Source organism: Pomacea canaliculata, linkage group LG1 (assembly GCF_003073045.1).
Source record: "Pomacea canaliculata isolate SZHN2017 linkage group LG1, ASM307304v1, whole genome shotgun sequence".
Taxonomy (NCBI): Eukaryota; Metazoa; Mollusca; class Gastropoda; order Architaenioglossa; family Ampullariidae; genus Pomacea; species Pomacea canaliculata.
Genome location: NC_037590.1, coordinates 40,521,005 through 40,764,797, shown reverse-complemented (window position 1 = coordinate 40,764,797; position 243,793 = coordinate 40,521,005). Strand labels below are relative to the sequence as shown.

At 40.4% G+C, this 243,793-nt stretch overlaps 13 protein-coding genes and 2 long non-coding RNA genes across 22 annotated transcripts; 7 read left to right on the top strand and 8 right to left on the bottom strand.

The window, feature by feature from the left end:
* Window positions 1-867: 867 nt before the first annotated feature.
* LOC112565621 (cell division cycle protein 27 homolog) lies at window positions 868-18,260 on the bottom strand. Of its 2 annotated transcripts, none has more exons than XM_025241182.1 (21): window positions 17,963-18,258; window positions 16,959-17,034; window positions 15,760-15,907; window positions 15,438-15,563; window positions 14,657-14,754; window positions 14,230-14,450; window positions 13,795-13,901; window positions 13,336-13,389; window positions 12,863-12,995; window positions 12,478-12,569; window positions 11,843-11,900; window positions 11,199-11,397; window positions 9,750-9,922; window positions 8,316-8,468; window positions 7,225-7,305; window positions 6,426-6,553; window positions 5,910-6,027; window positions 5,463-5,591; window positions 3,688-3,762; window positions 3,078-3,234; window positions 868-2,939 (listed from the first exon to the last, which is right to left on the bottom strand). In XM_025241182.1, exons 1-21 carry the CDS (start codon window positions 17,984-17,986, stop codon window positions 2,830-2,832), a joined length of 2,460 nt encoding a protein of 819 aa, XP_025096967.1. In that variant the 5' UTR covers window positions 17,987-18,258; the 3' UTR covers window positions 868-2,829. The 2 variants fall into 2 exon arrangements, with proteins under 2 accessions (XP_025096967.1, XP_025096976.1); XM_025241191.1 differs by having other exon boundaries at window positions 2,799-2,939; window positions 13,795-13,898; window positions 17,963-18,260.
* An 8,471-nt stretch (window positions 18,261-26,731) lies between these two features.
* On the top strand, window positions 26,732-32,179 carry LOC112562367. 2 transcript variants are annotated; one of them, XM_025235611.1, is made up of 7 exons: window positions 26,732-26,986; window positions 27,683-27,810; window positions 28,541-28,705; window positions 28,979-29,098; window positions 29,327-29,459; window positions 30,171-30,382; window positions 30,619-32,179. In XM_025235611.1, exons 2-7 carry the CDS (start codon window positions 27,700-27,702, stop codon window positions 30,880-30,882), a joined length of 1,005 nt encoding a protein of 334 aa, XP_025091396.1. In that variant the 5' UTR covers window positions 26,732-26,986; window positions 27,683-27,699; the 3' UTR covers window positions 30,883-32,179. The 2 variants fall into 2 exon arrangements, with proteins under 2 accessions (XP_025091396.1, XP_025091403.1); XM_025235618.1 differs by lacking the exon at window positions 26,732-26,986 and adding an exon at window positions 27,290-27,574.
* A 573-nt stretch (window positions 32,180-32,752) lies between these two features.
* On the bottom strand, window positions 32,753-37,021 carry LOC112562360 (2',5'-phosphodiesterase 12-like). Its single transcript, XM_025235599.1, has 6 exons — window positions 35,989-37,021; window positions 35,545-35,684; window positions 35,011-35,173; window positions 34,458-34,746; window positions 34,138-34,252; window positions 32,753-33,802 (listed from the first exon to the last, which is right to left on the bottom strand). The coding sequence occupies exons 1-6, from the start codon at window positions 36,801-36,803 to the stop codon at window positions 33,537-33,539; spliced, it is 1,788 nt and encodes a 595-aa protein (XP_025091384.1). The 5' UTR covers window positions 36,804-37,021; the 3' UTR covers window positions 32,753-33,536.
* Window positions 37,022-37,027: 6 nt separating this feature from the next.
* On the top strand, window positions 37,028-39,682 carry LOC112562381 (40S ribosomal protein S2). Its single transcript, XM_025235630.1, has 6 exons — window positions 37,028-37,112; window positions 37,295-37,527; window positions 37,996-38,106; window positions 38,351-38,524; window positions 38,960-39,119; window positions 39,469-39,682. Exons 2-6 carry the CDS (start codon window positions 37,297-37,299, stop codon window positions 39,630-39,632), a joined length of 840 nt encoding a protein of 279 aa, XP_025091415.1. The 5' UTR covers window positions 37,028-37,112; window positions 37,295-37,296; the 3' UTR covers window positions 39,633-39,682.
* Window positions 39,683-51,594: 11,912 nt separating this feature from the next.
* LOC112575631 lies at window positions 51,595-60,463 on the bottom strand. Its single transcript, XR_003101681.1, has 3 exons — window positions 60,336-60,463; window positions 52,656-52,828; window positions 51,595-52,287 (listed from the first exon to the last, which is right to left on the bottom strand). It is a non-coding gene; the product is annotated as an uncharacterized LOC112575631 (long non-coding RNA).
* A 33-nt stretch (window positions 60,464-60,496) lies between these two features.
* LOC112575601 (serine/threonine-protein phosphatase 2B catalytic subunit alpha isoform-like) lies at window positions 60,497-91,779 on the top strand. 3 transcript variants are annotated; one of them, XM_025257577.1, is made up of 14 exons: window positions 60,497-60,678; window positions 69,059-69,259; window positions 69,470-69,594; window positions 71,078-71,189; window positions 71,760-71,905; window positions 72,639-72,778; window positions 73,672-73,749; window positions 74,218-74,312; window positions 75,107-75,232; window positions 75,596-75,676; window positions 80,344-80,388; window positions 84,515-84,590; window positions 85,428-85,525; window positions 86,315-91,779. In XM_025257577.1, exons 1-14 carry the CDS (start codon window positions 60,630-60,632, stop codon window positions 86,449-86,451), a joined length of 1,509 nt encoding a protein of 502 aa, XP_025113362.1. In that variant the 5' UTR covers window positions 60,497-60,629; the 3' UTR covers window positions 86,452-91,779. The 3 variants fall into 3 exon arrangements, with proteins under 3 accessions (XP_025113362.1, XP_025113371.1, XP_025113377.1); XM_025257586.1 differs by lacking the exon at window positions 80,344-80,388 and adding an exon at window positions 76,940-76,948; XM_025257592.1 differs by lacking the exon at window positions 80,344-80,388.
* A 658-nt stretch (window positions 91,780-92,437) lies between these two features.
* LOC112575624 lies at window positions 92,438-97,503 on the bottom strand. The gene is made up of 3 exons (XM_025257603.1): window positions 97,310-97,503; window positions 96,291-96,422; window positions 92,438-94,372 (listed from the first exon to the last, which is right to left on the bottom strand). Exons 1-3 carry the CDS (start codon window positions 97,368-97,370, stop codon window positions 94,161-94,163), a joined length of 405 nt encoding a protein of 134 aa, XP_025113388.1. The 5' UTR covers window positions 97,371-97,503; the 3' UTR covers window positions 92,438-94,160.
* Window positions 97,504-103,990: 6,487 nt separating this feature from the next.
* On the bottom strand, window positions 103,991-113,056 carry LOC112560337 (synaptogyrin-2-like). Its single transcript, XM_025232139.1, has 4 exons — window positions 112,897-113,056; window positions 109,968-110,187; window positions 109,432-109,583; window positions 103,991-107,399 (listed from the first exon to the last, which is right to left on the bottom strand). Exons 1-4 carry the CDS (start codon window positions 113,008-113,010, stop codon window positions 107,205-107,207), a joined length of 681 nt encoding a protein of 226 aa, XP_025087924.1. The 5' UTR covers window positions 113,011-113,056; the 3' UTR covers window positions 103,991-107,204.
* Window positions 113,057-113,228: 172 nt separating this feature from the next.
* Window positions 113,229-119,294, top strand: LOC112560329 (E3 ubiquitin-protein ligase ZNF598-like). Its single transcript, XM_025232125.1, has 6 exons — window positions 113,229-113,547; window positions 114,473-114,715; window positions 114,985-115,196; window positions 115,492-115,721; window positions 116,110-116,188; window positions 116,597-119,294. Exons 1-6 carry the CDS (start codon window positions 113,344-113,346, stop codon window positions 118,455-118,457), a joined length of 2,829 nt encoding a protein of 942 aa, XP_025087910.1. The 5' UTR covers window positions 113,229-113,343; the 3' UTR covers window positions 118,458-119,294.
* A 2,621-nt stretch (window positions 119,295-121,915) lies between these two features.
* Window positions 121,916-132,394, top strand: LOC112564656 (WW domain-binding protein 11-like). The gene is made up of 14 exons (XM_025239624.1): window positions 121,916-122,073; window positions 122,898-122,929; window positions 123,446-123,539; window positions 123,984-124,081; window positions 124,584-124,671; window positions 125,063-125,134; window positions 125,558-125,660; window positions 126,254-126,378; window positions 127,094-127,192; window positions 127,532-127,749; window positions 128,402-128,594; window positions 128,744-128,926; window positions 129,335-129,625; window positions 131,337-132,394. The coding sequence occupies exons 1-14, from the start codon at window positions 122,010-122,012 to the stop codon at window positions 131,459-131,461; spliced, it is 1,785 nt and encodes a 594-aa protein (XP_025095409.1). The 5' UTR covers window positions 121,916-122,009; the 3' UTR covers window positions 131,462-132,394.
* A 433-nt stretch (window positions 132,395-132,827) lies between these two features.
* LOC112564665 (forkhead box protein J1-B-like) lies at window positions 132,828-138,763 on the bottom strand. Of its 4 annotated transcripts, none has more exons than XM_025239638.1 (3): window positions 138,269-138,763; window positions 136,888-137,504; window positions 132,828-136,197 (listed from the first exon to the last, which is right to left on the bottom strand). In XM_025239638.1, exons 2-3 carry the CDS (start codon window positions 137,479-137,481, stop codon window positions 135,406-135,408), a joined length of 1,386 nt encoding a protein of 461 aa, XP_025095423.1. In that variant the 5' UTR covers window positions 137,482-137,504; window positions 138,269-138,763; the 3' UTR covers window positions 132,828-135,405. The 4 variants fall into 4 exon arrangements, with proteins under 4 accessions (XP_025095423.1, XP_025095449.1, XP_025095440.1 ...); XM_025239664.1 differs by having other exon boundaries at window positions 137,152-137,504; XM_025239655.1 differs by lacking the exon at window positions 138,269-138,763 and adding an exon at window positions 137,771-137,939.
* A 12,635-nt stretch (window positions 138,764-151,398) lies between these two features.
* On the top strand, window positions 151,399-166,436 carry LOC112565633 (protein FAM234B-like). The gene is made up of 14 exons (XM_025241204.1): window positions 151,399-151,754; window positions 153,316-153,677; window positions 156,550-156,693; window positions 157,033-157,224; window positions 157,897-158,057; window positions 158,634-158,808; window positions 159,234-159,381; window positions 160,095-160,259; window positions 160,558-160,651; window positions 161,112-161,315; window positions 162,554-162,629; window positions 163,065-163,214; window positions 163,619-163,720; window positions 164,499-166,436. Exons 2-14 carry the CDS (start codon window positions 153,326-153,328, stop codon window positions 164,780-164,782), a joined length of 2,247 nt encoding a protein of 748 aa, XP_025096989.1. The 5' UTR covers window positions 151,399-151,754; window positions 153,316-153,325; the 3' UTR covers window positions 164,783-166,436.
* LOC112565640 lies at window positions 165,603-168,320 on the bottom strand. The gene is made up of 2 exons (XR_003099461.1): window positions 168,032-168,320; window positions 165,603-167,711 (listed from the first exon to the last, which is right to left on the bottom strand). It is a non-coding gene; the product is annotated as an uncharacterized LOC112565640 (long non-coding RNA).
* Window positions 168,321-169,428: 1,108 nt separating this feature from the next.
* Window positions 169,429-175,926, top strand: LOC112565616 (alpha-(1,3)-fucosyltransferase 10-like). Its single transcript, XM_025241171.1, has 8 exons — window positions 169,429-169,673; window positions 170,156-170,198; window positions 170,899-171,080; window positions 171,648-171,770; window positions 171,991-172,140; window positions 172,953-173,089; window positions 173,470-173,644; window positions 174,121-175,926. Exons 1-8 carry the CDS (start codon window positions 169,596-169,598, stop codon window positions 174,610-174,612), a joined length of 1,380 nt encoding a protein of 459 aa, XP_025096956.1. The 5' UTR covers window positions 169,429-169,595; the 3' UTR covers window positions 174,613-175,926.
* Window positions 175,927-176,367: 441 nt separating this feature from the next.
* On the bottom strand, window positions 176,368-209,603 carry LOC112565608 (WD repeat-containing protein on Y chromosome-like). Its single transcript, XM_025241160.1, is given in 26 exon segments — window positions 176,368-177,106; window positions 177,249-177,395; window positions 177,770-177,895; window positions 178,630-178,796; window positions 179,352-179,430; window positions 179,898-180,068; window positions 180,326-180,471; window positions 180,854-180,990; window positions 181,258-181,371; window positions 181,623-181,807; window positions 181,961-182,113; window positions 182,755-182,919; window positions 183,494-183,760; window positions 185,206-185,397; window positions 185,606-185,640; window positions 185,643-185,796; window positions 186,256-186,393; window positions 186,668-186,714; window positions 186,893-187,118; window positions 187,652-187,714; window positions 188,666-188,812; window positions 189,095-189,341; window positions 203,315-203,379; window positions 207,857-208,053; window positions 208,433-208,654; window positions 208,942-209,603. Coding segments are annotated over 25 exon segments (3,867 nt in total). The 5' UTR covers window positions 208,617-208,654; window positions 208,942-209,603; the 3' UTR covers window positions 176,368-176,791.
* Window positions 209,604-243,793: the final 34,190 nt, after the last annotated feature.

The following is a 243,793-nucleotide window of genomic DNA, read 5'->3' as shown; positions in this document are numbered from 1 at the left end:
ACTATGAGTGATATTTCTTTTTAAAAAAAAAAAAAAAAAAAAAAAAAGAAATAAATAAAGGAAGGTGAGTTATGAGGCCGGTCTTGAACGAAGGGACAGAAATTCCAGAAGGCCTGAAGAAGGAGCGTCTGCCGACTGTCTCCCCGTCTGATGTGTGGCACAGAGAGGAGGGCAAGACAAGAACCAAAGAGACCGATTCGGGTGGTATGAGGCGGTAGCACCGTGTGGTGATCTCGTACCCAATGCGAGCTCGGACTGGCAGTCAGTGAAGTTCCAGAAGGGTGCAGCATAGCCTGTTCTTCGCCGTCGGAAGACGAAGCGAGCAGCCTTTTTATGATCCCTCTGAAATTTATTACCCAAAGAAATCGACGAACAATCTGCCTTGAAACAAAATACGTGGCAAGGCACGACAACTCTTTTCTTACTGCATCAGCACTTAACCTTTATGCACTACTGTTTGCACTTTCCTTAGAACGTAGAAACAATTGTTGGAGTCAATTAATCATCCTGAAGCCAGATAAATGTGGTAGGTTTATTTTTTAACCTACAGGATGAATAAAGTCTAGCACAGTAACATCATGAGAAAAAAAATATTGGCACGTTATGCAAATATGCTGTGATACTGGTATTAGTAATGGTGATACTGGCAATGAGGTATCATACAGCACAGTCATCATTTACCTTGAAACTTAATTTCTCTTTTTGCTGTCCCTCCTCCACCTCCCTCCACACGCATACACATAATTTTAGTGTAACATCCTATGAAATGCCTCTGCAACTTGCAGACAGGTAAAAACCAAAATCCAGGAAAGCGTAGTTCACAACATTGCATCGCCACCGCTTCGATGGTGGTTTTTTTTTTTTTTCTTCTTCTTTTCTGCAAAACTGAACACACTGTACGACCAAATGTTTTATGACAAATCTACATCAGGCGCTATCTTTTGCTTGTACAACAGTCCAAAGAATCCCTCTGTATAACTATAAAATCTAAGATACGGCAACATTGATGTTGGGGACTTATAATGCCCGCCTGGCACCCAAACATGCGATCCGATTTAGCGAAGTTTTCTGCCACTAGACTCCCTGGTTCAGATTATGAGTAAATTTACATCCCCGAGATATATGTCTCATCTTCCCTCACCATTCAGACCGCACAATAAGCTCCGTGCAACCCAAACCACCCAAATCTTCAAACTGTCAGAAAATTTTCTTTTCTAATAGTTCACCTTCCTTGTACCGAAAAAGGTAAAAAAATAATTGTAAAATATTGTAAACTTATAGAGCTTATTCTTAAAACGTCCATCTGATTATTTAGTCTTTTTAAAAGAGAACAAAAGCAGCTTCACATTCCTCTCCCAAATAGCTAAGATCTGCAAATGACACTGAATAAGCAACTTAAATGTGCAGCAAAGGTTTACATGTTTACAGTTACAAACACCCCAGCATTTCATAAATAATTATGTCCAAAAGTCAAGTTGATGAGAAATGGTACAATAAGATATATAAAAACAATACTGAAATCGTCTTTTGTATGTACTTCATATTGCGCCTGCACATCACGTCATGGCGTTGGAATATGCGTTCGTCTAATTTCATCACAAAGAAGGCAAACAAAATTTAAAAAATTTTACGTTTTTTAATAAAATATTTTTACAGACCTAATCAATACACATACATTAACAGTTTCGTATTTCGCAGGTTTTTGTTTTTAATAATCTGGCCTTTCTCTATAGCAAAGGAGGAAAAGGGGAAAAAAACAGATTTACCAACGTTGTGTAGCATGAAATGGCAATGTTCCTGTTCTAAATATTGGTGACAGAAAATTAGAGAGAATGAATGCTTCTCAGCCAGACTGACAGCTCTTGTTGTCACTTACTTCCTCAGACCAATACAAAGCTCAAAACATGAATGAACTTCCACAATTCACACACTCGTTTGTTTGAAAAGCATTTATGGCACTACCGAGAGAATTGTTCCTGTGGTCAGCTCTACTCCAGCAGCTGATGCTAACCTACCATAATTCCTCATTGTTGGAACTTGCATGAGAGACTACAGCAACCAAAATGGTGGAGGAGGGAGCTGTAAAAGGGTTTTAAGTGAGAGAGGATGAGAAGATGAGCTGAAACTGCCATGCATCAGTACAAACAGCAGCACAGGCTGCGCTCCATGCACATCATTCTTGCATCCCTTCACCTACATTTGTTCTATGTACCACTTGTATGTTGTCTCAGAACCAAGAGCACCTTCTTTAAATCTCATTCTTCGCAACAACAAATTTCCCCTGAAACGGACTTTCATGCCTACAATATGTTAACTCATGCTAAACAACCTGAGACTGTGCCACAGGCAGGGTATTCACAGGAAACCTGCCCTTGATTTAAAAAAAAATAAAAAAGGCTGATGCAACCTGGTAAAGAACAAGTAACAGTCAAATTGTCATTGCAAAAACAATGGTGACTAGCCACCGTGCTCTTACCTAGATACTTGCTTCTTTCAGACATTCTCCTCTCTTTGTACAATTTGAAAGACAAAAGACTGGAACAAGTTGGGTCAGGCTTAAAAAAAAAAGAAAATAATATTAATAATAACTGAAGATTTTTACTTGCCCACTTCATCTGTGGAACTGAAAGTCTTTAAAGAAGTCTGATTAAAATCCTTCAGGCACCAGCTCCTTGCAGAGGTACATACAAGGTATAGGACTTCCACACTGATGCTGACCTGTTAACAGTGCACTGGGCACCCATGATGACGTTTACCTAGAACCTCAGTTACATGACAAGCTCTTGTCACTTGCTATGACTCTTAAGTCTCTGAGCTACCCAAGCTCCATCACAAACTCTCATCGCTTTCTATGGCTTGCAAGTCAGGGTCCACTTCTTCGGGAGCTAGGGCCTGCAAGGATTGTCTCTCTTCTCCCATCTCCCCACTGGCTTCTGGCACTGGACAGACAACATAAAAGCAAGTACTTTTGACATTTACTAGCAAAAGAAAGTATGTTAATGCCCATGGTGATGTGTGCTTGCATGTGCATGCACGAGTCAAGAGATTCGATGTGTGAATGGTGAAGACATACTCACTTGTCTCTGTAAGCCTGGAAAGAGCATCATCCTCTTCAGTGGCATATCGTTTGTCTATGGCTTCTTTGATCTGATTGTTAACCCCTTTAGGGTCAAGATCCATGGCCCAGGAAAAGTTCATTAATGCCAGATGTGTGTTGCCAAGCTTTTTGTGCACCTACAAGCCATTTGAAAGAAACCATATAAAAGAGTAGAAGACTTGTGTAAACTGCACATATTGTGTATTTGACAAAAAGAAAACAAGAGTGATCTTAAATGAATCAGTAAATTTTTATTGAAAGGGTGGGATAGTAAGTGTGCTAGGTGTGTTAGAGGTATGAGGAAAAGGGTATTATTTTTACTCACTAATCAGTACAGTGTATTCCAAGATCGCACAAATACATAAAGCATGCAAAAAATAAGTCCTTAAATAAAATCAACAATCACATCAACTTTTCCTTGGGTTTGTTCATATATATTATTCCTTGCTCAGGAAGCAACAAATCATCAGGCATCACATCTCAGATTATAAGAACTAAATCAGGAAGTAGTGAACAGAACCCTTGTGCAGATGGATACACGATTCTTCTCTAAGAATTGTTTACTTCAAATAGCAAGAGGTCGCCCTCACCTTGCCCATGAGGAAGTACACAAGGGACTCTGTAGGGATGATTTGTTTTAGTTCTTCCAATTCTTCTAGTGCTTCCTGCAAAATGTACTCAAAATGGCTATTTCAATCTTTTAAAATCATGGGCAAAAAATGTGCATGTGCGCATGTCTGAAAGTCAAGGTTATTTAATCACACGTTTTCATAAGCATTTAGATGCACTGTGTATTTTTCAAATACCTAAAACAAAAAGAAATTTCAGGCAAAAATTTAATAATAATAATAAATGCAAAATTTGTAAAGCGCATACTCACACTCCTAAGGAATACACTCTTAGCACTTAAGAACGAAACATAGACAGCATACAAGGGACAGGAAAACAAACAAATAACATATGAACTATAAAAGAATAAACAGTACTAATGAAGAATAAAATCAAATACAGAAAACATGAAGAGGAAACAAATGACAAGAACAAGAGCTGGTGGCGACATGATATTGCAAAAGGAAGGGTGTGAAAAAGAACTAGCATTATGGGAAAGGTTGTTAGGAATAATGTTTACAGAAGAGGTGAATTTTCAGATTATACTGAAAGACTGATAGAGCTTCAGGCAACACAATTTCCTTACGCACCTACAGAAAGCACTATCAACTATATAGATACACACCACAAAGAACACTTATCTGACTGCCTAAAACGGACAAGAGATTCCATGAACAGTCACTATCAAACTTCAGGTATACAACAAAGGCAACTTCCCTAAAATAAAATGGCCGGTCTTGTGGTGCAACAGTTAGCGCCTTACAGTAAGGGTTGGCTGTCCTGGGTTCAGCTCTCATCTAAGGCACACTGATATTTCTCTGCATGTGGCATCCTTTTACTGGGCTGTCTGCCTTGCTGTGATATAGGCTTAGGTGCTGGCTCAGTGTAAAAAACAAATCACCCCTCCTAAACACCAAATTCTATGTTGTTGATGTAGAACAGTGATGCCCAACCTTTTTCGGCCTGCGGGCCATATCCATTTCGGACAGCCGTGTCACGGGCCACTTCACCGCAAAAATACAAAAAAGAGAAAAAAATAGAGCAGATACCATTTTTTTTATTAGAAACAAGTTGTACTTACCATTAATTATGTAGTAATTAGTGGGATATTTGAAGTTGTTTTCCCGAAACCAACTTCTAAATGTCCGGCCTCATCGTAGAGACACCAAGTCGGAGCACTGAATCGAAATGTTCGTCCATCGAAAAAAAAGATTGGGAAACGCCCCTATGTGGGGATAAATACTTCTTCTTCCCTTTTTTCGTTTTTTTCGCTTTTTTTTTTTTAATTACTAACATGCCGATTTCCTGCACTGTGGGCAGAAGTTTCGCGGGCCGGATATGGCCTGCGGGCCGTAGGTTGGGCATCCCTGATGTAGAAGGACCAGCCATCATAGGCCTATCTATTTGTGAGGTGTTGAACCTCATCATAATCCACAGCAAAGTCAACCTGAAAGATCTCGCAACTGGGAAATTTGAAAGACCTAGCATACCTCAGCATACCTCTGTGTGAAGCCCAATGCAAAGCCATTCATCAACTGTTTTAATAATATTATTAACAGACATGTGATTTATATTGCACATGATCACACTTATGAAAGAGCATGCTCTTAGTGCTTGAGACAAAAAAGAGACACGGACAGCATACAAAGAACAGAACGATAAGAAACAGTTCTGATAGATAATAACAGATATGCTAACTAGAAAAACACTAAAACAGTGGCAAGAGGTAAAGACAGCCACCTAAAAAGTAACATACTTTATGCCTGTCACAGGCCAGAAGAATAGAGGCTTTGTGGAACTTGCAAAGAGGATTTCTAGGCTCCAGGGCTATTGCTTTGCTTAGCGTCACCAGAGCCGTTTCAGTCTTTTTCTGAGCATGCTGAGCCTGCACACAAGTAATCAATGTAATAATACACAACAATTTAGCATATCTCCAATATTTACAAAAAAGGGTGGGTATTATGATTTAAAGGCTTACCATAGCACAATAGTAAACAACTCTAAGATTGCTCATCTACTCTTTGATTAGTATAGTCTCATCAAGTCAATTCTAAAGTCTATACAAGTTCTCTTGCCTTATCAACTGGAGAGGCAGAAGACCAAAGTAATACCACACATTTACTGACTTCTATGAGGCGGTTTATAAATAATACTCAAATATAAAACCAACAAATTTTCATATAATTCAAAGCAAAACACTCACTACACCAACATGGCAGATGAGAGCTGAGCTCTGGGGGTTGATAGACAATGCCCTGCGGAAGTGGACTTCAGCCAAGTTGAACTTTTCCTGCTTGTAGTAAATCATGCCAATGCCATACCTGACAACAGTAGCATCTTGATTTTACTTCCTTCACTGATAAGGTTTAATTGGTCACCTTGTCACTATATAACCAGATTCACGTAACTCAAAATCTTTTTGTTAGTTAATCTGCTTCTCCATCCCACCCAACTTTATCCCACAGCAGGAATACGATCCAAAAAAGGTCCCTTGTCATTATTTATTTTTTAGCTTGAAGCAAATGATGTTCCATCATGCCAACATACATTTATACAATTTACAAGACACATTATAATTTATAGCATGTACACAGCCTACTGATCCAAGACGAATATAGAATCTATGAGTAGTGTGATTTCTATGGATGACTGTCATTGAAATAGAAAGAAGTTCCACAAAATAATGACTGCTTGCTTTAATATCCCTTCCATTGCTCACCATGCATTGTAGTGCCTGGAGTCTACACGCAGGGCATTTCTAAAGCTGGCCAGTGCCTTGTCCAGCTCCTCTATCAGAACATACTCATGTGCAAGAAGTGTATATGCATAGGCATAATCTGGGTCAACCTGCACATCAAAACATGCAAAGTAGGCACGCATACATATGCACACATACACATATACAGAAACAAAGACTTACAAATATGATACAAAGCCTACTTGCAGTAGCACTTAACAGGCAGTTTCACTAGTGTCTGCTTGCCTCACTGTCAACGTAAAAAGTACTGGACTATCCATGCCATCATATGGATACATTATTATTTTACATATCTATATAAAGTAGATGTTATAAAGCACAATGATCCTTATAGATGCACGCACGCATACACAAACATAAAAGAAAACCTCAGTCAGCTGCGTACAGTACTAAGTAGACACACAAGTAATTTTAAGTTGTCAACCTTTCATGAATTTTTTTTTTAAGTAAACACATCCAGGTAGCCCTAACCCTGACCGTATGTCTAATCAAAGGCTTCAAGCTGTTCTCCCCAACAGTTATGCTCTCTATCCCTCCTAAGAAGAGGAAAGTTGTGATGCCTGACCACTAGAGTAGTCATCAAACTTAAGACCTCCATTATGCATACTTGTCTAGCCAGATGGAAGTAGCCATGTCTGACAAATGTACTCCTTAGCTCCCCAACCTGCGTCAAAGCTTTCTTACCTCCCTTGCCTAAATCAAACCCATTCTTCTCTACTAGAAAGTGAAAGTTCAGCCTTTAAGAAAGAGGATGACTAACCTGAATGGCCCGTCTGAAGAATTTTATGGCAACATCATGCTCCTTTTGGGAAGAAAAACAATTTCCTGTAGCACACCAAGTCTGAAACATGGTGCAGTAATCTTATTACAAACAATACAAACTTATTACTCACCCTGAAAAACACAAAAATAAACTCTCATTACACTACCTAAAACTATCTGTATGACCTGCAACAGTAAACTGCAAAAAGTTTTGACAGTTGCAGTCCCTCCATAGATGTGTACATCCAACAAAAGCTCTCTGTAATTGTGTCTATACAATCTACAATAAAATGCCACAACTGCTTGTTTTATTAAACAAATAATTGGTCTACTGCTTCTGTATTACACCCAAAAAATGTTCATCAACATATGAAAATTCTAACCTAGCTTAAGAGCCAAGTGACTTCACTTAAACTCTCAAAATAAATATTTTGACAGACAGGGTTATGGTTAGACGTACCTTATAAATATACTGATGCATATAAATTCAATATTATTTTTAAGGTATGTTACTGTTTCCGAACACAATAAAAGCTATCTAGCCAGCTCGACACTCAAAAGAAAATTTACCCTAGACGATCACCTCCCCTTTTCAAAATAAAGAAAAAATGTCCCAAAATATGTTAACTTTTTATATCTTGAGGCAAGAGCATGTTTTATACATTTTAGAAAATCCACACATCAGCCTATCCAAAAATATGTTTCTCAAGTACTATAAAAATTTGGCATCTAATTTTTAAAAAAAAAGGGGGGGGGGTCTAGTTGTCAGATCACTCTACTGAAAGTAAATCAACCTAAATGAATGAAAATTATCCAGAATAAGTGAAATCATATAAAGTAATTCTAATGACTTTGCTTGCTTCACCATAAAGGAATTTTACTTGAAAAAAGGTCAAAAATCCTATGACTAAATATTTATGCACTTATGCAGAAATTATTCAGTTTTCATTCACAGCAACTACTTCCCATGCAATACTTACAGTTTGCAGAGTATACAAAAGAACTTTTTTTAAAATAATATAAACAAAACCTTCAGATTACCAACAGGGGAACAGAATTTCCTAGCTAGGACTACCACCTTCCACCAACCTGTGGACATGTTTTGTCAAGTGATGCCAGATCATGAGCCAAGGCCGACAGCTCTACCTCACGCTGCAAATGCCAGAGAGCTGTACTGTACACGTCCATTCCCAACAGCTGGTAGGGCTCAAGCCTCCTGACTTCAGAAAACATGCTTGCTGCCTGCACAAGGCACACAATTTGGACAAAACGTAGAGATGATGTGTTAAAGCACAAAACTTGATAAAGCCTTGCACAAGCAGGCTTTTGTAGAAGACATCAGCTCCTAGGATCATGAAATAGAACTAGCAGTGTCGTTGTGCATGTCTACCATGAAAGAGAAGTTTCTAAAACTAATGTACTTAAACTGTTGTTTTTGGATGGGAAAATTGCTTGGGCCTAAAGATTTCACTCTATGGGACTGAGGAAGGGGTAGGAATGTGGAGGGCAATATGGGGAGTGGAGGATGAAAGGGGGCAATGAGGGGGAGGGGGCTGGAAGGTGTAGGAGGAAGTTCACTGCTTTTGTGAGGCTGCAGGTGTAGTTTTGTTGATAGCCCTCTTTTCTTATTGCTATCTCTTGCTCTTTATTTATTTTTTCCTTTTAATATTATTTTTGTCTTTATAAATCTGGCATTTGTATGGTATGTCACCATCTTTACAGTTTGTGTATCATTTTTTCCTTTATAAAGGGTTTACATTTTTATTTCGCTGTTATCCTGCCTACCTTATGTTTTGTTATAGTTCTAGCCTTGTATGCAGAAAGCCCCAGTTGGACTATCATCACAATAGCGTGTGAAAATTCAGATGCAGAGGTCCCTGATAGTCGGTTATTGTATGATAAAGCACTGCAATAGGAACCTTTGCATCAGAATTTTCACGCGCTGTCGTGATGATAGTCCAATCAAGATTTCCTGCAAACGAGGCCTGGTTATGGATGCATGAACCACATATCCTATATTTTATTTCAAAGATATTTTACATTATATGGTTATTCTAGGCTAGCAGTCATTTTCACTAATGGTCAAAGATTGTTTTGGTTTTTATTGCTTTTCAGGGGATGCTATCAAGTTTGTATTCTTTGCCTGTTTATATGAATCTAGAAATTGGGTAGTTTACCACCACTGTTACCACCAATGACAGTATAGCATGCCATAGCTCTCTGGGTGGGTCAAGGCAGCTATTAATGTTTAATGCCAGTTTGTATTTGTCTCAGTTCTTCTCGCTCTTGTTTATGTGCTTCTGAATATGACCTCCCACCCCACCCCCAATGAAGACAAATGTAATTAAGGGAAAAAAAGACAGAAAATTCAGAGCTTCAAGGCCTGATGACCTTACTATCAAGATTCCTGGCTTCAGAAATACTTTATTAGAAAATAAAATACTAATAATAAAATTTAAATGATAAATGACACATGAAAAAAATCTACAAAACAGACTATTTTTCTTGGCTGCTGCTTCTCACCTTTTGAAAATCACCCTGTTCAAAATAAGCACGCCCTATCTGAGTAAGAACCCAGGCAGTGTTGTACTGGTGTTCAGGTAATTCCCCAAACAGCTGCACAGCTCGCCGGCAGTCATACTGAGCCAGAGCCCCATAGGCCTTCCCAATAACCAACAGCAATTTCAAGAGCCCACCTGTGCATACAAATGCCTCTGTAAGCTCTGCATCTATGTATGTGATTGGAAGAATTAAGACACACATGAAGATTTATAAAAGGTACAAATAAAATACACACTGAAACCACTCACACTGCAACAACTTTATGATACTCTTTAAAAATACCTTTTAGGCAGACTCTTAGCCAACATTAATAAATGTAGATGTTTCTTTATCCCTTGTGATGACACAGGACATAACTTGTTACTTCTGATTGCAGAATATATGCACCACATATATGTCTCTTAAACAAAAGTTCCCTGATATCTTACAACCATCAAAATCATAAGCTTGTGCATATCTGCCCATCTGTTTTTCCTTTCCTGGCTTTTTCTCCCACTACTATTGTTTTTTTCATGATCTGTTTGGTCTCTGAGAATAAGGCAGTATTGTTTCCTAGAAATAATAAAAGACTTGATTAACAACTCTGCAAACTTTCCCTACAATGACGAAACCTTTGATGGTTGCTGCATAAAACACTTTAAGATATCATGCACAGACGTGATGATCATAGTGGCTCAAACAGAAGGAACATCTTACATATAAGTATGGAACTGCTATCAGATGATTCAGAGAACACCATATAAGAGACCCTAAAGATCTATTCAAACCTAAAGCTAGCCTTGTTATGCCAATTCTCAAGGGAGAGTATTCAAGAATTATCTGATAGTTTTTCCCCTTTACATTGTTGTTTGAGCTATTGGAGCATATACACTGTTATCATTGTAGAGTGTTTAGGTTTCACGCAGATAAATGAAACACAGGGACTGAGTTAATAACTGTTCTCTTTAGATAATAGTGAGACTCTCATATGCATCCTCACCTATTTTTGTCTGGCTTCATCTGAATTTTTTTAATTTGTCTATCACCCTCTTTCATGTAAATGTTCAAGTGACTTACAAAACTCTCAGTTTTCTGAAAAGCATGTAATAGTGTGTCAACCACACTAAAGGCATCTGCATATAGATTGCTCAGAAAAACTACTACAAAGATTGAGTTCATTATAAGAATCAAATTTAATAAATGTAGAACATGATAAGTAGTGATGAAATTTCAACTTTCAAGTATTTGGTGTATTACATCTTAAACAATTAAACCTCCAACCTAACTTTTCATGTTTTCACTCTCCTGATGCCTAACTGCTTGTTTGCAGACTTCCTTCACAAATTTTTATTGCATGATTTGGAACCCTCTTGGTAATATATTTCTAGGCAAAAGAAAAATTGTAAACCAAGAGCTCCAAAGCACTCTCACCTAGAGACTGTTGCTGCATGAGAAAGATGTGGGCAGCAGTGGGCTGTTCTATGTTAGGTGCCATCTTGGTGCCAGCTCCAGCCTCACTTTTGTTGATCTCATTCAGCTCTTGCTGGGACTTGCTGGTGCGTGACTTGCTCTTTCGCCCTACACCCTTGGGACTTGTGAAGCGTGTCTTCCCTTGGCTCTTGTTGTTTTCCTGTTTGACAGCACTTTGATCCAATTTACTGAATCTTAACAGAGTACCAGCTTCAATGCCTTAACTCTGGCCTAATTAATATATGCTATGACTGGATAATATTACTGTAACATCATTAGGTACCTCACCTCCTAAAATTGCTCACTAAACATATCTTTCGCCAAAAATCTCAGCCCATGCATGGTAATCAGTTTAAAATTGACCAAAAAAAAAAGTTTTCCCATTTTATTATTAATGAAACTTTTAAGTATTTTAAAATACATACTACCTTCAGTAAAAAATTAAGATTATGGGGAAAATGTGTACCATGTTCAAGCCATTTTCTAAACTGTCTTTGCGAAAAAAAATAAAAGCATCTTAAGATAACCATTTCAACAGAAAGATTACCCAAAAGTAAGTAAACTTACTAAATGAGTTGACACAGCATCACAATCCTGTAACTTACCTTTACAGAACTAGAGTTTCCAAACAGACGTGAACTTCGCCTTACACTTGGTGGATTTCTGAAAATATGTATCACTGGTGAAATATATGCTAGAAAGGAAATCCGTCGTTCATACTTCAAGCCATTCAGATACTTTCTAAACACTCACTAATTATGCATTACTAAGAAATACTGTTATTCTCTGTTTGTCCTGTCATATGCATTCCCCAAAGCTAATGCAGTAAAAAAAAAAAAATTGATGTTGAATAAGTATTTCTAAAACACTGTGCTTTTTTGAGGCTTAAAATCATATGACTTCCCCTTGCTATGTCACAGCCCCAAGTGGATATCACTACTGGAGACAGCAAGGGACATGTGGGCAGCATGGCAACAGACAGCAAGACTAACCACTAGACAGAACAAACCTAACCAGCAAAAGACTTCAAAAAGCTTAAATTTAATACCCCACTTGTGTAATTTGCTTCTTCAAAATTTTAGGCATTTATTTATTTTAGGCATATTTGTTTATGGAAATGTTTGCTGGAAATGGCTTATTACAGCACATATTGTTTACAATAAATATAACTCTTATTTTCTACATTTGTGTTTTTATTCATTGGCCTCTTTTATTTTTGTTGAGCGCAAAAGGTACATACCCTGCTTGTTGATTACTAACATCTCGTGTATTGGAATTTCCTGACAGGCTGAATACTGGGGGTTTTGTAGCCTGTTTTCTGCGTGTCACAGCCTGTATGCAAATGTAAGCAAAATAAATCTGTCAGCAAATTACTTGCATGTGGTCAGAATTAGTGTCAGATTTTTTTTTTTTAAAATCTTTTCAAACATGCCAGAGGTGTATTATCTCTCTTATGAGAAGACAATGTATAAATAAAAAGGAATACATAGCAAAAGGATACACGTGTTTCTGAATCTGTACGAGAATATGTAAAACTACACATATTTAAGCACATATGTTTTTAAAGATCAGTCTAGTGTTTTTAATCAAGTTTTTTTACTGGTTTAACAAAACAATGTGCTTACCTTTTTACCGGGAGCTTTGGTGTCAAGGACAAGATCTTCAGGTAGTATAGGGGTAGGGTTTGGACTGATGAAAGGCAAGGGTGGAGAACTGGTCTCAACAGTACCAGGATTTTCTACATTCAGTACACCAAAACTGGGAAAAACCACAAGAAACATATATATGCTTATAAACATTATATGTAAACACATAGCCTTTCCAAAAGACTTCCACATTCTTCACCTATTCTTACTAACTCCTAATATCCCAGATGCTCTCAACAGTACCATGTCACCCTTCTGCCAATTAACTGTATTTACCTGTTCTCATGCCCAGTTAAATGTATCTGGTTTTTTTTTCTAATGTCCAGTTAACTGGATCTACCTGTTCTCATGACCCATTGACTACGGGTTCCAATGTCCATGACCTTCAGTCCTCTTTTATTCCATGAATGCCTAAATTATTTGGAAAGCAGTTATCATGAAGTTCAACGTACCTTGGAGATGACCAGACAAAGACTCGTACAGGTCTTTCCATAACACTCTCTGGTCTGAAAAGTCAAATTCATTCAAAAGAGATTGTCAAGCACTTAAAATTTTTTTTAACCTTGTATAAATGCTTTAAGTGAACTATGATTACAGTTGTTAAGTATTTTTCATGCAGCATCACATGAAAATTTCAAAATGCTAATATTCATAAAGCTATGCAATACTTTCCTCTTGTTGCTTCGCAGACTGTTGCCCTAAGACATTTAACCACTCTAGTAAATTCATGCTATTTTTTTAAGATACCTCTAAAACAAGCTCTTTTATAAATCATTGCATAAAATAATGTTATCTGAAGCTACCATAAAATTTTTAATAAATGTGTCAACACCCAGAACTATTAATAATATATAAAGCATAAACATAGCTTGCAGCTTCACAATCACAAAAAGAAATGATCGCAAACTAACTTTGTACGCCGGCTGCGCAAAGGAGCTCGCATCAGGTCATCTGCCTGCCCAGACTGCATGTGATTCTCTGGTGTATGATCAGAGCAGATGCCAAGTGGTGTGGTCTGCTGATAACACAAAAACTTTTTTACTTACTTGAATACTTAGAGCAGAAATGGTTTTATGTCACAAATTAGATTTGCACTAATTTAGAGAAGCTTCTGATCTGATCACAAAGGATTTTTTCCAGGAGGGAGGGAGGGAGGAAAGGGGGAGGTTCCTAAAACCAAAATTTGTACATGTTGTTTTCATAGAGAACTTCTTTCCAAATGACTGACAGACAAGTCATCCAAAGATTTTAACTGCAGCAAACACAAGGACACAAGTTCAACATTTTGTGACTCTACCTCCTACTTATGCTACTGAACTCTTTTAGATATTTATTTTGTTTCTCACAGATTTTGGACTGGTGTCTAAGGCAGTTGTGATGGTGAGTGGAGCAGGAACAGAAATGAAAGCAGCATTTTCTCCTGGGGATGGTGTCACAACCTGGGGCTGACCTAGAGCCTGTGGCTGGCTCTGGGGTGAAGGATGGGTTGGGAGTGTAGGCGCAGCAAGCCCCGTTGGGACATTCAAAGATGGTATATTAAATACTTGGTTAGGGTCCACCTTCATGCCTGCCACAAAACAGATACAGTTCTAACAAAAAACAAACAGCTTAAGCACTAGAATTTTATGAAGAACTGAATATCTGCTCTTAACCACAAAAAGTATAGTTTATTAAAAGTGATTTTTTTTTTAAGGCAGCAATAACTGGAAAACAATTAACAACAAAGTATGCAGTAAACATACACAATCAGTCTCAAAACTGGTAATCACTTACCAAGCTGACACAAAGCTTCATACGACTTCCATAAAAGTGGGTTGAGCTTAAGACTCTTCTTATAACACTCAGAAGCTTTCTGGACTCTATCTGTCTTACTGTAACAATGTCAATGTCAAAGGACACATGAACGCATACATATGTGCATACACATGCAATTATTAAATATTTACATACGCAGAAAGACAAGTGTATTTCCAGTGCCTAATGCAATGATACTGTCTAATTTATGGTATATATATATACACACATCCATATTACCACTTCTATACTGTTCTATAATACTATCTAATTTATTACACACACACATATATATATACAACATAACCAGTTCTACACTATTCTATAATTGTTTATTAAAAATAGTAAATACACACCAATTTGCTTTATTTTAGAGGAATTTGTGAAAGTTCAATATGTATATATAAGCTTTCTCTTTGCATTAGCACAAAAGCATGTTGATAAGAAAAATCCAACACTTCTGTCTGTTATAATTTCAACATTTAATTTAATTTCTAAAGTTAAAGCTTCAAAATACATCATGAACATAATTTTTTAGAATCAATTATTTATCTTCTTTTTCTCAGGGTGGAAGGCACTAACTTGAAGATTTTGCCAGCTTTTTGTAAGATAAATGCAGCCCACGAACAGCTGCAGTATTTAAATAACAGCCTCACAAACACTGCTGCCCTGACAGGAAACATAAGTCACATTTCTACTACCTATAGAGATTACCCAAGAATAAGAAGATATGGAAAGATATGAATCACATTTATCTTACCTATATAGCTGGCCAAGGACTGAGAAGACATGGCAAGACATGGCACCAAATTCGGCCTCAATCTCTTCAAACGTCTTTGTTTTGGTCAAAACATTGCCTGCAAGCATTCGCTCTGCTTCTGCATACCTGCCACATGAATGAAATTTATAACATCAAAGCATAGCATGTTTTAACAGTTACCTTTTTTAACCAGAAACAATTCTCAGTCAAAGTTACCAAAGTTAAATGCATTGCTGCACACACACGCATGCATGCACACATATACACTTGCATTTAGTTAAATCTGACTGTCATCATTTCAAGCAAACAAAACCTCTCCTACTTCTTGGTCTCTAAGCAGCATTTGGCCATAAGAAATTTGCACTGTGGTGTGGGACAGCTTCGTTTTTGTAGCAGCATGTAGGCTTGTGTTGGATGACCCCCTCTGTAATAGCAAGTTGCCAGGAGATGGAGGGCTTCATTACTGGCCACTGTAACACATTTTAAAGATGAAGAGTAAAATGTTTTAGCATTTCATAACAGTATAGATTTTTAGTTACAAACAAGATCCTGCACATAACAAAAGTCTCCTTAAGACAAACCTGAAAAGCCAATACCACATCCCTGGCATGGTGTGTCAATATAAAGAAGAGTAGAGCACTATTTCCTAAAATCAGTATTTTCTAATACCACCACACAATACATGATTCATATGATTAACATATAAACAAGTCTTTTTTGCGTTTGTCTGTCCACAACAGAGATAAACAATATCCTTCACTGGGAGTTCCCATGAATGATAATAGTGTAACTGCAACAAAATACTGTCACACCTCACACACACACACAGTTCCACATTCTTGATTACCAATCCAAAACATTTGTCACAGTTATGGGTATAACTTTAGGGGTCATTAGTCAGTCTTCCATCCAGGACAATTGTCAAAATGTTTGTCAGAGCACAACTAGTCTCATCTCCATTAGAGGTATAACATTTGGTCACCTGTCAGTCTTATTTTTGAGATGACATCACATTAGGTAAGGTGGACTCTTTCGGCAAAAAAAAAAAAACCTCTTCTCGGCAAACAACTTTATTCCCATCTGTAGCATCATGATAGCATCTGACAATGGTGATATAGCAAATGAGAGGGGTCAGTGATAATGCTGACAACTTTCAACCGAAAGCCCTGGTGTATAGGTAGGTCACTTAACAGTCTTTGTGAACAGCCAATGATCTTGCTGTCTAGAGGCCACAATACAAGTATGGATCCCTCAAAAGTTTACAAGAAGTTCTTCTTTTTGTAATACTGAAATTTTCTTACTTTCAAAGATTTTAAAACCAAGCAATGCAACTAGCGTTAAGCTGTTTTCAGAACAACACATTGATTTAAGCTTCACTGAGATCAGAAACATGATCTAAAGTCACGAATTTCTCTGGTTCTTTACCTATGTGCATTTGTTTATATCTGTGAGACAGAGTTTTAACTGACTTCAATGCAAAATGACAGATGCTACCATATCAACAAGAAAAACTATACACACCTTCAGCATACAATCTTTCAGCAAGAAATATTGCATCGCCATATGCGTAATGATGTAGAGCATCCCATATGGCAGCCTAAAATATAAAGGCAAATTTTAAAACTGAAATAAAACAAGCTACAAATTATAAAACAACAGGAAATAAAGATAACTGCACCAGTTAGCAGCATTTCAGGACTAGCTCTAGCCAATTCAGCAACATATAATACCTGCAATATTACCATCTGAAGTGCTGCTACATTAAGGCGCAAATGTTAGACATTTTTCAATCTGTTTTCATTTTTTTCCAAATTAGTCGGGGAAAAAATCTGACAAACCATAGTTAACAACTGATGGTATAGTAATATGTTAATAAAATACTTATATTGGTAGAGTTAACAAGGCAGAAGTTAATTTACTGGTCTGCACAGCTGTTATACCCAGCCTGTATGCCACTGATTATGCAGCACCATAACTTATGCTACACCAGTTCCCCACTGATTGTGCCATTTCTTGAGTTTGAAACCTACAAGTTGTGTGTTAGTATATTCACTCTCAGAGGCAAATATTTCAACAAATTAATACACATAATAGATATTGAGAATACTTTAATGAACTACAAAGAAAAGATAGCAAAATGGCTATTAACTTATTCAATAAATGAATTCACATTCACAGCCTCTTATTCCATATTATAACATAACAACCGCTTTGTTTCTGTTGGTCACTTGTTGACTTCAAATATTGATGTCAGCAGTCATTAGATAATTAGATGAAAATATATTGCTTGCATAAGAGCGGTCGCATTTAGATGTATTACACCATAAAATACAGTTTTTAAAAACCTTTTCTTCTCAACACCGAATAAACGAAGTTGTGAAGGGTGAAGTTTTCATCGTGATACGAAATGCAATCGTTTTGAAACTGAGAATTTGTTTTTCCGTATAAGTCTACGTACCCACCGTGTGGATAAAATACATAAGTTAGAGATTCTACCTATGTGAGTGTGACACAAAACAGTTTACCTGAACTGGTTCTTGAACTAGCATCTTGGCGAGAAATAAATCATTGATATAACCAAACACATCAGCGAATACGAGACTCCACGGCTGCCATGTCTGTTAACCTCGTTTTCAAATTTCGATTTGTCACATGGCTAGGAACCAGTTAACGTGCAGAGATCTCCACGCAGGCGTCTGCGATCATCTTCGTACATAAATGGCTATTTCGTAATTTAATGCCATTTTATCGTTCAAGATTTCGATTAGTATATTATAGAATATGCGTTATACTTGTTCTCAAAGTCTTTCTTCTTGATTTGCTCTTTTCCAATCAGGTCGTCTTTACTTTCAGTTCATGTCTGGCGAAGATTGACTCGATTTCGTAACAGGACTTACAATTTATTTGGGTTTTTATTTTATTTTGAAGATCGCAGTGTATCATTCGGGTAAAGATGATGTACAGGTTAATGTAGCTTTGTGTCATATGTCCCTAGTAAATAATTTTTTTTATAATAAACAGTAGCCGTGCTTTAAATTGTTTGACAATTCTTGTAGCGACTCGAGGATCCTTTGAATAGCAGCTACTCGACGAGGACGATCGAGAGAGTGAATTAGTTTTGACTCATGACTTATTTTCAGCCTGCATGAACTTGTAAACCTGTCTTTCGCGCGTTCTATGATGCAAGTTCAGTCATGACTAAGTATATATGTGTGTGTTAATGCGGCTGAAGTTTCACGAGTGAATTATATATATATTTGTTGTTGTTTTTTTTTTAAATGACAAGCCCGCAGACGCGCTGTACGTGCGTGTGAAAGTACTTTCATGATTGTAATTAAATACTTGCATCGTTTTGTCTGATTTCCAAAATGAACTGAACGCCACATGACATCTCAATGGTCGAATCATCGATTCATATCTATAACAAAACCTTTGATCGCTTCCAGAGGCCTATAACGTATAATCATCCATTACAACGAAAAACAATTAATACGTATCACTCGATCGATCGTTACTATAGCTATTACTCGATCTATAATCAACAAAAAATTCTTGTGAAATAAGACATTTGCCCCCATATCTTGGTGACAATAAACTATTTTTCATTCTCATTTTATTTTAGTGCTTTTGTTTAGTATTGTACGTATAGTGTTCGATTAGCTTTTTATGTTACAAAAAACTTTATCTTTGCTTAATAGCTAGACGTGTGGTTGGAAATTCGATCCCCCTGTCCACTCATAGCAGTGCAGGAAGAATAATGTATATACCTAGGTCTATGCATTGTGGACCACCTTCACTGCTTCTAAGACCTTTAGGCTATGGGACCCGTTAATTGCCATTGCTACACACTGTAAATTGTTTCTATTGGAAAATGACCTTTTTTTTTTTTTTTTTTAACAAATGGTATGCATGAGTATCACTTACTTTAAACGACAAATGTAGGGTTAAAAAACAATTATTAGCAATAAAGCCTACATAAAAAGTAAGAAGCACATCATTACAGATATATACATACAAACGTGACGGTACGAAATGACGTTGAGGGCAATCAAAAAGCCGTTGATGAAGTTGCATGCAGCCGTGTAGACTATAGTCAGCCGGCCAGTCGATAGATAGTTCACGCGGATGGTCCACGATACCCCGATAAGTCCGTAGAATAGAACCAAATATAGTCCAGGAATTTCTGAGATAGTTCATCTTGTGAAAGTTGTGTTGTAGCGGCGTAAGGCATTCAATTTTATAGATCCTTCCAGTGGCGTAGGAAGATGTTCGGCGTTGGGGGGGCAAACTCCCTGCTGACAGTGAACGGCGTTCGCACTCGCACATTACGTAAAAAAGGATGGGGGGGGGGTTACTGCACGCACTCACGTACACAGTGGTAGCATCACAACACGCTGCTTTATTGTTAAAAGGCAAAGCAGCATTAAATAAGAAAAAACAAATTAAAGAATGACTCCCCGGCTAACGCATTCACAAGAAATGTGATAAACGTTATAATCATATAAATCATATTAATCAAGGTTGGCAAGTCAGTGTGCCAAAAAACTGCGTCTTCGGTGATTTCTATTAATGAACTCCATTGCAGTCTCGTCCAGATTAAGCAGATCAACCCTCTCTTTAAATACATGCATAATGAGACAGTTATTCAAGCGCGTTTGTGTCATGGAACTTCTCAGGTATGTTTTTGTTTGTTTTAAGGCAGAAAAACTGCGTGGAAAAACAAAGGTAAAGATTAATTAAGCCTACTCACCCAACGGCTCATGACACGCTTTGTTCTATCTCACAACAAACGCGGGGAAAATACGCTGGTTGCTGGAACCCTCTTCTAGACACCACGCCAGTTCCAGCGACAGTACACACAGCACGTGGCAAACCCCCGACTACTCCCAGAGACGGGCACAGGTCTCTCCACCACCGCAAAAACTCCTCTTCCGCCCCGCCGTCCTCCCAGTCCACATATACCTGTGTGGCAGGTTTCTATAGGCTTCGAGAAACCTCCAGAACCTTTCCCTACCCACAGGGACCAGCGTCCGCGAGATAATACACGTTACAAAGAGGGACAGCCCTATACCTGAACTTGGTGTCCGCACACCCTGGGAAAATAGCCCCATCCACCCCAAAGAGAATCAAAGAGACCAGAGAGGAAGGGACGCAAGGCAAGGCAACCCTATAATTAAGGGGCCATAAACTGGCCAGACCACGTGGTCAGGGGACGAAACTAGGGTGGAATGGCCGCAGGGCCACCCCTTCCTCGCTCCGCTACCCGACGGTGCTGAGCCAGCGATGCGACACGTTCTATGGCCATCTACCAAAACACGGACACATATATACAAACCAAACAGTATAACACAGATAACTTATGTTGAGTACCAGCCACAGTCGTTGATGATAAAAGAGTGCCCTTGTGTAGTTTTAGAAATGTTACTTATGCACTTCCCCCTGAGTCGTAGATAGCAATAATACCAGTCTCTCTGTCTCTAAAGAAAACTACCAATATAGGGACTCAGAGTCTTTGCCTTACTTAGGTGAAGTCAAAGCCGTCAATTCGCACTAAACCGTTGGTGTGTAGTAAGATGGAAGTCCTCGTGCTTCGATAGCTTTTCACAAAGTGTAAGGCAGCGGTTCTCAACCTGTGGGTCGCGACCCCCTGGGGGGTCGCGACGTGCCTACAAGGGGGTCGCGAAGGTGGTCATTTTTTAAAAAAAGTTTCTTATACCGGTATTAGTGAAATTAGTTTACATTGTGTAACCGAGTGGTGCGGGGGCTCAAACTCCAAATCTCTTCTCCCTATTCAAGTACACTGTCTCGGCATGCAGTGACTTCTCACTTCCAAAACTCAAAACACAATCCCCCTCTAAACAATTAAGTCTCCAATCTCCCTCCTCTCACCTTTTGCCCTCTCTCCCCCCCAATCTCTCATCGCTGACTACCCTCTCCCTCTCCAGTCACACCTCTCTCTTTGTTTTTAAACATCTAAAAGGCACGCATTCAGGAAACGTCCATCATTCACACCCTTTCATTCGCACTGCTCAGTCCTAGTACTCTATAGGTCCCTGACAGAAGGCCATGACCAGACAATGCGCTGCGACTGGATAAAGACAGCAGTTTTAATCAAAATTTTGGATGCAAGTACACGTGTTTGTTCTGAAGAAGATAGCCATGGATAAATTTGTGCTGCGAAAAGGAACTGACTGCGTGGTTTTTTGAAAAAGAAAAAGTGAAGAAACGAGCGATGTGCAAGTTTTGGGTGCTGGAGCCGATGAAAAACCAGAAAGGCCTGCTACGAAAGTAAGAAAGTATGACAATGAATACTTGAAAACTGGTTTTACAAACATTATTGTTGATGGTAAAGAACGGCCACAGTGTGTTGTTTGCCTCGCAATATTAGCTCCAGAGAGTATGAAGCCAAACAAACTACGGCGCCATTTGGAAACTCAGCATGCGGAATTAGCTTGCAAACCTCTCGAATTTTTTGAACGAAAATTGCAAGAATACAAAAGAGACAAAAAAACATTTGTCTCACATACATCAATTCCTAAGAAAGCTTTGATGGCTTCGTATCAAGTTTCCTATCGCATTGCTCAAAAAAAAAAAAACACATACAATCGGAGAGTCATTAATACTGCCTGCAGCAATGGACATTGTACGGACCATGATAGGAGAAGATGCTGCTACGCAACTGCAAGCCCATTCCTTTGTCAAATGACACAGTTCGCCGAAGAATAACTGAGATATCTGAAGACGTGTCTGATCAGTTGATCAGTCGTATAAAAAGCAAAAATTTTGCTTTGCAGTTAGATGAAGCTACTGACACTGCAGGTGACTCGCATTTGATTGCTTACATTCGTTACGTGTGGGAAAATACTCTTCTGGAAGACTTTTTATTTTGCAAGAAAATTGAACGCAGAGCAACAGCCCAAGATTTTTTTGGGATTGTCGATGACTTCCTTAAGGACCAAGGCATTTCCTGGAGTTCCTGCGTCGGCTTGTGCACAGATGGTGCCCCTGCAATGGCTGGAAAGAAACAAGGGTTGCAATCTCTTATTAAAAAGGTTGCTCCAGACGTAGTTTGGACTCACTGCATGATCCACCGTGAAGTTCTAGCTTCCAAAGATTTGAGTGTTGAGTTGAACACAGTGCTAACAGATGTCATAAAAATGGTGAACTTTGTAAAGAACAGTTCTGCCAGATCTCGCCTGTTTTCTCTTATATGTCAAGACATGGGAGCCGACTATGACACCTTGCTCTATTACTGCGAATCAAGGTGGTTGTCGCGTGGAAAAGCTCTCGCAAGAGTCTTTGAATTGCGGGAAGAATTGTGGGTGTTTCTGAAGGAGAACTCTTTCAACAAGGCTGACCTGCTTAAGAACGACCGATGGCTGCTGCTAATGGCATATTTATCGGACATAGTTGAGAAGCTGAACGTTTTGAATACTTCTCTGCAAGGGAAGGACACCACCATATTACAAACAACTGACAAGATGAATGCTTTCGTCCGAAAAATTTCGTTGTGGACGCAAAAGATACGCCAAGAAAATATTTTTGATATGTTTCCGTGCTTGTGTAAGTGCAAGGCTGACAACTTGAATCTTGATCAGGTGAAGAATGTAATTATTGCCCATCTAAACGGACTGCAAGAAAGGTTTCAGCATTATTTCGCTGAAATTGATGTGACTAAATACGATTGGATTCGTAATCCATTTCTGGCTGATCCTAGCACAAGCGGGTTGTCCACGCAAGAAGAAGAGCAGCTCATCGACCTTTCGAGTGACCAATCCCTGAAAATGGTCTTCCAAACAACACCAGTGCCAACATTCTGGATTAGCATCAACGGTGAATATCCTCTCCTTTCTGAGAAAGCAATGAAAGTTCTGCTGCCATTTTCAACTTCATATATGTGTGAGCAAGGATTTTCAGCATTGGCAGCACTGAAGTCGAAATACAGAAATCGTGTGGATGCAGAGGCTGAGTTGCGAATAGCAGTGGGTACGAACATCGCACCCAGGTTCGCTTCTTTATGCAATAGCAAGCAGGCTCAACCTTCTCATTAATCAAAGTGAGTGTCCAATAAAATAATATTTATTAGCTTAGTAAAATTTCATTAACAGTTATACTTCTTGCAGATACCAACTTTGTTCTTCCGTTGTTGAATTGCATTGATTTCCTCGACGCGGCGTTCGAGGTTAGCTAAAGCTCCCCCCCCCCCCGCTCTTCCACCGACCTAGCCGGCTAAGGGGGGTCGCGGACGTACCGGTGTTCGTTAGGGGGGTCGCCACATGTAAAAGGTTGAGAACCGCTGGTGTAAGGGTTCCTGTCTGATTGGCAAGACTCACTGGGGTATTGGTATGCAACTAATTCGTTACTGGCTTTCTGTGTTCCCGATGGCCAGTGCGGCCCCTTTGGTTGTAAGCGATAGCAGATAATTTTAGGGTGACAGCGAGTGGGTGGGGGATGTTTTATGTTGGTCAAACGAAAACCGCCAAAGAAAAGGCGTCGCAATATGGGGCAGGGGGGAGGGAGACCACACTCGATGTACCGATGTACTGTCCGGCTGCTTTCTTCGCTGAGGCTTCAACACAGCCTGCAATTAGCATGGCAAACAAGACCAACGGACTGTCCCCGATCTGATCGTCAGAGGTGTTAGAGCCTCCACTTGCCTCAGGGCCGCTTTTGTGACGGTGATGACCGTCTCCTCTCTACGTTCCCCTACTTTCTTCAGTTCTTTGCTCTTTGTGAGAATTACGTCTCAAATATTGGGGGGGCAAACGGATATTCCTGCCCCCCCTGTATTTTCCTTGGGGGGGCGGCCGCCCCCGCTGCCCCCCTGGTTCCTACGCCACTGCCTTCTCTTTACGGTACACTATGGACAGGTGCTGTGCATCAAAGAGCAACGGACTTCCGTACGTTTCCCCTGAAGTTAGGAAAGTAGAGCTTTTGTTGTTTATCATTTTTATTCGCCTATTTATTTTCCTTCAGCTGTATAACCCTTCAAGTGGATTCTACATTTAACCCCTTCCCTTGTCAGCGACTGGCGCACTGTCGACGATGTCCACCTGCTAATAAGAGACCCCAACTAAGCTGGGGTCTCACTGACCAGACGGCTTGAGTAGTATAAATATAATTAGCCTGACCATCCATCGCAATGGTCGATAAAGCCAGCGTGATTGAGAATAGGGAACCGCACTCACAAAAGCTGATCCTGAAAGTCCTAACGCTTCATTTTCCTACAACTCAGCATTTCCTATCCGTAAAAAAGCCAAGGATTTAATTTTGCTATATATCCCCAGTTACATTTTTGAAGGGTTATCCCACTTCCCCTTAAACATCCTCTAACCTAGAAAATAGTGATATATATATATAGAGAGAGAAAGAGAGCAATCATGCAACCACACTGTAGTGGGAGCGCTTGTTTGGGACAGCGATTATTACTGTCATTGCCTTGCTTCCCTCCACTTTTCATTTTACCCCCACCCCACCACCACTTCCTCCATCCACGCGAGATTGACCTTAATGTATATGAGGTAATGCCCAGCATGCAGTATAAACAGCTGGCGAAAATCAGCGTAATTGGCACCTTAATTGTTCTCGAGTAAAAAGCAGGTCCTGCATGTGTAGGGTTCGTATCCACGATTCTAGAAAGAAAACCAGGTATTGAGGTATACACATTGCAGTTGTAAATCCTTATACAGACTCTGTGTGTGTGTGGGGGGGGGGAGAGGTCTATATGTAGTTGTCGCAGAGCAGGGGGGGGGGCAAAGTTTTCTTTTGTGGGCCAGTCTCAAGATTCTAAATAATGTGTCGTGCCGGTAACACATATATACCAAAAACTCACCTCAGGTGACTACACAACAAACCTATATTGATAATGGAATAGACAACACATGATGGCGTTAGGGACTGCCGATTTCTACTAGATCAGGGATGACCAACCTACGGCCCGCGGGCCATATCCGGCCCGCGACGCGGTGCCATCCGGCCCGCGAAACTTCTGCCCACAGTGCAGGAAATCGGCATGTTAGTAATTAAAAAAAAAGACCTAAAAAAATGAAAAGAAGGGAAGAAGAAGAAGTATTTATCCCTACGTAGGGGCGTCTCTCAATCTTTTTTTCGATGGACGAACATTTCGATTCAATGCTCCGACTTGGTGTCTCTACGATGCAGCCAGACATTCAGAAGTTGGTTTCGGGTAAACAACTTCAAATATCTCACTAGTTACTACATAATTAATGGTAAGTACAACTTGTTTCTAATAAAAATGGTATCTGCTCTATTATTTTTTTCTCTCTTTTTTTTTTTTTGTTGTATTTTTGCGATGAAGTGGCCCGTGACACGCATGTCGGAAATGTGTATGGCCCGCAGGCCGAAAAAGGTTGGGCATCACTGTACTAGATAAATTACATTTAAATCAAATTAACCTAGGCTGATTTGTTTTTGTTTTTTTTTTGTTTTTTGTTTTTTTTTTTTTTTTTTTTTGTTTTTTTTTAATGAAGATAAGTGCACTTCACATGACGGGCCTGTCCAAAAACGTCTGCGGGCCGTACTTTGTCTATGTACCTGACGTAGAGATCACGTACTGCTGGATGACAAGTCTCACGTGTAAGCACACGTACATCTGCATGCATCTGACGTACGGAGATACCTGGCTGTTGTACAGACTTAATTCTAGTTCTGCTGGATCAGCCTGCAGGAGTGGCAGCTCTTAGGGCAGGGGTGGGCAATTAATTTTCCCTAGGGGCCGCATGAGAAACTGGGATGATTTTAGAGGGCCGGACTAATATAGCTAACTCAGTTTTACCCAATACTGTATACATAGTATATATACTGGGGGCGGGCCAGCGGGCGGGCCGGTCAGAGACAGGAGGCGGGCGTTTGCCCAGGTCTGTCTTAGGGTCACAGACTGGGATCAGTACTAAAGATCGTCTGTAACGGCTGATGACAATATATCACATGACCATGATCATCTGCAACAACAGCCATAGAGTAGTTCAAATTGTTACTGGCCAGGTGTAGAAAGATCCCTATATAGTGATGGAAAGAAGGGATCGATGTAAACCTCATTTTGCTTCGAACGTGCGCAGCGCCAATCTGTTGCCTATGGCAACAACTGCTCATTATAATTTCTTCGCAGAGGCTATAATCAATATGTTACTATATGCAAAGGATAATTAAATCCAGTAAACTACTATATTTTTCACTGTTTTATTTATTTTCTAGTATACAGATATATACACCTGTAACCCATTGATGCTACACTAAGACATGTACTCATGCGCAGCTTTGAAACACCCTGCTAAGACAGATACCCGAGGCGAGCTCCAGGTTAGGGCGGGTATTTTTGTTGACATAATCACGCCAGCCAAGAATGCCCATGAATCCGTCTAAGGAAGCCAACCGGGAACAGGGAGAGGAGCAAGATACATCGTATCCGCATTATTTACATCGCTGACCTACACCGACAGGCCACAAGACATGAAAACTGCGTTTTAGGTGAGACAACCGAAATGGATGGATTGAGTCTTTAGCAAAAGGTTTGGGGATGCACTGTTTGGGTAAGTACAAACTTATTTACGTCAGTTAGTTAAGTTAAGCGAATGCTTTAAGCAGTCAGTTAAGCGAATGCTTTGTTGCACACCTCCTCTTACCCCGTGCTAGCTGCATTTCGCAATACACTGATGTGGCAATAAACTCGTTCTCACTGGGTCCTACAGAGTACAAGGCCGGTCTTGTACAAGCACCGAGTTTGTGCATGTGGCGTGATGATTTGGGTACCCCGCATCCGCCAGTTACATTCACTTGCAAACCGCAAAGGAATGATGATTAACTATTAGGGAAAAGTCATTCAGGTGCTTGGGGTGGTGGTGGTTGGGAGCTATAAGAGGAAGTATGCATAGCTGTCTTTTGTTATTAAAATTGCGTTTGGCATGCATGCTGAATGAACTTACTGTGCTGCGTCAGCAAACACCGCACCTAAACTTTCCTGTTCACACAGAAGCAGAAAGCCACTGTGCAGCTTACTGATTTAGGACTGGATTTAAATCTTTTGGCTGCCCAAGATTATGAATTCAAAAATTGTAAAGCTACTGCATGACACTATGTAGACCTCCATAATGTAACAGTCTTCACTTCTGACAAACGAGGTAAAAATGCATTTAAATATTTGAGAAATGCAGCATCACATATAATGTACAAGTAAAAGATTTATATACTTCATGGAGGATGTTAATTATAACACCTTTACATCACAGGTGGATGACTTTTCATCATGGCCGAGAATAAGTGCTTCATTTATGTGGCGGCAGCCGCATCCATTGTGACTGTTGTGCTAATTGTCATTTTGGTGCCTCTGAGTTTTTCAGGAGTTGAATACTATGAGGTAAGCCTGTTATCTTTATCCTGAATCTTTACTACTTGTAAGTCTTATTCATCTTGCTATATCATTTTTTTCATGGTGTCATCTGTTTGTTGACCCTTATGGTTGATGGGGACTTTCTTTGCAGTCCTACATGTGCAGCCTATTGAGCTTGCATTCCCATGGGAGCACTTTACATACTGAAGTATTATTAGTATGCATGTAAATGATTGTTATGCACGTGTGCCATTTATTTAAAGGAAAAGATCAATTTTTCTTTAAAAAAAAAAATTCATTCGTCTAAAAATCTTGCTATTCTCTGTCACTGTACCGTGTTCATTTTTCTCAGAATGCGAAAAAGAAAAAAAGGTTGTAGAGTGATGGTTGTGGGAATAACTGTTCAAGCATAGGATATCCAGATATTGAGGTCTGCAGTAAATGGTTACATCATTGTTTTACATTAAAATTCTCCTTTTTTATTTTAGCATTATTATTGTTTTTTTATTACCATTATTCCCCACAATTAATATCATTGGTCACTATAGTGTCAATAAGGCTGCATGACAATATGTGTCTAAAGTTACATGGGATTCCTAGACTGTACAAAGTTAATTTATAAAATGATGATAATTATGAAGTCTTACAGGCATCATAGTTGTTGAAATTATAATGTATTTTTGTTAATTTTATTATTGGGGATGCTTTAATTAAGTTTTTTTACTTTAAATTCATAATGTAGTATGTTTGTTTTCAGTTTGGATTTAAACGTCAAAAAAGTACTGGTACTGTAGACACCAAACAAGTCTACTCTGGTGGGAAGCATTTCATTGGACCAGATTATGAATTCAAAATTTTTAAAGCTACTGCACACTATGTAGACCTCCGTGATGTGACTGTCTTCACCTCTGACAAACTTGAGGTAACAAAAAAATGTGTTCCTGTTCTGTGCCCTTTTGCAGAGGTTTGTGAAAAGTGCTGTTTTATTCACTCACAGAATCAGATCAAAATATCTTTTTTTCTTGGGTTGAAAAGGTGTAGTTTCTTTAAAATGTAATAACATTTCCTTTAAGTCTTTCTAAGACATAAAGTACGAGGCTTACAGAGTGAATTCTTCAGCGTAATTTTCATAGTTCTGAACAGAGATTACTGAAGCATAGAACTATACTAATATTTGTTTACTTGTACTTTTCAGATTAAACTTGATGTGCAGTATCAGTATTTCCTGCGTGAAGAAGATCTTCCTACACTTCATAGAAACTATGACTTGTTTTATGATAACGTTGTTAAAACAAGTGCTATTGATGCACTTAAGGTGAAAAAAATGTTGATGTTATTAGCTTTATCTATAGTAAATATTTCAATTAATCTAGTGGTATTAATCATAGCGATCATGTTTATCCATTTTTTTTAAGCGCTTATTTATCACAGTAATACATTCCAGTACTACAGAGTGAACTAAACTTTGTTAATTTTCTTACAAAAATAGCGCTTTCAACTTTTTATCTGCATCATTATTTTGAGGGTCTTTTCTTGTCAACAGGGAGAGGCACCAAAATTTTCAACTCGAGAATATATTACCAATCGCAATGCAATTGAGACAGCTCTGTATAACGGTGTGCGTGAGCGGCTGGGGGGCATTTGTTGCTTACAAAGCTGCAGTCTTTATGAATTTGGTATGTGCAAGTTGTCTGTTGTTTTTTACTTGCATTTAAAGATTGCATATGAGCAGCAGAATTACTTGTTTTTATAGTTATTATTCCTCATTTGTTTCATATCAGTTAAATATTAGCAATTGACAGAAGTATTTTTAGTTCAGATTCCTGAGCTGCAGAAATATCGCAGCAGCAACAGCAAAAGTGTGCATGGATTAACACAACCAAATATGATCATTTTTATTTTGCCTCAGTATTGATAGCATAAATTTTGTGCTTCTATTTTAATATCTCATTTAATAATAATAATAAATTCAAAATTTGTAAAGTGCATGCTCACACTAAGGAGCATGCTCTTAGCCCTTAAGAACAAGAACGAAACATGGACAGCATAGGAGGGACAGGAAAACAAACAAATGACATATGAACTATAAAAGAATAAGAGCTGAGAGTACCATGATATATTGCAAAAGCTAGGGTGTGAAAAAGGACTTGCATTATGGGAAAGATTAGGAGTAACATTTACGGACTGGTATTTGTATCACTGAGCCGATAAAGGGAAGTCAGATGCTGGTGTTACAGCTTTGACAAAATATTTGACCACCAATCCTACAGCCTTTCTGTAATGAGGAATCATTATGGACAAAACCAGGCTTTTCAGAAGTTGAACCCATTATTTACTTCAGGTATTTTGCATGTTGAGCTACTGACAGTGCTTTTATGACTTTACAGCTTGCCCTCCTGGATGTAAAAATTCCTCATCTTGTGATCCCAGCACAGACAAAGGGCTGTGGGTTAACGTCAAGTATTTTCAGCTTGGTGCTGTGGAAATTCCTTCAGATGTGGAGGATAGATTTCTGAGGTCTCTTACACTCAAAGAGGATGCGGATCGCGAAAAGCTGCTCCAGGAAGCTCAAGTTGTGCGGAAAACAACCGAAGCCATGGTATAATTTCAGTTTATTTGATGCCGGAGAGTTCAGTTCATACCAGAGCATCATGCAAATGTAAAGGTGTAATCTCTGTTATTTTATTTTTAAGAGGTGTTGTTTATAAATAGCATTCATGTTCATTTTTTTTGTAGAAAAAGTCTTCTGTTCTTTTTCTAAACATAATAGAAGTTGTTGATGCACAAGTTGCTTAATGCTTAGACAGTAAAAATGCTCGACATACTGTCTTTCAGGTCCGAGATATTCAGAACCAGGCCACTGAGATTCTTCAAGAAGCCCAAGTGCAGTCCGAGCTAATTGGCACCATTTCTACAGCCAACTTCACTGCAAACGTCGAAAAGGCAAGAGCAGAGGGGCTGAAAAATCTCTACCAGCAGCTTGGGTTAACTACTCAAGAGATGAAGAACTCCTTTGACTACTTGAGAACTCTTCGTCTGCTTGAAAATGTCCATTTTACTGTTGACTTCCAACAAAGAATAGTTGGCAATTTTAAATGACATACTTGAAAGAAGGCAGCCATAATTACTCATTTGAAAACAGTTTACTGGGGAAATACTTTTTGCATTTTTAAAGTGCCTGATAAAAAGTAAGTCATCTCCTTTAATGCAATTTTCAAATTGAAAATTATCCCCACTTTTCAAAGTTAGAACCAAGCTCTGATATTTTCTTTCCTAACATTTTCTACTTGGTGGCTCAAAAACAATTTTGTTGTTGTTGTTAATTCTTACTTTTATTTTTATGACAGTATTCATTCTGTATATTTTTATTTATAAATTCTGTATTCATTAAAAAATATTTTCACAGGATGTACTTGATTTTTATTGTCATACTATTATGGTTTCTCAGGGTAATTTTCTAACTGTTTCTAATTAAGGCTAAAGAGTTTATGGAATGTTTATGTTGCACAAAGTTTACACAATTATAATTACACAACAATAAGTAAATGAAGATATCTTTGGTACATCTAATTGATAAGACTTTATTTATCCCAGAGGGCAATTTGAAATATCTGTACTAAATTGAGTTCATGAAACACATTTTTATAGGCATACAAGTACTTCTAGAAATTCACTATAACTGTGATCTTTGCAAAGAAACGGCACGATTTTATACATGATGAATGTGTGGATTTTCTCTATTTCCTTAGAATTATTAGAGAGATGGATGCTAAGAAGCAGCTTGTTTCTTCAATGGTATTGTCACACTTTTTGCTTTCTCATTTATGATGAAAGATGAAGCAAAAACTACAACTACCTTGTAATTAAATACATTTTGATGTTCTGTACTCTTGTTTGACAGTTCTTCACTAAAATACATACAATCATGTAGACTGAGTATTTGCATGGATGCATGAATGCATCTCCATTTGTAATGCATTTAGGGGTTCCCTTTTCCCATAGCATCCTCTTTCACACATGCTCTCATTTCCTTTCTTTTCTTCACACACACGCACATAAATTTTACAGATGTAACTTGATATCACATTCTTTACATATTATGCCTGCTTTATTATTTGCAGAGTAAATCATGAAAGCAGCATAACACCAAGCAAATTGAAACACGCTGGAGTGTTTCACTGAAAAAAAAAATGGGGGGAGGGGGAAATACTTTTTTGACTATCAGTGTTGAAAACTGCACCTAAGTATTTCACAGAGCATGGATTACATTAAATATAAATATCTTGCCTACTTATGCTACAAATGACTATTGTTTAAAATGAATGAATGAACATCCTGATGATCAATTTCCTTTGTAGATATTTTTACTGAGGTCATTAAAGCAATTGTTAAAACACACTGTTTCAATCACTTGAGAAAGAATGATCTTTGTTTGATGATGATCTACATTCTGTGAAACCACTGGTGCCTTTTTCATGGCATAGACTCCTGTCTCCCTTCTCCAGCTATTTTGCTCACTACAATTGGTAGCATATCCGTGGTTAGCAATAAAAGAGAGACAACATAAGCTGTATATCAAACTATTACTACTGAAATCCTGGAACAACAATAGAAAAGAGACAACAAAGATGCATCATCATAAAACCAAAAAGCCACACTTTTTTAGTTAACATTTTTGTTGCACAAACGAGTGTGCATACAGTTAGAATCTGTTTTCATGAGCTTCAGCATATTCATCATCTTATCATAAAGCAAATATAAATGGCAGAAACATATTATAACTTGCTCTGCTTACTGGCAGATATAATGCAAGTACCTGATGTAAAAAGGATAATTAAAAAAAAATTGCTTGGCAATAATATTACTAAACAAATGTAAACAGAGAAGCAGGAGGTGATGAAGACCAAAATATCAACATAGGCCAACAGAAATAATTTCACAGCATAATAAAAGATGACATAATGCTACATGGTATCATAAATTTATTCATTCATAAGCCTATAGAATATCAGCAGTTTGCTTGCTTAATGTTGACTGACCAGTTTATGATGTGTGTCAAACAGCAAAAGTGTCAAAATTGTAGTAGTTATTCAGAATATGAGTCTTTCGCTTTTCCTTTATTTCTTCCTTTGAAAGAGTATCCCCCTACATTATAAATGCATGTAAATGATAAAAATAAACAGAAAAAATAGCCAGCTAACCCCTATTACACAGAATATCATTTGCAAAATATAAACCACTATCATAAACTGCATAGATCATAATTAGGTTACCACCATCAAAAGCAGAGATACCCAAGTTAAAATGTGTCACTTGCCTTCCAGCTTTTATCATTTTTCTTAAAAATTTAGGGAAGCATTAATGCCTTTCTGAAATGTTTAAGGCATGCTTGTAGGGCAGATAAATCCAGCAAAGTGGTAGCTTACCAGAAATTTTGTAGCATGCCTAACACTGTGACAAATTCAAGACTGCAGGGCATTTGGTGGCTAGAATACATATCTATTGTTCAACATACTAATGATATACTAGACAAAAAATGCATAACAGTTTATAACTATAGTAGGCTTTTAATTGTGCAAACATGTCATTTCTTGTCGTTTTTTTCACTGAAAGATATAAAAACATATTACCTTCTCATAAAACTATTGAAATTATTCCAATCAGAAGACAAACAGGGATGCACTATAAACAGCATCAGATCAGCAGCACAATACACAACCAAACACATAGGAACATATACTTTTTTGTGTCTGCTAGGCAGACCATGTTAGGTCACAGATCTGTGCTATATGGTCAGAAGGAAAGACAACACTGGGTATGGCTGTGTGCAGTGTGAGTTCCTCAACTGTGAAAGAAGGAACCACATTCTTGACTGACAGATTCTTTGTGTCTATGAAGATGTAATCTAACATATCTTGGAAATTTGGTGTGAAGTTCGTAAAGTCCACATAACCACAAGCACTAGATAGCTTCAATCTATGCTGGAGTTGAAGCCCCTGAATTCTCTCTTCATCACCCCCTGGAGCCATGAATAAAAGAAAGTTATTTAACACTTGAATCAGAACATTCTGTCATAGCTATGAAAACATTATCATGAAAATAAACTACTATTTCAGTCATATCTGCCTGAATTATAAATGTTTAACCTAATCTTAAAGTGCTAGAAAAATATGTAATTATATCAACATTCTAACAAAACTTAGACTCATTAAAAAAAAAAATTAGTATGTATAACAAGAAACAATAGGACAGCACATATTTTGAATTGTCAGCAGTCATCAAATCCATGGGTGATGCGTAAATACAAAATATTTACGGGAAAGCATGCCATCATAATCTTTAAAATATATCTACCATCGTTCCAGTCTGCATAGTCTTCAGGAATGTATCCAGTTGTTATCAAAGCATTCACACCATGATGTGGGGTGCTGTTAAAATCTCCACAAAATACTAAGGATATTTCTCTACCCTGTATGTACAAAAACCAATTTAAAATTAGTAGTAATAATAAAAATTGCATGATTTATATAGTGTTGCATAAAACGTGTTGCCAAAACAAATTAGTTCTACCACAAAATCTTAGCGATGAGATGAAATAATGCTAGAACCTGCATTCAACATTCTTTTCAAAGAATTCATTCTTTTTTTAAAATTAGTTCTTAAATTAGTTTTACCTGTTGCTCAAACAGTTCACAGATGGACTGCAAATGTCTCAGGCTTGTAGCTGCCTGGAGAAGACGCAGATGCCCAGCTTCAGGATGAAAGTAAAAGTGTGTGTTGGCAACAATAAGCAGACGCTGGGGACTTTGCACTGTCTCCAACACCATAGCTTGGAGTACATTGCCACGGTCCTCTATCTTGGCCTTCAGTTTTGGCAGCTTCTCAACAGCTTCTCGCAAATCAGAGCAACAAGCGCTGTTCATCAGCATATCAGTCAGCAAAACATCATGCTGGCTAATGATTCTGTTTGAACAAAAAAAGCATGAACATTTTTCTGTATATTAACACATGAATCATATTTTATTATATCATTCAAATCTACACTTCTTTCCTAGATTCGGGCCTATTTCCATTTACAGGAAAAAGGTTATTTCAAGAGATAAAATCAAATTCAATAAGTGATGTTAAGTAGCTTTTTAATTCAAAAATATTAATGAAATATATGAGAGAGAAAGACAGAATTTGCTCCTGTTAAGACTACCTTCGTGGCAATATTATATCACTTACCTGAATTTATCTGAACGTATAAAAGTGGCAACACCTTCATTGCCTTGTTGACCCTTAATTTTAAGAGCACCTGTGAAGCCAAGCATGTCCAAAGAAGGGAGAAGTTCATTTTCGAATACTTTGCGATCAACTTCTTGTAAACAAACCACATCTGCATTATAACCTGCAAATTAGTTTTGGAAACTGAGAAACTAGGACACAAGGTATCAGAAACTAAATCTCATCTAAAAACACATGAATGCAGTTTAGAAGAACTAACAGTCTGCAAAATTTACCTTTATGACACAAGCTCAAAAGAAATGATTCTTCTTTACAAGGCAAAACTAAGCTGACACGTATGTCCATGCCAACATGCACATACTTGTTGATATCAAGCCTATCTGACCTAGAGTCAGAAAGTATGTAATGATAAAAATTGCAAGGAACATGTGTACATATGCATGATATCTCTCTTTCTCAGACACACACATATATATCTATACACATGATTTAACTATTGCTAGTTCATTATTAATCTGAAATTGTTTCTTTCACCTGTAATTTCTTTTAAAAGCAGCTGGCGGCGATAGTCCATCTCAAGAGCATAAGGTGGACAGTAAGAGAAGAGAACATCACGGGCATACTCTGTGTCTGAGTATGTTTCAGCCAGAATATTGTAACTTACAACTCTGAAACTTTAACACACACACACCACAGAAGAGATATCCTAGTAAGAGCGTGCAGAATGCAAGTTTAAGAATAAATCTCAATTTTTGAGTATTTGCACACTTATACATGTGCATATTAGCATATATGAACAAATGTCTATTTATTTTGACATATTTATTCTGTGCACACAAAGTATAAAAATGAAGGATCACTCATTAGCATGTTGTGTGAACTGTACAAATTATCAGGGAGCTGAAAGGTGGTTGTGATGATGGTGCTTCTTTACTCTGATGACATCTTTGGCACAAGTCAGTTTCTGTATGTACTCACGTGCCATCTTCTGTTCTGTGTGACGTGTACTCTTGCCGTGCTTCAAATGGACAAGGTCCCGGACCTGGCCGTACTTCATCAGACACAACACAGTCTTCTCTGCCTCTACGGCCTGTCCTGCCAGGCACACAAGTAAGTTTCAGTCGACACCCTATGTCTCCTGCATCTGGGGTGTAGATCGGGTGTGTGCTCTTTATGACAGGGTGACCTTCTGTTGCTACTCCAGCTCCTTCTTCTACTGGTGAGACATCTTCTTTTTGCCAGGTGAATGTACTCTGTTGTAGGTCTGCGAACTCCAGCTCAAATCTAGGAAATATTGGGAACCCTGCCATAATAGAGGAAGGCAAGGGTAGCAACTTAACAGTTGGGGGGTTCACAATGATGGGTACGTGGGTGTCTCCAATCATCAGTTTGTTTCCCTCTGCCCATGCCACCTGGTTGGGAATCGTTTCATCCACTTTTCGTCCACAAGAATTAACAATGACCACATTTAATGTATTTTCAGCATCTACCTCTTTGTTTTCTCCACCAGTAAGACCTGCAACTACATTTTTCTTCTTTTTCTTTTTTTTGAATAAATTCTTGGCAAGATTTACTTTTAGTCTGTTAAGTGCTGTGCCCACTTCTTCGGTCTGTTTTCGATCTAGATTGTATGCGCGCGACGTGCCTCCTTCATGACCATATTCCAGAGTAATCTGCATCTTCTCCTCCCCTTGAATGCATCTGACATACGTCGATGCCATCCTTTTTTCTTGTAGATAAAATGCTTCTGTTATACAAGAGGTAAACAGTGTTGCCACCCGCACTCGCCACATGAGCACTAGTAGATAATGTACACAGACACGCGGAGTCGGCTAGAGACAATCGCCCTCTGCAACACGCCACTGCTTCAACCTTCTACACAAAATGGCATATATTGCTACTACTTTTTTAAAGAATAGTCTTCACTTATGTTATAATAAGTTTGATACAATAGGATAACTGATAAACACAAATGAAAAATAATGTTTTTGTATTTGTGCATTTTATCATTTTGTAGGGGAGGAACTAGAATCTTTTCAAGACAGTTAGCTCCCCTGTCCAATACCGGAAGTGGGTCTTTTCAAGTCATCACGCCTAAGCAAGTAAGAAGGATACCATTTGTACTTTGGAATCTGATTAATCTTCACTATAGAAATAAGTTCTCGTGTCCCATATTTAAGCAAAAATGTAGTTTAGATGTTGCTGTAATTTTTAATTTATTTATTTTGAATATATATGCAATGGAGGTTTGACAAACCGTGATACAAACAAATCTATTGCTCAGACATGGCCGACTCGGGAGCTGGTGGACGTGGTGGATTTCGTGGTGGGTTTGGCGGAGAAGGCAGAGGCCGTGGACGCGGCAGAGGCCGTGGAAGAGGACGGGGCCGAGGACGTGGACGTGGTGCTAAAGAGGGTGAAAAGGATTGGATTCCAGTGACCAAGCTTGGACGCCTTGTAAAAGATGGAAAAATAAAGAGCTTGGAAGAGATCTACTTGTTTTCTCTCCCTATCAAGGTTAGGATATATTCAACTGCACGTTCGGCTTTTTGACATGTTCTTTTTTGTATTTTACGCTCAGCCGCTTCATTATTACCTTTAAGTAGGACAGCAAAAAACTATAATACTGCATTTTGAAATGGTTTTATTTGCAAATCTTCCTATGCAGAGTTTTCATTGGAGCTGTCGTAATTGTTGGATATATATATATACTTGCATCTCTGCATTGTTTTGTTTTAGTGAAGTGATCTGAATTACATGTGATTTGAAAAACATCGTGTTGGTGCCATTTTACTTGTTTCATCTTTGTTTTAATGGAATGTGAAATCATTGGATACATATACTTGCATCACTGCATTGTTTTGTTTTAGTGAAGTGATAGGTATTTCCCCTACACCAGCATCTTGCCTTCATAGTTAAGACTGAATTGCATGTAATTTAAAAACATTGTGTTGGAGTTATTTCACTTGTTTCTTTGTCTTATAGGAATGTGAAATCATTGATTCGTTTCTTCCATCTGGGACTCTAAAGGATGAAGTTCTTAAAATCATGCCTGTACAAAAGCAGACTCGTGCCGGACAGCGAACACGATTCAAGGTATAAAATGGAAGTTTTAAAGTTGCGTCCATGGGTAAAGTGGATAAATTTGCTTATAACTGCCAGCTAAATGTTTAATAAAAATATATATTATTAGTGTTACTAGGTCACCTGCAGATTCCTGATCTTCAGAATGGCATGTGAAAGGACTAATGCCTTACCCAATAAATCTTAGTTGCTTGGTGCTGGAGGAGAAGAATAAGATTTAACAGTACACATTTTCTTTGCTGTCATTCCCGTACAGGCATTTGTTGCTGTGGGTGATTACAACGGCCATGTTGGTCTGGGAGTCAAGTGCTCAAAAGAAGTAGCTACTGCTATCCGTGGAGCAATCATCCTTGCCAAGTTGTCAGTTATTCCAGTGCGAAGAGGTTACTGGGGTAACAAGATCGGAAAGCCACACACTGTGCCATGCAAGGTAGGGCAAAGTTTCAAACAGCATGTTGTTATTAATCCTTGTAGCTTGATGAGCCACAATTGTGGCTTTGCCAGAGAAGGTTGGGGAAGGCAATTTTCATTACTTTTATTGCAAAGTTCAAGCTTTCTCTCTTTCCAAAATTGTATAAGTTTCTTGGTCTCATTTTTACTCAAGAGAAGCAATAATCACCCACTTTTGTCATCAGTATTCAGTTATTAGCCAGTCATTTGTGATAGTTATACTTTTATGCAGTGCTAAGAGAGTTAACATTTGTACTTGTCAGAGAAAGCCTGTTTTGTTACAAATCCATTTTGCATCTTGCTGATCATTGGCTAGTGATCATTTGTATTTCATAGTGGGTTAAAGCAGTTTTATCAGAATAAGTTTTTAAACTTAAACTTTTTGATTGAAGAAAATATGATTCTATTTAATAAGGTAACTGGCAAGTGTGGCAGTGTCCTTGTTCGTCTCATCCCTGCCCCTCGTGGTACTGGAATTGTGAGTGCACCTGTTCCTAAAAAGCTGCTTACCATGGCTGGTATTGACGACTGCTATACATCTGCCCGTGGTGCCACAGCCACTCTGGGCAACTTTGGTGAGGGTATTTTATTTTAAGTGTGTAGAAATAAACTTAACATTTTTCATACTTTTATCTTACTGGAGGTGTTTTGAATTTCATTTGCTGCCATTAGAAAAAAATTTTAATTCAAAGATATTTTGAAATAACTTTCTAGCCACCCTGCTTCTTGCAGCACCTTGTGGCAGATACGATTTTACCCAAAGTTACCTCTGGATATGGTTCCCATCTGTCCTGTCTTTGTATTGAGCGGATAGTGGCAGCAAGATTGCGCTATTTTAATATCAGTCATCCAACATAACATTCATCAAGAACATCTTTAACTGTAGCATGTACATTTATTATTCATGTCATTGTTGTGTTTCAGCCAAAGCTACATATTCTGCCATCTCTAAGACATATGCTTACTTGACACCAGACTTGTGGAAGGAAACTGTGTTCAACAAAGCACCTTACCAGGAGTACACAGACTACTTGATGAAACACCACTCGCGTGTTGGCGTTCAGAGGCAGGAGCAGAAAGTGTACTAAATGTTTAAAAAAAAAAGTCTTGAAAATAAACACAGACTTGTGGAAGTATTTCCCTGTTTTGAAGTAGTATTCAGTTTGCTTCGGTTGGTTTAATGCTAGGATCCAGTCTTGAGTGTGTCGTGTGCTTGAAGTTGAAAGGCTTCCGTAGAAAAGTAACTCCCATTATTTTCAGTATACCATAGAGAAGGTGCGATGAGCTCTTAGCATCTGGGCACCTTAGCCAACTCTGCATTACTTAGTGTCACAAGAATTAACTATGTAAACTTCCTAAAAACATTGAAATTGCAAAAGACGGGTCTTAATGATGACCACCACTTGACAAACAGCAATTGCGTGCTACTACCTGTAAACGCATAATATTTATTTCCCTGTTTTGTATATCTCGCTTATACAATATGCACTACACTTCTCATTTCATTCCTGACTGCATGTGGGCATGGGCACACTTTAAGGGCAATATTGCTTTGATCTGCCCCATTTTGAAAAAAAAAATTTTTTTAATCGGAAGTCTTTGTTAAAAAAAAATGGTTCTATTTTTTTTTTTGCGAACACATTCCTTTGCACTCCAGGTACAATTTTTTCAGGATCTAGGGGACATAACTATTGCTGTTTTTAAAGGGGGCTAATGAAAGTGATCAAAAAGCAGGGCTGGTGGAAGTAACAGGTACACAGTGAACCATGGGAATTCTTTCATATTGTTACCTTTTGACTCAGTACAAGAATAGCAGCAGAAATATCTTTTTAAAGCAGGAATTTTTTTTTAAAAAGTAGTTCTTTAGAACCTAAAATATTAACGTTTAAAAGAAATTAAAATTAGTAGAAAGTGATAGAAAAAATTATAAGCTTCATAGCCAATAACTGCTAATGTTTTTCAAAACTTTGAGAATGGCAAGTTCCAATTGCAAATTGTTGGCTTTAGAAATGGATACCATTACAAAGGCTTTTCTCTGTCACAGACAGAAAAAAGTGATGTTTAAATTGCCAGATACACTAATTAATCCAGTTGATTTCACACGAGTTATAATTTTATCAATGCCTGACTGCTTGTTCCCATGAAATGCTCGCTTACCGTCTTTATGTCACAGCACGATTATGTCATTTAATCACGTCGTCTGTTACCTCTTAATAATGTGCACTTCCTTATGTTTATGTGTGCTTAATTTTACATAAACTTATTACTATACTACTGCAGCAAAAGTACATTTACTTTTGAATTGTAATGAAACAAATATGGCAATTTGAAATCCACAGTACTGTGTACAGAGGGATTTTAGGCCTTGGTCATCATTTTGACTCAAGTAAAGTTAGTTTTGTCTGCATGTTACAAAAACATCCTCAAATGTCCTTAAAATAGATTTCCAGATCCTTAAAACTCCTAAGAAGGTCCTTATTTTCAATGTGGTCAGACCTGTGTGAGCCCTGTTATAATTCAATGCGTTTAAACTAGAACAAAAATCTAAAGTAGCAGTTTTGAATCACGTCAAGATAAAAAGCGTCTGGAAATGATTTGGCACCAGGAGTATGTAAAAGATTTTCATCGTGCGCAATAATTCTCTGAATACTAATTTACTACTGGCGGAATATGTGCGACGAATGTTGGCGTGTGCAAATAAGGGAGATCATATCGCGATAGAAAAAGCCATAGCGTTAGGCTGATTATTTCCCCTGTTCAGTGGCGAGATGCTTGTAAGGTTATGCATTCAAATGGCCACTTTAATCCGGGGTAAATGTCAATAATGACTGCCTGAAATATGTTGAGGCATTTAGTGGTAAAACCGTGTTCCTTTGAACCTACGTGCAGCAAATGCATGTGTCTAACCAACGTGAAAGTATAAGATGGTTTACATGACCACGACAAGTATGTGTATAACAACTTGCGTAAGACAAATTAGATAATGCCTAGATATTTAGAAATAAAAATATAAATGGGCATTATATAGCATTTTGCATGAATAAATACATACCTACCGGTCTGTTTACGTAATACTAAATGCATTCACCTTTCACATTACAATCATATTGAACATTACAACCCGCAGAATATGTGTAATGACGTGGATCACCCCGAAAGTACAAAGTATACAAAATGATGGGTGTCGTTCGGTTTCGTAATCTATCCCAGTCTTCCTACTTCTACCAGTGTCAATAAGACCAAGAAAAAAGGATTCCATAAGCCCAGTGGCATGTGAACTGTAAGTGGCTCACTGTGTCTAACATGGTGTACGGAGGGCGTAGCCGAACGTTTTGCTTTCACCTCCTCTTACTTTCCCGAATTAATCATGCTGGATGGACGAAGGGCGTAGCCTTGAATTGACGACCCTCTGCTCCAATGTCGAGGTGCGTCGCCTAATCCTTAAAAAGGTCTGGGAAAGCGGATAGTCCAGTGATAACGGCACTGGTGTCAGAGTTTGGAGACGTGCTGGTTCGATTCCCGCGCTGCGCAGTGTACTTCCGTCAGTGGATTTATCTGTTGAGTCCTCAGAAAAGTAGCTAAGTAAATAGAGAAAAAGCCACAGGCTGCCCAACGTTTCAGTCTTTCACGTGTCTCTTCACAGCGACTGAAGGGTTACGGCACTATTACGTTACCAAGGATGTATAAAGATGAATTCCTTCTGAACTTGCCTTCCTCTAGTCGTTCGTGTGTGGTGTTGTGCTTTTCTTTTCCGTCATTATTTGCCTGGCTTGCAGTTCTCTTTAATCGATCGGCGCCCCCCGTTGTGAAAGACAGGGCGTGCATCCCCGCCACGAGATGCAAGGCTGGTTGCTGAAGCTGTACCCCAACATCTTACAGCGACAAGGAAGTGGAGATGGAGCTCTGACCTCACGATCGCAGTTTTACTACAACCCCCACCCCACCTTCACCTGCTTTTTTGATTCTATTTAAAATCGCTGGGCGGAAATCTACTTCTCAAGCTTCCTATACACGAGGAAATTAATCTTCATTGTGTTAGGCGCACATCAGTTGAGACAGCTCTTTGAACCGCTGCCTTGGATCAAACACTGTGATTACAGCACTGATGTTCTGCTCGCAGGGCTGGAGTCGAATCAAACGCTTTTTCTTTCTTTCTTTTTTGACACTAGTGCAGCACCTACTGGCAAACTGTACACGTATTAAAAATTTATTACTGGCTGTCAGCTGAATCGTGTTACGTGCAAGTAGATTTCCCGCCTCGCTGCACGAGATAAGCTTCGATTGTTCCGTCTTGCATTCCCAGTTAGTTCCCTAGCCCCATTTCACTGGCATTTTTTTTTTTCAAAGACAGAGAGCTGAGACGGTGTCTACAGCTACGCTGATGGGTAGATATCAAATCATTACGAAACGAGTAGGTGCTTCCATCTGTACATATTGACTCAAGTGGGTGCGGATTTTCAATTGGTACTTTCCGGTTTCTCAAAAAGTTCAGGGCTTTATTATGTATTTTTGTTTCATGGCACTGCTTCATTGAATAATGCTAGACGGATCATGTGGCTAGAACCAGGAAAATCTGGAGGCAACTTTAACCTTTTCATTCCACGGCAACGGCTGCCAAGTCACAGGGCGTGCATAATCGCAGAGGAATAACGCTGTAACATATAACAGTATGTGATAGTGATAGTAGCTATAACAACAAAAAAAAAAAACCAAACAATTATTATTGTAAATCACTCATTTTTTAATAAACAATGATCTGATTAGCAAAAGTCTTTTTTCGACACGTAACCCCTTTGACAAAAAATATCAAGCAAATGGATCGGGTCAAAACCAAAAGGGTTAATTACACGATGAAACTGAATCGACTATTATTTTGACTGCGTTCATACTTGCACATGCTTCTGCTATGCAATATGAAACCTGTTTCATTTCAGCGCATGGCGTAAACTTCTTTTTAAAAAAATTTGTCGGGTGAGTGGAAGGGTTGTGGAGAGAATGGGTTAAGTATATGCGGTCGGTACGTCTGGCACGCGCCCGCCCCACTTGTGTCAGGACAGTGTCAACATGATGCAAGTGTCTCGCGCGTCCTGCAGGCTTCAGCTCAGGTGCCGTCAGGGCATCGATGGCGCTGCTGCCGCAGCAGGGTTTCTCTCTCTCACTCCCTGCGCTGTAGCCACCCCCATCCTCTGAACATCGCTGCTTGTTCTTTCACTTCCCCCGACCGCCAAGCGTCCAATTGTCTGCACGTCGATTTTGCTCGCAGTTTTGTTCCACAAGAGCTGGCAGTCTAAGGGCGGGCGCCATGACGTCATGGTTGGACGGCGACAACTTGATTTGGTAACGCACTTCGCACGTAATGAAACACAGGTGCAGAGCGAGGGTTTTTTTTTATATTATTATTGTAGCTATACCGTGTGATGGATTATAAAGAAAACCTCTTCTCCCTCGCTTTTCCTCCCCTCTCCCTCTCTGTCTCTCTCAGTTTAGCGAGGTCCATCTCTATGACATTGACTTAATGGTTAAGCTCGTTGAAATAGCGCCGAAGAATGTTTTGTTTCATTAGACTTCATATCCGCACAGTTTTGTATGTATGTTCGTTTGGAATCATTGTGTCATGACTTCACGTTAATTAGTTTACAGTGGCGGATGGCCCTTTTCAATTATGTGATTCCGTATCTGTTTTATTGATCTTGCATGATTGGTACTGACATTACATATTATGCTTGTCAAAGAGCATTTGTCTAACTGCAATAAAGAAGTATCTGTCTGTTAGTCTCTCTCCCCACCTCTCTCTATCACATGTGCATGTACATCAAAACTTCTAAAATGGCATGCAATTTTTCTAACGTTCTGACTTTACGCGAGGCATCCTAATTAACTGTGTGGGTTTGTTTTTGTTTTTTAATACCTGTTGGTCTGCAGCAGCTACAGGGACTAGTGAGAAGTATGCTCGACTGCCGATGCGCTGCTTACCTTAATTAACTGAGATAACACAAAAGCAAAAGAGCATCGATGGGAAAGGAGTGAAAAAAAAGTGTAGAATTCACTTTGGATGCATTGCAACATACATTCTGGTCCGTGAGCGCTACACCATGGTAAACAATAAGACATGATGTAGGTACAGGAAAAATGCACTTTATTTGTCTGCACCAGTCACGCCCAACTTACCGAGGGGTGGCTGAACGTAGCGCTGGCACGAGGAGCGATGCAAGCACCCGAGAGAATGTTAGATGGGTTGCATGGACCGCTGCAGAGAAGACGCATGCGCGAGGAAATTATCGTTACGTCACGAAAACTTGGGGGGGGGGGAGACAAACAACCGCATGCCAACAACACCCAGTAGGCGTTGGTGCATGAGCGACAGGAGCCAACTGCGCACATCTCCCACTGCTCCAGTCCGCCATTGTACCACTTTACTCGAGATCTCATTTTCCCCCGAGACTTACCTGATAATAGAACAAAATTCTTAGAACCTACGCGAACACGTGCATCTATGAATGCACAGAACGCGCCCACGTTAAGTACGTGCATAAAAGCACGGTCGCGCATGCGCACAACCCCACCACCAGAAGGCCAACTTGTTTGTTTTTCCAGTGACCGGATTCAGTTCGTGCAACACAGGCCTTTAGCATCCCAATTTCTAGGTCAGCCTTACAGCCTCACTCGTCGGAACAGAGTTAAACACCACCAAACACAACCTGTTCTTAAAAGTTTTTTAGAAATTGGTCAGGAATTCATTTCCGGTGACTTCACAAGCTCGCTGTTATGGCAACGGCTCCTTAGCATGAACTCTTGCATGTATGGCGTTAGAAGTTAGAATGTGAACAGTTAGGATTCCCATGCTTAAACTTCCCAAAATATGCTGATTCTTCATACGACAGTCGTTTTCTGCGACAGGTAATCGAAATTAGAAATGTTTGGCATGATGGGCATCGACTAAGGGCCTTGCGTCGTCAGGAAGAGCCTGGATAAGCCTGAAAGTCGTGGATTCAAGCAAGTTCTCCACATCGTCCACGTCTTTGATGAGCACAAACTTTCCTTCACTCCTAAAGTCGCTTCCGAAAACTTTACAAGCGCAGTCAACATTTCTTTGAGGACATAAAGTGTCCGGCTAGTCCTTTTGTCAGAACACAGTCTAGCTTGCTTTGTCTCAGGAGCTATCCACTTTATTCTTTGGTGTGCTCAGGGAGATCTCTCGAAAGCTTCTTTTCTATCTTCATTCGGTAGAGAGGTTGACGGCTTTCTGCGCACCTGGATCCCTGAAGATGCCGCATAACGATCTCATACTGGCAAAAACTTGGTACATGTATAACCATGACCGCTTGTATGTAGGTATAAAAGAGTATTAAAAAAAATCTCTCACGTGACTGAGGGAAATTAAGTACACGCATTTATATAAATATGAATAAGTAAGGCTTGCACCACAACCCAGTTCTCGAGGATTAAAAGGTTAAAATGTAATCATACATATAAAAAGATAACGAAAATATAAAAAATATACATGGCTTTGCTTACATTGTCAAGGCTACTGTCAAAAGGACAGCTGGACCATACGTTGATTACGAATGCACTTGGACATTCATCTTCACAACCTTGACCTTGAAAGTAATGCCTGGTCGAACGTTTACCTCATGAACTTTGATCTGGGAACATACTCAGCTTTGGGGAAATAGTTCCTGGCATTGAACTCACCCCAGTAATACGAAAGGTTCTTGCATTCTTGCAGACCCTCGCCCCATACAAAGATGCAGAAAAAGGTGGCGATAGCAAACAGTAGCAGCTAGATATGGTGCGTGCAAGCACATAATTTGTTTTAATTGTAGCAAATTTGAACCCTGCCAAACACGCAAACCACATTTCTTACCGAACTTCAGCCTTCAGCTTCAATGCCAGAACTGGCGAGTCTGCAGCACCACCGCCCACGTGTTACCCTGGGACCGAAGAAGTTGCTAGAGTTGGCGCGTACTCTCCATCCGCCCACGTTTAACAGACCCGACATATTACCACACAAGGCTGACGAGCTAATAATGCAACCAGCGAAAATTAATTACCCGTCCACTGGCAGCTTGCTCATGTTTTGTACTGAATATATAAGTACTCGAATAAGGACTTGCGACAGACCATCTCATGCCTTGTTGAATGAGTTGCGCTCACCTTCCAGCGTTGGTCTTCGACAGTTCGATCGAGTAAGAATTTTCCATCATCATGAAAACTATGTGTGTGTGTATGCAACGTTGAATGGACTAAAAACACTTATATTTTCAAACATATATATATACACACATACAGCGGGCTAGTGAATTTTCAGAAGAGATTCCTTGTAAGGACCAGAGAGCATCGGAAGAGGGTTCGTGTAGTCCTTTAGAGTTTATTCGCTCGGAGGGTCACTCAGTTAAGAAACTTTTAACATTTATTGCTCGCAGCTGCGTTTTCCCTGTTCGTGGAAATGGTTGTCGACAGCAAAATTCGAAGCCAGCGGCGAGGGGCGGCGTGAACACGCCAAACCTCGGGCGGACGATTCCACGCTTGTCAACAAGTGAACTCTCTCTTCTTGTCTAGGAGCGCCGTGAGCAGCGCACAGATGGATTTTTTTTTTTTTAAGACAAAAAGTAAAAATAAAAACTAGCAAACAATAGAGAGATGTTTTGATCAGAAAGAAGAAAAAGCGATGATAAAAACAGACTGCAGTGAAATCTGTGTAGTTTACCTGTCATTTTACCGATATTACAAATACCTTCTTATGTGTCTGCTGAGTGAAAAAAGCGAAGAGTATATACCTTTGAAATACTGTTGAAAGGCACACTCAAAAATGAGAGTCGATGACACTCGACAGAAAAAACGAGCCAAGTGCTATGTTTCTCCACCCGGTTACCAAACTGGAGGTACCATTTCCCCCAACAACTCTCCAAAAAAAAAAAAAAAAAAAAAACACCTTCGGTCAATGGCAGCTAGTTTTAGTCTCACAGCATTCATCCAGCCGTTGAATAGAACAAAGATGTACCCGGTAATGTGTTCCGTCAATACTGAGAAGGACGGTTCCAGCGTTCCAGAATTAGATCGTCGCACTGAGCTGGAGGGCGCACCGAGTGACATGCACTGGTACAGAAACTCCTCCCGCCTCCATCAGTCGACATGAACAGAAGTGAACGACTGGTCACTGGCCGTCCTTTACGATTATTAGATACACGGAGTTACATAAATATATAACTCCTTGATCAGATACCAGTCTGTTTCTCTTCTTACAGTGGTGTAGGAAGATGGGAGGTGGGGAAGGTAGGGGCAAACTCCGAGCTCACAGTGAACGACTTTCGCACTCGCACATTAAGAAGAAAAAAAAAAAGGAGGTACACGAGTATAACTATGCACGCACGTGCGCCGGGTACACGTTAGTAGCATCACAACATAGGCTGCATGCAGTGTTAAACGACAAAGCAGCACTTATTAAGGAACAAAACTCATTGAAAAATTACTCGCCCTGTTACATTGCAATCACAAGGTTTGTAAATCAGTGTGCACCCACCTACCCTCACCCCTCAAAAACACACATCCTGTCTTCTTTGATGAATGACTTTGTTGTGTAGTGTAGTAGTGCTTCTTTTTCCTTTCTTCAGCTCAAGGGTAAGATGTAAAAAAAAAAAATCACAAGTTTTGCTGATCCTGTTGCCCTCGTAAATAAAGATTTATCATTCGTCTCTCTCTCTCTAGGTTCCTTTACCTTTTTGTATTTTGCGATGAATCACATCTCAAGCATTTGGGGGATATTCTTGCCCCCCACAGAATCTGTTTTTGAAGGGGAGGCTGCTCCCCTTGCTACCCTGGTTCCTACGCCACTGTCATGGATACGGGGTGAACGGCCTGAGATCTGATTTCTTCCATCTGTACGAGCAAGAAATAAACAAAACAAGGAAAACTTTACAGACTTCTTGCTCTGAGCGACATTAATCCTTCCGGTGTGAAAATCAAAATGTCAAAAAATAGCCTTGTTGTGTGGTTTGCGAACATCACCCAGAGTGAAAAAAAAAGCTTTAGATTGCTGTTAGTGAACAAATTTCAGTCAAATAAGATTTAATATCTCCAAGAAAAGTTCAGCTTGTATGTCAGTCTAGTTTTACAATGATAACAATTTGGCTTTGTTATGTTGTCTGAATATTTTCCTGTTATCTGCTGATTTTAAAATATATGTATAAAAAGTACAAACAAGATATAATTTTATGATCCTACATATGGCAACGGGATTTACTATCACAAAAAAGCGCCTCTTCATTCTTCAAGCAGGATTTTATATCAAGTGGAGGTGAAATATATAGTTATGGAGCACAAACCGCAATGATTTTAAAATCTCACACCTAGCGAGTCTTTAAAAATATTGTTTGTGAGAATTGTGAATAACTTAATTTAATGTTTATTATTTTAAAATTTTTAATTTTTTTAAATGTTTGCTAAATTTTTCTAACTTGTTTCATTTAAAACTTTAACACAATTACAACAGTGTTAGCGTTTTTGAAACGTTTATAAAATGTTTCAATGGTATCTGGGTAGGCTGGAGGATTCATTCCAATTAGCAAAGAAACTGTGATGCTGATGCTGTGGACCAGGGATGTCAAACATCCGGTTCTTGGCAAGCACACCTGAGGCTCGCTCAATGGACACTGCAGCGATTCGCAAAATCTATTGTATAGGTCTTTCCATACCTTGCTGAAAAGTTTACAAACCTAAAGGAAATCTGCCCCAAGGATTTGGTAAACCAACTGTATGCACATTGCATGTTTCTCAGTTTAAGTAATAAAAATATTCTGCAATAATGTTTATTAAATGACTTCAGTCAGTTGTGTGCGACCCTTATGACAACACAAATGTGACCATCTGGCCCTGGGGGGGACCCTTGGTTGGACATGCCTGCTGTGGATAGACTATTCGACTGCAGTTCTCCAGACACATCGACGAATGAGATTTTTAACTGGTAGAAAAGAGCAGGAGAACGCATTACATTTTCTGTATATTGCATATTTGGGGGTCGGTTCCAAATAGGCATTTATACGGATATATTTTTTAAGTCTAAGTCCAGCGCGTTCATTTCTGTGATTGCGCACTGTTTTTTTCCTAGATCCTGAGTTGGATATGCAGACACACATGCCGTCTGACAACTTTGTTTGTAACCTCATGGCTCTGCTCGGGTAGTCAGCCAGGCGTGACTTGTCGCACGGTTATCGACGACAGGGAGGCGGGAGACGCGGGGTATCTGTGGCTCTTGTGCCAACTGCTAGCATGGCCGCCAGCGTGTGTGCAAACAGAACTCCGGCTGGATGACAAATAAAATCGTACAAGACAGGCAATGAGGTTGTAAATATTCCTTGTCATTGCACACTGCCAGTCTATCTCATTTTATTACTCGCGTGCAATGTTGTGAGCGCATGCTTGCGTGCGCATACAGTTTGCAAGTTCGTGCGTTTGCATAAGTGTGCACCCGATGTGTTTGTGTGTGTGTGTGTGTGTGTGTGTGTGTGTGTGTGTGTGTGTGTGTGTGTGTGTGTGCACATGCGATTGCGTGTCTGTGCATATGTGTTTGTGTGTGTGCATGTGGATTTACCTGTGCATGTGGATACGCGCTTGTATGTTTGTGTTTATGGGTGCATGCATGCGTGAGTGGGTGTGTCTGTGTGTATGTTTGCGCGGGTACATGTGTATATTTGTGCGCTGGTGCACCCAAAGCCTGTCTGAAGCGATCTTGCGACTCAAAGGAATCAGCCCTCGCCGTTTTGCCGGCACCACTGACCGGTCGATAGCACCGCAGTCGGGTGAGTAGCGTTAAGTACAGCGCGTCACAGAAGAAGAAAGAAAAAAGGTTTTTACCTCCATGATTTATATCTGTCAAAACGCTTGCACAGGGTCGCGCCATGCCCAGCTTACAAGGCGACAACGGGCCTTGTGCACAATTAGCCCATAAATCATCGCCTGGATCATTGTCGGGCTCGGCTTTGTCGCCTAGAGGACATATTCAACCTCAAACCTTTCTAGTGACAATTTTCGCACAGCACGTTGAAAAAAAAAAAACCACGCACACAAACACAAACAGCGTTGTCAGCATACTCGGGGAAACCGTTGTATCCTCCCGCGACTTCAGGTAGCAAAGTCTGGAGTAGCTATAGCACGTGTCGATGTGTGGTTGAAGGCGATGGATGGGTCTTCATGCAGGTGCAAATGATGAACAAAACACGGGTAGAAGGAAGACATGAGTGGGGTATGTGGGGGGGGGGTGTTTATTGCAGCGATATTTGAGAATCCTTTTCGCTGGTTGGTGGTGAGGAGAGGGCTGATGAGGGAGAAAGGGTGCGACTGGCTAGTTCAGGTGTAAATTCTATATTTACCGGTGCACCTTCACATGAAGCTCGATTAAACGTTGAATTTTGGGGTGGGAAAGTTAAATACACGATGCTGTGTAGGAGAACTTTTGTCCTTCATAGAAATGTACAGATGAGTATGTTTTAGAATGCACGGACTCCTGATAGCGTTTTATATCTATATATGTGAATTTTTAAAAAGTATGAGAACTTGACATTTAAAATTATTTGGAAACTATACATTCTCAAGCGATTTCGTATCGACATATCTTTTTATATGCTTTTGCAGACCTTGTCTTTGTGTTGTATGGATTTGTATTATTGTATACTCATACTCTCTCTTTATATATATATATCTTAATGTCTCAAGTAAAAAATGTAAATAAATGTTTCAAGTGTTAATATGTGTCGAGAGACAGACTTACATGCTTAGCATCGAGAGACAGGCTTACAGATTTATGACCTTTTCATTATCTGAATGATGATGATGATGGGGGAGATGTCGCTCCCACCTTCTAATGTTGCAGGTGCCGCTGCACTCTGTCGCCGTGTACAAAAGGTCACGTGAATCGCACTGGCCTCAGAAGATTTTTGAAAAACTGAAATCGATCGACATTGTAAGAAACCTGCGTAACCAGTTTGCTGCAAACGACAGGCCATTCGTTGTGTGTATAGATCTCCTCTGTGTACTCTGTGTGTGTGGGTGGGTCGCGGGAAGGGATGGGGCTGGGGGATGGTGTGTATAGGGGCAAATGCGTGGTTGGTGCGAGGGAGGTAGAGGGATTATACCAACGACCTCCGACATTTCCACTGCTGTCGCTCTTTTTCTCTTCTGTCCCCAGACGCGTTACGTGGATGTCAAGTATGAATGTATTATGTTTGTACAGTAGACATGTGTCATGTGGCCACACTGACCGCTTCTCGTAGGTCACTTGAAAGGTCAATTACAAATGTCACATGACGCTGGTGACGGGGAATGAAACGTTCGCTAGTGACATTTGGCAGCGACAGAGAAGTTACACCTGGAGGTTACCTTCATTACCTTGTTATTTATTATGAGTTTAGTCACGTGTCCATAGGCTGATCTGTGAACAGGGATTGTAGCTAGACAACAGAGAACAGAACTCTTTTCCCCGACCACCCAAGTCTTCTCTTACTTCTCGTCCTGGGGGCCGTCGCCAAGGACGATGACAAGACAAGGACTTTTGTTATCTACTGACCTCGTGCTTTCACCCGTTGCAAATTATCTCCCTTTTTTTACCACCAGAAGAGTTAATTGCTTCCCCTCCACTTCACGTCGATGGACATAATGAGGCACAGGACAGGGACCACTCGGTTGCCTGCGTCTGTTCTGTATTTAACAAGATGTCGAAGCAGCTGTACCTCTGGCCTGCAGATCTTGCACCTACACGAAGAACATGACTAATTAACACAATGGGACAAGAAGTGAAGAATACTGCAGATTGGCCTAAAGGTCGCGATACCATTTCAAGGAGAATATAAATTTTAAAAATGTGTAGTCTAATTGTAAAATTAGACGAATAATTACTTGAATCCTTACTTGATAATGGTATATGAGTGCAATTTTGTATGCTCACAATGGATCGCCTATTTTTTTTTTTTTTAATCGGGAATTTTTAGCTCATTAGGTAGTGAAACATTTCTCCACAACAACTTTAAAGGGTCAATGTTTTAAGACATGAAACCCATTGTTATTGTGAGAATTGATTTTAATTTTGAAAATGGTAGCATGACTTTTGGGGTGGTCTGTACCTCAAAGTCCTTGCCCGACGTGGGACAAAGCACGATCCAAGGAGACATGGCAGAACGTTGAGACCTCCGCCAAGAGAAGTCGTGAACATCGATCGAACAGCCCTCGGTGTGATTAGTTGACGGAAGGAGAGAACGAATCTGCGGAGACGCTGATGTACCCCGACTGATGGTGTCTGTGCAATAACATACAGATGAATCGGTGGATGCGATGGTGGGCCTCAAGTGATGGCGACTGTACGAGAACACACATTGCCATGACCCTAAACAGCTGCAGGACGCCCCAGAGACCAGTTCAGCATCAAGACCACTCACCATGTTGAAGCGGATACCATCTGACTAGGTCCTCGTATGTCTCGAGAACGTGTGGGAAGTAGTATATAGTATTTTGTATCAAGCATAATCCTGTCGTTTGAAAGATAAATTACACACCACTAGACATTTAATGATTTCTGTGTACACACCCTGTGCACCTATGATTGGGATCATTTAACTTGTTCTCCTTTAAATAAAAAGATTTTAACCCCATTTGCCTTCTAACATCGTCTCGTAGTCTGTAGAAGAAGTAGGGGCGGTGGTGGTTATGGTAGTAATAATAGTAGTCTTGAAGTTTATTTAATTTTTTCATTTACAGAGCGAGTGTTAAGTGTTTAAACACCACTTCTTGCTTACTGAGTTACACTGATACAAATTGATGGGACTGTCATTAACAGTCTTACAATCATCTATTGTTGCTCTGTTCTCAAGTCCAGCACTTCAAATTTATCTGAAGAAAGAGATAAAAAACGAAAGCTTTGACTTTCATGGAGCTATCTTCGTAGTTCCTTTATAACTGTGCTAATTTTTTTAAAAATAGTTTATCCTAGTTCTTGCTTACCCTACCTTTTCTTTGCACGGTTTTGTTTCCTTTCACTACTCTACCCGTACATTAGTCATTCGGCATTATAATAACTTTTGTATTTTGTCCCAAGAGCAAACTTTGCCGGTAAACATTCTGTCCTCCGGCCAAGGACAAGATAATCCGATAACAGCTAGGCATACTTTAATCGATAGCGACTCCTCCCGCTGTATGCTAATTCCTGGGGTCACGGGGTCACTTTTCATGTGGCTATGGTGCCAGCCACATTGAGCCGCTCATGCCTTGTCCTTTTTGCACAAAGATTATAAGGCTACAATCTGGGCTGCTGTCTATATATGGCCTGTCGGCATGACGCTTGTCAGACTGTAAGAAAGCTCGCAGCCTGCAAAAAGGGCGCTGGCCTTTAAACAGTTACCATTTTTGTTCCCTGTCTAGGTCTCCTGTACAATTACTTTAAGAATTACGTTTTCGATCGCATGATTAATGCTTCGACCTGCCAAGTTGACTTCGCTTTGTTGGGGGTAATCAACCATAGCTGTGGTTCTTTTTCGCTGTTAAGGTTTACTTGGGTTTTTATATCGACAATATGGCTTTTTTCTGCCTGGTTGAAGAGTGAAAGACGAGAAGTCCTGTGTTGAAATATGTTATCTGCGGTACAATTCCTAGCTAGTAAAGGTTTAGGGGAATCCGGCTCTGGCGATTTGAAAGCATTTATTTGATAGGAAAAAAAGTCCCTTGATTACGATTCTGCTTTAGGAGAGAAAGGCGATGGAAGAGGAGAAAACAGGAGTACCCCTGTAAATCTTATGATCTGAGCTCGGGAATCTTTCCCAGCATCTACTAGTGTAACATTAAAGGAGACAACTTGGCTCTACAACACAGACAGCAAAATATTGTCTTATTATTGCATCGTTTTACTGTTTTCTGGCGCTTTAGACTGATGCCATGCCTTATTCCCTTCACACTGCCACGTGTTCCTTTTCTGTGTCAATACGCCTTTGGGGATTTTCACTTTTGGTTTGGCTAGTGAAAGACCTTTGGTGGCCTGTAAGCTGACTCCTCTGTGTCGGATGTCCGGGTACACTGGCCTACAGCCAAAGCCCAGCTCTCACTTCTGGCTCCACGCGCCACATCCTGGCACTCTGTCTCAGATAAACGCAGTGAAGGGGGTGATCCTGACACATCCCTTGGGCGAAAGTCTTTTCTGAAGAAGTCAACGTCCAGGTCCTCGTGTTCATGACTGATGGTGTGCCTTATTTTATTGTAGATGTGGGATGTCAGCCATACCAACGAAGGCGCAGTGCTGATTCTTGGAATAGTGTGGGAATCATCAGGCAAGAAGCTCACACGCAGCCTCTTAGACCATGCCTTACTGTCTGACAACTATCTCGACATGGTGTCGTCCCAGCGTCTTGCTCGGTAGGGAAGGTGCCAGACCCTCAGCCTTAGGAGGGTTCATCCCAGTGACTGGTGGCTCTGTAAACCTGAGCAGCAGGGGAAAGCAGAGTAGGGCTACTGCTTACACATCAACTACAACGACAGCCCTTAGGATCGTGGAGTGGAATGCACAAGGCGTCCAAAGGTCACAAAACCCTTCGACTGAGACCATTGCCATCTTGAATGAACAAGATTTAAAAAAGAGTCTTGACGAATGACAAAGATTCCCAAAGAAAAAACTAGCTACCGACCCATTACCCTACTCAGCTATCTCGGCAAGACCCTCGAGCGCATGATCAACAAGCGCTTGATGTATTACTGGAAACCAACCACATGATCACCAAAGAACATATGGCTTTCATGAAGAACAGGAACACTGAAGACCAGCTCATTTACCTAGCGCAGTCAATAGAAAAAAAAACATTTCAGGAAAAGAAGAAGGTAGTTGCTACGTACACTGACCTAGCCAATGTCTTCCACAAAGTCTGGAAGGAGGATCTCTACAAATCTGTCACCTGAGTTTGCAGTCCCCCAGTGGGCAGTTGGAACGTCTCAGACATCACCTCCTGAGCACTCCTTCACTCTCAGCACATGATGGTGACAGTCCAGTGGATCCTTGCACACTGGGCTTGTCGGGAAATAAGGAGGCAAACAAACTCGCCAGGTCAGCAGCCGTCTGACAATCCCCTGCAGCGAAGCCAAGGCTTTCGTTAAGCATCACTTCAAGGGCTAGTGGGCAATCCGCCATTAGATGACCAGAAGCTCCGTCGGAAACGTCACCGGCAGACCATCATCTTCCACCTGCACACTGGACACATGCCGACTGCGTGCACACTGTGTTTTACCTGGGGCTGTCATACACTGAAAACTGTTCATGCGAGACGGGCCTACAGACCCAAGAGCATATTCTCTAGAACTGCTGACTAGACAGACCGGATAGAGATGTGGCTTTAGAGAGCCACACTGTAAGAAAGAATCTGGGGATCAAAGAAAACATGGTAAAAAAATAGCCCTTTTCATAATCACAATAAAAAATTGAAGTCTAACAGGCATGATCCCTGGAAAGCAAAGCAAAGAAAAACTCCTGAAAACAGTGGTATCGAAGATGTTAATCAGACGCCCTCACGAGCAAGCCTGCGCATTACAATGGCAGACACCGCCATCTGGTTCATCGTCACTTGAATCACGTGATTGAATACTGGGGAGTGCAAGGCCATACAGAGAATATTTTGGGGAGTTTATTCCACGACAACTGCTCTACCAGCATTCTCCCCGTGAGACCAGCTCTGGTCATCCTCCCCACACCATTATCTTCCTTCCTGTACCGCAAAACCACCGCTAGGTGGATGCACTTTTCATTCCAATTAATCGGCCATCAAGCATCCTTCTGTCACAAAAGAAACCTGCATAAAAGATTCTATTGTTTGTGCTCTATCTGCGGACGTGCATTACAAGTGCTATTATTAGAACTATTGTGTTGCAAGCCTCTGTATTTGCTTATGCAACGATTGCATAAGTCTTAAAGATTGTTTCCCTTGTTACCTGTACTCGCAAAAATCATGGCCTGCAGAAATCACAAATAGTGTCCGACCATATATTTTAACCGTATTCACAAGTCTTCAGAAGCACCGAGGTTAAAGTACAGTTCAGATTCTCGTAGTCCCAGGAGATAAGTTTTCTGCGGGGGGACCTGACAACTCCTGGGACAGCTCTTCGTGATCAAAAGAACGTGCGGCGTCAAGCAGCCACCGGTTGACTTTTACTTGTCAGAATAGTCACCAGAAAGTTTTTGCCATTTAGAGTCACCTGCTGGTACTTACCTGTGTACATGGGACATAACTCTTAAATTATGACGTCAAAGGTACACCTGATGTTCCTGAGTGCACCTTACTTTTGCGTTTGTTTTTCTCCCTTTTTCATTTTTGTGGTCGTGTTTTGCTTTGAATATGGATCATTCTTGCAGACTCAGCCTTTTTTCGTCACGTTGCGATAGTTTCAAGATTTGCACGTGCAAGATTTTGCTTGCAAATATAGCTTTGCAACACCGCTCCATCCACACGTAGTAAGGCCACCTGCAAATGTCTTGCAAAAAAGATTATGGGTAGTAAGCAATACAACAGGCAAAATTGAAGAAGAGATACTTTCAGTAACCGTTGCGGCTACCTTAGTTATTTCGCTCAAGGAAGCTCAGAGAGAGAGAGAAGACAAAGACGTGGGTGAGGGAGTTAAGGCTTGATTAAATATACACGGGTAATTCTCCCACACTGACATTAAAATGAAACATGACCGCATCGCCACTTTTTTGTTATAAAGCGAGGCTATTCTGATCAAGCATTCCGACTGCCTACATCCATGTAGGTCACGTCCTATCTTTGCAAACCTTGCTTCAGGGCTCCTTGCTGGCCGTGCGCAAGGTCTTGCACTAAAATAGTCCTTCGGTTCTTCATTTTTCTTGTTTGTATTTAACTCGAATGTTGATCCTTTTCTCACAAACTCATCTTTCTTTGGCTGTTTTTTTAAGTCCTTTCTTGAAAAGGGGGGGGGGGAAATAGAGAAGACGAGGGGATGGTAAGGGTTGAGAGGTCTGATACTGTGCACTTTGTGTGACAGACTGACAGTGACACCTTTCCTCAACAGTCGGTCATTAGCTGATGATAACTTTGGCTTGGCAAGGTGTTTTTGTTGTTAAAGTGATCGATGGTGCATCATGATGACCAGGGAATGCACTTTACTTAGCATCAGAGAAACACACTCAGTGCAAGGCCTGCGGCCACTGCATGGCACGGAACCAGCAAGCCGGAGCCGTGGACCACAAGGGCAAAAGCGAGGACCTCAGTCGAGACCTGAGAGTGCAGCCATGACGCTGTGGTACAGAACTACCCAACTAGGTTGCTTTACCTCCGATCTCTAACCACAAATTTCCAGAGCATCCAGAAGTAGCTGATATGAGCAAAGTGCAGGACTGCCAAGACATGGACCAATCTGCGTTACCTGCTGACCTCTTTGCCAGTTAGCAGCGAGATCACCTCGCATCGCTGTTGACCTCCTCCTACGCCCCCCAACCCTCGAGGCTGATTTACTTCCCCTCGTTACTTTGATGCGTGACATATGCGCTGCTTGCAGGCGTTTCTTAGCAAGTCTCGAGGCTCAGACACGCGAGGCTCTGCTCAGAAAACGTCTTGCAGGGCTGCACAGCTGTATCTCTTGTCCATAATGCTTCCTTACTCTCAACTCTCTTCCACGTTCATTACTGCTTGCAGTTTTGAGCTGACGACGCTTCAAACCCGCCTTAACATCCTATGACTAAAGTTCTGGGGTGGTTATGTCGCTAACCAGTAGCAGCATAAACGACATGCCCCTAGGAGTTACCTCGTTTGGCGGTTAAGAGTGTAGAAGCATTTCAGCTGACTGCTACACCTTAGCCATTCATGCAGCGTACTGTGCTTTCATCCTCCGGTTGCTATGTCGGCATTACAGAGGCTGCGGCCCGAGGGCCGCATTAAAAAAGCCATGCGGATTGTCTCAAAGACAAAAGAGAAGCGGTTGGAAGCTTATTATACACGCACATTTGCCTGGGTTTTGTCTCTCTCTCTCCCTGTGTGTTGGGAGGAGTAATACCGTAGGGGAGGCAGAGAAGAAGAAAAAAAAAAGTCAGGCGAAACCGGTGAGATGGGGCGGTCGTTGAGTGAGTAGAATTAACGGCAATGACCGCTCAACGCCTGGCGACAGGCTCGCACAGCCAACCGGTAATAGCGCCAAACAGCGGCGGCCGACGTAGAGATGAGTGGGTGGGTCGAGGTGGGGGCGGGGAGGGGAACAGAGAGAGAGACAGAAAAGCAGACGACACACATTGCACGGTAGCTGCTGGCATGACGCGCACTGGCGCGCTGCTAGTGTCGCGACAATGAGAGAGAACTAGCAGTGCCTACACTCCCCGTAATATCCACGTTGTACAGACTGCCAATAGCCAACAAATATGAATGTGTACGTGGGTGGTGTGTTTATCACGGTGTTCCCGAGCGCGTGGTGTTTTTTTTTTTTTTAAGTAGAAAGGGTATAGCTTCGTCCGTCTCTCCTCCAGGTCATCGACCAGAAGGGTCCCAGCGTCTGTCAACGTCACAACGCTGTCCCCGCTCGACCTGAACTTGACCAGACAACTGCGCATGCTGACGCCCAAGCCACCAGCGTGACCCCACAACCCATAAGCCTACACAGCTGCGGTATCTCCCGAAAAGCATCTGGGGCTCTAAGTGGCTCAACACTGGCGAGCATTGAGAAGTCGCCGGTGTTAAAATTTGACGCGTGGTGAATTATCCTTTCGCAGGGGAAGGACGTAGCAGAGACGTACTAAGCCGTCCTTTCCCCGTCGCTTGACGCATGTCGTCATGGCGACTTGGCGGGCGACGTCTGTTTTACATCTGCGCTCGGTGTCAAAGCAAATAGACTCTGCGGAGTGTTGGTATACAGATGGGTGGAACAGCTGTAATTCTGAAATGTGGCACAGTAGAACTTGACAACTGTCATTCCATGCATCCTTTTCTAATATCATTAGTTACTCACAGGCCCCGGATCGCTGCTTCAGTAATCATTTCCATGGTCAGTCCATAGTTAAAAAGTAGAGTTTAAAAATATTCTTCCAAAAACGAATAAAAAATAGTATAAGCCCTAATATTTCTATCACATGAGGAATGACCCCTGCTTACAAATCGATTCACATATAAAGCGTTATTTCAATTCCTATACAGGGGAAAAAAAGTTTAAACCGTGACATAGTGCCTATGGCATCCTGTTGAATAAAGCCTTGATCACGAAATCATATTCATTTACTATTGTAACATCATGATTCAAAAATCGACCTTTTTAAAAGTCCAGATCGATAATCGAAAGTTTTTAATTGCTGCTCCCGCGGGCAGAAGGTATTTAGAATCGTTCACATCTTTAATTACTTATTTAACTATTAATTTAACAAATTAGTTTGACTGAAAAAAATTGCATTTAAAAAAACAATACCAAGATTGAAGATCATGGGCCAACAACAACGATAATGAATTTATTCTACCGATTGTCACCGTTGTCGTCATCATCAATCATGATCAAGATCAGACTAATTTATAATTCGATTGTCGATCAACTTCTCAATGAAAATCTATTTAGAGGATCAATTTAAAATAATAGTTAATGTATGGTGGAATTTGAAAGTCTCTAAAATAATTCATGACAAAAGTTATAGCATAGTTCAAACCACCTGCTTCATTGACAGACGTGTACCCACTATGCCTACTTTTGGTAGCTAGGTGGAAATAAAAATGGCTAAAGCGTTAAATGCCCTCCGATGAATACTTCTCATGTAAAACACGTTTTAGTTGACTTGGCACTGTGATATGCACCTGTATTCGTAGACCAAGGTTTAAAAATTATCCACTTCTTGGCGTCTAGCGCTGTAACTGAGTCGGCGGTTTGCCAGTGCGGCGCGATCAGTCGATCAGAGTTGGAATCCCACGGCAATAGAAAGTTGCGCAAAGCAGTGCGCAGTAAACGTTGAGTCTATGCAAATGTTGTGTTGTGAACGCCATCTTGAAGCTGTACCAGGGAGATAAGTAGGGGGTGATCGAAAGAAAATCGCAGTAATTCCGTGCCATCGAAGGCACTGCTTGGGATATTTCATGTGCACATGAAAGACGATGGCTACGACGGAGAATAAGTTGTCAACGACCGAAAGGGTCATCAAAAGTAAGTGAAGCATCTTCCTTGTGGTCGAGTAGCCATCTTTCAACCGCCATATTAGACATGTCGGCCATTATCATTAGCATCGATCGCACCGTACACAGCCTTCTAAGTCTTTTTCAGTGCAACATATGCTGTTTATAAACATACATTATGTTTTAAAATGTGTCGGACATTCTAATAAATATTTTGGTGTCGGGATTTTGCTCCGCAACCCGTTCATACACTTCCTCCATCAGTCACGATTGTATGTTTACATTCGAAACAACCCTGTCGTCTAGCTAATATTTTAAGTTACTCGTGTGCATTTCAAATTCTTTATGTCAAATAAGTGTCTTTATTTTTCGTAGTTAACATATAAATATGCGGTTCCAAAAGAAAGCGGAATGTTGGGTTTCATAATTTGCGAATGATCCAAAAGCCACCATTCTTGGAAGCAGAAGACAGCAGCTGCCTGCCTCCGGCGACCTATATCCAGTCGGGACTGCAGTTTCAGTTTGCTGTAAAGTTCTTAGGTTAGGTGCTCAGTTGTAGATGCCACACACGGTGAACACATAATTTCACACGAAACTAAAATAAGGCTTAAAGAATTACTAAGCACTCCTTGATAGGGCGCTGCCTGAAGTAATAGAAATTACTGTTTTAATGCATGAGTTAAAGGCATTATACAGAGGTATGTAGTAATGACAATCCTAAATTGTGACAAACTATTGTCATCTATCATAGTTATATACAATAATAATGCATATGGACAAAATGAACAGTTTCTGTTCACTTTTCAAGCTTCCCTACATCAGGTTCACAATAAAACTCCACAAAGAGCACCTCTGCAGCTTGCATCAGTTTTAGAGAACATGAGAGGTTTACCATGTGGTGTGTGATTTAAATAAACACGTCAATCTCCCATCAGCATCTATAACTGACATCTGTTGGTAATGGCCCTGACATCCTCCATAAGTTATTCTTCACTGCTATTATAACAGATGGTAGTTTGGGCAAATGGTGTCTGTTACACTAGCAGTATGTTCACCCTAGGAAAACATCTTTTCAGTAAACTCGGTAGTGTTCTGCTTTACGTCCCAACCATACCTCAACCTTAAAAAGAAAAGTAAAGCCCAGGAGTATGAAGAATAGCAAGTCTTCATGTTGCCATGATGAATGAGGCACAATATTCTGATCATCGCTTATGGTAGAGATGCAACAAGAAAATGAGAATGCAATAAAACTTTAGTACTGCCAACCAAGTACAAAGCATTAGCTGAGTTTAAAAGTTTCCACTATGCTATTTTATCATTTATTTCCACGAAAATTAGAGCAAAATATCTTAATCTTGCATGAAGATAGCAGGTGGAAAAGGTATGCATGAAGATGGGCATATTTAATCATTAACATATAAATGACACTGACTATCAATATATATATATGTATAAAATATATATGTATGTGGGGAGGGGGCAGATGGGAGAGGGAGAGCCAGAAATGTGAGAGGTACACAGCTTGTCAGTTTGCCACCCAGAGAGTATTTGTCAGTGGCATGCATGTGTGAAGAATGTAGACTGGATCCTGTTTACAAGATCACAGAAGCAGTATAAATAGACTGAAAAGGTAGCTCTTAAAGTTAACGTGCTAGATGTCACCAAGGAAATTTTATGTTCATCTGACTAGTTCATCTCTTTTTTTGAACATGATACTGTTCCCTTTTGAGGAACTTCTACTGCACTTGTCCTTTCCCTTGTTCCAATATTCATTGAATTTTTTATTCCCCCCCCCCACCTTTTTTTTAAAAAAAAAATGTTTTTCAGTTCAAAGTCTTTAGATCACATTTTTGTGAGAACGTAAGCAGAGTATTTTATGGGAATGGTCGAGTTCTTTTCCTACCACAACACATTTTTTGTGCGGTTTTTATTTATTTATTTTTTTTGGTGAGTTCAAGTTAAACTGTAATAGTTTCATCCCTTTTGAGTTGCATTGTGCTTTACAAATTTTGTTTGTTTGTCTCAGCTGTCATTAGTTCTTGTTACTTTGAAATCGAGATACAGTCAGACCTCGATAAGTCGAACTCAAAGGGACCCGAAAAAAATTCGACTTACGGAGTTTTCGAGTTAGGGAAAATGGCGTAATAGGAGCAGGTATTTGGCCAGGAACTAACAATGAATTCAATATAGGGCGTTTTCTACTTAGGGAAGGTCGACTTATCGAGGTCCGACTGTACAATCAGATCAGTGACAGCTGCTTCTCCACAAACTGACAGCTAAAAGTAGTATGTCAGCTGAAGTGGAAGTATCACTTTTGTGTGACTAATTGAATATAATCCATAAAAGCATATGTTGCCGATTTACAATACCTTTTTCAAACATTTGAGCCCAAACTGCCTAAAGAGTGTTCTAAACACAATTGTCAAGTTGGAGATTTGAACAAATATCTAGGGTACCTTAGCTATTTTTTTTTTCTGTAATCAGTCACAAATGAAGTGTTTGTGTGCTGATAAAAATTCTATTTATTGTTCCTCAAAAATTTCCACAAAACTTTTGCTAGTGATCGAGAAGTTTAAAAGAATTAATACGTAAATTTGGAAGGGAAAGATGCAGATGTATAGAGAGAAAAAATACTAAGGGCTGATGCATGGCGTGGAAGACTAAAGTTCGTGTCTTGAGAGTCCAAAACTTGAAAAAAATAATTTCTTGATTAGTTCTTAGTCCTGGCTAACAGTTATCTTGTTCCAATCACATACCTTTTCTGTGGCAAGTATAGTGCAGTATTCATAGACTAGGTACTATCAATACTAGTAGAAGTAGCGGTACTAGTAGTACTAAGTCTCAGACATTGCATTCAAAAACCTAGAGAATATAAAAAAGCAGAGGTGATAAGTGAGAGTCCACCCCAGTAGTTTCCATAAAACTGAGCTGTTTGCCATAATACGTGGGACTATCACATGCATCAAAGCAAGATGCAATGCCATTCATTTTTAAAAAAAGTACACACCAGACTAAAAAGTCATGAAGGAATAAACCCTTCAAGTTCTGCTTGTTACTTCACCCATCTGGGGCCCTAGTTATGAATTGAGATGAAAATTTTGCACCAGGGCAAAAAGGGAAACGAGAAGTTGTTTCCAAAGTTCTAAAACCTGTCCAGACCCAATGGGCACCACTTCATGTTTCTTTACTCCAGAGCACCTTTGCCACTTCTTTTTAACTAGGGATCAAGGGGTGAAACAACATCTGAGGAGTCTGGACTTGCTTTATGATTTTGGAAAGATGCTTGTCCTCTTGTTACCCCAGAGCAGACTTGCCCTCACTTCAAAACTATTGCCCCAGGTGAACGTGTATCCAACCATCAGTCATGTAATGAATACAGGTTTATTAATAAGAGTAGAGTTTCACAAGTGTTATTTTATTACAGAAAGGTAGTGGCTCATCTACAATAGCAAATGTTGGAGACTATTTTAAGAATTTGTACTGTAAATGGAACTTAATGCGACACCACTGACTGTAATTGTGGAAGCTTAGGTACTCCAGGTTTTTTCATCTTGATTTCAATGATACCGAGCTTTTTTCTTTACCTTAAATAATTTCCAAGTTGTAATTTTTTTAATAGTTTAATTTCCAGGAAATTTTATGCTTGAAACTGAAAATGAACAAAATGCTGGTTTTGAAGGGTTAGTATATCTATAATTAAGGACTAAACACAGTGATATGCTCCAGTTTTTATCAGGAGCTGAAAAATATTTGTATATCACTTTAAAATTAAAATCTCATGCAGATGTCACTGCTCTGTACAATACCACTTACCTATGTAAGAATTAAAGAAAAGCATTTAAAAATGATTAACTTCGGTTCGGATTAAGCTACAGAAATGGCTTGTTGAGCTCTTTTCAACAAATTTATTAATTTCATTCTACAACAATTCATACCAGCTTCAAAGTATGTTGTGTGATCTTTTGAAGTTTGCTTTTCATAAAATGACAGCAGCAGTACAATCTCAGGCAGAAAACATGAACCCAAATGTCACTGCTTACAAAGTCTTTTATAGCTATAAATAGTGTCCATAACGTCATCATTGGCAATTGGCAGAATGTCAGTCCTGCTGGAAATGAAACACGACTCTACTTCTGTGACATCTTTTCACATGGCCACAAGGAAAATAAAATTATTGCTAACTGATGTACTCTTAAGAAACTGGACAACTGCTGAATTTGACAATAAAATGTTCATAGCCTGTCCATTGTACATGTGTTGTTGTAGTAGAAATGTGCAGTGTGTTGGAAAGTGATAGATTTTTCACAATCACAGCAGTTCACTCAGTTTGAAATACCTACTTGGAGGCTTTTACTAAATTGTGGTGGGATGAAACAACAAAAGCTCAGGCAACAGATAAGTTATCTCCTTTCTTGTTTTTGGGAACCACCCAGCTACTTTCTAAACTTTTGATGCTCTTGAGCTTTTACTCTTCCCGCTTAACTGAAAAAAAGCTACCTGGACATTCTACTCTGGGAAAAATCGACTTCTTCCTTATTGTCCATGGTATTGGCAAATGGACACAAAAGATGCATCAAGGCATGTTTATGCATTTATATTTACATTAAGATTACAAATATTCTTTACAATATTAACAGATTTCTGAAATGCATGTATTTCATTGCTATTTCAGCTTCTGGCAGACTGTATAAAAATGTTTTAAAAGATGGTTAACGTTACTTCAGTAATCCTTGGAGTGGTTAAATGGTATATGAGTGCAGTCCCATTCCATTTTGAAACATTTAGGACAATGGGAAACAGCTTTTTCATGTAAAATCGTGTTGTGATAGCAATTTGTTAAATTGTAAATGTTAGAACAAGTGTTGTAAATGTCAAGCTTGCATTTTATTTAAACAAGACTGTTGTTGTTGAGAAGAAGCATTCCATTTCTTTTTATAGTTCTCTTTTCATTTGGCTAAAATGTACACATTTTGAAGTTTATGGTTAGTGAAGTAAACCTTTGTAATAAGAGCCTGTAGCTTAGGAAGGCGAGCTCAGTCTACTGGTGCTTTGACTGGAAGCATAAATGTAGATGGGGTGATGTTGATCATGATGTGGAATATGCAAGCAGGAAATGGACCAGATTAATGCCAGAATGATTATCAGTGAGCTCAGGACAGACTTGGTTAGGGTCATTTGTAAACTACCTTCCAATTTTTCCTTCTTTTCATATGTGTGTGTATATATAGTGTTACAGAATTGAATAGATTGGGAATAGTCACGTCATGCCACATAATTTCCATGTACTTTTTTGCTTGGAAGTGTTACATTAACTACACAGGACTGTCAGTGTGAGATTTAATGAAACACAATACAGGAGAATTTGGTATGTATGTGCTTATCTGTCCTAGTATTAAAATCTAACATATCTGTGTGTGTCACTTTTTAAAAACAACCACGCTTGTAAGCAGGCATAGAGACAAGCTCTGCCAGGGTTGAGGGGCGTGTACCAGGTAGGAGAACCCTTAAAATGATTTGTCAACAGGGAGAAATATCAACTTGGGAGCACAAAAGATATCTCACCACTCATACCTGACCCCTAAGCTTTATTATTTGGAACTCGAAAATAGGTTAAGTATTTGCCATATTTTAGCACCTTCACTTCTCATATGAGCACAGAGAAATCTGCCCTTATAATGTTTTATTTGTTAAAAACACTTTTCTGAACAGAAGTTAGTAAAGCTATGCATTTGGTGTTGAAGAAGAGCAATTATTTCCCATGGTGGTTTACTCCTTTGCTCCCTAAAGTTTTTATTTAAAGTTGAGCTTTGTAGAATTAAAGAGGCTGGTGACTCGATTAACTTAAAAAATTAAACAAGTTTGAGTGATTTTTTGTGCTTGTGTGAATTCACTTAAAGAAAGTATTTGACGGCTTCAAAAACTATTGTATTACATTTTAGAAGGTAACAAATATTTTGTACCCAGATTCTTTTTTGAGGGTTCTAGTGTTTAACTTTAACTTTTATTATCCATAACCCTAAAGTTAAACATGTTTTTTTTTTTATTTGAAAGGCAGAGAAATGCAGTATTAATATATCCGTTGCCAGAAGCACTTGTATCTTTTGAACTACAACGGATACAATAGCAAAAAAATTAGCAGGAATATTAAAGGCTATGTGAACTAGTTGCTGGTTATAAAATTGGCTTCAAACAATTTAAACTGACAAGAATAAATTGATTTTTGAAATGCTTTTCAGATCAGTTTTCGTGCATGTATTCACTCGTTCACAATTCTAAAACCCATTATTGCGTGGTATGAGACAGTTTGTGCTATATGATCCTGTCCCTTTCGTCTTTCAGTTTGGTGGGCCCTCCTTCGTTTTTTATAATGACCCACATCTTCCACTAAAGATTTTTTCAACCTATTGTTTGTACAGGCCATCTTGTCCAAGGCTTTTAGGCTTGATGGATTGCTTGTCTTCTTGTCTCTGCAATCATAGCTTTGGGATTCTTGACCATGCACTCTTAACATTTTAATATTTGTGTGCTTTGTTCTTCATCAGTACATTTTCCAATACATGTTTATATTTTTGGATCTGTGGGTGTATAGAATGATAACTGCACAGTGATAAATGTGTTTCAATTGTACTCATTTTTATTGACTGGCTGGGTATATATACATAATTGCATTGTTCCATATATCAAATTATTCAGCAGGAAATAAACTTTATGATGGTTCCTGACACCTGGTTGTAATTTCCAACAGATTTTTAACAGGAGAATGTCAAAGTTTACTATATTTTTAAAACAAGATTTATTCTTCAATCCCTACACCAAAAATTAGGTAAAGATATGTGAAAAGAGTACCAACTGATGCCTACGCCATATTCTGGTAACAAGATGGCCTGAAAAGATCTCCAACAGCTACCTGTGGAAAAGAACCAACCAGAATGCCACTAGCCAAGACATCAAAAAGTGCAAATGGGGCTGGATAGTACACACCCTGTGCAAACCAGCTGACACCATTGCCAACCAGGCACTTGACTGGAACCTTCGGGGGGGGGGGGGGGGGAGAGGAGAGTTGGGAGACCAAAGCAGACTTGGAAAAGAACAATAGAGAGTGAGGCAAAAAACATCGGAACCACATGGGCCCAACTAAAGGGGGCTGCCCAAAACCAGGTCCACTGGTGAGGTGTTGTTGCAGCCCTATGCTTCTGAAAGGAGCAACAAGGAATAAACAACTAAACTATATGAAAAGAGAGCATGAATTGACCACCATTTACTTGGCAAGTCCTGATCGGTATAATGAGTGTGCAGCAGCGAACTGTTTTCACTTTGTCAATAGTGGCATCCAGGAGAAAACAAATAAGGATCTAGGCTACAATTTTGTTTTTTGTCTTTCATCAGACAGGTCCATAAGCAATAGACACAATGCAATACAAAATATGACAGCCTGCAATCAGACCTTTAATTTGATTTTTTTGTTGTTGGCAAAGAAACTTAGGGATATTATACAAAACACAGTTTGAAAGCATATTTCAGGCTCTGTTGTGTGTTTTTATTGATATTACTGCCACAAGATATTTGAATGGTTTATTTTAAAACTAAAAATGGCATAACAACTATATCTCGTTCAAGTTTCTTTCCTTATAATTTAAATACCTTAATACAGGGTAGTTTTCTTGCAGATATTAAACATACTGGTATTAGAGGTATTTTGATAAGATTTAGCTTGAGTATTTTAAGTTTGAATTGTTGTAAGCTCCCTTTTGGTCAAGATGATGAACTGAAATACAGTTTCCATTTATCTGTTCTAAATATTCTTATTTTCAAGAAAGCTTCATCCCTGCAGAATATTATGAGGTACTTTTACTATTCAGTTTCAACTTTAGATTCTTTCTCATCCTGTTTTGCTGTCCCTAGTATTTGGAATGTCCTAGCTCTGTTCTCTCCCATACATTGGAGACACAACTTGTTTTCCAGCCTGGACATAAAATCTCCCTCTTTTGGAAATACCTGCTGTAATTGATTAACCCTGATTTTTACCTTATCTTCTCTGCTTTCAAGCATGTTCCTGGCTATGTTCACTGTGCGTGTGTGTGTTTTCCTGGTTGTGATGCCCTTTTCTGTCCTATGGCATCAATACAAAAGCACATTGACTGAATGAGTGAGCTTGCCTACTGTGTAGAAATGTGCTTTGTGAATCCTATTATTAGATTCAGACACTAGATTGAATATTTCTAACCCCCTTGAAATATTGAATATTTCTAACCCCCTGCATTAGTCTTTAAACCGTTAGATCAAAGAGAAAGAGTCTGTGAAATAGGTGCACCTATGCAAGTGTAAGCTGGTGTACACACACCAATAAAGACCAAAAGAAATAAAGCAAAGATTGTAGAAAGCTTTCTGTATACTTGCACTTTTTTTTTCAGGTGTGCCATTTCCACCCAGCCATAGGGTTACAATGAGTGAGGCTTTTGATGCAAAGGGCAAGCCACGACCAGATGTTTTGAAACAGCATTTTATTTTGGAGGGTCGAGTCACCGAAGATGTTGCTCTTCGCATCATTAATGAAGGTGCAGCTCTTCTACGGCAAGAGAAGACAATGATTGACATCGAGGCACCAGTAACAGGTGAAAATGTACATTTTTTTTCAGCCAAGAAGGATTGACTAACCCATAATGTTATATATTTAATCTTAATGCTCTTGTAATGCCTCAAAAGTTGCAGATACTAAAAATATCACTTTTTATTTATTTAAGAAAAAGGGTGGTTAATAGGACAAAATAGTGAAAATTTGTTTATCTGAGTTGTGTATGATGAGTCTTTCATTCTCTTCACAGTGTGTGGGGATATTCATGGTCAGTTCTTTGACCTAATGAAGCTTTTTGAAGTTGGAGGACCCCCATCAGCAACACGTTACCTTTTCTTGGGTGACTATGTAGACAGAGGATACTTTAGCATAGAGGTAAGTGATGAAATTTGAAGTGCTTTGCATTTCTTATGAAGATAATTTTGTTACTTTAAAATATTCTCTTTTGTGGTACATTTATTGGAATTTAATTTGTTTACATTTAATATTTATTGTCTTAGGCTTGGAATACAAATAAACCCAGTGATCCAGTAATATATGGTCATGCATTTATAATCAAGAGTATAATGGTTTTTACAGTACTTGTCTGCTCCTGAAATAACCACTACTTTTTGTTACTTTACCACCTTTCTCACATCCTCATTGTAAACTATTTTCTCCCCTGGCCATAATTAGAGTAAGGTAAGCTGGTAATAGTAGCTTAATGGGTTTAGCATTCAGACAAATCTCTGGAATTTCCTAGTCACAAGTTAATGGGTTACAGTTAGGGCATCTTTAGTGCATTTGTCCAGAAGATGTGCTTTTTTTTCATTTGTTGATGTTTTTTCCTTGTGATTATTTTTGCCCTCAGGCAGGGTGTTGTGTTTTGGTTAGTCCTTAAACTGAGATAATTGAAACCAGAAAAGTGAGCAGGGAAAGGGTATATTTACTTGTTTTCCAGCAGTTTGTCTACAAACATAATAAGGATTTTTCTCTAGTTTAGGATAGATATAGAGACAATGCTATATCACCTTTAGCTTCGTTGAACTAAAGGTGATGTCATTTGTGCAAGAGATGTATTCCAGAGGAGCATGCATAATTCAAAAACTTAATATGAAAGCAATTTTCCTGTGATCTTTCGTATTTTGGCCACTTGTCATATTCCATTAAATTTTTCAGCACTATCACAAGTGAATTGTATTATACTTATATCCATTCTTTTTTTCATGTGGGCTGTCAGTTCACTGTGGTTATATTGAACAAGGTCTTCCAACTTTTAGCCTATGAAGCGCCCTTTGAATAATTTGATCCACCTGCATTTTTACTTGGACATCTGTGCACTTAAACTCAGGGACAGGACAAAGTAAGCACTACAACAATCTCAACAACACAGCACTGCATAAGACTGATTAGTGAAAGAACAAAGAAATACTAAAAGAAAAAAGTTACAGTTGGAAGGCTCACATCTTTATAGAGGGTTGCCCTCCCCTCCTCCAGAGATCCCGACACCCTACTGGTGATGTGTATTGCTGGAAATCCCTTGCAGTTATAATTTTCAGAATTGCTATGGGTACCCCTTATCTGGAGGCAGTGTATGGAGAAGTGACAATAGAAACATAATTTTTTTTCTCTCTTAAAAAGCTGTAATATTTTATATTTGTGTAGCTTCCCGTATCGGAACGGCTAAAAGTACACGTAGAACACCTTTTTAAGCTTCAGAAAAATATTTACTTTTTTTTTTTTGGTCATTAAGCAAAATAAACTATTTAGGTTAGGTTGAAGCATAATTAGGCTATTAAAAGATTTTACCTGTAGGTTTTTATATTTATACTGGTAATTGTCATCTGAAGGATTTCTGCAAACCTTGTTTTTGTTTCAGTGTGTTTTATACCTATGGGCATTGAAAATACTTTATCCAACCACATTCTTCCTTTTACGTGGCAACCATGAATGTAGGCATCTAACAGAGTACTTCACATTCAAGCAAGAATGTATGTATCCCAACTTTTCTTTGGTATAATTTTTGAGTTAAACATTCCCAATGAACTGAAATGCCAGGTAGACTTGCAGTTATTTTGAAAATCTACTACTAGTGTTCTATTATATGCTTGCTGCATTTGCCAGCAAAAAAAAATTTTGTTTGAGACATATACCTAGAAATTTATTTTTAAAATCTCATTATTTATAAATCAGTAGACAAATTAGCAATATTTATTTATGTATAAAATTTCACTCACACCTTTTTTTTATGGATGCATTAATGTTTTCCATAAAATTCTTTTTATTTGATCTGTACTTGTGGTGTGATGATTTAACACATTCTTGTTCCTCAGAATGAAGTTTGGTGGGCAACTTGATACAATAATGAAAAATGATGTCATAATGAAAGAGTGAAAACCATTTTTAATATTTATTTAAAAGTTAACTTTCAGTATCAGGTGTTTACTCTTTGTTTTATCTTTTGGAAACCAGAAGTTTTGTATCCAGATTGTCCAAAATAACCAGATTAATGGTACCAGCCAGAATTTCTTGTTTTCAGAAGTGACTTCTTATTCCCACAGGTAAAATCAAGTATACAGAAAGAGTTTATGATGCCTGTATGGAGGCATTTGACTGTCTGCCACTTGCAGCGTTAATGAATCAGCAGTTTCTCTGTGTGCATGGAGGGCTTTCACCTGAAATTCACACACTGGACGACATAAGAAAAGTAAGAGATAAACTTTTTTCTGGTATTGAGTATATGCTTGGATTTTTGTGTTGATGGTACTGGCATCCATTGGTTGTATAATTAAAATATACTTATTTGTTAAAAGATCAAAAGTATATATTATTTCAGATACTTTGTTTGTGAGCTTCTCATCTCTTTACCTTATGGAAAAGGTGGGCAGGTTAGGTACATATTTAACAAAAAGTGTTTTATAGATGTGTAGAGATGAGATGAATGAGATTCTTAGGAATTCATGCTCACTTGTGCACATTTATTGTGGGAAGCCATATGCTTATGCAGAAATAAACATGAGAAGCATGTATAAATTATAGGATGCAGATTAACTGTAGAAACATAGCTTGATTTGAAGATAAGACATGATAAACAAGAGACCAGAAAGACAGAAGCTTTTTGACCGGATTTCATGTGGAGTTATGTGATAATGACTGTTGTCTCATGGTGTGTGATTGTGGTTTTGGGTGTGTGAGAGACAGAGAGAGATTCAAGACCTGTCTTGTTGTTTAACCATCCAAATGGTGGTGGAAGAAAGGCTATATGATCTTATGTGACCTGCCATGATTCATTCTTATAAGCATTTTTTAAAAACTAATACTAAAGGAAGTTTATAGAAATAGAACAGATTATTTTATGATGTGAGAGAAGTATGAATCTAGACTCATGTAGATATTAAGATATCTAGAAAACGCATCATTTTTCATGTTATTATTTGCAGTTGGATAGATTCAAAGAGCCTCCAGCATTTGGTCCAATGTGTGACATATTATGGTCAGATCCATTGGAAGACTTCGGCAATGAAAAATCCTCTGAACACTTCTCGCACAACACAGTTCGAGGTTGCTCATACTTTTACAGGTTTGTTGTCTGTGCAGCTTATTTTTTACAGAGGTTTTTTTTTACTCTTGATTATATGTTGAAAGTGGGAATACTACTGTGTCACCAGAGACCCACATTTAATGAACTGACCTTGGATAGCAGTTTAAGTCACTGTGTAATCTTTGGCCACTTACATAGTCAGTAGCCAGAGTGCAGAGAGCTCATTTGCAGATCTGGGCTTCTGGTGGATTTTTTTGTGGGGAGGAGGGGGTTGGTCACTTTTTATTTTTGCTTTGTTGCATGTACTTTGGTGAATGTCCAATATTATCTATTACAGTACTAACTCGTATATGGGTTTTGGAAATGGGAGTTTGGATGATGCAGAATAGCCATCTTAGGAACCACTTTTAACTATAAAAATTCTTGCACTTGCAGGAAGAAGAGTCATGAAAATTATATATGCGTGTTTTTAGTATCTCTCTAGATTGTTTAAAACCATTTTTAGAACAACTTTCCCATCTCGTTGCATGTACTGGGCCTTTTATTGCAGCTTCTAGCTTTTACTGTAAGCCAGCGGTTCTCAACCTTTTACTTGTGACGCCCCCCTGACGAAGAAAGGTATGTCTGCGCGCCCCACTTAGCCAGCAATGTAAACTAATTTCACTAATACCGGTATAAGAAACTTTTAAAATATGACCACCTTCGCGCCCCCCTTGTAAGCACGTCAACGTGCCCCACAGGTTGAGAACCGCTGCTGTAAGCAGTTAATGATTGGCTTATTTCAGTTATAGTGTTTGCAGAGTGGGTTTATAAACTTATAAGCTGTGTAGTATTCTAGGTAGAGAGAAACTCTTTTTTCAGTGACAATCATGGATACTTGCAGTCCATCCCTCACTCTTTTTTTATAAAAAAAGATTTGTTCATTGTTTCAGCTATGCAGCTTGTTGTGATTTCTTGCAACAGAACAACCTGTTATCCATTATAAGAGCACATGAAGCACAGGATGCTGGGTGAGTTGCTGTGTGTGTACACTTATTCATCCACTCTACCCTTTCACCGTTGCATGTCTTTGCACTCTCGCTCACATGAACTATACAGGCAAACCAAGGACAGCCTCCCAGTTTCTAAGAGTAAAATTGTTTACAAAATTTGTTTGCATAAAACAGTATCTGGTTACAATCCTGATTTGCATACATACTTTCTTCCCACCAAGTTGTACCAAAAGATTTTTTTTCAACTGAGAAAAGCACCCTAAAGACATGTCTCCATTTCACCCTAATCCAACACTCGGCTTAATCTGTTATGTAACACCGACAGCTCCTAACTTCTATCTACCGATATCCCTTATGTGCAGAAACAAATGTATACCATCATATATTTAGATTATCTTGGTATAACTGTGATAAACTTGTGTGAAGTAGGGGTGCTGTCACATGTCCAGTCTAATAATTTTATTGCTTGTTCTTGTTCTGAAACAGGTATAGAATGTACAGGAAAAGTCAAACAACAGGATTTCCATCCTTGATAACAATATTTTCAGCACCAAACTATTTGGATGTGTATAACAACAAAGGTATAATTTTGTTTTCTTGAAATGACCTTGTAGAATTTCTCCATGCTAATATTAATGCTGGTTTTTACCTTGGATGGTAACAGTTTATGCAATAAGAGGCACAGTTATAAAGGATGAATAATAGTCTTATCAACTTACATTAAATCGGTAAAACTCCATAGATCTTTATCTTTATTCATTCGGGGTCTACAATTTTAAGAATTTTGTATTTTCACCAGTGTTGTTTATAACTGTTAGTATTTAAAATAATTGTGTACCTGCTGTTTAGTTTAAAACTTCATGGACTACATTCATTGTCAGAATAAATTTTTTCAAGTCGTAGATTGCGAAAGGTAGAATGCTTCTGACTTAAAATAGTTTGCATGCAAATATTATGCGTATGAAATGCCCCCCTAAACCCCCCAAAAATCAGTTAATTTTGGTGAAACATTTCCAAACATCTATATAGCACATACTTGTGCTTGTAAGGATCGCACTCTTAGTGCATGAGATATGGACAACATATGAAAGATGGAAGGATAAACAACAGTGCTGATGACCAATAAAAATTGTTTCCACTGCTTAGCTACACAGCAACTAAAAATCCTGTGACCATATGTTGTTGCTTTGGTGAGAGGAATAGTTAGGACACGGTCTTTAGACGAAGAGCATAGTTGTCTGGCTGATATGTACTGGAAGAGGAGTTCAGAGAAGTTGTTTCAATGGGAAAATTTCATGCATTTCAGAGAAACTAGCCCTGTCTCATCAAGTGTCTTCCATTACTGTTAGCAAATATTCTTGTTTTGTAATTTCAGCTGCAATCCTCAAATATGAAAACAATGTGATGAACATCCGACAGTTCAACTGTTCGCCACATCCCTACTGGCTGCCTAATTTCATGGATGTTTTCACATGGTCCTTGCCATTTGTTGGAGAGAAAGGTGAATGGCACTCACTTCTCTCAGTATTTCATTGCATAATCTACAGTGCTTTTTTGTATTAAAGTACTAGTGGGATGCAAAATTTGTTTTTGATGATTGCAAGAGACTGGTACCCCTAATAGGGGTGAATATGTTTCTTAAAAGCAGACTTCTACCCTGTGGTGGGAAAGAATGACTTGACCAGTTGGAGAAAGGTGAGGAACACACGGTGCCAGCTGCCCTAGCAGTCATGCTTCGCGAGTTGCTTTCCCTATGATTCAATCATTCTTTCTGCTGTAGGGTAGAGTTTGACCCTTAAATTCAGGTGGCAGAAACTGCTTAAGCTCTTTCTGGTAATAAACAGTTGTCATTTGCTGTTTGCAGTGACAGAAATGCTGGTTAACATTTTGAACATCTGCTCAGACGATGAGCTGGTATCAGAAGGTGACGCAGACTCTTTTGAAGGTAAGCTTTACGGCCAAATGGAGCATTTTTACCTGTTGGATTTGCCAGTGGCAATAGGTTGTAATGTTTCTTCACTGCCAGAATTTTAATGCAATATAAAACCTTTTGCTGTGCTTCATTGTTTTGGTATTCTGTAAATTTTTGGACACTGCCCCTCTGCACAAGTAAGGAGAAACACAGTCCACAAGCTTTTCAGTGTCTCTTTGTCAGTCATCTTGTGACCCAGTGTGTCATTAGCAGACTGAACATATGCGAGTGGATGTGATGTTCTTTGCTCATCAAGAACACATTAACATTTTGCAGCTCATCTTTTTTTCCTTGGTCTGTAGAGATAAGTAGCAATGCATGGGGTCTGCATTAACCTTGACATTAAAGCTTGTAGAAAATAATCACACCTTAGGTGAAAACAATGTTATTCTTCATGGCAAGTTCAGAAAATTAAAAAAGAAAAAAAGAATAGGAAGGTGTGATCATAAATGGGGTAATAAGTGCTGAAAACAATTTTAATTGATCAAATTAACATTTGTAAGTTTATTGAAAAACTAGTTGATCATCCCCTAAGAAAAAGTTCAGTGATAATTCTTATTTTGATATTAATCATGGTATAGCTATTCTGAATCTTTTGGTAGTTTAAAAACACAAATTTTTGCAGCAATTTAGCCTTGTACTAATTTCTTGTTTAAACTGGTTGAAATTCCTCTTTACGAAATATGCTTTTTAAAAAAAATTGAGCTATGCAAAGAAATGTTTTTATTAGACTGTTGAAACAAGAATGAGTATTATCAGAGACTTTAATCAGATAAGGTGCACATTTTTCAGGACTTCAAAACAGCCTAGTTTCATCAGACTTAATGATATACTGAAAAAAAGAATAAAGCAATATTTATCAATTTTAAATAAGAAAAATAACAGCTTCACTGGGCTAAAAAATATTATCGCACGTAAAAGGAGAGTCTACTAACCTTACAAATATAACCCATGCATGAGAACAATATATTACTGCTTTTGAAGTAACCTTATTAAAGTCAACAGTTACCTTTTTATCAGTGGCGCAAGTGTCAGTTCCAAGGAGCAGGATGTCAAGGGGCCAACATGCCTCCATCACTTTTTGTTTTCTTTTTAAGAAAAAAAATACTGAGCATGCTGGGCACTGTGTCTAGTCTGTTTTACCATTACAGGTGGAATAACTTTATATGGCACAAATGATGATCACGGTAATAAACTTTATAATGATTTCAACAAATACTTCCCCTTTGTCTGAAGCTGCTGAAGGTATGCTAGCATTTGAAGCTGAGTCATTATTTTGCCTTGCATCTAGTGTAGTTTGCAGGCTCAGTGTTGTTTGTTTGTCTGTAGATGCAAGGTGGGAAATACTCTGTATAATATTAACCATATAAACCATGCTATATGTTGTGTATCATGAATATTTTGACAGATGGTGTGAAATGTGGAAAATGCTTGCAGTGTGAACAAATGGATGGACTTGTAAATGATGCCTGTGCTGGTGTTATGCTTTCTGATGTGTGCTAAATGTGGGTTAAGAAGCTGCTATTTAATGGAACAACCAGATGGTATATATTTAAAACAGTGAAGAATACACACACAGTGTTGAAAGAAGTCATTTAAGCAGGTAACGATTTCACATTAACAAAATTTAAGAGGGGATATTGTGGCAACATTTATTGCTGAATTTCTTTCTTTATGAAGCTTAACTGCACTTGCTGCTTTTCAGTTCCTGTAAATGATAGGAAAAAAAACAGAGGGAAAAATATCAGAGTAAGAATTAAGTGCACGAGTCAGGTCTACTGGGTGTATAGAGCATGGACACTACAAGGTTTCAGGTGTCTTGCTTTTAATCTCTGAATCATTGTACTGTTAGCATAGAGGTATTCTTGATCACCATCTTTATCATCTGTGTGCTTTAAAAAAGAATAAAAAGTTACATTGCTGCAGGTTTAGAGTTTAGATAATTGTCACATGCAAGTTTGCATACTGGGTTACAACCCACTCGTTTTATTAACTAATTTGCATGAGAAGTAGCAGAGTTCCAAGCAGGTTTAGAGTACAGGATGAACAAGTGATGCGTTATTAATGACAGCTGTTCAGGGATTGTGTGTGAGAGAAGATGGTGAAGGAAAGCTGGTGATTATGTTGGTGGTTGACTTTCATTAGATTGGTCAGTCTGAAGGGTTGTTGTATTTTACCACCTTGTACAGAGTACTCTAGGAAGCAACTGTTAGACTTAATGAATGGGTTAGAAGTATTGTGGCCTCTGGTGCAGTGTGGTGTCCAGTTGCTGCTGTTAGCCTACCAAGTTTCTGTTCAAGCTGGAACCTGTATACACATAATGTGTGTGTGTGTCTCTATACAAATGTCCTGATTCATTTTGTGTTGGTCTTGCTAACCATTTTATAGACTGTGTGTTATAGATAGGAATCAGCTTTTCAGAGACTGCATGTTGTAGACCAGATTTCAACATTGGTAGGCAGAAACCCTAATGTACTTTGTAGTTATGCCCTTCCTACAGTGTGGTAACTTGTTTCAGTTTTGCCTTGTCCTTACAGAGGGTGGTGTAAAGAATAAACCCAAAGTGTACACTTTCCATAGTTTTTAACTTTTCAAGAAAATTGATATTTTTAAGAAATAAAATAATTTCACCTTTGCACTGTTTACAAAGATAAGGTTAAAAATTGACCATTTATAGAACATTTTTGTAAAAGAAAAAGCATTGTCTTTATAGAAGACCTTGAAAAATTCAGATTTTGTTACTGTTGAATGAGCAACATTTGTATCTATAAAAAAAATTGATCAATGTGAATGGGGAATGATATGAAACTTTTACAAAAGTGAGTAGAAAATTGTTTTGTGCCACATTTTCTTTCACACCACCGCTCCAGTGTGCCCTTTTTGACTCCTTTTTAGTTCTAGCTGTGTGAGTACCACTGACAGCTTTATTCACCTGGTTAGGTCTGTTTTTGTTTTTCTGAATAATTTGTAGTACTCATTGATTGAAAAGGTATTGCTGTAATTTTTTATCCAGCTGTAGCTGAAAAAGAATAGACATGGAACAGAAAAAGGAAAGAGAAATGTGTCACTAGCTGGGGCACAATAAGGTAAATGCCAGGTGCCCTTCAGGCTTGACCAGTCCTCTGGCCATTGTGGTTGCATGAAGACAATTTGTTGTGCAGCATGCTGTATAGTGAGGAAAAACTGACATTCAGCAATGCTGAGCTTCAAGTGTGCCTGTCTGTGCTTGGTAGCAATCCACAAATTCAGTGTGTGTGCGCATATATATAAGCATGCATGAGAGAGAGGAATGAAATTCGTAGTTTAATAGCTAAGTTCTTTCCTGAGCTTTGATGGGTTTTGTTCCCTTTATATGTAATTCATCAGTAAGATAAATCAATATGGCTGCAAACATAAATGATGGAAAAGACAACATTTCTGTGATGTAAGAAATGCTGACATTCTGATTGTCACAGAGGCATTTCAGAAAATGCTTTGTAGGTGAAAATCAGCTGTACATTCTTTAAGTGCATTGTGTCTCTGTCTGTCTGCACAAGGGTGTTGTTATCAGTTTGGCCACCCTCAGCAGAATCCATTATCATGTCTGGTGCTGCCGGCCCAAAAGGGTATGGGCTCTTAAATGCTTTCAGTGAACCTGGGTAACATAGAGACTTTTGGGCTGATTACGAGGTACACCAAGTGCTTGTCAAGAGAGAGAAATATCTAGGCTGGTATTAAAAAAATAGATGAACACCTGGTCATATGAGATGTAGGAACTGGGCACACATTAAATAAAGGGCATGTATTGTTGATTGTGTTGCAGAGCAACTTGTCAGTTGACACACACACATGTATATTTAGCAGTTACCCCTTTATTATATAGTATGCATTATTCCATCCATTTACATGGACAAGAAAGATACATTTTGACAGACTTTTCATACCGCTGCTTGCATGGGGTTCATTTTTTTTTTTTTTTTTTCCTTCCAGTGTGATGTTCTCTTATGCACCAACATAAGATTCTAACAGTCTGTTATTTGGTGTAAGCTGACAACAGCATGAATTTTTAACTTGCTTAAAAGATGAAAGCACCCTTTCCTTCTATAAGAATGCAGCAAAAGGGAGAGAACTGTACACAATATTTCAAACATTGCTGCAGCAGTTTCATGACTGGGTGAGTAAAACTTGGCAAAGATATATATAACCAGTACATTAGCAGTCCTGTTGGGCCTGCTTTGGTAAGTCCTTTGATTTCATTAAAAAAAAAACAAACAAACCCAAAATCCCATACATCACATAGCTGATGTTTGAATTTGCTTCTTTACAACAGACTGCATCGCAGTTATGCAGTATCTCTTGACATCTTGCCAAAATAGAAATTTTTCTCATAGCATGCAAACAGTAGAAGCTCTTAATTCATTGTTTTGCCATTTCACCCCATTCCATCCAAATGCCTGTCCTCTTTTTGCCTGTCTTTAAGCTTACCTGTCTGTCATTTTCTTTTTTCAACTCAGTGATTTCACAGAATGCCTTCTTGTCTCACCTTCAGGATTCATTTTTACACTTGTACATCACCTAGATGGCATGCACACATTCGCTTGTTGAGTTTATTAAAAGACAGAAAGAAAAAAAAAACTTTCGATTTTGTGTTGCTTTTCAAGGTGATGCCGCTGTCAAGAGACTCGGTCGCACAAATAATGAGATTAGTAAGCGAAGTTTGTTGCTGCACGACCCTCCACTACACGTCTGATATTTAAACAACTAAATTTTTTGTTACAACCAGAAGTTATTGTGTGCACTAGCTTTGTACCACACTAACCACTTTTGCTTTTTTTTTTTAAACTGAGTGGAATGACTTGGAGTTAGGACCATACAGCTGCACTTTTCAAAGGATCAGGGTGTTGGTCAACCATTATAAATTCACTGATTTTAAGATTGTAAAGTCATCAGTATCTTTTGCGTGCTCTTACCTGTCTTTTCTAGCTGTAAGTTGTATTTTTAGTGCTGCAGACAAAATAGTGTACCATTATTATAAACACAAATGAACTTCACCCTTTTCAGTAAAGTTTTATTTGACAATTTGCTACTTGGATTTTCTCTCAAAAGTGCATCTTGGTGAGAGTATGAGAAGTGATTAAAAAAAATGTAAGCATGTTGTCTCCCCTTAGCTGCTTTCTGCTGTTCTCAACTTGTATGTGATGTTGCGTTGTGATAAACTGGGACATGCACATAAGAAGATGGCAAGTGCCAAGACTTGAGCTACATGAAGCAGAATATTTCAAGCGCTGATTGATGCTGTTTCAAAACTGTAGCAGCCGTTCTTAAGTTCATGATGCGTGTTCTCCATGATTATTCTTGATCAGGTGCATTTCTCAGTCTTCTCGTCACTTGAATATTGGTGATACACTGCTGTGTTGCCGATCAGATGATACTCTGACCACCCCTTCCCCACTTTTTTTTTTCCCACCTCTTTATGATCTTAACATATTACAGGGCTCCTATTTGTGTTATTTTGGTAGGGTTCCATGTTTTTACTTCTGTCGCATAAATTGCAAAATGCTTTTCAAACTTCTGAAAGTTCCCCATTTGATGAAAATGGAAAAATGTCACTCCCCCTTTCATATTTTTTTCTTGGTTAACCCACACCATCTAACAAGTCACAGTAGTTTGGGTTTTTTAAAATTTCAATGTTGAGTATCATCACATTTCAGGTTTCCTGTATAAGATGTTGGGGTGATTCCAGTCCTGTTTATGCAATATTCTTCTCCCCAGCCATCCTGCAAAAACAAAAGATTTAAAAAAAAAATGGAAACAAAGACCAATTTTTCCATTCCACTGTTTTTATACAATGCAACATATGATGCATGTGATTTAACACCAATAGAGGCCCTGTGTTATTGTGCTAATAATCCAGGCATAGCTGCAGTCTGTGTGCATTAGTGCTGCATAATAGGAGGAGCACTGTGCATTGAACTGAACTCAAGTACATTTCTCAACATATTTTGTGAGATTTAAAAAAAAAATTATTTCACTAACACTTTCTTCTTTGTAAAACAATCTTTCTTGATCGTCCCATTAAGAAGTGATATAGCTTTAATTTTGCATTATGTGATGAAGTAAGGGACCATTATGTAACCATTAAGACCATTATGTAACCCATTATGAAAGGATAGGTGGGGAGATTGTTAGAACTGGGTAGTTTGAGTAGGTAGGAGTAACGTGATAGAGAATACTATGATATATGCACTCTGCAGTTTCGTTGGCACTTTTTACAGATGATTTACCTTTTTATGTTCACAGCAAAGCCCCAGAAGGTTGGGCTGAATTCTGCATGTTTGATTAATGTTTGTGTTTTGGGAGGTTTGTTTAAGAGCTCAGAGAATTTTGCTGTGGTCCAGTGAAAATGTCACAGAGGACTAAGGCAAAACCAGACAACCACAGACTGGTTTAACTGATATAATAACCACAGACTGATGTAACAACAAACTGGTTTAGTTAAAAGTAGTAAAGATAAGATATTGCATATCTGCAAGAGTTTGAACTTAAATGTGTAAAGGTTTAAAATGTGTTAAGGAGATATAATAGATCCTCTCTTTTCCCTCATTTAATTTCTTAGGAATAGAAAAAATAGATAACTTACCAGGGCCTTGTTGTTTGTATGCATATTTATATGCATGCACTCACATTTTTATAAGATATATAATGAGTTCAAACTTGAACATCAGAAGGTTTTACATATTAAGAGAAGATTTATATATTAAGCTGAAGATTCTTTCTTTCCTTCAAAATTCAAATCTCAAAATATAAAAACCATGAATAAAATAATCTAAATAACCTAATAGGGTTTGTGTTGTGTCCAAAGTTATACACATGTGCATTTTTGCATCTGTATGACAGGTTGAGCAGCTTTAGCCTTTAATGCCTGTCTGTTGGCAATAGACATACTAAAACACATTTATCTTGCCATCATACCAATTAAAATTTGGTCTGGCTTTCAAGATTAACATAAACCTGCAGTTAGACAAACTGAACCCATTTGAAGCATTTCCAGATGTTTGTTAGCTTTGCCTTAAAAACCTATGAATAGTCAAATGATTACCTGGGCTGAACATCACAGACATGAGTATAGATTGCAGGTGATCCTTACATGTTTAGAGTTTATTGAACTCTTAGTTTGCTTTCCATTGGTAGAAATGTTACTATTTTGTTCATTAAATGTCATTTACAAATACACTGCAAATGTCATTCGTAAGCAGTGATTTATAAAAAGTACTACTATATGACACTCATTATTTGTCATTTACGAAACTGGTACTAATGGTACTCAGCTGACATTTACAAAAACATTACTAAGCTCATTTATTGACTGTCATTTACAAAAATACTTCTAAAGAGGTTTACTTGCTGTCACTCACAAAAGTACTTCTAATGACATAACCAGTCATCCACAAAAATACTTGTAATGGTTTTTATAACCTATAATTTACAAACTATTAATGACATAATCTGCCATTCACAGAAATACTGTTAATATGTTCATCCTATAATTTGTTTTAAAAAATACTAACAATGACAGTCCATGACTCCTATCATTTAAAAAAAAAAAATTCTAAAACCTTTCGTGAATTGTCATTTGTAAAATGATAATGGTATATCATCTATCATTTACAAAATAATTTGACTTGAGGGTTGAGACTAGTGGTGCTTAGAAACCGAAATCTCTTCTCGTTAAATAATTGCTATTAATAATGTGCAGAACTTGTTCCCATCAAAAGTGTCTTTAGAAAGGGGGAGGGGGGCTCAGAATTAGCCCATTCTCTCGCAGGTAAGCATGCATGTATACAGATTTAAGAGTATCAAAAGATTAAAAGGGGTAGTATGTTTACTCACCCGCCCAGTTATCTCACTTAATTAAAGCGTACTTTTGTATAATAGAAATTCTGTTGATGCAGTACAGGAGAGCATATCAGTCCTACAAACATCATGAATGACACCACTGCTGATTGTTTACGGTATCATATGCTGTGCCTTGTTTTGAATAAAGCCATTAACAGGTGAAGTGTTTGTTGTACATCAGCTATAAAAGTAGTTTTCATTTCTTAAGACAGACTGTGTTTCAGCAAAAGTTCAAAAGAATTCCCATCATGCATCATGATATTTTAAAAATAGCATTTAAAAAAGATTTGAAGTGACTGCTGCTAACATTTTGTCAGTTACTGTAATCTGGCAGTAACAAGTAAAGCGAGTGACTGTGAGTACCATATTTTGTAATAATTGCAGTGACTTTGATTCATTTGAGTGATGGTTTCCATGACAGCCTTGTTATAACCTAATACCAAGTGTTATATGCTAAGCCACTTTAGTTTGACTTAACTGCTTTACTGGTTTTAAATATGACAACAATCTCAAACCCCTGGTCAGAATTTTTGCTTCTCCATAAACCTAAATATTCTGTTAACTGAAAGTGTCTTACTAACCAACAATTGGCTGTTGTACCATATATATATATTTTTTAACATCTACCATTGTTTACTCAAATCCATTAAAGAAACGATTGAACACTTTTTCCCTATTTGCAGTTCATACAAGAGCCATTCTTCTGAATGAGTTCAAGGCATATTAGTCAACATTATAAATGTACCCCAAAATACAAAAATAAAAAGTTGCAAGGGAGCACAATTCTCAGTCTAAGACATTGAGTTTCAAGTGCTTATTATTATTTAAGATTAAAATTTCAGTGTAGTGCAGTCATCAAATGATGAATAATGCTTTTTTGTGACCAAAATGTATTAGCATCTTCTTTCTAGCAGTATGTCTTCTGTCTGTCTCTAGTTGCTGCAAGGAAAGAGGTGATCAGAAATAAAATCAGAGCTATTGGAAAGATGGCCAGAGTCTTCACAGTTTTGCGGTAAGCAAAATTTAAGAATTATCAGCTAAAATTGTATTATTTTTCCTCTTGTCCTCTGTTTTTTTGCAGGAAAGTGTGGCAATTTTAAAGGGTCACAGTTGACAGCTGCTGCTACCCATTATTTTATAGCATCTGAGGAAAAGCCTGATTTTTCAAAGTTTACTACTGCACTTAAGTTTTTCTTAGAATGAAGATGGCCATCATAAACATATCCATGACAGTTTTTCCTCTTTTGCTGTCATTCTGGTGGTAAAATTGTAGCCTATTTCATCCTTTGTCTAAAGCAGTCATATCAGTGATTAGTTCCCCTTGTGTAATGGCACATCCCCCCCCAAAAAAAAAAAAATCATTATAACCTCTATAAATAATCTTTAAAATAAAAAATGTAGTTTTGGCATAGGACATGTACATTGCAATAATTCTGGTCATAATTTAATTTTCATATCTGCTTACATGTTTACATTCAGGGACTTTCCCATTCTAAACATGGCAGCATCACCTAAGACTGGGCAATATTATGGAATTTATAATTTAACCAACTACCATCTGACCCAGAATTAAAAAGTAATTTATATTTGGCCAACTACTATTTGACCCACAGTTTTCTTCTGTCAACAATCTGCTGCTTACATTTTATGTATTTATGTACCAAACTTGTTTCAAAGTGGAATTTGTAAGTTCTGAAGTTATGATTCATTCAGTTCTTTTCTTAAGCACTACTTGTAAAAAGTATAACTAGGAAAAGAAGGTAGAGGTAGCAGGTGCTTCACTGCTGTCGTAATGGGCATGCCATTGACCTCCTTATGTGTTCTGAGTATAACTGATTTTCTTTTACAGTGAAGAGAGCGAGAGTGTGCTGCAGCTGAAGGGCCTCACCCCTAATGGCCTCCTTCCCCTGGGAGCTCTTTCTGGTGGCAAAGATACCTTGACCAGTGGTACGTTGCCTTGTGGCCATGAAGTCTTGAGACAGTGCTGTGAGATCTTGAAAGTAAAAGATGTATACAAAACGTAAATTTTCATGTCAGTTAATGGCCTATGACAGAAATAATTTTTACTGCAAGAGATGTTGAAACTTGTGAACAAACCTTTGCAGGAATATTTTCGTAGTACTTCTGCCTTTTATCAAGTAAAATGTTACACAAACAAGAATAACATTAATTAAAGAATAGTGTACTAATATATACTATGGTAAGTGCCTAATTGTAAATATATTACTTGCCAAGTCAGTTCGTTATCTGTTGGTAAGGTCTTTTATTACAATCATTGAAATAACTTCATCATTAGTTACCAGGATATCATCTTTAGTGTATCATTCCCTTCAGAATACCAATTAGTTTCAATGGACATGCACTGTTGGCTTCCATTTTCCATTGTTTGGAAATGTGTCAGTGTGTTTCCACAGATTTTGCATCATGAATAGCAATAATATAAGGGAAAATACTGAACAGAAATTGTTAAAGAAGCTATATGACAACCAGTATTGTGTGTATTTCTTTTTCCTTAGTCAAGATTCTAATGAATGCACAGTGAAAATTAAAAAACTGCGTTTGAGTTTTTACATGTTGTGTCTCCTAAATGCGACCAGGTTAAAAACTATTCATGTAAGGTTAGTGTGTAAACAACGCTAACAGCATGATACAGCATTATCTTGATTTGTCAGTGATATCTTTAGTCTTACCTGAATTACTAGACTTAATGAATTGCCTTCTTTTCCTACTGTGCAGCACTCAGCGGCTTTTCCCCTTCACACAAAATCAGTGGATTTGAGGAAGCCAAATGTCTGGACAAGATGAACGAGCGCATGCCACCCCGCAAAGACTCTGTGAACAATACCAACAACAAAGAGCATCAAAAGTCCTAACTGCTGCCAGCAGTGTGCTAGATGTATTCATAACATCCAGGCTTTCTTACTGGCTCTGGTGTTGTGGTCTTGGTCCCGTTAGACCATCATACGCCTACTTACCTTCCCTTGATCTTTATCCCCAAACATGTCACCACTTGATCTGCTGCATTCCCCTCCTCCCCTCCACCCCCCACTTGAGAGAGTTTCCCCCTTTTTTTTTCCAGATTCTTTTTGCTGCCTCTGCATTCATAAGTAATGACTGGAACAAGTTACTGACATTTTTATCATGCACGTTCTTGCTTTCTCTGTCACACATGCATGCAGAGCTCCATACACACATGCACATGGACACAGAGCTTGGATCTGACCAGATTCTCTGTAAACACAGGAAGCTGGCTTCCTGCCCCCCTCCCCCACTCCCAATAATGTTCATCTGCCAGGTGCACTTTTTTGGTTATTTTTTCCTTTGACATCCTGCTTACAATATATTGTTAACCTCTAAGATGGCAGTTTTACTTTCATGAATATGTTCATTGATAATTTTGTCCCCCTTTCATGTGATCTCATCCTTTAACTACTGTATGGTTTGTACATTGAGTGCTTGTGAACTTGCAAAGTAACACTCAACAGTAATGCAGTTATTTTTTTAAATTGTTTAAAAGAAAGGGTATAAAAGAATGAATTTAAGTGTTCTCAATGGTGTTTTTCTGTCTCTTCATGTTACACATTGTCAGATGTTGTTAGATCAGCAAAATAACAACACATCCTAACACTATCCCACTTTTCTAGTCAGCAGTGTCACAGTAAGCATAAAGATTCATGTTATTTCCCAAATAGACTGTTGATACTTGAAGATAATTCAGCAGGATGATGATGTGCAGCAAAACCCAAGTGACATCACTTGGATCATTTTGCACTTGTATCTCAAACGTGTGATGCACAGCATTAGCTGTTGAGTTGGGCAGACTGTTACGAGAGATTTTATTTCCACTGTTACTCCCAGTAAATGCATGTATTGCCTATTGAAGTGTTGATCATGACCTTACAAGGAGGAGCACAGTAAAGAGTAGTTGTGGAAAGCAAACTGTTTGGTATATTTCATGGGTATATAGGAGTGGTCTCATTGGCAAGACAGTGTGCGCTATTTCTTGGCATTTCTCAACATTTAATGTAACAAGATTTGTGGATTTTGCCCAGTTTGTCTTTGCAAATGGGTGTCTCCCATCCTCTAAGAATGCTGCTCATAATAAAAAAAGATTTGCAGGGCATTCATCACTAAAAGTAGAGAGGTTGCTTGCCTTATGCAGAAAAGCTGCCATAAAACAATTGCCTGCTGTTAATTAAATTACAATGAGAGGAGTTTTAAACCTTGAAACCAGGCTTCATTATATTGGTTATTGAAGCAGAAGTTGATGGAGAGTACATGGCAACAGAAATGCTGGCTGGAGTCTGAGAGTATAGACTTGAATCCTCTGCATCTCCTCATTTTCAAATAAAAATAAAGAGGAGGAAAAACATAAATCAGAAGCTTTAGAAATGGTTGCTTTGAAAGTGGACCGGCTGTGTTGGCCTTCACCATATGCGAAGATATCTCTCCAGTTACGCCCACTCCCCCACTTCTTCTCTCCCTTTCATGTACAGCTGGCTGACCTTTTCAAAATAAAGTTTTGTTGAATTTTGTTTGTTTTGTGTTTTCTTTGCAATGTCTGCTTCTTGTTTCATTTTTCACAGTAAAACATGCAGATATTTGCAAAAAAAAAAAAAAAAAAAAAAAAAAAAGCTTTTCTTGATAAATGGAGAAAGAAACTTTCAGTGTATTTTCTTAGGCTTGATTGTATTATTGGCATTCTACACATCAGTGGTTGATGTAAAAATTTTTTTAAATTACACTTGTGCACACCTTTGATGGTACTAGCACTTAACATAAAACTAGGAATACTTATTTTATACTGGTGTATGATGTTGAAACCCCTTCCTTTCGTGTGGAAAACACTCATCCCCCATGGTAGGTGATAAGGGGTATGAGAAGTGTCAATCTGAAGAGCTCAAGAAGCAGCTTAGTTTATTTGAATGTGTACCCAAGGTATTTGTGTGGTTCCCACTCCCAATGACATTCCTCTGCTCATGTGACTTTGCCAATGATCTGCACTACTCAGTCTGCAGTTTGGTTTTAGTACCTCATTCAATGCCTTCTGGTGTTTACAACACACACGTTTTCTTCTTTTGTACTTGTCAGATTGAGCTTTGGGCAGTTGTTCTTGTTGACTTAATTTTTCCTGCTTTAAAGAGATGGAGAAGATTGTAGGCATATTTGTGTGTGTATATTGGGAGTGAATGCGTGATGCATGCACGCGTAAGTGTGCATACCCACTTAATCCTTTGCTCACCACATTTTCCATTTTGTGTGCATTCATGTATGTTTGTAGGTGTGTTGATGAGAGAGAAGCTCATTCACTGTGAATACTAGTTCCTGATTATGGCTATGATGTCTTTGATATTCACCCCTTCAACACCCACTATATAATTTAGCATTTGTGTTGTGTATCTATATGTCAGGATGGAGGTATGAAAGCATATCTGCTGTAAGGTAGCAAAGGATAAGATGCATTGTAGCTGTGTTACTTCACAGCTCTGAGCAGTCTGTAGCCCTATTGATGAACAAGTAAATGTTTAGTTCACTAGTGATATCCTTCAGTTTCTTTTCTTTTCGCTGTTTTATCTCAGTTCCTTTAAATGTCTCCTGTACCTAGTAGCTAACATACATCTATCCTCTCAGTGATAGTATTTTCAGGTGGTAGTTTTTACTGAAATGCATTGTTATGACAGACATTCAGCATGTATTGCTTAAGGTACCATTAATTGAAATATTCATTTTTGATTAATATTTTGTAAGTCTACATTTGCTTGTTGGAATTTTGTGTGCAATATTTATACGTGTATGAATTATGAATGAAAATTTAGATTCAGGTCCTTTTTTTTTTTAATTTTTGGTACTAAACATTTGTGAAAAGAGGTCCTTCATGTCTGATTGTTTTTAAAACATATGTCCAAGAACAGTTTAATTGGTTTTCGCAACCTTACAAAGAACAAATACTTTTGAGAAAATGCTTAAAATCTCTTCACAGCAATTGCTTTTACCTGTCAATATACCTTAGAGCTTTATGGTGCAAACATTTTACAAAAGTTGAATATTAATATTATTTGAAAAGTTTACAGAATATAAATACGCCAATGTATGCACATACTATGTGCTGTAATTGATGCTCTGTAGAAAATAGCACTGCATTAGTCAGAATGTACATTTTTCTGTTTTCTTATCAGACGAAATGTTTTTTTTTTAATACATGATCATGAACAAAATGAAATTTGTTGTTATAGCTCTAGAAGATTACCAGCATGGAGTCAAGAATGCATTAAATCGGCATGAGAAGGTTAAATGAAGCTGACAAGTCCTTTTTGGCTGTTTAATTCATTTTCAGATGGTGTAGCTCACAAAGCGTGCACCAATACACTATAAAATTGCACTGCATACCAAGATTCGTGCTGACACCTGGTCGGTTTAGCACCAGAGTTTTCTTAGTTTATAAACTTGGTCCATGGTCATTAGCAGTTTGCCATTCTGACAACTTCAGGCTTTGTCAGTAGTCTACCAACATCTGTCAAGCTTATAGACACATCTGAAGCACTTCCCCAACATTATCAGCATGAGGTTCACAGGCCTTAATTGTGGAATATATAATTATGTTAGGCACATTTTTGCATTTTTTGTAAAATGTGCCATAGTTACATATTTACATATTCAGCTTAAGAAGGCCTCAGTCCATTCTGCTGTCGGGTTCTTTTGCTCTAGTCTCATTGAACATTAGTGTCCTCACTGCCTTGAGTAAGAGGCTCTTGCAGTCTGGTTGAAATAGTGTCACCAGACATGACAGATAGGAATGTTTCTAGATTTCCTGATCAGTCAAGTAATTGTTTCTGTAACAACTGTGATGACTTAGAGATCCCATCACCCACCCACGTCCCCTCATAAAAAGGACATGGCTTTAAAGGAAATAGTGCTGTGTTACTGTACAGTGTTGCCTTAAAGGCATCGAAAGGTTGGGTGTTGAAAAACTCCTTTGTTTTGCTAAATACTTTCAGTTCTGTCTTGATGCAGGATAAAATAGTCATGGTATATACATGTACCAATAATTTTTACATGGCTTTTTTTCTAATACAGGTTATATTTCCTTCATTTAGTTTTGTATCTTTCTGTCCTCCATGACTAATTTTTTATGTTGGAAGAGCCTGAGTAGTGACTTCTTTTGAAAAGAAAAGCTTTCTAAAAATTTGTGTAGCTGTGGAATTGTGCAAGTGTATTACTGGTAGATAAGAACCTGTTTCCAGTCATCTGTTGAAAGGGAGTTCTTATTCTCTCTTCTACATATTATTGTAGGTTATTTCCTATCTGGTTGTTTGTCAACGAACTTCTGCACTCTGAAAACTCTTTGCTTCTAAAATCATCGCCATGGCGCTTATATTCCTGTGAAACTCTATTACCTGCCCACAAGACATGAAACCCACAGACTTCCAGCAAGTTCATGTTACCCTGCTTGACATCATATTACTGAAGTATTCATTCAGTTCTGTTTTGAAACCAGAAGGGCTGCACATTATCAGTAAAACATTCCCCTAATTTACTGCTTCTGGCTGTGATTGTTTTCATTTTCCTACCCACCTGACGAACCTTGATGTGTTCTGCCAGCATCTTCCTTTAGCTCCATTACTTGTGGTTGTGGTCAGCCAACACATAGCCTACCTGCGTATCATTTTCTTTATCTCATCCGAGCTCTTGATAATTCATTTTCTTCAAAGGGGAGGGGGACTGGGATTTAAATGTTTTGATTTCTTTCATTTGAATGGAAGCATAACATAATCATCTAGAGAGTTTTCTCCCCGACTTCTATTTTAATACCTTCCCAGTCCATACACTTCACGTTGGCATTCGATGGACTTGTGTGTGATGGGTGTTGCCAAGTTAATGTAGTGTAGCACCCCTTTCCTAGACTAGTGCAGCAATCCTCCGATTGGGAGTCTCGCGGCCTGGTCTGTGTTTTGTCATTTGTTCTTGCACAGGGAATAATGTCAAACTCAGTACTTGCTTTTTTGTACAAAACTTTGTAGTTGGTGCACCATTATGTAACATTGGCCTTGTATAGACTTTTTTAAATTATATTATTAACTTCTATGTTTACAACAAATTACCTTTTCCATGAAATTGTCAATTTGTCATACGTTGTAAATCATGCATGTATCCAAAGTGTAAAATTTTCTGTGTTGAATTTAAATTAAATCACTTGTTTCTTTGCCATGTCTTCAATTTTTTTACCTCATTCTTTCCTTCTCATCCTGAGTGTTGGTTAAGGTGCCTGTAGTGGGCTAAAATGTATAAGTAGCCTATAGTATAGAACTCAGCTCAGTGTTGCCACTCAAGAATGCAGGAACTGCAGTAATTCTGACACACACTCCCTGCAGCAGAGCTGGTATTAAATTCTATTACTAACATCAAACAGACTTTGCAGTCGACTCTTTCTCCAGCAGTACAGCTTTCATCTAAATTGCAGGGTTGTCAGAATTTAAATGTCCCTTTCAATGAGAACAGATCATTTCCAGGGATTTCTTGCACACAAGTTACTTGTCATTTACATGGTCTAGGCATGAAACCACCAAACTGCTAATCTCACTTTTGTGAATGAAATTAAAGACTTACGTGCTCAGATATTTAAGGCAGCTAATCCTTATTGAAAGCCATGGCTCAACATTACTTTGTGTCCCTTTCTCTGATACATCAAGAGATAGAGCTGTGCTTGATGGTCATGGACCTGCAGAATAGTGTTGCAACATCTCAGCCGGCCCTTCAAACTAGAGTAACTGTAAATTTGTGGTGCCTGGATGGCAGTCATTTGACTTCTAAATCTTACGCTCCTCAAACTGGATTGATAACACAAAACTACTCACAAATATGCATAGCTTGTCTTCTCCGCATTTTATTTGTAAATCTTTTAACTCATTTCTTGGGGCACTCTTACGGATTATGTGAAGGGTAGCACATTAAGATATGGAAGTAGTTTGTGGGTAAACAAGAGAGTCATGGCATATAAGTATTTTTCGGTTTGCCTACTTAACAAATAAACAAAAGTGATAAATATATTGACAATGTGAGTACTGCACAAAACAAAAGTTCTGAAGAAATGTTAAGTCTGATTTTTTTAATTTTCTACTAGATGTGCATAAAAAGGGAATAAATTCACAAAGACAACTTTTACAAAGACTTTTCCCCAAAAATGCCATCACTAATTTTGTACATTAATGGCCAAGCATTTTAATAAACTACATCTGAAAAAGATTTCATTAAAAATTTTTTTAATTCTGACTATACAAACAGATACAGATTCGAAAATACAGACTTTTCACATACCTTTCCAACTGCATGCATGACACTATTGCTAAAGAATTTCTTTTGCTCAAGATAAATGAGACCTTATTAACCATACAGTTTGCAACTAGTATGTTTACAACTTGAATGCAGGTACTGTTTGCATGACCACACTGCATGTTAAAGTGTATTCTACTGGCCAAAGCTTGTGTGTGTTCAGGTAATACATATTGTTCCCATGTAATATTAACACCAATTCTGGGAGTCCACTAAAATTGGACAAGTTCACTGCCTGCTGTGGCTTAAGCAGACTTGTAAAGCAGTCATCCCAGCTGCAACATTCTTAACTTGCTATCAACATGTATTGACATTTCTTGCCCATAAAACCTGGAAAATGGGAGATGTGGGAGGGAAGGAACACACCCAGTTCATACATCAACTATGCATATACACATTTCTCACAAGAAAAATTGAAATAAACTGGTCACTCTTCGTATCCTGATACTGAAACACTTCACAGTTTTCTTGGTGAGAAAACCACAACCACTCATTTTCTGTACACATACTTGAAATACTTATTGTCAACAATTTACAATGTTCATTTGGGGCAGCCAAGATTGACAAGACAATGGTCAACATAAACAGGTATGCTAGCACATAGCAAAACTTTAAATCTTCCTGGTTATGCAGAAAAATTAAATGCATTTTAAAAAGGAAACAAAAAAGTAGCTCTTAACAGCAATGTATATATATGCAGCCCTGTAGCATTTAGATCTGGGAACCATAAATGCTATTTGAAATGACTATGAGAGGAGTGGGTTTAGGCGAACTGCACATGCACACAGCATTCAATACTTTCGATAATGTGGAATGTGCTGCAGCCACCAAATACATCTAATGCCAAGATGGCACAGCAGAGGAGACATTATCTGTCTATCATGACTCTCTCAGCACAGCGACATCTCATTTATGTGAAGTTAAGCGAGGACTATTTGAGGCGATATGACGGTGGGGAAGACACTACTACACTAATGAGCAACTTACTATTTGATCAACATGATCCCAACAAATTTTTTCCAGCATCTAAATGGGGTATGGGGAAAGAACAGAACAAGGCAAAATTAAAGTTTGCATAGATCCTACCTTTAGTTATAAATCTAGTATGCAATTTAAAAATCCAACTTTAACCATTATCACTTATGCTCAAATGTTCTTACAACATGAAAAATAAACTGAACTGGTGAGAAAAAAAAAATGATCTATTTGGGTAGAAAAGGTGGAGAATGAAAAAATTGCCAATAAAAATGTCAGATCATGACTTGAAGAGGAATGACACAACAGCTGCCAATGCACTCAGACCCAGGGAGATGGAGACAGCCCCTGCACCATTGCAGTTGTCTTCTTTGCAGTGGCAATAGAAGATTTTGACTCGGTAGGTGCCAGTTCGCTCAATGCACCTTGCTGGGGCATCTGTCAATGCACACTGTCGAATAGTCCGTGTGTGGTAGTCTCCATCATAGTAAACTGAAACAAATATTGAAATACTGACACATGGGCAATTTATAATTTAGTATAAATTATCTCATTTACGCTATTTCAGGTTGACTGTGACAGAATCTGCTAGACCTGATTAACAATTCCAGACACAGCCACAGATGTGAATTTACTAAGCTTTATTTTGTAACTCTAACTGACCATGTGCACTGAATGGAGAGGGTGAGTTTTGTATTGAGTGAAAAATAGCATGTTAATATCCTGGGTGCTAGTTGTGATAAGAGTCTCCATCTCTTCTTCCCTAAACTGATGTACAGCATTTAACAGCAAGGTCAACAGGGGAAAGTATCATACTCATGTAAAACCAGCTAGTGTGCATGTTCTCAGATGTCTTGCTTCCCTACATGTTCATTTTTATAGCTTTATTGACCTGCAAAGGCTGTAATTACAGGTAAGATTTATAAAGAAGAGTGAAATATATATTAGTCGATTACAATAAAGTTATTACTGTGTCTATATATACTTTTCCATACATACACACTAGGTACATTGCATCAGTCACCTCAGGTTGACATACCATCACAGCTAGTGGAATTGATCAAGTATATAACATATGGAACCATAATTTATGGTGATGATTTATTCTGCATATTGCCAGTGCTTATCTGCAGCCAGACTGATATAAGAACTTCTTAATCCCAACACATGGTCTCAGGAATTTTAGTTACTGTGCAGCAAAACAATGGAACTTTCTCCCTTTCCATAACCCACTACTGAATCCTTTAAATGTGCACTCAAAACACCTGCACTAACAACAGTCCACACAATGCTAGTCCTTTTTCACACCCTCCCCCTCTTCTGTTTATTGCCACTTTCCTGCTCACCTACATTGCTACCTATAATTACTCTATACTTTTTTTTTCGTTTTTCGTTTTGTCTTTTATCATTCATCGGTACTGCATATCCTCATATGTGGTTTGCTTATTCTTCTGTACCTCAAGAAATGCCTGTGTCTTGTTCTTATGAGCTAAGAGCAGGCTCCTTAAGTGTAAGAGTATGCACTATATAAATTTTGCAATTATTATTAACACATAATCAGGAATAGTAAGAATACATAATGCGTTGATAAGGATTTGCTGATTACTAGAGACTGCTAAGCTTGGCTCCAGTAATCTTGAGCCAGATATTAACAAGTGATACAAGTTTGTTCCTGTTGCCTAGGGAAAGGTTGGAACAAGAGGTTTGAGAATTTTGCACAAAATTAAAAAGTCTTAGCTTTAACAAAATCAGGATACGCACAATATTTTTACTATAACACTGCTTAATAGCACAATTTACACATTTAATGTAGGGTAATCCCTTGTTTTTTACGTGAGATGTGTTTCAGATAACCAAAAATCTAAGAAATCAAAACAATATATTTATACACTATATTAAGGCTTTATAAACCTTCCCACAAACTTTTATGCTACATAAACCTTTCCCAATTCCTTATTAACCATTCCCATATTGTTATGCGCCTGTATTGTACCTTTACAGTAAATAAAAAAACAAAAACATAATATGTTAATGTACTGTACTGAGAGTAATATGTACATGTAATAGAACGAAAGATGAAAAAGTACACAACTTGCCACAACACTCTCACCCAATTCATTTAGACCAGAAATAACATTTACAGTCCTGCATTTCCAAGTAGTGCTTTTTTAAAGAATGACTTTCTTGAAACAGCAATCTCAAAACATGTCCTCGACATGCACAATATTTTTCAGAATGTAAAGAGAATCAGTTAGTGTGTGCATAAATCCATAAATGATGAGCACAGCTTCTACTGGTAGCATAATATAGTAAAATCAAGTAAAATGAAAGGCATTAAGGCTTTGAAAGGATAACACTGCATTCTATTTAATAAGAATAAAATTGTTACTAAAACAATAGTGTAGCGTACCTTCTTGCTCCATTTTCCTACATGATGTAGCATTGGCAAACTTCTCAGTGCATGGAAGTTTATACTTTTCAATGTTGGAATCACAATCCTTTGTACTGAACGAGTTGCACTGAACACATTCCAAAGCTAATCCTGAAAGAAAGAATAGATAATTCATTTGCTTTATGACTAAATCAAAATTTAAAAATAATAACGTCAAATGTTCCTGTTGCATTATTACAAAAATACCCACAAGTCTGTTTTGCTAAAAAAAAAAAAAAACAGACTAGACTAAATTTCAACTTCTTATACTACTGAAGGCTGCAGTCAACATTAAAACTTAGATCATTATGTACTAACAAAATGATGGTAAGTCATCTCAGGGGAAATAAGGTTTTGAACCTCTTGGCATGTATCATATTCATTCAGATCTGGGGATTTTGAAAACAGACTTGAATGCAAAGTAACAGCTATCTTTGACAGAATTACCATTAAAAGGCAAATTAAAACAATAATTGTACTCAAGGCGATGCTATAATTCACGAAATACAACTGCTTTGTCGCTGTATGCCCGTGCTTACTATCGATGTTACTAAATCAGTCACAATAAAATCATACAACCTGTAAATAGTTTATCACCAAGTTAAGAATAACCTTAAAAGTTCTGATTTTTTGTGCTATTTGTCCACTGACAAATAAAACACTTGAAAAACGGTAACGCGATGGGTGTTTATTAATATTACCAGTAGTAGTGTGAGACTGCTTCATGTCGACCATCTACAATTCGGTCAACACACTTTTCTCATTTTTATTTGTACTTGCTCAAAAGTGCTGACCTCTACATGAATCCAACGAATGTGAATAGCTCATCTAAACTTGATACAACCAGGAAAATAACTAACCCAATTCTTTTCGTTAGCACATTTACATTAAAATTTCTCTTTACTGGTTCTAGCCTCTACTTAAAATTATGAAAAAAACACTGATCGTACTGAAGTAATAATATTCTATTAAAATGTGAAAGGTGGATCAAAACATACCCTTCCTAACAGCAACGGCAACAAGGAGTACGAAGGCGATAATCTGATATGAGCCCATCATGATTTTGTTGCGCCAGCAGCAGGACAACTGATAAGTCAGGAGTACAGTCGATGACAGAATGCTCCAGCGGTCACCTTCGCTCGCCTGACAAATGGCGTCTAGCAGCGCCCTCTGGTGGTGAAGGGAGAGAACTGTGCGCACCGGTGCCTAATGACGCAGTTAGTGGCCCACCACTGGGCATGCGCAGCACTGGTCACATGGGGGGGGACCCGCCAGTTGTCGTGTGAACACGCCTCAAGTGTGTGTGGTGACATTTTAACGACGGTGACTTTATTTCGTGTCTTTTGTCAACATATTATGCAATCCTTCTGCCGGCTGCTGCATATTAAAAACATGTAGCTCAAAATAATCTAACCGTTGATAATTTTTTAGTAAATAAACGTTTCATTCCCCACTTCCCTGATCTCAATGAATTAGGGATCATCTTTAAAAAAAAAACAAAAAAACAAACAACTAAATAATGCCGTCATAACCTTTCTTCATCTATGTGGCTTTACTCACAAGGAAAGCAACTCATTTTGGTTTTAGGCTTGAGCAAGGTGAGTTTGGGGAGGGTCAGGTCACTAGGACATGACAGCTTCCTCCCCGACCTCCTTTTCACCGTTCCACCCCTCAATGACTCCTCAGCTCTCTTCACCGTTAGTTTAGTTTTTTGGCCAGTGAACTTAAACCATGTACTACATACTTCGTATTCAAATGCTGGAATCTTTTTCCGGTTCCTTTCCAAAAAAGAAAAAAGGGGGGCGCTTTCGATTCAACTTTCAAAATTTATTGCAGACTATAAGCGTGGTATATTTTTTTTTTATGGAATGACTGCGCTGCGATTCGTGTTTTAGGGAAAATGTACGTTGGAGGTACGATTTATTTCACGGGAAACTGCTTTCATAGACTGCTGATCGCATTATGAACGCAGGATGGATGGTGAATGAAGAAAGGAGTGGAAACCTCGTATAGCATTTATTAAAACACTCGCTTGTCACCTCTACAGTGAGAAGTAATAGGTCCTCTCTTCAGATTTCCTCTCGGGAAGCTGGCCGACAAGGGGTTTTCTCCAGGGAGTCGATTCGAAAGTTCTTGTCAAGTCACACATGAATGGTCATTGAGGTCCCCGGCCGTCAGTTGACCCGGGCCGTTTAGTGACATCAGCAGGGTGGAGGCATTCACTAGCCGCTAGGGTTCGCTGATATTGCGTCTTACCGGCACTCACAGGCGAGTGATTCGAGTTGTTTTGCTAAGGGCACTATGACGGGAGAGGGGTGATGGAGGAGGGAGGAAACCGGAGTTCCTAGAGAAGGAGGAAGATATTTAAAACAGTAAACAGTAGGAAAAAAGGTGACCAATGCAAGAAAAGCAATCACAAACCACTTACAATTTTAAACTACATTTTTATTAATGTTGCTCTTTCTCCTTTTCGTTTCATTGTCCAAAACAAAACAATTATTTACCACACAAGAACCATACTAACAGCTATATATATGTATGTGTGTGAAAGCTCTGTACTTGTGTTTCCAGCCTCGGATTTTATAGTGCTTTCACATTATACACGATGTGTATATCATAAGTAGAAGTTCCCGTGGAGTAATTACCATGGAATTACAGGTATTGTACGTTCTAGTAGGACATTGAATGGATACAGGCTATACTTGTTCTAAGATTCAAGGGGTAAGAAAGCATGCGTAAAAATAGAAACATGCAATAGTAATAATAATAATACAGTATAGACATACCAGCGGACACTGATGCATTACATATATAATGTTGCACTCAAAACTTTGGTCAGCTATTTGATTTCTTCAAAAACCCTTCTCACTCTCCAGTTTGTTCTCAGCCCCGACAACAAGATCAGGGTAGGGTCAGAAAGATGCTTCGGGCAGTCGCCAACATCTTAGTCCTTCACCTTCACTACCTGTCTAGATAGTCGCAATTAGCGAAGACTGACCACTCGTATGATGTAACCATTCCCTCCCGCCACCAGTAAAGCCTTCATTTAGTGTACTTGAGTCGGGAAGTAGAGTGGTTGCAAGTCTTGTTGTTGGAACAGAAGGTTTCCGAAAGCCAGATCTCTCAAAGATATGTAGGTGTAGGCAGATTCAATATTTTTCTGCCACCGCCATCACTTCAACTAATTTCGAAGAATTGATCACGATGACAAAGACGAAGACATGGATGTGATGATGTTCGTGGTGATGATTTTGGCAATGGTGGTAGCCTTTACTTTCATGAAAGCGATGCTGAAATATAAACTAGAGACAACCCTAACCCATTATTTTCACTAACTCATACAGATAATTCTAACACCTGCCATCCTACAACTGGCTAAATCTATTACAGGTAGTCCTCGGGTTACGACGGTCTCGAGTTACGTCGTTTCGTGGTTACGACGCTCATTCCGACTTACGAGGTCAGTGCATCAAAGAAAAGGAAGGCCATCACCATGGAGGTGAAAGTGGATATCATAAGGCAATCTGAGAAGGGGGAAACAGCAACAGAAATTGGCAGGTCATTAGGACTTAGTCGTTCGACTGTCGCTACGGATTATCAAGGATAAAGATCTCATCCTTGAACACGTGACAGGATCTGCTCCTATGAAAGCGACAGTGATAACAAAGCGTACTGTACTGCACAATACTTTACTGTACTCATGTTTATTGATAACTATGTAGGGTACTGTGTTAGGATAGGTGTTTGGATAGGCTAAGTGTTTGCAGTACTGTACTGTTATTATGGTACAGTACTGTATCAACGTATGATCCGACTTACGTCGAAATTCGGTTTACGACGCCGCGTTAAGAACGGATCCCCGTCGTAAGTCGAGGACTACCTGTACATATTACCGTAGATCTGCTACTAGAAGCTGTCGGGGGTCACCTGTGCAGGTGATTAACAAGGCGTTACGTTCGACAGTAAGAAGCGCGGTGTCTCCTACGGGTACACAGTCGCATATGTAGCCCGGGCTAGCATGATATTACACACCAAATCCCGCAGGACTAATGACGCTCAAGTGCCCCCTCCCTAATTAAATCACCACACGAATCCACACTTCCCACCGGCTACCCCCCTTTTTTTCTAATTGAAAGGAAGTTCACCTTTTGCCCTCCGTTGTAACAGAGACGTTAAAGCTTTAACAGTTTAACGTCTCTGGTTGTAACAAAAGAAGGCGTGGGACTTCTGCTCCAGGCGTAGGTGACACGGGTGTAAGAAAGTGGATGATATATGCCAGCGTATCTCCTCGGGTGGATCATACGTTCATACGGAGACGAAGTCCATGCACTACTGTCGTCGGCGATATAGAGTGTGACGAATTGACGTCACTCGGTGGAGTCAGCCTTATACAAAACGTGACTCTTGTTTACGAGGGTTAAAATCTTTGGGGATGAGCAGGCGGATTGATTCAAAGTGTCGGGTATCTTTCAATATTTTGTGGTATCTGCTTTCTGTCTGTTGTATCTGAGATGGAGTGTCACAGCTATGCTCAAACAGCATCAACTAAAATTAAATGCTCGTAGAACAGAACTTCGGTTTGCTGTTTTATCATCTCTACTTGCTTTGGTTGGTAGGTTGTAGGCATCGGGTGAAGAGACAGCAATTTTCTGTCAACTATCTGGGTGTTCATTTCATTCTCTATGCATTCATACATTAGTCCTGTCTGTCGTACAGTCTTCTTGAAATTCCGTAAGACGACAAGCAATTCGTTCACATATTTTCTTAAAGTATAGTTAGTGGCTTAGTGCCATCGACTTATCTCAGTAACGATCGACCACCTTCATGATGAACTTACTACAACTCTGTCTGTTCTTGTGGGTCTGCATATCGAACTGATTACTCAACTGAAGAGAGTTCAGATAGTGCTTGACTTGTGCTTGACAACCCAACATGGAACAAGTGGCACCTCTGGTCAAAGAACTTCATTGGCTGCAGCAAGTTTCGTGAACGATATAAGATTGGCACTCTCGTGTATGGGAATTTGGTATTCTTCACCTTTCCGAAACAAAACCCTCCGACCGCATACCAACCCGTTCTTACTCTCAGATTATCCAGTGCAAAGCTTGTGATAGATTCCACACGATCGTTTTCATTTGAAGCTCGACCTGACTGTAACCCACTGCCTGCCGACTTTTGCCAAAATTCGCTGTACAATGATACAGATGTTGTGGCAGCATATTTGACACACGATGGCTGGTATAGTTATTTTATGTGTATGCTTATGTATGGTTTGGACAATGAGTGTCGATCTGATACTTGTAATATTTACTCATCTGTAAAGCACAGTAAGCATGAACATACTAGAACACACACTTTCCCTCTTTTTGTAGTATGTGTTACATGTGGTTACACTATACGAATGCCCGTGAACGTGTAGGTGTGTCTGATGGGTGTGTGTGTATGTGTGCTTGCGCGTCTATTTCGGGATTTCCTTAGTCGGAATACTCCCCAGTATCCATCATTAAAAAGGAAAGTGTCAGCGTCACCCAGTGCCTGTCTCACAAAAAGCTCTACACAAGTACAAAGTGCAGCCCCAGTGCAACTCGCAATATAAAACGTTTTCTAAGGAGCGGGAGACAAATGCTGACAGGTGAGCGACGGCTGAGGACGGTAAGGAGATGTGTTGTACCGTCTTCACCGGCACTTGAACACACTGTCTTTCGCTTGACCTCTACCTGGCAAAGCTGGCCCAGATACTCGATGTAGAGGGTCATTGTAACAGATATCAGCCGTTAGTGGGAGATCGAGTGCCTCCTTGCCAAATACATATAGTATACGCAACAAAGACAAGTAGATATGTGTGTCGCCATTGACAGAAAAAAATAACAACTATAAAATCAGCGTGTAGGGGTGGGAAGGTTTATTAATGACTATAAGTTAGGTTACAAGTGAAGCAAAACAAAAAACCTAACTTAAGAATTAGCATGGAATAAAAAGCACAGTCGTTTGCAAATAATAAATTTAAGAAAACTGAGAAAGTGGAGTTAAATGTGTCCAGATATGTTGCAATTTACTTGCGTGTCTGTTTTGGTGGCTCTTGAAGAACATTAATTCTTCGATTCTTGTTGTAAGTAAAAATAAGCGATCTCATATTAATGTTATATTATTGTGACAAATGGAGGAAATCTGAACATTATACTATGCATAAAAGTTGACTCGCTTTGTTTGCGATCTGGAGGCCAGAAAAGAGCGCTTTTACAAAACCCTGCTACATATGTTTTTTGATGTGCTGCTGAGACGATCGAGCGACGAGGAGGAGAAACATTTAGGACATAACGTCCGTCAGCTTAGAAGGTCGAGTCTGTTCTTAGGGGCGCAGGGCACGCTCTCACCACGTGTTGCAACTGTCTCCCAGGAGGATAGTCGACAGTCAAACCGGAGGTGGCCGTGTTCTCTATTGTGCTACAGGTGACAAGGTCAAGCGTTTGACCTTCAGTGGTAAGTTGCTGAAACCACCTTCAGCTCAGCCTACAGACAGACATGTGGTGAATCAATGGCGAAGCACATATCACACTTGTGAGACTTTTCCTGTCTCGGGTTTGTAGACAGTTCGAGCATTGTTGGGCACAAAAGCTCTTTCGGTGTCATTAGGTATGAATACAATGACACTGCTTCATGCTGTATTTTGCTTATTGCCTACCGTTAGGATAAATCGCTCTGAAAGCTTTTACAGCAGGAGCGAAGTTACATATAGGGCATGCCACCCTAAAATAATGTGCCACTTTATTGTGTTGTTTTTGTGATCATGGACGTGTATGATACAAGTCCGTGGTGGGATAATAGCTGCTCGTCCACTCCCACACCGGTTTGTGTACGTAGTTGTACCTAGTGAACTGAAACTGTTCTACTGACGTACGTCAAAACTATTACGTCCTTAAGGCAGAAACCTATATTTTCAAATAATATCAAACGACTACGGCGCACCCACACCTGACCGCGGTAGCTGTCACTAGCTAGCTTCACTCGTAGTCCTTACTTTAAGAAAATTTAGTTACCAAAACAACGAATCACATGGTTTGACTCATTCCACAAGGCAGAGGGATTCGACCGACTAACACGAGCAGTGAAAATATGAAATATATTCTCTGCTCCTGGCAATATAGTACGCGGCATCCTGCCTAACGCGGCTATAACTCGCAAGGGAGACAAGTTGCTTTTCAGATCTCTTGGCTTTCTCCCTTGGTCACAAGGACGACTAGAGCCGTTGCATCCTCGGTTCTCCCTTTATGCTTCATTTTCGGATGCATCCACTTGGTCAGATTTTCGTCTTTTCTGTTTGCTCCAGACACGTGTCATAAGATTTTAACAATGTGCAGAGAGGCATTGCATTTCGTAATCAAGTGCATCCTCCCCATGGGATGTCATACATCGTTGGTACCACAGAAAATTATTGATGTACTTTACTATTTTACCATCCATTGACTATTGTTTTAAAACCAGTACATCAATTTATCTAAATTTATGTAAAAATTGTTTGGTGTATCTTCAGCCATGTGAAAGAATAAACGTTAATGTGAAAAGAGCAGATAGGAGAAAAATGTGCAAGCCACTTGCATCTTGCAGTAGGTCGATGAGTGCCTAAGTGATTTGCATTTCAAAGACAAAGCCATTCACAAGATGGGTTGGGAACACTATAATCAGGCAGTGGATATAGTTTATTCAGTCTCATCACAGTGAAGTATTCACAACAGCAAGTGATACATAGTTTCAAAAGCACAACAGTAACTAGAGTGCTTAACAGCTTAGCATTGCACGCTGAATCATCAAAAGCCTCGATCATCGAAAAATTATTCAAGTAAAATTAATAATGAATTGAAAAATAATAAAAATTAAAGAGATCATTGGAACAAAGAATGATTTTGTACAACTGAAAGGTGTAATGCACCACAACGCAATTAAATCAATGTGTAACAAATGAAAGGTTTGTTTTAAAAGCTACACTAGCCTCAATCAGTGTTTTCAGATAACGCTTTTTAAAAAGTTTAAAAATCTGTTAAAGACATACTCCCAGTCACAACACACACGGAATGCTGGCAGTTATCTTTCATATTGCTGAATTTGAAAGCTTTTGTAAAATGTTTGATAATTCTGTACCTTCACTTCCTTAAGAATAGACTGGTAACAAAAGATGAAGGACTTAGCCTCATCAATAACACTTTCATATAATGCATCAAGGTGATCTGGCTTATTGATTTTATGATCCAAACTTTAACCAGCTCTAGGACACAAACTGTTACACATAAAATCTTGCATACAAGGATAGTTTTGAACTATATACACACAGAACTATAAGCTTTCATCAGTTTACTGCAGTAGAGTTGTACATGCACACTGAGTTCAGCTTTATTTGACTATACACATAGAAACAAGAATCAGGAAATGCAGCCTTTCTTATAATATGAATCCATAAGGGGGAAACAGCCTTTCTTTATAAATAGATGAGCATTCTTATCTGACAACCAAATTTTATTCACTCACTCAATAGAATGAAAAAGAAAATGGTAGAAAATATACATGAGTAACAGCAATCAAAATGGCACCTAATTAGTTAATTAGATAACCCAGCAGATCTAATGATCTTGAAAAAAATTCATAAACCCACAAATTATGCAGTTTAGCATACCTTAAGAATCACCAACAAAAAAACAAAATCAAAACTGAGTTTACTCAAAGCATGAACTACCCTTGCTGCTGCCTCCCACCCCATGTATAAATATCAAGCAATGAAATCTGAAGTAGGGTGCACATGTGACTGGATGGCAAGAAATGCTAACACAAAATGACCACATTCTAAAAGTATTTATTACTGCTCCACGGGTAACTTGGTGGAAAATAACTTAGCTGTTGATGTGTCTAGCAAATTGATAAAGTCTTGAAATGGACTCTATATGAATCAAAGCCCCTGAATCTTCAGGGTGAACAGCAGTGAGGAAAATAATCAACAAGATTCTGACAGATGAAGGCAAGTTTAGCTTTCATAAATGCTGCTGATAGTTTCATGCTACAATCCAAGCACATCATTAGAACAAATCTGATCTTCAACAAATAAAATCTACACCAGCTTAGCAGGTTGGAGTGGCACTTTTTCCAGCACTTCTTAGCACAGATTAAATTCATTAGTACCCAGAACTGAATGATATGCCAAATACCTTTATATGCCATATAAATATGAAATACCAAATTTGCGATCTTGCTCATGTGAACTTACCCACCCACCCACATGACCTACTTTTCTCCCATACAACCCTTCTCATCTCTTGTTATTGCACACACACACACATACCATCCCCCTTCAGTATGCCTATGGTCCACAAGACCAGCTGCTGCAGAAAAAGAAAACTTAATTTTTTCAAGGGCCACCCAGTTCAACTGAAATTGATTTTCAAATGTTTTATTCAGTGTATCACTAAAAAACTAGGATATTAGGTTTTATTATTGTTACAAAGGAACAAAAAAAAAAATCACAATGGTGAAAGTTTCTAAAGTAACTAAAGAATCTGGAGAAATTTTGGATTTTTGCAACAGCACAGCAGCTAATGGATGAGGCAGGTTAAAGTCCCTGAACTATGCATCCAGAAGGTAATGCAGTAAAATGTCAAATAAAACAAAATAAGGAAAACACAGCAAGAAATGTTGCTCTTTGTACCTACAACTCGATCATTTGCGCAGATCACTCAAAGTTTGTTTGCTTTCAAAACTTGAAAACTTGTACTTATTTTCTATTATTTGGAGAAACTACTTTTACACATAGAAATACTACTTTTAAGCTAAGAGTCTAACAGTTGATCACAAAAAGAAGTCTGCATAATGTGTCCTCACTGTCTGGTTCAAAAATTAAAAAAAAAACTACAGGTCTTTAATCATAAAATTTCTTAGAAATGCAACACACTCATTCGGTTTTTTATTCGCGAATGACTACTGTCATGCTGCTCTTGCTAGGAATCCGATGTCCTCCTAATCAAATTTGTTTGCAATGTTTGCTACAAGTATGCCCTAATCTGATTACCTTTTTCCATTGTGAGAGTGCAGCCCAGCAACCTGTAATACAGATGCTTTACAAGAACCCGGATTCCTAAAGAACATTTTAAAGAAACTTTGTATAGTAAATTTTGATGGAAAATTTTGCTGTAATAGAACTGATCGAACAGATCACAGCTTCAAATTTTCTTTTCCTTTCTTCTTTTTAAAGGGCAAGCATTTGACACTCATATCAGAGAGCTCATGTTCAACAGCCTTTGAAAATAAACGACAAAATTCAAAAAACAAATGAATCTGACTGAATGGGCACAGAATATGTCAATGGAAGAAATCTAGTGACTGCTAGTTCTGAGGACAGGTGACAAAAGACACAAAACTGTAATTAACTTGAAACCTACCAGATAAGCTACATCACACCAACTTGACTACTAGGACAACCAATAACTACCCTGCTTTCTAGTCTGGTCAGTTACCCTCTCTAAAGCCACTTATCATCTACTTGCCTTTTATCAAGCATCAGAACATTAACTTCACTGTAAATACGCACACCTACAATGAATGAACTAGCATCACCAGAATCTGCACAAGTGGCTAGGAGCATCAAGAATTATTGCTGATGCCAAGAGATGATCCACAGGGAGGTAAAGCTGTGATTGGCCTTACGTCAACAGGGAACTGTGAACCAATACATTCTCCTTCACTTCAAGCTCACTAGTGCATATTCTTAGGGATGGGCTGTATAAGATAACAGCAAAAAAGCTAAGAAGAGGAAGAGAGACAGAGAGAGAGAGACAGACAGGAGGGGAAAGATGAATGAAGAGTGATGTGCATCAAAAACAGATTTTGAGTGAAGATTCTGTCACTTCTATGTCATCAGTAGGTTGGAGGCTGGTAGTCTGGGGTTTCCTTTTGCTGGCTGAATGGAGGCTGCTGGTAGGGATCCCCACTGTCACTGCCAGGAAAAGATGAATAGGGAGAGGAAGCATTCTGCTCTTGATCAAATCCAGAGTTAAATGCCTCTTGTCCACCCAAACGGTAGCGACGCACAGCCAAGAATGTCAGAGCACCCTGTCAAGAAAAGAATACTACTTCTCAATTAACTGAGCTCCTTCACCGGTTTCCTCATAACACATCTACAAAATAAACAGAATGAACAAAGCATTTATCAAATTTTGATGACTATAGCATGTCTGAACCTGTCAGATGAGTATAACATCTGACTTTTGTTTCAGTACACTACACAAGATATAATTTTACTCCTAATAACAAGAGTTCTTGGGTTGCATACTATCACCAACAATCTTCCTGATGGTCATAGACTGGATTATGCACAAGACAACCCAGTGTCTAACCCAGTGTCCTGACTATCCAGTGGACCTCCTCGAGGAGTAACAAGGAATTAACTAAACATATTTCTACACACACCATCAGCATCCTAATTTACTTGTAACTTGACTTTTTGGGCGGTATTTACAATAAATGACAGTACTCTTACATGCTAGCATTATGTTAAATATATGATAATTAGCAACGCTTATTAGACAAAGTAATACACCAATCACGACGTAACATTTCATTGGCATACTACAATGTTTTTTAAATAGAAGAGGAACTTAAAATAATTCCAGAACATTCCTTTGTAATTCAAGTATACACTGAAGCCATAAGACCTTTTCTGAAGCATATCTTAACCCCATAGAGCACTGGCTCAATGACAGAAAAATGCTTGACCGAATGCATATTTTCCACCCCTGGAGATCAAACGAGACTACCAAACCACACCCCACGGGGGAAATTCTAAAGAGGCTTCCACTCAATAATGCCCAGCAGTCTCAACTCTGCAGTCCACTACCAAATACCAGGTTAAGCACCAAAACAAAAACCACCTTCTAAGGTAACTCACAGACCTGTTAGAACCAGACCCGCTGGCCACTCCAACTTTCTGGTTGTCAGGAAAACTTTCCCCACAAATCGGAACTCCAGTTCCAGGACTTGAAGCCAAGGGAGTGCAAACATCAAAACTTTTAAGAACACTCACACTTGAAATGATCCAGGATCTGCTACCCCAGCAGCACCTGGGCTCACATCTAAACAGATGGCTTTGCTGAGAACACTGTTAGTATTAGAGGCAGTAGTGTTTAAATCTGCCACCCGAATAGAGCCTCTGTCTCCATCCCATCTGGTGACCAAAGTTCAATTTACAAAGCTAAGCCCCATGCTCAGACCACCACAGTCCACCATTCACTAGGAGCAGAATTTAGTGCTTTTTACAGACTGCTTTTCAGTTGTGGGCAACTCCTATATTCTAATCCCTTCGAATTGTGTTGAGTAGCAAGTTATAAAATCAATAGAGGAGGGGAGGGGGAAATTGGTGTTTTACGCCGTGTCAGCAGCTAAGGCTATATTACGGCAAGCAGCCAGCCCTGGAAACAGATGCCACGTGCAGCTGTTTCCAATAGAGAGCGGAGTATTACATTTAGCACAACATCAATCTAGACATAAACATTTGGGAAGGAAAAACATTTACTCCAGTGAAAAGTAGTAAAGGATAGCAAACATTTCAATTTTGTTGTGAGGTCAGTGTTCATTTTCAGCTGGTGGACATTCAGGCTTTCACAGTTTACTGCTCATTGTTTGGTGGTGCAGACCTGCTTGGAACTGAGAACAAGGCCAGATGCTAGGAGATGTGTATTATCTCCATACATGATACTGCAGGTCCAAATGGCAGATGGTGGAACCAAAATTTGGAAGTATACGGTGAACAAAAGGCTTGAAATACTCATACTTCAAAATCGCTGCCACAGATTTAGTGCCCGTAACTACCACAAAATAAGTGCAGTCCATAGGAAAAATATATCTGAGTGTATTAAGTGCAGCTGACAGCATTGACAGTAATGTGATCCATGTTGCAAGCAGACAGTAAGATCACCATTCATAAAACCATCTCTGCTGAATAATTTTCACAAAAGGCACAGTAGACCATAGCTGGTGAAATGTTTAGGAGTTGGAGTAGTATAACTTTTTGATTAAATAAGGTTGAAAAAAATGCACAATTCCCTCCACTTCTTCATATTAATTTGATGAAGCCTTTAGAACTTACCCAGGTGAAAATGGAGAAAAAGGAGAATGCAATGGCTGCCTGAATGTTGTTTCTGTCATTTGTCGTTATATGAAGTTCTGGTGACGGAACAGTCTTTCTCCACTGATCAGTCATGTAGCAAAATCCAACAAACCACAAGAATGTCCACAAGGCTGAAATAAAGAAAGTTTGCAAAGTTCTCTTCTGAGACCAAACACAGACAGTACATATGTCTTAACTTTATATGCATAGGAGAAATAAGCATGTTAAATATTGTTACTGACAAAAAAATACTGAGACAGTAGCCCAAAGCATCCCTCTAACATAGTGTGCAGTCTGCACCCACAGTATGACACCTGACATTTTCACACCTTCTCTTGGCCAACCTTTAGCTATCACGGCTCATCAAACGGATAAAGTTCTGTGCCACACCCTCTGACCAACAATAGTTAATTTGCATAAAGGTCCAAGACTTTTTCTTGAATAGTCACAACTAATTACAAATACATATAAATTTCATGGAGCATACGCTTATAGTGCCTTTTATTGCAACTCACCTGATGAACCAAGGTCAGCCAGCACAGCATATTTCCTATGCTGGACATTGCTCAAATTGTCAAACAAGGCGTCCACCATAAGAAAAGCAAGACAGAGCAGAAATGCAAGAACACCAATTCCTGTTCCATAACCACAGGCATTGGTATCATCATTCATCAGACAGTTGCCGGCATACCAGGCTCCTGATGATATGCAGCCGAACACCACAATGGCAAACAACTGCAAATTAAATAAACAGGGCTCTACAGACCAAACACAACAGAGCAACTTGTAGATTGCTCTTCTTACTTAAGCATAAACAAATCCTCTACTTCCTTGACTTTCCACAAGAAATATATTTCCACCTTCTACTGAAACAGCACACGGTCAAATTTGGTTTATGTGTCTTTACGCTGTAAAAACAGAAACGTTACAGATCCAAGATTACTTCTGGGATGTAACTTGTCTCATTAATGATTATGAGTTTTGAAAGGTTCACATCACCTGTGAGTAACTTCCCTTAGTTGGGGTAAACAAAGATGCAAGTTTCATGAGAATCAAAAACTATAACGCCAAGTCACTTTTGTGCTTGTGTTCAAAAATCTGAATGCACCCTATATAAAAATAAAGTAGTAAATTATTCACATTTTTTAATTATTAAAAGTCTCTTTGTGCTAGCTCTGTTAGTTGATGAAGTGCAAAACCATGTTAGCTATGTTTCCAGCAGGTGATGGATGAGCTGCCTGTACCAAAAATCACCTGATCAATTCTTTAACAAGACTTTTGCACCATAAACCTTCATACTCATATTAGTTTAACTCTGTGGTATATATGATATAAGTATCTTATATGATATTATCCATCTTGTTATGTGGAATAATGTGCAGTGACTGATTTTATAATATTGGCTAGATTCCTAAAATCAGATAAATTGAATGTAAGGTGTAGGTTGAGGTCTCTCTATGTGGGTTTTCTTGTTTTGCTACACTACAAATATTGATAATCAACACAAACTTAAATATAGCATTATTTATAGTTTATCACAGTTTAGATTGTCATATATAAGAACAAAAATCAATCTGTAGATATCGTCACTTAACCTGAACCCTTACTTTTAACCTACTGTAATTAAAACCAACCCATGGATTTAAGAAGTTTAAAGCCATATTAGTGGATGAATTTAGAACATTCTAATCTTAAAAATAACAAATAAATAAATCAATGTATAACTCTATCAAAAGTTTAAAGAATATTATGATTCTAGGCACAAGTACACATTTTTTCTAGGAAAAAAAGCTGAAGATTATAATAGTACTGCTAAATCTCAAAGAAAATTTGTTTCATTACCTTATCAAAACCAAAAATAATAAATCAAAACTGCAGGACTCATACAGATGGGAACTCCTGACTTCTTTCCAAACACCTAACATTTTCTACACAGTTACTTTCACCAATGGAATGTAAAAACAGAACATAATGATATTTATAAGAGATCTGTAGCATCATGAGTTGCTGCTTTTTTTGTCAAATAAATGGCAACTGAAACAAAATTTTATAAACATCTAAATCTGTAAATATCTTGATATCTATGTATTTATCAGAGTGTTCGTACATATTCACACAAGTGAGAGTCAATTATAATAAGCGTTAAAAAAAAAACCCAAACCAAGCTATAAAAATCTTTACAGAAGTAACAATAAAATTAAAATCAGCCTGATGGTTTGCAGATAATGAAACAGTGCACTGCAAAACTGTCAAAATCCACGACTTTTTTAAACTTCCAAAACTCTCCTTGAGCCCTGTGTTAGTTATCTTTTTGCCTTGCTTCATAACCAAAAGTCATAAAACAATTGATTTATTATGCTTAAAATAATCCTGTTTTGAGAAGCCCCCTTCAGTTGGCCAATATGGTTCCGACATCCTTTGCCTTGCTTTCTACTGTGTCGATCAATTAACCATAAAAAAAAAAAGTCAGACTATGTAGATTATTCCACAGAATATGAACAGTGAATCTTTTAACTGCTGCTATGGAAACTAATCCATCTTTATTGTAAGAGTGTATTGACGGTAGACACTAAACAGTATTTTCCCATCTTCAATTAGCTCTTACAACAAGACACAAAAATATCAAAACAACAGGAAATTTGTACTGTGAAGGATAATCTCTAAAATTGGGCAATCAGTTCATACTTGATGTTGAGGAAATTGTGAGCAATCTGCTGAATACATGTAGCTAAATAAAATGGTGACAAAACATACACAAATTATCTGATAAGTTTAACAAAACTCACAGTTTTTAGCTACACTGCAAATATAATTGTATAAAAATACTAAGTCAAAACAATTATTTACCAATTATTTAAGGTACATCAAATCCTGCACATAAGCTCTCCTTCTACTGCATGTGATAAACTTTACACGCTGATTAAAATATCTACTCTAATTACCATTGGATGACAGACACAAGCCATAGTGGTTTATCTACAGAAAATATCATGTAGAGGAGCTAATGAAATAATCAAAAATGATGTTCTAAAGTGAACTCTCCCACCAAACAACTTACAATGAACACAGCAATAATAATAATACAACAATTTCCTTGTAACGAATTGTAATGTGAGTTCGATCAATGAATTTGGATCAGGGTCTTGTAAATGTCATGTGACGTTTGTACAATGACGCGGTTTCTATTGTGACACCTAACATACACTAACAACAGTTTTAAAAGCTTAAATCAGATTAATGGACTAACTGCTGTCATACATCGCTCGGGAGCAACATGTTAATAAAGGAAGTAAAGCGACATTGACCTAGCATTGATTATGAATAAGTAAATTGTTGCAAGCCTAACGCAAAACACGGCAGAGCAGTGAAATGCCACTAATGGAGTAAGTACTAAGTGTAACTCAAGCCTAGCAAAACGAAGTGAAATGACTGGAGTTAACTTACCAGACTAGCTAATCTAAGTATCACTTGTGGTTTTTTAATGTACGTTAACGGGTCAAAAGGCGCGCCAGCCTTGCCAGCACCATAAGCGCCACCGGACCCAACTTCTGTCGACATGATGCAGAAACAGTCATTGACTATGCGAATATGACTGTGACGTCACACACGACTCGCACTGAATTTACGAAATGTAATAAAAAGAAAAAAGAATATTAAGAACAATAAAAGAGCCTGAAATATACCATAGTATTTAAAATGTGATCGTACAGAAGTCAGTTTGAAATTTTTTAAGCTTCAATGCTAAATTTAGAATAGACCCAGTGAAGTTATTGCACCATTAACCGGAAACACCGACTACTATAAAATGGCCGAGGTCTTTGGTTGACGTGATTACCTCGAGCGGTGTTATATGATAGTGAATTTTCACTGTGCTGTTAATACTGTTTGTACATGAATAGCAACTTTTCTTTGAAAATGTCGCGCCGGGAAAGAACAGAAAGTGTAGGAGACTCAATGTGTTCCGTCTGCCACGACAGGATGGACATTTATGCCATCGGAGTTTGCGACCATCCAATCTGTTACAGGTGTTCAACACGCATGCGAGTTCTTTGCGGTCAGATGTATTGCCCCATTTGTCGAGGCGATTTACCACAAGTAATAACTAATTTAAATATTTCATTTCTAAGTTGTGGCAGCAGTCGTTTTTAAAAAAAGTATTTTACAGTTCAGAATGGAAAACTGATTGGGAGGGAAAAGAGTTTACTATATGCATGTTAGTCAAATAGTCACATGATAAGCTAATGAAATCGTGATCATTTTATGCAGTTTTACTTTATTTTTAATTGTGGCAGTTCAACAGTTCTAAGTAGGGATAAAAAGATTGTCGTGTGCAGCTGTTGAACCGTTGTCCTCATTTCTTTATCTTTTGTCGTCACTCTATAGAGAAGGTCGTTCTTGTAGACAAGACATGTCACTTAGAAATGCTCTCTTGGAAGCACCCAAAATTGCTTTACAATCTGTTCTCTGGAATGCATGCTCATAGTCATTCTTGAGCATAATTTTCCTGGTAAAGCCATATCTAAAAGCAAATTAATTTCCTTTCAAATCTAGTAATATTGCTAACATGAAGGATGAGTTGCATTATCTGGTCAGTAAATCTTGATGCCAGTCAATGTCAGGCTTTGGAAATAGAAAATAAGTGAAATTAATAAAAAAAAAAAAAAAAAGAAAAGACTGAAGAAATAGACAACATGGATTTATAGGTATGAGAAGAATTTAGATTTAATATAATGCTAGCAGTAGCATAGCAAAATGCTGAGGAAACACTTGTATAAAAATGCACGTAAATGTGTCTTAGTTGATTTTCAGTTTATTATTTGGCAAACAGAAAATACAACTGTAAAGAAAGAAAAGTAAGAATGATTAAAGTGAAACAGTGCATTAGAAATATATGATTGGTAACCCTAACTTAGGCATTTCTTTTGTACATCAGGTGTTGTGGTGAGATTGCTGCATTATTTGATGTGATAACAAACCTTTGTTTCATTGGCATAATGTATTTTTTAAAAATATTTTTCAGGTTGTGTTTCTTACAGAGAAGAAAAAATATGAAAGTGTTGATCGAAGGCAGTGTATACCAAATCGCCAGTTCAAGATTCTCTTTGAGAATGAAGATGTTGAGGAGGCTTATGATATTTTGTTGGAGAACTGTTGTCGTGTATGTGATAAAAGTCCTCTCTTTGACACCTTTCACCAACTAGAGACCCATATGAAGCGATCACATAGTGTGTTTGCATGTGATCTCTGTGTGAGTCATTTGAAGGTATGTCTAGACTCATCTCCTTTTAACTTTATGGGAGATGAAGTAGGTTTTTATTTTGAAAGAAACAGCTTAATGGATTTTTAGATTTTCTTCCTATATATAGATAAGTATATTTAGATTACATTATCTTGATAGCTTTATTATCCGTCAGTTTTACGTATTCTTAAAATATCTTTCGTTTGTTTGGTTTTTTTTTTTATTATTATTATATAGGGGGGAGCTATGAGGAATATATTTTTGAGTACTAATGGTTGATGCTTATTTCACAGATTTTTCCATTTGAACGCAAGTTTTATAGCCGTAAAGACCTAGCAACGCATCGGCGGTCAGGAGATGCTGACAACACTTCCTATCGGGGTCATCCTCTTTGTCGTTTCTGTGATGACCGTTACATGGACAGCGATGAATTGCTTCGTCATTTGAGAAAGGATCATTTCTATTGTCAGTTCTGTGATGCTTTGAACAGCAATGAGTATTACAAGTATGATATTTAATACTTTTTAGTCAGGTTTCTTTCTGTGTGCTTGGTATTCATTTACTGTTTCAGACTGTCTTTTCACTTATTTCACTGTATTTTCCTGGTCATCATACTGCACTTGCAGCTTCCATTTTATGACCTATCATTTGAAATTAGCATTAATATGGATCTGCATGATCTTTTAGCTACGCTGAATTGATTGCTAAGTTTTCAGGAGGCTTGCTTTATTTTTTTCTTCCACATTCTTATAATTTTATATAGCATAAACAGTTGTTCTCTTATGCTGCTTTATTTTTAGTGACTATGAAGATCTGAAAGCCCACTTCCGTGCCAAGCACTTTTTGTGTGAAGAGGGTGTGTGCGCCAGCCCAGATGCTCGTTTCACTCATGCTTTCAATAGTGAGATTGATTTAAAAGCACATAAGACATCAGACCACATGGGGAAAAGGTCTAAGGCCGAAGCCAAAGAACTGCGCACCATTGACCTTCATTTCCAGGTTGCGCCACGAAGGCGAGGACGTGATAACAGTAAGGTCTCTTTTTCCAACGTGTCTTGATGTAGAATACTTAAACTATTTTTTGTTTTCCCATAATTTCCGAGGCAGATGAGAGGTGTCAGAGAAAAGAAGAAGGCTTACTTTTGCCAAGTTTTGTTCTAAAGCATGACGATTATGTATGGTCTGCTATATTAGCATGTTTGAAATAAATGTCTAGATAATGTCTCACACATGGGATTGCAGTGCTCTTGGTTTGATGCCATGATTGTGTATGATTTGTTTGAAATCATCAACAGAAAATAGTTTAAGGATTTATGTTCTGTAAAAACATGCTATCTGTTTCTATTCTCTTGCAACAGAAGTCACCAGAATTACCACACTTAAAGCAAGATATATAACCATGTACCTTTACATTTTAGGTATGATTACCTCAGAGGACTTTGAAGAAGTCAGTGCGTCAAGTGGAAGGACTCAGAGGCATGGTGCTGGTTACAAAAGGTAAGATATACAAGAGAAAAGATTTTGCAGAAATCTTTTTCTTTATACCTATGTGTGAACAGGGAGGCAGCAAGCCGTACAGTCCCATCAAACAAGTTTAAACCACAGAAGAAGTAATCATCAGTGTGTAAAAGTAAGGGCCTTGGACACTGATCCCAAGCCTGTGCCTGCATTGCCATATCTACAGTGTATGGACTTTAATTTCTTTTGTATATGGCAGATGTAATAACTTAATTCCAATAGTTTTGAAGACATATTTTTTAAATGGGAGGGAATGATGTTGATAACTTACATGTAAGGCAATAATTTCAAAACAATTTTGCACTTAGTTGGATTTTCAGAAGTACTTCTCGGTGCATGAGCTTCGCTTTTGTAGAAACTTTTTTTTTTTTAATTTGTTTACCACAGGGCTGAAATGCATCATGATGTTCGGGAAAGACCAGATAACAAGCAAGCATCAAAAGAAAGCAGTCTTGGTAATAACAGTGTTCAAACACCACGCATGCCCATTTTAGAAGAGGATTTTCCATCCCTTTCAAACACACCACCAGTTCCTGTGTACCAGCCCCCAATTAAAGAACGAGCAGATCCCCAAGAGGATTTCCCATCTCTTTTGGCACAAAAGCATTCACCACCAGTTGGAGCACTTGCTTCTGTGCCTACTCATCCAGTGCAGAAGAAACCCACTCCACGTGTTGCTTCCAATGCAGCTGTTAATTTTTCCCATGTAGCTGCCACTGTCACAGGGTCTGCAGAGCCTACACAGCCCAGTAGGTTAAGAGAAGCACGACCTGTTGCAAACAAACAGGCATCTTTTACAAAAAATGGGTCAGGTCAAAAATGGTCTGCACCTTTGTTTTCTTCAGGAGAGGAATTTCCGACACTTGGAGTTGAGAGGAAAGAAAAATCAGTGATAAATGGACCTCATTTTGTCAACTTAGGTGCCTGGTCCAAAACTCAAAAAGATGGAAATGAAAAAAATGCTTCAAAGAAGGCAGCATCTACAAGGGCATCGTTCAAGCAACCAAGTGAAAACTCTGGCTTTAGAGCCCTATCTGCCTCCTTTAGCAAAGGTTTAGGTGATGACCGCGAGTTTCCCTTACTAGGAGGTGTACCTACACTTAAGACTGTCACTGCTGTGTGGGGAGAAGACAAGTTACAAATGGATGATAAAAAGAAACCTAATATGTCCTTAAGCTCGACTTTGCCATTGCCCAAAAAACAAATAAATGGTACAAAAGACTGTGGTAGTCCTGATTCAAAGTCAAAGAAAAAAAAGAAAAAGCAGAAAGCCAAAGGTGATACAGGTGAAAGTGTAGTTGAAAATGGTGTTAAAGCAGATGCTTTCACGGTAAAAGCAGATACTCTCACAGTAGATGTACAAGTCGCGGTTTCAGATCAGGTTTTAGAAGAGACGTTGCATAGCACCATAGAATGTGAAAGCAGTCCTCAGCAGAAGTTAGTAGTAAATGTGAAGCAAAATAATAATATTTCTAATTCAGTCCCTTGGCAACCCGAAGAAAGTAATTTCACATCAGCAGAAGCACCGATGGTCCCCATAGCTGTTGAGAACTTGAATGTTTTGGAAGATAAAGAAAACCAAGAGATATTTTCTAGTCCAGAAATTTTTGTAGATGATGACTTTCCATCTTTACAGTCCATTTCCAAGAAAACGGACCCTCCGCCAGGGTTTATAAAAACGCAGAAAGTTACAAAGCCTCCCCCAGGTCTCAAAAAACCACTTTCACAGGCTCGTGCTCCTCCAGGTCTGGCGTCATCATTAGGTAGTAGTTCTGCTTGTATTCCAATGTCTGTTAAGCTTAATATGCATCTGTTTGTGCCTCCAGTTGACATTGCTGAACGTAACAGTGAGCTTGTCATGCAGATTCGTCAGATGTTGAAGGCCACAGATCTTGACAAGTTTCGTAAATTGTCAGGGGATTTCAGGTCAGGTCAAATTAGTGCTATGGAATACCTTCAGCAGTGTCAAGACTTGCTTGGAAAAGAAAACTTCTGTAGTGTTCTTCCAGAGTTAGTGGCTCTTTTACCAGACATTCTGAAGCAACAAGAACTGTTGCTTGCATGCAAGCACCCATCAGGGGCACTAGGACTCCATCCACATTTACTTTCATGCCCTGTCTGTTACCAATTGCTCGCAGTTAAAGATTTTACTCCGCATATGGTGTCTCACCCCAGCTTTGCAGCTAGTGATCACCCATCTGCCAGTGTCCCTCAGTCTGCTCCATCAAAGTTAACATTAGCTACATAAACATTAGAGTTGCAGAATTGTACAACTGGATGTTTGGGGAGACTTTTTCAAAGGTATACTTTGTGAAGATGTTCTTACAAAAAATAGGGAAAACTTGCAGCACATCATGTATTCTACTCTATCAAGCATTTTATATGTGAATGTATAGTAAAACTGAATATAGCATTAACTAGTACCTTAAGAGAAGAATTCTGAACTGCGTGTTTGCTCCATCCACATTAATAGTGAAAAGGTTCTGTAAGGTAAGCTAGAGAAGCTCTAGTAAGCATGCATTTTCAATGAAAAAAGTACTGAGTATGCATTGTCTAAATGGCTTAGTGGTTTATGAAGTTGCTGTAGATATGAAAGCTTTGTGTGCTGTATCATACATTTTATATGGGTGTTCATTCTCATGTGGCATGTTTTCAGTTATAAGAAAAAACGTTTTAGGTTTTGTTTCCTATGTACTTAAGCTATTTTCCAAGTTTGTCTATAATAGACTGACATAGCCTTTTAAATACCACCTAGTAACCTGCTTGGGTTTTTTCTCGTATATTAGTAGATTTGGCATAATTTTAGCATTTGTTACCTAGTCTTTATAAGTCCTACAATTATTGCATGCACAATTTTTCATTGTGAAAATGAAATAGGTTTTATCACAAAAAGTAATATATTTGTTTTTGACAGTCTATGCATTACAAAAGATATTTTATTTCCCATCTTTTCCTGCTGTCAGTGTTTGTGTGGTCAAGTAATTCAGTCTTTCATGCTCACAAATGGGTGGCGTGCAGTTCATAAAATAGGAACATAATTTGTACAAGAATGTGAAAAATATGCAATAAAAGGGTTTTTTTGGTAGTAAGGTTTCCGTGTTTTGTGTAAACCTTAATTTCTTTTTGTTAGAGATGTCAATACATGTACACACTATAGGACTGCTGAAACAGATTTTCATTAGTTTTTATGATTGCCAAGAACTCTTTCATCTGTCCTTGAATTTAGAAGTGCAAGTAAAACCGTCTGAAGTATCTTCCTGCAAGACTACTGGCTTTATCAAAATTTAATGCAAAGACCAGAGGCCCTGTCCAGTCATGCTAGCTGGATGCTTATAAACTAGATTACTGTTTGTGCTAACAACTGTGCCCCTGGTCTAGGTCTGTTAATATACCATATAGCAGCAATCTGTGAGCTCTGATCAGTTTGTTTTAATAGTAAAAGTTCACCTAGTCAATCTTATTATTAATAAAAGTGCACCATGGATGGTCTGGATATACTCCTAACCTTTGATATATGAAAGATAGTAACAGCAGCAAGGCATAATGATTCAAATGAGAGGCAATGCTATGCCTAAAACAAAATCTACTTCAGTTCTTGATCAGCAGCTGGCACAAATCTAGACCTAAAAAAATTAGTAAAAGTATTTTATTAAAATTGAAACTCAAGCCACATCTAGACCCTAGTTCCAGATTCTTGATGTGGCCATCAAAAATGTTTACAAAGTTACATGTATCTCACTTTTTAAAAAAGTTTGCTTCACTTTAATGACAATAATTTTTTAATTGTATTTTTCAACTCATTTTTGGGAATTATATTCTTGATATAGAGTTAACAGTGCAACTTTATCAATGTTTATGTAGTACCTGGCTTTAGTTTTCTGAGCATTTGCAGTTTCCCTTTGGAGATATTTTTCAATATATAGGTAAAGATGGGGGATTGTATGGGTGTACGACTTCTAATATGACACCAGAAAACATTCCTATATTTTTGCATGAGGTTGTGGATATCAAATAAAGTCTTTTTACTGACTGCATTCTGGAGAATTTATAATATTTTACGGAGCAATTAAATTATCTAAGAATACTACTGAGCAGGAAAATATGAAGCAGTCTTGAAAAACAACCTAACTCTTAAATTTCAGACTTCATATTGTTAAAATCACAAACTTATATCCCTTTATATGTTGGTGGTTAAAATGAGTTGAATTGAAATTTTAATTAAATTTATAATTGGTTTAGATACAAGACTAGTGTACATTATTTTAGAGTACCGTCTTTTGCAAGCATGGTTTCTATGGATGTGACCACATTATCCTCCAAAAGCACCTTAAGACTGAAAAGGAAAAAAAAAGAACAAAGCAATGTCATCTTCAGAGAAGAACATTCTTTGCAGTCCGTATCATCTGGTGTGGAAGGACTTGTTCAATTTCATCAGTTGACTGTAGTGTTCTTTTCTTATTAAGTAGTAGTAGAGACTGGTTTCAATTACCAAAGCCTCATGGCCTTTTTGTGTCCCCTAATTATACTTCATCAATGTATTTTAGGTCTCAGCCTTACTTTATTTTTCATCAAAACTTTAAAACAAATGCATGAATTTTTTAGTGTCTCCTACAGAGTTCATAAAACTATTTAAATTTGGTGCAAATTTTATGTTACTTGGAAGTGAGTTCCAATTCGTTTCAACTCTTTGTGAAAAATAAAATTTGCATTTCTTAGTATTACAACTTTAAAGAAATACTTTTCCTTCAAAATTTCTGTGGATGTTAGTTTGTGGTGAGAAGAATATCTTTATATCAATGTCAATATGTTGTTGATTATTCCTTGTTACTCCTTAAATAGGACCCAGTGTCAATATAAGCATGAAATATTTTGAACAGTTGAATAATAAAGTGCCTCCAGATACTCCATCCCTTCAGAGAGAATGGTAACCTTACAAACTGATGGCGAGAAATGTCATGCTGCTGCTGGAGGAGTGCATGGGTATTATCATATATTACTCTGGCACTGTCCCACACGCACACACAACTTTGTACTGTGATGATAGTAACTGTATGCTGAATTAGCAAGTAAAGATGCCAGCAGAAATACTCCCCTGAAACTGGATAACATGCAGTTAGCATTTAATTTGTAATTTTTTCTACATTAAAACTTGAATTTTAAAGGAAATTATGCCAGTATTTTCGAGCGCCAAACTGGCAACAGCCGACCGAGTAGTCACCCGTCGCCTACAGCCGTCGAATTAAATGTACTTTTATTCAAGTACAGTTTGGGGCGAAGTAACACTTCCAGAAGTGAAAAACCAGCAAAAGTACGTAATAGTTCTTTAAAAAGAAAGACAAAAAAGAACCCCAAACGAACGTAAACTGTTTTGACAATTACTTTGACAACGAATACTGAAGTAGCGGTACTAATAAAAGGACAACAAATGCACGAACGCACATATGAATGGTCTTACAAACAAACTGTACAACTAGAACTGTGAAAATTAGCTGAAACACACAACTAATGGAATCTAAATAAATGTGGCAGTCGTTCTGGCGCTAAGGGTAGAGCACTCTTACGCTTAGACATTGTCGCAACTTTTAATGTTCGCATATATTTCACTTAAATTTTCATAGCATTTCACTACACAGCTTAATATCATTTTATCAATAAAATCTTATAGTCTCCTTGCTTTAAATTAAAAAAAAAAGGTTTATTGGTGCCGTAGACTGAAGTCACGTGACTAATATGGTGGCTATAGTGCTGTGACTTTCGATAAGTTAACATTTACGAACGTTGAAGGCATAATTATTTCAAGATGGGAAGGAGATCTATTAATACCACGAAAAGTGGGAAGTATATGAATCCCACCGACCAGTTCCGTAAGTTTCATAAATTCTTTATTGCAACGTAAGAGTCGGCTACCCATTTGATTTGTGTGTGTGTTACTAACGAATGCTTTCCGTAATTTTCTTCATTTTTGAATGTTATGCTGTGTGCTTTTACAACACTGCAAAAATTCTTGTCTTGCAGAAATTTTGTTTTTTAATGTTAAAAAACTTTGTTGCATTTGACCATAGCTTCTGTCTTGATAAACCCTTATGCAAAACAATTTGTAATATTTATTAGCACTTTTAGACTCATCAGCTATCACTAGTGTCAGAGAAACTTTATCAATCCTCTTCTCCTCTCCATCTTTGTTTCTCCCTCATTCACTCTACACCTTTTTTTCTTCTTTCAGCCCTTTTCTGTTTTTCCCCCTTACAAGTTGGGGGGAAGAGTGATGCAATAATAATGATGATTTATATAGTTCCTTTCCAATTTTTTTTGCTTAGAGCACTTTACACAAATCATATTTAGACTAAATTATAAACAACCATGCACCCATATTCTCGTATAACAGACCTTTCACTTCTGCTTCAGATACTACTCATACACATAGTAAAATAGAGACACTATATGCACGCTCAGGGTCACAGTGAAGTCGTTCTGAAAAAATGCATCTTAAGTTTGGATTTAAAGGTGGTAAGAGAATCAGAGTGACAAAGGGCACGCTGTTCTTTCTCAGCATTTGACATCTGTTCACAGGGCAGGCTGCCTTGGTGTGATATAGCCTTAATTGCTGGTTTGGGGTAAAACACCAATTTCCCACCTACATGTATGTTTTAGTGTATGCCAATATCATAATCTGTAATACCATTTTCAGGGAAGGAGGCTAGAAAAAGAGAATTGAAAAAGGTTGGTGGTTTTTGCATATTCCTTTTATGTAAATATAATTATTGGTGCTGCTTGCTGAGCATTATAATAAAATAAATTTAAATTGGAACTTGTATTATTTAAAGTGTTTGCAGAGTAGGATTTCAGCACTTGGTAATTAGTAGGCACATTATCATAAGGTGATTTTGAGTACTTTTCTCTGTCCACCATTTATCTTTTGTAAATATCTTTTGTTCAGAGATATCATTAGAGCTGCCATATATGTCAAATATTAATTCAAACTGCTATATGAAACTATAGTGAAGGCATATACTTGTTAGTAGTTTTCACTCCGTATGCACTAATGCATACTATCAATGTGAAATATTTTATAAGGTTTACAGGTTTTTTTTAAAATGCTGTTTATAGGAAGATGTTACATGTGCATTTTTCAAGATGTTTTTTACTGATATTGAAGTGTAACTTCTCAGTTTTTATATTTGCTTTTGTTAAAGTTATTATTTGATTTGTAATTTTTTCGCATATTGCATTTTATAGAACAAAAAACAACGTATGATGGTGAGACAAGCTGTTTTGAAAGGAAAAGACCCACTGAAATTGCTTCAGGAAATGGAAAGCATTGACAGAATGGGTACTTTTATTTCACTGATAGTTTTGTATGACATCTATCAGCAGAACTGTTGATACTGACAAACTGCTTAATTCTTATAAAATAAATTTCACTAATCAGACACATGCATGTAGCTTTGGTATTTGTTTAAAATTTGTGATAATTTTTAATTTCCTTTTGACATTTTAGTAGTGAAGCAACTTAATAACCATTTTAAGTACTGCATGATGTGATTCAAATAGTAACAGCAAATTACACTTGAAAATAATTTTTCTGGTCATGGGATTTATTATCTTTTACTTGTAAGTCAAGTCATGCATAGCTTAAAAAGAAAGCTTAAAGTAATGTAGGGCTTATTATTTTCTTTGTTTTTCCTTAGCTTTTGGAGTTTATATTAAATTGCAATATTTACTAACTTACAAATAAGGTTATAGTTAAGTGAAATATAAAAATGTTTTTCTGCAGAATACAATCCCCTTGAACCACCAAGACTTAACGAAAAAGTTCTTCGAGATAAGAGGAAGAAACTTCGGGAAACTTTTGATCGAGTCTTCAGACTGTATGTAAGTGCCAAGAAAATTTTAGGATTGCCTTTTTAATGGAAAGAGAAAAAACAACTGACATAGTCAAGATGTGAGATATGCCAAAAAAAAATTCATGTATTTGCAGATGCACATTCACACGCACGCAAGGATACGAGTATATGCACCTAATGAAAAACTACCCACAGCTTATCAGTGACATTAAACAAAAAAAAATCATGCTTTTACCCACTTTAGTTTGGCAGTCTGAAAGTAAACTGTGCCTTCTGTGATAGCATATTACCAAGAAACTGTAAAGCAGAACTATATATTTACTTAGGCATCTGTTTACATAGTAAAGATGCTGAGAGCCATTTGTTATTAGTTTTTGATTTATACAGTAGATTTTGTTTGTCATTATTGTGATACTCTTTATCTGTGAAAAGGTATTTAAAGAAAAAAATGCAGAATGATTAAAAATTATACTTCTCTTATTGTGAGCAATACTGGTCAGCAGTTGTCCATTATCTCATCTTGGTTTCAGGAAAAAGAAAAGCCTGAATATGCGATAGAACTTAAAAAAGCTGAAGCAGAATATGAAAAAACAAGGCAGAAGCTGATACAATATTTTGGTAAAAATTTCTTCAATAGTTTTGTGACAATCAGTTCACATTTTGTCTAAGATTCTAATCATTTTATCAAACCACTTTTATGTTCATGCGCACAAGCATATCTTGGCATATATTATATCTTTAGATAAGTAATATATACAAATATGTTAGCAGTTTTGATCGACCACATTTATGCATTACTTGAATTTGTTACATTTGGCAAAGATTGCATAAATACAGTATTTATTACAGTTTAAGGCAATAAGTAAATTATGCTATTTTCTGAAGGAATTGTGATGCTATAGCTATTTATGTGACCACATTTTAATGAACAGTCTCATAATTTGACAGAATAGTAGATGGTGTCTGACATGAATAAGGTTAGAATTTTGTTTTCAAAATATAATTTCAGAACAAGTAAGAAATGCTGAGCGAGTACAGTTGGACCAGATTCCTCTGCCAGATGCTCCTGTTGATCATACTGGTACAAGGGTCACATTATTTGCTATTTGCCTCAGCATCATTCTTTTCTCTGTGTGTGTGTTTGTGTGTTTCAGACAGTGAGCAAGTCCATATCGCTATAATGATAGGATTGCATTGCATATGTAAAAGTTCCCTTAAAACATTAGCAGTAAACATGTTAAAATTTGTTATACAGTCACAGATTTTTAGGTATATTGAAAATAGTTTTCACTTTTTTTTGGTTGTGATGAAATACAATCTTGAAAATGACGGGATGTATGAGCTGTCATATTTTAAGCCAATCAGCTGGCACACTATATCAGTTTAAAGGCTGCATCAAAAATCCATCATTTAATCTGGATCTCTTATTAATTAATGATATAATTATTTATAATCTTTTACTGTGTGTAACATTTCATAAATGGCGCTGTCTTGTTTGTTGCAGTTCCTTCTATGATACCTCTTCCAAATGAAATTCCACTACCTGCACTGGGAAGTTTTGCAGAACTTATGCCTCCCAGTATTTTAAAGAAGAGATCTGCATATGAGTGAGTTATCTACCTTTGCTAAATCTACATTACCTGAAACAGCTTGATGGTAAGCTAAGAGAGTCATTAGTAGTCTTCTTCAGGCAAAGATGTGTTGATCATTTTCCATTGTGACTGGGTCTAAGGTGCTGCCAGACAAGTTCCTACACTTCAGATAATCCAACAGCTGTTTTATCATCTTCAACATTAGGGTTCTCGAAGAAGAGAATGAACTGCCAGCTGTTTGCAATCTTAATACAACTGTTACTATGTGGGACAGGTGCACCTCCATTTTTATGAAACATACTTGGCCAACATTTGAATGGCTAAATGGCTAATTTGAAGGCTGAATGATAAAGAACACTGAATGAGACTGTAATGCATACTGTGACCATGCTTGTGGCATCAGTTAATGCTTTCCACCATTGCAGGTGTAGGCAGCTGTATTATGCAGCAAATCAAAATCAGCTTTAGGTTGAATTTTTATTTTTTTAATAATGCAAGTGGAATAGATATTCTGGATTTTTATTTCAAGTACTTAATGTTACAGGCTTAAATGTTGTCATTTTACGCATGCTGCTATTCTATTGTCAAAGTATTTGCACTTTCTGCAGGAGTGTGGAGGTCATAGGACCTGTTCTTCCAAAAGAGTTGGCGAGGAGGAGGAAACCTCCAGGTCCACCTCCTGGCTCCCCACCACCTCTGAGTGACAGTGATGAAGAATATGATCCTGCAAAAGGTGCTTAGGAACAATTTCAAGTCATTCTTAGGTTTGGGTTGAACAAACGGACTGCATTTGAAAATTTTTTTTCTGTTAATACATATAATGGTGAATATGTGAAATAGATAAAAAAGACTGTGACTTAATGGTGCATATGTGAAATAGATGAAGAAGACTGTGACCTATCGATGAACAAATCTTTGACAGTGATTTATGATTCTTCTATTCGCAATCCAGGGATCCTGCCTATCAGACTTAAAGTTTTTCTGTAGTTATGAAGAGGGCTGTTTCTCCCATGTTTTTGGTGGTGGCGTAGGAACCTGGGGGCAGCCGCCCCCTCAAAAAAGATACTGAGATACTTTTACCTCCCCCAACCAGGTATCACCCTCACTGAAGCCCGCACCGAATTAAATCGGGGCTTTAGCACCTCATTCACCTCCATCTATAAGAATATGGGACTGCTGTACAATACTTTGGCATTGCTTATCATGCTAATTGTAGACTGTGGTGATGCCAGAGTGAAGAGCGACCCACTGGACAATACATGGGTACTTGGCGTTTGGTCTTCTGCCCCCTCCCCCACCATATCGCTAACTCTGTTCTGTGGCTGTCTTCTGACCATTGTCAAACATCCCTCACCCAATCAGGGCTGCGACTTCACCATTCTAAAATCCTAAAATTAATGTATTCCTTAATAAAGGACTAATCTTTGGAAATGTATATCATTTTTCAGACATTGAAGAAAGTCTTGGAGTAAATTTGGATGAGGTTCACCATCCAGATGATCTAGCTGTGCAGATTGGCCTTCTGGAAAAATCAAGCGAACCACCTGGTGAGTAGCTCATGAATATGTGTATTTATAAACATGCTTCTTCACCAGTTTTTCTCTTAGAGGAATGACAGAAAACCTGAAGATCTATTCCAGTTATTAAAATACAAGAGGGCTAAATTGGGCTTTGGCAAAAAGCAAAATTGATCAACCACATTCAGTAATATAGCCTAATGTATCATCCAGTTAGACTGTTTTGCATCTTCATGCGTACATTAATGTGAATTGCTGTTTTGTAGGAGTGCATTCGAACATTTTTACCAGGATTGAATCATTTATTATTCTGTATAATCTTTTGTTTCCTGTCAATGATGATGATCAAAAGTTGTATGTATGTTGCAGCCAAAGTACGCAAAATTCGCTTTCAGGATGATGATAGAGTGGATAAAGAGCCAGAAGAGAAAGACACCAGACTGAAACTTCCCAAGAAAAAGAAAGAAAAAAGAACAGGAGGAGTGTCGGCCTTACAAGCGCGCATGTTGCAGATGGCTGGTCAGGAGGTACCACAAGGGCTAGCATCTGACTCTAGCAGCAGTGATGAAGAGGAGGAAGATATAGAGGTAAAATGCAAATAAAATAAAAGTGTTATTATTATTATTATTATTTTTCCTGTAAGACAAATTGTTGTAGCATTCTTCTCTCCGGTTGTCATCATCATGATACATTCCTTTGCTAACAAAGCTTTCTGTCATCATACCACATTTATTGTTCTAATTTGCGTGAGTAAACTAGAATTTTGAAATTAGGATTTAGCATGGTCTGGGACAAAATAAAGGTGAGAATATTACACACTTCTTTATTGTTGATTACTTAAAAATGATACTTAGCAGACATTTCATAATGTAAGTATTTTCCAAGGTGTGTAGTTGTCGCATTATAGTATTCATCATCATCGTCATCATTCATCCCTTGACTGTTCAAATGTAGTATAATGCTAGTATAAATTTAGTGCTTCACATTTTCACCAGCTTTTGTTCTGAAGTTGACACCACCATTTTATATATAAATGCACACATGCTGTATATATTTTGTTTAAAAAGTGAGCCACCGAAAGGTATCATTCCTCATTTTAAGTCACTTGTGTGTATGCCAATGATAAATTATTATTAATTTGTACATAGACACAAAGTATTGGCCATAAACTTTATCTGTTATTTTAATTGCACAGTTTAAGTAGCATTACTTACAGTCTATGGTTTTCCAATCTGTTAGAAGAAGCAGTCAGATGAGCTGAAAATGCGCATGGATGAGATAGCCCGTCTTGATGATGGACCACCAGGAACAGACAAAGATGAAGAAAGTACAAGTGAGAAGACAAACGAGCCATTAACAGTACCCACTAAGCTGATGGTACCAGGTCCACCTCCCGGAGCACCTCCAGGGCTTCCTCCTGGCCTACCTCCAGGTGAGGATGAAAAGGATGCATATTTGCATGCATGTTCTTTGCTTTTGTAATTTTTTTATTATTATTTATTTATCTTTCAGATTCATTGACTTTGGTAGATGCAAGAAGCAAGAAAATGCAGGAAGAAATTTTGTGTTATTTTTCTGCAGGTCCACCACCTGGTGCTCCACCCATGTTTCTGCGTCCACCCATGCTACCTGGCGGCCTACCTCCGAGACTTCTACCACCTGGGCCACCGCCTGGTCGTCCACAAGGTCTGCCTCCAGGTCCTCCCCCTGGCTTACCTCCAAGTCTTCGTGGCGTGCCACCACGCATTCCTCCCACTCCTACAGGTGAGAAAGATGCTGTTTTGTAATACAGCAGTATGTCCCTTAACAACAGAGATATGTTCTGAAAATTGCTTACTTAAGTGATTTTGTCATCATGTGAACAATATAGAATATAGAGTGTACATACATAAAGGGATTATTATCAATATCAAGTATACTTATTAATTACAGTATAATTATGTGCTGCACTGCCAGTGTATTAGGTTTGGTTACATCAGCATTATCACAAACATGTTGCGCAATACACGGTGCTATAACATTACAATGGCTAGGACATGACTGGGTGATAGGATTTTTGGCTTCAGTAGACTCTTATAAGACTATGTCATGCATGCAGAGTGTTGCTAACCAAATATACAGCACATGACTGTAGTTATTTTCTTAAATAAAAATATGTACATTTTTTTTCAGGTGTACCACCTCCACGCCTCCTACGGCCTCCTGGAGCTCTCCCAAATGTGCCCCCACCTGGCTTGCCTGGAATGATTGCAATGGCAGCTGGCAATCCCAATGTGCTAAGTGCTCCACCAAGCATTATGAAGCCGCCTTTGCGTGCACATGCTGAAGAGGACAAGAAAAGCTCAGCCACCATAGTGGCAAAGCCAAAGATCAAGACTACCATAGGAGATGTGACAAGGTTCACACCAACAGCTGTCAAAATCAAACGTGCAGCTCAGCAGAAGGGACGTTTAAAGCCAGCAGGTAAGTAACATTTTAAAGATGCTCTATCAAACATTTTAACTGACTGCTCAGCATTAGCATTACCACCAAATGTATAAGATGAATGATAAAACTGTGGATGTTTGCTGCAAGAGAAACGTCATGCTGGATCAGTTGCGGCCAGCATCTAGGGTGGAGATTGTGAAAAAAAATGTTACTGGAACCAAAGGAAATAGAAAGTTGAAGGAAGGAACAACCATTGGTACTTGAAACATTCACTTATTTCACCAGTGTGACAAAATCAAAGAACTCACCCAGAATGGTACCAATGGCACATTGTGGGACTGGGAGAGTATTAAAAAAGTAAATCCTTGTACTTGGTACAAGCCAGGGTTAGCCCAGATGACTACCAACAGTTGGGAGGAATGGTAGATAAATTTGACCCTAGCGAAACAAACTACAGGGGTCTCAGATTCCTAGAGTTTTGCACAGTCATCAACTCACCTTAGCCAATACCCTTCATCCCTACAAGAAATCAAGGACAGAAACTAGCACTTGCCAGATGAACTGGTCCATAACCATGTCAACTTCATCCTGCTGCCTACATGCTTCAAAACCAGCTTCATCATGGCCAAGACGAGGACATATCCAAGCACTGACAGAGGCAGCAACCTTGACTTCATCTTAACAAGCCTTAAGTTTAAGCCAAAGACGAAACGCTGCTCAAACATCTTCCAAATTGGCTTGTTTATGAGAAGCTGCAAGAACCAAATGTTGCAGAAATCTACAGTTGGAGGCTACAGTTGGAGATAAATTTGCTTAACTTAACCTAGTGAACTGTGATAGAAAGAAACACCTTTGCTGGAAACTAATGTTTCTTAGGGTGTTGACAGTAGCATCTCCTTGATGTGCTAGGGCATTTAAAAAAAACAAACAAGAAACAACCCTGGGTCACAAACAGCATCAAAGATATCAGTAACTAGAGGAGAGCCTTGAACAAAGCAGCTTCCAAAGATAACTATGGCAAAGATAAAGAAGTGAATTGTGCCATCAGGAAAGGAATTAAGGCAGATGAGATTAGAGAGGCTATCACTGCTTTGTGCCAAATAGTCTGGGAATAGCAATGCAAAAAATGACCCAAAGAATACATGCAGTCACTAAACAAACAAACAAACAAACAAACAAAAAAACAGGAAACAGCAAACAGTGCAAGAATTACAGAACAAGCCTAATCAGCCACCCAAACAAGGTCATGTTGAAAATAATACAGAATTGCATCAGCAGCATTGCCAGGGAACTGCTAGCAGAAATAAGAACAGGCTGACTTCATATCAGTTAAGCAGATCTTCAGCTGTCATATCCTGATAAAAAAGCATCTTCATCATCAGCAGGACCCCTGTCACAATTTCCCAGACTTTAAAAAGAGGCTTTTGACTGAATCTAGCAGGAGGGGCTATGGCATGTGATGCAAAAATTCAGCATTGTAGAGGGTCTTGTTAAAGTCATTGAAGTGCTTTACGAGTTCAGACCTGCTATCGCCCAAAACAGATGAATGGCAGGCCTTGTCAGCTGCTGCATCTATCTATGTGCTCCCCCAGTGACTGGTACCTGTCAAGGGGAAAATGACTGATGACTGGTTATTGTTTTAATATGGGTCAATTTTCCATATATTTAGCAATATAAAACTATTTTATTATTCTGAGTTTATCATTGAACCTGCTGATGGCTTTTATCCTGTTTTTTCTGATGACAGGCAAAGTAGAAGTGGCATCATCACTCAATGTGGCTGCCAAACCGGCCCCTGCACCAGCAACACAATCACTAACCAAGGACGATGCCTATGAACAGTTCATGAAGGAAATGGCAGGCCTGATCTGATGTAGGCAATGTAGTTGTTCAGCAATGTCCCTTCAGGTGTTACAACATGAATTCTAACACGTTTTCTTCTGATATGGCTTACATATATAAATTTGACAAAGTTAGCCTCAAACTGTTTTCCGCTGCTTTGTTTCCCCTAATGTGTTCACCACATTAGTAGGAGATTTGATGAGCCTGTAGTTTTTTGGTGGGTTTTCGCTTGCTGTGCAGCACAAAAGAAGGGGAGACAAGTTGTGTTTCAGGTCAGCAGTTGCATGTGGAGGCTGATGGGTGGGGGAAATCACATTTTTGTTCTCTTCTCGGTTTAAAAATTTTTTTTTTTGTCATTTAATAATATTTGAAGGTGGATTAAGGATAGCTTCACTGCAGAATACAAATATCCAGATTTGGGGAGGTGAGGGGGTAATAAAACAAACCGCAGCCACCATATTGTTTGGCAGCCTTTGGTGACAATCTGTGCTGTTTCCTTAAAATGATAAAATATTTTGTCAGATTTTTCTGAAAGTAAATTAGTGGACTAGACTGTTAAACAAGTGTGTTTGTAGTAAACTGAGTAACTACACAGTGTGAAAGAGCTTTAAGCTCTCTCTTGCAGTCTTCGGTGCATGTGCTTTTCATGGATAAAATAGCATATGCCCCAGCTGTTATGCACCCATGAATTTCAACCGAGAGGCACTGCATCCTTTGAGTCAAGTATGCACCACTGAGCAATAGCTATAAGAACAGGTTACCAAGTGCTATAGTTATCATTCATTGAAAATCAAGGGATCAGGGGAAATGTGTGAAAGATGTATTTGTCAGAGTGTTTTATATTTTCTGAAAGCTGTTGAACCTGTTTGATGATGAATATCTGTTGTTTTTTGGATGTCATGCCTATGCCTGATTATGGCAAGAAATATTAACATTTAATTGTGGAATAAATGTGTTACTATTTTCTCTTTTTTTATTCTTTGAACATTAAACTTTCATTGTTATTGGATACAATGTGGATTATCCAAAAAAAAAAACCCCTCAAATATCTAGCTTGTGAGTAGACACAGTAGCTCTAAATGGATCAGTCAAATCAAAGGTTGTGTAAGATTCAGATCAAAGGAGTCAAACTGATAGGATTAACGTGGAGCAAGTGTAAAAGCAAACTGCTCTTTTGTGAAGTTTAGATATTATATCCTGCTGTATAATTATTAGATATTGCAACCCATGAAGATCCTATGCCCCCTTGTGAAGGTCTTCAGTTAGTTTGCTCTTAACACAAGGTCTTTTTGCACATTCTAGAATGCATGTATTAAAACAGAAACACACCACACCACACTCTCTCTTTCAGATGTAAACTCAACTCATTCTGCAGAGAAAAAAAATACTTTTCCTGTAAAGAAAGCAAAGAATGATCTTTAATACTGGTCAAGTATTGGAATTATCACAGTCCACACAACCGCAAACTTTAACAAGTAAAACTGAAATGACGTGTCATTTTGAGAGCATGGTAATGGATGTTCTAGTTTATGGTCAGATGACATTAAAATGCCATGACCAAAAAAAAAAATAAAAAAAAATAGTGTAAGTGGTAAACTTGCAAGAAATATTACTTTCCATAAAAGGCATATGTTCAAGAACATCAACATGGCTTTTTTTTTTTTTTTTTTTTTTGGTAGGCATAATGGTATGTTCTTTTCTGACTCTTAGCCCATATCAAGTTCTGTTTTGAGAGTCACAAAAGACAATTTAACCAGAATGACTGAAATGGAGACAGATACACATGACTTTTAATCAGAGATTGATGTTAAATAGATTTGTAAAGTCTTATCTTTGAGAATAGGAAATGGCTAGAACCTAAAACCTGCAAACAGCTGAATTTGCCATCCTTTCTCTCTGTAAAGAATCTATTATCCATTTGAGGCAACTCAGGTGAAATTTGTTAAAAATATCCTTATTTCTCCTTCTGGTTGCTGCAGATCCTAGGGTAATCACCACCTGCAGTTCATCATTCAGCATACCTGTAATGTTCCTTCACTAATGAATACTGCAGTAATTCTGGAGCAGGATAAGAACAAATACCCTGATGTTAAAAAATTAATAGGGCAAATTATCTGGAGGGAGAAATAATATTTACCAGCAGTCACACCTGCTGATTTCAATATAGTAACAGGATATTGGATGTGTCAGGTACTCACTGCCACAGAAATATTAAGGCCTTTTTAGCTTGTAATACTGCTAAATATTGAGGAACAGCACACATGAGCAACAAAACACTTCAAAATGGTTTTCCGTTTTAAGAAAAGTGCAGCAGATTAACTTCACCATGTGTAAAAAATTATTTATCAAGTGATTTCATATGGTAGGACGGAATAACTATCACAGATAAATATGCCAGTTAATGGTACTGCAAATACTGTTAAAGGTCTCTGTCAATTGAAAATATGAACACACATCAAACAACAAGCTGCTCAATTCAAAAGTGTCTTAATGGAACGGAGTATAAAAAGTCTACCATGTATGTTCAACTCTGACTGTAACAACACATCCTTTTTTCCCTATTTAAAAGCATTATACTGCATTCTAACTTGTGTGCATTAATTTGCATTCAAACAAATTACTTTTCTTGTTAGGTTTAGGTTCTTTGCTTACATGCTATTCCCTCCCTTCGTGCAGATGCCATCGGCTATCAAATCAGGTATTGGTGCAGTGGCTGACAGCAGGTCATTTATGCAAACCACACACTGCATGCTCCTTGGTTATTTCTGCACTGTTCTTTACATATTAGTATGAGTGTGCTTGTGCGTGAAAGACATTCGAAATAAAGGCAAGAGCAGGTTATATTAAGACATTAGCTTATGACTCCTTGGTTTCTCCATTGTCATAGTTCCAAAATGCTGTATGGTATGATGAGTCTAAAACAGATCCTCTTATGATATAAAATGAATAAGATGTACATTAGTCTTAAATTTCTATTTTAAAAAAAAACTTTCTAGAAGCCTATTTCACAGAAGGGGGTTAAAAACCTTAAGTTCAGTATTGATCTTTTGAATCAGTACAACATCTAAAATAAAGCTCCTAAAACTGAAATTGAACAGAAAAGACATTTTGTGTACCACAAAAAGAATATTTAAAAAATTCAGTTTATCTATTTGAGATGATTCTGTTCTTCAGTATAAAAATGAAGTGTTTGAATCGGCCTCAGCTGTACATACCCTTTTCATCTTGTAATAATTTGTTTCCTGTCAGAAGCATGAGGATAACAATTTTCAAAGTCTAATCATTATGTACATGGCATAAGCTCTCTCTTATTCTTCTGATAAAAATAAAAAGTAGACAAAATGATACTGGCCACACAAAAATAAGTTACTTCTGCTACTTACACATCATACTTTTAACATCATCACATACAAAGAAAAGAATGGGGTTAGGATAAAAACAAATCAGCAAGCCTTATACCAAGGACATGTCATGAAAGAGTTTGGATTCAGAATTACTTGATCAGCCAACAGTTCTATTTTTCAGGTTTAAACATACACAAACTAAAGGCATATGCTTTTACAAAGGTTATGGTGTACACATATTGTAAACTGATATAGATCAAAGTTTTTTTATCTTGAAAACCCATTTTCTTTATAGCAGATGTAATATCAGGTGGGCTGATGCCTGTTTCTCTTCACCATCTGCTGACCTGGAAAAAAACTGCCTTATTTCCCACAGGAATGGTTTTTTAAAGACATATATTTACCTGAGTTGAATACCTCAATAAAACTGCAACATGGCTAGAATTGCAATTTCTTATAAAACCTTTTGTTGTTACTTAGACTGGAATCAGAATGCTGCTCATTTGAAATGTTGCTAAAACGTTGAACCAGAACCTGAATGAACCTTGCACATAAATATCTGACAAATCAATATTGCTTTTTCTAGGTGGATACTGACTGGACACATGAATATCTAACAACTCAGTTGTGTTACAGCATCTGGGGGCTGGGTATATTTCCAATGTCAAACAAATTGTCAAGGTCAAAAGCACTGCTGCCATCCAGGTCTGAGGGGTTTCCCCATAAATCTTCTCTGTCACCATTTGGTGAAGGTGCTACAGGTGTGTGAAGCCCGTTGCAGTGTTCTGTCAGATCTTGTGGCTCCATCTTTATTCCTCCCAAAAGGTTATCCCCCCACCACTGAGGGGGTCGAATTCCTGTGCCTGTAATTGTCAGATCGAGGGGATATTGAGTGGTGCAGTCCAAATGTACCTTCATGGAAATGTCTGTCTGTGAAAAGAGGTCTTCAAGTCCCAGATCATCCGAGTTGGTCTCTGATGAAGGTGGGCTCATGGCCACCAGTGGACCAGAGTCATCCCCGTCAATGATGTGCTCAGTCTTTACACGCGTACCCCCAATGTCAATGTCCTGGTTGAGAATGGCTGTCCAGTTAAAGTCACCCTGTAGCATGAATGAGTCCTCTTCATCATCCCCATGTGCAATGAAGTTCAATGTTGAACCATTGCTTAGAAGTTTGTCTTCTCGCACACCTTTGATACTGTTCACAGCCACCAGAAGTTCATCATCATCTCTCCGCACTCGTTTGGATGGGGGCAGAAGGCAGGAGTCTCTACTGCCTCTTCTCTTCTTGAAGATTCCATTCTCTATCATGTCGCTATACTCTGGATTGATGCGCCAAAATCCCCCTTTGCCTGGTTCATCTTTTCGTCTAGGAACCTTTTCAAAACACTTGTTGAGAGACAGGTTGTGGCGTATAGAGTTCTGAAAGCAGAAGATGACTTAAAAATCAAAATTTGTTTCTAAATTGAAAAAAAAGTGTGGACTAGTATTGATTCTTAGGTTTTATTTGCAAAAAAGTAGGAAAAAAGCAGAATCTTTAAATAATGGAATTATATTTTTAATGCAAAAGTTACATACTCTAACTTTAGAAACTCACATTATCAAACGATCATGCAGTATTGCATTACCTCACACTTATGTCTTTAGTTTCTTATTGAAAACTGTTTGACATGAAGTGTACCTTTGACCGTTTTTGTACAAGTCCACACAGTTCAATGAAGCTAGTTTTCTTTATAACATTTGCATCCTGGTGCAGATGTGAAATGTTCTGAACCTTAACATTTTTTATCCTCTGTAGAGAAAAGGTCATGAAACTATTGCTCTCTAAAATAAAGCTATAAAGTTAACCCTTCAGTATTAGTTACAATATTAATCTCATGGACATCCATTAATATTCAACCTCTTTGCAATCATTTCTTCCTCATCCACAGAGAAAATACGGTTTTTTTCTTTTTTAACTTATTCATGTTTGAACTCTAAAGAGTAAATTTGTTTTTAAAATGTGGACTCTAGACAGCTTGTCACAAAGAAAAATGGATACAGCGATGATTGAATGAAAACGGGGATTGTTCATGGTCTGTATCATGATGTAACTCATGTTATTCAACATACCTGCCAACTGGGATCTGCCATGCGGTAGTATATGAAGTTTTCTGTGATCCAGTTGTATATAGACGAGAGAGTGATCTTTTGCTTCTTTGTTTCCTTCATTGCCATGCAGATGAGAGTAGCATATGAAAAGGGTGGTTTAATGTAAGGGTTTGTTCTGTAGTCCTCTAGCCCTGTGGTGGATGTGCTGTACATAGGAGGGGTGTCTGCCAGTGGGAGTCGGGACTCAAACTTAGGATTGATGGGAACCATATTGGCCATCCCCACCTGTATGTGCATGACAGGAGACGGTGTCCTGCTTTTGCTAGACTTGTGATCATGCTGCACGGCTGCACTGGGACCGGAGGATGAAGTGGGCGTCGAGATCTTCAAGATGTTTAGGTTTTGCAGCCAGCTGAGGCTTGTCAGGCTGTCATCCAGAGACACCCACCCGTTGCTGCAGGTGTCATTGGGATGTCGAGCCATCCAGTTCTGTTGGAGGCGGCTCGCCAGGTGTTTTGTCTTTGTGACTGCAGCTGGTGCTGATACAAATCTGCTTGTCCTTGCAGATGGAGCTACAGTGTGAATCACAATTGGGACCTTCATCGTGGTGGTCATCTAAGGCGATGATTCAGTTGACTCTGTAAATTAAAACAGAAAAAGACTGCTTATAAAAAAACAAAACAAAGCACAAAATTAAAATCTTTAAATCAGGTACAATTAAAACAGCATTTCAAAAGGAATGTTACTAATTTTAAATTCAATCAATAATTGATTTTTGTTGAGCAAGTCTCTCACCTGGAAGAATTTAAAACATTTGTGGAATATATGAACAAAAACGTGTTCAGGAAAAGTTTCTGCTTGCCTACAGTTAATACCGACAGCGGTAAGAATTCACATCCCTCACTTTCAGTTTATGAAAAACAAACACCAGAGTCATAAACTGTAGGCGACTGTCGTTACCGGTGGCACAGACGATGAATGCCGACTAGGTGTTGGGTACACAAGCTGGAACACTGACCGATGTGACCTATGTAAACAAGCCCCAACTGGCCTGCCGTGCCCGCGCTTGCTCGAGCCAGTGGAACATTATGTGCCCCAACCTGTCCACGCGCGTCACAACAATGTTTTGAGACGACCCCCATGCAGTCGTACACTCAAGCGTGACACCTGGCTGGCAGCCTGGCACCACACTTTCGCTCTTTCTGCTTCTACCATTAATTTTAATTAACCATCAATACTGTTTTACAAAGGGGGTTGGGAAAAGTAGAAACAGTTTGCTGGTTCCTATAACCAGAACGGGTCCAACAAACAGAACTATCAATAAATCATAGTTTTATATTTTTTTACAATGTAATCCATCAACAAAAATGAGATAAATATTAAAATTCATACAAATACTTACAATCTCCCTGTAAGGCGCTTCAGTAGTCACAATTTTTCCGCAAACAAAAGTTTGTTTTCAGATCAGGAACGACCGCTGAGGGGACATGGTTCAACCTGGCTTACCACCGAGGAATTGCTTGAGTTCTTTTGCACGGGGACATCGGCAAGCATCGATGCAAGCGGCGAGGATGACACGGAGACAAACTGTGTGACAGGCGGGGTGTCGAGGAATGATACCACTGGTCGCATGCGAGGAGGAGCCACGAGCAAATATACTTTTGTTGGGATCAAGCGCTTCGATCGGGTAGCTAACCACCCCGCACTCGCTGCGGTCGGAGGCGTGTCCTCAACTGGCAGCCGCGAGCTCCGTGGCTCGCAATCACCGGCCCGCACCACATGGCAACCCTGTAAACTCGCCATAATACTGGCCGCCATCTTACCTGGTGTTGATACTGAAGCCAATGGCAGCATCATAATAAACACTGCGACTCCCCCGCTCTCCCTACCCCACCTCCACCGCCACCACCGCCACCACCACCGCCACCGCCACCCGTCTCGAATCAACGATAGCAGGTTTATTGAGTATGTCTTCAATCACTTGGATATCTTCCCTGTGCTTTTGTTGGATGACTGGTCATTGTAGATACGTGTATAGATTAACTGAATGCAGGTTGACGGCTAGAATTTAGCCTTATTATTAGGTGTTGCTCACTGATAAGGATCGAACTGCAGACAAAACGATTAAAGTTTACAACCCAACCGAATATCGATCCATACTTAATCTACTTTTTATTTGAAATATCATTTTCAAAAGGGGGTGGGTGTGGCGGGGGACTACAATTAAGTCTGTGTAATTCAAGTTGCAATAATTAAACTATGTATGCTTATAGACTTAATTAATACTTTATCAACTTAATTAATTCGTCTTGCTGTTTCTATTACGGTACAAAGTAAACAGGTTATGCTTATATATATCCTATAAATTCAAGTTGTAATAATTTATAAACTACAGCTAAATTATTATATGAAGTGATTTCTGCTAAACTGTTGTTGAATAGGTATAAAGACTGTGAAACAAAATAAAACAATTGTTAAAAGTTGCATTCTGGAGTACATTCAAATACATTATACATTCGAATGTACGCGAAGACAAGCACACGTACGTATAATTGTGATCATACTCGGAGTGCATATTACGAATAATTCACACACACACACGTACAGCCACATACATCAAGCTCACCCACATAAACTGTAACATCTGATTGCATTTTATTCGTACTTCAGACAATGTTTGAGGAGTTGATGCAGCTGCATGTTGATGTTCTGCTGGTAGCTCATTCATGTCACAGCATGATCATCGACTGTTGCTTACGACGGTTGTTGGACAGCTTCAGTCCGCGCCGTGAGAAACGCACGCACGTCATGACGACCGACTACATGGACAACACAACACATGCAAACGACTCCATTCTAACTCTGCATGCATTTCCCCGCCTTTTCTATTAGTCGTTGGTCTATAGTTTCGTCATGTCATCCATCTTCATCGTAACACCTCAGCGACAGAAGGGTCTCCGATAACAGCGCGCGGTTCTTTGCGATGACCCCTGTCACTGATGGCTTGACGCAGCCTGAAAGCTTTACCCTGATTTTGTGTGCACCCGAAGTCAGTCATAGACGTTGATGTTTGGTTGGAATTATAGGGAGGGACGGGAATTCCACCATCGCCTCCCAGTTCTGCCAAGTTCTAACTCTGCTCAGTGGTGGTCCTTGTCTGGTCAAAGTCATGAACGTCTCTGATCCTTGCAAGAAATCATTGACCAGCTGCATGTGTGTTGCTAGGCACTAAGATCATAATTCTGCGATTGGTTAGATCTAACAAACAAACAGCATAAAAATACTAATCGGGTCTTTTTACGGTTCTTTCGCCGAACTAAAACAAAATATGTTCAGTTTCTCAGTTATTTCAAAAGGCTTTATTGCAAACTCACATGCCTAGGCATTTTAAAATGCGGAAGAATAGTACAGTAAAACTTCGGTTATAGTTGACTTCAGTCATCGTTGATTTTTTCCCGCGAAAATTTCGTCTCGATTTTTTGTCGGCTTGCCCACGTCACCTAACTACTAATTTTGCGACCCACGCGTTCTCCTGCTCAGTGAGGCGTTGTTTCTTGGTGTGTGGTCATCACCCCGATAGCTTCTAGCCAAACAATTCCATTTCACCCCGTGTTTTGTGTTTTTTAAAATCGATTGCGAGTACTAATTACATGTAAGTGATTACTGAGTATTGGTATTCGGTGTAATATGTGTTTATTTTGCTTTTTGTTTCAGTTTTAAAATGTGTGTAACGCCCGTAAGATAAAATCACATGTGTTCAAATCTCATTGTCCCTATTGAGTATTTCCCTTGCTAATGAGTTAACCCTTTCCTTTTAGCTTCATCATGGGACGAAAGAGAGTTTCCAGAGCCATGAGCTCTTTACATTAGTCTTTTATATTCATTTTATGTTACTTTCTTATTGTTTTTAGTATTAAACACTAAATTATTTCTGTGGAAACTGTGCTTTTGGTATTATTTTGAAGTATCTAGAATTGTTTTCGGGCGGATTATTGACCGAGATTTCGCTGTATAGGCAATTTGTAAAAAATAAGAAAAAGGACAAACAAATGCCAACCGTGGAATGCGTGATTGCGTTCAAAGAAGATATGAAGTGATGTCAAAGGCCACGTCTGTGATCTTGGCAAAACTAGCCGAGCGATGGTTGTCGAGAGGTGTGACGTCTGTGCAGTGACGTGGCCCGACTTCGAGTACGCATGGAATAGAGGACTCGAGTCTCAGTACCCTTCCCCCTTCAACCCTATAATCCCCATCTTGACACAACGGTTCAAAATCTTTCCATTTAATTATTAACCGAATTCAAATTCGCTCTGTGATCGTTCACGACATGCGGTTGCTCTTATGTTCACAAACCCATTTTCCTGCTCAGTTCACTTCGTTCAAGCTGGTCGAACTTAGCATGCTTCTTTGTCTCTATATGACCATTATGAAAGAGGAACGCACACAATTGATATAATTATCTATGTTGATCAAAAGAAACGTCCGAAGCACAGAATATAAAACCCTGTAGCCCCAATTAAGTGCACACAAGTTCAATCTCTTGTGTAAAATATTCTTCTGCAATTTTCGTATTTTTGTTTATCCATGGGTACTTGTCTCTCTCTCTTTTCGCTTCAGATGGCCTTATCGGACACTTGGCAAAGTGAACTTCCATTATTCGATGAAATATCTTTTGAACCGCTGGATGTGCTCGAGTTAAAATGTCAAAGTTTTTTTTTTTTTTTTTTTTGAGTTCCGCCTTGAAACAATACACGTGTGATCAACTTATTGCGATACCTATTGTAACCCTGCTATATCGTTTTACTCTGGGGTATATCAGGTCTTTAGCTCGCCAAAGGTTTAATGCCTTTTAAACGGCCCTGTTAACCTCTCCTAGCAATCAGCAAAGACCTTATCAAAGTAAGCTGGAATCCTAAAACTGTGACAGGACGTGGGACTTCTTGCAGCGAGTCGGGCAACTAGGATATCAACAGTATTGATTTGCAATACATTTGTGTGATCCTTTCTGTGTTAAGACATGGTGGGGTGCAATGTATTGATGACCCGCAGGAGTGTCGTAATATTCACATCTGGAGTCGATCCTTTTTGTTTAAAATTCCTCCTTTACTCCTTAAATTTTCTCTTTCCTGTAATTATATGTCTAATATATTATTATACTAATGTTGACTATTTTTATGCATATTAATTTTATAGTATTGATTTGATTAACTTGTCATACATGTATTTTTATTTGGATGTCTGAAGTTGATCTTTTATTGATTTTCTAAGATTGTTAATGTTGTTTTAACATAAGATTTGAGGAAATAGTACCCAGTTATCCTTAGCCTATCCCAGTCATTGAAGGAAATTAAAAAAAAAAAAACCAATTGTACTCTAGTAGTCTTTTAACCGCTTACAAAGGAAGGTCTTGTGCACTTTTCTGCCAACATTGCCTTATCAGGTCGTTTACCTTCAAGTTTTTGTAAGGAGTACAACATAATTGTAAATGCTCAGAAGGTTCGTTTGCTTGTCACTTATTTCCTGTTTCAAACTGTAGAATCCGGGTTATAAAGAGAACAGGTAATGAATACAATGTGGGTAATGATGTTCAGAAGGCATTCCAAGGTATGAAAGTAACGCTAATGATTTGCTTACTTCTGACTTATATCCTGCTTCACTTTGTAGAATCCTGGTTATAGAGAGAAGTCACAGCACACATGTGACTCGCCGACTTAGGAACTGTTCCTAGAAACTGTTCGGTCCGGGTATTTAATAACACTATTGCTTTACTTTTTTTTATAATAAAGTATACGTTGTTCAGGGAAGATGATCGAAGCGCCTGATATGTTGCTTTCAGTTATCTGAATCTTCGTAAGTGCTGGGATTACAGAAAATCCTTGTTCCTCACCTAGAAAAATATTTTATTTTTTAACAAGTTCTGCACTCCAGATTTCTCGAATCTTCAATGTTGTTTAATGCTGAACTTAGGAAGTATTGTTACCCGCTCCCCCCGCTCCCGATATGTCGACATCCGTTGTTTCAATTTGGTATTGTGCTGCTGTTAAATGTTTTCTGTTCATTTTAGTAAGAATGAGGAATTGTTGGTAATGCCTTTGATTCAATATACGACCAACGAATCCCCTCAAAAAAAAAAAAATCCACAAAAATTGGATAATAAACATTGTAACTTTGACAGCTGTTTACAGTTCCGTTGTCTGGGACCACGGCTTTCGTGTGTTGGTCTCTGTGTAACCAACGGTCGCAGTGTACGTGCTGCCAAGCTGTCGGTCAGAGGTTGTTGGTGTCATCCTCCGGTAAGTCTGCTAGTTGTTGGTGTAGGACTGTAGGTGGTACTCATGACAACCCCACCCACCCGAAAACTCTTCAATATAGCCTCACCCAGTCGGCCATAGACTACGCCTCTTTTCTGTGAAGCTTTTTTAACAGGAAGACCTCTTGTAAATATTCAAAAGAGAGCGATCAAAAGGTCTTTTTGAGTCCTGCTTTAAAAAGTCGGCTAAAATATAACAATATCTTTGTTCACAAAGTTCTCGATGGTAGCTCTTCTGCAGGACTTTCTAAATATTGCTGCTCAGAACATTCGCGAAAGTCTCTTAACATTAACATTCCCCGATACAGATTTTTGTAAAATTAGAAATATTCTCGCAGTGTATTGTGGAATATCCATCCCTTTAATATTCAACAACTGAAATCTAGCGTACACATCTTCAAACACACAATTACTGAAATCCTTATATCACAACTCAGATCACGTGCTGCGGCCTCAGCTCCAACTTAAACTAGCGCGAGGACTCGGGTATGAGATTTGGACTCGTTAGCTTCAGTTGTGCACCATGAACACGAACTGGAATAAATTGTGTGCACAGAAGACAAGGAATGGTGCCTTTGTCTGCACTTGTTTGCTGTCCACGACACACACACAGATCGGTTACTAATACATTTCTGTACGTGCTCTTTATTTGTGATCGCGACATACAGACCATACATGCAGCTACTGAATCCAATCCTGCTCGTGCATTTTATTGTTACTTCATCCAATTAATGGTAACTTAATAAAATTACTCACACAAAGCCTTTATGGCGGGCGTTTCCTTCGTAACATCCAGTGAAATGAAAGAAGCAAAACAGTAATCAACGATTTCCATATCCTTCTACCTACCTACCCGGAGATAGGGTGGGATGGGGGCAGGGTGTCTGGGTGGGAGAGATTCAAATATGTCGATGACTCAGACTTGAAAGACAGGTTCGTATACTCTTTCTCAGAGCGTGACGTCAAGGTGAACGGTTCCAAAGAGCTTAAATCGATCCTCAACCTTTGCCGTTGACAAAACAAACCCGACTGTTTGAACGAATGCACACAGACCTGCACACAAACGAGTCTGCCACACACTGGCTGGCACCACCGGCTTGACCGAAATGAGCCACGAAACAGGATGAAATCAGGAACCAAACAGTTTTATGATATCAGGTAGTGTTGTGGCAGCAGCTTAGATACAACGGTGAACATTTAGACAAATCGTGTTTTTCTTTTTCTTTTTTTTTTTTTTTTTTTTTTTTGGCTAGCGCCATAGCGAAGAATCTTATTTATCACGACAGTTAAAAGAATATTAACACCTGTAGCCTTGCACTATAATAGTAGATAACCTGAGTTATGTGTTAACATTATCTCGCGTTTGTCTCTCCTCAGCCCCATTCTCGTCTCAGTGGCACGTGATCACCCTTCACAAACTGGTGAGAGGAGAGGGGGAAACAGGATAACCTAAACGCCACCCTACTCTTGTCAATGCAGACCCACACGAAGAAAAAAATTGTACACGGACACAAATGAAGACTTGGTGACTTGTCTCCCTGTATGCCAACGTCTCCCTCCCGCTGAAAAATTTATATACACACACACACCTTTCAAGTGGGAGGAGATGGACAATGGCCCATTAAGTCTTATATAGACTTCAAAGAAAATTCTCAAACACACTTCCATGGGGTGCGGGGATCTACCAGGCTGTCAATTTGACTGTCTTATCCTGCAAGTACATATGGCTTGAGACATGTACGTGTTTGTGCGCTCGTGTGTGTGTGTTCTCGCGCGCTCAAGGTGGAGTGACGTACTGATGTATATACTACTTAGTGACAACAGCATTAACCGTTATTTCATAAAAGGTGCTCCACAGACACGCAGATAAACATACGGATGTGATGAGCTGAGCACACACCACACATAGGCATAACATTTAATTCCCAAATAGTAAAATCCCCGGGCACAGACAAAAAACAAACAAAACAAAAATCACCCACACATATTTTCTCTTTCTCATGGACATATGCCTACAAAGACGTGCATGCACATGACACAGATCGAGTTGTGTGTGTGTGCATATATACAAACATGCATTCATGTACACACTTACGCACTGACCCACGAACAGATTCTCCTAGATTAACAGTGACTCGTCTACTGAGGCACGTGCACACAGGCTCTCAGGCTAAGATGGCGGGGGTGGGGGTGGGGTGGGGAGAGGAACAGAAGTCGAGCGCCATAGTGCTCGCGCGCTCACAAACTTGTCAGCGACACTGATCGCGGTCTGAACAGGTAGCCGCATACCTTACAACCCTCACCCTCACCTCCTCACCACAGTCCCCTCCCTAACTCCACGTCTTTGCACGCGCAGTGACTTTTAACTGTTGCCTGTCTGGCCTTATCGTCAAAACAGACTCAGTCGTTCTAGGCCGTTCGTCAGCATTCGGAGTAAGGTTAAAGGTCACAAAGGGTCACACTGTTTCGCGGCGCTTTTAGCAAGCACCAGAAATAGATCGAAAATAATTCCAAGGGTTTCGCCACCCCGGCCACCCCTACCCCCACCCCAGTCCACTCTTTATTTTTCCGCTGGGTGCCGCGCCTGCTCGTGCAGCCGTCAAGGTGTTCTCCGGATAAGTGACTTTTATACATCCCTTCCTTATTATGATGCAAAATCAGTGGACGAGCATGATTTGAATACTGCGTTAGTTTGCTTGCCTAACAGGCAGTTCATGCTATTTCAAGGAAAGTGGCAGAGAAAGAATGATTTCGAAAGGAATGTCACTCACATGCAAACACAGGTAAATCGATGTAAATAAAAATTTAAAAAATAGCTCATGAGTTTGTGGTGTGTGTGTAAATAATCATCAACTTCCAATACATCAATGACAAGAAAATTAGGTAATGTGTAACAATATGAGAATGTGTATGGCTGCCTCTTTCTGATGTAGGTCTGTGTAAGTGTATGTATTCCTGTGTGATCGTGTTACGAACGTGTGTGATCGTGCTTAGTTCAATGCCCACGAAGAATATTACCAAATGCCTGTCTGCTTCTCTCTTTCTCTCTGTGATTAAATTCCCACCTATAGCATCAAGACACCCACAATCTGAAAGCAAGGTTGTTTAGTTGGTTGGTGTTTTACACAGTATACCAGCTGTCTTATCCAGAGAAAAGGAGATTTGAACCCACAACCCCCGATTCCTGCCGTGTTTCATCACCGGCGTACCCGAGACCTAGAGATCGAACACTATACAGCCAATATGGTGGCCAGCTCGTACACAGCCGTTATCGGCGACACCAGCACATCGAATAACCGACCCAATGCGTTTCACTAGGACCATAGACATGATCAGCGGACATCTCAACAGTTAACCAAATTGACCACAAGACGATTCGACCGTAACTTGAAGATAACTCGACGACACCCGGGACCAACTCACCCACTGCCAAAAGACGAATCGACCACACCTACAGACAACTCGACCATCGATGACAGCAGTTGCTAGTCGATCTGCTTTGTCATCAAACCCAAGATTTGTTCGATGACCCTCTAGACATGACATAAACGAAACTATTGCGTTCAATATAGATTAATCATGTGATTTTACACTATCATCTATTTAAAGAATAAAAAAACAGAAAATGACCTGGGGAGGAGGGGAAGTTGATGTTTTGCGCCGAGCCAGGAACTAAGGTTATAACTAAGGCAGCCAGCCCTGTAAACGATGCGACATACAAAAAAAGAACAGCGCGCGTCCGAGACGAGAGCTGAACCTAGGACAGCCAACACTCCGATTGGTGGCCGGCGATAACCGTTGTGCCACCGGATCACCCATACCTTCATGGAAAGAAACCAACAACAACAACAAAATTAAAATACAATGAAATTAAGGTAAAAAAATGGACACTGGAGAAGAAAAAAACTCAACTTAATCCGCGAATAATCGGATTAATTTACTATACTACCTTTTCCATGCAGCATCACTTCTGGCAGCCGACCTACAATGTCAAAATCGTTCTTTGATGTTCAACATATCCCCTTCAAGGTGACAGGCCAGGTGGTGAAGTCACTCAACTACACACACACCTGCGCTCTGTCAACCAGAAGGGGGTCCCGGGTCATCACCCCCAACCGCTAAGCACCCCTCACGAGGTGACGGCGCGGCCGCTTGCGGAGGATCAGACCCTCAGACCCAGAGGAAACCGGAAAGAATGAAGTCGGGGCGACCTAGAAAGACCACCCCAGACGAAGTAAGCGTTATCTCCAGTGGTTTGAACTCAAGAAGAACGAAGTAAGCGTCATGGTGGCTGAGCCCACCCACTCGACCCCCGCGCCGCAGTCGTAGAGGACTGCAACACAAGGCGAGTGTTGGATGGTGAACTGTCCGTCCCTGCAGTCGTCTGCATCTTATACACCGACAGACGGATGTTGCGCAACCCGTTGCAATCTCTAATAGCGCGATCCTGATTGGTTCAGACCGGTTAGCGTGTCACGCAGCGCCGTGTGCAACGCTGAGATCATTTTCCATAAAAAGCATTTGTGTTTATTTTCGCGTTGTCAGCTCGACAGCAGTTCGTGGTTAACCAACTTGGAAATTAACCCCAAGCCTTATTCGGGTTTGAGTAAAAAATGGTTAACCCCGAGTGTAGCACTCAGCGTTTATCGTGGGAAATTTTCTTTTGCGAGTATTTTTTTCCGAGAGAGCAATGTCAAGCTAAGAAGATTAACTACCACACGACCTACATTCTATTGATAGGTTTGTAGGTTGGAGCAAGCTTTCTGTCCAGAGTTAAAGGTCTACTAGAGTGAAAACTTTTCTCTCTCTCTCTCTGTTTTTAATCACTCTGTGGAGCTTAGTACAAAATGCAATATCCTAAAATATCAGAATTCGTTCTCAAGAAACAAACCTACAAGCATCACCACCCACACATAGAAATCAAACCTGTGGGGTCACTAATGTCCATGGATGCACTTGTTCAACATTTAATTAGTTCTGTCAGTGACCGAAGCTTGAAAATGTAAACATATATTCCAGCTGTCATTGTTTGGTAAGCCTGTGTATCGGGAATGGACGAGGTGGGAAAAATGTCACCCTGATTTGAGAAACTACTTTCTTGTTCTGAGCTTGCCCCAGTGTTGATTATTTAGTCCTTTCGTCACAAGCGACACTTAGTTACGAAAGTGGGTCTCAAAGGTTCGAGATAACATTTTTTAAATGTGTTGTAGAGGCTGCATCAACTATTGACACAATTTAGGGCAATGTGAATGAAACACTGATAAATATTCGGAGGGGGCGAGAGGAAATTGAACTGACAGACAGTTTGCACCAGTTTACATAAAATATAACAAAACAATTATAACAGATAGCTTGGTCTTTTATTTTAGGGGCAGGGGTGAAGGACATGCCATGCAGTGATAACTTTCAAAATAACAGTGGAATAAAAAGTGTGCCAGTAAATTACAGGTCGATCTACACCTGAAATTTCGCTCGCCATCATTTATTTAGTTATTACAGTCAGGGTTCATCGCCTGTAAAGGGATCGACTGCGTGTGTTTCTTCTGTTACACAAGGGAGAACAAATCTGTCGGTGATGAGATTTACCAAGAGCATTTGGAGAATGTACTTGCTATATGGGTAGCTACATTCACCAACAGTCGTATCAGGTGTGGTATTTAGTGCTAGCATCTATACTCGGCTCTCACATTCGATTAATAAGGAATAGCACAGAAAACCATAGCCGATGTAGTCAGAAAGGATCCTAACCAAATAATCAAATCTTTTAACACATGACAAATCAGAATTATAATGAAATATCCCCATTGTCTCATTACAAACATAATTTCTTGCTCCTCTCTCTCTAAGTTTATGTGGTCTCAATGCTCTATGTTGGTCACAATCGGTGCAGGTGCACCCAGAACATACTACCCGAGATTCGTAATTGTGCTGCGTATGGTCAACCCCCTCGACATGACATCACGCTGCCGAAATAGAAATCCACTCAGCAGTGGTTAACCACCAATATGTAGGTGTTACCACGGAAGCTGGTCGATTTGCACCAGCGACCTTTATATAAACAGCAGACGACTCTCAGCAATCAGTTCACCATCCAACACTCGCCTTGTGCTGCAAGTCTTCTACGGCTGCGGCGCGGGGATCGAGTGGGTGGGCTCAGCCACCATGACGCTTACTTCGTTTTTCAAGCTGTTCAATCTCAGAAAATACCGCTTACTTCGTCTGGGGCGGTCTTTCTAGGTCGCCCCGACTTCATTCTTTCCGGTTTCCTCTGGGTCTGAGGGTCTGATCCTCCGCAAGCGGCCGCGCCGTCACCTCGTGAGGGGTGCTTAGCGGTTGGGGGTGATGACCCGGGACCCCCTTCTGGTTGACAGAGCGCAGGTGTGTGTGTAGTTGAGTGACTTCACCACCTGGCCTGTCACCTTGAAGGGGATATGTTGAACATCAAAGAACGATTTTGACATTGTAGGTCGGCTGCCAGAAGTGATGCTGCATGGAAAAAGGTAGTATAGTAAATTACTTATGGATTAAGTTTGTTCGTCTGTTTGTTTCTACCTGACCTGTCATTTTGAAGGGGACGAGAAAGGCATCGTGGTGACGTACAGATGAAAGAAGAGAGAATTAAAAAGGTATCTCTCAGAACTACACCACAATTTGAATGACTACAGGGACCATTATCAATTACTGGAGGTGCTGGAGCTTATACTTCACAGGTAGCTGTTAAGTTTCAGTCAATTTATTGCTTTAACTTGTAAAGGTCGCTCTGGGGACTTGAATGCAGCAGCTGACATGGGTATATAAAGTGGCCGTTGCTGAGCAGCAGCAATTTTAGTAGGTCCAGCTTAGAAAGGTTCGCTAGTCAGTTTTTCCTCTGTTCACACGGGTGTCAGCATCCTCTAGGGACGCCCCGAATTATGATCCTGGTGTGTTGTGTAGGTCACATGACAAAACCACATACGTTTGTCTGATTTTGCCAAAAGGGTTCTTGTATGGTGGTGTCTCCATGCTTCGTACACAGTCTATGGTCTAGAGGTGGTTATATGGACGGGAAGCAAATAGACACAGGAGAAAATCGTCTTACATTGTATAGTTGCCGCCATATGACTTCAGAATCTATGAATAAAAAGTCAATAGCCCCTGGTGGGAGAACTCTCATCTTTCACCAATGGTTTAATGGATTATTTTTGCCGGGGAGTGAGGAGCAGTGACATTGAGATAGGCACGTCTGTCGACTACTGTGGAGGGAAAACACCAGCATCAAAAGCAACGACACCTTGAAGCCACCAAGACCTCTTACTACGAGTCAATCGATCCGAACCCTACAGGAACGATTCTCAATCTTTTACTTTCGTCCTAAAGAAACCTAAAAAAAAAAAAACCGCATACAGGCTACATCTCAACCACCATCAACACCACACACGCAATGCATATTAATTGTCCCTCTCACACATATTAGGATGCACGCACATCTATTTGTGCACATACACATATAAACGGTCATATAATATTATTGCCCCTGAACAAAAAAAAAAACAAAACAACAAAAAAAAAAAAAAAAAAAAAAAAACGGAAAACAAAAAACCACGCGTTTCTCTCTGTGTGCATGCCCCGACTATAGCGAGCACACACATAAAGACACGTAATATTTATACATTCAAATCTTTCAGTCTCTCTCTCCCACATACATACAGATTACGCACTTCCGTTAGCAGTTTTTGTGACAGAATTTTCGAATACCCTTTACTCAATTTTGGGTGATTACAGCACCTTAAATTGTACATATAATGACTTTAACATTTCGCTCACAATTGGATAAAAGCTAAGCGACAGATCGGGCTCTGTACGTGGGTCGTCGACAGACGTATAACTATACATAGCTAAGCACCGTTTCGTGATAGTGACATTTAAATTGTTTAGTACACACGACGAAAAAAAAAAATAATAGCACAGGTGACTTGTGTGCCACTAAGTTGTGTGCATGGTCTCACCCTACCGCAGAACTCAATCTCTCGTACAACAGCGCATGTAAATAATACAGAACTTGCTAAATGTAATTCTAGATAGGGTATAGAAACTACATCACAAGGATACAAAGAAAAATATAAAAATAATAGCCCTGGCTAGGCTGGCTTATATCTGGTTAGTGAACAAAACTAATGCAAATACCTGCAACAACACACATACGCACACACGCACGCGAGCAGGGAAATAACTCAAGGGCTCAAGGGAGATAAGTGCAAGAGACGAGCAGACGAAGCTGGCGACAGGATATAAGTGACCGTTAACACGATAAGAAACGCTTTATTATTTTTATTATCTTTAGTAGGATGTCTTATTTTCTTAAACAGTTTCAGTTCCTTAAACATCTTCCGAGCCCCAGACTTCGATTAGAATAAACCTGTTATGCGATAATAATATACTTCATAGATATACGGAAATCAGAACTGAGCTGCTCATCGTTTGACTGTCGCCAGTCGGTAGCAGACGCACGCAAACGACAAGTTCACGGAAGCAGGGAGCACAGAAACTAAAAGGGAAACGTAGAACTGAACCAGTGATTCTTGATCAGCTCGTTTAACAGGTAATTTCTGACGCATTTTCTTAATCTAATTCTTAACAATGAAGTCTTGAAGCCCAGCCTTTGAAGGCTGCCGATACTCTGGTAAAACAAGCTTGACCACCACCACCATCATCATCATTTATTACAAACTGTTGAGCAGAAAATTCTTACAGCTAACTGGTGGTACACGAGACAGTGGGATGCCAGTAAAATAGCTTTGCCTTTTAAATGTTGTGCCTCATTCACACTGCGCAGTTTGTCGTGTTTCGCCTAAGGCTTTAAATATCATTTTGGTTTGAGCGGGCTGTAGCGTTGTTTGTACAGTTTGGACTATTTGAGAACAAAAAAGGTAATTTGTCATCAGATGTTCCAACTTTGCTTATTTAATCTGTGCATCTTTCCCTTTTCGTTTTTTAAGTGACTCATGTTCAGTAAACATGGTGAGGTAACATCAAGCTCAGCTGTCATTTAAATGCCTTTGCTTTTATAGTCAGACCACTGGCATTAGTGATGATTAATTTATGTCAATAATCGATATCAGAATATAAACAAACTAGATAATTACATATACTTTTCATGTTCAGACAAAATATATAAATATGTTTAACCATGGTAATAGTGATACACTGGCACCCCTTTGATGCTATGGAAAATGCAAAGACTTATAATTAGCAAACTTATAAATACCCAAAAAATATTTAATTACAGTCTGGATACATTTCATCCATATACCGCTTTTTCATGCGCCACATGGTAGAGTTTTAACAAGTTGGACAGTGTGAATTGGCTATAAAATTGTTTTCCTTATGTTAATGCATGAACTACTGGTCTAGTGTACCTGTTGGTATTGCCAGTGATTTTTAGCATGCCTGGCATGGAGGTATGTGAGGTAAAAAGTGCATTAGAGGAAGTGTGCAGTTAGCTGCTGCTAAATAAATCTGCTTGAGAAATGGATGTCAAACAAACAACACTGGACAAGCAAAGACATTGGTATGTTAAGCAAAACCATTAACAAGCTGTTAAGTTGATTGTTTCAGTAAGGTATTTATTTCTATAGTTTATAAATGTTGTCAATATTTTCTGAAATTTGAAAAATTCTAGGTCTTTGGTTTGGGTAAGATGATACTTCAGTGAAATCTTGTTTTTACTAGTTTTTTTAAAAAACCAGTGTAGGATGTATTTAAAGCAAACCTCTTTGAAGGAAATAGACACTGTTGCCAAGTAATTATTATCCTAAAACTTTTAATAAAACATCCTTTGTTACATTTTATTGAAAAAAATACATATAAAAAACAAAGTATTCACAAAATTTATACAGATGTTCTCAGATTTTGTGTCTTTTCTTGATGTGAGAATGTTGCAATAGATAGATAAATATATAATTATATTTTCTTGAGAAATATTATAAAGCAGTTATGTTCACTTTGAATTATACATAAGATTCATCTTTCATCCTGAAGTGTGTATGCTCATTTATTCTTTTTTAACATAGCATCTTTATGACATCTTTTTTTAACATAATTAGAAGGGCGGCAGTGGTTGTACAGATGACACCAAAAAATATAATCCCTCTCCTTTTCAGTGCTGACACAATGAGCAAGAAGGTCGTGCAGTATGCACCCTTGCCACAGACTGTGCCAAGTGATGATGAGGATGATATACACCAGTCACAGGAACTGGGAAAATCCAGTGCTGGTAGAGGTTCTGACACTGTGGAAATGAGGAACATTAGTTCAAGTCAGTCAGACCAAGCAGTACGCTATGCCATGGGAAAGGGGCGGAAAAGATGCATGATACTGACAATAGTGGTTGTGTGTGTGGTGGTTGCTGGTATGGCAGGTGCTGTGGCATTCCACATTCTGAGCTCTTCCTTCAATGCTGGAAGGGTGCACAGCATTAACTTCAGTCCTTATGGAGACTGGATGATCTTCTATAATGACTCAAGTGAGTATGAAAGTTTTCCTTATTTTTCTATATGGTGTTATATTTGTTTCAGTTTTTGGAAAGCTGTTTGGTCGCTGTCTACATGCATATCAATATAGGGTACATAAACATCATTTTTTTATTAAGGGCTCTACAACATAGTAAAACAAGATTTGGATATTCTACACTGCATAACTTTGTGTTATTTACATAGTCATGGATCTCATTCTAAATCATATATATATATAGGACAGCTTTAAAGACTACACTGACATTTACATTCTTGGGCGGTGGGCTTAAAAGGGGTAGGGGAATCAGTGGTAAAAAAGTGGAATATATCTGTTATGTAGAGGTAAATATTTAGGAGATTTCAACAGAAAGTGGTACAGGTCTTCCATGCTTTTATGTTTACTCTGCTCACATTCAGAATTAATACTAGTTTGGTTGAAACTTGGGATTCGATTAAGGGACCTCTAGTCTTAGAATTGCGGTACAAGAAGTAATCTGCCACATTCACCTAAGGGAATGTACTTTTTAATATCCCTTCCTTTAGATATACAACTTACAAATCTCTATGTGCCCTTTCTCTAGCGGTCCGGTGGCGCAACGGTTAGCGCTTGTCACCAATACAATGAAGGTTGGCTGCCCAGAGTTCATTTCTCGTCTTGAGCACGCTGTTCTTTCTCTGTACGTGGCATCTGTTTACAGGGCTGGCTGCCTTGCCGTAATATAGCCTCAGTTGCTGGCACGGCGTAAAACACCAAATCCCCCCCCCCCCCTTCTCTACATAATATTAATAATAGGATTAATATAGCACATTCCCCACATTTAGGTGAGCTCAATGCACTTTACAAGATGTAAAGGGCAGTACAGTAGTTAGTGATGCCGCATGACAGAGGACATTTTTAAATTTAGAACCTTTTTTTAAATTTAGAACATTTTTAAATACTAATATCTTTGTTTTATCCATGCTAACTGTAAGACCCCATTTTGTGTATGTGTATGTGTGCACATGCATTTTTTGCATGTATGTAGTTTTTGACAATGACAATGACAATTCTTTATTTACGAGGGGTAAAATAAGCAACAGAGTGCTTTTTTCCATTTAGCCCTCGCCCTTTACAGGGAAGGAAATTAACTACATTAATGAAGTAATTAAGCATTATATAAGAAAAATTGTAGTAAACATAAAGAAGGGTGGATATGTACAAGGTGATGGTTAAGAAGATATGTGCATATATTTTACAAGGTCACCTGGAGTTGGGAGGAATCTCTAGAGGCCTCATCTATATGTCTTGAAAGTATTTAGATAGATGGCGTCTAAAGCAGTTCAGGGAGTTCAATTGCTTGAGATGGAGAGGGAGGCTGTTCCATTGCACGCTTCCCGAGAATTTCAGACTTGATTTGAAGAGGTCTAGTCTAGGAAAGGGGATATTCAGTTTTGGGAATTAGGTTCTAGAGTTATTGGAGGAAAATAGGAGAGAGAGTCTTGGCGATAGTTTGCCCGTCAGTATTTTATACATGAAAATGCATTTGCTAAATGTAAGTCTGTTTTTTTAGAGGAAGGACACCTAGAGAGATGAAGTCATTCAGTTTTAGCAGAATGGCTTTGATTGCTCGCCTCTGAACACTAGCTAAAGATTTCTTGGAAGCTCCACTAGCGGAGTCCCAGAGGGTGGAGGCATAGTCACTGACTGACTGGATGTGGGTGATATAGAAGAGTTTTCTTGTGTGAGTGTCAAGGAAATATTTAATTCTTGACAGCTGGTAGACTTTCTTGGAGATGTTTTTACTTGTGGTTGAGATGTGTTGGGACCACGATAAGTTATTGTCAATGGTAACACCCATTTTGATGAATGCAAGAAACATTAACTTATATTTATAGTGTATCTTATCTGTATAAACCTTTGCATACATTAATTTAGCAGATGCATTTACATTTGTTGTGTACTTGCTAATTCCAAACCCTAAAAACAAAGGGAAAAAACATTTAATAACAGCTCCAGTAAAAACACAGTACTTATAGTCATCTAAGCCAGTAAGTTTGTTTTAAGTCGGCTTTGCTGCAATGCTAAGTTTAAAAGACTGCTTCTTTTATTTAAAACATGAAGACATCTAGGTTTTTGTCTTCTTGATTCTGTTATGTTTTATTTGTTTTAGAGTGTATATATCTGCATCTGTAACAAATTTGAAAACTTAAAAATGTAGTTTACACAAAAATAAGCTTTTCCTGCATTTTTCTAAAACCTGATTATAATAGGGGTAATACACTGGCTTACTGCATCTTCAGCACAAGTGTAAAGTCAGTCCTTCTATATGGATCTGAGACATGGTGTGTGACAAACACCATCACCAAGAAGATTCAGACATTCACTAACAGATGTCTGCACCACATCCTCAACATCAGATGGCCCGAGAAGATATCCAATACAGACCTGTGGAAGAGAACCAACCCAAAACCTGCCACCCAAGACATCAAGAAGCGTAAGTGGGGCTTAAGCGGGGCTGGATCGGTCACATCTTGCAAAAGCCGGCCAACAATTTAGCAAGACAAGCTCTGGGCTGGAAACTACAGGAGAGGCGCAGTGTTGGGAAGCCCAGATATGGAGGAGATCGGTCCACAGCAAGGCGGAGGCAGCTGGTACAACATGGTCCCAGCTGGAAAGAGACGTCCAGAACCGGGTCTGATGGCGTGGTTTAGTTGCAGCCCTATGCTCCACTGGGGATGATTAGGAACAGGAAGAAGAATACACTGGATAGTTTGATAATACTTTGATGAGTCATGAATCTTACATTTCAGCCAAGTTTTAGCCTGTTGTTCTATAGCCAGTTCTCATTCCTGCATAACCAATTTTTCCTACAAACCCTACAAATGGATTTTTTTTTTCACTAGCATCAAAGTCAAGTCCAGTGTTGATTGATGTTGATGGTGATAAACAGGAGGATGTTTTGGTGGGTGTGACCTCGCAGGAACAGTTCAGGCGGATACAGCCTTTGCTGGTTGACCACACCATGAATGAGTCATGCAGAAAGTTGGGTTAGTCATAATGTTATTTTCTAATGTTATATGCGCCATTTAAGACAAAGTTTATACCATTGAACAGAATGAAATAGGAAAATTCTATAGCAAGAAAATAAGTTTTAGGATGTTTCAGACTACTTATTTCATTTGAAGGACTATTTCACTCATTTTGGAAAGTTTGTTTTAATTATCCCAATTTAATTTTCAGTTGTTCCTTTTTATTTAATTAATGTTTTTTCCCATTTTGCTAATAGCTATTGTTTAATGTTTCTCCCATCATTTTCCCTAAACAGCCATTAGGAGCAATGCTTGTTTTGCTTTTTTTAAAAACATTTAAATTTGGGATGTGTTTAGGGCTTGAGTACCCCTGCACAAGCTGGCTTGTGGCACTACGTGGATATGACATGAAGGAGCTGTGGCGCACATGGCTTCGTTCAGACTTGCTTTTTATCAACTGTCAGGACGTTGATGTCAATGGTGATGGTAAACTGGACTGTATCTTGACAGGGCATGAAGCCTCAATCCAGGCCATAGACCTTGCCACAGGTTGGTAGCTGCCTATGTTTAAAGAGGGCTGTTGTGTTGTGATCCTTATAGGAAAATGAGCTCATCCTCAGAGAGTTTAAACCCCCATTAGAGTCATCAGCCGTAGAACTGTCATCGGCACTGCAGGATGCCTGGGTGGGTTGACAGTGCATGAAGTTTGATTAAGAGAGTTGACTATCAACATTTTATATTTTGTTTGAGAAATGATGATTATTCTCATTAGAAAACTCATCAACAATATGCTGTCAGGAGGGATTCTAGGTTGTGCAAGTAAACATTTTCATCTGAAAAATGTAAAGGATAAAAGTTTTCCCCTTTTTCCAAGCACTGTTTTGGTTATAAGGGTATGAGTCACACTTTTCTAGGGGTAAGCTTTTTGTTAGGGTATTGCCCTTCTCCACTTCCTCACTGCCTTACTTTTCACAGCTTTCTATGGCCTCAGGTACCCGTTTCTGATAGTTGGGTTGACTGGGGGAAACTGGCTTTCCCACACAAATGTTGAATCAGTCTCTGGGTTAGGTCACCAACGCTCTAACCACTTGACTATTTGCATCCACCTGTAAAATAATCATGAAATATTTGTCTGTGCATTACTGTACATAAATTGAAAGTTTGTAAAATGTTTTTAAGCTTATTTTTATGTTTGTCACCTGGTTCTTCCATATTTTCTAGGAAAAATCCTTTGGGTGACTGATGCTGAAGATGCAATGTGGGCAGGGCACTTGGTGCCATCCATGAGTGTGTTTCGTGCTAGTGGCATACCTGATGTGGATGGAGATGGTGTGGTCGATCTAATTATCTCTCACGGAGGTGATCCCAGGGAAGATTCCAAGGTTATCTATCACATTTAAAACTATCGTGTTATTAATCAAGGTCCTGTTTTTAAAGCCTTTTTTTCGTGGGCTCAACTATTTTATTCTAAACTCATTTTATACTTCAGAAGAGAATGAAAATTTAAAGGAAACATGCCATTTTGGCTTGGCAAACTACTTCTGAGCAGGTCATGCATTTGCTATTCATCCATACTTCTTTTCATTCTGACTTGATAATAGCAGACAGTTTTGGTGTGATTACTATTCATGCATATGTCATTTCATTATGACTTGGTAATAACAGTTTTGAGGATGGGGATGAGCAGACATGAATTAAACCTATGACAGTGCATTCATTCCTGTGTAATCGGGTGTCTGAATATCTGCAGAATAATAGAATGTAGCAGTCATTTGAAAGAGCAATAAAGCTTACTTATAAAATTAAGAACTAGCTTTTACCTATGAAATTTCTTTTATTCACTTCAAAATGGTTGTCATTAGACTGTGTTAATCAGGAGCATGATTTGAGAATCAATGAGCTTGTCTGAAGAAACCACTTATAATGTCCTGAGACTGTCAAGCTGCTTTTATTTCCAGAATTATGACCAGAAAGCAGGTCGGATTATATTTCTATCGGGTGCCACTGGCAGACCTTTGGGCAAGTATATGGAACTGCCACAAGAGAAGGAAACTTTCCTCAGTCCTCAAGCTTACCGCACAGCTGATGGCTCCCTCTACTTTTTTCTTGGTAGTGGTGGGGAGACAACTGCAGGTGAAAAAAGCTGTTCTATTGCAGTCCAGATCATACGCCTTTTAAGATTGTGAAGGTTATATTTCATTTTATTGTGGCTGTCTCAAAATTTAATAGCACAGAAAGATCAGCTGCTGCTTTCAAAATAGGTTAAATCCAGAAGCTTCATTTTTGTTACCATGTCCGAAAAGTATCAGTAGATTTCTTGTTTTATGCCAGAGGACTTAAATAAACACATTGCAAGAGAGATGGTCAAAGTTGGGGACTTTACTACAGAAATGTGCTGCTTCTGGTGGCTAAATAGTTTAACTGCACTTACAGAATGTTCAGCTTCTTAAAGTTTTGGAAGTGTATTATTGGATTTCATCTTGTGTACCAGAGAACTTTAAAGCACATTGCAGAGAAGCTGACTGAACTGTTGATCCTCACTCCTGCCATTTTTGCAGGAGACTTTATGGTGATATCCTACCCAGACCTGCATCACAATATCATGGGAAGCAATACCACTCTATCAGTGCCTGGCACCAATGGCAGCAGATATGACTGGCTTCTTGGCATCCCCAAAGGTGCAAACTCTCTTCACATATTGTTCAGGTATGTGTTTAAGTTGCACCATCACTTCAAGCAGAAGCTACTTCACTGTAGCTGTTCATTTTGGTTGTTGAGAACTGTTTATTGTAGTGGCTTAGTGACATCCATGACTTGTCAAAGATTTGTAGCTCTGGCAAGTTAACCTCATTGGAGCAAAGAGGATACCAAGACCGGGGAGGGAAAGTGAAGAGGGGGAAAAGTGAAGCCACACTCACCTGAATGTATCTGTGACCATTCCCTCCTTCTACGGGTATCAGCAAAGTTGATTAGTGTGTCTGATTTTGCGTATGTGTGTGTCTGTTGCCAGTACATGATCATCAGAACAAAGGCGCGGCATGCCTGAATCTGGCGACATTTACTCGTCTAAAAGGGGTGTGGCATGACTTCAATCTCGCATATAACAGTGGTTGCTCTTGGTATTCTCTTTGATTGGAGTACCAACATATCAGTGGTTACTTTGGTGAAGTAATATGTCTGACAGGTGTCTCATCAATTAATTTTAATGTAACCAGTTATGTGTTGACAGGATTTCCTAGAGCTGGGGATAGAGGGATGTAGAGGTCACTGAAGATGAGTATGGGGAAAGCTGAGCATACTCTTCAGATTATTGTTAACAGTAGTTAAGGTTAGATCTTACCAGTCCTGGATTACTTCTGAGTAGCTTTTGAATTTAAAATTCATAGTGTCATAAAGGAGGCTGTGTATTTTGAAAACAGTGGCAAAAAGAAAGGTGTTGTGGTGCCACCAGTCCTAGCAGACGTGACTGGTGATGGAGTAGAAGATGTCCTCATGTCAGCTTTAGAGGGAAATCTGATCCTTTTCGATGGGCAGTCACTGCAGCCAGTGTGGAACAAGAAGTTCCAAAATATGGAGAATTTCGGGTAGGAATATATATTATATTTTATATTTATAAACTTATCCACAACATGTTGACTGCAGATGACATCAATTCAACTGCCACAAACATCTTGCCAAGTGGCTTAGAAATGTAATAAATATTGCACACACCTTTTCCTACCATCTGTCATGCCATAGGCCGGTCCTCAAAGCAAACAAAAGTTTGGTTACTTGTTATATTTTGGTTACTAGAAACTCTCCTGTTGTTGATTTGTTTTATGATGGTCATAAAATTTTGATGTGCTTAAAAATTAAGAAATTATTTTATTCTGTATTTTCCAGTGTTCCTGCACCAGGATTCTTTAATGATGATAGTGTGCTAGATTTCATGGTTGAGTGGAGACAGGGAAGCGGGTCAAAGCAAAACTACAGTGTGGTGAGCAGATGTTTCTCAATCTTTCTCTTGCTTTGCCTTCATTTCAAGAATTTTTTCCACTTAGTGCTCTTTTTTCAAATGTTCTTGATATTTTTTTAATACTTCTGTATAATTTCTCTTTTGTGCCTGTATTTTATGTGAAAGTCATACTTGAGTAATGATGGTATTTGATGCTTAATCTCAAAGAATACAGATGTTCTGTTTCTGAACTAAGTCTGTTTATTTAAATCAATAAAAGGCCTTTTCATGCTATTGCCTTCCTTTGGTGGAATTTGATGAAAAACTGATTATTGAAACAATACAAGCAAAGTGTTTTGTAGTAGAAATGACATTTCTTACTCTAGTCACACAGTCTGTGCTAAATAAGTATATAAATTAAATAGAAATTTTGCACTTCCATAAATTTAGAAAAACTCATGTAAATTATTTTCAAAAACATTCAGTCTTATGTTTTATTTAGGTATATATTGTAGATGGCAAGGATGGCAGTGTGTTGTGGTCAACAGTGGGCAGGCATCTCCAGATGGCATTACCTCTTTCCCTTAGAAGAAAACAACATGGGGATCTGTTTCTTATTTCTGTCTTGGGGCGCCAACGCTCTGGAGTTTCCAGCATAGCCACCAGTGCACCACCACTACAGGCTAGCATCAGTCCAGAAAGACAGGTCTGTTAAATTTTCAGTGGTTGATTGGTGTTAGGATGTGGCCTTACAACTTCTTCATTATACGGAATCTGAGGTGTTACCCATTTGACTAGGAATGTTTGGCTGTTGGGTACATCTTTATACTGTATATTGAAGAAAATGTTGAGAACTATTGAAAGAGTTCAGTTTTGAATTAGTCTTTTGGTCAAGATTGGTGCCTGTTCATCAAGAACTAGGCCTTAATTTTGTTACAACCAATGTTTTAATTTTTACCAACAGTATATTACAAAAAAATGAAATGCTATTTACAGACTACATTCTTTTTAATTGGGGAATATCTATTTAGATTTTTAGAGATATACAGGGTTAGTCAAAATTATGTTAATCCTAAATGAACTGTGGTATCTAACCCCATTAAATGGTGCTGTTGCTTGCTGGTTTTTGTCTGTTGAACATGATGGCAAACAGGTTGAAATCATCCTGTAAATCATCTTGTACATATGATGTGTGTTTTGTAAATAAATAGTTTCTACCATTTCAGTGGTAACATAATTTTGGACATGAATAAATAACTAAGTTCAGTTTAGGAGACTTGTACAACACATTGATATTATGAAGAGATGGAGTAGCAGCTACTGAATGAAGAATGTGGGATGGTGTCTGGATGGTGAGGCAAGAGGAAAGATAATCAGGAGCACAGTAATTTAGACATTTAAAGTATAGGCAGTCCAGTTCGTGATACTGCTGGTAATAGGCAGCCAGTGAAGTAAGTGAAGCAGGGGAGGACATGATCCATCTCGTGCATCCAGATCACCAAAGGGGCTGCAGCATGCTGAGTATGTTGAAAGGTGTGGAGTGTGGCAAGAGGAAGGCTAGCAGAGAGTTGTAGTAATCCAGACGTGAGAGAAGAAGGGAGACATCATGAATAGTGCAGCAAGATTAGAGATGAAAAGTGAATGAACAGTTAACACAAAACTCTGAAAAATTGCTAATAATGTGGTTTTTTTCCTTTTTCAAGAAAATGAGCTATTGAAAAATACTTAAATAGTTTGCATGAAGCCATGTCAAACCTACAATTATGCATGCTCATGAATATTTGTGTTTATGCCTCTGTATGTGTAAGATTGCTCTTTCGCTTACTTCACACACAAATATATGCATACACGTACACATAGTAGTAATCTAGGCTTTCACAGGTTTTGTGTCATTAAATGTTTCCCTTTTTTGTGCGTGTGTGTTTGATGTGCCCCAATCAATAGAAACGTCACCTCACCAGCAGTCCAATGGATGAAAATGAGACCTTAGATGCTTCAGAAGAATCAGCAGTAGAAATGTGTGAGTAATCATTTTTTGTCATCAGTCTTTTTCACAGAATGCAGTTGTGCAAATAAGACTACAGTAAATTTGCTTCAGACACATTCCTGTCTGAAATAGTACTTATGAAGAAAGCTTTAAGTGATTTTGATGAATGTGCCAGAAAAAGGAGGCCATTACATTTTTGCTGTAGGTTTTATATTCTTTCAATCATATAAATTAATTTAGCTGTTTCAATAATGAGATAGGTTAAACTACTTATAGGTGAGGGTTCAGGATAATATTCTGCCTTTAGTTTCCATCCTTTCCTTCTTTTCTGTTGTCTCACAATATAGTAGGGGGTACTGTGCAAGTTATAGCTTTTACCTTTAGGTCTACTCATCCACTTTATAGGTAAAGTATCCTTTTGTGTTGTTTTGATGTGAAAACTTTGGTGTTTAATTTTTCTTTGCTCAGGTAACAGGCTGCAGAAAATTTTTGATGAAAATCATTTAACGTGTGATGACGACCTCTCTTCCATGAAGATGGAAATGTACTTGATCACCAGACTGTCAGCTGACACCCCAGTCATTGTATATACTCTTAGGCCAGAACAGAACACATATAGTGAGTCCTGAAATTTTGTGATGTAAATTTGATCAATGTGTAAAATTTAGAGACAGTGAGTACCAATATAATGTGCATGTTGAAATAGCAGTACTAGACATCCATCCAAGTAAGGGGAAAAGTTATGTAATGAAGAACTTCTACATTCATGATGGGAAAAAAAAAGCGAAAATGATAGTAGGAAGAAAGATAGAACTTCTGTCAAAGCTTAGATAATCAGAAAGAGAAAGAAAACAGAAGAAAAATGTAGCCAATAGAATTTTTTTTAAGAACAGGGTCTAAAAAGTTGGCACAAGCCTTTCATATCTTCAGCAGAGTCTGTAAATATTCTTTGAGAATTCACTGTGTGAAGTGTGTTTCCATTTTGGTTAGTTTTCAGTGTAAGGTGCATGTTTATGTTGCAGTCTATTCTGCGAAAAGCAGTCAACATCTTTGTCACCCACCTGCTCCAAACGACCAGAGAAAAGTTGAGATCTGCACTGTAATGATACCACAGAGCAGCAGAGGTAAGAATTCACAACTTCCTTTTCTCTTTTTTTCTTCCTTTGATCCTCGGCTTCATGAAATGTCTTGCTACAGACACCTGTTCAGTGCAACAGCACAAGGAAATATTGCTGGCATAAACTATGACACAGAGCATAGTTATGATAAAAATATTGCATACAGGATAGTCACACAGTTGCAGCTTACAAGTGGGAGTATGTGTAGAGGAGATGGGTAGTAGATGCACATCTGCACGTACACAGAGTTTTGAGGTTTCAGTTTAAAAGTTAATAATGGTGCTATTATAATTTAGAACACCCAACAGGCATGCAACACAGAATTGTGGTAATGGTGCTGTTACAGATTTTTATAATTGCCACTCAGCAAGAAATTGTTCTTTACTCTTGACACATAAACTTTAAAATTAGAAAAACTAAAAAGGATTTTGCAGAAGCTCAGACCTGCTCACTAATAAAAAATGGGCACACTTATAATTAACTTTGAAGTTAAATTTCTAAATGAAGTCAAATGCATCTAGAAATAGGAATAATTTATATGGTTCATACATATGCTTTCGTTGTTCAAAATGAGTTCAAAAGAAAATCTTTGTAAAAGTCTAAGTATGTTTCATAGAACTGTTAAGAACAAACAAATGTATAAAATTAACAAAACTAAATGTAGGTCTAGAGCAAAGAAATTCACTAGACTACTGCCATTGTTCTTTCTCCTAGCCCCAAGATTCCTGGCTTGACATTTATGTGTGTACTTGCTTCAGGGACTTAAAATTTGTCAATCTTTTAGGAGCTGTTGGTGATGTGGATGAGGATGGACACGTAGACTTGATTCAACTGGACATATTGGAGGCTGACCAAATTGATGATCACTACAACATAAAAGGCATAAAATCCAGTGTTGTCCTGCGGCGTATCAGCCTGGCGACAGCATTAAATACAGCAAGCTACATGTCAGAGCACATGCATGTTTCACCAGCATCTCAAGATCTTCAAGAAGTTCTGCCTCTGACTTTACAGCCATGGCGACAGTTCATGGGATCCAGTGGCAATGGCACATATAGAAAGGACTAAGAGAGTTCATGTTCACTCTTTGTGTATAGTTAAGAAATATGATAATGAAATAGAAAGAGAGAGAGGAGCGAGGGTTGGGGGGGAATGGATAGAGGGATGTGTATGAATCTACTCCAAGCAACAGAATAAGTTTTAAAAAAGTGTATTAAGAAGCATATTTATCATGCAGAAAAGTGTTCTGGAAAAAAAAAAAAAATTATGATGCTTATTGTTTCCTGTAAATTTTCAAACAAACCTTTTATTTTATATATGACATTTTTAATGTGATAATAAGCCAGCTTTTTCTTCTTGGCTTTGTATTTCTATTTTGATGTTCCTTTATCTCACCAGCATTTTTTCCAGATCTTGGAATTGAAAAATTTATAGCAAGATTTATCATTGTGAGTATTGAGCATTAGTATTATTAATTGCTAATCGTTTGTGTAGAGAGGGTGTATCTTTTTGTATTACTTTTGGTTTATCCTGACATTCCAAACTAGCATCTCATGATTGATAAAGCTTTAAATGTTTTACAAACAATAAAAATATAAAAAAAGAAATTATTAATGCTGTGCATTGTCATGATCATTGTCTTGATGAAGGACCTAGCATTGCCAAAGGGACTTTTTTTCTTTCCTTTTATTCATGGAACTCAAGATTCCCAAGGTTGTGCTGCTGATCTGCCTGCAAACATTGCTCTTTGTTCATTCCTATTTAATGTCATCAATGATCTCCACATTACCACACTACAAAAATGTTTTCAAGATGAACAATAGGCATTGACTTATAAATATCTTCCAGGTGTAAGAGTTTTTTTAAAAAAAAACAAAACATCTGTGTGTTTTTTTGTTAATATTTCTGGAGGAGAGTCCCATTGTTAAAAGCTGTGCATATTTGTTTAGAGAACATTTTTTTCTGTGCAGCAGATATATGGTTGTGAGCAAAAAAAAAAAAAAAGCTCTTGCTTTTTGTCATTTTCTTTTTTTTTTTACAAGTCTATGAAACACAAAAATTCAATGTGTGATGCACATGTTTTGACATTGCGCTAGGGTGAACAGTGATGCAGGGTTTTCCCAACCACATTTTGAACCCTGGGCCTCATAAACATTTTAAACTTCGATCATCTCGGCATACGTGGTGTTGATGTGTTTTGTGAGATGTTATTGTATATTATTAATGAACTTAATGTTGTTGAGAATACATTCTCGCATGTGAGTTTTGCTTAAAAAACCAGTTAGCATTTGAAACTTGCTGCAGGGACCCGATTATTACTGGTCTTTTTTTTCCCTTGTAGTCTAGTGAATTTTTGTTCTAGACCTACGTTTAGTTTTGTTAATTTTATACATTTGTTTGTTCTTTAAAGTTCTATGAAACATACTTAGAAAGCTTTTTATAAAGATTTTCATTTGAACTCCTTTTGAACAACGAAAGCACATGTATGAACAATATAAATTATTCCTATTTCTAGATGCATTTGACTTCATTTAGAAATTTAACTTCAGAGTTAATTTTAAGTGTTCACATTTTTTATTAGTGGGCAGGTCTGAGCTTCTGCTAAATCATTTTTAGTTTTTCTAATTTAAAAGTTTGTGTCCACAGTAAAGAACAAATAGTTTGAAATTTTCTTTAGCTTCTAAGTGTATTTCACTATTTGTAATTAAAGTATACAACTCTTGTGATGATTCTTATTTATGTATGAAAGAGTCAGCAGGTGAATATGTTTATCTTGCTGGGTACAAAACATTTAACTATTTGGCCACAATATGTGGCCAGAAATCAGCATACAGTAGTTTTCAATTACTCCCATAAGTTTTAAGCTTTATGTGAATGCACATAAAATGCTATTATTCAAAATGGGCCGTGTTGCAGCAAATGTAATTTTGGTTGTAATATTTAGAATCTGATGTGCATTCATTAATCCCAAACAAGTGACATTCTTAGACATCAGGTCATGACTGTTCTTGTGGCTGAACCATTTTGCACTGCTTAACTGTTGAGAAGGGGGTTCATGGTGGTCCACTAGGGTGGCAACTGTGTTTCACACAAGTCCTAGCTTTTGTTTTCCATGCAGCAAATTTGCAGGCACCTACTCAGGCATTTGGTCTCAAATGCCTGTATCAGCAAACAGAGTCCACACCCCATGTCCATACAGCAGGATTAAAATTATGAGGGACTTGAACTGTCTGATGATAATAAACCTGATGGTATTTGTCGCGTTCCACCCACAGCCTCGCCAGAAGCACGCGCACAGCCGCTCACACAGCCGGCCAGACACGCACAGACACTCGGCCGGAGGCAGTCTACGACTTACCTCTCGAAACCCGTGCACGGCACAAACCACGACAAAGACGGGAACAACGATACAAACACGCAGTTTAATGACAAGTATAAACACGCATACACATACACCCACACACACCCACAGAAAAACGGATCAAAAAAAAAAAAAAATACCCCCACGAGTACTCGCCAAATAAATATGAAAAAAAACAACAGGGGACTGCCTCCCCGCAAAGAAGTTACAATTAAAATACACACACACACAGCAGAGAACATACAAAGATCACTGCGGCACAGCGCAGGCAAGTGTCCGCTCAGTGTTCGTAGAACCAGCGGGAACCACCCCCCTCTTCCTCTGGACCAGCTGTCCGGCTGACCCCACGGCTCTCGTCCCGGTAGACCTTGGTCACGGAGACTCCGCTTGTCGACCTCCACCCTAGGCGCTCCCTCCCGATGGCTGGGCCGCACACAGGCACAGCAGGGTCGCGCTCACGCGCTGACGAGGTGATGAAGGCGCAGGGTCGACACAATAGCGGACAGTCCCACAAAAGCGGACGATGACACAGATGATGATCACAAAACGTCCAGCGAGATCACAATTATGTTGAACATGTAGCATACGTGGAAAACGGAGAAGACGTAATACATGTAGAAGTAAACAAACGCAAGCCTGTAGAGAAACAACAATTCATCCAGTCAATCATACGGCACTCCAAACATATCTCAGTTTATAAAAACACCCTTATACACATACACAACTATGACCAACCTGGTCATGAAACCGCTTGCTCTCATACAAATACATAATTTTATCGTTAGACAAGCGGCCCCTAACTCATAAATTCATACATAAAAAAAAACAAAAAAAAAAAAACAAAAACGGGTGCGTGCCACACGCGACGCGACCCGGCCATTACAAATTCTAACCTAGAACTAAAGGCTCTAAAACACTAGAAAAGAGTGGAACTCAGAGAAATAGACTCCGCTCACCCAAAACGGCTTGTGCTAATGCCCCGACGGTCAGCTGCCCTCCACAACCGGAATGGCAGAAACTCTCCCGTGGAATCCGACACCTTCCATCCGAAGCTCGGTTTGGGTAAAACGGCGCAGCCTACACTGCCCACATTGGCCCGGCCTCCCGCCGTCCTTTCTGACACAAACGCTCTACTCTCCTCCGAGCCCAGGTCAGAACTGCCTCGAGGGACGCTGCTCTCTGGGGGTCACTTCCTGTCGCCCAGGGGCTGTGACCAATCGTCAGCGCCCACGACACCCAGCCCATGCCAAGGCGCGTGAACGCTTTTCACGCCAAAACCTTGGACAGGGAAGGGAGGGGCCCGACCAGTGCGCCCCCAAAGCTCCCACCGGCAGCACACAGCACTCAAGCCGACGTCACGTGACGTAGCAAGAGCGTGACGTAAGACACGGCTACGGTCAGAGGGAGAAGGCCTTGACCTTTCCCCTGCACACCGTACAAAAAAACAGCCGTCAACCGTCGTCTGCTGTGAGCTGCCTTACTGAACAGGAGCGTCCCAAGGCGCTGACAGAAAGGCCGAAATCGAGACACGCGACAGTATTTCTGTACTACATCCTGTCAAGTCTGGTTACCTTGAGAGGCAGTATTGCAGAGTGACCTCGATCCTTTCTTCTGGGCAAAAAACCGAAGCATCACAGGTAAAAGCGGAAGGCAAGGTCCAGTCCCGTAAGTGTACCAGGTCGCTCCATCCTGGGACTTGTTTTAGCAAGGATCCAACAATGGTTGCTATGGTATATTCAGCAGGCTATATAAATGTATCATCGTTGTAACCGGTAATAATCATTCTTCCTAAAAGCGTAGCATCAGAGTCCGTTCTTGTTTGTGACTGCAGGGTAGAATACAAGAAAATTTTCATCTAAAATTTTACCTCTTTTAATGGCAGGTTTGCTAACCGTCTAGTACCATTAATTCCTATAATTCTTTGCACTCTTCCCCCACCCCCTTAATTCTCTGTACGAAGTAGAACTTCGTCGACCTTGAATTCCACAGTACATGACTTCTGCAAGTACGATAGATGCTAAACTCACACCAGAGTAATACAGTCACCATCAATGGTGACAAGCGATCGAGTGTCTTGACCACTACTGGCACTACACTACCGGACGCCCCCTTGTAACGGTGAACACACTTCACGTGGATCTCCGCTTTTACTTACCCGATGGTGTTCACCATCAATGGCATTACTTTTGTCCATTTTGATCTCCATCATGAATGCACTCAAGCTGGTACGGTAAGCATTATCTAACATTAATATGGATAACAAAAAGCGATATAGAAAATACTTGTCAAGCTGTTCAATTCCAAGGTAGACAACTCTAAACTTATGGTTGCAAAGAGGAGTTATCTAGAGTTAATTTTCTTTGCTGGTTGACAAGTCTTGCAGACGATGCTCCTAGTTACACGCTATACAAGTTGAAATCAAGGGCGGTATATGTACAGCCTGTTGTTAAATCGATGATCTTACACAGCTCACAAAAGCCACATGCTTATGAAGAAGTCGTTTAAAGCTGAAAGCAAGAAATGCTACTTTCGATGCGCCATTGCCTTTACGCGCTTTCTATTATCGCAGTATTAACACTTGTTATCGCTGTTTTAATGGTAAATCTTACGTGACTTTTCAAATTTAGGTCTTAACGGTTTTGAGTTACAGCATGGTAATGTTATAGTTTGTAATTATTTTGACACAGAAGATTTTAAATAAAATAGATCAAAATGTTGTCAACAGAGATTTCAGGTTATACCCGTTGTATTTTACATAAACTTTGCACAGGTGCGTCGAAGACATTTTTCGATGTACTCAGCTTGTGTGTGTGTGTGAGAGAGAGGCATTGTCAGCACATATTGGAAAGAAACAGACCTAGTTAACCATTGTTAGACCTATCTATTTTTGTCGTAAATTGATAGAGTAACCACAGACTTAAACTGTGTAAGATAAGCAAGAAGAGTAAAGCGTTAAGTACATATATAAGATTTGAATGTCGCTGTTTTGTTTTACTTTCCTTATATTTAGAGTATTGATAGATTTCAAACAATAGATTTGAAGATTAGGTTTAAAAGAAAATTTTGTTTTTTTATTACAGATATCTGATTTGGAAAAACAGCAAAACTACATCCATTTTATAGGTAATGAATTAACTAGATAATTACATCCTCTCCATCATAAACTTGTAAGCTCATGGTACCTTTAAGTACATGTACCACACTGTGAACTACCAGTCCATAAAGAGTTGTGCTGGGGCCTTGATGTCATATTTTCTATTAATTATTTTTACACATGTAATATAAATACTTGCATTATACTACTTCAGCTTATAAGTGTCTTAACAGAAAAATTACATTTCTAGTAATTTCTAGAAATTACATTTCTCAGCAGCACAAGAATAACATTTGTCACACATTTTCACTAATTTATTGTTAGGTTATTGTAAAAGTAAGATATAAAATTATTACCCCAATTGGAGGTTTTGTTGTTAGACTTAAAAAGACATGCAGACACATCCATTTACACACAATTTTTTTTCTGAATGCCTGAATGGGTTACTTTCGTGTGCAAGATGAATACTTTTTACAAAGGTGAGTACAGCAGCCCACCAGGTCTATTCACACTGGTGCTACTAACAACTGTCCTTTTATTTATTCTTCTTTCATTCTTTTGTTCTCATGTCATAGTACCCATCTGTGACACTTAACAAAGACGAGGCTCTTTATTGTTTGTGTTACATGTATAGATTTTACTTAAAGAGATATCTTTTCAATGCATGTTTAAATTCGTCATTTGAGCCTAAGTGATGGCTATAATAAAAGACATTGGTTACTCTCTTAGGTCTTACTGGCCTAAAGGTGAATGAAAAAGAGATCGAACAAGCCAGCAGGGAAGTCATTCCAGAGCCAATCATTTTGTGGTGGACTGGCTTCACTGGGGAGAGAGGAGCATACAAACAATGCGGAGAAGATCGGTGCTTCTTTACTGCCCATCGCCGCTATATGAGACACCCAATGCTGAAGTTAAGGATGCTAATGCTAAACATGTTTACATAAAAATAGGAAAATCATGCCAAAGGTAGCAAGAACACAATTTTAAGATGTACCAATGCTATATCAATGATATCAACTCTGATATTTATCTGTGAATGCAGAAACAATGTAGAATGGATACCAGTGTATGTTGGGGAGTGGTCTTCACAGAACTAAAGGTTTCATCTTGACTTTTTTGTAGTATTCTTTGAGGCCACTTCACATTCCAACATCTGAGACAATATTTAAGTGAACGTACTAGAAAAGGTTATAGAAATAGATGTGCTAGACAACAACTTACCTTGGGCATCTTTGCTACTCTGTAACTTGGCATACATATGTATGCACATTATAACACCAGACTTTCCTCATATGACACTACAAATCTCTTTTAAAACAGCACATAACCCTGTAAGTACAGACTTGATAGATTAACTTTATTATGTTGTGCGGTATTCTTGAATGGCATATCCCTCTAGATGTGTTTTTGTAGTGAAGACCTGTTTGTGTGTATATACATTTTTTTCAGTGTTTTATATATATATATATGTTGTTTAGGTGTTTGTATTCTATGGTACGGACTTGAAAATTTCTGATCTCCCATTACCACGACAACCACATCATGAATGGGCTGTCTTGCATGAAGAGTCCCCCAAAAACAACATACTTTTTTCATTTCAGGTAAGAAGCATTAATTTCACCTAATTTTCAATATGATCACCGAAGGGAACATTCCATGTGTGCCCATCCAGATGTCCAGTCTTCTATGATTTGAAAAACCAGTCGCTTAGGGATTAATAATTATACGCTTCATATTCTTGTTTTTAATGTAGTTTGTTCGGTTGGTTGTCATTAACAGGACTTACTGCTAATGTAACATTCTGATGGTTATCTTTTGCAGGATATGCTAGTGTTATTCAATCACACCTGTACGTTTCGTCGAGAATCGGACTATGCAATTACAACTCAGCATCTCAAAAGCCAGAAGTGGTTACTAGATACAAAGTACATGAAAAGTACTCATGACAAAAATGCCTTTCAGAAGACATTGGTATGACAGTAGGATATCTGTTATAAATTGTGCATCATGCATGGTTCAGCTAGTAAGATTCATTAATGAATTGGATATATTTTAGCTAGGATGTCCATCATAATTTATGGCTCAACAAGTAGGAGGCCTGTCATTGTTTGTGCTTGTAATTCAGTTAGCTGAAGGCCTGCCAAAGCTTGTGAATGTTTAAAGCTTGACCGTTAAAAGGAGCAGGCATGCTAGCTATGTATTTCAAAGTATTGACTGGGGAACAGTTGATGGGTGCATAAAAATTAACGAGAGGTGGCAAAGTGAATTATTGAAGATTAATTTTAATTCCTTTATTTCCCTGTGTAACAATGAAGTATGGTCTATTATATATCATGTAAAAACTTGGTGAAAGGTTGGTCCACATTTGTCCATTTGAGAATGATCTTAACAGTTACTTTGTTAAAACACTTATAAAAATAATGGTGAAGGGTTTTGGTTGTGGGCTCAAATCTCATCTGTCTTGTGGCCTTAATTACTGACTCAGCACAAGACTCCAATGATGATCACGTTGTGCCCCTTAAGTGAAATTTCCCAACGTGCTGTCATTTTCCATCTTACAGCAAATTATATGCAAAGATTAACAGATTAGGTGAATGTCAGAAAGTGTCCAAATTTTTTATTACTTCCCGGAGTTTGGATGGCATGGTATTTATGATTCACCAGTTTTATTTCAGTTTTTACTAGGGATTGTTGTAGTTCCATTGTGCTGGTTCACCAGACTTTTTATGTGACTCCATTCAGGAACTGAATTATCATCTTATTTCTCTCTCCACAAACACCAGGGCTTAGCTCCAATCATCTTTACACACTCTGACTGCGATCCACCTTCAGATCGGGACCACTTTGTGCAGCTCCTCATGAAGCACATCCCTGTTGATTCTTATGGAAAGTGTCTGAACAACAGAAGGTTGCCTGAAAGGTAAAATGCTTCTTTATATGTGTGTGTGTGGAAAAGTGAGATAATATGTGCATGCTATTGGTGCATTTGCTCTGTTTTATACATGTTGTTTATATACATTTTTTAATGGATGAATAGCCATGTACATTCAAACCTATGGCCTATGAATTATCTGCCAGTCTTCAAAAACCTTTAGGTGGTAGTTTAGCACCTGTCACCAGCATGATAAGGACTGACTAACCTGGGTTCAGATCTAGTCTCAGGCATGCTATTTTTTCTCTACATGTGGCTGCTTTGCCATGATATAGCCTTTGTTGCTGGCTTGGCATAAGATCTCCTTCAAAAATCTTTTTTCTTGAACTGTTGTCATCCTCCTTCTAATTGGGATTGATCTGGTCTAGTCTGCAGGATCCTATCAAAGGCATGGAACACAACGAGTTTTTTGAGCTAGTGTCAAAATACAAGTTTTCCCTGGCTATGGAGAATGCAGTGTGCAAAGACTACATCACAGAGAAGTTGTGGAGACCACTGGTTGTGGGCTCTGTTCCTGTCATCTTTGGCTCTCCAGATGTTAAGGTAAATTTAGATTGATGTATTTTATAGCTGCTGTGTTGTGGATTTGTTATTATGTTCTAGATTAAAGAATTTTGCATTGAATGAACTATTGACTATTTCACACTGCTGAGAGCTTCAGAACAAAAAGAGACTGTGTAGTAATATTTTTAGAAGTCAGAGTTGAAGGTGAGTTCTCTTGTGCATGTCTACTCACCCACATGCACACAATTGATGCTACTTTAAAAAAAAAAAATCATGAAAATCACTGCTTGCAAAAGTGCTAATACCTATACCACAATTGCTATACTGATCTGTTGTAACAGTTGTCATACAAAGTGTTTAAAGCAAGCTGTTATGCTGATGATTATTACAAAACACTTTAGTTCATGCAAGTTTAAAAAGATCTGTACAGTAGTTATTGCCATAGTCTCCTATAGAAAACATTTTGATTGAAGCAAGATTCAGAACAACAGCTGTTACTCTGATAACCCTTACAGGACATGCTGCCCTCTGACCATTCAGGTGTTGTCATCACAGACTTTGCCACAGTGGAAAATCTTGCCAAGTTTTTGCATTACCTGAATAATAATGATTCAGCTTATGAAGAGTATCTCAACTGGAAGTTGACAGGCATAACTAATCCCATTCTGAAGGACATACTTTCAAGGCGGGAGTGGTCATCTGACCAAGAGGGTTCAATGGACTTTGTCACAAACTTTGAGTGCTTCATCTGCAAGCGTCTGCATGAGAACAGGAGACGCATGCAAAAGGGACTGCTGCCATTGAAGCATGTTGCAAATGAGAGTCATTATGGTTGCCCTGTTCCTCATCAATTTGATGAAAATGGGCAGGTCAGTGGAATTCACAAAAGATGGATGTACGAGTGGAGTATGTCTGAAAAGATGGCCAAAGCTGTACGACAACTTGTTGAGGCAGGGAAGAATTTTACCTTGAAAGATTTAGATGCCCACTTGTCTCTTGATTTATGAGAAAACATCCCATGTTGGGGAGTATGTATGCGCACACACACACACTCACATGCTTTATGGATGACATTGATCTGATGCTACATATGTGTAAAGTATGCATGTATGTGCAAAGTGTCTTGAGCAGAAGCAGTAGGAGATAAATCCTTGCTCTTTTGTCTTTTCCCTGGTGCACACGCTGCTGGAAGCCATAATTTCCTTCTTGTATTTGGCTATTTTTAGTATGACTGTGGGCAGTAGGGAATAATTGAATGGGAAAATATAAAAGTGTTTGGCAGTGTTGGCTGAACAATAGTATATATGCACATAGTCAACTATTTATATTACATGTTAACTATCATTAATTTGGTAGATTTTTTTTCAACTGTGATAAAAAGATATATATTTTTTTCTTTAACATATGTTCAAAGTTTAGAAACGTGTTTATGTTCTGTACATTTTGGCTGGCAACTGGATATTGGCAATGGAACTGTCAGTGAAGGGGTTGAACTCATACTTGTCAGTATTTACCTTTACATAATCACAGAACATGTATTGGTCAGGTTGTGTTTACTTCAGTTTTGGTGAAAATCATTACCACTTTCACATCAGTAAGGCACCGTCTTTTGATGCCATTGGATGTCAAGGTTATAACAGGCATGATGTTACATAATGTAAAATAAGGTTTGAAAAATGGCTGGAACGTATAGCCTGTTCCTACCTGGAACATGTTATAATAATCATGAAAAGGATAATTGTGGTTTGACTTTGAATGTAAACATAGAAAAGTACCTAGAATTTTTTTTATTTTTTAATTCAGCACAATGAAGACAGTTTATAAGACAGAAAGACAAGCGCTTGCTCCAGCTCCAGCTTGAATGGTTAGTCTTTTATACTCGAGTTTAGTTTTTAGACTTTTAAAGGAAAATTAATCAAATCATTTTGGAACACTTTTTTTTAGAGGGATGAAGTTTGCTTAAATATTGTCTCTAAAGAGATATGGTATGGTCATTTTACCGATGTTTTTCAACTGCCACATGCATGCTCCACCCAGGTGCCAGAAATAAAGGACACTTGTGTTATTAGTGATGAGGAAAGGGATCTTCTAAATAGTCCGATTACAGTTACATCACTAAAAGATAGTAAAGCGCCTGAAATTCAAATACACTGTTGTCCTATTTTAATTTTCTCTTTGAAACACTACAACAGGAGAAAGCTACTTGTGCGACCACTGGCTATATGTATATTTCTGTTAGAGATCTGTGATCAAGGAACCACGATTTGTGTAATCCTGCGAGACTTATGCAAAGAGTCAATAAATTAACCCTGTTTACAACATTGACTGTATGAGTGATATTCATGTTATTGTCAAAGAGTTTGACATTCTAAATAATTCCCATTGGTATCAAGAAGTAGAATATTGATCGGTGCTGCCTTGAGCTGAAACTTTATCTGTGAACGGGACAAAAGTGGAAGTGTGCTTGTACATCATCATGTGTGAGCTTGTCATAAAAGCTTAGGGTAAACCCAGTGTAAAAAGCAAAAAATCTGCTGTATTGGCAAAGAGCTGCTGTTGATGACCTGACCTACCTCCCAGCGCGTTAAGCTCACTCTCAGTCAACTTTAGATGGTTAAAGAGCAACTGTAGCCTGTTGATTCCTATAGTCATCTCTCGAGTCTTGAAGATGAGACACACACACACACAGACCCACTATCACATTATGAAGCCAAAAAAACCAGCATCCTGGGATGCCTGTATACACATCCCTGCACACAATATGAACAGAACCATGATTATATTTTTCCTAAGTACAGACATGAAGGGGTAATGTACGTAATACTTTGTACAAGCATGGGGATGCAGTTCTTTGTACATTCATGAGTAACATGATACATATACATTCTCAGTGATTCTTTGTAAATGCATGGGATTTTTGTACAATTACAGCAATTTATATATATATACACACACTTGGTTTTGTACAGTCTGTGGGCAGAATGAGGGTGCGGGAATAACTTTGTACAGACGGATCCTGTGGTCAGGCTAAATAACTTGTCTCTGTATAGATAAAATGTTGGGGACATTGTCATTACTGCTGCTCAGAAAGTGTCCAATAAAATAGCTCCTACAATCTGCCAACCCAAAATGGTAACCACAAACTGCATGATAACATTTTTGCAGACAGTGAAAAAAATAACCACTTCATGCTACTGTGTGAAATTTTTTTAGAGGGCCCAAGTGGTTCGGTATAGTCTGTTGATTGTTCTGAGAATTTCTTCCAGACTTGATAGGTGGAAACTTCTGATGTCCTCTTTCTTCAGATACTTTAGCTGTGACCAAGGTTTTTTTTAAATGTTGGCTGGAACCCTGCTGGGTGCTCGGAGGTGTGTCTGGACTTCCGTAGGAAAAGTCCATGCTGCGGATGGCATCAGCTGTGAGATTGTTGCTGGAGTAACCTTTGCTGATCATTCGAGAGCTAAGAGGCAGATTCCTGGGCAGCGTGATGTCCTCAAAAAGCTGAAAAATCATATGTACTCATCAGAGAGAAATATTCATGAAGAAAAATTTTATATCTTTCTGAAATGATAAAATGTGTTGACAAAAATATAAAACTAAAAGAATGCCCATCAATGTGTTTAAAAAAAATTGTGGTGCTTACTGGTGTAGTCAGTGCTTGATAGGGAGAGCAAATTTTGCCAAATCTTGCTGTTTGCTTGACTTCAATCTCACCAAAGACCTGTCGTCGGCCCTGTCTGTCTCGCTGTTGTCTCATCAGCTCTTGCTCTACCTTCAGACCAAGGCTTGTCTGCAACAGATTTATTTTTGAAAAGAACCCCTCCCAGAAATCTTTGTTCTTTTCCTGTATAATTCTTGTATTCTGCCACTCAAAGTCTAAACCTCTGATGACTGTACATCTAACATAAAAAAGCTTTACTTTTATTCTCATAATTGTTCTCATGAGTTATATTATTATGGATTTCTTCTGGAATCTTTTTATTTATATATCGCTTTTGGATACTACTTAAAGAGTGCAGTCTAGAAACCTAGGAATCCATACATTCCAACAATCAGCTAAAGGTTCATGCATATTAAACTTTTAAAAAAATCCCTTTTAATTATTCAAAACTGTCTTTTCTCAGTGGATGGTAGGGACTGAGACAAGCCTCAGACCTCAAGTACCTTGGAAGTGCCAGATCTGTCAACACCAAAGGCAAAAGTCTGCGAACGGTATTTAAGGCGAAGGCCGTGTGGCACATTTGAATCTTTGACATCAACCAGTACTGTTACTGATTTAGGTCGAGGTTTCTGTGCAGAGAAAGATTGGTGCAGAAAAAAATAAACAGGTATGCAACAGTGAGTTCACAGAACAAAACTGTGCTTCTAGCAGCTATAATGCTTAAGGATTTACCAAAGCACAGATGGTGAGTGAAGAATTCTTATGATGGATTACGGCTGAGTGCAGTAGAAAAGTAGAGGTATGTAAGGGGAAAGAGCAGAAGATAAAAGTATATGGTGTAGAAAAAAAGACTTCAAAGATGCCAATAACAACAATGCAGAAGGGGAAAAAATTTAGTAAATAAAAGATTCACAATAGTGGGTGATGAGAAAAATTGCGGAAAAGGTACATCAGCAGTATTTGTGCCAGATATATATGACAACAGTAAAAGCTACACAATAAATAGCTGGTTTCATGCTGATAACAAGGCCAACAGAAACAACAACAAAAACTTTTGCTGTTAACATCCATGATGCAGTGTGTGTACTTTTAGAATAAATTTGATTTGCTTGCCTCTGCTAAAGTTATCACACAAACTAGTGGTTTCCCCACCCAAAAAAAGATTATTTAGCTTGAATACTTTTATCAATTTTTTTGTGTGCATCAGAGCTTTATGTGTATACTGTGCACTCAACGAATCTATCAACGAAAAGCCTTAGTTGATGCAAAGTTTAGTACAAATGGTGACAACGGAGACAAAAGTGACAGTGTTACTGTGAATAAAGGTAAGAAATTTTGTGTTTGGTGTAGCTAGATAGCTTACAGTTTTACTGGTCTCTTCTGGGCTTTCTGTGATCTCTTCATTCATTTCAGATTCAGCATTTTCGCTGTGTTCATCATCCGGTGAACTGTCTCCTTCAGTCTTTGTTTCATTAACAATGTCATTCTTGATTACTGAGTTTTCTTCTTCAGTCTTGCTGTTATCAGTGTCTGAATATAAAAATCAATGAATTATTACAAATTGTATACATATAAATGTGTTTAAAGCTTGAGTAATTTTCCACAACTGACAAATTTGTGTTAGGTGTTGTGTTCTAGGCAAAACTCACGTTTGTAAAGAGGATGTATGATGTAATTTTTTACTGGGAAATTCTAGATGAAAACTAGTGTTTTCTTCTCTCCATGAGCTTACATATGATGTTTCAGCAGGTATCAATCACTCACTAAGAAGTAGATTACTCTTTGAACATGCAGATGATGGACAAGGGTTGGCGAGCACTAACATAAACATATTTAAAACCAATGATATAAATTTCTATTTGTGCAAAAGACTTTAAGACAAAAAAAATTACCTTACTATGAAAATAAAAGTGAGGCCCCAAGTGTCAAGGGCGAAAGCTCTCATTTATCTAGGTCTCAGTGAAAACATCTAAAACTACAAACTATGTTTCATCAGACAAACTAGATTATGCAGCAATGGTTTCTGTGCCATAGATGTACATTTATATAGATTTCCACTATTTCTGAGTCAAAATCTTTACACACCTGGTGGGGCCTCCTGGACAGTCCATGGAGTTTGTGGATGTGCCCACGTTGATGGATGTTTTAGATTCCATGGATTAGACTGTAAAAAATACACCATTCAGCTTATTTTTAAGATTGGTTAGGAAAATCAATATGATTGAAGAGATTTCTTTTCAAGATTCAAACATGTAGAAAGAAGAAATTGTGAATTGTTAGCAGGAGTAGACAGATCTCAGATACTAGTCATCATTTTTTTTTCAAAGAAATTTTAGCTGTATGACAAGATCTCACAGAATTAAAAAGTATCTGTAATTCTTTTCATTACTGCTAAGAAACCCTTGCAACTAGGAATCCTGCGTACTATTGAAAATGTGTTACATTATCAATGCAAAAAGATCTTAAATGACAAGCAAAGAACATGAAGATCAAAAATATTAAACATGGCATTAGACTCCTTACCTCATTTTGGCAACAATGTCATAATAGCAGTTTGTAGTGTAATAGAATGAGATATAAGTGATCTTATCTGCTGATCATAACAATGATTAACCGCTTTAGAAAACTCACCTGTCCAAAGGTGCCAATGAAATGACCTTCTGGTGTCCAAAGTCGAGCTGTTTTGTCTGTTGATGCGCTGAGAACAAAATCACCAGCTGTGTGTTGGATGTACTGGACGCTGACCACTGCTGCATCATGAGCCTTCCACAAACACTCCAGGGGAGGCGCTGTCTTCACTCTCTAGCTCATCAATAAAAAATAGGAAAATCAGTGTGTGGGGGGGGTGTGTGTGAGAGAAAAATATTACTAAGCTTGAGTTCCATAAATAATCTTTGAACTTAAATTAATATCAAGGACATAAAAATAGCCAAATATCTTTCCTTATAATTCAAAGTATCAATGAAGACTTTGGTCAAATTTATCAATTCCTGCACAGTGCGCAAGTCTTTCTCTTTCCATCCACCCACCACACACACACCAGCAAGTGACACACTGACCCTCTCCTGTGGTCTGACACAGTAGTCCATGATGTCCCACACCTTGATGATGCCCTGTGTGTCCCCTGTGATCAAAATGCTGTTATTGGGCTTACTACACATGGCCAGCACGCTCTCGTCTGCCAAGTCAGGGGCATAGAAATAACCTGGCAAAACAAGAAACTGTGTCACAGATACAAGTACGATGATCAACCTCATTAACTGACGAAGATTGATTGACAAATGTCAAGGCATCATATTTCAAGCTATGACTAAATTGATAAAAGGTGACATATCTAAGCAAAGTGCCATAATGTTATGCAATACAGATACTGTCATGGTGTGGCTGGTTGTTAAGCTGCAAAATGCACCAGCACTCCTCTCCTGGAAAGATTTAATTATTCAATGTTATTACTCTCTTGCACAACACACATAAATGCACATAATGCAAACACACATTGATGCATGCATCTGAGCACCTCCATAAAGCTCTATCTTATACTTAAAAGCACAATTCAGAGATGCAGGTGACAAAGAAGAGTGGCCTACCCATCTCAGGTTTCTGAGAAAAGATGTTCCACCATCTGATCACACCAGCCTCACTGGACAGCAGCATGGCCTTCTCTGTGTGCTTCACACTTGCTCGGCCCTTGAGAAACAGCAATTTGTCAACAGGAACTGGATGCCTGCAACACACAAACATCCAGCGTGATAAGCTGCTCAATGTAAGAAGTTCATCCTTGCTAACTCATTGTAAACAAGCAAGAATGACACAGGACTTGATTAATTCATCAGAGATCCACTGATAGGGATAATCAAATTATCAATAATTATTATATAATTTATAAAAATAATTTATCAAGGAATGAAAATAAACCTGCTGGTACTGTGTGATGTCTATAAGTGAACCATAAACTAGTATTTATCAATCAATCCATCAGTGAAAGACCAACCCGTTGGGTACTTTGTGTGAAGTGCGATGTCTGGAGTTGGGACGTGACCCCTGTGATGAGGATGGCTGACAGTTAGCTTGTGACTGCTTCTGCAGTTCTTCCAGCTGTCTCTTCCTGCCAATGCAGAGTGTAGCAGGACATAAAACTACTCAAAGGATGCCACTGAGCTCAAAATATTACAACTGTCTATAGCAACAACTATAAACACCTTAATAAACTCAACCCATGCATGCATGTGCTTTGTGCTAGCATGGATGAAAATAGAGAAACATATGAATGCACACACAAACAGACTACACACATATGCAAGCATGTCCACACACACTCTCGCAAGGTCTGAGAGAGAACATAAACAATTAACCTACAAGTTAGTAGGCTGCCCCTTGCGGAGGCGAACATGGACTTTCTCTGTCTCCAGGTCCCAGACAAGGATCTCACTGTCGAAGCTGGCCGTGGCGATGTAGTTGGGTGGGCAGTAGTCGACCGTTAAAATGTCGTCCTTGTGGAGCTGTCCCCCCTTCCAGTCAGTGTTGGCGGTCACATACATATTCTGGGACAGAAGTTAGTGCAAGCTCAGAGAAATGGGATTTGTTTGTGTCCTCCTTTCATAGGTGTTTGTGTGCGCCTCACTGTTTATCCCCCCAACTTTACAAATGCTACAAGGCGGTGGTATGTTGCTCTGTCGTTCATCCAGTCTACTCACGTCTGCATCGGAGTCGTCGTACATGACGATCTGGCGACTCCAGCCCACCGCCAGGATGATCTTCTTCTCTGTCAGTGCGAGCATCCCCGTCACCTCCGCCTCCCCGACAGGCTCCAGCTTGTGGAGGTTGTGGCCGTTCTGGAAGTTCCACACCTGGTGATAGACACAGTATGACAATAGGTAGAACGATGAGTCTGGGTGTTCATAGGTAGTGGGATTACTCAGAAGTAACTATTAAATAATTTATGTGAAGATGCAGCCACAATAGGTCAGTCGGTGTATGGCGAGTTGGTGAGAAAGTGAGTGAGAGAAAGATAAAGTGTGTATATATGATTTCCTGAAATGTTGGTTTCAGCTTTCATTATCCATGAGAAAAATACGTTTTGGCTAAAAGGGAATGAAAGATAATCAACTAAGAAGGATGAAAGAGTGAAGGGGAAAAAAATGTGAGAATTAAAGAAAAGAGAATGAATAAAAACGCAAAAAAAAACCACCCCGAAACTGATCAGCCGAATGAACAACAACAACAAAAAAATAAAAAAATAAAAAATAAAATAAAAAAAATAAAAAAATAAAAAAAATAACAGAAAGAGAAAGAATGACAGAAGCAAATAATTAAATGAAAAAGACACCAAAGAAAGGAAAGAAATAAAAAAAAATCCCCAGTGTTCTGTATTAGTAAGCCGAATGAACAAAAAAAAAATAAATAAATAAATAAAACCAACAGAAAGAGAAAGAAAGACAGAAGCAAATAATTAAGTGAAAAAGACACCAAATATGCTAAGCAGTCCCACCTTGATGGTTCCATTGCGGGCGCCGGAGATGAGGCGCCGACAGGAGTCGTCGAAGACCATGCAGGTGATCTCCTCGTCGCCGTGGGCGTTGGAGAAGACGATAGACTTGTTGCCACTCTCTACATCCCACACAGCGATTGACGACGAGTCGCAGCCAGTTACAACCTGTCATGATGCACAGAGGTCAGAACACGACCTGTTGTCAAGGTACAAAGGTCCGGTCATAACCTTTCATGGGGATTCTATAAGGTCAGGTCATGACCGGCCATCATAAACTTACAGCCTGACATCAGGCATTAAGGTCAGACTTCTATCCCTCCTAAAGGTTGCAGCAACAGCGGAACGACAGCAGTATTATCAGTAACAGCAAACACCTTGAAGATCGACAACACAACAGAAACCAGTGTTACCTGTCTGCTGAGCACAGCTCACTTCATTCATTCACACGAGAACGAATGCAACGCAGGTACAGGGGACACGACAAGGAGTTGTACTCACCTCACACCCTCGACCGAAGAAATTTGCAACAAGGGGAAGGTAATTTGGAAAAATGAAAGTAACTTGAAAGGAGTGTGCTTCAGCCTCTTGGTGATTTCCGTTTGGCCATCACCAAGACTACCATGGAACCCAAAAGGTTGGAATTTGAGGGTGGAATTACTTTAGCTGTCGCCATCATTCCCGTCGCAACCTCCACGACGACTACTGCCACTACCACTACACAGCTCAAGAGTTATGGTACCTGCTTAAAGAAGGTATTGTAGATGGCGCAGCAGAGCTGCGTGTCGTGAGTGGTCGGCATGGTGTTGAGGGGCTGCTGCTCCACCCGCCCCAGCTTCAGCAGCCCGATGTAGTCGTTGCAGGTGACGAGCAGCGCATCGTGTGGGGAGGGCTGCAGGTGGATGGGGAACTGGCCGTGGTCCGGCACCCGGCCGTGCAGGCTGCTGGGGAACTTGAGGATGACGGTCTGCAGACAGGTGTGCTCTTTGATGTCCCACACTTTGATGACCTGCAAAACAAAACAACTCAAATCTGTTCTGTGGAAACAGGAGGTTTTTTAATTCCTGTCCGTCACTGTGTTGATAATCCAATATTCGTCATCACACACATCAGTATTTGTCAACATGCACATCGAGTATTTGGTCTGGAACCTTTTATCTACCAGAATGGGAAGGTGAAGTATGGAAAAACTTAAAGCAATGGATTCAGTTGTTTAAATATAATGCAGAGAACAAATGTTCGTTAAACAGTTTATTTTATTTATTGTGTTATGGCGTTTACTATTCATTCTAAAAATGTTTGTAACAAAATCTGTTAATAAATGTAGTCTAGGCATCTAGCGGTAAGCACACCACACCTGTCTTGTCCTCGACTACAGGTGAAGCCACACTGCGTGACGTAGCGACCAGCACTCACCTGCACAGGTGCGACACTTACCTGAGCGGCATGTACAGAGCGTTAATGAGATCTAGCTTCACACCTGGTACTCAAAGCGAGCTTCACACATCACGGTAGGTTCACACCATCCAAAAATGTTGTATGTACATCTACTAGCAACACCAGACTGATGTAACAGTACACTGAGTACCTGCTACATCATTGGTGCAGAAAGGTTAAGGTCGGCACATTAGTAGCTACTGGGACATCATTGTTTGTGCTTCTTTTTGGTCCTCATTATTAGTGTTTAGGCAACTAACGGGGAAGATAGTTAATTTCTGTCTTTGAGTACACTATTTTGTCCACTAGGAAAAGTAAAGTTTGCTGTCGTAAGAGCAGTGGGGTTAGCAAATCATTTGAATCGCGTTTTCGAATAGCACTAACTGTTAGCCTCTAACATGATGACAATAAATTGCTATGTAAGAAATGGCGGCCTTTTCATCTTTAGACAATATTGTGGACAACAAGAGAGAGTTTGGGCTGCAAGACCTAGCCAGCTAAAGCAGTTTCATACTTGCGTATAAACAATATTTTTCTGTTGCATCCTCAGAAGAGATAAGACAAATGAGTGAGTAGCTCATTACATAAGCAATCGCGGTAAAGCCACACAGCTCTCTACTGTAAAGAGTTACAAAAGCGCTGGTTAGTGTTCAACATTAATAATTTGTTCGCGGATACAAAATGCAATGATCTGCCAGACCAGTCTGAGGCCAAGTATCGAAACTGAAAGATAAACGAAAGAACATCCGTCCCGATTAGAGACCATCTATAAGGTCCATGGAATGATCCATGTCGAGACTGTAGTTCCACAACACTAGAAACACTAGAGACCCTATTCACGGACCGCACGTGCCGTCTGTAACAACAGTGCAATGAGACCATTGGGACTAGTGCACGTGGGACTCGAGTCCCTCTTTAGACTGCGACATGTGATTGTGAGTAACAGAACGAAGCATTGCTAGTCTCAGAGGTACCTGCTCCTGCCCTAACCCCAGCTTCTGTGAGCAGCATACACACCACATCCTTGGAGTAGCTGAACACGTGACGGAAGCCCTCGTGAACCATGACCCCTATCACGCCTGTCGCATGCCCACTCAGCACGGCCACCGGCTTGTGGGTGACGTAAGGGTTCCACACGCGCACCTGGTGGTCGGCGCTGCCAGTGACCAGGATGTTCAGGCGCTTGCTGTAGTCGAAACACTCCACACCCTGCCACACACCACACAGGCCAAAGGTCATGTCTTTCTTCGCAACACGGAGAGAGAGAGAAACATGGATAGGGAGGAACATGTAAATATACATCAACCATTATTCTCCCCTTGTCTCCTACCCACTCCCATCAAAAAAAAGGAAAGATGTTAGGAGCAGAAGCAAACTCTTATCCACCCTCTTCACCAGCCTCGGAACACGCGGTTACCTTCTCGATCTTGAAGACGTAGGGGCGCTTGAGGCCCTGGATGTCGGAGATGACGAGGGTGTGTTTCTGGGGCTGGCGCTAGACGAGATGATGGCGCTGTTCTCTGGCAGGTAGCGAACTTGTCGTATGATGTCCGGGTGGATATCGGGTAAAAGGGTGTGGCGCACCCACTTACTGTGCTGAGGAAGGTCCTGAGAATACACAAATGGCGATGGCTGAGGGCTCTGAACACCCAAGCTCCCTTCCCCTATATTGCGCAAAGATCATTTCAGTGACAAGTTGCACAAAATGCTGGACATGTAGGTTTAGGTCTTTGCCTCCGACATGATTGATGATTGATGGATGATGGATGATAATTGATGACGATAACGAGGAGGATAAAACTTAGGCTTCCAAATTATCTTTGGTTTAAAACTAAGGCCCCTGTACGAGAACGGAGAAGAAAAGGAGAGAGAAAAAGAAAACATATGAAGACAGGAAGGAGACAAGGAGTGGAGGTGGGAAGAGGAGAAAGAAAACAAAGCGGGAGAAAAAAAAACAAAGAACCCGAGGGAAGTAGGAATTACGGACGAAGAAACGAACAAGAATTAAAAGAAAAATAGGTTAACCAGTTGATTAAGAGAGAAAGATAACGGAGCGGATCTCCTGACCTGCATGAAAATTTTTTGCACTCCACCATCCTTCTGAAAAGGTGTTTCAAACAACTGGGTGATGGGCTTCAGGAAGTACATGAGGTGGATCGCTCCGGTGTCCACCCCGAATATGAGTAGCGACTCGGAGTTTGGCACCTGCACACGTGACAGCGGTAGTTGACAGGTGATCAGTTCTACCCTTCCACCGACACCCTCACACCCTCTAAATCGCCTAATGGAGAAACGTCCTTAACAGATCTTCTTTCATCTGTTCTTTCTTATCTTCAGAACCATCTAACTGAAATATAATTATGCAGCTACTCATGTCATCTAACTGCTCACACATCCTTACTGACGCCGACATAGAGGCTCAACAGACAAAAGTAGGAGACATGTCAAGCCCTTGAGGGGTCGGGACAAAACTACTTGCCTTTTTGTTGTACCAGTAGTCAAAGCAGTAGGGGACGTCGGACATCGCTGGAAAAAAACCCACGATATGTACAAATTAATTAACAAGTGACGACGACATCAAAGATGAGATCGACGACATAGCATCACCATTAGAACCCCACCCCTAACCACCACCACTGCTTTCACGGCTCCACCCCATCGCCAGCCTCCACACAAGATCAGTAAGCGGACCCTTGTCGCTCACCAAAGAGGTGGAACTCCTCGAAGTACTGGTTGGTGGAGACGTCGTAGAAGCGGATGTCGCGGCTGGTGGAGCCGATGGCGACCTTCTGGCAGTTGCGCATGTACACGGCGTCTGTCACCCACATCTTGAAGCGACGCTTCGCGGAACCGGCCTCCTCCTCCTCCCCCGCCACCGTGTAGGTCTTCTCGCAGGCCAGGCTGGGCAGCCACACCGTCATCGCGCCTTCCTGCCCGATGACATCACAACAGGAAACACGTCAGCAACGACATCGTTAGCGGTTACAAATGACGTCACAAAGGCTTTGACAATGAGGTCACAAATTGGGTTGACAATGACGTCACAAAGGCGTTGAGAATGACGTTATGTAACCTGTTACTCGTCTCTTAAAGGTGAGTAAGAAAGTCACAAAACAATGAGTAATCATGTCAAGGAGATAGTAACCGTGTCACGAAGGTATCAGTAACTACGTCACGAGGATTGTTAGTAACTGTGTCCAGAAGGTGGGTAGCAATAAAAACGATTAGCAAACACTTAGTAAACACGTCACGAGGACAGTTAACAATCTCATCAAAATGGCCCTTTACTTTCAAATGCAGCACTTTTTTTTAAAGACCACACATTTTCTTTGTTTAAAAAATGATATATTTCTTGAAAATTATTTTACAAAACTTTCAAATGGTGGTTACAATTCCATTCGTTATCTCAGTGACATATTCCCATCTTCCTTCTCTCTCTCTATCTGGTGTACTAAGTGCTTACCTTACTAATTGTGACATATCTGACCGGGGCATCCAGTGCAACTATTTTGGTAGTCGCTTCTTGCTGCGCAGAAAATCAGGTTGCATCAGAACTCAAACAACACACAAAGTCATCGTATATACATGTACATTTAACACAATTAAAACACACACACACGTACTCCCACACACAATAAACACATTTTGCAAACATTTATAGGCAGAAATAAAATAGGCATGTCGCAAAAAGTAAATTCACACCACAAATAATTGTACTCCTTACTAGGGAAAAGAGTTTAATATTCCAGATTTTAAAAAAGAAAAGAAGGAAAAACTAAGAAACAAAATAATCAAACATCGAAAATGACTTTCTAGAACCTGCCTCCTCTACAAAGTGTCACTAAGATCAGATAGCAGTACCATTAAGAAACTAATGTCTTTTCCTAATGCCAAAAAGCAAGTAAACAAACAAACGACCACTCACTCTGTTGTGCACGATGTGACGTATGACAGGTTCATAGCAAACAAACAAACAAATGGCCGCTCACTCTGTTGTGCACAATGTGACGTATGACAGGTTCATAGTAAACAAACAAACGACCACTCACTCTGTTGTGCACGATGTGACGTATGACAGGTTCATAGCAAACAAACAAATGACCACTCACTCTGTTGTGCACAATGTGACGTATGACAGGTTCATAGCAAACAAACAAATGACAGCTCACTCTGTTGTGCACAATGTGACGTATGACAGGTTCATAGTAAACAAACAAACGACCACTCACTCTGTTGTGCACGATGTGACGTATGACAGGTTCATAGCAAACAAACAAACGACCACTCACTCTGTTGTGCACAATGTGACGTATGACAGGTTCATAGCAAACAAACAAATGGCAGCTCACTCTGTTGTGCACAATGTGACGTATGACAGGTTCATAGCAAATAAACAAACAAATGGCCACTCACTCTGTTGTGCACAATGTGACGTATGACAGGTTCATAGCAAATAAACAAACAAATGCCCACTCACTCTGTTGTGCACGATGTGACGTATGACCGGCTCCACCATGAAAGGCATCTCCTGCTTGGCGCGGAGGTAGTCCTGCTCGCGGTACAGCAGCAACATGTAGGTACAAAACTCATTCCAATCCACGTATCCATCGCAGGAGGTGTCCAGCTGCAGCATCAAAGGTTGCTTGGCTTATTTGATAGATAATTGCACCTCCACCCTGCGGTCATTTCGCACTACGAGTAAAGGGTGGGAAAGACGAGGGAAATCGGAGTACCCGGGTAACATCTCGTCGTAAAGATGCCAGATCTTAAAAAACGAGTGCGAGCCCCGAGATGAGACCTATACCCTGAATCTTACAATCTCATTGCAGTGGCGAAAAAAAAAAAAGCAGCAGCAAACCACCCGAGTTAACCCGGGTGCCAGCCATGACAGGTGCCTGGTCCTCACCTTGACGAACAGCTTCTCCAGGTACTCGGAGTACTCGCTGGTTCCTAGCACCTTGGCGATGGTGGTCTGGAACTCCACCAGGTTCATGCAGCCCGGTGTGCGCTTCATCAGCTTGGGGGGGAAGTAGCCGGAGCCCTGCTGGACCACGATGTCCTCCGGGCGATGCTGCGAGAACTCCTTCATCAGCTGCTGCAGGTGCGCCAGCTTCATGTGCTCCTCCAGCCTCACGTTCGGGTCTTTGCCGAAACTGCCGACAATCATCTTGATCAGGTGATCAGGGATGAGAAAGAAGGGAGGAATGGAGGACCATGGAAAAATAACAAAGAAAAGACACAAGCTAAAAGAAAAGAGACAACTAATGAATGTCGATCCGGACCAAGAAGATAAAGGATGGATGAAACAATAAACAACATAGAAATAGAATATGAGAAAGAAACAAATACGGTTGGAAGAAAGATGGAAACTAAAACCAAAAAAAAAAAAAATTCGAAAGTAAGAAACACTACACGAATGAAATAACGCAAAGGAAGAAGAAATGTTCCACTCAGACATCAAATGTTCACCAAGAACTGACATGTCTGCAGTTGATTATCCTAAAATATTTAGTCTCTTTAGATGTGATGAGACCCTCAGTCAGCATCTTACGAAAGAAACACGACTTGCCTGGCGTTAAACATGCCGCCGCCACCCGTGACAACACCCGGGTACAAAACTCCACCCGGAGATCTTATGTTGGAGCTTTCGTCGAGTGACTGTGAGGCTAATGGCGAGGTGAGTGGAGAGCAGCGAAAGTATTATTTTCGATCTTCAAGAGTTCGATCTCCAGATATCACCAACATGACTCCAGCCACCTACCCCGGGTGGCACGTGGAGGGATGGAGGTCGATGGGTGGAGGTGGGGTGGGCATAAAGCTGTTTGTGTAGGTCTCCCATCAAGCTATAGCTGTTATCAGGGTTTACTTTCTGTCTGTTACAGCGAGTCCCCCCGATCTTCTAGGCCAGCATTCGTGTCCCTTTCTGTCTCGACTATTACTCAGTGTAAATCCTTTCACCTGTCATAGACTACACCGTCTCTTGAACTGATAGATGCAAGTCCGTGCATGTGTGTGTGTGTGCGTGCGTGCGACTGCTGGCTTCACGTGTCCTTCTCTCGACTAAACGAGTGACCCCAGCTGCATGACCCTGACGTGTGATATGTTACAGACACGACCTTCCACATATTGATGACAACAGACGATAAGATGATAATTAAAAGCAAACAAGGTTATCGCTTACAAGTTTGAACTTTCAAAAAAAAAAAAAAAAAAAGGAAGACGATGTTTATATCTACAGTTCACAGGAAACTTCGCAAGTTGAGAATTATATTTACATTCCTCAGTCGATGTCTGCGAACGAAAATAAATACATAATAACAAATAAATTTATACATATCTATATCTCAGAAGACTGCTCACCGAAGAGCAAGGTATACAAGCTTTGTACAGCAAATAACACACGTGTTCAACTATTTACCTAAATACGACTTACTGCACACACAAAGCATGTAGGTAGATATACAAGCATGTACATATATAGTTCGTATAAAAATATAAATTATATTAATATAAAATTAATCGGAACTGAAGAAAAGAGACAAGCAACAATACACAAATAAACAAAGTCTGTCAGTTAATCAGAAAAATGCAAAAAAAAGTTTTTGATAAAACCTGGTTTAAACCCTCACTAGCTGGGCTCAAGAAAAGTGGGATGTTTGTGGTGGTGTGTGGTGGGGCGGGGCGGGGTGTGAGTGATTGATTGAAGATGTCGAAGCTGTCAGCGGTCCAACTCTCTAAGCCTGAAAGTCTGATAGACTCTGTCCAATCCATTGCAACAACAAAGTTCTTTCATCGATTCCCCGACAGCGCTGACTAGCAATGATATTTTCTTATCCGACGTTTAGACAGTTTCCTGTCAAGTCACAACGACTGGAATATTTTCATCTGATAATCTTTATTTATTGTTTGTTTGTTTGTTTGTTTGTTTGTTTGTTTGTTTGTTATTTTTTGCTTGGCCTCCAAAACTGTTTGGTACCAAACTCAGTCTCTCCTTCTCAGTGAGCAGATATTCAATGACAGTGAAGATGATGATGATGAGGAGGAGGAGGAAGAGGAGGAGAAGGAAGAGGAGGAGGAGAGATGGATATTATATATATAGTGCAGGGTCCAAGCACAGGACCAGGATTTCCACGTTTCACTCACACACACACACACAAATGGATGTAAAACGAAGAACCTGGACACCAACATGTCCATAATCAGGAATCTTGCATTGTGTGCGAGAAATCGTTTTTCTTCGTTTTACTGCGATTTTTCTAGAATTGCACGTGCATGATGAACAACTCTTCTCGTCTGTATAATACTGATCACCCTGATCAGAACACCACCCAGAGCTTTAGCAGCAACTATCTCCTTCTCAGAATAATTCCAGTGGATTAGACACCGAACTCCTCAGCCCTGTCCCTGTCTGCTGTCGGGTGAGTTTTCACTGACGGAGTGCACGCAGGGTGGGAAACAAACCCCGAGTGCACGAGCGTGGTTACCGCCATAACAAAAACACACGTACCTGGCTTCATGTACCTGGAAAGTGAATTACAACTGAGAAAAAAAAACTACCGACAGGTTTCCCGTTACACCCAGCTCTACCCCAGCACGGTTCTAGGCCAGCAGCATTCTAACCTCTGACAAAGGGGTGGAATATATTTCTTCTTGATCATGTCTGCTCGACGCTGTTTACCTCTCCACCGGCCTTATCCGACGGACAAAATAAAACATTAAAACAAAATTAAACAACATTAATTACAACTACATACATATATTAACATCACAGTCAAACAACAAATGAGTAAGAATGAGGCCTACAAATGGGGGTGGGGGCATTTTGTGGGGAGGTAATTAATATACAAGAGACACCGGGGTGAGGAGGTCAGCAAGGAGGGTCTAGAAAGCTATCATATACCTCCATAACCTGTGAGATCTTTATGAGACGGATTGTCTGTTGACTGTAAATTCAATCTGACGGGGGTATAATGTTAAGGGAGGACATACATGGGCGCCAGGTCTTATCAGTCAATCAGTTTTTTTTTTAAATGAACTGTGAGAAATGTGATAGAACGAACGCTAGTCGAGGAAGTAATATAAACATAAAAATAAACACATATTCCCAAAGTGAAAACAAAACCCCTCAACACTCATAAGCCCATTAAATGCAAATATTAACTCATCTGGAATAAGTACAAAACTAGAAAAAGAAATATAGATTGCGCCTGCGAAGAATAAAGAAAACTTCTCAATTTAGACAGGCGAGTAAACAAACGCGTGGACTGCGGAACGGAGAAATAGATAAATGGAAGGATAGATAAACAAATTGTCATACTGGTGAACGGAGAGAGGTGGGGAAGTCATACACTTTGGTGGAAGGACTGACAAGTGAAAGCTATCTATAGATATTTTTTTTCACCGTTGTGACATTTGAATTTACTTACGAGACCTGAAATGCACTTACAGTTTTTTGGCAGGTTTCTGGGGGGTCGACTCCATTTCTGACAACCTCCTGAACACTGTCAATGGCAGGACACTGCTTCACACCAGTCTGTTGCCTGTCAAACCTCAGCAACTCCGCAGTCCACACCAAAGATAACTCATTCTGTCCCAACTCTCTCCGTAGTTACTCCACCCGAGAGGAAGTCAGTCGTAACCAAGTCAACAGAAGATCATTGAGCAGCAAAACTTGAGGGTTGAGCGGCGAGAGAGATGGAGAGCCCTCCCTGTTTCCTCCAGTACCAATGCCAGTCGTCTGCTCGATGGTCCTTTTCCTCTGAGAACTAAATGAGCGCAGCAACGACGGAGCAGAAGCAATAAAGCTCGTGCTGTCCCGGAACCGTGGATGCGGTCATTGTTATTATTATTATATACACAATTTCCTCTCGGCAAATCGATGGCAGGTTGGCAACGAGCGGAGGACAGTGCACACGTCATCTGTTATCACATCGACATCGCTTGAATGTCTCCGCAGTTCGCAAACTTTTTCTTCTGTGGTGAAGAGGCTTATGTGCTGGAGTAGACGACATCATAAGGTGGTCGTAGTGGTGGTCGTGGTGGTGGTGGTTGTGGTGGGGGACAGGGAAGGGAGTTTGATCGGATGAAAGCTAGCCTGAGGATCGCTGAGAACGGCTGTCAAGTCCCTGGAGCAACTCAGGACGAAAATTGCAGATCGACCTTCAGCAAATCAGTTTTTGTTGTGTTTTTAAAAATTACACAGAGCAGTTCACACTCCCTTGCTGACGTGGTCTACAATGCCATTTCGCCATGTTTGCTAGTTTGATGAAATCCATTAGCAGCTTCCGGTGCCTGGCTTCTGCCTTCTTCCATCACTTTAACCCTGTCTCATGAACTTGGTGCCTCTCTCCTACCATTCAGTCCGCCTCTCTCTTGGTGCCTCTGCTTACCTACTACAGCCCCACTCTGGTGCCTCCATCCCTCCGGACATGTAAAGCGCTTCTCCTGAGTCTGACTACTCTCCTGCCATTGTGTTTCTCTCCTAGACCCTATAGTGCCTCAGGGTACTCAGGGACCTCATGTTGTTATTTATCCCCGGTGTTATCAGTAGGTGCAAGTCTGCTTTCATAGTGAATTTCCTTCTGTCGACTGTTCAAATGAAAATGTCTTCAAGAATCCGCTCGATCATCTGCAACGTTTTGGCCAAACATTTCATGCCGCCACCTACTTTGAGAATTATAAAACCTTTAGTCATCACCACAATTCTATTTCTTACCTGACAGTCACACTTTCAGCATACAGGTGTTTGAATCCAATAGTTCTGTACCCTGTACTGAGAGTTATCTTCCCCTGAAAACATTTTTTTTCGCCCCTGGTTGCACGTTTGGTTGAGACCCGCCTTTTAAGGGGTGGTGACAGCAGCACAAGGCGCATTCACTAAGAAGCGCAGTATGTGTACAACTCCTACCCCGAATAATAATAGTTTAAAAAAAACCCATGTGACTGGAACGAGTAAGGGTGGATGTGGGCGAGGTCTTATTTCTCTCGTCTTTTCACCTGCAGACAAGAGGCGAGGTTTGTGTTTGACGACCTAACCTCGCTTAATAAAGCTCCGGCGCTAAATTTTCACCTGAACACACCTGAGTGTCGGCACTCACTCACCTGTTGACTTTCAATGAAGTCTGCGCGTGGTTTACCTGTGCAATACTGCTGTTGTTTATTGTAGTGGTGGTGGCGGTGGTGGTGGTGCTTGTGCTGGTAATAATGATGTTTTACTGGCCAAGTGTTTTCTCTTGATCACTTGACCCTTGAAATGGAATTGATAAATACTGAAAGGCGGGGTTTCATTTCGTCTACACCAAAGTAAATAATCCAGGCGGGTATGGTAGAAGTTTACACTCGTAGTCGCTCTCCTCTGAAAGAGACCTGTATGCGACATTCCTATAGTACTGGTGAGAATAAGCTTGATGATATTCACTGATAGAACAAATGAGAGAAATTCCTAGAGTGCTAGTGAGAATAAAAGTGTGATAGTCCTACAGCGCTGGTGAAAATAAAAATGAAATGAAAATAGTCCTCTAGTGCCAGAGAGAATGAACAGGCGATGTTCTTATCATTCCCATGAGAACACGCAGGTGATATACTTCCAGTGCTGGTGACAACAAATGTCCAGGAGTTCTTTAGCTCTCTGTCACAGGCAACATAATATTTCTGTCACGGTCCCTCACTCACTTGCATTATTACAGTGATAGTGGGTCGTGTGATCGAGTCTCAGCTATGGCAACCCACATGCAACTCTGTCCTTTCCACAGAAAGCTTTTTTTTTCTCCTCATATAAGAACGACTCCACCTCCCTGTCTTTGCTTTGCACCAGAAAACAGCCGAAGTCCCACATGATCGCAAACTATTAGCTTTGTAATATGTGTAATGGTTTGTAATGATTGTAATAATTGCTTTTACTTTGTATTTGTATTTGTACAGATTTTGCACGATTTTTATAGACTGTATATGATTTATTAACACGATTTGTCTCTCTACTTTAATTTAATTTTCTTATTTCTTATATACTACCTTTCTTGCTTGTATGAGTGCAAGTTGTTGTGTTAGTATTATTGTAAACAACAAAATATTCCATTGGGTGATCGGACCCGTGACAGTCCCATAGTCTTTAACTGCCACGCATGGTGTGGTCTGTAGGTGGACAAGCTTGCCACTGCTGCTGTGTGGAAGCAAGGACTGTCACACATGATGCTCATTCACCTGTGTAATACTTTTAATTTGTCATCAATCCTTCTTTAAGGATCGATTGGCAATGTCCCGTGACTAAATGTTTGAGCTCCGTGTGTGCTCTGGGAGACAGACCGCGACAATCGCGACAGTTAATCTGAAAGCCAAGGTTTATTGTTTGCAATTTCAGCCAAGAAAATAAAGTTAAGCCTAAGCGTATAATTACTCAAATATTCTGTGCCGACTCATTAACTCTATGTCCCTCGTCTGTGACAAGTTATTTTTTGTTTTATTTTGCTTTTTGTTTGTTTACGCCCACCACTGATCCTACACAATAATCAATAGTGTTATTAATCGCTGCTCATTTGAAAGCTCACTTTTCTTAAAACACTGCTGTTTACCCATTTGTGTCATTACTGTTATGCAAGATCAGATAACTCGACTACAACCGAGAGACTCAGTTATCCCCCCCCTCGCCCTTGTCACCGCGTGCACGTGACTTCGGTCGTGTTGCTGAACGATAGAAAACTAATTGAAAACAGTGTTCTCTTTCCATTATTCTTGTTTATTGTGTTTTGAAATGAGAAAACCTCAGACAACATTGTTATAGCATTACCGTTGCCAGCAGTTACAAACATGATATAGCAGAAGGGAGCGTAGCTATGGAAACCGTATGACGTCACAAACAGTCGATACCCAAACCCCTTAAACTAAGTACTAAACTATACAACGCTGTGGCCTAACTTTAACCGATGAAAACAACAAACAACAACAACCAATCAAACAAAGGGAACCCTACAAAATCTCTATCCCTCCGTTCATTCACGCGACTAATTAACCGCACACAAGCCACGCCCCTTTGATCAGTGGGGTCGTGAAGGTATTTCTATTCAAGCAACTAATTTCTATAACTCAGTTTTCTGCAATATTTTCTCAGTACCACGTGCCACTTGTCTTAATAAACAGGCAGACACAGATGAACTGGACAAGAGGTTCGGTATGCTCCCAACGACTCAAAATAACCTTTAACCTCAATCATATCAAGCAGCTCGTCAGGCGCACCTCCGCCATGATGCTTTCGTCGACCCTGTACCCAGAATGCACCACACGAAGAAGAGTTCTACTGACCATAGTACACCCTGACCTGTAGTGGTTAATCGAATTCTTAACTATTGCTCCACTTTGTAACTGAGATGAGATAACCTATCGTCATGGCGACCAACTCACGCGCCTGCTCTGGCAAAAGGCAGACAACCAATGCGCGAGCAGTCACTTCCGCCCGCCATTTCCTGTAGGGTGTCGGCCACTGGAACACAAACCACTGCTAAATACAACCACCCGTAACAGGAATGAATCCTTGCACAAACAGAGAAATGTGCAGGGTGATGTTTGACTACTGCCTTGAGATTTCACAGTGATGTATTGTGATGTACTTGCCAAATCATCAAAAATAAGAAATAAAGCAACAAATAATAAATTATGGTTCTACTACAGTTTTGACTTTGCTATCCTCTGTCTAAAATTATTACTTTGTCAGACTCTAAACTTCTATCCTTATCCACATGAATTAAGCTACAATCGTGAAACTCAAGAACAAACTCACAAAGAAAGACTCATATAAGCTAAGGTAGGCATAAGCTCGCCCCCCTGTTCCGGTTTGCGCACGGCACTAAGAAGCTTGCTAAACTCTGACTGGATGTTGCCAATCGCCATAGGACACCGATCTCATTAAAATGAAACATGCTCTCGTTGACCTTCTTTACACCAGAACTTCAAAATGCTATTCTAGTTTTATAATTATTATTAGTAGTAGTAGTATTAAAGTTGCTGAAAGGGAATATGCCACCTGTAGGATTTTTTTTTTTTTTTGAACGACAAGCAGCGTGAGAACTGAGATGAAACATTCAGTGGACCTTTTGAAGTTAGGAATTCATTTAGTTTCAAGAAGGCTGTCAGAACTTTATTCAGAAAGTTCACAGAAGTCTTTCATTAGTTTCAAGTGCTTTGTGTGCAATGGCGCCGCGATACAATATCGAGCGAATGAAGTGAAGGTTCAAATACCGCATTCCGCTCAGCTTCTTGATTTCGTGATTAGAAATCTCAGTCGAGAACACGCCAAAGGTCGAGACGGTTTGACCCTTGGAGCACGCTGTTCTGACCGACCTGGTCTTTAGATTGAAACTACTGGAGATAAAAAAAAGAAACAAAACAAACAAAAATCCGGCCGTTAAAAACGGGATCTTCAAAACTAGAGTGCTGCCAGTCAAAGCTTTCCCACAAGATCGCCATGAAATGCCAGAGAGAATAAATTTCGGTCAGCAGGTGTGAGGCTAAAGGTGTGGATGTACGCTAGATTGCTGTCATGCTTTTTCGCTCATCACATACCACATGGCTGGCGTAAAGACCTTTAACCCCTCGTCTGCCTGCTAGCGATTTTTAGTCGTCATGTGACCTTTGGTCACTTCCCATTAACCGATAAGAATTATGCAGTAAATAGGCTAACATGTTAAAGCAGTCTGATGTCAGTCGAAAATATGTTTTTATAAATCCCAAAGTGGGATAAACCTCACCCGTGTCAGGTCTTCTGCAAAACTACATTTATTGACGGTCACAGTGTGGTCCTGCACGATTTCTCAGAATAAAAATATGAAAAAATACTGGTGCATCGAGAATATGCTGTCATCCCATCCAATAATCATCCTTCGGTCGATGCCAAACGACAAGGTAACCGTGATGTCACATGGTACACCCATGCTGTGTGAAAGCCAGTAAAGCTGTTTCCGACTTACCTCGTAGAAGAGTCAGTACGAGAGGAGGTGGCGATGTCGCTGAAATGCTTGGTCAGGAGAGACAGGACGTTGAAAGAACTTCCGTTTACCGGTGATGGTGACGTCACATCGTCCACCAATTTCTTGTCTGGACTGTCTTCTTTATCCCATTCTGTTGCCTGGTCACCCTCCGTTTGTACAGAATTTACCCAGACGACAGACTTAGGCCGACCATGCTTCGACATTTTTTATGAAGTCTGTTCCAGTTACCAACAGGAAATTGTGTCATTCACGTCATTTCCTGAGGGACTGTGCTTAAATGTTATATCAGGAACGAGAAGAACTTACAAATCTCTTTCTTACAAGTCTATGTCTCAATTGTTCTCAGACGGGTTGCGATCTGTAGAACTTGACAGAAGCATTTCCCACCTACAGACTTTGGTGTGACAGTCTTTCAGTAACACGTGCGTATCACATGAAGCTATCAGACTCCAGAACGAGGGCATCCTCTTCAGCTTGTTTGACTGCTAGAATTCTCAGACTTTCTACCCCCTCCCGTCTGCCAGCCCATGGTTGCTTGCCTCCAGGCTACAATATTCTTCTCCACAAAACGCTTGACTGGTTCTGTTCACTCAGCTGGAGTGCAATGTCCACAGTACAGCCAAGATTGTCGGACTTGGAGCCAGTGTGTCGCCATGGTCGAGCAGTACTTCAGATGTTTCCCGGCACCAAGTCGCAGACCACGCCAGGTAGAGTCGATTCCCGTTCTATCGAAGAACCATCAGCCACTCGATGGTGCGACTGTTTGTTGATCAATTACAAGCACTAAGCCGCAGCACAGTCCGTGGTGGAGGGGAAGGGTGGTCACGTGACTCAGAAAAAGTGACTTCTACCAAGTTGTAGTTGATTTCTCCTCCATCCTACACACCCAGAGAAAACATGGCCACGCACTCCGGATGATTCGTTAAAAGCATTTTCTTTGACGGCCATGGTCTGCACACGAAAACAAAATACACGCACACACGCACGTACACAGCATTTGTGCACACGCACCCCCACAATACACCAACCTCTCACAGATTTTCAGTGTACGAACTAATACTGTCACAATACCAGGAAAGAAAAGACAACTGTAAGAGATTTCTCGTCGTTTGTAAAGAGCTTTAAAAAAAATTCCTTCGACACTGTTCCAAAAATAATGTCGGCGGTGCTTTCCTCTGACCATACAAGGCAAGATAATTGGCATTACGATGTCTGTAGTCATATCACCGTCAGCCATTTATCAGCATTCCGTCAGCTGTCGGTTCCGTGACCAGCAACCTAAAAGCATAATCATGTCTTGCCGCACAAAGCAACTTGGAGGGACCAGAGCGCAGCCATGTGAAGGCAGGTTTCCTCCCCACGGAGGGGAGATAAATAGGATTGAGAGGGCGAGAGGGGAGATAAATAGGATTGAGAGAGTAAGAGGGGAAATAAATAGGATTGAGAGGGCGAGAGGGGAGATAATAGGATTGAAAGAGCGAGAGGGGGATGAAGTGAGGGGGACGGGGAGCGAGGGAAATGAGATTTACAGCCATCATAAGCAGCTTTAACGGTTCTCAGTTTCAGCAGACAATATTTGTAGACCGGAAGTGACCGAGGGGAAGGGTAATTGGTGCTTAAATGCTCTGCCAGCAACCGAGGCTTTATCAGCCAGCCTGTAAACATGCCATGAGAAACCCTATGCCCATGACGAGATCTGAACCGGGCAATTTAAATTTTCACGGAAAGTGGCCGATCTATAAATATCACAGATTTTTTTAAAAATCAAACAAAGCACAAGAGAAAACCCACAACCAGCTGGCTTACGGAACTATCAGTAGTTTCATCTTAACGACAGAGCATTTAATACATTTTTCTTTTTACTAAATATATTGGAAAGAACAGGATGGTTGCTTGCTTGAGGTGCTGTCTAGCTACGAGTGTTGTTGTGTAAATTTAGAAGCTTGTAGAATTATTTTGGCTCATACTCGGCGAGTCACAGATGAGAGAAAAAAACCCCGGATAAATCTGGCAGCCGTAAACAACAGCCAAAAATAAAACAAGTACTTTTTACTGACTTTTCAGATACGATGTTTATATATGAATCGTCATTAGTGGGAAATTAGTAAAAAAAAAAAAGTATTTTTCAAACTTCTTTTTGTAAGACATGTGTTGACAGAAAACGCGAGCTACAGGACCTTCGCAGGTCTTTGGGGGAAACAGAGAACCGAACCTCTACCTCTTTTCACTCGAACTACAAGCACCTACTCCAGTCGAACTGTTCTCGATCGAGAGCCAAACAAGTTCTGATGTGAACTCAAACAACAGAGTCGAGTGAGGACGGAGCAAAAGCCGAGTTCATGGACCCAGAGCCGATGAAGCCGCCAACTGCCGAGCAAACGTCACACCCAGAAATGTCACCGAACAAAGCGTGGACATCACACACATGTTCACCTTCCCGTCCACATGTGCACACGACTGAAAGAGTGTCTGGCCCCACACAATGGAACGTAAGAGGAATGAAAAAATTAAAGATAAAAATCACGGACCTGTTTTTTAATGAAGCAGAGACAAATATTCTCCTTTTAGTTTTGTCCCGCAACGTCCCGTGTTCACATTGATTACATGCCAAGAACACCCAACAGACCGTGACGAGACCACGACTGAAATAACACTCGGTTGTTTTCCCTCCCATCTGTCGCCAACCCTCACTTTTAACACAGATCATCTTACATTTGCTATGCAGTTCTGCATTGTTTGCTGATATTTGTTTTTGGGGTTTCTTCTTGGTGTGAAATGGCGGCTGTGGACAGGAAACAAGCTTGTGTCAACAACTGTGCCATCAAAATCAATGTGACAGTCCCTTTGAAATGCACTGCTCATCAATAAAGCACACTCCTGACGACTCGTGAATGTCTTCACCAAGCCGACATCAAACTTTTTGCAATAGAGGTACACTACCTGTCTGTGTCTGGACCTAGAAGGTTCCTGCATCGCTCCAAAATCAATGCAGTCAATGAATGAGGTGAATGCTGCCTTTGAAATTCCAGTTGTTGACGAATAAAAACAGGTTGAATTTCCGACATTTCTATTGAAATGGACTTAAATTATTGTTATTGTTCTTTCATCATCACCACCACCACCACCAGCACACAGTTATACAAATCTAATAAAAAGAACAATTTGAACATCATTTTCTTTTGGAAAATGGTTTGTAGAATGCAAAGAGAGGCTACTTCCTCCTACCATCCCATGCTCGCTCTGTCCATCCAATCAATATTCATGGTCTGTACCCGATCACCACTTTCTGTAAGAGTCTGAAGGGTAGAGAGCTACGCGACTGTCCTTTGTTGCTCCATCTATAGAAAACTCTGGCAAGCAGAACTCCATTGTTTGGTTGGCTGAGTGGAATAATGTCTTGCGGCGGAATTGATAATTCTTGTGTAGGCATGGTCGCTCCTACTCCCTTATTTTACTGAGAGAACAGAAAAACCTTACTTGCAGGGTTTACCTCCACCAATACTACCCTAGTTTAAACTTTAAATAGTTGAATTTTGATTTTTAACCTTTAAAGGTATTTCTAATGTTTTAATAATAATGAACTATAGAGGTGTGATTTTTAGTGCTTAATCAAGCTCACGATGGAGTATACTCTCAGCGCTTACGAACAATAGACATGAGCAGAATGCAAAGGAAGGAAGGAGGGAAGAAAAAAACCTATGCAGACAAATAATAAAAGGCACACAAAAGATACAAAGAGGAATCGGGAAACAAACAGTAACTTAAGTATGGAGAATGTCAGAAATCTGCAGAGGAAGAGAAGCAGGTAGACTAGTTAAAACTAAACAAAAAAAAATGTTATAATTAAATTTATACATTTTTAAATTTATAATTTAAAAAATATTTTAAGTATTTAAATTTGATTTTAAAATTCTCTCTAGTATAGAGATTAACAAGAAGACAAATTATAATAAGCATACAATGTGAGGTCGGGATGTGAGGTCGGGAGCTACGTCTACGGTACATGGACAAAGGGAAACAACCCCTTAACTAACATACACATCAGTCGTCAAAGTGATCTCCCCTACTACTAAGCCAACATTTGGCTGTATGTGGAGTTGTCTCCCTGCGCTCGCACGCTGTTGGTGTAGAAAATGTATCTAAAACAGACGTTCTTACCGGATCATTCTTGGTGAGGATTTTTGAGAGACAAGAGATATATAATATCATTTCTACTTAAAATACAAAATAGATTGAAGCATGTTTAAGAACGCATTTGACTAATAATCTGACCCCACAATCTGTGAGTTTGATTGTTATGGTATACACATTCTTTTCCTCTTAGTATACTGTCGTGAAAAATTATCACAACATACATCAAATCCACTTTATTGTACTAAATATAAAACTCTCAGATAATATTCCAGTCTTGCAGCAAAGGTCTTTGAAAGACGCAAACGTATCGTTGCCCTGTGGATATTGAAGGAGTTGTCTGTTCGATCGACTGCTTTCATGGGTGCAGCCCTGCCGTGCGCCGATTTCCTGCGGTTTTGGAACGTGGTGAAGCGAAAGACCATAATTCAACAGAAACTTATACCCTAGTGCCATATAAAGCTAAGGAGAGGTGAGTTTTCCGGACGTTACAGAAGGGTGGCAGAAAGTAAGCATCGCTTGTTACTGCTGCCTTAAAAGTGCTTGATTCGCATCTCGTCTCGAGACCCGTTCGCAGAGCTGGCATTCAATGGTTTTCTCCGAGTATTCTGGTTTCCTCACACATTAATCATCCCTCTCCTCTTATAGAACGAAATCGCCTCAATGTGGAAGTACTTTCCTACCAAAAATTGTCTAGATGCGAGATATTCGCCCATCTCGTGGCATCAAATCTCATCTAGTCGCCTATGGAGATCTGTGATGTATAAAACTTGCCTTAACGCTAGCCTCTTTGATATTCGTAGCATTTCCTGAGATGACCCAGCTATAAAATGATGTCTGACTCCTTAGAGAAGTGAAGGTAATGAAAAGAAGTGAGGTCACCAACATCTGGCACCAACGGTCACGGGATTGCCTTTACAACCAGCCGATCGACAGACCGACTGAGACATCTAAGCAGCAAACAAACCAATAAAGAGAGAGAGAAAAAAAAAACCCAAACAACTAGAATGCTGACTTACTTCTCGATGTTCTCTGTAGTTGAAAAACTCTTCCGTCGTTTAGGCACGCCATCTTTAGCCTCCGCCTGAAACATGAGTATGAACCGTTATCAGGTCAGAACTGTTCTCTCGCAATGTGCACAGACACTTGACTCCACTTAACGGTCAGCATGCCTACTGCGCAGACAAAACATCATTAGACATTTTAAAAACAGAAAACAAAATGAATACAGTACTTCATCTTTGACAGGCATCCTGACAAGCACAATGAATTTTCCCTCAAACAGTGGAATAAAGAGTTGTCGAGACGCGACAATGTTATGAATCTTAACTTCATCATCGTCTTTTTATTTATTTTTTTTTTTCGTCCACCGGGATCCTTGGGAGTCGAGGAAATGGAGACGGCTGCGGATGGTTTGGTGTGAGGGCATGTGACGAGAGGATTTCTACCACAACTTCGATCCAACGCCTAAAGGATCGCACTCCTGCCCGGGTTCCAGAGCATCTTCGAGTTCTGGTTGTCAATCCTGGCTGGTCACCTAGCAACCTTGTCAAATGGCTGAACCTTTTGCCCTAATCTTTGGTCAGTGCTCAGAACTGACACATATATAGGAGGGTGGGTATAGAATATTGCGTTGTCGTAGTCGTCATTGGAGTGGTGAGGAGTGTGGTCAACTGGTAGCTGACTTTTTTCTTTTTAAATTTGTGTCTCTATCTCATGGTATCCTCTGTAATCTGAAACGCCTAAAGAACTCATCATCTACAGCAAAACATTGGACTCGCCGACAACAACACGTTGACCGTTTTCATCAACACGCTAGGGGACACCACCGTCCATTTCCAGACAGCAGAAAACCCATTCCCCTTGACTGACACTCAAACACTGTAAGCAACAGGGTGTAAATGTCATCAAATGTTCTGCTGAAACAGGAAACCTCTAAAAATAATCATTCTTGATTTCATTTGAACTCTTTTGAAAACAAGTATAATTCTGTTTAGGGAGCCATGAATGAAGCAATGTTTGTCTATTGCAGGATGGTGAAAATCCGAGCCACAAATAAAGAAATCTGCTTGACTGCCAGATGCACAACGGTGACAACTCCATTACAAGTTTCACACCTGATAAGGTCACCTGCACACATTTGCATTTCTGCCTATTGGGATGAAGTGAAATCATCCACACCTTTCCCACAATACATCGTCTGTCTCCTCCCTTAGACATCCGGGCATTGATGGACTCAATGTCGATTCTGAATAAAAACGATTGTACACTATGATGCTTCCTGCATGTAATTCCAGTTTGTTGTTAATGTTTTACATGCATCATGTTGTATAAACAGGTTTGTACCAATATGTAACTGAATTTACTGAAAAGATGCTGCTGAAAAACCGTGAAGTAAATATTAACATCAGATATCAGTTGGGTATGACAACAAACAGGTTTCTTAAAACCTTCCATTACTGAATACAAGTAATATCTGTAATAAAAGCCACGGAGGTGCGATGTTGTAAACAGAAAGTTTGTCATATCTGACAAGATCAGTCAAGTTGTGTCTCGTGAACAAGTCAAACGAGGCGTTTAATTATTCAAGAAACATCATGTAACCGGGATACAGACAATTACCTGGTTTGGAACAAGAATAACGTTTTCATCTTCTTCCTCGTCGTGCTTTTGATTAGCTGCCAGAAATTTCACAGTCTTCGAATGAGAAAACATTCTTTTAAACAATCCACACCAAGAACTTGGAGAGGTTACAAGTGACCATCATGCGGGGTCTGCTGGAGAGCAGTTGACAGCCTCTTGGTTCCTGACCGTTGTGAAGGAAGCTGGGTAGCTGATGATACTAACAGAGTGTTGCAGCCAACAATAAACATGTCAAGGACCTGACAGAAGTAGAGACTATAGCCAGTCCTCGTCTCTGTCCACACACACACCACCTACAACTCGAGAAAGAAGCGATCTTGTAAACGCAATTTCGCTCCACCCGTGAAGAGCAGACGCCAGATTTATTACGGGTGCGAGGAGAAAGTAGAGGGCCTACAAGTGAAACACATGTACCCCGGAGAGAAGGAGCCTACCCTGCCTGATGCTGTGCCAACCCAGGTCGAGTACCTCGACTGTTCCAGTGAACTTTCACGATGATTAACGGGGTTACTGAGGAATGTTTGTGTTCCGCGGGGAAACGGTCGACAAAAACACTGATACCGGTAGTGCTCCCCACAATACCTGTAATCAAGGCTTGCCGATGCTGACAAAGCCAACAAATTGCTTCTAGGGCTAAGGAAACGTGAAGAGAACGAGGGGAGGCAGGCTACGGGGTGCGAACAACTAATCCTTGCAGGTTTCAATGGAGAGCAGACCGGGTGGGAGTCGGAGTTATCAGCCCTGCAAACCCCGGGTGTGTTAATATGGGCGGGCACTGTTTCGCGCGGCTTTAGTGCAAACGCATTTTGTTTGAAATAAATTGAGTAGGGAGTTAGAGATGGCGGTCAGGGTGCAGACAAATGTCACACAAACACTTGTCGGGTGTCTAGAAGCGAACACTGGCTGGCTGCTTGGAAGGAACTCGCGATTAAACACACACATAAACACATGCACCATTTACACACATTCGACATTCGCCGTAAACACACACAAAGATCAATGAGGTGGAGAGAGAGAGAGAGATCTACTTATGAAGTGAAAGGAGAGGATATAAAAAATATAAATAAAAATAAGTTTTAGCATGAAAAGGAGTGCTGGCTTCCCTCCGGCTCACTTTTCTTCTTTTACATATATAATTTTTTTCTGTGGCGTTAATTATTTCCTTTACACACACACACACACAGATTCCACATTCTATTATTTACATGCACAATAGCTACATATCTCCCAAACATCTTTTTTTTAAAAATCCGTTGTTTTCAACAATTCCTGCCTTCGTCACCTTTCGCCTTTACCTGCACCACGATGTCTAACATCAAATTCTTCGATTGCCATCACTTTACCATCCTCCCTGCTATCAACCTACACTCTCTTCCATTATGTCCACAGCCTTCTCCTCATCTCTTTTAGAAGGAACCTCTGCATCGAACGACAGCCCAACTTTATTTGGTGTAAGCTCACCATGTGGCGGCACCAACATGGCAAAGACTGGCGATGGACGGCAGGTTGCTGCCTCGTTCTCTACACAAACATCGCCTGGAGCTTTAAAAATTGTGTTATTCTCAACAGATGAAAGGATGGAAACCAGGCAGACGTGGGATTTGGAAAAACGGACGCAAGCGCTGGCTCCTAGCAACGCCGAGCGCCAGCCGTTAGGTTCCAGTCTCCCAGGCGCGCGCTGGCCTCGTGCAGTTTATCACGCGCCGAGATATCACGTTCACTGTGAATGTGATGTATGGCGTCACACGTGTGACTGTATTCATGTTCAGTAACAGATGGAAGACACCGCACGTTCAACTGTCAGGGGTTTTCTCCTTTAATTCTTTCATGTGTGAAAATGGAACTAGCTCACCATGGGAGGTTTTGATGGCGGGGGTGTCTGTGCGGGAGAGTTATACCGCCTGCCATTTTTTTTCTCTAATAACGAGGTATAACTTTCAGAGTAAAGTAGTGAATTCACACAATAATGATAAAATTACGGACTGTTCTCAGATCCTTAGCTGTAAGACCGTCAGAGGTTGAGCACATGCAGCCAGTAACTACCCGCCACATCCAGAGAGGATGGGAGACAGGATGTGAACCCACAACCGACGATCTACACTGAAAGTTGAGCGCTTTTTCCGCTGCACCCACGGGAAACCCATCAACCACGAGGATCAATCGTCTTACAGCGCCACCTAACCCAGAATTCTCTTTCTTGTCAACTTTTTATTACCTGACTTTTTAAGATCTAGCATTCACGTGTAGTCGGCATCCTCGGCTCTGTAAAACCAGTCCGACACAATGGAGGCGAGTCAGCCAGACAGGCATGGTCTTACTCTTTAATATTACATCAGTATAAGTATATCTGTATACATTTCTGAGTAATGTGTCAATTGCTGTATATATCGTCAATTTGTCTTTTGTCCATATTTTGTCATGTTTTTAAACTTTAAAAGACTAACAACTATATAAATCAATGGTACTGAAAAGTCAGCATCTGGTCTGCAACTGAGTTATCTGCTTGACATGAATATCATTTCGAATTGATCAAGCCGACAGCCTCTGTTCTCAACGCGTGTGCTCCATAGGGTGCCAGAAGTGGAAATATATATCTCTCTCTTTCTCTTTCTCTTTGTCTTTGTCTCTCTCTCTCTCACACACACACACTCGTTTGATTGGTTCAGATCGAAATGGCGGCAATGTTTCCCAGGTGGCGCCTCGAGAAACGCTCATTTAGACCATCCAATAACTCCAGATGATTGGTTGTATCAAAGTGCATATAATATAATTAATTTAGCGGCTTTACGTTTATACCCGACATCATCTCGTCTATGACGGCCTACGCGGGAAGCAGGACAAAGGTTATCGGCTTGACCCCCGCCACAAAGTGGGTTACAGGCTCGACATGAATTTCCGCCAAGAAATGTCGCACTCACAATCTTCTGCAGAAGCATGGTGGGCACGAGGGCTTTGAGTGCGCTCCGCCATGCTGTGGTCACCTCGCTGTTCTTGTGCAGCCGACCGAATCCCACGATCACCGATGCTTTCTCCTGTTCAGTCGCCGATGGCAGCAGACCGGAAGCTGACAACTGTCGCTGGGCTGGAGAATCTGACAGGTTCCACTGTCCTGGAACTAAAGTAACACCTGGAGGTAAAGGTGGGGTTAAATGTGATAAAAAGATAAAAACAAAACCGTTAATCCCTCAATAGGGTCTTTAACCTTTAACCTTACTCCTCCAGTCCTGTCGACTTTACTGATGGGAACATTACAACGCACAGTGCTGTGGACGTTGATATAGAACACAAAATTTAATGAAACCGTTGTAGAATAAAATTACTGAACATCCGTACTATCATGAAAAGATCTTTTAAGCAATATTCTGTCGATTCATGTTAAGAAAGAAAAAAAAAAGAAAATTTGCGAGATGAATTATATATATTAACATTTTTATGTTTTGAAAGAAAGCCGAGCGAATATCTAACTTTCTGTGCAACAGATGACTCATACCTACCTCTCAGTGCAATAGATGAGGACCTTCTATCATCTCTCACACCTGGCCTTTGCTGGAGGACTGAGGGGCGGCGGTCCTGTCCACCTACCTGAAGCCGAGGGACAGACTGAGATTGTCTCCGTGATTGCGCACCTGAAGACCGCGGGTTTGCTCCAGGTACAAAGTCTGGGGTAAGGTAGTCCATCTTCTTCTGGCCTCCTCACAGTTTGTGTGTGTGGGCATCTGGAACAGCAAGTGGACAACTGAGTCACAGCAAGCACAGACCGACATGACAGGCACACGGACCATCTGAAGAGACAATGTCCTCACTAACTTCAAATATGTATAAATGATATTCAGAGTCAGTTCTCACTAACCCGAAATATGTGTCAATGAAACAGTTTTAATGGCGTTTAATTTCACACCCGTCTGACAAGCCATATACTTGGCTACTTGTCTGTGTGTTTATATATATATACCCTGTCCTTTCACGGGACTCAGAAACTTGTTGCATGATACATGTTACCTACCTGTTATGAAGAAGTTCCTTCTCGAGTCTAGCGTCCAGGTTTTTTTGGCGAGACCTCCTGCTGGGACAGAAAACTTTGTTTACCACTACACCAGCAACGCAGCAACCTGTCCTCAAGGAAGGCAACGACAAGTCTGGGTGTAGATATTTGCGGCCATAAAGACAGTCGCAAACTTGCAACAAAAAAAAAAAAAAAAAAAAACACAAAAAATTAAATTGCGAGGGAAATTAGCACATGAAAAGTGGAATCGGTGGGTGACGATCGGCGGACTCAAAGGTGTAAAGTGTAAACCAAAGTCTCTGTTGTTGTGACAGTTGAACATTTGCTCGGTTTTCTGTGTATGGAAACCATTGTCGGTGTCGCCAAAGTCTTTTCTGTTCTTTGTTCTGGGGCGTCAGTCCTTTGATGGCACTGCATTTGTGAGCAGCGGGGACAAGCAGCTCGCCCGTGTACCGCTGCCTAGGGTCGGAGGGTCGCTAACCTCTGACCCCGATAACTAACTTGAGTGGAAAGTACGCGGAGCCAAACGTCCCACGAGCGCGTGCGCCAACAGAAAAAACTTTCACAGACACGCAGACTTCTTGACTCTTGTCTTCACACATTCATGTGCATTGGCACGTGCTTACAAACATGGAAGGATTCGAACTCTTGCCCATTGTCAGTGACAGGGATTTTGATCTCGTGCAGTTCTCGAAGAAATATCGTGCCTTACGATTAATCTCACCTGAGTGTCGTGCATCAGTCTGGCTGTGCGATGAACTGTTCTTTGAAATGTTTGTCTGTATGTCTCACAAAGACCTGGCATTTATGTCTGTTTTGATGAAAGACATTTTAATACAACTTTTTTTCTATATTACGGAGTGGCGACGGGTTGTTATTATCATGAGGATCATTTCTCCAAGAAGTTTCTACCCTTTATGGCCGACACTTTGAAGACGTGGGCGTTACCAGCGCGTGCTTTTTGTTTTTTTTTCAGTGTTTGTCCTTCCTGACTCATGTTACTTTCATGCACAAGACTGCTAACAGAAAACAGGTTTATGCATACGGCAGCGCTGTGTAAAGTAGGTTTATGGCCGTAGTTTTCATACAGGTGCGAATCCTTTTTCAAGAACCTTGTGAGAAGGAACCCGAGGTGAGACAACTGCTTTCCACGGTCGCATTCTCGTTGTTTCCAATGGTCGGTCCTGTGGATGGTCCCGTGACCGAGACGACGAGAAAGAGCTAAGGTCCTTTTGCACAATCGCAGCCATTTATTGCCGGAAAATTCCCAGACTGGGGGTGGTTGAGGTGGAAATCTCAAACATAAAATAGTTTTGGTTAGACAAACATGAAAAGCGTCAGACCGCAACGTAGTCTCTGGCAGACATGAAGGAGAAAGTCTCATCTCTCACTCTGTCCCATACTCCTGCCTTGCTAACTGGCCGGCAAAGTTAGAGAGAATGATCCCCCTCCCTAAGGTTACTGTCCTTCGTAACCAGTAGCCAGTACTTGCTCAGACCTGTAGATATTCCAGCAACGGTTCCAGAATTAAATGCGCTGTCTATGTGCCTGTTTGTTTCTTTCCGTCAGTCCGTCCGTCCGTCCGTCCGTGTACCGTGGCTGCCAGGCTGCCTTCCTGACTTCCCGACCGCCTGTCTGCTATCCTGCCTGTCTGCTATCCTGTCTGTTTATCTGTCTGCTTGTCCCGTGTGCAGTGGGATCTGCTGGCCTCTTAGCCTGTGTGTCGGCCTGTACGCTAATCTGCCTGCTTACCGGTGTGATCTTGTCATCCTTTCTGTCAGCCTCCGTGCCAGTCCGTGGCTAGCTGTCGCCTCTTCTCTCTATCTTTCTACATCTTCGCCCTCAGCGACCTCCATACAGCTGCTGCACGTTAGAAAGGAGAAGGCGCCATTGCTGAAATTGTCCAACGGCCATTTCTTCGGCAGACATGTCGATCCGATCGCAGCGATTTGGGAAAAAAGAAGGTAAGGTAAGGTCAAAGGTCAATCTTCTCTGTCTGTGGTGCGGCCAGCTCCAGGGCGTTGCGATAATAGCTGCTGTCATCGAAAATGATCTGTCATCAATATTTCCCACAGGCCGAGGCTGCGTCCTCGCGGGTTTGATTTGTCAGCTGATCAGGTAAAGCATTGTCTAGACATCGCCATTACTAGGTGGCTCTGTTGATTGCCCTCCATCTTTCTTTCTCTCTCTCTCACACACACACATATTCTTTTGACATACCAGAGTGCGATGTTTTCGTGTGGCTATGCAAGGCTATGCAAGGCTAGGCAAAGCGACTTTTAACACCACCATGCACAGCTCTGACGTCACGAATGTACAAAGTACATGCATCGTATCCTAGTGTTTGCTACCTGGTTGCGTGCGTGCATGCGTGCGCGTGTAAATAAATGAGATATTCTTTGATTCTGTCAATGAAGTTAATTTGTCAGGAAAGAAGTATTTATTAGTATTTATACAAAAATTCACGCAAAGAAACAAAAGTTACATTACTAAGTGATTTAATGATCAATGCAAACCCTCGTGAAGCCTTGACTGCACGGATTGCACAACCTCCTTAGTCAGCTTGATTGTTTAGCATTTAGTGTTCAAATAAATAAAATATCATGGGATTAAAATCATAATCAAACTACAGAGTTCTAGTTACACTTCGTCTTCAGTTAACCTGATATGTGGTTTTCACCAACTTTTTGCTCGTTTTTGTTGAGTGTGCGCGAGAGAGACTTTTTTTTATTACTTTCACTATCTCCTGTTATTAAAAGTCTGGGACTATCCATGCTGCAAAAGCCATCCAGTCTGTTATGAGTGTCATTTCTGTCTGGAAATGAAAAAAGTCTTTCAGTTAGCCTGCGGGCACGCAGCTCGCTAAACGCTTCAACAAACGTTGCCAGGGTTCAAGCCTCTCTCTCGTTTCTTGCCTTCCGCAATTTTCCACCAAATGAAAATTCAACCTTCCATCTCTTTATCATTTTTCTCTTTTTGTCCGCGAACTTCCTTCATATATTTCGCTGTTTTTGGCTGGGTTCGTAATATATTGCCAGAATTATCAGAATTCGGGGCACGATAGTAAAATATGATTTGTTTTTAAATTGTGACCAAAAGCATTTCGAAATAACTAAGAAACTGCGACAAATCGATGAAGTAAAATCTTATAGTTAGGAATAAAGCTGGCAGCTACTTCATAATTAAAATGGAAGCGCCGTGTGTGTGTTAGGGAAGGGTTAGTTTTATTATTTTAATGATTGCCGGTGCACACTGACAATCTTCCTCTGTTTAATTGTATTTTATTCATATGCAGGTTTCTAAGTTTCTTAGTTCGCGGATCATGTAAATGTGTGAAATGTTTGAGTTCAGAAGCGGTGTGGTGGCATTTTGTAGGTTGACAATTTTTTTTTAATGGGACATCACCCTGTCTTCTCGTTCTTTTCTCTTGCAAGAGTTCTTTCCCTTGCATAGAGCTGCTATATCGGCGTCCAGCGGGGAGTAGATGTACTGTAGATACTTTTGAAAACACTACTGAAACCTACAGTACCAGATGACCTCCTGTGTTTGCTCATCAGAGTGGCTGTCACAACAAAGCGTGTTTGTCTCTTCTTCGCAAAGTCTAGTAATGGTGTGTTTAAACTATTCAGGGTGGGTATCGGGTGTTTGTGAGAAGGCAAAGGTGTTGACAAAAAGGTTGGCTACAATTCTGACCTGCCCTGACTACGATGAACCACCAAGGCTAGTTGCACAACACCCACAAGATCTATAAATAATAAATGACTCAATATATATGTATAGTAGACATAATGTATAATATGCTAATACAGAACAAAAATGGATGCAATATGCCAATATATCATTTTAAATATTATGTCTTTGTCTATGTCTTTGGATTATAGGAGAAGGGGAGGGCAGACTGAAATTATACTATTACTGTGAGTTAACCCTGTAAAGACTGTCACATTCAAATAGAAAGTAGGTCTGGCGAAGACGAGATCCGAATCTTCAACTTACGAATCCCACTGTACTGGAGACAAACATTTTACTTGTCGGAGACGATGAGGGAGGCGATGACTCACGATGTCGAGATGTCGAGAATGCAGCCCCTGTCATCTGACTGTAGTCTCTTTACATCGCATCCTTCCTGGCAGTCACGATCAGCCAGTAATCTTCGGAAATAATTTATCTCCAGGCAGGTAACGGAGGGCAGCAGGTAAGTTTGTCAGTTTTATGTCCACCGGGTACATTGTGCTGTCTGTCAATCTGTCTGTATATCTGTCCGACCCGTCCTGCGTGATGTTTTGTGTAAGGTGGAGAATATAAGTTTGGCATGTAGGTGGCGAGTCTCTTTGTCGGCAGGTGCCAGAAGGACACTCAGACAGGTGCTGCGGTCGGTAGGTCAGGTACACGACAGTTACAACCACACCAAAGTCTGGTCGCCACGTCGCCCTTGAGTGGGTCCCGGGAAGTGCGGCAATAATTCTCATCCTTTCCCTTCCGATCTGTCATCTGGCTTTTGACCTGTCATGTCCACAGTGTCGTCCCCCTGTGGCCTGTCACTTCACTCGCCTCCAAGTCTGAGTGTCTTCACGAAATAGGTTTTATAAGATGTACAGCGAAATACGCACAAACTAACTGGGGGATGAATAAAAGGAGGTATTTCAGTTTGATTGCTGGGAAGAGTCCTATAACTGAACTGGGTGGTTGATACCCGGATAGGTGGAGGAATATCTCTCTCTCATACTTCTCGAGACCAGTCTTTATTGACTGTAGATTGTTGACTTTACACTTGTCACAGATGGGGTCCGAATCCAAAGGTGTTGAGTTCGATACCCGTGTGGCTCAACAAACTTTCTCCTAGTCGACCCAGTTATCGGAAAAAGATCCGTGACTCCATAAAGAGTTGGGAAAGTGTTTGTAAGGCGGAGAGGCAGAGAAGATGGACACCGCACTCACAAAAGTCCGTACCTGTTAAAAGTGAAAACAACTCACTCTTCAAAATTTTTTGTTTAAAGTTAGGGAAGGACCTTTTTACTTACCTTTTCTTTCTGGTGAAACTGTCGTGTTGCTGGAAGAGAAATGCATTCTTCTGCACAGTAGGTTGAGGTAGAAGATGCGATCATCAGACGGCGATGTGAAGTCGGTCCTACACACACCAACAACCCGCTGTCTTGACAATGGCGGATGCTGTGAGAAGTATAAACACTTCTTCCTACAGAATTCTTTCCTCTTCATTCACCTCGTACTTTCAAAATTCGTGCTAGAGACACGCAGTGCTTTGCCATGTTTACTAGGAACAGACACTGATAAACACTTGACATGACTGACATCCACCCTGGTTGTCACCTGGGGAAACTTGGAGTAAAATCGTCTTTATTTCATTTCTCGGGATTCTCGGTTTTTTAAAAACTAAATTTTGTAGAGTTTTTATGCACATTCTGTCTTTAATGAGATTTCAATAAACATATTTTAATACTTTTTTTTTTTAGCGCTCACCACAACCTTTGCCGTTCCCTCCCACAAATGTAAAAGCTACTTTCTTCAAGATGAGGATACACACAATGACAAGCTTTTTCTACTTCTTAGTCTCAAGTATCATCAGCGATGGTAACTCGAGGAGCTCGGAGCCAAACACTTTGGCCAGTCGTCACCGGATGATAATATGACAGACAGAACAAAAAAAATTCCTCCCTTCTACTGTTACAGGTCCCACTTACATGTTATTATTTAGAGGAAGAAAACAAACTCCAACCTAATTGGTTTTGGTGTCATCAAAGATTCAAACATGTGATTTTGTCGTTTAACAAAATGAATTTTTTCTCGAGGACCGCAGATAAAGAGCGAAAGACACCAGAACCTGCAGACCGTACACTTCTCTTCTGTCTGCTGACATCGGAACAAGTCAATAGATGGACTAACTGTGGTAAGGGGTGTACACACTGTCAAACACACTTTCCTCTGCATAACTTAAAGAGATTCGCCACTGCTGGCTCTCGGGGGCACGTGCGGTCTTGAGGATTGCGCGGAACAAAAAACAAACAAACAAACAAAAAGGTTTTCTGTCGATCAGAAGATGTTGGCCTTCACGTTGATAAGAACGATGAGAACATTCTAGAAGCTCTAATCAAAGCCAGTCAAGCATCCACCACAGACACACAAATGGCAGGACACACGCACGCAGGAGGAATCGACCGAGACGAACACCAAACCCACGAGTCGGGGGGGGATCAGGGGGGATCAGGGGGAGGGACACGGAGGCTGCAGCTTTCGAGATGCAATCAGGCGGCACAGCCACACGCTTGACGGCATTTGCCATTCAAACCTCACATAAAAACTCAAGTTGGGCAAAGAACCACACATAACATACAAATAATTGCCTCTACACCCCCTTAGTACAAAATCCAGACACAGTCGACATGTAGTGTGAGACAGTCTGGCACGACTTCCTTCTTATTGTTTTACAAGTTCATGTCACGATGACAAGGCTAACAAACATGTGAACACATAATTATGTCTGTGAGTCTACACAGGTTTGACATGTGTGTGTTGATGTTACACAGATGTGTCTGTCAGTTTGTATTTGAGGGAGGCGTCATATTATCTTTCATAACAGAAACCAATCAGCGAGGTGTTGATACATCACAACATGGATTATTATTCGTTGTTGTGGTAGGTGCAGGCAGGGCAGGTCACATGTAGGTCACGAAGCAGTAATGTGAGGTCACACTCACCGCCAGATTTCGGTACCAGGGCGCATCCAGGTCACGACAAGCCGCTAGTGGGTCACAGCTCGGTCGCGACGGACTGCGACTGCTGCACTTGGAGGTCGCGAGGTTTGGTGCTGGGTCACGTGAATATTTCAGCTCACAGTTTGTCTCTATAAAATACTTGGTCCATGGACATTTCTCGGCTTTCTTTTACCGTTTTGAGACCTTGGCTTGCTCGTTATCCTTTCTATTTTAACTGAAGAAAGTATAGTTGTAAGGTAAAGGGTAAAGGTCATCTACTAACCTTTTCGGGTCATTGGAACGAGAGACCTAGCTGTACATGAGGGCAGTGCCAGTCTCCTCTCGATCCTCGCTGCCTTACATTCTCCAACTCTCCGAGATTATTTATTCTGATACCTTCAATGGCATTGAGATATTAAAAATGTTCCTGTCTTTATATACAGTATCTCTCAACTAACAAATAAACAAAAATAAAAAGCATAAACAAACAAAGCACTCATTCTTTCCTTCGTCCAGGATATTCGTGTACACCTGAACAAAAGTCGAGTAAATTAAAACGTATATACACATGTCATCAAAGAATAATCACACTCTCTTTCTCTCCTTTACATACATTCTGTATTCTCTACTATTTCTGTACACACCTATATAATATCTCACTATGGAGTCAGGTACCCATTCCCCCCAGCTGTGTCGACTGGGGGAAAAAAATTAACTGCGCTAGTCGGGAATTGAACCAGCGCTCTCTCAGTTAGGACGCCAGCGCTGTAACCACTCGGCTATCCGCTCCCCGTAACTGTACTTACATCATCCACTCCAACGCCTGTTGGTGTGTGTCATCGTCTGTTGATAAAAAAAACTGGAAGATGAATTGCAACGAATTACTGGTCTTGCTGGCAGGTGTGGACTCCGCCCTTACCACATCCCCCCTCCTCCTTAAAAAAATAATGATAAAGTGAACACGTGTTGGTCGTGTAAGCCCGGGGTGGATGTGGGGCAGGTGTGGGCACCGGGTGGGTGGGGGAGAGAGCGGGGTGGAGTGGGGTGGAGGCAAAGACCACCGACCTATAGTCTTGAAGGCTGGTGATGTGGAGAATGGTTGCTGCGGGAGAAAATGAAAGAGACGGGATTAGCTGCAGCCGTTTAACCAAAGCCGCACAGCTGCTGGCGGGTGACGTGACAGGCGGGCGGCCAGCTGTGTGCGTCACTCACACCGCGTGCACGTGACTTCAAGACTCAGCGCGTGCATGCATGTGTGTGGGGGGTAGTCATGTGGGTGAAGGAGGGGTGGGGCACCAGTTCCACTCTCTGCAAGTGATTTGTCAACAGCCGCTCGCAGTCTGTTTGTCTTTATGTCTCGGCAACCACCATGTTCAGTGCGGTTACTTTGCGGGTTCAAAGATAATGGGGTGAACGATTTTAATTTTTGAAAAAAAAGGGGGGAAGACTTTTTCAGACGTTGCTGAGGAAGGGATGAAAGGCGAGTGATACCTGGAAAGAGAGAAGGAAACATTATTTTGTGAAATCCGGGTAGCGATCTGAGGATGGACAAAGACATCAAAAAAACGTAGCAAGGGCGTTGTGATTCTACATTACCCTGGGGATAGCGCTGAAGTCGATGAAGAATTATGGTTTATAATTACCAATTGTGTACAAAATATAAGAAATTATTTATTTACGAGGAATAATTGCCGTATGGCGCGATTGAATGGACTTTTTTTATGAGACAACCAATTTGTTTCGTGCGATGTACATCTTTGGATGTAAAAGTTTTTAGAACTATTTTTGTTGTTGGTGGTGCTGTTGGTGTTGTTGGTGTTGTTGCTTTACACCAACGATAGTTTCTAGAACACGTTTGTTGAAAGTCTACAATTTAAACTCTACAAAACGCACACAGGTTATACTTTCGGTTATTAGCCTAGGTTGATGTCCGTGGAGTAGGGAAGCGACAAGAAATAGTTCCTGGCATTCGTTCCTCTCTAGATCACTGCGCGCATACTTTGCAGCTGATGGATGGCAGGACTGTAGGTTACAATAAATATTTCAGCAGCCCTCGCTTACAGACGTGTAGCGGACTTTATTTTAGTTGCTGGGCACGAAGAAAAATAATGTTTCATAAGAAATAGTTTTAATCTTGATTTTTGTCGTCTACTGAGAGATTGGTGGCGGGTGGAGGGGAAGAGAGAGTGAGATAAGAGTCGTGGGGAGGGGAGAGAGAGAAGGAGGTAGAGGAAGAGAGGACTTGTGAAGATAATATGAGATATGACAAAAACTGACAAAAAAGCACCTCGCCGGTGACGTGGAATCGATTGGCGGTTGAAGGCTCAGCTGCGCGAATTTGGGAAACTACTTGTCCCCCTGAAATTAGAGTTAACCCACCCTGACACCGCGCACCACCCTGTCCCTTGTCCTCCAGTGCTTCCTGTCTGCCTCCAACCCTCGAGTCCAGGGCCGGCGTGCATGCGACTGATAGGAGACCTTACACACTGAGTTGTCTTAAGTCCGCGGTCTTAAGTGTAAGTCCACTTCCCTGAGTCTCATCTGAGAACTCGACATGGCACTTCACACCAGAGACTTGAGGCTCTTGTTGGCTCCGGTGATTTTTGTGTCTGGGGTGTGAGTGTGTGGGTGTGTGTGTGTAGGTGTGTGTGTGTGGGTGTGTGTGGGTGGGTGGTTTTTTGTTTAAGCTAAGCCCAAAATCTTGGACTTGACGTGAAGTCCTGGGGTCCGCTGCATGAGTCACCGCTGATTGTTTTTCCATGCTTAAGAGTGTAATGCCCAACAACATTTGTGGAATATTTATGTTTATAAATGGAGACTAAATGGACTTAAAATGCTACAATACCTCTCTGTTCTCTCTCTCTCTGCTCTCTGTCTCCTTTCTTCCAAGCAAGTCAATAAGATGTTATATTTTCATACAATCGAAGTAGTTTTTGTCGTCTGCTGAATGGAATTGCTGTTTAAAGAAAATTCAAAAAGAATTTTTGTTCTTCTGCGTTCCGATGAGCATGTCTCTCAGACATCGACTTTTGTTTTTATCATGAAGTGGACTGTCTTTTCCAGATTTATTTTTGTGCCCCAGAATTCTCTGCCAGTGTGGCTGGCTGTGACCACAGCTGTGCCCCGAGCATGTGTGTATATTAGGCACAACTGCAGGATAAGAAAAGGCATCTTATTCTGTCTTCTTTTCTGGACTTCTTACTCTGGTGCGACAGGTGGAGCGGTCCCCAGATATTTTGAGCAGTGGATACCTCGAGGATCGAACTCCTGTCCCGTGGGGCGGTGCCTGTTGTAGTATTATACTGTGCTGAGCTCAGAGCAACAGACTTAGGACGTGGTCCATTTTTGCATGAAGAATATTTCTCAAAGCATAAGAGACAGTACTGTTATTTTAAAATGTAATAAAAAGAAGAAATTAGAGTTATCTTTCTAATTTCTTTAAATGAAAACAATATATTCCATTTCTTGTCGCGCTCCACTATCTGAAATGAACTAAGTTCAAAGACCTCTGTTTCTTTACACTAATTTTTTCGTTCAGAAGTTTATAATTATCGCTGCAAGCACTCATCTTGTAATGACAACCTCTTTGTCTGTCATCAGGGCGCCGTGAGCTCGACAAGTCGAGTTTAGTCGATCTCCGAGGGCTTCAGTCTCTTGTCGACTGTTTACGACATACGACGACTCGCTCCATCACAGATCGCGTTACCGTAGCTGTCCACGTAAATCTCGCTCCCAGTGTGATTAGCATTCATCATCCCGCCCCCCTCATCTCGCAAACATCGCTACCAGACCTTCTACTTTCTTTTTGAGAGAAAAAAAAGGAAATGCAGATATTTGATTACATGGATTTTTGAATGGCAAGCTGAGACCAAAATGTTTGGTACCTTCTGGACTTCTACACATAGCTACTCTTAGCGCTATAGTTACCTGGCTAAAAAAGTAGCAGCCGTCTGTTTATAGTTGACTAACCACTTACCTAACCACTTAGCCACTTAGCTAACTACTTTGCTAACCACTTAGCTCACCACTTACATTTTAATACCTGGCCCCAAGAGATCTCTCCGTCACACAACTACCTCCCCTGCCCCCTGAGGGTTGTAACTAGCAACCGGATGTAAACTAATCACCTGAGAGGAAACCACATACCTACCTCCGACTGCTAGCTACTGTCGGCGATATTATCTCCCAGCAGGCTGTGACAGAAGTGGGTGAGAGGCGAGTCGGGGCCTCTGTACACTTGTCTGTGTGCAAGGTCGCTGTTCCGCATGACTGCACCTGGGTTGTGTGAATGAGGGGTTGTGCACCTGCCTGCTGTTGAACATCGTATCTCGGGGGGAACTAAGACTGGGACATGTGCAACAGGAAACACGAGCTGGGGGGACTTATGCGTGGTGCACCTGACTCCTGCGTAACAACGTAACTTGACCTCGGGGTCACAGTGAGATCGAAGGTACTGACTGAGATCGATCACTTAAAGTGGATAAGGGGGAGGAGTCACACCAAATGCCACAAGTAAAGATCCTCCCTTCCCCCGAATAACATTTTTAGTCTTTAAAGCATCTCCTGTCCTAAATATTTGATTACGCCTACGTTTCGAGTTTTCATTATAACTCATTAGCTTTGATCTTTAATGACAATTATTAAGTCCACTTCTAATTTGTTTTCTGCAATTTAGTATTTTAGCTGCTCGAGGGCACAGCTTGCCATGCTCGCCACCAGGTACGGAAAACACTGGGTAGGCCTCAACGTGGATCGGGGTCAAAGGTTAGACAAATGGCTATCTGAAAGTCGTCGCCATGTCTGCCATGTGCATGTGGAGCAGAATCAACCCCCGGGATAACATTCCTGCTCGGATCCCTGATCACAGGTTAAAAATCATCCTGTGCAAATCGACTTCTGTGGATCCCGTCTTTTTATTTCAGCGATTACCTGAGCAAGCGACCTTTAGGGAGGTCAGGTCAGGTCACGCATCCCCTCGACAGGTCACGCTTTGCTGCGAGAGGGAGGCGCACACAGGGGACAGGTGTCGGCGGTAAAAACAACAAAAAAAAAAAAGGGTAAATAATAAGCGAACTACAGCCACGTGACGAGGGAATCAAGCAACAGGATGGTTTCGAGTGAGGAGATGCGGGCTGCTCCTGTTACAGACCAACAGAAACTATAAACTAAGTAAATAAACTCAACTTGTCAACGTTGTGTGTTGTGGAGGGTGTGGTGTAACATCACACACAAGACTCGTGTTCTCGCCATATGCCTTCAGCCTGTTATCAATTTGTAAACATTGTTGTTAAATAGTTTTCCCATGCATGCGTGCACCCGTTCGACCTCAACGAACATTTCAAGGAGCGGTACATGTCGGCGGAGTGGAGACCAGAAAATAATTGAATGAAGACAAGGACAGAAAGTAATAATAATAAACATGCAGTATCAGTTGATAGCCACCTCTATAGTGACTCGACAGACATTCGGATTCTTCTTTCCTGTCTTCTGTCGCGCTTAATCCACCCGGGGTGCTCTCACCAAGGAGCCACCTACCCACTTACGGTCCAGCTGCACGCTCTTGGCATTGCGTAACCTAGGATACGAGGAACTCTTCGACTGTTGCTGTCGATGTATGCCGAACCCAGTTCCAGTTGAGGTCTGTGACAACCCGCAGACAGCTGGCACTAGCTCCTGAGGGCCTCCACAAGGCTCCCCTATCTCCTCCCTGTGACGACACACCTGTGACAGTTTGCAGGTAAACACCTCCAGCCATCCCCAGTGCCACTTTGCATCCAGCGGTTTCACTTCAATGGTCGACATTGACACTGACACCCGCCTGCGGTGCTTCCATGGCGACGGCTGCTGCCTGCATCTCGCATCAGCTGCTGCCATCCACCTACAGCAGTTCCACTCCTGCAACGGTTCTGAACTCCCAGACCTCGCGATCGCCACCGTCACCTGCCTGCGACGACCCAGCAAGACCGAGGTCTTCTCCCTCCAGTTGTCTTCTTTCCACGTGACTCCACCTCACCTGACTTACTCTCGCGAAAGGACCTCCCACCTGTCCTCTACAAACTTTACACGGAATCACAATCGTCCAGCTTCCTTACCTCTGCCAAGTGGGAGAGTGTAGAGGATTCTCTAGTCTACAGCCTACAGCCTCTACCTTCCCTACTGAGATCACCTGTTGCCACCCTATTATTCCTTTATCTGTTGCCATACAGGGTGGATGCCGGGGACAGCTAAGTATGGGTGGTCGTCCTCGAGGAACAGCTCGTCTGTTCTCCAGATACAAGCTACAAACATCGCCATGTACAGAAAGAGGTCAACATTGTGACCTCCCGATATGACTCATTTACATATGTTCCCAGCTCTTCCATTGGCTGGGAGCATTCAAGGTATAAACATGTTTCTGTACAACGCTGACGTCAGTCTGTTGACCTGTGCGTGGCGACTGTAGCCATGGTTATTACAGTTTCTTCACCTCGCAAATATTCTGCTGGAGACATGGAGCATGCTTATCCAGTTGTTCTCGCTTTCTCTTTGTTTACAAGTCGATGTGTATGAGTGTGTATGTGAGTGTGTATGTGAGTGTGTATGTGTGAGTGTGTATGAGTGTGTATGTGTGTGAGTGTGTATGTGAGTGTGTGAGAGAGACCAAGCGGCAAAGATCAAAGAAGAGCAAAGTGCAGTAAACTTTATTTATTGCCCCAAGAACAGTGTCCTATGTCACACGTGTCATCTTTATAGCATCAGTCAAGGTAAGCTTTATCTTCGCAACGACAGCGGGTCTGTCCTCTGAAGTTCTTGTCTGTCAAAGTTTGTCGCTACCAGCGGCAGGCTGGACGGCCGAATGTCCGAAACACGGAAAAATAAAGTAAGGGGGTAGGAGAGGGATGGCATTATTTATGTCCACCTGAAAGAAAAAGTGAAATAAGAAGCTGGGCTTACACGATACTGATGTTCTGAATCGTTTCCGCTCAAAATGTTCGGTTTCAAACGAACAAATTGCTTGCAGTCCAGTGTAAAACAAAGGCCACCATGCTTAATACTCTTTCGCGAAGGAAAACAATAATTGTGACTTAAGATGAGAGGGAGGAGAATCGGTGTTTTACGCCGACCCAGCAACTATGTCTATAACACGACAAAGCGGCCAGCCCTGTAAGCAAATGCGACATACAGAGAAAAAAAACAGCGTGTCCGAGACGAGATGTGAACCCAGGACATCCAGCCTTCACTGCGTTGGTGACAGGCGCTCACCGTTGTCACCGGACCACGCGTGACGTAGGAGGAACTGTTTGACAAGAAAGACAACCCTGACACGCTAATCTTCTGCACTTTGCTCAGGTTTTCCTCGCTGTACTCAGGTTTGAAAATTCTCGGCACGATCCCCAGTACGACTGCACTTCGGAGACTAAACGTTCGACCAGGTGAGAGTTCAGGTGCGACAACAAAACACGGCAACCTCGTTGTACCGAGCCTGAGTCGATTTTAGATGCAATTCTACTTAAACAATTGTTTTTATTTCTAAGTCCAAATATTTAGCAGATATGGAAATAGTCATTAGCTATATTTTAAATTATTAAATTTATTTTTATTTTTTTTAAAGTGATGACGAAGGTGTGTTAATGGTAAAGTCTTGAATGTTGTTCTGAGAAGTGTTTGTCGGGTAGCTACAGACCTCTTGGGAAACTGATGGAGGTTGTCACAAGGTTCAGTCGTGTTGTCGTCTTACAGATGAAGCACCTTGATGTTATCATCGCTGTTATCGTCTCGCGGACAAGAGAGCAGCAGCTGTGTGACCTCCAGTGACGCCGGGAGTCACGCGAGTCGACAGCGAGACCCCGCACACGCCCTCCCGGCAACGAGTGCAGAGAAGTGGAGGAGGGGGAGCCCGGTGAAGGTGGTGGGGAGGGACCCTCATCAGACACCTGGGCGACATGGGGACGGCGCGAGGCGACAGGTTGCCATTGAAAGAGGTCAGAGGTCAGGTGTGCGGCGTATCGCGCCAGGAGTAAGGTCAGCCCAGCTGTGAATGAAAAATGTTTTCAGACTGGAGACGGCTCGCCCGGCCTGACCCCAGACCGTCCTCGCGTCACAGCTATCTCACCTGGTTCCTTTGTGTCTGCTCGGGGCCCCAGGTGAGGGGGTCTCACCCATCCCTCTCTCTCTCTCCAAGTTTTCCGACCACGTGACTACCAGATAACGGAGGTCGGTAGTCCTCAAACGTGATTTTTATTTCCTATTGTTACATAGGTTGTAAATAATGTGCAGGTAGTTTGGTAAACTAATATGTATCGACAGTTACACCAAATGTACTGTGGTGTATGGTGGTACGTGTGTAAAAGAGAGCAGCGCAACATGTCCTGAGCTCTCCCACGAGGGAGGAAGAAAATGTTACAGCCCACTAGATGGCGTTGTCTACAGTTCTGTAGCAGTGACTGTACCCGAGGTTTGGCATTATGTTCGTGAGATGGAAGCCAACTTGAACAACATAATTCAAAAACTATTTCTTTTTATTTTTCTCCGAGTGGCTTCAGATGTGTGCGTGTGTGTGTGGGTGTGGGTGTGTGCGCGCGCATCCGTGTGAGAGGAGGGTGTCGGGATGTCACGATCTCTCACATGGGAGGTAGGGAAGGCCTCAGCCCGCTAGATGGCGCTGACAGACTACAGGTTTGTGGCAGTGACTGTATGTTTATTGCGACAGTTATTGGTGCGGCCTCGTTGTCGAGCAGCCCACCACCTCCCGTGCAGTCCCCCCTCCAGCTCACCTCAGCCAGCATCGCGCACACCTGTCCCTCCAGGATCTCAGCACAACAGGGGGAGGCTGTTACCTGCACACCTGCACAGGCCACACTTTGATCTTGTAGCTTGCGGCACTTTCTCGCCTGCACATCCACCTCACCCACACATGAGGAGAGGACTGATGACAGAAACCATTCCTTGAAATAAATGTGACTTCCTGCGACTGACCTCCTGCCCTGGGGTTCAAGGTAAAGACATGACAGTTAAACAGCACTGATGTTGCTGTTGTCGGCTCCATATCTAGGATCGACTCACACACACACCCACCCTTCCAGGTTATTTCGCACCTTCCTGTCCTGCAACGTGTGATCCCGTCAAATGCCTCACTCGAGATAAGGCAGAAGAGGTTGTAAACAATGTCTCCTTTCTCTCCAACGTGATCACCATCCGGTAATAGTCGTCTCCCCTTGCCCACCCGCACTCACGTGAAACCAGGTCGAATGGTTCTTCTAGCACGTCACCCCCACACACACTTTGCCAAGTCTGGCTCCCTGTCCTCGAGATACCCCCTACTCCCCACCCCACACACCCCAGCCACCCGTCCCACGAAGTAGGCTGCTTCACCCTCCCCTCGCCAGGCCAACCTCGCACCATCCCCCTCCCTCCTGCATCCCTCCGTCTCAGTCCCGACTTGCCACCCATCCACCATCACCAGCGCCGGTTTCGACCCCAAAAGACACCTGCTTGCTTGCACAACATCCGTGAAATATGAACTTTATGGCTCGTTTGTTGTTTTTTAGGGGGAGTAGGGGGACAGGGGGCGCTGGAGTCCTGCCTGCCAGGTGGCGTCTACTTGAAATGACCTATTTATTGGCGACAAGTGCAAAGGGCTTTGTACCCTCTGCCAGGATTTCCCCACCTCCCCGATCCCTCTGTTTTCCACCAGTGTTCTCTGCACGAGCTGCTGTCGTTTCTCACATACATAAATTTGTTCGTAGCGCCCCAGTTTGTTCATATTGCGAGCAGTTTTATGAGTGAACAGGGTACACGAACTCTCAAGCTATCCACCCCAGGTGTCCAAACGACGGCAGGTGCACAGGTGAAGCTAGGTGCATGTTGTCAGCAGGAAGACACTGAAAAGAAAGTCGTAGATTGGTGTCGGGAAAACCCGGTAACTGTGTGTGTGTGTACGTGTGTGGGGCGACAGGGGAGGTAAGAGGAACGAAGAGTGACGTCCCTTGGGAGTGGTACGCAGGACAGACGTACACAGGTACAGGTGGGAGAAAGACGCAATGATAGGACACTTAATTACCACCTACCCGATACTCCTGGGGCCCGTGTTCACGCAAAGAGGGAGCATGTGACAGCCGAGAGGAGGCCAATAAAAGTTTGGAAGAAGGGGAGGTTATTCTGCTGCATCGCTGTGAACTTTGACTTGGTCACTGAACAAACATCTAAACAACAAAAATATCATAACTGGAGAATCGTTTTTTTTTTTTTCTATTTCGCACTGAAGTAATTTCTAATGTTGTCAACTCAAGCAGCCAATGACGACACAGCGGCTCAGCCAAGACCGGAAACCTCGAAGTTGCTTCCCCTTCATAACAAGGGGACAGCACTCAAGCGGAGAGTGAGCGAGAAGATACTCTCGCGGTTTCGCACCGTTCACAAGCATAATCGTGGACTGATTGCCAAACAAACAGCAAGTTTGCTTTGTGTGCACTGCTTCAAGGGATGTTGAAAGCATGTTAATGGCTAAAGTAGCTGGCAATGAGTGAAGTCCCCTGCCTGTGATGTGTTTAAGAACGAGGCTGAGGTCAACAGACAGGCGCGTTCATGTTTTCTCTGACGACCCCTGTCTGTGTGTGTGTGTGTCGGTTAGTGCATGTAGGATATTTTGAAGTTAATTAAAATGTAATCAGATGTTACAAAGAATTGCGAGTTTGACTTTATTTAGAGAAACAACGCTATGTAAGTCTTCTGTTATTATTATAATAATAAATGTTGTTCGTGAACAATATTAATAATGCAAACGTTAGTATGTGATCTTTTAAATAGTATACACAACACAGATAAACTAGAGAGTAAATGGTCATTTTGTTTAAAGGTAACTGGAGAACAAAATAATTGTTTTACGAGAACAAACTGTGCATGTGTCACATTGCTTTTTAATTAAAAAGAGATAATTTACTGGAAACATAATATTTAACAAGTATTGGAACATTAAAAATATTCTTGCAAGTATCAGTAAACCTATACCAGTTTAGTTTGATACCCACTACCGCATTTTCCCAAAACAAATCTTTTTAAAAAAATTATGAAACAGCTTTGAATATAGAGACTTAACATATTTTTATGTTTCTGTTATCTATAAGATGGTAAGAAACGATGAAAATCCGTGAAATAAAACAACAAAATAAAATATACAGAAGCACAGAAGATTTGGAAACTTTACTGACAGGAAGGATGATGTAGTAACAGAGGAAACGCACACACACACACAATCCTTTTCTCTTGTTATTACTTCTTGTCCACTCACATACGGGGTGCAAACTGGACAGATGGGGAGACAGAGATATCTTTGCCCACAAGCTGCGGCTGACAAAAGCTGAGCCTACCAGAAGAAAAGTCTAGCAGGGTAGCCTGTGGATATTCCCTGTAACCTGATGTCCATCGAGTGGATTGCAAACAGCAAACACCGCCACTTGTAAATATTCTCCCTCGGGCTGTTGGCAGGCATTGATCCCAGGACCATCGCCCCGATCCTCCAAAAGTAAGAGTTTCTTCAAGCGGCCAAGCTGGTGCACCCGACGAGCTAACAAATGCATTGTCGCATCCACCTCCACACGCAAATATATCAGTTTCCGTATATAAAGTAGTATATCGAGTTGCCATCACTTTTAACAGATACTGAGGGGAGGGACCAAGAAAGGACTGTGGGATGTATGGACGAGAGGATAGCTAGGGAACTAGCGATTGCCGAACTTTGTTTGTTTTTTTTTTTTTTTTACTTCTCAGCATTTCTGTGGCCATCACATTTTTGTTCCAACCACAAGATGTCCAGATCAGTTCACTAACAGCCGCTAGAAGAGCAGGGTTCGGGACGTCCACCCGAGGGCCATACAAGACCTGAAGAATCGTTTGGTCTGGTCTTGCCTCAGCAACGGCATGTATGACTCGAAATTTAATAAATGTAGGTTTGTTTAGTAGAAACATAAACTGACATTGTGTCAACCATAATGATAAAGTAGAGGTTGAGGGTCAAGCGGGTAACGTCCGTTATGGGGTAGACCGGACATCCGGGTACCTCGACATGGCTGTCCGCGGCCTGTCCTCCTGTCTTGTCGTGATTCAGAGGACAGACAGGATGGGACGCTGGGAGTGTACACGATGCAAAAGTGTTAACATGTGTGAAGAAGGTACAGCTTGAACTATATCGGTACAGAAATAATGATAGATGGAGCTGATGTGGATGAGACTGTCTTCAAGTTCATCGCTTTATTTGTTGCTGCCTGTGGTGGCGCTGCTGTTGCTGTTTGGTCTCTAATTACAGCATCCCACGTGGTAACTGTTTACTGTCAACTGTCCAGAACTGCCTACAGTCGTCTAAAGGTGTACACAACAGTCCACAGGTGTCTCATACAGTTGATCAGCGCGGAGGCCAACAGAACTGCGGTCCTGCGCCTACATTCAGCAGCTGCCAACGCCAACCATCCGGATTTTGTTTTTGTTTGTCCTTTTTTTGGCTGATGAAATGTTTGGACGACACTGCCACGACTACCCTCACCACCACCACCATCACCCCACCAGCTTACGAGTGGCTCTTTCAAAACCACCCACCATCCCTGTTGTTGCCACAATCACGACAACTCTCCAATAAAACCTGTTATCAGACGTTCAAAGGTTAGCGACGAGCGGACAGACAATGAAGACAAGCTCAGTCCCTGACTCCTCCACTCCTCTCCTCTCCCCCCAACCAACAAACACACCAACCACCACCCGAGCGCTGTGGGACTGTGCTGGCAGTGCCCAGGCAGGTCGGTTTGTTCTGGTCTGGCACTCCTGTTTTAAAATTGATTGGTCTTGCAGCGAAACCTCGCCATCTGCAGCAGGGAGGCTGAGAAAGGTTTTCACTGCCACCTCCTCCGTTGTGCACAATCGATCCTCGCTCTCGGTGACTGCGCCTTCCATCTGCTGAGCCACCTGCTTGCTGGCCGCCCTCCCCCGGCCCAGATCCGCGCCAGCGACAGAGGTCCAGGAACTCGCTTCCCACCCCCCGCCACCTCTCTCTCTCCCCCACCCGATATTGCGCTCATACCCGGGGAATAATGCAGGCTACAATGAACCTATTTATAAAAAAAAAGTCGATTTTAAAATCGTTATCGTATGATCTTTATGAGCGCTGGCGAGAACGCAATGGCGTGTTTGTGTGGACGTAGAGTATACATAATGTTTATTAATATATAAGAGTAGGGGGGTGTGTGTGTTTGCGAGCGCGATCTCGTGTTGTACACTTATAATTGTATTCCAGAGGATTATTTCAGTTTATGTTTTTCGGACACAAAGCAAGCAGCGAATGGCACGGAGGGGAGGGAGAGGTTTCCAGGATGACGGGGGGTCGGTGGACAGCTGCGCTCACGTGCACAGCCCCGGCTGATTACGCCGCTGTAAACACCTGGTGACAGGACAAGGGAACCTGCGTCAGCATGGTGACCTCACCGCCCGCTGGCTGAGTTCATCTCATCTCCCCCTTCCTCTCTTTTCAACACACACACTCCCTCTCGCAGCCAGCTGACCTGTGACCCGTAGTTACGACTCTGAACTCTGCTCACGTCCTTATGCGCATTTATTTTATTTTTTAAAATTGCGCATGGTGTGTGCGACAGCCACAAACCGGTAGGTCAGTGCGGGTCAAAGGTCTAGGAAAGGTGTGGGTGGTGGAAAGAAGGGGTGGGAGCGCTCAGCGAGTGGTAAGGTGTGGGTGGTGGAAGGAAGGGGTGGCGCTCAGTAAAGATGGCGGAAGATTGGAACAACGACCAAAACGAAAGCGTGTTATCTGCGCAAAGGTGACGAGGGAACCCGAGCTTTTGTCGCAGATGGTGATACATGGAGTGAAATGACTGCGGCTAATGGACGAACCTTGTTGAGTGTAGCTGGCCACGGCGAGGCGGAATGCACGTGCACACACCCTCACCTCTCCTGTACATCCTCCGCATCTTCATCGTCCTCATCGTCGTCATCCAACTCCTCTTCTTTCTGCGGCTAATGTAACCACACTCCCCTATCCCACCCGCCATCACTTCCTCGCCGCGACAAAACGCTTCCTCCCACGTGACCACAATCTGTTCAAAGGCAGCAGCTGTTACTTGTCAGCAGATGGATTGAAGAATCGCAAAAAGGGAGAGAGAATAAAACTAGCATTGAGTAGGAAGTAATTAAATTAAACGCGCCCAGTTTTGAACTAATGAATAAAGGCTTTCAGAGTAATTAAGATTAACACTCGCCCAACGCTCGCGAGATTTCAAAGTCACGAACAAAATGGCGGCCAATGATTTCGTTTCGTTATTACCGTATGGGGGCACGTGACTGGAACAGACGTTTCGTGCTCGCAGCACAAGAAAGTGAACAACAGCCGGGTCCTGGGCATCTGCTGCTGATGCTGACCTGATCGTGGGATTCGAACCTGGTGACCGTCAGATCATTCAGACCATGAAGCTGCACAGGAAGAGCCCCGGGAGGGCATCTCTATTTTAACCTCTCCTCACCTCCTGGGTTCGTAGATTGAATATCAGATACACTCCTCCCTTGCTTCGATTTAATCATAAATTAAAAATCAAAGTTATGAAAGGCTGTTGGGACCGATGACCTCATTGCTTGTATGATCCAGACAGAAACAACGGCTTTTCTCCTAGTTCCCTGGTTACCGTCCCCTGGTGTCGGACCCCAGCTGAGTGCACGCAGCATGCATTGCGAAAGGTCTGCTGGGGTCAGCGGGTGCAGATGGTTATCGCGACCGTAACGTGCTTAACTAGCTGTTCTCGTCCTCCCACCCCTCGTCCAGCCACCCACCCAGTGCACGCAGGCGACTGTGGCGCGTGCCGGCGGTGGCGACAAGTGCACGGTCCGTGTCGAGGGCGCGGCGTATTGTTTGTGATCTTGCACACATCGATCTCGCATGGCCGGAGTAGAGGAGGGCAACACTAACACGTCTGCCATTCCGGTCCCCATCCCCTACCCTCCAAACACCCCCGACCCCCAACTCTAACCTTAGCTTGCCTTGACACCTCACACACACTCCATGCTCTCTCTCTCTCCGTCCTTTTCATGTCCACCCACCCACGCTCATTCTGTTTTCGTCCGCCCTTTGCCCTTCTCGGATTGTATGCATCTTCCTATTATTGTCGGATGAACACTCCTTCTCTAGCTCTCCTTCTTCTTCCCTCACTCACTTCCTTGCTGCCTCGGAACTAAAAGCTCCAACGACTCATGAGTGGTTCATCGGGTGGACCATCTGGACGAGTTTCTCGTGCCGCTGGCAGCGCCATCTTGCGGACATGCCTGGAAACCTGTAGTGGATGGTGTAGTTAACTTCAGGAAGGCCAAACATGGAGGTGGGCGGGTGGAATGACAATGGCTGGGTATGGTGGGATGGAGGTAGCGACTGGGGTAGCTTGGTGGGTGTGTGGGAGAAGTTCCAATGGCGACCAAAGGTGGGCAGAGAGAGGGACCTGAAGCGACCTCGGTAGGGAGAGGGGGGAGCGGCTAACAGGGTGTAGTGGGGAGGTCAGCATCGTCAGGGTCGATGGAGGGCTTTTGTTGCGACTGGATCGTCACGGAGGCTGCATGGCAACGCACGGCGCGGGGGTCGTGCGCACGGGGACAAGCACCGTCACTCCTCCATCTCCTCCTCCTGCTGGTGCTGCACACCTCCCGCAGCATGCATCTCGGCACCACAGCACTCTTCTTTGTGTGAGTGTGTGGAAGAGGAAGGGGTAAAAGGAAGGGGGTGGCAGCGGAGACAGTCCCGAGCTGCAGCGATCAGTCACAGCCGCGTTAATTGGATGCTGCGGGAATCTCATTGTTTCTCCGGGGCTCTCCGGGGTCAGATCAGGTGTTTCCTTTTCCCCCCTTCAATCCTCGCCCCTCCCTCCCACGCGAGACAGATGTGCAGGACGCGCGGATACTGCCGCTGGAAGCCCAAGAACTTCCGGGCCGCCATCGGCATCACTTGGTCTGTAACAATCTTGTCTTGCCGGTGATTGAGCCTCGTTCTGCCTGTGATTGAGCCTCGTTCTGCCTGTGATTGAGCCTCGTTCTGCCAGTGATTGAGCCTCGTCTATTTTGTTACTGAGCCTGTGTCTTGCCACTGAAGCTCGTCCTGCCTGCCACTAAGCCTCGTTCTGGCTGTTACAGAGCCTGGTGACTGAGCCTCTTGTCTTCTGTTTCTGAACCTTGGTGGACTCTCGTCTGCTATAAAATAAACAGATTTTTCAAAAATAGCAATAATGATGATTATAATCTTAGGTTCTGTGTTCAAATCTCAGGTTGGATTAGTTTTTCAGTGTAACTTTAGCTGCTAACGGCGTAAAAATAAAAATAAAAGAACGAATAGCCAATCAAACCGTGTCCCGTAGGAGAGAAGATGATGGAATGTGCAGCCGCTGTGTCAAAAAGTATCACTGCTCTGTCTCGAGTATCTAAATTGCACCATAGAGTAGGATTTTAAAAAAATGAAATTTAAAAAGTGTGGAGGGCGTAAACAGCAGCCAGTGGCGGCACCAGACGATGCCAGCAGCGATGTTTTCCTCCCGCTGAGGACACACGATGAGCGGAGCTGACGATAGCATCGCTGCCAGTCATGGCGTCGGCGCTGACTTCAAGGTGCAGCGAGCTTTCCTCGGGCTGGTGGATGAAATATGGCATTATGATTCATTTCATCAGCCATTCATTCTGTCTATGCGATTAGCTGGCAGGCAGTTGATGACTTGTTTCCTTAACTCCGGCACAATGATTCACTTTAACGGCCTGTCAGTCGTCCGCCGAGGAGAGGCAGAAAATGGCGATTGGAAGCGATTTGCGTGGCTCCTGCACTTTTCTTCTGTTTTACAGGAGCAATAAAGGAGCTGATGATGGTACTAGTGATGCTGGAGTCTGATGGTGATGACTGTTATTACTGTGTGCGTGATTGCATGCGTAGGTGCCTCTGTGTGTGTGTGGAGATTGTGAGGAAACTGCTGTGAGTGATGGTGGATGACAAGACTAAGGACATCAAAAGTTCATTGTAAAATGCCTACAACGCAGGATATTTCCTTTTTTTTTCTTCGTGAAGAAAAAGCCGATGGTACTTCGTAAAAGCAGTCGATCTGTGGGCTGCACAAACGTGTGGGAGAAGCGGACAGTCGAGTGGTTAGAGCTCTGGCGTCCGAGGTGAGAGGCCCATGGTTCGATACCCGCGTAGCGCTGGCAGAAAACACCTAGACTAAGAGCAGATTGTTGTTGTTGTTGTTGTTGTTGTTGTTGTTGTTGTTGTTGCTGCTGCTGCTGCTGCTGCTGCTGCTGCTGGAATATACAGAAAAGGTTTAAATCGCGCAGCTAAAGATGACAGATTGCAATTATTTTATATTTTTATAAATAGTTCAATTCTTGCTTAGAAAGGTCTAAGACCATACTTAGAAAAGTCTAAGACCATACTTAGAAAAGTCTAAGACCACACTGGTCGGTGTACCCCTATCGCAACAGATAATGTCATCGAAAGGACAACGATAATGGAGAAAGAGGCGACGTGGATCTTGTATCTCGAGTCACTTGTCTGTGAAGGGCAGGGGTGGAGGTACAAATCGTTCCAGCAGACATCGAAAACACTGACAGACTTTCAGTCTGAAAATGATAACGGATCCCGCGGATACAACCGCCATCCTAGAACTATAAATAACTAAAAGAACAATTTCGACTTTACAGTAAAAACAAAAACATGTTCGTAAATCTTATTGCAATCTTTTTCATCGTGGTGGTCCTCGTTATTTTGACGATCTTGCAGCAGGGTGACGTTCCAGTCAGGGCTATCCGTTACAAAAGTTGAGGACAAACGATGAAGAGGTCAAAGGTTGCGAGTGGAGGAAGAGGTAACTCCCTGCTGCTGTGATCGAGCGACAACAAGCAAAGTGTTACGTGTTGGTCGCGCGCAGATGCACGTACCCTGCAGATGGCGCTCACCGCTGGAGATAAGACTTCCGCCGACATTATCGCGCCAGCCAATCGCCAAGCACGAAGGGGAGGTAACTCTACACTTCGGACAACAGCAGTTACTCGTCCTCGTGGTCGGTGTATTACAAAGTCGTTCTGTTCAGTTCCTGCCTGTTCCTTCCACTTTTAAAAAAATGTGGACGATTAGTCAAGCTTGAAGGGATCATCGTGTGCGTTAATCTTGGCGGAGGGCCTCGCATTATGCGATGATGTATGTCTGTATGTGTTTGCGTGCCTGTCTGAGGATCGCAAGCGTTTTATGAGGACCGTCAGCATTGGTTAAACCGAACTCACGATGGCCGTCCTGCAAGAGAACGCCTACGTGCTCGTACACGCATGCGCAGACATGCGCGTAGACTGGCAGCTCAGTTTTTGAGATGACATACACCCATAAATACCTGCTCTCTCTCTCACTCACACACACACACGCACACACACACAACCCTACCTTCAGATTTAATAAACACGTCTGCCTGATGGCATCTGGCGACAATGTAAGACCTCCAGAGGTAGGCAAGCCGATAAGAAAACGACGATGAAGTAAGTGTTGATGTGTAGAGCGATTATGAGGTGAAGGAAGAGGCAGGGATACACGTGCAACTTTCATTTCATTACCTTGTTGGGTAGACGAGGGCAGTGGCGACACGCGGCTGCTGCCACCGAACAACGCACACCTTGTTCTCGGACCACCCGACACCATCTGGCTTCACTTCAGTCTTGCTCTCGTCTTCCAGACTTGCCGACGTGGCACCGGAGAATTATACAGAAGTGAGAAAGAGGGAGGAAAGAGGGAGGCTTGGGGGGAGGAGGAAGAAGACATATCGACTTAAAGAGAGGAAGAAAAACGTGAGATAAATAAACAAGAAGATTTGAAGTGGCATGGAGTTGGGAGGGGGGCTAGTGCAGGGGAAGGAATGGTGTGAGAGAAATAGAGTGAGGACAACATGTATAAATAAAAAATAAAATCTGGAAGATAAAAGAAGGAACGCTGCTGCTATTGCTACAAGTCCTATCCTTCAACCCATCATCACCGCCACTGCGATGTTCACTGCTTTTGCACCTGCCCTTTGCTTTGGTCCTGTTTACTAATGAAAGAGAAAACAATAATTTTGCTTCTACATCTATGTCCAGTCTATCTTCCCCTCCCCCCCAAAAAAAGTGATCAAACAAAGTTTGAAAAATATAAAGAGGGGAAAAGAAGAAAAAGAAAGAAACTTTTATGAACAAATAATCAACCTCTGAGCGCCATATTGAATGTGTAGGGTATTGATGACAGGAGAGATCTCGGAGGAGCTCTTTCTCGCGGGAGGTTTTGTTGGTTGTTGTTAAATGCATCACCGCGTGTGTCTACCCATGTGTCGGGGCCTATTGTTCTGATGAGTGTTTTAGTGGCCGCGACCCTTGACCTCATTTCTGTGTCTGTGGAGCACTTGTGGAAATGAGGACAGCTGTGCCCAGACCCGATGTGTCACACATACCCAGATGTTCCTGGACCAGAAACTTCCATACCTGCACCGCTACCATGTGCACAGACTGTTGGTTCACATATAATGACAGCTCGGCAACAGACAACAATAACAATATAGTAAACAAAAAAGTTATCAAAATGGCAATGCGATGATGATGATGACGATAATTACATCATGATGATGAGGAGGATTATTCGAGGCTGCTGGTCGATCTTTAATCCAGTTCTTGAGATAGTGTTCCCATCGCAGTTTTTTATTATTTCCTAAAGTATATGAAGGCCGAGACATTTTGTATGAGAGTTACCTAATGAGTAGAGTCTGTTGTAGCATCTTCTCCAGGAGACGACAGCATGACACATGGAATGACTTGGGCGGCTGGGCTGCTGGGCGGCTGGGATGGCTGGGTGGCTAGAATGAGGTATAACTGGCTGACAACGGACGACAGGTTGGTCAGGTGACAGGCCAGTACATGACACCTACCCCTTCTGGCCAGTCACGAGAGGAAAAGAAGCCACTGACCTCAGCTGGACAACCATCTGTACATACCAGCGGTTCCATTAGATGAGGTCGAAAAGAATTTATCTCCCTTAACACAAGAGTTGTCCCCATCTTCGCTCTCTGCACTCACTGCGCCATTTTTATTCATCCACCTCCTCGTTGCCATGAATGCCATGGAGTGACGGGATCCATCTCAGAAGAAGCCTGAAGCACTTTTTTGCAGTGTTTATTCTAGCAGCTGCAGTTTATTGTTGTTAGCTGCCTGCAGGGGAGATAAAACTTCCACGCGAGAGACAGTCTGACACATTCCACTTTCTTCAACTCACAAAAGAAGTCTCTCGAAAACTGTATTCTTGGGTCGCTTCTTCCACAGGAAGATGTGACAATAACCGGTGTTTTCAGTCCTCCTTTTTTTTTCCTCCATTCTCTCATAAGTGTAGTCTGCTTTGCATTCTTATATGTTACCTGCTAGTCGTTTTGTCTTTTTCTTGTGTTGGTTATTAGTTAGTGTTTTTGTGTTAGCTATTAATTAGTTGTTGTCAACCTTATGTTTCTTATTTTTTCTATTTTTTTTGTTTTTGTTTTCTTCCATCTTTCGTGATTACGCTATTACTGACGTTCGAAATCCTCCGTTCATGTCTTTCTGGCGTTTCTCTGCCTTCTTTCTCCAGCTGTTGCATGTTTCTTTCCTTTCATCTCATTTTCCACCCGCTTCCACTGCTCTCCATTTTCCTTCCTCTTCCTTCTCTTTGAAAAGTTCTCCTTCCTGTTAGTTTTTCGCGCTCATTCGATCGTGCCTTGCTTTCTAACCCTCTTCTGCTCAGTCTTTTGTTTCATCGTTTCTTGCATTTCATCTTTCATCTGCGAACTTCTTCCTTTGATATTTTAGCTCAGTTTTCTCTTTTTGCTACTGTACAGTCACTCGTTTAATCCTTTGTATTAAAATTTCTCAATTTTCCTTCCCCTCACTTTTATCGATGATGTGCCTTCCTTTTCGCTGTTATTATTAGCTTAAGTGATAAATACAAACACCAAAATCTCAAATACTCATGAGTGGATAAGCTTAGAATGATTCTAGTTAGATAATAGCTAAAATACTTAATTTCATCGAACAATTTTTCTTTGGAATTTTATCCGGAGTGTCAGCGACTGGACGATAGACAGAAGAGAGGAAAAAATTAAGTTACCTGGGTGGGGCAATGACAGCGCACCTGCTCATTAGGAGGAGACTTTGGGAAAGCGTTACAGGTAATCATGATCGTTTGTTATTTGTTTGATTGTTTTTGTGTTTTTTGTTAGTTTGGTTGTGTTGTTGTTGTTTTTTTTTTTTTTTGTTGTTGTTGTTGCTGCTTATACACGTCAAGGAAAGATCACTCAAATGCGTTTGCAGGTCTTCATTGTCGAGGTTGCCACTGCTTTTGATGCAAAGCCCTTGCCGCACGTTTATTATTCAAAACTCTCCAGGATACCCCATCTTCCATGGTTGATTTCAACCACTCACTCACCCAGCTGTAATTACAGTTGTCAAATTAGAGCTCTCGCTTTATTTGAGTCAAGGTTGTTCATGCGTGACGTCAGTTGGTAGACTAGTGAAGCAAGTCTGCTCTTAGTGCTCCTTCCCTAACTTGAAAGGTTAACAGCTCGTGTTTGGGCTGCGACGATTTGAGTGATAATCACTCTCTTCTCTCCATTCCTCCTCAGTCCCTCTCTGTCACTTCCTGTCATTTATGATGGTTGATTTATTGGTTGAATGATTGATTAGAAATTATTCACGGAAGAAATGAACAATTTGAAGAGATGGGTGGAGGGAAGCGTGCAATAAAAATGTGGGTGTGAGTAGATGATGTCCTGGTAGAGTTGTTAATCTATTCCCTCTGTCCCTCAAACATATATATATCATGACTCAAGCAGGAATGCTTGTTGCTACTTGGGGAGATAACAGCGACATATTTGACGATGAGGAAGAAAAAAAGTGAGGAAAAGAAAGATGTAAGTGACAAACGTGCGACAGTAGAAAGCAGAGCTTGGCAGCCTCACAACAAGCGGTCCTCACAATTTTTATATTTTACAAGTCTGTCAGGCGGTCTGTTCAAGCTTCGTCTAATTTTTCCTAAACAGCCAGAGCTATCTGTGAACTATCTTGTGCAACGCAAGCCAAGCAGTCAGACACGAAAACACACTCGCTGGCACACACACACACGTGCATAAACACACACAGACAGACATACGTGCACATACGCATGCACGCCCCACAGAGAGAGGATGGAGGGAGGTCACACAGCATCTTTAAACTTTCTTTTCCTTTTTCTTTTTACTCGTCATTCTAGCCCTCTCCCGACTGCACACACCGAGTATAGAAAAAGGAATGGAACGGACTAGCCTCAAGAGCGGAGGAGAAAATGGATGCTTTGTTGCTGCCGGCCATGTGTGCAGGCGGCCAGCCACCCAGCCAGCCAGCCAGCCCGAGTGCCAGAGGGCGCTAGCTACGCCATGAAGGCGAAAGCGAAGTTTTCGAGTGCGACCCCCTTGCGGCGGAAACCTAGATGCCCCTGTTCCGACTTGCATCCTGGTGCAGCCGGGGGAACAGGTGGCAGACATATTTTACCGGGGACGGAGAATGATGGAAGGTGGAAGGTGGGGATGGGAGAGGAAGAGGGGAGGAGAGGCCTCTTTAGGGAGAGATTCCTGGAGCAGAAATGCGTCTGGAACCTTCCACTGTTGCGCACGGGGGGCACTGACTCACAGGAGGAGAGGGTTACGTCACTGCTGGGACGACAGCTGTGCAGGAGGAATTTATCGATTGGTTTACTTTGCTGCCCTCCCCCCTCCATCTCTCCTTCTGCATCCCCGTCTTCCTCCCTCCCCCATCCTCGGCATCATCCCCTCCTCCCCTCCCACGGCTCGTCTCCTGCTGGCTGTAGCGGCGCGCCCCGCGTGTCTTCAATGGGATGCTGGACGACGACCACCAGACGGAGCTGGCCGCGTGCAAACGGCAATAAACCTTGACCTCCGACTCCAGAAGGACGGACGGAGAAAATTAATGGACGTTCAAGTCATCTTTGACCGTTTCTCTCCAGGACATTCGTAACCGGAGACATGCTATCAAACACGTGGCAGTTCTTGTAAGATGACTGCTAACGTAAAACTTTGCCATCATTGTCAAATAGTCGACAAGATGTCTTCTGTTAAGAAGGCACTGAACTCACTAGTGACTCTGTCCACACACACAAAAAAAAAGATCTCTCTCTCCTCCCTTACCCTCCGCCCAAATAAAATAAAAAAGAATTAGAATAAGCACTTTGAATAGGAGATCGAAAGTACAGATTGTGACACAACCAAGTGGGATCCTGTCAGGTCTTCTAGAAATATCTTCATCTCAAAAGGACCGCATATCTGTTCTTTCAGGATCTTCAAGCCTGCTCGCTGCGCATTCATCTTGCGCACGAACCGAGAAGTACCCCAGGGGTCGATTCCTTCTACAAACGCCTGCCGCCGGAAAAGTGAAACTCAACACCTGCTGGCCTCAAACTGTGTTTACCATAGGCAGCTGTGTGCTTCCTCCCGTTGGCACCGAGACTTTGGCTCCTCACCGCATTGTTCGGGCAGGTGTGCCCGCCGCTCGCACGTGGAACGCGCTACACCTGGAGCAGAGTCGTAAGAGTCACCTCGGAAAAACCATTTCCAGCCTTCGCCCTCTTACCTGCACCGTGACTGTTAGAAAGGGCAGAGACACGATCTGAACAAGGGAGGTAATAGACTTGGTGCAAGGGAGACAATCAGCATCTTGAGAGGCTCTAAGTATGTTGTCAGCACTGAGCCAGCGCTACAAAGAGTGGCAGTACATCATCATCATCCTCATCATCATCGTCATCATCATCATCATCATCACCATTGCTTGTCAAAAACTTTCATTGCAGCAGAGGTGAGCACAACAGGGTGTAAAGCATTTAATCCTAACACCCGGCTTTTCTTCAGCTCTGCCACAGTGTAGACAGTTTTCCAGACATCAGAAAAGACAGTACCATGGAATAAATCTTCATGACCTCAAAGAAACAAGTGCATGATTCCTGTAAAACTAAAATTCAGGTTTTGAATGCGGGTGGGGGGCGCGTGGGTGGTCAGGTGAATCGATTCCACCCGATGCACCTGCTCCTTCAGTCCTTGCTGTCTCACATCGTTAATCTTCGTCTTAATTCTAGTCTTCTTGTTTATTTTATTAACTCTTTAAAGTTCGGGCTTTCTTTCTAAATTACTGAGTAACATGGTTTGTCAACTGTTAATAACAGACAAACTAGGAGTTAATCAGAGTGACCATAATGAACGTGGCAATACCTGCTGCCTATTGTCGTTACCACGCAGTCGAATGAGTATCGATATTAATATCGTCAAGTGCAAGGAACAATGTCTCCCTGTCCACATTATATCAGGTTCAGTTAAATTCCTGTATCTTGTCCTCGAGGTCGGCCACCCGCTGTAATGGTGTCATGTCTGGCAAGGAGATCGAACTCCTGTGTAACCCACGGAAACACAAATAGTTTTGATCTGGCCAGTGATTTTGGCTTTTCTTTTCCTAATATGCCAGTGTAAGAGCGCTTTGAGCTCGCCATTAATAAACTTTATTATTATTATTATTATTTATTATTATTATTATTATTATTGAGTTTTGGTAGGTCTCGTATTGTCTCGTGTACCAATGGTGTCTTGTGTCTGACGTCTTGTGTACGTCATTTTATTCCATGTCACTTGAAGCAGAAAAAGACGTCATATATAACGTGTACGTCATTAGTTCCACGTCACTTGAAGCAGAAAAAGACGTCATAGATTAAAAGAAAGAGTTTTTCTCCATGGCCGAGTGAGTGTAAAAAAAAAAACCCAACAGTCTTCGTCCGCCATCACTCTCACAATGACATTCCTCTCAACTTGTGCCTCTACTCACCTGCAAATCTCTTCATCGTCATCGTCATCTGCGGGGGCTCGTCGAGCGTTGTGAGTGTGCGTTCAATCATCATCATCATCATCATTATTATTTTCATTACACTGTACAAGCACGCGTGATGATCTGACACTATCTCTACAGCTTGTCCAGGATCCTTGTTCATAGTTTCTTTATGATGGTTTTAAGTACATGATTGTGTGTGTGTGAAGTGAGCCAAAGTGCTGACGTGGACTCTTTGTACATCGAGAAAGGCACACGCACTCATGCATGCACGCAACATATGCGCACGCGCACACGCACTCTCTCTCTCTCTCGCTCCCACAAAGTACAAGAGAAGAAAAACAGAGATTGCTGCTTGAAAAGCACAGTAAAAATAAGAGAGAGAGACGCGTAATTGTTCTGCAGTCAGAATACACCCGGTCGTGCCTTCTCTCCGTCTCTCACCCCCCACCCTTTATATTTTCTACACCCCTTCCCTTGCCCTACCCTCCTCCCCACACCCTACCCACTCCATTCAACACAACACCCGGCTGACTTCCGATCCGGCCTGCCTCTAGGTCTGTCTGTTGCCATATCAACAGCTAAAGAGTCGTGTTGGCCAATTATTTCCATATGAGAGATGGAAATTGGCCTCGACAAAGGCGGGAAGAGGGTACTCTCGGCACAAAGACGTCAGCTTGGACCACGTTCGTGCGAGACTGGAGCAGACTGCCAGCCCCTGTGCCAGGTGGTTGAGAGAGAATGGTCCAACCCCAGACTGCTTGGCTTCCAAACATGGCTGCTTCGTGTCTCATGCCGGCCATTTGCTTTCACTGATTGATTTTAGTCATCACTCCATGTCCTGTAAGCAGACAACGTGTTTGTAGGCAACCTGGTAATTTGCTGGAAGAGGTAATTTGGTCAAAGGTAGATGGAACTAGAGGGGAGTAGGTGGGAAAAGAATGGGTAATGATTTTTGTCGAAGCGTGGACAAGGAGAAGGAAGGAAAAAAGAACTCCAGGAAAAGTTGGGTGGGAGATTTAAATGCTGCTGGCGGATGACGTGTCTCGAGCATGCGCAGAGCACTCAGACGGCATCTGAATTGAGTTCCACCTCCATCTTGACACTGCACGACACTGCAGTTGCATTTGTTGCTTTTTAAAAGATATTTTATCGAATCAAACACGTGTCATTATCGGCCATTAAAGATGTCTGATCCAGGCCTCCTCTTGTGTTCTTCACAAAGCCTTCTCCGCCCTCCTCGTAGTCCCTCCCGCATCTGTCTTGCTATCCTCTTTCCTGCGATTTCCTCCCTCCGGTCTGTAATCTCTGAAACAAAGTGTCCATTCTTTAGCCAGTTAATGTCTTCCTTCGTCTCCCCTTCCTTCACTCCATTTTCAGACTAGAACACGGTGTGTACAGTGCACGTGCAACTATGTTCGACAGGTGACTGAACATTTGGCATCCCCCACATAGACCGACAGAATAATCTCCCAGACTTTATCCAGCACTGGTCATCCTGGGACTGTGTTCTCTCAACCGTGATGACTGTAGTTGGATAATTAATTTTAAGAACTCTACCTCGGGAGTAGCCTTCTAAGCCACTGTTTAATATGTGTTCACACTGTTACAAGAGACTTGAGGTCTTGTTTCTGTCTCTCGTGCGAGTCGGTACCTGCATCTACAGATGATCAATCTTACTCGTAAATAATTACTGTAGTCCTTAGCTTTATTTCCGGTATTTTCATCGCAAGGTGAAAAATAAAATTTATTAAAAATTGTATTTATGTTCTTTATATGTATATATACCTTGTTTTCTGTGGTGAAGTGTCTCCAAAAGTAATGACACCCAGACAAGTTTACTTGATTATCCCCCCTTTATCGCTCTCTCTCTCTCACAAACACATTCATACTACATGCACACACGCCATGCCACACGCACACACGCTCCCCCATGCCACACGCACACACACACACACATGTACGCTCACACACACATTCATATACCGCACACACGCCATACCACACGCACACACACACACACATGCACACTCACACACACACATACTACACGCACACACGCCATGCCACACGCGCGCGCACACACACACATACGCCTAGCAGTTGCGTCAGACTCAGGTTGCACAGTATGCACACATACATCAGTCTGCCCAGCTGCGCCTCCTGAAGACACAGGATCCATAGATCTCCGGACAGAACAACTCCCAGCAGACACTGCGCCAGGCTCTCAGGCTCCCAGGCTCCCAGGCGCAGCAGCGCCCTCACAAGAGTTCTCTCCGATAGGAACGGGTCGCCTCCCTTTGTGATGCTGTCAAAGGCTCTCCGGCATGCTTGATAACACAGATGAACTACAAGTGTGTTGGTGGGAAGGGATGGGAGTTGGGGTAGGAGGGAGGGCTGAGACGGTGGGTACGTCTGACAAACCGCCAGATCCTGTTCACCGCCATCTCTCTCTCCAGACCGCGACCTCTCCGCTCCCTAACCTCGACCCTGCCTGACCTCGACCTCCGCGCTGCACGAGCCAAATATTTGCAGCAGCAAGGCCACGGAGGCTGAGTGGCACCAAGTTCAGTAAGTACCCGGATGCTGGGGTCACAGGAAATCGTGGCGACTCAGAACAAAGACTACAGATAGCCTTGATCGGGGTGCCTGGCGAGGACTGGCCTACCTTTTCTTCCTCCTTCCTGCCTGTCTTCCACTCTTACTCCTGATGACGGCGCTAAGGTGGACTTCAGAAAAGTCATTACTGGGTTTTCATATTTCTTTTAATCAGTATCGTTAAAATATCTTCTACTTGAAATATGTCTTTAAACGTCGCAACAAAAATGTACATAAATGTTGAATGGTGTGTGCATTTTGAAAAGCTCTTTCTAAATAAGTGTGCTGCGTTTATTAGCAGATGGTAATTAATATAATATATTTATAAGCTGACTGCCACGTATCGATGCCGTTAACCAGACTGCTTCTTCCCATATTAGCGATATTCTCTGGATACCCCATCTGGGTCTCTTCATCTGATTCTCGAGACTTTCAGCAAGTTTCTAAGTCCTGTAATCAACGAAAAAGAGCTCAGTGACAACGACCTTGCTCATATTTTGGACTCGTAGTCAAGAACAGCTTACCTTTATCTCTCCGACACAAAGATGCTGCAGACAACTTCAAAAACTCTTTAAAATTCTGTAACCAGTCCTACAGAGGCATGTTGGCCCCAGTCTATTAAAGCTTTAATGTGTGAGATATCCTTGGGTAACCACCCGGTTAGAGAGATG

Coding starts and splice junctions, on each gene's coding strand:
- LOC112565621 (XM_025241182.1), bottom strand. CDS start 17,986: ATGCTAGTTCAAGAACCAGTTCAG. Junction 14,451..14,656: donor TGAAGCTTTGTGTCAGCTTG/GTAAGTGATTAC, acceptor GTTTTGTGGCAG/GCATGAAGGTGGACCCTAAC. Junction 13,390..13,794: donor TTGCGCAGCCGGCGTACAAA/GTTAGTTTGCGA, acceptor TTGACTTTTCAG/ACCAGAGAGTGTTATGGAAA.
- LOC112562367 (XM_025235611.1), top strand. CDS start 27,700: ATGGCCGAGAATAAGTGCTTCATTTATGTGGCGGCAGCCGCATCCATT. Junction 28,706..28,978: donor TCACCTCTGACAAACTTGAG/GTAACAAAAAAA, acceptor TGTACTTTTCAG/ATTAAACTTGATGTGCAGTA. Junction 29,460..30,170: donor CTGCAGTCTTTATGAATTTG/GTATGTGCAAGT, acceptor ATGACTTTACAG/CTTGCCCTCCTGGATGTAAA.
- LOC112562360 (XM_025235599.1), bottom strand. CDS start 36,803: ATGTGGCGAGTGCGGGTGGCAACACTGTTTACCTCTTGTATAACAGAA. Junction 35,174..35,544: donor GCTTTTAAAAGAAATTACAG/GTGAAAGAAACA, acceptor ACTAATTTGCAG/GTTATAATGCAGATGTGGTT. Junction 34,253..34,457: donor GTGAACTGTTTGAGCAACAG/GTAAAACTAATT, acceptor TTGTACATACAG/GGTAGAGAAATATCCTTAGT.
- LOC112562381 (XM_025235630.1), top strand. CDS start 37,297: ATGGCCGACTCGGGAGCTGGTGGACGTGGTGGATTTCGTGGTGGGTTT. Junction 38,107..38,350: donor GACAGCGAACACGATTCAAG/GTATAAAATGGA, acceptor ATTCCCGTACAG/GCATTTGTTGCTGTGGGTGA. Junction 38,525..38,959: donor CACACACTGTGCCATGCAAG/GTAGGGCAAAGT, acceptor CTATTTAATAAG/GTAACTGGCAAGTGTGGCAG.
- LOC112575601 (XM_025257577.1), top strand. CDS start 60,630: ATGGCTACGACGGAGAATAAGTTGTCAACGACCGAAAGGGTCATCAAA. Junction 69,595..71,077: donor GAGGATACTTTAGCATAGAG/GTAAGTGATGAA, acceptor TTTTTGTTTCAG/TGTGTTTTATACCTATGGGC. Junction 75,677..80,343: donor TGACGCAGACTCTTTTGAAG/GTAAGCTTTACG, acceptor TTGCTTTTCAAG/GTGATGCCGCTGTCAAGAGA.
- LOC112575624 (XM_025257603.1), bottom strand. CDS start 97,370: ATGATGGGCTCATATCAGATTATCGCCTTCGTACTCCTTGTTGCCGTT. Junction 96,423..97,309: donor TGCCGTTGCTGTTAGGAAGG/GTATGTTTTGAT, acceptor TCTTTCTTTCAG/GATTAGCTTTGGAATGTGTT. Junction 94,373..96,290: donor TAGGAAAATGGAGCAAGAAG/GTACGCTACACT, acceptor TATTTGTTTCAG/TTTACTATGATGGAGACTAC.
- LOC112560337 (XM_025232139.1), bottom strand. CDS start 113,010: ATGTCGACAGAAGTTGGGTCCGGTGGCGCTTATGGTGCTGGCAAGGCT. Junction 109,584..109,967: donor GGCTGACCTTGGTTCATCAG/GTGAGTTGCAAT, acceptor TCTTTATTTCAG/CCTTGTGGACATTCTTGTGG. Junction 107,400..109,431: donor TTTTCTCCATTTTCACCTGG/GTAAGTTCTAAA, acceptor TTTTCTTGACAG/GGTGCTCTGACATTCTTGGC.
- LOC112560329 (XM_025232125.1), top strand. CDS start 113,344: ATGAATAGCAACTTTTCTTTGAAAATGTCGCGCCGGGAAAGAACAGAA. Junction 114,716..114,984: donor TCTGTGTGAGTCATTTGAAG/GTATGTCTAGAC, acceptor CTTATTTCACAG/ATTTTTCCATTTGAACGCAA. Junction 115,722..116,109: donor AAGGCGAGGACGTGATAACA/GTAAGGTCTCTT, acceptor TTTACATTTTAG/GTATGATTACCTCAGAGGAC.
- LOC112564656 (XM_025239624.1), top strand. CDS start 122,010: ATGGGAAGGAGATCTATTAATACCACGAAAAGTGGGAAGTATATGAAT. Junction 124,672..125,062: donor GAAGCTGATACAATATTTTG/GTAAAAATTTCT, acceptor ATATAATTTCAG/AACAAGTAAGAAATGCTGAG. Junction 128,927..129,334: donor CATTCCTCCCACTCCTACAG/GTGAGAAAGATG, acceptor ATTTTTTTTCAG/GTGTACCACCTCCACGCCTC.
- LOC112564665 (XM_025239638.1), bottom strand. CDS start 137,481: ATGACCACCACGATGAAGGTCCCAATTGTGATTCACACTGTAGCTCCA. Junction 136,198..136,887: donor TGGCAGATCCCAGTTGGCAG/GTATGTTGAATA, acceptor TTCTGCTTTCAG/AACTCTATACGCCACAACCT.
- LOC112565633 (XM_025241204.1), top strand. CDS start 153,326: ATGAGCAAGAAGGTCGTGCAGTATGCACCCTTGCCACAGACTGTGCCA. Junction 156,694..157,032: donor TGAGTCATGCAGAAAGTTGG/GTTAGTCATAAT, acceptor GGATGTGTTTAG/GGCTTGAGTACCCCTGCACA. Junction 161,316..162,553: donor GCATCAGTCCAGAAAGACAG/GTCTGTTAAATT, acceptor CCCAATCAATAG/AAACGTCACCTCACCAGCAG.
- LOC112565616 (XM_025241171.1), top strand. CDS start 169,596: ATGCTACTTTCGATGCGCCATTGCCTTTACGCGCTTTCTATTATCGCA. Junction 169,674..170,155: donor TTGTTATCGCTGTTTTAATG/GTAAATCTTACG, acceptor TTTTTATTACAG/ATATCTGATTTGGAAAAACA. Junction 170,199..170,898: donor AAACTACATCCATTTTATAG/GTAATGAATTAA, acceptor TTACTCTCTTAG/GTCTTACTGGCCTAAAGGTG.